The 288,358-nt window shown below is 42.2% G+C and overlaps 2 protein-coding genes across 2 annotated transcripts; one reads left to right on the top strand and one right to left on the bottom strand.

Moving 5' to 3' along the window:
• Positions 1-100,627: 100,627 nt before the first annotated feature.
• Positions 100,628-257,200, top strand: MTUS2 (microtubule associated scaffold protein 2; the record flags this gene model as incomplete). The annotated part of the gene is made up of 14 exons (XM_084201322.1): positions 100,628-102,919; positions 108,867-109,107; positions 118,554-118,760; positions 198,121-198,282; positions 206,879-206,977; positions 211,007-211,215; positions 237,398-237,464; positions 243,740-243,954; positions 247,543-247,648; positions 249,391-249,464; positions 250,932-251,030; positions 251,362-251,481; positions 253,794-253,891; positions 256,824-257,200. 14 exons carry the CDS (start codon positions 100,628-100,630, stop codon positions 257,038-257,040), a joined length of 4,206 nt encoding a protein of 1,401 aa, XP_084057448.1. The 3' UTR covers positions 257,041-257,200.
• Positions 257,201-264,353: 7,153 nt separating this feature from the next.
• SLC7A1 (solute carrier family 7 member 1) lies at positions 264,354-283,743 on the bottom strand (the record flags this gene model as incomplete). Its single annotated transcript, XM_084226885.1, has 11 exons — positions 264,354-264,653; positions 265,255-265,363; positions 267,532-267,680; positions 268,016-268,227; positions 269,567-269,669; positions 271,347-271,486; positions 272,255-272,477; positions 274,072-274,196; positions 276,040-276,214; positions 278,417-278,575; positions 283,374-283,743. 11 exons carry the CDS (start codon positions 283,741-283,743, stop codon positions 264,544-264,546), a joined length of 1,875 nt encoding a protein of 624 aa, XP_084083011.1. The 3' UTR covers positions 264,354-264,543.
• Between the last annotated feature and the right edge of the window lie 4,615 nt (positions 283,744-288,358).

The following is a 288,358-nucleotide window of genomic DNA, read 5'->3' as shown; positions in this document are numbered from 1 at the left end:
ATGCTCCTTACATCCAGTACAGTGTTTGTTGGTTTTATTGTTTCTCATCCCCAATTTCAAGCAGGGTTGTGGGCTTTTCTGTATCCCATGCTACATAAGCCCTTTACTGGGTCTGCATGGTTGCAATGCCATTAAATATACCCAGCTACTTGTCTCCTGTTTATGCAATCTGTTGTGGAGAGCAGCGCAGGCTGTGCTGCCCGAGAGCGGTAGGAGAGAGCTACGCGTGTGCAAATGAGGGTTAACTTCTCATTCCACGGTGTTTAGCCTCACCTTCATTTCTGGAGACTCAGCTCTATTTTAAGGTACAGAAGGGGGCTTCTGTGAGTAATTCTTTCAGTGCTGCACCGTGAGTTTGGAAATTGTTACCTGGGAACGGGGAGAGGTGATGGAATGGTTCACAGACACTGAGGAAAATTCTTGCAAGGCTGTGTCCATGTGGTTTATTTGCAGTAGCTTTTGATATGGTACCATGTTTCTCTGTATATTTGTCTCTTTAAGGACAGAGGTGGATATTTGGTGCTGATCTAGCAAATGGCAAGTGTAGAGTCGGGTCAGATAAGCAGTTTTTAATTTCTTTACAGCAAGGCTTTTTCTACGGTAAATTTTTCTAGGGTGTTATCTTTTATTTTAGTGATAGCAACTGTAACAAGCAGGAAAGAAGCTTTAAAACTCCTGGTCTTAATTTCTGGAGTTTGTGTTCTCATGCAAAATACAGTTATGTTATAGTAAGCAATGCTAGCTATTTAGGAAGGTAGGAGAGGACAGCTAACAGCAGAAGTGGAGCTTCCACAGCTGTAAAGCACATCAGAGCCTGTGCAGGGAGCCTGGTAACCAGTGAGAATTAGTCCTTTCTCCTAAGTTAGGAAAACCAAGATTTTCAGCTTTCAGTGTGTGTTCTTTGTGTTTTAAGTTCAGTCAGGAAGTACCAGAAACCAGTGCAGGACAGAGTTACAGCCAACTCCACTTAAATATGTGCTCTCTGGAAAGTCATACAACAGCAGATAAAGTGAAGCACAGTACAGTAGAGACTCATACACAGTGGTTGGTTTAATATTTGATTGAAGGCTCTGCAGGAGAAAAGATCTAGGCATAATAATGGACATCTGGGTTAAGGTATTTGCTGAAATGCCAGCAGCAAGTAGTGCAAGAGGATCTCTTCTCCTCCTCCCTTGTCTGGGTGCTGAGGCTTGCTAAAAAGACTATTGAGACACAGCTGATTTAGCAAATGCTTTCCCTCGACAAGTACTGCATTTTATCTGTAGTTATTTATAATTATACTGACGTTGTTTAAATGCAACTATTACCAAACTTGCTGCAGTCAGTTTTGTTAAAGAAGTCGTAAGCAGCTGAAATTAAAAAGAAAGTAGCAAAGGAGAGCAAAGCTTCAGTGTGTGGTTGTTTGTGCTGTACCTGAACTTTTTTTACTGCAAACTCAAACCTGTTGAAACAGTTTTTCTTTAGGAAAATAATTCAGATGGATTTTGGTATAACTTACTCTGGCACTATCCTAATATAATTAGCATCCTTGTGAGCCTGGGAATGCTGTCACTTTCTGTTGCTGGGTGTACATTTGATGCTGTACTCTCTGTAAATCTGATTTGGCTGTTTGCTGCCCACTGCTGTTTTATGGTATCATCTTGCTATTCTGGGTTTTCCAGTGGGGAGCTGGAAAGAGGATAAGATCCAACACTTTGTCTGAGGTGACCAGAAAGATCTTCAGAGTACAACTAAATACTGGAACCACCTGACTGGCCTCTGCCAATGATTTCATAAGAAATAGGGTCAGTAGGTGCAAAGCAGGTGGAGAAATGGTTAGCTGCTATAATTTGCTGTAACTTGACAACCAAGTGATTTATACCAATTAAAGCCCTGCCCCATGTTACTCTGTTATGGCAGAGAACCAGGTCATTATTTTGGAGCCAAATGACATATATGTAAAATATTGAGAGCTTTTGAAAAACAGTCCAACTGTTAACCCAGCACTGCCAAGTCTACCATGTCTCCAGGTACCACATCTACATATCCTTTAAATACCTCCACCTATGGTGACTCCACTTTCCTAGGCCACCTGTTCCAGTGCTTGACAACTCTTTCAGGGAAGAATTTTTTTCTAATATCCAGCCTTAACCTGCCTTGTCACAAACTGAGACAATTTCCTCTTGTTCTGTTGCTTATTACCTGTGAGGAGAGGCCCACTCTCTCCTCATTACACCCTTTTTTCCAGGCAGTTGTAGAAAGCAATAAGGTCCCCCAAGACTTTTTTCCCCAGCTCCCTCAGCTCTCCTCATCAGACTTGTGTGCTAGACCTTGCTTTTTAGAAGACTTTATTTTGGTGGTTGCCTTAGTAATTTCTTGAACAATTTGTATTTTCTTTTTAAATTAAGAGGGTACAAAGCTGACAGGCAAACCGTTCCTAAGCTCCTGCGATAGTGAATCTTCACATTTTAGGGCAGGAACTGTTTTCTGCTCAAGGAAAAGTTAATGTCACTTTTGTGATGTACTGTGGCATGGCATATAGTGCACCAGTGGTGCATTGGCTGGAAGGTGAGGAAATCCAGGTTTTGTTCCTCTGTAAATATGGTAACTTTGGTTTAAGACCATGCCTTAGCTTCTTCAGTTTTTGAACTGGGAGGAGTGTGCTGGCTCACTCTTGCAGAATATTTGGGGACTGTGGATGGTGAAATCTGTTTTGTTCCAGCAGAGGTCTCAACATCAAACATCTCTGAAAATGGCTTAATCCTCAGAAGCATCTGGTGTAGCAGCAGTTACCAGGCTTTTGCTGTTAGTGACATAACTCACAGATCAGCGCTTTTATGCGATCCACAAAACCAGCAAAAGCATCAAAATTGTCTTGGGTTCCCATCCTGGCCAGCAGCTGTGACTCTCAATTCAGATGTTGGTGCAATACAGGTTGCTGCTCCTTATATGAGCCTGAGGGCTATAAACTGCTTTGAAACAGCTGCTGCATGGGATGCAAAGCTGGAAGAAAGGTATAACTTGTTCTTCTTTGCACAGCTGGGAGTCTCACTTCTTGGGCACAATCACCAAGCACTTCCAGGAGAATTGCTTCCCTTTGAAATCATAGCTAAAAAGTAAACAAGCCTCTAAAACAGATACTGAGCAAATTAGTTTCTCTATTAAATTTTACTTTTTGAATTTTAACTATTTGATTGCTTATTCTAAATGAGTTGGCTTCCATGTTTATTATCCCTATGGGGTGCTCTGTTATGGCAAACACTAGGGCTGTCAAAGAGCCAGTCTGGCAGCAAGGGTAGCTCAAATAGAGATGCTCTGATAGTGCTTTTGCCCTCTGGCCTATTTTCTCTGCCAGGTTTCACAGGGGGCACATGGAACAACAACCTTTCAAGCCACCTGTGATTTCAGTCGGAGGCAGGTCTCACAATGATTCTCAAATTTATCCTGCCAGAGGGACAATTACCCAGGTAATGTGTTTCTGTGCTCCACAGTATGTTAGTGTTGCTGGACAAGAATTAGATTGTGATGGGAGAAAAATATAAAGCTTTGTATTAAGTATTTCTGACCTTGATGCAGTTTGCTCATGCCAGAATGCTGGGAGGAATCATAATGTGCTGAGCACAGATAAGAAATTTAAAAGTAAATTACACTTGACCGTGTAAGACCTCAGCAGACTCATGCTCTAAGGATGAATTTGATCCTTCTGGTCCATCAGACCATGAGGGTTTTAGGTCCTTCTCTTGCTGCTGTTGTGAAGTTGTTTTGCTCTTGGTGTCATACAATGATGAGTCTTTAAAAAGGAAGGAACAGTAACAAAACCGCTGGTAACAGTTCACATGAGCTTTGGTGGACTCAAACAGCTGCATGAACAGGACTAGAAATGTCAGACCAGGTACAATTGCTTAGGACAGGTTTGCTGTATCACCAACACACAATCTGAATTGGTTGTTTGGGGTTTAATGCTAAAAGGATCACAACAAGTATTCAGTATGAGTGCTGAAACTGGACTGTTTCTGCAATGTGCTAGAAGCTTGAGAGGCTAGGAGAATAGATAGGAAATCAGCTCTACATCAAAAGAGTGCTTTTCTCATTTTCAGATCTCAAACTAAGAAAACAGTGGGAAAAAAAAGGAAAAACTCTTTGGGCATTGTTTGTAAGCTGGGAATTAATAAGTTTCTACAACAAAACCACTGGCTGAAGTGCTAATCTTGATATGACAGCAGCTTGATCAAATGATCAACCGGGACTCCCTGAAACATCTGCATCTATCCATCCTTGTCACGGCTGGAGCATGCCCCAACTATGAGTCAAGTGATTTACAGAGGCAATGGAATTTGTTGCATTGATATGCGTGTTTAAGTAATATGTGTATGCATAGATGTATCATGCAAAGTTGTGTGCATTGCCATCAAAAGTGTTACAGTAATAATCTAAGACAAACTCTTGAGACTTTGGCAAACTCTTGAGACTTTTGGCATTTTCCATTGATGAAAGCCCAAGCGTCAGGGTGGCTCACAGCCACCATCCAAGCCAAGCAGCAAAGTTCAGAGCCAGGTCCACAGCCTTTATTCATATGAGTAATCCCTAAATGTCAGTAGAGCCAGCAAGATACTGATGCTGAAATGATGAAAGCCCCTGGGCTTGGTTCAGAAGGTGAAATGCACCTGGTGGGGAGGTGGACGAAGTTTGCTTTCTTTTACTTTTCTATATCTAGAGTGAAGTGAGAACTGAGTCATTGTCCCTATAAGCCACAGCATTTTAAGGTTAAACTTGAATTTAGAGTGGAAAGCATAACACCGAGTCTGACAGAATCCCACTGTTCATTTTCAGCTGCTCAGCACTTTTAAAAAATCAAATCACAGAAAAGCTGCCCTGTTTGATTGTTCCTATTACATAATAGCAACATCTTTGGGATTTGAGAGAAGCCATGAGCAACATGTCCCTTACATAACAAATCTAAGTTGCTTTAATCCCTGCTGTGCCACTGCTGACCCTGGGCAGCCAGGAATAGCCTGGGAGTGGTGCTGAGCTCCCCAGGCTCCCCTCTGGGGCTGCAGGATAGCCATGGAGCAGAGGTCCTTTGCTCTGAGGGGTTTTCTGCCAGTCATGCTTGCTGGATTTACAGTCTTTCTTCTGAAAGATTGCAAATAGTGGTTGAAGCAGGAGCCCTGCCCTTAAGTCCTGCCTTGCTCCTCATGAGTAGACCTGATCCTTTGCCACTTCCATTTTTCTTTTCCCTGAAACATCAGCATTTACCTCAATTTCCAGCTGAAAACTAGTAATCTTATGGTTTTGGTACCTTTGTTCCTCTGCTAGTTAAAAAAAAAACAAAAAACCACTGAAGTCTAGGTCAGACTTTTGGAGCAGGTCCTTGTGAGGCTTTCTCCTGTCTCTGGGGTGGTGCCATGTCTTGATGCCTTGAGGGGTGTGCTGGGCTTGCCAGGGGGGTGCTGTGGGGGAAGAGCTGCAGCCAGGTATCATTCTGAGGTCAGGGGACACCTGTGACCCCCTAACTTTGGTGGGGTGTGGGGGCCTTGTTCCTGCTCTGTGATTTCATGGGGTGGGTGTGGAGGTGATGGATGGCTCATGGAGCAGAAAGGAGGCTACTGGGAAAAGTTTGGGGCTTGGTGTCTATGCAGAGGGTCTGACTGTTCTGTCATAAATTGTCATTAATTAAATTTTCTTGTTTAAAATGGGTGAAGCAGTGTGGAAGGGCAGCTCAGCCCTGCCCAAGGAGTGTGTGTGTTGCTGGGTGCAGATCCTGCCTCACCATCTCCATGGGAGAGCTCTGCACTGCCCTGATCACCTGGGCTGCCTCTGGTGTAATTGGGAGCATTTGAAGAATGATGATGTGAAAGAAGCAACACTGTGGGATTGTTTGGGGGGAAGGATTGAGGCAGCTGTGCACAAAGAGACCTATCTAATTAAAACTGCAGGGGAATGGAGATGGTGGCTAATGAGGCTGAACACACAACTTAATTTAACTGAGTTATTTGAAAAGAAGCAACCTGCATTGTTGGAGAGTGGAAGAGGGGGGGGAAAAAAGGTAAAATGTAGCTGGAATTTCATATTAAAATACAGATTTCATAACCATTAGTACATGCTTGGCTGAGAGTTATTTTGGATTTGGTATTTTACCGCAGTCATGTGAAATGTATCGCAGGTGGTTACCATCAGTTGCATGTGAACAAAATATTTTGAAAGATTGTTTGATTAAATCTCTTTCCTAAAATGCCATTTATATCTTCCATCTTCTAATATTTTCCAAGATTTTAATCTAACTTTTCTCTATTTGGTCTTTACCACAAGGAAAACAAGACTGTCATGATCTCCCCTTCCTCCCTTGCCTTTCCTTCCCCATTCTTTCTCTCTCTCTTCCCTTTTCTCTATTATACTGTCAGTTCTCACCTAAACTCCACCTGCTCTGCTGGTCCCACAGTAAGATCCCTCATCTTGGTCTTCCATGCACTCATATGTCTTAATTCTTCACTTTAATGTCTCCTGTCTGTTTCCCATCATAATATAAATAATTGCACATCACTGACATAATAAAATAAAAAAATCCCACATATTTTTTTCCGCTCTAAAATTCCAACCCAAAACACTTTTCACCTCCTTTAATGATCTTTTAAATCTGGTTTGTGCTACTTGATAGAGCCTCTTCGTGTTTCATCTCTGAATCTCAGCAGTCTGGCTTTGGCCTATTTTACCATTGGTAAAAGCACATTTCATGACTGCTTGTGAAATCTCAAGACTGGCTTTTTTTCCTTCTCTGCCTTGGCCTGTTGTATTTTGACATAACTCACATTCTCTGATTCCAATGTTTAGTTTTTGTGATTGCAATCCTTTCCTGACTTCTGTGAGAAGCTCCTTCTGTATGCTTTCCGGATGATCTTCCTCACCCTTTCTTGTTTTTCTTCTTTCCCTCCATACTTTTCCTGGATGATCTCATCACAAGCAAATGCAGCTAAATCTCCCTGAGCAACACCACATCACCCATATCACAGCGAAATGTGGCAAGGGGGCAAGGTGTCAAGTAGCACAGAGTGACCTTAAAACAATGATCTCTGTAAATGTATGAAAACCTGACTGGGTGGAATCTGTGCTTCCCCTTCAGTTTCTGTGCCTAAATTTGACTTGAGTGTTGACTTACTCTAAAGATATTCCAGAGGAAGAGGAACAGAAAATGTGGAGTTTGTTTCGCAAAGGTTTTGTAGCCTCTTCCCCTTTTAAGAGTAGGTGCATTGCTTTGCTTCACTCAGTGCTAAGGCAGATCAGCTTATCTGTGAGCTAATGCCAGGAAACTTGGACAGGATCCTAATCAGAAGAGCAGGATGTTTAATCTTGAGCACTGTGTTTACAGAAGATTTGGTGGTGTGTGCCCTTGTTACCTACTCTAGTTCTAATGAGTCTTTTGTTTTGGTTTTTCTTTCCTTTTTTTTAAGGTTTCCACCCTGGGACTGTCTTCTAAGGCAAACTATCACCAATGGAAGAAAAACTTGTTTTTTCAGCATTTTGGGTAAGCTTGTCTTCTATATTATTGTCTGATTTCATCTTTTAAATGTATTTGCCACCAAAGAACTCTTTCAAGAAACCTTTTTTTTTTTTTGGAGTAGTGCTATTTTTTCCAATGAAAATTCCATTTAGTGATTGTGTAAGCACTAGAGATAAAGGTGATTTCAAAGCAGACCATGATGCTTTTTTACTGTGGGAAATTATGGAAAAAGATAGACCTTTGCTTTCCTGATGTTTTTGCTTTGTTTGTTAGTCTAATTTTCAGTGTGTGCTATGCCTCTCTAAAGCAATGTACTATATATATCTAAAGTAAGTCCTGTTACTTTTTGAGGCATTATAACAATATTTGAAGATAGTCTTTCATGCTTGGGAAGGCATAACACTGTCAGTGGGGAGATGACTGTGACATAGATCCTGAAAAACTGTGCTGTAGAGGCACAAGGCTGTGTCCATGGTGAGCAATAACAACGCCTGCTGAAGGCTCTATGAATGCATCTCCCGTGGCCAGGCATGATCCCGTCCCTCAAGTGAAGAAAAGCAGTTTGGCTGGACAAGTTCAGACATCAGCATGGCATAAGTTGATGGAAAGTTGCTCTTTCCACTGGGGAGACCCAAAGTCCAAAGCAGTTTCTCTGGTGGCAGTCACACTCAGTCACAAATACTGAGGTTATGGCTGGGAAATAAGTGATTGAACTGGAGTGTCACTGTCTTCTGGGTGGCACATACATCCTGCAGCAGTCAGGTGGCTAAACACCAAAGAGGAGCAATCTTGTGTTTATGGGCTCACAGGTGGCTTGTGACGCTCCAGCCCTGTGGGTTGTCCCACATGAAAGAAGGGAATGCCCAGTGCAGTGCCTATCATCTCTTTGAGGACAACATTGCAGGACACCGAGTGATGCAAAGATTGTATAGAAATATTTAAGTGCATTTCCATTGTTACAAATGACACTGGTTCCAAAGCTGTTGTAACTGTGCCTACTCATCATTGGGGGTCTAAGTCTTGGAGCAATTTTGGTGCCTGCTGCAGAACTGGAAGTATAAAGTCTTCTGGCCCATTCCAGAGTTGTTTCCAGGAATGGCATTTTCAAAACCCTGTGTTTTGTTTCAAACAGACAGAATCAAATAATCTTTGGCAGAGATAATGTGACTTTCACCTCTTGTACTGATCTCGGCGCACGGCTTAGGAGGATGGGTACATAAGGGCACAACCCTGATTGCATGAAATTAGTGTTAGCCACAGCTGTGCCTGCTGGGAGGCTTTCTGATATGCCATGGAAATACTGTTCTGCTAGTGTCACTGTTAGTAACACTTCCTAGGAACAGGTTGAAGTGATCTGTGTGGGGAGGTGTGGATCAAGAGTTTGAAATTGCCCCTCCCTATTTGTGCATAGGGATAGATTTTTGCCGCTTTCAGCCAAAAAATCAGAAATTCAGGGAAGTGACTTGATAATATTTTAAGTCATCCAGCAATTTAATGCTGGATTACAATTGAAAACCTATAGAAATACTCAAGACACTTTACCCTGTACCAGATGGATTAAGCATGGATTCCCTTATTGCATTAAATTCCTAAGGGATTAATAATGTTTGGGTCATTGTTTCCTAGGCTTATGAATTTAAAGACCAAAGAGGACCACATGAATATCTATTCTTCTTGCCTGCTCTGTGGAGGTCAGAGGGATTCATTGTATTTCAGTGGTAGTCCTTTGATTTTTATTTACCATATCTTTCTGAAAGAGACCAGGTCTTGATTTAAAGGGTGCCAGTAGTACTCAATCTACCACGTCACCATTAATTTTTTTCAGTAAATAATGAGCCTTGCCTTCCAAGACAGTCTGTATCTCTTTTGAGCTCCTGAGTGTTGTACTTCACTTTTTTCCCCCTGCTGGACTGACAAGGATTCTGTTATCAGGATGTTGATTCTCCGTGTAGTGATCCATTTAGCTAGTCACTTTTGAAATTCACTTGCTATGAGCAGTGTTGATTTAGTATGGTGAATCTTTTAATTCAGGATTTTATGTATAGCATGACTTTAAATCACTGCCTAGTGTGAAATCAGGGCTAGAAATACGTCCCGTCAGCACATACCATTATTAAATGATGTCACTGCATACAAATGATCAGATTTACATGACCAGGCCTGTTTTCCATACAGCTGTGTTGATTGGTGTTAATTATGTGACTGTCTTTCAATGCCTTATTGATTGTGTCCCATGCTAATCTTTCCCTGCTGTTGCTTACTACTGATGTCAGTCTAACTGCTTGAGAGGTGCTTTGCTTATCCCACTTAACCCTTGTAAATGCTGCTTTGATAGCAACTCTTTCCAGTCACCAGGGACCTTTAGTGCACCTATGGCTTTTAAAAGAGTCATTGAATTAAAAGTTATTGATTCACCTGCCCTCTGCTCTTGAATGCAGGGTTTGAACTGAGGGGCTATTTAAAGCTCTCTCAAGTTATAGTGGTATCTTTATCAGTGTAACAAGTGAATAGGGCATCTTGCATCTTTCTGAATGCAGAGAAGTAGTTGTCAAATCTGTCTTTTTCTCGATTTTTTTGATAATTTTTGTCTGTAATGTCCAAGTATTGAAGTCATTGCTTGGCATTCTCTTATTCTTGTTCGTTTAGGGAGGAGCTCCTATTGCCATAAACCTCACCATAGTTTTTTACTAGTTTTTTTTGCTTCCATTGTTTGCTTGCATTTCTGCAATGTTAATTTGTATTCATTGCTAACAGTGTCTTTCCCCCATCTGTTATGTACTATGCATTTGTTTTACAGATTTCTCTGCTGCTGCTTTCACTCTCTGTAGCCAGGACTCTTCAACCATAAAAGCTTGCTTTCATGTCTGTAGCACAGTGACTTTCCTTTTTATTTTTGACGTGTATTAAAGCGTCCCTTAGCAGGTCCTTTTATATTTTTGTATATGACTATTTTCCCCTGCTCAGTTTAACATATGATTTGTTTTTAATTTTGAGAAATGGTCTTGCTAAAACATCCAAACAAATAAATTAGATATTGGTTAAGATTGCACATTGTCTTCCATTTGCAGAAGAAATGAGAGCATTGCCCTTTGCCTGTGTTGAATCATAATTTTCTGGTTAAATGGTTTACCTGTATCCAGCAGGAGTCCAATATAACATCAGCTGGAGTTGGTTTCACTGCTTGCTAGTATTAAGCCATGACTAAAATTTCTTTAAAGTGGTCCTTCCAGAACAGATTCTATGCTGGAATGAAATTCAATGTGACAATATTTTTCATACCTTTGAGGATACATGCTTGAGAAATACCTCACTTGATGGATTTCAAGCAGACCTCAATCAGCCTCTCTCTCAGCTTGTCATTTGTCAATGCTCCAGATTCTGTTTTCCTTCTTGGACATGTGGTATCCATGGCTTTATCTTCCCACCCTTTTTCTCATAAATAAGTACAGTGCCTTTTAGTGTTTTGAGGTTTTTTAAAAATTGTGTGTTTGTCTGCTACCTTCTTAACCTTTAAAAGAATTGAGCTTCCTCTTTGAAAAAGACAATTCTAATATTTACTGAAATGAAGCCCAGCCATTGCCATTGCAGGCAAGCTTTCAGGGGAATGAACTGTTTGCCCTTTTAAAAGAGAAGCTATTCAAATACCACAGTATGGTGAAAGAATTGCTTTCTATTTCTAGCTCTGCAGTACACCAATCACAAGTATTTTGGCCATTTGTTTTGACATGGGGAGGCTCTGGTTTGCTGGTCAGACCTCTTCAGCTGGCAGCTCCCAGCCCATGTGGCCTTTTGCAAGCCAGTGGTCGCTGCTTGGCTGCTGTGCAGGCAAGGCAAACTCCCTGAGCTGGAGCTGGTGCTGCTGCTGGCTTAGGGGCTGGCTCTAGAAAGCAGCTGAGGTCAAAAGCTGATAAACCTTCTCTTTTCTCATTCCTTGGGAAGATCTGGAAAGGCCTTCCCAAAGTCATGAGAAGTGGCTGTTACTGTGATAACCAGGTATGGTTTAGTGAAAACAAGAAAAAATTGGTTTTGTGAAAACAGCGTGCACCTAGAAATTAAATTCTCACCAGCAAGTGGCTGCTCAAGGAGTGATCTTGCTCTGTTGCCAGAAATGGCTCTCACAAATAGACTGGGGGAGGGTCTGTAAGGAGCTGTACAGGCAGAGGATGGTTCACATGGGGTGATCAAATGCAAATGCCTGAGAAAAGCACAGTATAATACTGAAATGTGTCATGACAAAGGTATTTTGACAACCAAGTGCCATGAGTGGAGAACGTGTAGAATGACTCATTGTGTGTATTCAGGTGGGTTATGAAAGCCTTACTCAGCACTGGTGAGCAGCACCTCAAAACCTGTGCTCAGGTCTGGGCTCCTCACTGCAAGAAGGGCACTGAGGTGCTGGAATGTGTCCAGAGAAGGGAAGTGGAGCTGGGAAGGGTCTGGAGCACAAGTCCCATGAGGAGCAGCTCAGAAGTCTGGGGTTTCTTAGCCTGGAGAAAAGGAGGCTCAGGGGAAACCTTGTTGTTTTCTACGACTGCCTGAAAGGAGGGCGTAGCCAGGTGCAAGTTCTCCAGGTAACAAGCAGCAGGACAAGGGAAAGGCCCTCAAGCTGCATGGAGGGAGGTTTAGATTGGGTATTAGGACAAGCTGCTTCCCAGAAAGAATTGTCAAGCATTGGAACAGACTGCCCCGGAAAGTGGTTGAGTCACCATCCCTGGAGGTGTTTAAAAGATGTGCAGGTGTGGCACTTGGGGACATGGTTTGGTGGTGGACTTGGGAGTGCTGGGTTAATGTTCAGACTTGATGATCTTAAGGGTGTTTTCCAACCTAAACAAATCTATGATTCTACATCTCAAGTTTCTAGTTTCCCATCTATAACCACACTGTTACTGACTCGTTTCTAAGGAGCAGCATCCCAGATGGAAGCTAGCTTGTAGATGTTTTGGGACAAGAACACTGTTTTCATTCAGCATTGTGTGGCTTAGTAGGAGGATGCCTACTCCAAAAACCCTTCAGTGTGAAGAATTAGTCACATAAAGTAAAGTATATAAACAAAGGTTAAGAAATTATTTGTCTGCAATGATAGAATAGCAAAAACTTCATAAGCTCCTGGTTTAGCTTGCTTAAAGTTACTTGCAAAGAATCTTCTGATATGTTAATTATATTATTCATATTGTTTTTCTGAATTTCAAAACAAAGTGTGACCTGGATTTCAAAGTAAAAGTGCATCAAAGCATGCTGTGCTTATTTTTCATAATTAATCATGTATAAGCCAATTTTATGGCAAAACAGATAAATGAGGTGTCAGAATATTTGTTTGTAAATACTTTGCTTCAAGATGTTAGTGCAATTTGGTTCTTCATTTAAACAAAATCCAGTCTATCAGTGTAGAATGAAAGCACAACATGTCAACAAATACTGCAGTTAAACTCTAAATGGATATACCATAACTGGAACATACATTTGCTTTAGTTGTTGTAGTGTGTGTGCTAAAACAGAAAAAAAAGGCACAGTGAAGCATCTGACTAATAACAAATTCATATAGGGGTTATTTTGCATAGTGAAGTTTAAGAGCTTTGATTTTTAAATAGGATTTACTGAATTCTACTGTGAAGTGTCATGGAAAGGTATTATTTTATAGCTCACTACAGGTGTCTCTCACCCTGTCTAACAAGTCCCGGCATTTAGTATGTTACATACCCAGCATGTTAAGGGTCACCATTGCACTTCATTCGAGCTAGTGCTAGTTTGAATCTCATGGCTCTTCCTCCTAAAGCTGCAAAGTGGTGGAGGACACAGCTCCAATGAGAGAACAATTTAAACTTTCTCAGTGAACCAGTTTTGAGAAGAGTTTTGCTCAAATGCAGAGTTTCACACTGAGGCAGCGTGATTAAAAGCCTATGGGGGAATCAAGCATGGGAATGGTTTTAAAGAAGATCAAGGGACTGAATGCAATTTTTTCTTCAAATGATATAATTAAAGAAATAGCATCCTCATTAGCATAACACACTAAATGATAAAAAGAATTGGACAGATGCCTAATCTTGAAATGCTTCTTAATTTACAAGTATACATTTTAAAAAGAAAGCAATTGAGGTCTGTTCTTTCTAGCTGCCTGCCTGAATCATTAAAACTTCTACTTATATAACTTACTGTCTCAAAGAGGGACAAAATACACAAAAATTAATCATGTATTCCAGGATATGATCAATATAATGTAAGTTGCATACATTTATAGATGCTAAAACATCCACAATGCTTGAGGTCATCTGAAATTGGATACCTACCAGACAAAAGTACACATTTGAGAAGATGCTCTCCACTGGGGCTGTATGCAGCCCCAAAGCAGTGCAAAGGCAGCTAGCACAAAAACCAAACACTTGTTTTATTGTTGATTTTGATATTGTCTGGAAGGTGATTGATCTGAGTTTATGTTAAGTCACAGGGCAATGTATCTGAGATTCCCATCAAGTTTAATTTTTAAGGAAAATTTTTCTGAATTCTTGCAAAAATAACTGCGGTTTTAATGGAATTGTGATTCAAATGTGGCAAGAAGGTGGCATTTATGTTGATGCCTCCATGACTTGCCTGTATTCTGTTCTTGTCCCATATAAGCTGCAATGCTGCAGTTTCCTTCTCTCTTTGAGTTTCATCCTACTTCTGTTCCTTTGCCATCACATCTATAGGCTCCCAAAGGCTTTTGAGATGAAACAAAAATCTTGTGAAGCTCAGAATTATGTTGCCACCTGTGAATGAGGGGAGGTTCCTTAGACTGCGTCCAGAGTGCTGAACAAGAGGCAGGTATGTGGCAGGGAGGGATTTACTTGCCCTGCTCTATGTGGAGATGTGTTCTGCACTACCCAGCACTCAGCTCAGGGTCTCCTCAGGACCCACAGTGTCCTGTGCAGCACAGTTATTTCTCCATATGTGGTTTTTTCCAGTAAAGATTTGTGAAATTTGGGCACGCAGGGTCAGCGCTACTGACTTTTGAATTATTCTACTCACAGCCTCAGTGAGGCTGGCTGCAAATGAATGTTAGTTTTTCTAGCTGGAAGCAAACCTCCTTTTCTCTAGTCCTAAAGCTTCTCAGAGAGGTAGGAACGACCACTGTGAAGCTGCTGTGGCAGCCAGAGAGCAGAGAGGTAAGCTGCTGTAGGCAGTCTCTACCATAACATAATATTCTGCTCCTTTGAAGCTTATTTGTATTTTGGTAAGTGCAAATCCCAGTTTAATGGTAGATAAGGAAAAGTCAGCTGCTGATGAGCAAATTGACAGGTCACTATAGAAAGTCAGAAGATCTATTGGCAATAGTGTTAACGTTGTTGCAGGCTGGGTTTGTGTTTGGCATCAAGACTGCTAGGAAAATATTAATAATGCTCAGAAGATGGTGTGGCAGGTAACGTGCTTGTTTTCATCTTGACCTTTGGAGTAATTTGGAGCCAAAGACCTGCCTGTTTGATTTTTTCTTGTGTCTTAACACATTGAGCTGAGTGTGATCCCTTTATATCCTGCTACTCTTTCATATATGCTGAAGTAGTAACTGTGAGGCCTCAGAGCTCTGATCTATAAAAGGCAGCACTATTGATCTTGCTGATACAAGTTCAAAGCACTGTCTGGAGATACATGATAGTTCTGGAGAATGAATCAGTGGTGTGCTAGGGTGTGCATTTTTGAGGCAGGGCTGTATCTCATTCAGAACTGTGGCTGCCCCCAGTGAGTTGCTAACACTGGGATGTGAGCATCCCTGCATTTAGCTGATCTGGTAGCTCTTCAGCCATTCCAAATTCAGTATTGCAGCCTGTAGGGTTTCCTCAGGGTTTTCTGTCCATGCATCTCTGTTCTCAGCATACAGTGCCTGGGGCTGCTTCATTGAGCGTGAGGTGTAGGATAGAGGGTGACCCTTCTTCATCCACATCAAAGATTTTGGGATTTAAAGGTGGCCTTTACTGACACAGCATGTGGGTTTCTTTATCAATGACAAAGATGGAGACAGGGTGACATGGGGGTGTGTTGCTCTGTGGGCTTGGGATCTACTTAGAGTGTACTTTTTGGGCCTGAGGATTCAATTCCTCCCCAAACAAGATATTATCTAGTCTGTGAGCAGTAAGGACCAAGACTAAAGCAGTCTTCCTTGCTTTGTTTGTTTGGGTTTTTTAATTTGTTTGTTTTTTCTAGTAGATTATAATGATATTTATTCATTACAGTGCTACTAATTTTTCTTCTGGATCTCCTGATATTTCATGATTTTTTTAATGCCTGTTTTGCATACATGTTATTTATACAGATGTGTGTAAGCTTTTTCTAATACCTACAGTTTGAGGAGAAAAAACAATGCAACTGTTCTTGAAGTCTGAATTAACAATTGACAAATGTGTTGCAATTTATTTTTAATGGTGAAGGTTTGGAGGAGTGACTCATAATTTTAATTGCAGGATTTTTCGATGCAGAAATTATCCTGCTCTTATTTATTTTGCTTACTCTTACAGGTAAATACATGTAGACTCAGTTATTTTTCCTGCTGGAAGTACATAGGATTGTAGGCTGGATGGTATATTTTTCTACAATCCCCATAATTCCTGTCAGATGTCATCTGTTTACATTTGAGCTGCAGTTACAGGTTTGCCTGTGTTCCACTGTTGGGATCCATCACTACCATACCTAGGAGGTTTCCCAGAAACATCAGCAGTGATGTTACTTTTCCTCTCATAAGGCAAGGGTTTAATTTTTTTTTCCTACCATGATCTGTTCTTATTATATTAGTTAATACTGAGATAAAATACTTCATATTAGTTTTGACTTTTTGAAAAGAAAAACTTGCCAGGAACTTAGAGTAAGCCTTCTTTTTCCTGTCCAAATATCATGCAGAGTATGAGCAGTTACCACACATAAAGGTGCCTCTAAAGGAGAGACTGAAGCTGCTTCTTGCTCAAGTGAGTTTAACTCTTGAGGAAGAGGAGGTCTTTGCTGACATAATAAACCATTCAAAAAATAAATGTAGGAAGCCTGGAGCCTGTCTTCCATTTTCTGGTTTGCAAGGGCATTCTTCCTCTGTCTGCCCTGATGCTGTTTAAAATTGGTTCCTGTAAATTTTGGGGCTTTATTAGTTTGACTGACATTAAAATGCTGTTTCTATGGAGTCAAAAGCATGCTTTGCATGCTGGTTCCATAAAAAAGCAGAGAAAAAAGTAAATAATTGTTCCACTTTTCAATATGAGAAAAGATCAAGAATACGCCAGAATCCTTTATTTAAAAATAAAGGGAGACATGTACAATCTTTCTCCCAAATTCTCCTGAAAAATATATTTGTTAGATATTTGTCTCTTAGGGATTTTCTGAACAGTGGAGGCCTGGATTTAGGCATATAGCTGTCTTTAGAATGTGTATTTTTCTCAGTTTTCACTTACAAAATATTTATATTTTGTATATTTAGGGTTTTCTGTTACTTCTAGCTTAGACTGGAAAATACAAAATTGTGAACTGCCACAGTTTTTAGAGAGAGCCACATCATTCTATTTTTGCAGCAAATACATGTTCCACTTAGTAAATTTCAAAGACTACATTGCTAAAATTCCCTGGGCAATTGGCTTGGCATCTGCTAATTTAATTCCCATGTAGTACTGTAATAGGATATAAAGTAGAACTCTGGGGACAAGTGATAGTGTTCAGTGAAGATGAAACTCTAAAGGATATGAAAGGGATTGCTTTGTTTATGCTGCAAGTGGTGATAAAAGGTAAAAGAAAGTTTAGAGGAGTAGATGAAGGAGACTGAGCTCTTCCAATACCAAACCTGATCCCAAATGCGAAGAAATTATTATTTGCACCCTGTATCATATAAATGCTTGAGATTAAACCTGCTGTGACAGTGAGAGAAAATAGGTGTTGACTGTCACCACCTTCCACACCCTCAAGGCCAGCAACCAGATTTTTCTTTCCCAAGTCTCTCTTCTGATCTCCCTCAATTAATCCATGCTATAAATTCCTGGCTTGACTCCCCTACTCATATCAGTTACTTTTAACATCAGTAAAGACCTCCTGGATCTGTTGGTTTTTTTTGATTTCCTACCTTCCTTCACCTGGGCAAAAGGCAAGAAGAGCATGCTGAGGGTCAGGAAATACCATGTTGCCAAAAGACTCATCTCCTAACTAGAAGAGAACACAGCACAAATTATAATGGACTGTGTGTAGATTCATACTGACATGCTTTGAAAATAATGCTTTGGTTAAGTTAGGAGAAGATTTTGTTACTGCTCCACTGAGCTGCAATTATGTGAGGTGGTATCATAGCCATGCAAGTCTGGATAGAGGCAAGGGGAAATGCTTATCTATTGATAAAAAACCGAAGAAGGAAGCAGCTCTCAGAAAAATTACTCTGCTGCACTTTTTACCACTATTGATAGGTCTCTTCAAACTTTGCCATGCCTAACACATTTTCTTCCTCAACTTTTTCATCTTTTTTTTCTGGGAAAAATTACACGTTCTTGGATTTATGTTCTTGCTGTTGATACTGCGCTTCACATGGGAAAACATTTTATTTGGAAACATGCTGATGTTTTTGCTCAGCCATTACTTAATAAATTCATCCTCTCATCCCCATCCCTGAGTGGGGGATTTTTTTAGTTCCTGGATGGGACTGACCTGGTTTTACCACCTTTCACAGTTGCAGTTTCCACTGCTTGGTCAGCTCTTCCCAAGACTATCTGCCTGATGTCCTGCCATGGCATTCTCCACCTTACTGCATCTCTGCTTTCTCTCTGTGAATGGCTCATCAGTATTTCAGGCATGTAGCTAAAATAGATATTCTCCTTTTTTTTTTAATCCCTGTACATTTTTCTGTGCAGAGAGCACAGCTGACTACTTCCCACTCTCACAGCAGGGAGTTACCTACGCATTTTATTTGAAATCCTGTCACTTTTCCTGTAACACCCCTTAGATATTCAGTGCCCCAGTTCTCATGGAAGTGCTTTTCCCATCACAGCTGTGTACATCAGCCACTCTCCAGGCTGACCTTCCCTGCTGCACCACCTTCTGTGCTGACCCCCTTTGCTGCCTCTCATCTGTGGCCAAGACAGTAGAAAGTTCTTATCCTCAGCCCTGAATGCCCTTCACATCTTTACCTGATCCTTGGCCACTTGTCAGTGTACTCTAACAGCAGCACTCTTATGTTTGTTACATTTAAACTGATTTTATTTCCACACACTGGGAACTGGTGAAGTTGAATGGGGATGCTGGTTTTGTTGTAATGTAGTTTGCCATAATGAGTTTGGCATGGTCAATAATGGTGGGTCAGCTCTAATCTTGGGGGGGGTTTGGTGGGTTTTTTTTCTTCTAATTATGAAGAAAATCACTAGCAAGAATGCTAAAGATTTCAGTTTTCTGCCCTTTGGCACAAGCCCTTCCTGGAAATGAAGAATCTCTTCTCAAAGGTGGACAATTTATAAAGTAAACTCAATGGATTCACTTCAGCATTTTTGACTTTCATGGTCAAGAATAAGCAAGAAAACTACTTGGGTCTTGATTGTCTCATCTGGTTTTGCACTGAGTCAGCTCCAGCAATTCTACCCCAGAGTAACACCTGAGCTTTACAGTGTTCACACTCAGAAAATCTTCAGAATTGGAAGAAACCCACCAGAACCATCAAGTCCATCTCTTCTGTGAATGGCCATTTGTGGACACCCAGTTTACTGGGATGGTGGCTTTGATTTGACACTCTAAATTTTCTGTTTTAATGTGGGCTGGCTGAAAAAGGGCTTTAAATCACAAAATAATGAGGCAGAATGACATTCATCTGAGAAGTGAGGCTTGTCAAGAGTCTTACTGGCTTCACTTGCCATTTGGATGAATCAGACCACGGATCTGGTTCTGCCAGGATCGGATGGCTTTTGCTCAGCTGTCATGTTTAGAGTAGGATGGTGGGAATCCAGCAACTATTCTTGTTTTCTAAATCCTCTGAAAGGTGTTGTCATGGGTGTCAAGTCTCCATCAGATCATCAGTGAGAGCAGAAATTCTTCTTGGGTCTTGCAGGCACTGCTTCAGAGGCATTGTGTCCTGCCTGTAGGAGATGTCCCTGCCCATGGTGACAGAGGTTTGGCCTAGGTGATCTTTAAAGTCCATTCCAACTCCTTAACATTCTATTATTTTTCCTTTCTTTAATTTTTTTCATCTTCTTTTTCTTACTGCCTTCAAAAGGCTGTGTGCCTTGACTGCAAATACATGCTTACAAGTTCCATTCAAATTTCAGTGGATTGAGCCCATTAGGTCTTCCTTGGTTTATTGTATTATGAACACAGTCTGTGTCCTCAAGACACAGGTTTTTTTTTATAAAAACCCCCAGGCTGTACCTCATAGTATACCAAATTTTATCTCACTTTTTAAATGTTATTAAAGGAGTTTGGGTTTTACCTTAAATTTCTAGCTTGTAGTACTGCAAGCTGCTTTGAAGGAAAGGGTGCTGCTACTGTAAAAACCCAGCTGGCTTATACTATGTTCCTGGAGTAGAGGTTTTTTACCGGCTGGAATTACAAAACCTATCCTTGCCAGTTCACCCAAGGGAAGAATCAATGGCATTAATTCTGAAAAAATGCACCTGCAAACCATTGGTAGGACAGTATCCTGAGGAAAGTTCCACAGCACAGAGTGGAATTGATAGTCCTGGAGTCTCACTTATTAAGTGTGGAGGTCTGTCAGAGCTGGAGCTCCTCTCTGCAGGATGTCTGGTTGTTTGCACATGACTTGAGGGCTTTACTGGGAGGAGCCATTGCTGTGCACCTCCTCAAGTGCCCTGGTCACCCTTCTGAGTTGGCATCATCCCTTTTATTCCAGGAGAGTGGCTATACACACATGACACAGAGAACAGTGCAGAGGTTCCTCTTTGCCTTGACTTGCCCAAAACTGTAAACAGCCACTCTTCACTAGAGAACAGAGTTGGTCTCCATTTGTTGTAAATTTGGGCCTTGCTGATTAGTCTACAAGCCCTCTTGCAGGCACAATTTCCTTTATCCCATCCCACACTCCATAAGGGAACAGCCTCCCTTTCTTGTGAGAGCAAATAAGTGTAGGCAGTTTACAGAAGGGAGGTGGAAGAGTCTATTCCACCTCATGTTCATGGTGGAATAAAAGAATTTGTGCTCAATGAAATATCTTTAGAGAACAGAAGAAATCTTTATTTTGCTGCTGAGAAGTTGGCTTCCTGCTGATCTAGTGAATCTCAGCCATCCCTGCTGCTTGTTAACTTTTATACTCCAAGAGTTCATTTTGAGTGTTCTCTTCTGAGAGGCCAGAGAAAATTGCCTGGGATATGGAGAGCAGGGAGTATGAAAACATCTCTGGTTAATGCAATATGTAATCCTCTTATTTGATATCAGTGATAAGCGGATCCTTGATCTGTGTGTACCATGGTCCTTTTTGTAGTCAGGATATTCTGTCAGCACAATGACTGATGCCTCCCTTCCCGACTACATGAATGCTTCTTATTTACACAGCTTAAACTCTTCATTCTTGATGCTAACTGATCATTTAGCAGGCTGGCTGCTGGCATGGCTGGGCACTGCAGATTGAAGGAGAGCGCTCTCCGTGACACACATCATTACACAGGCTCTGGCCCTTGCTGCTGGGAATTGTGTAGGAATAACAAAAACTGTAAAAATACCTGGCACACTAAGGCTGAAAAACATAGAATTGAGCCACTTGCACTGCTTGACTGTTAGTGTTCAGAGTGTCTAGCAGCATGATCTTAAGCCACAGTAGATGTAGTGAGTAAAACAAAACCTCTCGGCAAAGCTGAAGGTCTTTCGTAGCTAAATGTTCAAGAGACTCCTTGACAGCTTCAGCTGTGTCTTAGAATGGTACTTATCACTTGTTTTCATACCTGATTTAGTGAAACAATCCGTGCAGTATGTCTGCAAGCGTGGCACAAATTTAAGTGGAAATAGAGAAGGCAGGAAACTGAGGCTAGAGAAAACAGACAGGGGGAGGATAATTAGGTGCAAAAATTGAAAGAAGTCTAAGGGGTGGCAGATATAAAACTTGGAGGGATGATGAGGGAGTAAACTTCAGGGACCCAGCAAAAGCTTTCAAAGAAGGTGGTGAAATGGTCTGCACTCTGTTAGAAACAGGTACTGCTCAACACAGGCTTATCTCAGTGGTGTATGTTGTAGACTTAGAAGAGGAGGGCTGGAAGGCACCCTGAGACGTCATCTTTTACATGTGCACCCTCTAAATGTTGCTGACCCATTTTCACATGCACTGATGAGAATCCATGGCACTCACTAATTGCATGGGTACTCTTTTAGACTCTGCTCAGGCATCTGGAAATATTTAATTGACATCAAGCATGACTGGAGGTTGAATCCAGGTACTAGGATAGTCCCCTCAGTAAAAGTAACTTGAAAAGTCACCATGTGTGTACATCAGACACCAGTATTGCAATGGTAAAACCAATCCTTCGGGAGGAAGTCTAACAGTGGCACTGGGAATAATCTAAACTTCAAGAGCAATAGAATTGAAGTGTGTTTTTGTTGAAGGGCACTTTGGTTTTTAGCATCCACAGAATTGCCAGAGGAAGGTAGCTAGAGAAAAGGACATTAGTGATCAGAACCTCTCACGCAGTGTTTTGTAGTTTTAGTTCTTACCAGAGATCTGTGACTGCTGTGATTTATCATCTTTTGCCAGGTCAATAGCTATCCCCATGCTTCTGTTTCCATACTTGCCCCATGTTTGAATTATTGGTCCTTAAAGCTGCAGCTACAACAGACAAGTCTCATGCATGTAAATACAAGTTCTTATGCGGTACTATGAGTACTTTAAGAATTTTTCTTGTATGCAGAACATGTTATCATGTCCAAATAGGAGTATCAGCAAAAACAAGGGTTAGGAGGAAGCTGTTCCTGAGCTATCTGGTACACTTCCACTGTGTTCAATTAATTTTAGAGAATTTTCTTATGAGTGCTGGGAGCTCCAATCACTCTGCATTCTACCATGAAAGCAATGGACCAGTCTTTAAAGTCAAATGTTGATTCAGGAGAAAAGGAGCAAATCCCTTTCACATAAAGAAATGTTGCATTTATCAATTAACTTGTCCATGAAGCACAATTAACATGTTCGTGTGCACCAAAAATTAGTAGAATTTTAAAAACAGGACAATTCTATGGGTTTGAAGACTACAGGATTATGCAAATGGTCACAAAAGTAGAACTACTGAAGCTTGGTTTCTATTGGATTTTTCTCTCATGATTAGTTCACTTTTTATGGAGTTGTACCAAGCCCTTTTGTAGAAAGCCAAAGAAGCCACACAGGGGAGAGTCCTTAGTGATGCTGTGGAAACATCAGTCACAGTAGCACCTCATTAGGCAATAGACAGTCACCATGGGAGAGACACTGTGATGAAGAGATTAATTCCTTGGTGTATCATAAAATACTTATTCTAGTTGCAGCTTTCTCATCATTTAGGAAAAATTTTCCCATGAGGACTTTCTGTTGTCACATGAAGTGAAAGCTACTTTCTGTGCTTTCCTCAGCTTTACTCCCTGATCACCAACTTTCACAAAACTTGTAGGAATTCAGCACTTCCACCACAGCTGCTTGAAACTGGCCAGGAAGTCAAATAGAAGACAGGTAGTGCATATAAACCACTAGTAGTAATTTAGGATGTACTTGGACAGAAAGGAAACCCTTACATGTAAGTGCTCATTTGGTCTGCAATGGCTGGATCTGAGGCTATGGGGTCACAGATGAGGGGAATGTTCCTTCTGTGCTCTCTGCATTACTCCTATGTCACCCTATGAAGTATGGTTCATATGGATACTGAGCATAGGATGAGAAGCCATGTGGGCTTCAGGTTTGATCTGGGAGGGCAACTGCTGTAAAACACCTTCAAATCCCTTTACAGAAAGGCATTAAAGCATAGATCACCCCTGTGATGAGCATTTTAACCCAGTAGAAGGCAGGCAGTAAGCTAACCTTAGTTAGCAGGTTCCTCAGAAAAGCCAGAGATGAATGTGTGTGGAGCAATCAAGGAGCACTTCTGGACCTCACAATGGCTGAAGGCAGCTTTGACAGTTTTGCAGCTCAAGGATTTTCATCTCTATGATTTCAACATGGTAGGTCACACAAACTCTAAAAGCAAACAAAAAAAAAAAATCCACCCCCAAAAAGCTGTTCTACAGTTGCATGTTAAAGTGCAGTATGGACAAATAGAACTTTTCTCCTAGGCAGTTTCTGTTCTGTAATGGGAATTATGTATTGATGTCAGAGGAAAACTGATTCTGATGGTGATCTTAACTTGCTGTTTGTGCCGGCTGTGCTACACAGTAACTGAATGTGAGTGCTTCCAGTTTAGACAAAGGATAAATACACCAGTCTATTGAGCTAAAATGTGCTTATTTCTGAAGCAAATCAGTGATGATGTTTTTTCAGAAGCTATGATTTAAACAAAAACCAAACAAGAAAACCCAAAAACCTCTTTTAAGCTGTAGAATTTTATAATTTTTGTCACAGTTTAGCCCCAAGTCAGCCCCTCATGCATTTCCCACCAGCAAGATTGGGAAGAGAATTTGAAGAGAATTTGTGGGTGGAGATAAAGACAGTTTGATAGGGAAAGCAAGAGCTGTTCATGTAAGCAAAGAAAAGCAAGAAATTAAAATCACCACTTCCCATGGGCAGGCTGATGTTCAGCCATTTCCAGGAGAGAAGGGGCCCATCACACAGAACTGTGACTTGGGAAGACAAACACCATCACTCCAAATATCCCTCCCTTCTTCCCCCTCCATGTAAAGCTGGAGAGCTTTATCTGCTGAGCATGACACCCCGTGGTCTGGGATATCCCGTTGGTCAGCTGGGGTCAGCTGTCCCTGCTGTGTCCCCTCCCAACTCCATGTGCACCCCCAGCCCAGTCCCTGGTGGAGTGGAGTGAGAGGCAGAAAAGGCCTTGACCCTGTGTGAGCCCTGCTCAGCAGCAGTAACCAAAAAACCCCTGGATTACCAACACTTTGTTTTTCCCAGCACAAATCCAAAACACAGTCCAGTAAGCAGCCACTGTGAAGAGATACTCCATACAAGCCACAGCCAGCACACATGCTTGACATGCAAGTTCTTTGTGGAGACAGAAAACATTTAATTTTTTATTTCTAGTGCTGTTGCATCTGCTTGGGTTCATGGTGGTCTTGTAACTGATTTTTGGGGAGATCCTTTTTGGTTGCAAAAGGGTTTGTATGTTTTTTTGGCTGCTGCTGGCTTGACTGATGAGGAGTGCTGGTGTTGGTTACTGGTTTATTTTCCTACTAGTGGTCTTTGTGCAAGACCTCATATAAAGATAATTCAGGTGGAAGAGTGTCCTCCTAAAACTGTACTGGGAAAATAGCTGTATGCGTATTGTTGCCTGTAAGGCGATTCCCAGTTAATTTTCAAAAGTGTTTATTCCTAGTAGAATAAAGGCCTTAAGACTTTTTTTCACTTGGGGTGCTGGTGAGGAAGATCAAACATATCAGGCAGCTGTGAAAATAATCAACAACCAAATCCCAGTGAAAGTATCAAGTAATATTTAGGGACTCTTAGCAAATGAAACAGCTCCTTCAACACCTTTGCAAGTTAAAAATGGGGCACTAAATTTTATCAGTCACATACCTTAAAACTGGATTCCAGTTTGCTTTTATTTCAACAAATGTAGATGTTGAATCTCAGATGAATAATATGCAGCAGGAAGGCATATTGTGTTTGCTTTTTGGTGTGTGTGTTGGTTTAGTTGTTTTTTTTTTTTTTTTTTTAACCCAGAAATAGCTCTAAATAACTTAAATTCAGTTGAAAGAAGCCCATCTGCTACTGTTCCTGTTTTCTTACCCATCATTTAAATGGTAAATATCAAACTGTAAATACTTCAACTGTGTTCTCCTCTTTGACAAAGAACAGGTGGTAACAGTTGTGAAAGTAGAGCAGAAAACACAGGGCAGGTCTGAAATCATCAGCTGCTTGGTACAAAGTACTTATTCCAATCACATGCCAGAACATTTTCTCCTTAGTTTCTTTAGGTTGCAGTTACCTGCTCTTCAGGCTAACTCCTCCATTAATCTGAAAGGAGGCAACCCTAGCTGATAGGAATGTTTTAGAAAGGAACAGTTTACAGCCTGTGAATTTTTGAAATGCCCTTTTTATTTCAGTGGTCCACATATACTTTGTTTAATGAGTTTGAAATCTTTAATTTAAACTACAGTGAGCGCTCTAGTGCTCTAGTACTACAGCTGAAGCACTGTCAGGCAACATTGGTTCTTGTCCAACAAAACAACATAATCAAAAAAATGTGCAGTAATTTTTATAACAATAATGGTTTCCTTCATGGAAAACAGCAAGTAAATGTGCCTGAGGACTCTGCCTGGGCACGAATTATTTAAAGCTTGCTGTTGTTTTTTTTTTTTTTTTACGTCAAATTTAAGCTTCTGTTTGTATCTCTGCTGTCACTTGTAGGTTTTATCTTTCTGAACCTAAGGTTTTTCTTTATCAGCCCTATCTCAAAAGCCATTTATTTAAGGTTCTTGAGTTTTCCTACCATGACAAACATACTATTATTTTCTGATTTTCCAGGGTAATCAAGACAAATGAAGTGGGATGAAAAAAATAATAGGTTTTCTCTGAGCAGCTGCAGTATTATGTTAAGCTACAGGTTTGTCTCTATTAGCAAAGGGCACTGCCAGGCCCCAAGGAGAGCCTGTCTGCTGACACTGGGAAGCTGCTGGAGCAGTTCCTGGCCTGAATTACACCCCTGCAAGGCAGTTTTCTCCCAGTGGGTTCCCAGGCCTATTTTCAGGAGCTGTAGGGTCAGGGCACATCCCCATCAGGCAGCTGCATGCAGTTACCCATTTCAGTCGTATCTTGGAAGGTGACCTTATTCCTGGGAAGCTCCTTGGAATGACTGATTGAACGGGATAGCTGTAGCCTACGAGCTTTCCTCGAGCAGCCTGAGCTGGCAGCGCTGGCAGCTGTCCCATAACAGCAGCATTTGATCCCACATCTGTACGTGCCCCTCCACCAGGCTGATGGAGTGGAGGCATGGAAGGTGAAGAGCTCTGTGGTGGCATGGCTCCTGTCTGCCCTGCCAGCAGCACTGGGCTAGAGGTGCTCTGTCCCCTTGCTCTGAAGGAGGTGAGGAAGTCCCTCAGGACATTCCCTCCTGCACACAGGAGCATGGTTCAGTGGTTGAAGTAATGTAACCCCCGTGGTAAAAAGGGAATTGGAACATGTGTCAGAATGTGATGTTTTCAGGCTCACCAGATTAACAAAAATTATTTAAAATGAGGTTGGTGTTAGTTTGTGATTTCGTTTTCCTCATTTTCTTTCTAAGCACTGAGATTTTCATTTGTTTCTCAGATCATTCTTCTCCTTCCATTTCTCATGACATTGCTTTCTTCCCATGCCTGTTCCCTCCTTCTGTTGTGTTCTCACATTCCTGGCTGCTTGCCCCACTCATGAATTCTGCTGTATTGCATAGTTTCACTTGTCTGTGACCCAGTCCTAGTCTTCTGTAGTTTACCTCTTCCCTGGTGCACACCTTGCCATGACCTCAACCTCCCTTGCTCCCCACCAGTGAAACCACAGCGGTAATGCCTGTGACTCTCACCTTTCTTTACCTCCCCCCTTCTCAGTTTTCTCAGCTTGAGGAGGACTGTCTCCTTCCCAGACTGCCACCTCTAGCTGAGCTCAGTGTCCTTGCCCATCTCAACCCTTTCTAAGCTGTGTAGTTTTTCTGGGTCCCATCATACTGACAGACAGGGATCTGGGTTCCTGGATATTGGTACTGCACAGGGTAAAGTAGGGACTGACTAATCTTTTCCTGCTCAAGCAGCTTTAAAAAGCAGGATTTTTAATCCTTCTTCTTCCCCAGCGCAGGCACATTCAGGTGAGGCTGTTTTCCAATTTTAGAAGAAAATTAGAATTTGTCGCCGTACAGAAAAGGAGCGGGGAAGAAACGGTGATTAAATGGTGGCAGCTCGGTAAAAGTCTCGCATTTAACTGTTTTGTATTTTTGCAGCAGAGTTGCATAAGTGCCAGGTGACATCTCTGTCTCTTTGTGGGCTGGTACAAGCAGTAGGGAGAGCTGTATGAGGCTGCTCATGGGGGAGACACGAGGTGGCTGCCCAGATACTTCTGTTTGGTGCTTTGGCAGTATTTTCTGAGCCACAGTTACTGGATTTTCCTGCTGGCTCAGGGGGATCTGTGAGCTGCAGCTTCCTGGCAGGATTCTGGGAACAGCACCAAACCCCCGACAGGCAGCGAGCAGGTTTTGTGCTCTGAGTCAGAAGCGGGCTGAGAAGATGCAGCCTTCAAAGCGTGCATCCAAGATGGGGAAGGGGATCTGTGTGAGGAGGGTATTTCCAGTGTGAGGCTCAGAGCCTGAGGGACCCTCTCCTGCCAACACTCTCGGTGAGTCTGCGGGTCAGCTGCTAGTTTTTGTGCGATCGCAGGAGAAGGGAGATTGCTGCCTTTCACCACTGCTACCCCGAGCCAGCTCATCCTTCTAGCTATTTCTGTCTATGCTTATCTATAGCATCATCCCCCTTGTGCTTGTGTACCTGCCAAGCATTCAAAACAGGCAGTGCTGTGGCAGCCTCTTTCCTTCTCTCCAGCCTGGAGGATAAACTACTGGATTGCTTTTTTTTTTTTTTTTTTTTTAATTTTTAATTGTTCCTCTGCATCAAGAATTTACGGTGGGAGAGCTAAGCTGGAGAAATGCTTTCAGGAGTGGGTGGCCAGATTGGCAGATCTCTACTTGTTCTTAGCCCCTAGAGAAGTCCTGCAGCCTGACCCTTGCAGGGCTCACTCTGCTCTTTTTGAAAGCTATGGTTTCTCCGAGTGAGATGTGGTCTTGGGTAAAAACAAACAAAGTTTGGATGCGAGAGAGAAGATCTGGATCTGACTTGACCACAAGAGGACCCAGAACAGAAAGCTGAATGCTTGGGTGAGTTCACAGCAGCTGGCTTGTCCAGTGCAGGACACTGTATTCTTCTTTATTATAGACTGAGTTATCCAAGGTAAAAATAGCAGTACCAGAAATCCTGGTATCTCCACACTATCTGTATACTCACTGCAGCTATGTGTGTTGTTTTGTTTAGTTTGGGCTGTGAAGCAGACTGCTCTCTGTGTTTAGTCCATCTCACTGTGGCTTGTGACTTTACTCCCCACTGGGCATTTCAGCACTTGCATCTGGAGTTGTGCAAATGCATGCAGGTGTGCAAAATTTACATCCTGCTTTAGCATCTCTGTTACAGCACTGGTTTAAGTAATTAAATTTCACTCAGATTTGAAAATTGACATTAAAGCATGTCTTCTGCTACCTCAGTGTATGATTTCACAGGCAAAAAAGCATAAATATCTATATTTGTAACATACTGCTTCCTATCCTTAAAATACAAGGTGCAGACATAGTGAAAGTTTCAATGCACCTTCCCAAAGTTGCTTTGTTGGATAGGTGGGAAAAAATTGAATACTCAGAATTTCTTCTTTTAAGTAATCAGATTTTAAACACAGAATTTCAATGTGAGGCTGTCAGAGCTTCCCAGATACTTCTATCTTTGCACTGACTGAAACTTTTGTTTGTCATTGTAACATTTGAAATGAGACCTGGGTTCAGACATCCTATGTCTATATTTCTGTGTTAAATCTGTAATTAAATATTAATTCCTATGGCAATATGTACAGTGGAAGTTGTTTTAATAAGAAAGAAGTGTTGCAGGATGTGGAGTATCTAAATATCTAAATTTATGTGTTTTTGTAATAGTGTTTATAAAATACCTCTGTGATGTAGGCAACCACTGAATTAATTTACAAAATGCAGATTTAAATATAGTTTTTGCACTTCCACAACAGCATAAGTACATTTGCAGGTGATTACAAGTGACAAAGCATTTGGGCTGAGATGTCCTGTGAAGGGCTAAGAGTTGGACTCGATGATCCCTGTGGGTCCTTTCCAACTTCTGTGATTCTGTGGGATTCCGCTGGCTGAGGTTTGGATGATACTTCTGGACAGAGGCATTTGGCCAGCATTTTGGCTTGGTTTCTTACTGGCATGTGACGTTAAACCTGGCAAGTCCAAGGAATAATGTGTTAAACCTGATTGTTAAAAATTATCCACCTTTACTTGTGTGAGTCTGGCAGGTCTCAATATATATTAATATTGGGAGGTTTTCAAATCCATAAGTAACAAAGTTCTACTTTTTTCTCAATCCATAAGTCCAAGTAACCAGTGCTTGCACAGCCCTTGTCACAAGTTGGTGAGAAAATCCTTTACAAATGGGATTGCTGCCACTGAACTGTTGTGTCCATTGAGGAATGACAGCACAGGAGCTGGGAGGAATTTTGCCTCATTTTCACCATCTGAAGTTAAACTGGTCATTTAGACTCACCACCACAGGGTGTGGTGCACAGTTCATCACACTCTGGAGCATCTTTGTTTTCTTTGAGAAATGCAGTTAAATAGCTTCATTCTCCTGCTCAGTCCCAGGTTCTTGTTGCCTGGATTTTATCTTGTTGCCTGGGTTTCTTTGCTTCTAATGCTGCTTTTTGGAGATGACGAATTACTTTCCTCTGAGAAAGAACCAGTTTTAATTTTGAGAAGGACAGCTTAGGGAGGGGGCTGACACAGGAGGAGTTAAGAGTGACACTACACCAGGTCTGGCTCCCCACATCCTAAATATCCCCCAGTGCTGTCTCACCAGCAAGGTTTCCAAAAGCACCCCTGTGCACATGCCTTGCTCCAAGACATGCAACAGCCACTTCATGCAGTTGAATGCTGCAACACAGACCTCACTTTGTAGAGGGCAGCTCTGAATGGAGAAAATAATCAATTGCCACGTGGTGCATTGACATGTGGGCAAAGGGCTTAGTGTATGGATGTGACAAGAGACCTGTCCATGGTGTGGGTGTCTCAGGCAGATAGAAGCTGTCCAGTTGGCCAGAGAAGGGCTCACCTGCAGAGCTGGGTGAGGTGCATTTCAGGCAGCCGACAGATGGAGCAGATCTGACCTGAGGTGACTTGCACAAGGTCACTCAGCAGGTGGGTACTAAAGCTGGATACAAAAACCAGACCCACCTGCTACTCCTTAGGATGCACCACCTCCACCGCAGCCAGACAACCTGGGTTAAACACTGCTGTCTTCATGCTCCACATGAGGTGCATCTGGGTGGGGAGTGCCCAGGAATGAGGCTACATGTGGATGTGAAAGCAGCCATGCCTGCAGGATGACAGGGGGAAAAAAAAAAATGGCAAAAAAGGTTCTTTTCCCAGATTTTGCAAAGGATCATAGCTAATATCCCGCTGTGCAGCAAAGGCAGCAGGTGCCTGGGACTGTGAGTGGTCATGGTGCCCTTAACCAATCCTTTACAAGCCACCAAACCACACAACATTTGTGAACATTGCTGCAGTGTGCTCCTTTGCGTTCCAGTTCCTATGGAAACATGCTGTAAGAATGTCTAAAATAAGTACAGTGCTTTGAAACTATTATTTTGATCTTTCTTTCCCCCCACCCCCTTCCCAAAATCTCCTTTAGCACCTTTCTGGCTGAATTGTTAATACATTAAAAAGATTGTTGTCATTATCTGGAAGAATGTGCTACCCTGCTTACCCATGCATCCTGGCATCTGATGGATCCCAGGTTCTGATTCTGAGACCAGCTCCCTTCCCCCATCCTCCCTGCTCAGTGGGGTGGCAGGTTGTCGGTGCATGCGTTGAACATATAGAGATAAACAAATCAACAAGCTTATTTCCTGCTCCTTTTAGGATCCAGAATATGGTGTTGGCTGGGAGGGAGTGCAGAAGGCCACCCAGTCCAGCTGCCCATCAGTGCAGAGCCCTCTGCACTGTTTGCTGCAGGAGGTGGTTGTGAGCCAGATGGGGACATCCTGCAGGTGCCCTCTTCCCTGCGGGAGGGTCAGTGCTGGAGCAGGCTGTGGGCTGTTTGGAGCAGCTCTGGCAAAGGAAGTTACTTGTTCTCCCCAAAAAGGTGCTCGTGCTGGAAACTGAAAACAGGGCTGGGTATTTAAAGCGCTTTTCCCCTGTGCTCCTGTGGTTTCCTTGTAAAGCTTTTAGCTTCCTAAGAGCAAAGTCTCCCTGACCTTAGTAGTGTCTAAGATTTTTGAACAGCCACGTCCCATTTTCAAAAACTACTTTTGATGAGTGAGCTTTAGGAAAGCTAGGGATAAATCCTACAAAGGGCTAAAAAAACTTATTTAAAGCTCAGTGCTAATTTTTTCTTATTTTCAGGCTTCTGGCTTCTTGCTGTAGTATGCTTCAGAACCCAGTGCTAGATACCAGGAGAAGAGCTGGAGGTGCATGTTGGGCATTCAAGGGGGAAGCAGGCACTTAAATTCAGAAAAGTGATTCAGGAGTTTTTGGGCAGTGCCAAAACCCTTTGACACCCCTATATGCTGGACACATATATATCTGAGAAGTATCTGCATTCCCAAAGCCTCTTCTGGGGATCTACACACCTTTTGTTTCTGATCCTAAGTGCAGAGGCAACAACAAAACTAAGTTTGAAATACAAGGGAGTTGACACTTGAGCATTATTTTTTATGACTCCACATCCTAGACAAAATAAATTGTGAAGAGTTACGATGATTTGGATCTAGCTAACATTATGCTTTAACATTAAACTAAGTCTTAGCAATTTGAGAAGTGTAGGCATCTGTTTGAATCCTATTCCAAATCACCAGGCCAAATTTTGCTCACAGGGTTCCTTCCTGCCAGTGAGCAGCTGCTGTGTAATTATGCATCCTGATTTATGTTGCTCAGTGCTTAGGCTTTGCATGATTTTTTATGTGTTTGTGGTAACTGTAGTGGCAACGCCAGATCTGTTTTATTTCGGTGCAACACTGAAGGCCAGTAGAAAAATTATGAGTCTAATCTTTATAGAATTTTGGGGTTAAACCACTCATTAACTGAGCAGTCAAATTAAAATGAATATGCTGGTAAAAAAAAATAATTGTGAAGCTTGGTATTTGCATTGGGTTTCATATCTGCGAGGATCCTTACTTGAATGACAAGCACTGGGTCCAGCACTGAAGTGAATACCAAGAGAGATGAGAATCGTGAACTATGGAACAGCAAATCATAAAGAATAATTGCTCTGTTTTATTGTGAATAGGCAGGGCTGAGATTCTTTTTGTGAGGGCTCTGTTTGAACTGCTTTTGAACTGGAGCTGGGCCATGTAGATGTAACCTTTCTAACCCAATTGATAAGTTCATGTGTATGCACAGTATGTAGGCCATTCACATTTATTCTGAGTAGCCCAGAAAAGAATGCGGTGAGACTTCAAAATATTTTGCATTTCAACCTTTCATTGTAGCTGATTTCTCTCTCTCACACTTCCTTGTTCGTCTGTGCTGGAAAAAGCCCTCACCAAGGTGCATGCAACAAGGAAAGCTGATAAATGTGCATGGATAGGTGATAAATGAAACACTACATAAACAGCTACACTCGTGAGAGAGCAAGAGGCAGTTAGAGATGCCCTGAAGGTATGAGGGACAGGATCTATGAAATAGGGAATTACCTACACCTTTAGTACATCATTGCAAATTTGTTTAGCAGTCATGAGAATTTTGGGATGATCTTCTATTTGGGAAGGGCAATATTGCAATGATTTAAAAGAATTATTCTGGCATATGTAATAAGATAATATTAAATCCTGACTGTACTTAAGTAATAGATAAACTCTCTAAAGAGAAAAATCATAAGTTATCATGGAGATAATGGACTTGTTAGGAATGTACATGTGGTTCAATAAAGGAAAATCACAGAACATAGAAGCGACTTTTAAAGGTGACATTATTAATTTTGACCTTGTGTTGGTATAGTTTGTAGAAACACAAATTGGTTTGTGTTGGAAGGAACCCTAAAGAACACATAGTTCCAAATCATAGATTCTACCATCACCTCCTACTCTTGCCTACCACATCAAATAAATTTTCTTGGGCCCAAGTAATATCAGACATACCTGAAGTTGCATCAGTGGTAATAATAGATGGTCATACTTTAAATTGAGATGTAATGTCCATTGGGTTCCCACAGGAATTCCCATTAAGTCTGGCTTGTGAATACAAATTTCAATTGAATTTGAAGGTAGTAGACTTGGAGGCATTGCAAGCTCTTCTGAGAACAGAGAGAAGTTTTTCATTGGGGAACTAGAAATACTATATTTTCTATCTGTAAGGCTCAAATATGACCTAAACATAAGCAGATCTGTAGAAATGATCTGAAAATACATAAACAGAAGCGTTAGGAAGGAGAGGTTCAACTTGTCATCTTGTAATGTAGTGTCTCGGGTTACAGGATAAGGATTTAGTAAGGACTGTTCCGGACTGAGCATGACGCTAGCTTACAGCACGGTTCATTCAAGGCCCTTGGGAAGAGAGCAGCCAAAAACCTTGTTTTTCTTCTGGCACAAGTGCCCCTGAAACTCTGCTGGCACTGAAGGCTCAGTGAAGGGCGGTTGCTGGTCTGTCACCACAGTGAGCTGCCACATGTGCTGCAGAGGATCTCCCTGTTTTACATCCAACTCCCCTCCCACTGGTGAGTTTGAGCTCCTGAAGGTGGAAAATGGAGACAGAAATGGAATTAAGCATAAGCAAAATGGGTGGGTAGCCACAGCATGTGGGGACAGAAGGGCACCACCATGGAGTCCTGTTAAACGGGGTGGAAAGAGCAGAAAAGGAAAAGGGAGCTGCCCCTTCTCAGAGCCACCCTCACTGAACAAGTGTCTCTTAGGCCACGTTGGTTAAACTGGGTAAGCAGAGGGACAGCAATCAATGCAGGTTTTGATCTTGGAATAAATTTTTGCCAGTCAATACACTTTGCCTAATCAAACATCTATATGCCTTCAAGGATTAATGCTTCTGTATCTGTCTGCCACAGGACAGCTGAAAATAATTTCCTCTAACTTTGAATCTGTATTTTCTCAGTTAAAACACAAGATACATTTTGTTGTCTCAGAAAATGCTTTTGCACATCCTAATGTATGTCTTTCTGAGAACCCTTTCCCAGCCACAGAAAGCGCAGGTTTTCATGGATGCCCTGGGGAATTACATCGTAGAGCATCATTATGTTTGAAATTTCAGATTTCTTATAGTGAACCCACGCTCTCCTCAACCACATAAGGTGCTTGTTTTTTATAGTAGAAGGATGGAGTGCTTAAAGAGTTTCTGATAACAGAGCACTAAACTGAGTATCAGGGGGTCATCAGTGCTTCTTTCTTTTACCTGTCCACTGACCTGGGACAAAGCTTTTTGCTGGGGTGTTTCTTCCATATGACTTTGGATTTTCCCCACACGTTTTTTTCAACTCATCCTACTTGAACTTTTTGAGGTGTTGTCCATTTCTTACTTTATGTTTGTGTAAAGCCTACAGCACTTGACTGTCTGCCTGTGAACAACTGAAAATGGGGGCTTATTTGGAGATGACAAGACACTAGAAGATACATGTCTCAAGGGGTTAAACATAGTAGGCATTATTATTGCATTCTTCCCCGTAGGCAGAAACCATGGCAGAAGCCGGCACATAAGCATATCTTTATTCAATCAGATCTCGGCTATTTCCTCAAATCCAGCTGATAAAGCTAAGCCCAAATTATCCTTCAATCTCCAAATCACCTTCCTGCTTATGCCCAGACCAAGTACTTCAAAGAATTAAAAAAACCCTAAAAGTTATATCCTATGGTCTGTTTCCTTCCCCAAGGCGTGTCATTATAGGACAAGTTGAGTGAAGGGGAGAGGGTAGCAAGTTTTTGGAGTTTTGATTGCACACATTTAGATCAAACTGTAATAACATTTTCCATGAGATCTGCAAATTGCTTTTTTAAAGTAAATTTAATCCCTTTGAGCATATTGTGCACTTTATAGCTCTTAAATGATGCTTAGACTACAAGTTCTGTCACTGTTCATGAAAAGTAGGTTGTCTTAATTTGTAAGATCATGAGAATCTTTTAAGCCCACTGGCTCTCATTGCAGTCAATGGGATATTTTTTCTTTGTATTCCAGCTGGAAGAAGGTCAGCTCTATTGCCGCTGGGGAATGTACCTTTAACTGTCCTGCATCCTACTTCAGTAATTGATGCATTCTGCACTAAGCTGTGACAGTTTCATTTTCTAAGCTGTTTATTAATTCAGACACTGAATAATTAAAAAGGAGGAAGAAGCACAAGGGAAGCATCTCATGGAAGACCATCACAGAAGCTGTGTATATAGGAAAGGATGCAGACCACAGGGCGGACTGCAAACATAAACAATGAGCTACATAAACCCCAAGGAAGTCCAGAAGCTCTGTTTCCAATAATGCACATACAGTGTCTTTAACTGAGTGATGCAATATGCATCAGATTTTTGCTTGGTACTTCTAAATACAAAACTTGGAGTTACAGGCTGACATAGTAAAGCAGCTGTAACCTGCTTTCCACTGTAAGATTGAATAAATATGGCGCAGTGTGTTTTCCTAAAACGATTTTTAAAACACCATCTACACAGCTAATATGCAGCAGTGTTCTTCCATATTTTCATAGAGAAATTAAAGAATAACAAATGAAAAAGAAAAAAAAAAAGCAGTGCATTTTGAGGGACTGTGAGGAAGCAAACTGAAATTTAAGTGTTAGTTACAAGAAAACATCGTTTGGTGTGTTTGGGAGAGCAGCAAGCACTTTACACTCTCTTTTCCCCTGGTATTTCACTTTTTATACCAATACAAAACTACAGCAATGTGTTTTTAATCTTTCACTTCTGTGTATTGCACCTTATCTTCTCCTCATAGGTTTCCAGAGAAAATGGGATTCGAAAACTTTGATGGGGGAACCAATCAGATAAATCTGTGTGGGTTTCCACCTCATTTGTACTGAAATGACACTATGTGCAGTGCTGTGGCAAAGGCACGAGATACAATTAAGACTGCACAGCCCTCAGGAAGTATTAAGATTTAATAACAATACTGCAACCTGATGTGCCATTCCCAGCCCTGTGTACAGCATAGCATTTGGATGCTGTTGTAACTGTGCTTCAAAATGAATCTCTGCTTGGTTATGCAAATTGTTCTTGTACCAAGGAACCACTATGTGCTGCAAAATTAAAACTGGGAGGAAAAATAACTGCTGTGGGATAACACGCAATAAATCCGCTAAAGCTGCTGACTCTGGTGAGGTAACGTCTTGTCCCTCTGTGGGTGGAACATTTCTCTATTGAATCATTACAGTTTTGCTCAGAAACATCCTACTGCTTGAACTGCTGTGGGAAGAACAGTAAAGTCAAGCAGATATCAGGTTTTCCCAATAGGAGCATCCTGCTGGGAAATGGGCTGCACTGTTGTGATGGTGTAAAAAGCTCAGCTGTGGCAGCTCTCTGTAATAGCTATTCCCTTCTGATTCCTTTGCTGAATGTACAAAACTGCTTCTCACAAACAGATCTGAGAACAAAATCCTGGACTTGTCACCGGTGTAATACTCTGCATGCTAAGCTGGGGTTTCTGACTAATTTGCCTTCATCGTCTCTTGCAATCACTATTTGAAATTGAGTCTGTCATCTCCTGTTATGGTGCCAAAGCCTGACACTTGAGAACAAATGCTTCTGCTTCAATCAGGGATGTTTAATTTTTCATGATGAGTGCAGTTTATTAGTGCCTCCCCAGGTAGGAGGCTCTGCTGCTAATTACCAAGGAAATGTTTTCTGCCTGTACAGGACACATGTGCACCCTGCATCTTGGTTCTGTCAAGCAGCTGAGCTGGGTGGGATCAGTGGTGGTGGCTGCTGGCTGCACCCACAGCCTCTTACTACCACTGCTGCTTGAAGCAAGACCTGCTCACTTTTTCTCTTGTAGCCCACCCAGCTGCAAAAGAAAGTTTGTTTCATGAGGACACTCTTGAAGGAGGTCTGTAGTCCTGCTTGCACTGGTAAGCCTCACTTGCCAGAGAGGAGTGCTGTGTTTGTGTGGTGTGAACAAAGGGCAGGCTGGGTTTGGTTCTTCCATGAGTTCTTCAGTGATGAGGAGTTTGGTCCTAATAATTTTCAGCAATTGGCTTGTTGACCTACAGCAGAAAACATCTCCATCTTCCATAATGGGTTAAAATGTTTGTGGATTTTGGGGGGTTTGTTTGTTTGTTTTTGTTTTGGCTCTTTTTGGGATATGGTTTAAAATTATGACCATTTAAGATTTATTTTCTATGACGGTGTTGGGTTGAAAAGATTTGTAAGGTTTATCTTACTTTTTTGGTGAGCCTATATCAAGACAATTGAACAGTGTAGCAGGTTTTGTATTCCATTTAAGAGCTGTTGTATGGAGTGTTCTTGGATTTGCTTAGAAGGGTTTGTTTTGAATGCATACTTACTCCTTATGTAATTTCCTAAGCTGCTGTTTAGCACCACCATTCATTTTTTAGTAATAAGTCACACAGAATTCTGCTCTTCTCTTTGATCCTGCATTGTTTGCCAGGAGGATTTTCAGTAGCAGTCTACTGTACTCAGAGTAGAGCATGTAAGTGGAGGAATTAGAAATGCCTCATGATGGTTTTTTTGTGTCTGCTTGTGCTGAAGAGCAGTGGCTTATATAAGAAAGATAAGGCAGTAAAACCTCTCCTATGATAAAGCAAAAGAAAAAGTTGCCTGTTATGGGGACTGTACCCTTTACCACCAAAGAAAGAAGAGGCTGCTGCAATGCTCAGACCTGCCCAGGCTGCTCCAGTACTTTCCTCTTAGGGAATTCCTGTTTCAGAGTGAGGGAGTCAGCAAATAGAAGCAGCACTGGCTGAAGAGTTTGCTTTCCATGGTGTGCAGCTGGCTGTTCCCATGTCCTTGTTTCCCCAGCCAGAGCAGGGCTGGGTTTTGGGTTCTGTGCCTGTAGACTCTCCTTAGTGGCTGTGAGGTATGTATGGGGTGTAGGTTTGACTTTCTGGGGGCACTCTTGGCAAGTCTCACCCCACAGGGAATCAAGGAGGAGCAAGGAGATCTTTGGTAGTCCCTTGGACGGGATGATGAGCCCCACAATGATGCTTTGAGGAGGGGCTGCAGGCAGGGCTCTTTTCCTCCATGTGCTTCATGGTATACTGACTGCAGAGCAGATCCCATGAGAAGATCAAGGTACACATGCCTTTCCATGGAGGGCCCAAGGTTTTTAGACCTGCTGTAATGGAATGTGTATATTTGAAAAGGATAAAAAAATTCTAACTGAATGGAAACCTGGTTCTAGGGGAAGTGAGAATTTAGCATTTCCTTTCAGATTTTGGTGTTGGAAGAGCTAAAGAAGCAGTCTACAATTTCTTGACCTTCACAAATTTTGACCTAATCTTCTTTCTCAAAATAAATAAATGAAAAGCCAGCTGAGACCTTACTTGTGGGAGTGAATGGCTATGACACTTTACCTTTTTCCACCAGGGCAGGGGTAGCTTGAGTAGATCTTGCAGTTTTCTGCAAATCTTGCAGATTTGGTTTGGTCCCTCCTACAGATACAGACACCTATGTCACAACTTTTATTGAAGATGGAAGCCAAGTGTCTAGTGCTCCTGGTGAAGAAATCAAAAATATGATTAAGAGACACCCAAAGAGATATTGAATCCAACCCTGACACAAAGTGTGGTATTAAAAATTCATAAAATCTAATTTTTTTAAGCTAGGCTGTGATTATCACAATTTTTTTTAGGATGGTGACGTGCTGAAACAAGAGGTCTTCTGAGCTCTTGGGAGGTTTCCCCTGCAGACATGGAGGATTGAAACTTATATCATTTAAGTGAAAGCTTTCACTCTTACTTAATCTTGTGCCTCCTGGAGCAAAGTTCTTTAAGAAAAACACTGACATAACATTCAGCAATTTGTTGTTGCTCTGTGGGGATTTTTTCCCCCCTAAAATTGGTCTTGCCCATCTCTTTGTGTCTGGGAAAATTAGTGAGCTGCACTTACTACAGCAAATCAGCTGAGTCCCCACCTCCTACTTCTGGTCAGCAGAGTGCAGCGTCCTTATTTTGGGCTATGCCCACCTTTGCCCTGGGATAAGGGCAACAAAAGTAGTTTGATGTCTGTGTTAGACCTTTCCTTATTAGTTCAGTGTGTTTTACTCACAAGGGTGGAAAGATTGTTTTCAAATCAGCACGTCTTGAGGTTTTTGCTGCAGATATTCTGTTCAGCAAGCAACCAGCCTCACTGATCTGTGTGAGGTGTGTAGCACCAGCTAGAGCCAGGAACTGGAACTCTTTGGCTTTAGGAGTACATTGTATTATTGAGATGTAAAGTGCACACTACATACTTCAGCAGAATTAAGCAGCCTGTGTGCTGGGGGAACACTTCCAGCAAGAAACCTGAGCGGAATAAATTCCTGTTTCCTGTAGCTGGGGAATATCCTTATGACACTGATGGATTCTGCCAGCTCACATGTCGGAGCTCTATGTTTAATGTTGAAATTCAGTTTTGGAAGGGATTTACTAAATCAGTGCTGTTATGGATGGGGGAACACGTAAGTAAACAGAGATTAATTGATTCAGGAGAACTGAGCTTGGAAGAAGAGTGTGTGGATGGGATCCTGTAATGGATGTCTAGGTGTCAGGGTAAAATATTGATGATTATTTCTGTGGTTCAGGTCACTGGTATGAATGAAATTATATCTCACAGAAGAAAATTGATTTGCATTAATTTCTCTTTGGGATGCACAATTAATGAGAGCTATTTATCAGAAGGTACAGTACTGTGTCTCTCTGTATTTTACTGTAATATTTTGTGTGCTCAATTTCTACGCTGTTTTACCTAGGATCTTTTAGAAAATTAGAAAATTACTTTCAGAAATACACAAGAATGAGCGAACAATGAAAAAAACCTCACCCCTCATCTGATCTCATCTGGTATGTAATATAAAGTGGCAAACCACCAGGAAATCAGAATTAGTAACACTTCACAGCTAATACTAACTTGTTAAAGATTTCTGATTTTAGAGCATCATACTGTATTACAGAGCTATGAATTGAAATTTCAGTGTTAACTTATTAGTAATCCCAATTTTTCTATCTTTATATCTCTGGTTTTGAAGTAAGAAAAGCAAAAAATCGAGGATCTTTTGATATGAATGCATAGAAAGATAATTAGGTTTATTTTCTTTTAAAAGCATTTAATATTTCATGCCTCCTGCCAGGCCAGCTGGGACTCCTTAAAAGCACATATTTTCAGGAGCTGACCAACATGTTTCTGGTGTGGGTTTTTGTTTATTTTTTTTTCTTCTTTTTTCTTTCTTTTTTTTTTTTTTTCCCTCAGAAAATGGTCATGGGCCAAACTCACAACTCTTAAGTTTGGATGAATTTTTAATTTTAAAGAATATTCAAAACTATTTTGAAACTGGACCAGGATACCCCTGAAGGTTCAAAATAAAAGAATATAGTTTTGTTTATGATTTTGGGGAGGTTAAAAAAAGTTAATTATTATACCAAAAATACAAGTAAAAGGCAAAATCAAGCAATATTTTGTTGCTATTAAAAATGTTTTATTCTCCCAAATACTACAGTAAAATATTATTTCTTGAACATTTTAATATCAAATTAATTTCCTTCTTAATTTGTGTGTCAAAAAAAAAAGGATTCTGTCCCCAGAATTAGAAATAACAAAGACTCAGTCCATTGGGACTCCAATATTGACATTGATTTTAATGTGGAAGACAGACTGGGATCACTGTGAGGGGTGTTCTCATGAAGCTTGTGACAATTATAATAAGTATGAGATAATGCTAGATGAATATGGAAACATACAGATGGCAGCTGGTGGCCCATGAAAGATGCAGGAAGCCACATCCAATTTGTTATATTGGTTCAGACAGGTTTATTGTCCATCAGTGTACTGTATGGAGCATATTGCAAGTGTCTAGTTGTTCTGTCTTCCTTCCCTGCATTCTGTTTGGACTTGTTCTGCTAGCAATAGCTTACCTTTAAAATATCTATCTTACTGGCTACGTGCTTTTGTTATTCACTTTTGGGCCCTGTCACATGTCCTCCACTGAATAATGAACGTTTCTTCTCAGCCTGTCTTTACCCCTCCTTGAAATGAAACAACCATTAGTGTTTCCAGGGGCCCAAGCCCACCTAGGTACCACATGCTCTGTTTTCCATGGGTTTGGAATGGGTTGCCATGGGAGATGCTGCCCTGGGGCCAACGCTGAGGGTCCCAGCAGTGCAGGGACAGGACAGGAGCACAGGTTGAAAGACTTGACATGGGATCCTGTTTAATGAAAATAATTGTGTGGATGATATTGGAAATCAAAACCCATTCCCTTTGCCAGCTGGTTCAGGTTGATACCTGCTGAGCCAGAGCTCCTCAGTGTCACTCCTGCCAGCCTGCTTTTAAACGGGAGGGATATTTTGGAGCCAGTGGTTTTCCCTTTGTACTCTGTTTGCTGGAGACCCTCAGCTCTGCTGCTGCCTTTTTGCTGCCAGCAGCTCATTTTAGACGCAGGATCTGCTATTGATTAGAATTGATTAACATTTCTACAGCGCTTCTTCACGTGGAGCCATTGAAACCACTTGACAGCTGGTAATTTACATCCTGAAGGGTAAAAGGTCTTGTCCTGAGTAATCCAAGGGATGACAGCAACTGTTCTGCTCATGGGTCCAGTGTCCCCATGCTGAGGGTCTCAGGACACCTTGCAAGGTGGAGAGGAGGAATGGAGGCACATCTCTGCCCTTGTAACTCTGGGTCTGTATCTGGTGTATCGGAGCAGCTTCTGGAAAAAAAGTGTGTGAAGAAAACAAAATGTGCATTGGACATCCATCTTCTTCTAGCAACTTAGCTCTCATTTGAATAATGGAAAGGTGTGAGCTCCTGGAATGAAGCATTTGTAATGAAAGTGGTGATCCAGTGACACAGTTTGTGATCCGGTTTTGAAAAGACTGGTGACAACATTTGTTAGATTTCTTCCTAATTTCTTTCTTTATTTATATTGCTGATCTCCTCAAAAAACCCAAAAAAACCCTCTTTGAGTCAGCTCCAGAAGCAAAATAGAAAATGTAAGGTGCATACACAGAAATCCTTCAAGCTTTGCTTGTACTTGCTTTTGTTTCATCAGGCATATTCAAAGTCACTTGAAAGATTTTTAGTTTTCTTGTGCTCAATTTCTTTATCCAAAATATATTGGAAATGTCCTATCATTTCTCCCCTCTTTGGAATCTTTCATAAGACATAGACGTGACTGGCAAGCATTTTCTTTCATTCATTAATTGAAAGCCTGGAAAGTTTTGATCATTAATAAGCACATCTTTTCTTCCAGCTGTTTATATGGCATCCCTACAAAACAGAGGTTAACATTGCTGAAAAACAGTTTTAACCCATTTAATCAAAATCATTTCTTTCCCTCAAGCAGAGGTCACTGTTACTGTTGCTATCATTCTCCTTGTTCCTCACTCATCAAGAAAGTCTTTCAAATAAATACTGCAGACAAGGACTGAATTTAAAGGAAATGCAGCAGCCTGTTCTTTGAGGCACTCTATGCATTCTAAAGAAGGAAAGAGTTCTAGGGGCTAGACTTAATCAAGTACTCCATGTGTCTGGGTTTACCCAGGCATATCCTCTTCTACTTGGTTGCTCAGGGCACCCTGAGAGCTCACAGGTGGTCTTACCTGGCCCCAGTTCCCAGAAGGCTGTTGCCACCATGGGACTCAGGAGTGGCTGCACGTGTGCTTTGGGCACAGGTGCCTGTATATCCATCCTGGATTTCTGAGTGGCTGTGGGGAGCCCTTAATTTCATCCCATAATAGTTCAGATTCTGTATCACCATTTTGATCAAGGGCCTGTTCTCCCTGCTCCAACTCCACTGCCCCCAGGGGCTGTGGGCCCAGGCCAGGTAGCGCATGTTTCCATCTCCATCTGGGCTCTGTCTCTTCCCTTTCCAAGGCAGCTGCTCTATTTCTGAGCAGCAGTGCTCTGTGCTGCTTGTGCAGGCTCCTCAGTCAAGTCCTCCCAGCTCACCTACCAGGGTCTGGGCTGGTAAGTATCCTGCTGCTGATTGCTACTTCTGAGCCACTGCGCTGTGTGCCTGAATAAGACATTTTTGAAAGTACTTTGCACTTAAATGACTTGTCAGTTTTGCTACAGTTCGCTGGTATTATTTGTTGGGCTGGGGTGAGTTCTGGCATATTGCATTTGACTCTTCTTCATACAGGGTATTGCAATACCATTAACACTCGCAAACACTATCTGCTGTTTGGCTGGGCAGTAATGAAAGTGCTGTGATGAGTCTGAACTGGGTGGCAACCAGGGAATCATGAAATTATGCTCACTTTAAAGGACTTGAACATTCATCTGGGAAGCATCTTTGCAGGTGAATGGAATAGCAGCCCATTTGGTTAAATTTGCCTTAGGTCTGGGGATATGTAGAGGTTGTGGTAAGATTCAAATGCAATTACATCAGTCATTCAGAATGTAATAGTTTCCAATGCCACATATTCTGCTCTGTACTGCCTATGCAAGTAAATAGAGGGAAAAAATAGTCTAAGGGAATGCCCACATTTTCTTAGAGAATCAGGCCACTTGTTTTGCACAGGTGTCTGTCTGTGTTCTGTGCGTGCGCATATGTAATCCATTACCTGCAGAGCCAGACAGCCAGCTATTATTCTCGGTAACAGGCAGAAGCTAAAATCTGTTGTGGACTTATGCTGTGCTGGTCCTTTTTTGACTGACTGACTACTGTCTAGCTGGATATATTTTACATCCCCCTTGTATTATAAATATGTCAACTAAAAAGTATATAGGAGGCAGCAACCTTAGATAAGATTGTAAAATACTTTTCATTACACAGTTTCCTGGATTTAGGTGGCCATCATGTAGTGAAACATTTACCTTTCTAGATGAGAAATTCCAAACATGGCCCGTGTCCAAAGATGACAGCCTGATTTTAGAGGTTTTACAGATTCCCTAAACAATATTTTTGAGAGAAGAAAGTGGAAAAAGAAATGTTAGCATTTAAAGTGATTTTTAAGATGCTTCCCTAGGAAGGTGGGAATCATATGAAACTTTGAACCTGATGGCCTGATCATGTTTGCACAGCAGGGGGTTCAGCATGCTACAGATTTTGGGGAAATGATATTAATGATCATTTGAAAACCAGCTGATGTTTGTACGCAGCACAAATCCTGTGAGCCCTGCTGTCAGTCTCCATGGGAGTCGGGTGTGTTTGCAAAGTCAGTCAAGTTTTATAATTAGCTGCCTGATCCAGTGCACTACTCCAAGCTGTCTCAGAAAGCTTTCCAACAATTTCAGGGGATGCAAGGTCATGGCAAGCAGACCTTTTTCTTGTAGCAGCTCGAGCCCTTGTGCTCCCTGTTGGCCGTAGGGGATGAATGTCCTTAAAGTAAATAAACTCAGCTCCATATAGGGAGTTCAGAAGAGCCTTTGAAGATTGGTGCCCTGTCATCTCAGTGGGGATGTCAGAGCCCTGGAAACTTTTCTGTGGAAAAGTCTCCAAGAAGGCATGCTCCATCCTCCTCCCCAAGTCTGCTGACGCTGCAGGTGCTTGCACAGATCCATGTAACCCCACTGCAGGGAATCTCTATTAAAGTTGCATAGTGGAGCACTCAAAGCCAAATACAAGTCAAGAAAAAGGTTAAAGACACAGTTTTACTCCCCCCTCCCCTTCCCACCCTGTATTAATTCTGTTGCTGCAGTGAGGCAACTGAAAAGTACTTTTTTTTATCCCTGGGAAAGCTCAAGTAGGTTGGAGAAGAGTGCCCGGGGAAAGCAGAGATGCCACTCGTGTGCCATCCCCAGGGACTGCCCTCGGGATGCACTGGGAGCGGTGCCAGCGCTCAGCGAGCAGCGTGGTGGGGAGCAGGGAGTTACAGGTCTGCTTTAAGGAGGAGGGAGCAAGTGGAGCTGCTGCACTTGCAGAGAGGACAAGGACTCCCAGCCTGAGTGCAGAGCCCGGGTGGCTGCTGCTCTGGTGGGAACAGGGGCTGAGAAAGAGGTCCCTGTGAGCAGCTGAGGGCTGGCTGGCAGTGTTAGCAGAAACAAATCTGAAAGAGGCATGCAGGACTCAAACCTGACTGATTTCTTGCTGGGAAGGCACGTCACATGCTTCTTGCTTCAGGGGGTTATTCAAAATTAATTGGAGTGTGTGCTGGGGGTGCCCTTACTTGCACTGGCAGAGTTTGTTCTGCAAAAGTCTGAGGGCCGTGGTGTGCAGAAGGATGGCTGCTGGTGGGGATGGAGCATGGCCAGCGTGTGTCCTCCTTGCCAGCTGCAGCCTTCTCACCTGTGCCCAGTCCCCAGAGCTGGTGTGCATGTCATGCACCTGGGCAAGACTTACCTGTGCAGTCTATGGAGACTGCTTTACGTGTGTCTCAGAAGCTGGCAGGGAGGACTCGCTGTTTGGCTCAGTGACTGCTGAGAAAAGTGTCTGGCTCCACTTTTCCTTACAGCCTTGTGAGTGGAAACATTTGGAGAGCTCATTACAGACTTTCTCCCAGCTGGCCCTGGAGAGAGATCAGGTGGTATTTGCTTCCTTCAGGGATGGGTTTTCCTGGCCCTTATTTCCTGGGGCACATTTCCTGTGCGACCTGTGAGAGGGCTGGGCTCTCCTGTAGCTGCTGCCGCAGATACGCTGAATGTCCCCAGCACAGCAAGGCCCGCAGGCTGGAGAGCTGCATGACTGTGCTAATAAGAAATAAACTAATGAGTTATAAGCTAGTAAGGGTCTGAGGAGAGTCCAGAAGTAGCTTATGAACAACTGACCTGAAGATTTCTGCATGTCACCCAGCATGGTTTAAACCTGCCTTCTGTCTTGTCAGACACTTGATGTGCTGGTGCACCCTCCGTCTTCCTCCTGGTCATCTCTCCCCAGGCAGCACCGTGCAGGGTGCCCTGTGTGACCTGAGGACTTGCTCCAGGAGCAGCAGCTGAAGTAATGAAGAGCACATCAGCTGTGTTTCTTCCTTTCACATGGGCTGCATGCTGCCTCTCTGGACCAAATGAGGGGATGTGCTGCTGACACTGCTGGACTCTTTAAGCAGCACCTGCTTTTTGCTCTGATGTCAACAGTTGTGCTGCTGAAAACAATAGGAAGTTAAACTCTGCAGATGTATTTTCAGAGTCTGTTTCACATCATACAGATCACACATCTGTATGGGATACTCAACATTGGCTCCAGCAGAACTTCCCCTCTGCAGCAGATAGACACCAAGCATCCTTTAGGAAGCCTAAGCTAGAGGAAGAAGCATTACTTTTGTTTAATGAGGCCAGTTAGCCTGAAGCAATCCACCTGGCTACAGAAGCAAGTTCTATGGGATGCTACTTTTGCTCTCTTCAGATATTTAGTGGAAAGCTGAAGCATTCCAGTGAGGTTATAGCTAAATGCCTATTTTAGTCACTGGGTGTACAAACTACAGGGAAGAAAAAAAAATAGATGTTTTTTGCCTTTCTTTGAAGAATTTATATCCTTGTTTAAAAAGAACATCAAAAACTGAAGGTGCAGAAAAGAACCATAGAAATAAGAAAACACATTTACAGGCACTGAACACCTCAAAGAAAGCCTGAGAGGTGGCTTGATGTCACATATAAACTCAGCCATAAAGGGAGAGTGACAGTAAAAGACTGGTGAAGAAAGGACTGTCAAGGACTAATAGTTGAAAGCTGATACCGTTGAAATTCCAACTGGAAGTAAGTCACTACTTCTATGGCTCAATTAGGGAGCTAATGAATGAAATTTAATAACTCCTCATATACAGAGGTCAGACCAGATAATTGGTTCATTCCTCTGGGCTTAAGTTCCTCTGGGCTGATGTACCTTCCATGGTTTCACCAAGGAAAAAATATGTAGTAACTAGCAAATGTGTTTCCTCAGTTCTGAATCAATTAGAAAACGTTTTCTGTGGTCTAAATGCAGTTTCAGAGTGTCAGAATTTTAGAGGCATTTTTGCTTCAATTTTTGGTAAAGTTATTCTGAGACCAATTATCTCTGAATTATTACTGTGTACAATTTGGCAAGCATACATTGATTTTAAATAGATTCAAGAAAATCTTTGGAAAATAATATGAATGAAGAATCTTTTAAAAAGCTAACGTTTCTGAACTGAGCGCTAGTTTTATCCTTTGGGAAGTTAAACAAATTATTTTGCTTTCAGACTGGTAGAAATCTGGAGTAATTAAACTAAAGTCAGCAGAGTGACTTTTGTCAGATTGGGTGTAAGCTAGTTTGTATTGCAGGCCACCAACAAGGATCATTGTAAAATGTTCTCCTTGTGGCTTTTCTGATTTCAGCAGTTTATTAAGACTGCTTAAATTATTCATGACGTATAGCTTATAACTTATCTGATAAATTTGAGGTTTTTTCTATCAGTGAAAATTTGCAGACTACCTCCAGATGCTGGAAAGGGAGGATTTTCAGCCGCTGGGTGTTTGTGGAGTTCACTTTGACTATCTGCATGTTGCAGCCTGTGGGCTGGTAGCCAGTGGGTCATGTTCACCACGTGTCCCTGCCCCAGCTGGGCTTAGGCACGGCTGTCTTTCCAGCAGGATGAATAGGCACACCCTGGGAATTAAAGTCCCTTCAGAAAGGGGCAGGGAGTAGAGTTCTTCTTGTTGGGGTACGCAAGACCTGCAGGGCCAGCTCTGTCTCAGCCCCTGCAGCTGGGCAGTTCTTGGATTGGACCAGGATCTCCTGCTTGTCTTCTGCCCCCTCCATCCCCAGCTTTTCCCCTCTGGGGCCCTTCCCTTGCAATGTCCAGCATGTGGAGCCATGGTCACCCTGGAGCCCTGCTGCCTTTCCTCCGCCCTGCCAGCAGCCCGTCCCTGAGCTCCAGCGTGGGGCTTCCTGCTGTGGGAAAGCAGAGTGCCAGAGCCTGCCCATGAATGCTGTTTTTCTTGTGTGCATGCATTCACGTGCATGTATCCATATGCGCGCGTGTCTCCCTGTGCACAGCTACGTATTCATAAGGAGTAATTGGTAACCAAAATCTGGGGAGTGCAGGAAATGCCTCTGCTGCCTGGCTCTCCTTCTCATAAATTTTCCTCCTGTGTGAGAGGGGGGAAAAAATGTGTGGGACGAGCATGCATGCGTTCATTGTTATGTACAGGGGGAGTTTGCATTGCCTGGTGTGTTTGAATTGGTACATTGATAAAAATGGGGTTTTGACTGTTTGGAATGGTTACACTGAAGCACTGAGCTTTGTGTTTCTCTTGCCTTAGTCTCTGTGAAGCAATTCTCAGAATAGCCTCAGACTTGGAATGTCTGAATTTAATTACTGTTAACACTAGTGATATTTAGTTCCATTTGGGGGAGGAAAAAAACCACAGATTTTCAGGAGCGGAGGTAGCTTGTAAAGATAGCAGCATTGAGAAGTTTGTTAGCTGGTCTGTAGTAATTAAGCTTATTTCCATAGCAACATTATCAGTTTAGCTCCAGAATTTTAAGATTTTTATGTGCCTGGTAGTTAGAACTAATATCCTAATTTTAGCAGAGATATTACGTTTTTGTTTGGCAAGAGCCTTGTAACTAGGCAAACTGATTGAAGAGTGAAATAATGTTCTATTTTTCTTGATTTCTCTTTCTTGGATCGCTTCAGACTGCTTAACCAGCTAAAAGCAGATCACTGCACTCTGCTTTCTCAGTACATAAGACTGAATTTACCATTGAGGAGAAATGTATATATATATGTAGGTAAAATGTGGTTACAATTATAAAAGCTTGCCTATTTGTGCAGTCCATAGAAAAACAAAAAGGCAGAGCTGAAGTACAGCAATTAAGAATTCCCATACAGTTCTAGTCTAAATTGCTGCAATATAACATGGCAGTGGCCTCTCTCTCTGATGAGGGATTTGAATGAGTTAGTGCTGAGCCCAGGAAGGGAGAGTATTCAGCCATGGTGCTGTGCTGTTGGGATCTGCAGGGAAAGGAGGCCCCCATCCCATCTTGGTCTCACTTCTCACCAGTGTTCCTTGCTTTCCATGAGGTCTGTGATCCCTTCCAGGGCAGAGTGCCATTTTTCCACTGAATTTGGTGGAATGACTCCAGTTTATACTATTTGGCCCCATATGACCAGACTCTGCCTATTTCATATAACCAGCCTGGCAGAGTTTACTATTTTGTAATTACACACATGTTTGCCTTACAAATTAAAAAATAAGTTTTCTACTCACCAATGTTGTCTATGAAAAGAGTTGTGAAAAACCAGCTTGGGAGTGTGACAACTTGGGTTTGTGTGGGTTTGTGTCCTCCATCCTCTAATCCCTCTCAGCTCCTGCAGCATGCTGTGTTTGCTCTGTTTTCCCAGCCTGGTGGGTAAACATCACCTCAGGCTGTGGCTGATGTGAGTTAGGTGTGTGGGGACAGACAGCAGACTGTTGCCTCCCAGGATGGGCAAAATACTCCTCTCTGTCTTCTGTACCTAGCCAGCCTCTGATGTTCACAAGACCTGTCAGGACTTCTGCCTCTGAGATCTCTTTCTTCCCTGAACCCAGCTATCAAAGTTGCTTAAAACTGGCCAAGAGGTTCAATGGTGGCTAAGGGAGGAAGGATTGACAAATGCCATACAATGTGATTTTGTAATCCTCCATTTCTTTAGAAGTGTGGCTAAAAAGTCTGCAGTGTTTGGACAATAAATCCCTGTATCTAGGCAGAGTTCACAAAGACCAATGGGTAGATATCTACCTACTGGGTCAACATGCTTTGGGAGAATTTTTAGAGATTTTTTTCTTCCCTATAGTCAATTTGTTTTTTCAATTCACTCTTTAAAATAAGGCTAACATTGGAAGCACACCCCTTTTGAGTGGCACAGCAGGTTCAGCATATGCAGAGGTATGTAGTGGAAAATAGCATTAGAAGACTTGTTCCTGTTGCTAATGAGTTCTGAAGGTAAGAGAACAGTTAATGTATTCATAACAGACTTATACTCAAAGATTTGTAAATAATGTATGGCTTTCTGTGACTGGGAAGCCAACTACCATAAACCTTGGACCCAAGTAGAAAATAATTTTGTAGCAGCAAAGGACTTTGGATTTTGCAGATGCAGCAATTCAGCTACAATCCCCCTGGCGGGGGAAAAAAAAATTATTTATTCAACTTACCATGGAATATCTGTGGACTTATAATTCCATTTTTATGGCCTCCTGGCGTTCTATCACAATTTGGCATCTACTTTCCCCTAAGGAAAATGAAACTCCTTGCAGTATGACCAGTATTTTGCCAACTTGTATTTATCTGTGAAAAAATACTATTATAAAACTAAATTAAAGACAGCAGAGAAATACGCTGTTGGCATATGACCTCCCCACTGGTGATGGATTTGTGTGTAAATTGGCAGATAGTAACTATTCTTAGGAAATACTAGTGAAACAGACAGACATACTTTGCATGCGAATCATGGTGGCCGTTGGGAGTCTGGACCACTGATTTCTTTTACCATGAATTTAAATGACTGAACTACTGTTAAAAGTATGAGAAAATCCACGCAAATGCTTTTTTGTAAGATTGCAATAAAAATCAGAATGGCTGCTCAGCAAAAGGCAATGGCAAAGGGGACAGCTAATGGACTGGATTCAAGGGAATTGTCTTTGTTCCCAGTTGAGCTGTTTTTATAAAGGTAAAATGAAGGTGTGAGCGATGCATTGCTGTAACCAAGACCTATTCTAAAGTCTGAGCATTGATGGCAACCTTCCTACATACAGTGAAGCAGCATTGCTTATGCTCCATAAAAACAAAATTATGGGGGCATCTCCAGAGAAGGGCAATGGAGCTGGGGAAGGTTCTGGAGCTCAAGTCTGATGAGGAGCAGCTGAGGGAGCTGGTGGTGTTTAGCGTGGAGGAAAGGAGGCTGAGGTCTTATCACTCTCTACAACAGAGGAGACTGTAGCCAGGTGGGGGTCGGTCTCTTCTCCCAGGTAACAGCGACAGGACAAGAGGAAATGGCCTCAAGTTGTAGCAGAAGAGGTTTAGACTGAAAATTAGAAGCTGCTTCCTGTAAAGGATGGTCGAGCATTGGAACAGAAAACCTGGGGAAGCGGTGGAGTCACCATCCCTGGAGGTATTTAAAGCGGTATTTGGTGACATGGTTTAGTGATGGATTTGGCAAAACTGGGTTAATGGCAGGAGTCTGTGACATGAAGGTCTTTTCCAGCCCAAACAATCCTTTGTTCCCTTTGATTGGCTCAAACAAGGCAATTTTGGCTCTAGGAGGGGAGGTGGACAGATGAAGGTCATGGTGATGAGAGACAAGAAGTGCTGGTGTTCTGTTGGTAAGTTTGTGTGAGGACACAGCAGCTCTCTGGTGAATTCAGCCAACCTGTCCTCACTTGGGAAAGCTTTCCTCCTTGCTGGGAGCCACACTCTTGGAAGAGACAGAGGGGTTGAAGCCCCTTGCTATCAAACAAACTGCGATCTTCTTTAAAATTCACTTCGGGCTTTTGGACCTATGTTACTGCATTGATCTACAGCTCCTGTGAGACTGTAGAATGTTATTCAAAGTTCCTAATTATTCTCAATTTTAGTAGTTGGTAGGGAGGCCTTTTAATATATTTTTTTTTAATTCCTTTGCAGTTTTTATTAACATACTTTGGGTTTAGAAGACAATGGTTGAGTTAATAGTTAGAGATATATTTTCCTGAGGTGTGTTTCCATGTCTCTTGGCTCCAGGAAGGGGGTCAGTACAAAGAGATTTCTTCCAAATGACCTCAAAATTTTGGTAAGGTAAGGACCAGATAATTATGTAGAGGATATGGCAAAATAAATTAACTTTATGAGTTAGTTTGGCCCTTTGTTCAGTGAAAATTTGAGATCTAGAAGTTGGGTTCAACAGTGCTCATAAGCATAATTTGCAACCCTCAGTTTCAAAAAGATTTTATGAACCATCTATGGACATTTCCTGATTGACAGCAAACAAGAAATTGCACTTCTAAAAATTTTGCTTTCCTAGGAGACTGTATCCAAAGAACCTTTTTTTCAAGTGCTGGTGCCCTTAGCAGCCACACATAGCTTGCTGAAATAAAAGAACAGCTGAAAAATTATGTATGTTTATAGTTTTGGCTATTTCAAAATGTGCCTTTTTGCTCATGAAACATAGTAATATTTTGCCTTGATGATTAAGATAAATCACCTTGGCTATCTTCCTGTGATAACTACGTATGAGGACTGACATTTAGGTACAAACTGGTGGGAATCTGGTCTGCTGCATACAAATGAGGAGGCCCCTACGCAAAAGTATGTCTTTGGCCTCTCTCTGTGTGATTCTTACACCTCATGCATGAAACACAGAATTGTGAGAGGGATTTTCAAGGCTGCAGTGGGTTGTGGGATTTATTGTGAGGAGTAGTGAGAACCGGAAAGCCAGAGTGGCCTATCATATTTTGTCTGATAAAGGGATTTGTATGGCCTGCTGCTAAAGGTAAGTGGAGTAGTGTTTCTGCCTTAATGGACAGTGCATAGTGGTGAGTAAGAAAAAGAAGGGTCAGCAGTGTTCCTTTGCTTTAAACTTTATAGGTAGGACATCATAATCTACAATACAAAATTAAATGGGGTCTTTCCCCAGGAAGGATTCCCATTAACTGGTGCAGAATATGGGGATTACTTTTGCTAAGTACATTTGGGAGACATTTTTTCTGTTCTCTCTGCACTGTGATTGAGTGGACAAAGGAATTAAGTTCTGTTAAATGGGGAAGGTGAAAAGTAAAGGGTAGTAAGAGTTTCTGGCCTGAAATGGAGGAATTACGGGGAACTGTGAAAAGAATTTCTTTGAAGATTTAATAGAACATTTGTGGCTGGTATTTCCTTATGGTGCCAGGAACAGGATGGTGAACCCCTGGATCAGAGTTGAAATTGAAGAGGAGGCTGTCAGCTAGGAAGAAAAGCTGCCCAGGAGGCCCCAGACTTGGGAGCACTTGGACTCGCAGCCATGGATGCACATGAAAGCTTTACTTTAGTTCTTTCCCCCACATTCTTGCATAAATCCTTTCATTTTGCAAGGCTGTCCTGCATTGTTGCAAGGGAACATACCGCTGGATACAACCAAGTCTGCTCACAGGTAGCCACACAGAAGGCAGAAGGGTTTGCAAATGTCAGCTTCTGCCTCAGAAGAGATTGGAAGCATTAACACTGTGTGTTGGTGGCACGACTGGAAGAAAGGGAAGCTTGTTGGGATCTGCTCAAAGAGTGATAGCAGGAAACCTGCTAAAGTTAGGGTACCTGCTAAAGACAGGGATGTGGTCTGATAGCATTTAAACATGAGAGCTGTGTTATGGCTTAAATGCCATCCTTCTCTCACCCAAATGAAGTACCTGAATTGAGTGTGTTGTTGCATATGGTTTTTGAGAACGTACCTGATTCCCTTTCTGTTTATTTTAGTTTTAAATCTCTCATATACGAGACTATTTGGCAGCTCTTTCTTTGCAATCCATTGCTGTATTGTTGACTCATTGTCCATGATAAAGGGAAAGGGAGATGAACTGCAACTGGCTCTGTGCTTTTCACCCTACATGATTTCTGAATGCTTGACATGACCGTGACCCACTCCAGACACCACTGCAATATGTACACTGAGTAATTGTGCAATGTTTGGCTGGGTTGAGACTACAAGTGAAAAACACTTAGAGTTTGCAATTCCAGCAAGCCTTTAGCGAAGCAGTACATTGGTAATTCTGTTAGTGTTTGTTTGTGGAAGAAGAGCTTCTCACAACAGGTTTGAAAAGCTAAGGGAAGCATTTTCAGACCACAGTAGTACTCAGTAATGGTCATTTAAATGACCACAAAAGATGACTTGTCAGGTAGCAGCTTGGCTGCTTTAGTTTTAAAAGTATTATTCAAGAAAATACTTGGACTAACCTGGAAAAGATGAACCAGAGAACAGGGAGATTTGTCTTCACCTAACTAGAAAATTGTGTTCAATACTGGGAAGAAATATAACAGGTAAAACTCTGATCATTGGTTATTGCTTCAGGGCAATTACACTGATTTATCCTAATTTATAAAATTAGTAATGGAGATGGAAAGGGACATCTACTGCCCAGGTATACTTAAGATCTACATTGCTGCAGAACAGTTTTGTTAATACTGTCTAATAAAAAGCAGCAGTGATTAGTTATATCAGCTTAGAGGAACTAAAATACTGGTAAGTTAGTACTGATCCTTCTGATTATTGAATAACTAGCATAAAGTAAATAAATAATGCAATCCTGGACTTAAAAGTAGGTAATTTTATTAGAATGATAATTTCTTTAATAGTTTCTTTTCTTAGTATTCAGGTGTGGGGGTTTTTTTTACCACTGATAATAAAAAAGATATGGAAATTAAACCAATTATTAAAGAATGTATAGTATGTAGAAGTAATTGCTTGCTCTTTGATTCAATAGATATATTTACTTTCAAATAATTTATAAAGATGAGTGCATTCAGAGAAGTTCTAAAGTCTTTATATTTTTCGATTGGCATCACATTAGTGCTTCCATTAGTAGTGTACCCACATTCCAGAATTCACATATTTTCCAGTAAAAATACATGAAGTCATGTTAACAATGCAGCAGGCAAGAAACTATTTCAGAGAAGAAATTGTAGAGGTGATATTTTAATTTTTGTCCTGTTTTGTTATTTTGGCTGCTTTTTTGTCTGCTTTCTTAGGTGGGTTTTGTAGCAGCTCATGCCAGTATGAGAAAGGATGTGTGTAGGGAGCCAGAGCAAGAAGTTGCCTTTCATAGTCTGACCATGAGTCACAGAATATGTCAAGTTGGAAGGGACCCACAAGGATCCTTGAGTCCAGCTCCTGGCCCTGCACAGCACCATCCCCAAGAGTCACACCATGGGCCTGAGAGAGTTGCCCAAGCACCTCTTGAGCTCGGTCAGGCTGGTGCTGTGATCTCTTCCCTGGGGAGCCTGTGCAGTGCCCAAGCACCCTCTGGGTGATGAACCTATTTCTAATATCCAACCTAAACCTCCCCTGACACAACTTCAGGCCATTCCCTCCCGTCCTGTCACTGGCACCACAGAGCACCGCTCCCCTTTCTCTTCCCCTCTCGAGGAAGTTGCTGACTGCAATGAGTTCTCCCCTCGGTCTCTTCCAGGCTGAACAGACCAAGTGGCCTCAGCTGCTCCTCACGTGGCTTCCCCTCCAGACCCTCCACTATCTTCACTGCCCTCCTTTGGACATTCTCTTTCTAAAGTCTCATAAGTTTCAGATGTCTTCCGACTTCAGCAATGTGCTGAAAGAGGGAGGGGAAATAAAAATAGATGAATGCTATCAGACTTGCCATTACATTCAGAGGATTTTTATTGAATTATTTTGAAGTCTGTGCATTGGTCAGTCAGTTTGGATGACTGGCACTGTGTTGTAAATAGTGGGGAAAACTGCTGAGGATGTTGTCTTACCTTTCCTTGTAATGGCAGCATCAATCACTCCATGATTAACATGCTCACAGGCACTTTTTTCATCTTCTGCTATAGCATTTCTTCCAGTAAAAAAAATGGATTAACAGATGAGTGCTGAAGGAAGAGTCTTCTCTGAAAGAGACACTATGAAAGACCACGGAAAAACATAATTTGTCATGTGTCACCTGGAATAATGAAGCACAGAGAGATACCCTCCTCATCTCTCAGAATCAATAGTTTTTAAACTATAAATAGAAATATATAACTGACAATGAGGATTGTTTTTCCATTGAATACCTGTAACCAAATTATATAGTAACTTTGATTTACAAATGCATTTTTTTTCTGGATGAGGAGAGATGAGTCTAATCACATTTTCACAGCCAAAATCTCATTCTTCTGGGATATCAATCAAATATGTGCCTCCTCTCACCCCTGTCTCGAGCATGCATATTTATTTAGCAAGATTCAGGAAAAGTATGTAGTAAAGAAATCTAACTGCAAATACTAAGATAAAGAGAGAAAACATCTAACTGCATACTAAAATATAGTTTTTAATTTGTTAAATTTTCTGAATGCTCTTTTGAAGAAAAAGTCAATTTTCATCTCTACTTGTACTCTAAACAAATGAGTAAAGAAAAGTATACCCCATAGGTAGCAGTGTAAGAGGTTACTTTATTGATTGTGCTCTTAGAATATTTTATGAGTATTTTATCTAATATTGCTTTTTCTCTGTACTGTCCTAAAAGGTGTTATCAGAAGTTTTTCATGCCACTAGAATTTCCAAAGCATGTGTATTCCCCCATCAAAACCATTCTGAGGAATTAGAAAGTGTTATGTACCCCCACCCTCTATGGCACGCAGCACTTAATCTGTCAACAGGTCATTCTCTTAAAGATTGCATCCTTTAGTGTTTTGGAGTCCTCTGATCTGAAAATTCCATTTTCTCTGACTTTTAAAGCCCAGAACTTCATCCCCCCACAGAAGCACTGCATCCACGTCTGAAAGCTGCTCACAGAGTGTTCAGTTCTCCCAGCACTGCACTGGCTCAAAGCGTGTGCTGAAGGGCAAGCTGCAACTCAGGCAATGAAATAAATAGAAAATCTATGCTAGAAAACAGAAATTAATAGAAAAGATAGTTCAAATATAATCTAGACAGGTGCTTGTGTGAAACAACATACTGGAATTTTAATAGTTATTCTATAATGCAAAGAACTTTCCTATTGACCTAGAGTGATTTTTTTTTTCCCATTTTGATATCTTTTGAAGGCTTCTGATGAACAGAGCAAGAGTCTTCCCCAAGGAGCATCTTCAGCAGAAACCAAATAGTAAGTAATGCAGGAGGCATGCAAGGTGCACCTTGCAGACAGCAACTCGATTCCACATGGTCTGATGAGTACCTCCAGAAATTGCACTGTCTTGTAACTGTGAAGGAGCATATGATATTCAGTTTATGTGCAGCCCATGCTTGGTTTTTGGACTTGCACTGGTAGGGCAGTAATCCATATTTTTCAGCAAGCTTTCTGTGTCCTCCGCTCTTTGTCAGATGTGCACACTAAAGAAGAGATTATAAAATAAAAGTATTTTTAGACATCTAAGCGTTCTTACCCCACTTCAGCCAACTGGCTTTAGGTAATTAATATTAGTAATTTCACAAGAAACAAACAGGTGTATTGAAATTGAAACTATGGATCTGTTATAAACCAACTTCTGATCCCAGACCTAACTTCCCATGAGGGAAGGCTCATCTTTCTGAAGTTCGTGTGCTGTATCTCAGCAGTGAATAAGGAATTTCTGGAAATGTAAGAGAAACAAACTTGGGTAAAATTGTGAAAGCTCACCTATTTCATAGTCAGAAAATCTCAGTCTTGGGTGTTCTAATTCTAAAAGAGCTGGACTAGACATCCCATGTGTGCTTTGTCTTTGGGGACTTTCTTTGGGCTGTGATTGTTTTGTGGGAAATAATAGGTCACCTGTGGTTATGTGCAGTAGAATCATCACTTTAAATGCAGAGGGGAGACAATTAATTAGATTTTTTTGAAACTTGGCTTTGGAGGTTTGTCCTACTTTGTGGCTGACACTTTAGGCAAATTATTTAGAACACTTGTGTATTAATTAGAAGCTGTAGATGGGATCATATTTCTTATCTTTTTGTCAACATGTGTTATGAGCAATGCAGAAAGGATGGTAACTTAGCAAACTGATTGTGTACCAAAAGTTGGCAAGGTCACTGAGGAAATTCAGAGTGAGTGGGAGGTGTCAGAAATGTTCAGGGTCTTGGGGCAGTGGAATGTCCTTGTGTATAAAATATGCCAAAACTCCTGGTATGTGTGAGAAGGATGTAGTAGGCAGGAAGCCTTTACACCTGCCATCCTTTTTCCTCTTTTGAAGTTCAAATTTTAGATGAGGTTTTGCACATCTAGGAGATAATTGCTTTCCAGTTTTGATAATGACTTTATATACCAATTCTTCCAGTCATTAGACACAAATTGCAGTACTTTGCAAACAGAAGATCTGATTTTTTGTCTGACCTGACTAGTAATGAAACATTTGACTGTAGCTGGCCTAATTCCCTGCTGTGTAAGCATATGTAGCAACTTAGAAGTGAATGGCAATACATGAGATTGTGCTAGTGATAAGTTTGGCCCATTATTAATAAAATACAACAAATAAATAGCTTTTGTGCTCATAAATTATTTGAATATTCAGACCAGGACCTGCTGATAAGCAAATATAAGGAAATCTTTCCTCTGACAAAAGAAATGTCAGATTTTTCCAAGAAAACCAAATGATTCTTATTTTCAAAACAAAAAATGTTGAGTTAGAGGGCCTTCTATTAACTAGGCACAACACTCAAAATGATGCATGATCCTTTATCAAGTGCAGTGCTGTTAAAACACAAGAGTTACTCATCCCTTCTGGGTGTAGACTTTGGGATAGGTGAAGGAATGTGTGATGCATTGTCCTGCCTTAGGCTGAATCCTCTGTGGAGATGGCTCCTGCTCTCTATTCACTACATGCAGAGAGCTAAAATGATTATCTTGGACTAGACAACTAAGACTTGGATTGCTAAAATTAACTAAGTCATATCCACAGCTGCTATCTTTATCTTCAGCTATCTTTATTTTCTGTTTTTTTTTTTAATTTCATGTCTCTCCACTCACCCATTTTCTGTGTCTTCTGCAGTTTTTCTCTAAATCCATCATCCCACATCGTACAAGTTATTTCCTTTAATTTAACCATGATCTCTGATGCTGGAATGGCAAATGATATTCTATGATACTTCTGCTCCACTCTATTTGCTGAAACATTGATTTTCCTAAAGCACTTAAGTACTGAAAAAAATCAATAGGGCTATATAGAAGTAATATAAAGGCATCTTGGTAACTTATGGAGAAAGAGCCAATTGACTGAGTTTCATGTCATTCATTGAGAGAGAAACCTGTGGTTTCTAGCTGAGGGCAAATGATAGCACAGTTCTCTCACACCCTGTGTTCCACACCTGCCCATCAAGGGTAACCACAGCCCCACAACCTACAAGAAGACGGAGCACGATCTGGAGAAAATAATGTGAATATCCCAACAAACAATAGGGGCTCCTGGTTCCCAGAAATGCCGCTGTTTTCTTGGCTGACACATGCCCTGAGGAGCATTACTGGGAGCTCCCTCATCAGGAGGTCCAGCAGCAACACCTCTTCCTTAGACCAATTATCCCTTCTCATTTCTGCCTGGCTTGTTACAGGAGGGATGTATCTGCCCAAGTCTGGCATTAGGGAGCTGTTGTGAACTGGGATGGCCTCTGCACCCTCTCAGGTGTTGGAGGGGATTTTTGGCATTATACATAACCTTATATGTATAACCTTATATGGCATTATGTATAGCCTTCTGCCAGGCTCTGGCTCACTCCAGGTGTGTGTCCCCACCACTGCCTCCAGCTGCTCAGCTCCTCCTGGACAAACTTTCAAACCCTCACAAATGACACTGGGGAAAAGGAAGCCAGAGCTGCCACCATCTGAATGTGAAGAGCAAACCCACAAGCCCCGCAGTGTTTTTGATCAGCAGCTCCACTGCCACTGTCAAAATGCGTTATGAACGAATGGCCAAATATTTCACAAATGTAATGCAATAGGGCTCAAGCTCCAAGGCCAGAAATATCTAAGTGTAAAGATAACTGATGTTTGCAGAGATACCTTAAAAATTTGTCTCCTGGTGCATGTAATGGGATTTTTCCATCTGTTTGCCACATAGCTGAGGAATGCAAAAGCTAGAGTCTGGTAAGATTATAATCAAATTCATTTGTTTTTCAATTACTGCTGGGTATATTTTATTTCTGAGGCTGGGACAAGATCCAGAATTTTTAGCCTGAATGTGGATAATACAGGTTACAATTTTTTCCTCAAAATGTTGGAGTGCTTATTTTTCCTGCATTTGACATTGTATAATCACAGATATTGTAATTATAGGTATTCATTTTTTGTGATGAAATGTGGCTAGTGTAACAACATTCTTTAAATAGCTGTCTCTTTTTCAGTGAGAAAGAAACATTTGGCAGTATCCCATTCTTCCATTTAATTGAGCCATGTGAAACATGTGAGCAGGGAGAAGAATAGGAAGTCTTAAACCCTAGAACATACCAATTAGACATGTGTCTGTCATGTCCTGATCCTGGTATTAGTGCATATGTTTTTGATCCTGCATTAGAGGTGCCATAGTAAAATAGGAGACATTCCTAGAAGGAATGGTGAGCACTGTGATGGAGGTGGTGTAATGCAAGCAAGCACAGCAGGTACATACCAGTCCCCTCAGTGAACGTGAACAAGCCCCCAGTGGAAGTGAAATGAAAACCTTTCCTAAGTGTCTTTCAAAGTGGTGGTAGAGAAGAGACAATTGCTTGATTTGTATTTCCTTGGTGGGAAGAGGTCATTTAAAAGAGTGTAATTTTTTTATCTATGCAAAGATATGGATGCATATGAACCTCACAATGTAAACAAGCTGTCAGATTTCACTCCCTTAGTACTTGCAGTTCATTGCTTTAGGCCGTGAATGCCGGGGAGGATAAGTTATAGAGGTTTGCCTTCTTGTAACATGTTCCATTTGCTAATCTTAAATCTGCTTTTCGTTCTACACCTAAAATCATAAATTTGGTATAGGAAGGCCAGTCAGTGGTGTTATGTCAAGCACTGAAGCATTCTAAGGCAGTCTAGATGAGCTCTGTCAGCTATGCACTTCTGTGTGCTTCCCTCAAGGATAGTGATATTTCCCTTCAGAAAGCATTTAGTTATTAACTTCACTGATGCAATTTCCTGTGATACACTGTAGGGTCCAGATTTTGACTTTCAGATAGCTAATCCAAGTTATATTCTGTAAAAGATGGTCTGCTAATAGTCCAGCATCCAGTAAAGGAGAGCCTCTATGCAGATGTGGTATGAAACACCTAGAATAAACTGGTGGGGAGAGCCAGATTGTGTATCCTTTCATGGTGTGGGATTTTGTTCCTGCAAAGGTCTTTCCACACTGTGAACTACCTTGTGATCACCTTTATCTGCATGTGCTTGCTATCTGTCATTTTTGTCTCACCCTGGGACAAGGCCTCAAGCCCAGTGCTGGAGGGAAAAGCTTTCCCTAAAGCTCAGTAGCTCCCAGCCTAGGGGCAGGTACATTGCTGCTGGAATACACCAGGCAGAAATGAGAAGGGATAGCTGGTCTGGGTAGGAGATGTCGCTGTTGGAATTCCTGGTGGTGCTCCTAGGAGCTCCAGTGGTGTTCCCAGAGCCTGACTCAGCCACGAACACAGCGGCATTTCTGGGAACAAGGAGCCCCTGCTGTTTGTTGGGATATTCCCACTGCATCCCCATTGTCTCTGCACTTGGTTGAGTTCCTGTCAGACAGTTTTCCAGAGCCACAGCAGCCGTCCTGCCCTTTGCACCAACACACTTTCTGTCTTCTAGCAAAGCCTAGTAGCCAATCCATGCCCTTTGGAGCTCTTGCCACTGGACTTTGCCTTGCTTCTTTTCCACTGATGGAGTTGTCTTAGCAACAGCAAGAAGTTTAGGGCAGGACAAGGTGTGATCTCTGTTCTGTACGGTGCAGAGCAGAATTCACAAGGCCATACAAATGTTTTATGACAATAATTTCCCTTCCCTTCCCTCAACAGATTGCTGTGTTCCTCTTTTAGCAGCTGAACTTCATTTTGCTATTTGTGGCCCATCAGTACTGCTCCCAGGAAGGGCTGACAAAACCATCACTGAAATTGTTCACTTACAGGTGTAGATGGTATCCAAAGGACCTGCTGTTTTGTAACTGCACAGCTCTGGAGATTTTCTAGCCTCACACTGATTGTGAGTTGCTATGCTAGCAACAGCAGCATGGGACAGCAGAAGTGCCACTGCTGTACCAAGTGCAATCATCACTGAGGCATCAGAAATGAAAGCCAGCTGAGAAATTAGGGAGTTTTGCTCCTGAACTTGCCAGAATGGAGATTTCCTGCTTGGTGTCATAGTATATGTGGAAATTTGGTTGGGATGGCTCATTCAGTGTAGGATCACCTAGGTGTCCGTTCCTCCTTCTTTCTGGTGCTGCTGATTTTTGGGCATGGTTTGCAGCCAGTTTGGCCAGGAGAAATGTGATAAAAGAAGTTAAAAGTTCTGCTATTGTGCCTCACTAGTGAGATGTAATTAACCGGCAGGGAGTCATGGTTCTGGAGAAAATTTCTGGCTGTTCCTATGGGAGAAGCAATATGACTTCCTGAGGGATTCCATTCTGTTATTCTGTGAAGATGGTGCCTCTGATGTCTAATCAGCAGCAGAAGGACAGAGCATGGTCAGAGCAGATTAAATCTTCACGGCTTCCAGTTGCTGTAATAGCTTTTTTAGCTGCTAATATCTTGATTGAAAAGTGATTTTCTTCTACTTTTTTTTTTTCTATGTAACACTCATACATTGGGCATATTTTGTTCCAAGAAGGACAAAAATATTTATGCAAGACACAAGCCCCCTCTCCCAAGCCATAATCTGCAGAGGACAAGGACACTAATGAAAGTGTCACACAGGTGTCTCTTAGCCTATTTTCCATAGGCTGATGGCTGAAATGCTTACCCTTTTACCACTAAAATTTCCTAAAAAGATTCCTGCTGGACATGTCACCTACTGCAGAGAAATTTGGCTTCAGCAGCCAGAGGGGCCAGGCCTGTGCTCAGTGCAGGACCAAAGCTGGAGGTTTTGGCTGTGCAATGGAGGGCACAGCTTGCTGCTTTCAGCCCCTCTTTGGGCAGGGTGTTCAGTGTGCCTGCCTCTGCTTCCAGGGAAGGCCCTGGGACTTTCCTCAGCTGGGCCCTTGGATGCTGCTGCCTTCAAGCTGCCTGGAACAGCAGAGCTGCTTTTCATAGTTCTTCTCATTGTAAAAACGGAATCATTCTGGATTTCGCGTGCAGGTGGTTTTCCTTCTGGGGGCTCACTCAGCACAGAGAAGGAAAATTGGCTAAACTGTTTTACTTTAGTTTACAGTCATCCTTTCAAGTGGTATTCAGCCTCTCCAAGGTGTGAATTATAGATGTTTATTTGTTTAGAGAAAGCCTTGACTGAAATATAATTAAAATTGTATAAACATTTGTATTATTCTTACAGAGTATAAATTTAGACAAAGTTTTTCCTGAAAGTTTGCCTTTTAACCAAATCATCTGTCAATGTTTGAAGTTATAAAGGTATATTCATATAGGTAAATTAAGTAAATTTGTTACCTACCTTTCATTTGTGATACTCAGTAGATGGTAAAAATAAACTAGAATAAAAAGGAAAATAAGTTTATAGAAAATGGAGAAGGTAGGCTGGCAGGTATATTAGTGGTGAGCAAAGAAAATTGGAAGACAGGCTGAGAAGTAATGACATGCTGTTTGTTTTTTTATGGACACTCATTATTTCTGTGGGGAACATCTGCTCTGCAAGAGTTCTTTGCAGCAGCTCATCAGCAGAGGTGAATAACCCCAGATTACCTCACCCTCAATGCATATTATACCTCATCCACATTTCAATTGATGCTGGCTCCTTCTGTTTTCAAGTTTAAATACAATTCTGAGGTTTCTGGTTGAAGTCCCTCTCCTCCCTCCCAAGATGAGAAATAATTTTGGGGACACATTCATATACATGACAGTTTTTATCTGAGATAAATCCTTCTGTTACTAAGTTACTGTTTTAGCCACTTTGGACAGAGGTAGTTTAGCCAACAACCTTGTGCATATTTACCTGCCATGTAGATATCTGAGTTCAGATGAATCCAGCCCTGAAGTATCTGTTGACTGTGATTTGTGATACCTATCTCAGGAGATCTTGAAAACCTTCCCAGATCTTACTTCCTCTCCTGTATACCTCAGTATCTGGAAAATTTCATCCCATTATCTTTAAATATTTATTTGTGGAGGGGCAAAGGTCTTGGCATGCTGAGCATGTTGAAGGTTTTCTCCAAGTTTACATAAGATATTCCTTTTGTTTGCTGTGTGAATTGTTCTTCATATGAAGGCACTCAGACTCATGTAATATCAGCACACCTAGCTGCGAAAATACCGGAAACCCTGTCTTTGATATTTTCAAGGGGGTTGAAACAATCACTATTAATCACTCAAAGATACGAAAATTACTTACCCAAGTGAAAGACAAGGTGCTTGACTTTCCTTTTAGCTACACTGCTGAAAATTGAGAGTTGCTGGTGTCAATTATGTTTTGTCTGGCTTAATGGAGATAACTATCAGGTCCCTTGGCTTCTACTCAAGTTTGTTATTACCCTGGTGAGTTGTTCTAATCCCTTAAATGGCACCATTTGGTAAGAAATCAATTGTGTTATGAAAATTACTCAGCTTTTCAGTTGTGCTAGTGTAGTTTGGTCTAATTGCCTAATTTTATCTTCTCAATAAAGAAATTATTCAGAATTCTCTATTGTACCGCATCTCCAGTAGACATCCTTATTTGTAATTCTTATTATAAAAAAGAATGACAAATATTTTTGGTTAATCAAGTTTTGAATATGCAACTCAGAATAACTAGTAAGCACACTGTCTTAACAAACACCTTGTAGCTCTCTTCTATACTTTGTGCACAAGTGCTTGGGTAAGTTGTTTTCTTTTTCTGAAGGGAACCTCTTGTCCCTGCAGATAGTGCAGGTTATTTCTGCTGTTGCCTGTGATTCTGCATGTGAAATTTATGCATTACTGAGCAATAGTTCTACAAGTACTGCTGTGCACAGAAAGGGTGGGTATGTTCTTCTCAGAACCAAATACATCTGGAACACAGTTTTGAATACTGTAAATTGTGTAGAGGAATACAACAACACAAATAAGCACACTCACATCTGTACAGCTGTTTGCTGTTAGTTACCTAGGTACAATTTTTTATCATTTGGGAATATCTTGTCTCTTGTAGTTGCTTTGACTCTGGATCTAAAACCAAACCAGTAGATAGAGTTTGTTCATGTGTGTGCTTGGTCATCCTGTGGCCAAGGTGAAGAGATATTTTTGTCTGTTTTCTGAAGTCAAAACATTATGAATCACTGAACATTTGCTTTGTTCTTGGAGTTGTCTCCACTGTGCAGAAATGCCTTAGAGCACTGTGAGAGGGATTGCTTGTGTAGGCCATGAAAGGTAACTATGGCATTTAGAGGCCCCATGAAGTGAAAGAAACCAAGCTAGGTTTCTTAAAAGCCATGTTACCTTGCAAATGACCTGTCCTACTTTTTGCTCTGCTGATGTGTCACGACAGGCCACCATGCTACAGCACTAAAATGCACTAATGTGTCACTGTATGGGATAGAAGTTATGCTTGCAGGACTTGTGGAGTGGTTGAGAACAAGGTAAGCTTTTTGCATGAGCAAAAGCCAGCTGTGATCATGTGTGTAACAATAAAAAGGACATTATTTGCCTCACTGGGGAAACCCTTGTGCGCTGGTCTGGCTGTAGGTATTTTCTGAAGCAATCAGAATTATTGGCATCACAGACTGTTTGCCCTTCTGGCTAAGTTCATGCTTTATGAAACCTGTCAAATTGTAACATCAAAACAGTGACATTTCATGCACTTGGAAAAATATTTTGGGATTCCTTATATCCTCTAAGGAGCAATCTCTTTACAGAACTAGACCTGATAGTGGAGTATTAGAATGAGTACCAACTTGTAATATTCATGCCCAATATACTTCTTATGCATTGATCAAATTATTATCTGCTTGTGTTATGTATTTTTTTTGTTTCCTTACTTTTTTTTTTTCAATGAGGAAAAATATGGACTTACAGTTCTTCAGAATCATAAATTTCTTATAATTGTTGTATTGTGGTAGAGATTAAAAGAGCAGAACAAAGGGAAGGTGTTTTATATAAAGTGACAGTTGATTTCCTCTGCTTGCCATAAAATACCTCTTTATCCCAGCCTTCTCTGAATATCATGCTTTATTTTCCAGAGAAGATATTCTATGCTTGGGGCACATTTCCTTAAATCTTTGCAAACCACTGATGCCCAGAATACGTTCTGCTTAGCATAATCACATTAATTCCAGTTTTCACAGACATATGTGTTCCACCCTCCACATCTCTTAATCGCTAATCCCACCTCCATGAAGAGTTTTTTTGGGAGAAGCATGCCGTAAACGATGAAATTAAATTGTTCCGGAACCAGTTCCTGAATGTCACATGGAAGTTTTTACTCTTGGCAACACTGACATCAAAGTGCCCTTACTTCAGAAAAAAAGTCTAGACATAAAGCAAAAACCTGTGCCTTTTTTTAAGCTTGCAACTTTGGCAGCACGGGGACTAGGCTGTTACTCAGTACTGTTTCATCCTAATCACTGCTGGGGAAGTGGAATATTTGATTGATCAGGCTGGAATGTGTTCCACTGGTAGCTCATCAGCTCAGTCCTGGACATGGATTATCCCTATTGTTAAGCAGGCATGATGATTTGACTGAGACTGGAAAGACTCACATGTTTTTAAAATGCTTTAAATGTTATATGTTTATATTCATGCTTGCCAGTCCTAAGACTTCCATTTACTACTGTTTTTTGAGAGGGAAGCAACAATGGAGGTGTATAATTGAGGAAGAAAAAGGGAGAAACAAACAAGTGAAACACTGGCATAACCAGGCTGGGACTGTTAAAAGTGGGAGATTGGCATTTGTAACAATAAGGAGGCACTGTGGAAGTCTAGACTGGAAAAGGCCTGCAGTATTGAGTATTTCAGTGAGAGCTATCTCCTCTGCTTTAGGATACTGGCCCAGTTAAAGAATTAATAAAATATTAACTTGACAATACTTCTCCTGATGTAATTGTTCATTATCTGGAAAAATAGTCCAAAGAACTTAATGAAAAAAAAAATCATTATTAAAACTGTCTTCCTGAAATGATTGCACATGGAAGAATTATCTAAGGATCATTTCATCTTGATTGTGTGTCATGCTGTGTATCAAATTACATCAGATTTATTCCACAAGCAGACATCCTTCAGGCCCATCTGACTGGCAAGAGCTTATTCTAGCCAAGAGGCAATGCAATTGTGTAAATCATCCCATTTCATGGGTATAATTATTCAATCAATCAGCAGAAGGGGAGTAAAAGTTCTCAATGTGTTGGTCACGGTGCATCTCTCTAACCTGGGTTGTTTTCCATTGTGTGACGGTGACATTTGAAGCTGTATGGGGCAACTTATTTATCTGTGCAGAGTCAGATCCACCCAACAGTGCATCCAACAAGACATTACTCCATAAATAAATGTAATGATACTGCCTGAAGAATGAGACTGGGCTTAGACTGAAAAAAGTTACAGTGTGGCCCTGATAGAGTTGAACCTCTATGGATATGAGGTATAAGAAAAGATAGCCTTTCCCTTTCTGGTCTCTGAAAACTTTTGGCAATGGCTGATGTTTCCAGGAAAGTTAGATGCCTGTTGTCATTCTCTGCTCATATAAACTGTGGCAACAGCTTGCATGTGGAAGTGCCGTGAATTGTTAAAAGTCTTCCATTTCACGTACAAGTTTAATTACTCCAATTTTCTTAATAAAGTTTTTCATTTTCTACTTTAACCATAATGACACAGATAAGTAATAATAATAATACAGTTGTGAAGAAGGATTATAACATGAAATAGGAATGGAAAAAAAAAGCCAAGTTCCTGTGTCAGCAACACAGCAGTAAAATGGCGATATGAAAAAATCTTGGTCTGAGAAGGAGAAGCAATTTCCCTGGTAATAAGGCTTTAGTGTAAATTGTTATTAAGACAGGGATTTCCCCTGAGATTATGATAAAGTTTTTACAGGTCCCCAAACCAGTACTCATAGTCTTCAAGGCATTAAGTCTTATTTGTCTGATGTTGATATCTTCTCTTTCCAGCCTCGGCACACTTTCCAAAGATTGATGACCTCTCAAGAGAATATTGGGGATTCATCTAGGTTAATAGAGCTAATAGAGCCAGCAGTTTTACTATAGACCTTCAACTGGCACCTCTGGTGTGCCTGAGAGTGGGCCACATGGCCAACATCTGCCCCATGTCATTCCTTCACTTGTCTTTGCCTGGTGCATTCTTCTTTCTTTCTGAAATAGTGTCTTTTGCTCCATAATCTGTTGTTTCTGTTCCTGGAGCAGCCCTGAATTTACAAGGAGCCTCTGATGCAGTTGTTGGATTTGACCAAGTTGTAGAAATAATGTAGAAAGCAGAACACTGTCAGCTTGTAATCACTTGGAGTGCTGTGGTGTTTAACCCCAGACAGCCACTCACCCAGTCTCCCACCAGTGGGATCAGGGAGAGAATTGGAAGAATAAAAGCTGGGAATAAGGAATTAATTCACTGCTGCCCATGGGCAGGCAGGTGTTCAGCTATCTCCAGGAGAGCAGGGCCCCATCATGTATAATGGCCTTCAGTTTAAAGCTGTTCCCTCTTGTCCTACCAACACATGTCCTTGTAAAAAGCCCCTCTTTCTTGTAGGCCCCCTTTAGGTACTGAAAGGATGCTGTAGGGTATCCCCAGAGCCTTCTCTTCCCCAGACTGAGCAAGCCCAGCTCTCTCAGCCTGTGTTCATAGGAGAGGTGATCCATCCTCTTTCTTGAGAGACTAATGGAAAAATCTGTTCCAAGAGCCTCTTAAGAGATTTTACCCCAGGTACACTGGACTGAGTGTGTTTGCACAGGGCCAGCTCAGCGCAGGTGTCTCCAAACCATGATTTCTCAAACCTCTGAGCACTGTGCAGAGATGGGAGATTAACTGTGTATTAACTGCTTCCAAGTAGTGTTTCTCACTTGTTTCAAGTATTGTTAAAAGTAGACTGTATGGTCTCATGCCAAAATTTGGAATCCTTATGTTTTGGTGAGTGTCCAGTGCTATTTCAGATTTTGAAACAGTTTTAAAATTCCTTGTTTGTTGCATAGAAAGAATTGGGATTTGATAAAATACTGAGTAACTCTGCCTCATTTCAAACATAAGGAGCAGAACATATGAGGAAATGAACAGGAATTTCATCATCATTTACCCAGTGGAAATCTGAGAGGTTAGATTTTTGTGTAACTGCTTTGCCCAACTTAACTCTGAAATGGTGCTGTGCTCTCCTTGCTTGGGTCACTTGCTGCTATATAAGATTCTCAGGCATGCTGTGAGCTAGAGTCAGAGGGAAGTGAATACACAGTTTTTAATGCAAAGCTGTTTCTAGAGGAGGTCTTTATAGGATTGGTGTGGGACCTCCCCTTGCATAAATAATTGTCCAAAAGACACTAACCTCTTCCTAGTGGTATTTGTCTGAAAGGGACAGATGAGGCATCTCCCTGTCCCTCTGTGTCACTATAAGACATGAAATGACACGACACGGACACGAACACTGCTGTTCTCAAGGTAAAAGAGGAAGTTTATTTTCTGACTCTAACATTTATACATTTCCAAAAGTGACAGTGGATTGGTGGGTGAAAGTGCCATCTCTCTAATGACACTGGACAAACTAACAGTCTATTAAATTTCTCCTCCTCCATAAAAGAATGCAAAACAATAACTTATTTACAGAAAGTGTGTGAGAAAGTTTGTTACAAGAATGGAAACATCAGAAGGCTTAGAAAATCTTAAAAAAATCAGGGTGACATCTCTGCAGATGTTCTCAGGCGGCAGCATGCAACATTAATCACCCTGATGCATCTGCTGAGCTGTCAGGAAGGTTTCATGCATCCTAGAGCGCTGTGAAATCCCTCTCCCAAGGCATCCAGTCCTCCTCACATTCCTGGGACAGCACACGCACCATGCAGTAGGGGATATGAGCTGAAGACAGAAAGATTCAACAAAGGGAGTTACTGGCCAGATTAGTAATTCAGGATCAGGAGCACCCCTATCTTCCTCATGGGTGCCATCATCTTCTTCAAAAGAGAAGACTGTAGTAGAGAGATCAGTAGAAAGGGCTGGCTGGCTTCTACCTTTTCTTCCTCAAGGAGCCCAGAAGCAGAGCGTGGCGGGGCCACTTGTAGGCAATCATCTCTAATTGGAGAGATGGACCAAATGCACCCCAAAACCAGAGAGATCAGTACAATAAGAGATGCTCTTTTTGTTGCTTTGTTCTTCTGCTTCTGGGATGACGGTGTTGATCGGAGTAATTTTTGTATCACCTCTTGGCAGATTTTCCCAGTGCGCTGCATTGGGTAATTTACAGCACAGCACTCCCAGCAATAACCATAACTGACATCTGAAAGTAGTTGACACTCATTTAAAAAATTGGGCAATGTAAAAGTTAGGCAAGGTTTGCAGGAGAGGTAATATTGCATATTATAACAGCTGATGTAGCTGAAAAGGCGTGGGCACATTTCCAAACACCCATGGCCTTCCCAGGATTGCTGCAGAGACAGACACTATAGAGAAACAAAAATCCAGCACCTCCCTTTCAATTGTGGCATTTCTAAAATGCCTCCTAGTGCTGCAAATCAGTACAAGTTTAGAATAATCTGATTTATAGCCATAGCACATGCTGTGAGACTGGAAACTCAATAACATTTTATTACCTTCTAAAGAAGTTGTTTATTTAAATGATTACTTCTTGTGACATATACCAGAAGATAAACAGTGCACAAATGAGTAAAATGTGTGACTGACTGCTTTGTGACTACACTCTTCTGTTCATTTTATGCCATTCATTGCTGAGTTTATTCCACAATAAATACAGACACTACTATCAGACTACATGTTCCAGAAAAAAAAATAAAAATCTTCAGCGAAAGGAATCAGTGTACCTTACAAGAACCACGTTTTGTCAGATTTTATTCTAATACTCAGCTACAATTGAGATTGCTAACTTTCTATTTTCAGAGTGAAAAGCAATGATAATTCATGTGATAATTATCCCAGCGAAACAAAAGCAAAAAGAAAAAACCCAAACCAAATTAGGAAGCTTCATTTTAGGTATGCGTAATTGGATATGATGGGAAGATGCCTTATTCTATGGCATCACATTTCCTTTCCTATTAGCATGATATTTATGGATTTAAAGGGGAAAAAAATCAGTTTCTCATCTGACAAAAGGTGTTTATCTGCTGCTCATAATCTTGAACTTCCCCTCCCCTCACTATTCTTGAGAGTATTATTTAATGTAAATTCCTATCTGTAGCTGTTGTGTTGTAAAAGGTGATCTCCTTTTCCCTCAAAGGTGTGATAGCTCATTTTGAAAACTGATGTATAGCCCTGGTTAGTCCTGGTCCTCTGCCTAAAGGAGCAGTGAAGAACTGAAAGGGTCCTGTGATCCTGACCTCATGATACTGGGAAGAGGGTTTCTGCCTACCAGTGTCGTGGGAAATGCTGTGGGCTCATGTAGCTGAGACTGTGTCTTGCCTGATGGCCTAGGAAGGCCTTCTTTAATCAGGGAAATGGTGTCTGGTGGATCTGAAGATGGGAGCTCTTCCCATCTCCCTCTGCCTCTTTTCCTGACATCCTTTTCTGCTGACTTTTTGCTGTCTGCTGGAGAGAAAATGAGATTATTTTGATAGTAATGTGAAAAATCATTATCCTTTCTTCCATCTCCAAAACCTTTCAATTTCAGCCAGCGCCTCACCTTTACCAACTTAGTGTTCTGCTACTTTCTTGGTCAGACCTTGCAGGTCTTTTTCTGGGGTGGGAGCAAAAACCAGATCCAAATTGGCACAAATGTCAGCACAAGGCTATAGTTTCCTTTTCTCCTGCTACAGTAAGCATTAAATCTGTTCCTAGTGAGGCTGGCTAATAAACCCCATCACATCCTGGCTGGCATTTGTCATGCTTAGCTGCAGGCACATATTGAGGTTCCTGTTGGAAATAGTTGCTTGCATTTCTGTTATGTCAGTGCACAGACATTGGAATTTCCAGAGTCAGATTCACAAGGATTTAGACTTTTACAGGGATTATTTCTGCCCAAAGACTGTGACATAGGTGTAAATACTTAAATGCCTAATTGTAAAAAATTTAGGTGTACTGTCTGTAATACAGGCATGAGAAGTTAGGTGAGATTGATCTGTCTGATGGATTTTACAGTGATCTCCCTTTTTTAGATAAAGTGGGCAAATGTCAACTGCTCCAGCACCCACTCTCTCTTGTAATGGAGCTAAACTGAGAGGCGAAACACTTTGCTGGGGACTGCTCTCTGCTCCAGACCCTCACACCTATTGGTTTGTACCCATACACCACGGCCTGAGCTGGAGCAGCAGATCCTGCCTGAGTTCAGGGCTCCCTGGGAATTTATCATTCTCACAGCCATGGTCATCCAGCTCAGGGCACTGGACCCTCTTAGCTTGTCATCAGAGATGAAGACAGAGACAAAGAAAACATTAAGCATCTCTGCCTTATATGTGTCCCTGTTTGTGAGGGGACCATAATGTTGTCTGACAATTTAGCCTTGGTTGAATATAATCTAAATATTTACTGAGAAGCATGCCCGTTGTATGGTAGAACAATACCCAAGTCCAAAGTGGAGCTTTCTAGAGAAATCAATTCTGATTTTACAATTAGCCTGTTAAAGTTTCTGCATGTTGTAGAAAATGCCGGGCAAGCCAGGCTAATGTACTGACAAATATTTGTCTTGGGCAGAATGGCTATAAAATACAGCAGAGCTGTCATGACTTTTTTTTTTAACAATCCTAAAATGTAATCACTGTTTTCTAATGCACTTCTTAATATTTCAGTGTTTCTCACGTCTGTGTATCTTCAGAAAACAACTTCTTCCATTGAAGTGCTGACATTTTCCTTAAATAAGCAACAGCAAACACTAAACTCCATTTTCACAAAATAAATTATTCAGTAAGTCTTCTTTAATTATCTCCTCTTTGACTGCTTTGTTGCCTGAAATGTTCATTGCTCTTGCATAGAAAACGAACCCCTGGATTTCCCTGATGGTTACTGTAGATGTCAGCTGTAGTGGTGAGGCTCTTCAAAGGATCCCCCCCATGGCCTAATCTCCAGTGCTCCCCAAAGCTCACCCGTGATTACTTTGGTGTGTTTTAGTACTGACTGTGAGGTGGGGGGCAGTGCCCATTGCTGGATTTTGTTATCCACAGAAAAAACATTGAAAAATACAAGCTGAATACTGATTAATGTGCCAAAGACAGCTAAGGTCATGGCTACGTATAAAGTGGGAAACTTGCCGCGTATTGGTGGGATAATCAAACGGGATGGAGGAGCGAGTGAACCGAAGATAACAGACATTAGCCACGCCACTTAAGGGACTGTGCCTGGATGCTGCTAAGAGTAACCTGATACAAACAGCTGCACAGAAGAGTAAAGTAGCTTTAATCCCCCACCATGTGCCCTTCTGTTTACTTCCCTGTTTTTACAGATAAGTAGCATGGTGGTATTTGGTCTCAAAGCTTCTCTCTGACGGGCAGACAGGAGGCAGGGGAAGCAGTTGCGTGGAAAAACTTTGTTCACTGCTCCTGGGGGAGTGCTGCAGTCCAGGCTCACCCCAAGTGGCAGAAGTACCGTGTTGAGCTGCATGGGATTTTGATAGAACATCCTGGTGAATCGATACATTCTTGTTTGCACTCAGGGGCTAGATAGCTGTAATCTCTGCAAAGGCTTACTCCTCCTCTCCTGGAAAGCCATCCAGCCTTTGGATGTTGCCAGGCAGGGTTGGATGTATCAGTCATTCAGCCACTGACTGACTGAACTGTGTCCTTCAGGCTGAACTCTGACATATCAAACAGCTGAGGCTAACTCTGAGACTAGACTGGTGCACAGCTCAAAGCAAGTTTCTTCCTTTAATGTGTAACTGTCAACACTGAACCTGCAAAGCTGAAGTTCCTTTCTCATGTCCAGACTTGAGATGACTCTGTGCTGAAGATAAACACGTCTGCAGAGCTGTCTTGAGCTTTATAGTCACTGTCTTTGCAGGAGTGTGCAGCTGTGGCATGCTGTTGACCTCTTGAAAACCAAGCAGCCAAGACTTTCTCTTTCCCCTCAGGCTTCCCAAAAAACCAGCAGATTTTTTTGTAAATATGTTTGTACTAACAATACTATCTTTTTTTCCTTTTCAATTTTTTTTTTTTAGCAAATTGATTCAGTCTTTAATTCTTAAACGTGACAGGTGAACTCTTTGGGCCAAGTTTTAACTTGCAGCTTGTATTTATTGGGGAGAAGTAGGACATGGAAAACCAGGCTTTGAAATGGAAATTCTGCCTCAGCTACAGCCATAGCAGTGCTGCTCAGAGCCCTATTTTGTTTTCTTTTTCCCCTAGTCAGCCAAATGAGAGTCACCGCTCCTTGTTCAAAGGAGAAGTGTTAACTTTCCAGAATTCCCTGTGCTGCTGCTTATGAGCCTTACAGACGTTGTCAAATGGCGTATCCAGCAATCCATGTCTTTGAGCAGGTCTTGAGTTTCTAAGAAAAGACTATTCTTCTCTGACTTCCAGAGTCTTGGAGCTAGCTCTAGGATACAGGGACCCCAAACAAAATAGAAGGTAGGTTTTCATATTCCAGCGTTTGTGTGTGATTCTAGGCCAGTGTATGCATTTCTGCTGGATAACCCTACCCCAGCTGTATGCTTCTGTTTCCAGACTGCCATCAAATCAGAAGCTGATATACATACAGCCTGTGCAGAGTGAACCACTCTTGGATATTTGTGGGAACAGTTAATATGTCACTGGGAAGTTCCTTAAATGTTTGCTCAATAACAAAGTCAAGTGGTAAAGTGAAGGTTAGTTGATTGTCAAGCTGGAGCTTCTACACAATTGGATGGCCACTGTAATTGTGAGCTACTGTTAACATTTTTCTTTTTTTATGCTGTCTCCTCTGGAATTGATCTTGTTTCTAAATATACAAATTCTGATCTAATTCCATTTGGAGAGGTCCTGTGTTTTGGCAGATGGCAGAACTTTCTGCAGAGTGGCTTGCAAATGTTGGGGTGTGAAGCACGCTTGGCAGTGATGCTCGGAAAATGATCTGGTGGGATTTGTGAAGCATGTTGTGCTGCTATGCAGCACCTGGGAGAACGAAGCCATGAGCCCAGTGTAGTGTGCCCAGACCTTGCACAGGGTAGCATAAAGCATCACTCCTTGGCATTTCCTCCAGTGCTGAAACAGCAGGATTTTAGCTGACAATCTTGCCTGGCCATCTGGTGAAAGAGAGGGAAAGAACTTTACAGGGACTAATTATTTCCCAGATTAATACTGCTGACAAGTACTCCACGAGGCAGTGTGTATGTTTGCAGGGTGTTATGCTGCTAGAAATGCCATTAATTATTTTGCCTGTGATTCGCCGAACGCTGCGATTCTGTGTGCTGGCGTTCTGCCCCAACATCTCCATCTGTGAATACCCTAGTATTTATTTCAGAACTTTCTGGAGACTTTTCCATTTTCAGATTTAAGAGCCTGGATTAAGTGAATGTTAATAGAAGGTGTTAAAACAATCTATTTTTTTTAACACAGTTTTCGTCTCAAAGCTTGTCAAAGTCTGCTTACTAACAATATGCTCTGTGGGTTGCATTCTAGGTGTGACTGCTCTCAGGCACTGTAGTTTACATGGAGTGTAAGGCTCTTATGCATTGATTAACTTCTCCCTCTTTTCTTCTTAAGAGAAGTCACTGTGACATACTTACTTTTATATACCTTGTAACTAAGATATAATATTTATTTTGTTGTAATGAGCATATGAAAAATACGGCATTGGTTATCCACGTTAAAAATATTTATGCTGCACGTGGAGGCATGTCAATAATTTGATCAAAGATGTCAACATAATCAATGTAACCATCAGAAATGTTAAAATAATAATAGAAATATTCCTGGTTTAAAAATACTAGTAATACTAAAGTTTCAAATGTGGTTTTCTGTCATGGCTTAACTAGATTCTGATTGATGATGATTTTCATCCCAACACTGAATTCTGGTGTAATTCCACATCCAATCAAAGAACTGTTCCTTTTAAATTGATTTATCTACAGAGCTCTTGTTAAGAATAATTTCAGATTAAAATGCCCATAGGTTCTCTTTGACCTTTTGTGTTACTGAGTCTTCAAGGTCTTTTAACACTTCAGGTGTATAAAACCAGTCTGATATGACAAACCCCTCTAGGTTTTTGTGTTGTTTAGACAGATGTCCTGCCTTATTTACTGAAAAATGGAACAATCACCCAGTGGAGCAACACATATGGTATAAATTCACTGACCTATATTCATTGATAAAAAGAAAATCTCTGGTGGAACCTCAGAAAGGGAAGAAACATCATGTTATCCCTTCAGAGAGAAAAAAAAAAAAAGAATCAAAGAGTTTAAAGAACACCAGGGAGTTTATATAAGATAAAAGTGGTTTTGGGGTGGATGACTGTGTGGAAAAATAAGTCCTTTTATACTCTGAGAACAGAAACAGAGGAAAGTAGTAGAATTTGTGAAAGTTGGGTGGAATAAAATAGTAAAGGTAAGATTTATGGGGTAGCAAGAAGCACCTTGTAAATGAAGGAGCGTTGCTGTCCTGAGGGAGAAGGGTGTTCTTGCTTGGGAGAAAACTCTGGATTTTGCTCACTGCTCTCAGAAGTGTCACCCAACCCAAACCCCAAAGTTAGTACATAACTTTTCAAGAAAAAAACATCATTTCTCATAATTGAGAAAGGAACAGATATGATGAGACTACTGAACTCAGTATCTTAGATTATTAAATTGCTTCAGGGGTACAGTCACTCTCTTTTCTTATCACAATGCGGCAGTCAACCTAGAAACTTTATGAATGGCCAAATAAAGCCTGTATTGAATGGCCAAATAAAACCTGTATTCCTTCCCCTTTGTTACCTTTCCATTTGGCAAAGGTTTTCTTTATTTGCATGAGTCTGTTAGAGCTCTAGCACAGCGTAACTTAAAAGTTTGCTCTTAATGCAGTGTCTGCTTAACCCTGACTCTGACTGAAGAGGTGATCCTACCCCAGTGAGGACAGCTGTGCTGTAGAGCCAGAATGATGCTGACAGGACTGTTAGTGATGACCCAGAGAATCAGATCTGTTGCTGGTGCAGCAACTCTCTGCTCCCAGTCCATGGCTTCCCAGAGAATCTGTAAAAACCTCTGTGTGGCTTTAAGTCCAGAGTGGGTAACGTACAAGCCGAGTCACCTCTGCAACAGAAGACAAACTCTTGAACTGCAAGAAGACGAGTACTTTTACAAAGCAGACTATTTGACTGCCTGATTTACATTCAGCTACCGGGAGCCTGGGTAGTGGTTTTCCTTGAAGGAGTCAAACCTGTTTTTCAAAGGCTTTTCCAGAGCCCTGCCCATAGGATCCAGCATTCTAACTGTAGGAAATACTGTTGCAAAACAGGGAGCTAAGATTTACCTGAGTTTAACCATATTAAAGAGTCAGGATGATTCAGGCCACAAGTTTAACTTGAATTTCCATCAAGAAGAGCCTTCTTCTCTCAGCAGGTTGCAGGGTATGCTTGTAGGACTTGCTTAAACTCAATGCTTACATCCTGGGCAGCAAAAGTTTGTTGGAAAGAAGCTCTGCTCTACAGAGATGAAGTGATTTGTCCTTCACTAACATTGGCTGGAGTCCAGGGACAGGAGTTCAGGCCACCAAGCCTGAGACTCTGGCCAGTTGCAGAGATTGCACTGCAGGTGCCTAGGTCTGAACCACTGACAGCAGGTGTGGTTCAGGCAGCATTTAGCTCAGCAGAGACAATCCACTCATCTCAGTCTGAGCCAGGTACATGGATGAGTTGAATGAATCATGCCCTGGAAATACTTAATTTTCTCTATTGTTGGTGAAAGGAACTTAAGGTGACTAGTTCAGCTGTAGATGCTTGCAGAAAGGTGAGATGAGTCCAGCCTCTCATCACAGCCCTTACTCTACAAATGCTGGCCTTTAATAACAGACTGCAGTCAATTGCAGCTCCTGATGGATCTGTGCACTGGAATAGGGAATAGACTGGACTGGTTGGGAGATTGCCACTTGAGATTTCAGCCTTAAACATAACTAAGACAATCTGCTGCTATGTGTTGCGAGTGATGGATCACAAGTAAATAAAATCCTAGACCTTGATTCTAGTCACTTTTACCAATATAAAAGCAAAGGACAGGTTGTTGCAGGTTAATGCAGATAGGAGATGAGCTAATAAGAAACAGCTTTAGTACCAATGGTGATTTAAATTTAAGGTCCTCATCCATACAGTTTTCAACAGTATTTTTCATTGCCTCACTTCTTCGTGCTCAGTGCTCTGGTGACCCCTTTTCTCACACTAACATCTGCCTGGTGCTCCTTCTCTGGATTACAGGACTTGGGCTCTTTTTCACATTTGTTCCTTGCTCTGGATTCTCTAAGCATTTTTCCTTTCAATACAGGACAAGCCTGTTGTCACAGAAGCTTGGATTGGTTTAAGCAACATGTAAGGGTAGAAAAATTGAAATGACCCTGCAATGTGTATGAAATGTCTTCCCACTGAATAGCTGAATGACAGAGCATTAGACAGGATAAACCTGAGCATCACAGATGATTTAGATCTGTTGCTCCCTCTCAGCATGATGGTGCCCTGTGTGTCTGAGCTATGTCTGTGCAAGGGAGTAGGCTGGATGTGAGGTCTGAGTGCTCTGTCTTAGCTTTCCAGCTGCTATTTATATTACATTACCTCACAGAGCATCCAGCTGAGAACAGGACCTTGCTGTGGGAAGTACAAGGAGTGTACAGATGGTTTTGTACAGTCTTTGACCAAAACCACTGTCTTTTGGTGAGTCTTGAACAGCCGTTGACTTAAAAAAAGCAAGAGAGTTAAACACACAGGGCAAGTGAGGGGCAAAATAGGAGAGAAAAGTCAGTGGGGAGCTCACCATGAATCACAAAGAAATGGAGTATACATGTCTATGTTTTTTGTAATTTGATTTTACGCTTCAATCTGGTTTTTTCTTGGATGTCCTTAGTGGCCCATGCTAATCAAGCAGGTGAAAGACATCTGCAGCATGTGAATCAATCCCCAGTAATGAATTCAAAGGTGCTAAAGCAATAAAGGATCTGCTCTTATAAATTACTTGGAACATCTTCAGTTTACTCATTTTAAAAAAGACTGGGGTGGAGCCAGGAATGAGCAAGGCCTGTATCACTAAAGATTAAGGAAATCTCTCCCTGTTTCTCCCAACCCTAACATCGTGCTGCAACATTTCAAATAATACCTCCTCACTAATCTATACTTCTAAGTGAAATATCTGTAATGTATTTTATTACATTCTTCTATCTTGGATTGGTTATGCCACAGTTGATCTCTGAGGTCTCCCCAAATTAATGAGATTAGACTTCTTTCCAAATTTTCTCTGCTAAAATACATTGCTTTGATCTTTTTGTGTGCCAAGTAGGACTGAAAAGAAAATGGAATGACTTCTTGCAGGAAATAATTGTTTCTGGTAATGGAGAAGGATCATAACAATGTGCTTGCCTAGCTGCAGATTGACTCTGTGTGGACAGGGAATCCAAATCCGACCCTTGCTAAGATGTTCAAGGGATCTGTGTACTGGCTGTACAAGAACTTCCAAAGGGATGCAGCTCTGCCAAGAGCCCTGCTCCCATCAGAGCTGCATGTGCAGGTTTGTGATTGTTGATAGGCAAGGACTCCCAATAGCAGGATGAAATTTTCTCTTTTTTTCTTAGTAGAGCTTCACTATGGCACCTACCTGGAGGGCACTTTCTGGTCCATGAGTCCTGCACCACCTGCCACAAGTCTCACGTCATCGAATCCCTCCAGAATTTTCCCATCTTATGTTTTAGAAATACCTTGACAGCAAAAGCCTCTGCTGTAAAGGCTGGGAATTGTCTTCTACTTTCTACCTAGCTGTACTGACTGCCATATTGTACTCACTTGTTTTTATGACCCAAATTTAAATATCTTCTCTCATGTATCATTCTCATACTATTTTTTCTTAGATTAATCCCCTTATGCTCCCCTAGAGAGGGAGAGATCAGCCTGTCTCTACTTTTGTTTGACTAGACTAAACAAGCCACGTTTTCTTTGCTCCTTTCCACAAAGACGTTTATATCTCCCTCGGTTACCTTAAATGTCATTATCTGCATATTGCATTGAACACGGCTTGCCAATTGGGTCACTTGCTATCACACCAATGATTTATACAGAAACACCTCAATTTGTGAGTCTATGTTGAAAAAGCTTCCCTACTATTCCATTTGCCTTTGTTTTGGCTGCATCACATCAGAAGCTTGCAGTGCTTTATGATCAGCTGATTCCAGTGATTCCAGCTATTGAGTGTTCGGGTTTGAGCTGTTACTTGTGTTACAAATCCATGAGGGCAAGACAAAAGTCTGGTGAGCTCACTGACTGGCACAGAAAGCAGGTGCTGGAACAAGGACAGACCTGGACACGGCCTGATGCCACCGGTGCCAGACGTGACATCAGAATTTCTCTTGCAAAACTTTCTGGTTTTAAGCAAGATAACATTGATACCATGGAAGTAATGGAAATACATTATTTTCATTATTGTCCTTGTCTCCAAGATAACATCCCTGATTGAGTAGCAGCACAGAATAAGGTGAAGTCACATTCAAAACAGTTACTTTTCTTATCAGAAGGAAGCAGTTTTATTTCTGTAGGGCACAGCCATGGCTAATCACTTTGCTTGCATTTGTATTTCTGAAAAAACATCCCCCTGTACGTGATAAGGATAATGGCCTCGTGCCACAATTCCTCACCCAGCGATCCCTTTTCCAAGGACAGGGAAAGGGCTGATGGCAGGAGAGCTTTGGACCCTTTGCAGGGGAGGTGCCTGTGGAAGGTGTGTGCTGATGGTGATTATCAAGTAAGTACAGCAGGAAGGCAGAAGCCAGCTTGAATACTCACATGCTGCATTCAGATAGCAAAGCTCCCAGCTCCTAAGGTAATCTTCCACTGATCAAACAGGGATTGGGCTAAGCCAGGACTTGGCTGAGTGTAATATTCCTCTTGCCAAGGAGGTCAGGGCTAGGCCAGGCTGGCTGGGAGCTGGTGGAGAAAATGATGGAGGTTGGTTGGTTGTGTGTCAGGGCAGACAGATGCTCCCCAACCCACTGGGGACCTCTCTAAGATGAGCAGTTCTCTCCTTAGTCTTCCAGGTAGGTGCAAGGGTCACAGTCTGGATCTCATTGCAAAGAAAATTAATTAATGCAAGGGAAGTCTGTGGGAGAGCAAGGAGAGGGAGGAATTTCTCAGTATCTAGATCAGATGAGAACAGAATGTGGTTGCTCCAGAGTATCCTTTTTAGCAAAACGCTGGGAAACGGTGTGTAACAGGGAGTTATTTAGCCTGACTTTATTCACTTCTTAAGTCTTGATTGTATACACTGTGGTTTGCTTTCTTTTTTTTCAGCTTCTCCAAAATCCAAAGGGTTTTCTGTGAGTGACAGTTCTGCCTGAGAAAGGCAAGAATTGTTATTTGCAAGTGGGTGCAATTTCCTTCTCTTCTGTGATTGTACTTCCCTGTCATCTTCCTGGTTATCAGCCTATTCCAGTTTCTTTTACTTTTATTTGTCCTTTCATTGCAAATAATGGATTTCTCAACACTTCTTCTCTTTCATTTTTTAAAATAATCTCATTATCCATTAAGATTGATGAACTGTTTCCTGCTTTCCTGCTTTCTCTCAGCTTTCCTTCTGCTGTCTCTGCAAATATTCTTCAGCACTCTGATGTTGTCCTTGCATCCGTTGTGGGACGAGGCATATTAGTACAGGCTTTGCACTTTCTTTGTAGGTCATGGTGTGGCTTTATGCAGGCTGACTTGGACTTTTTTTGTCCTGAAATGTCAAGTAAAAAGGCTAAAAACTATTGACTGGGTTATGGAGAAAATGTAAAAAAAAAAAAAAAGATTAAAAAAGGAAGAAAAAATTAAATTAAAAAAAAAGCTTTTTAAAAATACTTTTTCAGAATTAGGTTTAAAAAACTATACTTACATTGTCATTACTTCCTTATTCTCATCTCTACTTAAAAAAAAAACAAGACAGAAACTTTCCTGCCAAAAATGTATAGAATTTTAGTGGGGTGATGGGTTTATTTTGATTGAAAAAATTGATCCACATTAGTAACCCCAAAGGGGTGAAAATCTGTTCTCTTAAAGGCAGCAGATGTTTTGCTGTGAACATTCAGGCACTGATCTCTTCTCTCTGGTACCCAGAGACAGAACCTGAGGAAATGGCCTGAAGTTGCTTCAGGGGAGGTTTAGGTTGGATATTAGGAAAAGGTTCCCAGAGTGGGGCTGGGCACTGGAACAGGCTCCCCAGGGAAATGGTCAGGGAACCAACACTGAGTTCAAGAATCTTTTGAACAATGCTCTGAAGAACACGGTGCGACTCTTGGGGCGTCCTGTGCAGGGCCAGGAATTGGACTCAGTGAGGCTTGTGAGTCCCTTCCAGTTCCAGGTGTTCCACGATTTCTTGCCAGCAACTTGTGCAAGGTTCAGGAGCATCAGGAGGATGAAAGCCTGTCCTGCACAGTGCTCTAGGCAGCTGGGGAGGAAAAGACATTTTCATGCAGAAGAGAAGTGGGGTGCTCCAGGCACTGCATCTCCTCCTGACACAGCTTGACTCTGGCTTTGGTACCATGTGAGAAATGGGCCAGAAGAGACTCAGTTGCACTCTGGAGGATTCCACTGACTATATATGGCTGTTTTTAATTTGAAGCTGCAAATACCATGTAAAGGAAGTATTTTTGTATGATTGTATTTTTACTGGGGTATTTTGTACATAATCTCTTTTCCAAGGTGAAAAGTCAAAAAAAGCAGAGGAAAAGCATTTCAGGAGTAGTAGGCCATTATTATTCATTGGTTGATTCCTGCCTTTCAGGCATATTTCATTGGGATTTGGAGTCTGGGAATATAGTGAGATTCTCTACAGAATCCCAAAAAGTTACAGTTTCATCAGCTGCATTTTCTTGTATTTCCCCCAGTCACATCTATGCAGGTAAACATCTCAATAGGGAGCCTTGCTGAACAGTCATTGATCCCCTCCTGGTTAAATCTTTGGAGTGGCTGGCAGCATAGCTTTGGTCCATGATGTTAATATTCTCCCAAACATTTCCTCAGAATTTCTCCAGTGTTTGAACACTCAAGGATGCAGTTACAAGTACAATTCTCCTTTGGGGGATAATAATTTTTTGAAGGATAAAGATGGACTGATGGGCCATTTCAAGCCAGCTGTCCCCACTGCCCAGGAATCTTTCTAGCCATATGTACTTTTAGTGCAAGTGTTGGCTGAAGTGCTACCATACCACTTTCTTTCCTTTTAGTTAAATTCTTAATATCCTTTTTGATTTGAAGTATGTAATTTCACCAAGGGAGCTGTGATATAAGAACACAAATGATGGTATTTTATGAAAAAAATGAGGTGTCAAAGGGGCATTTTTGTTGTTTGGAAAAATTCTTGCCACTGTAACTCATACAACAATAGAGCTAAACCAAACGGGCGGAAAACATTTGCACAAACAGCAGTAATTGCAACTGAAAGGTGTAATTGTTGTATCTTTGTCTGACATGATGAATTTGAAATATCATTCATTATAAAAAAAATTAAAGGGGACATTCTGTGTAAACAAAGTAACACGGTTCACATAGGATAATTTTCACTGATAATTATGCAAAACCTGATACAAAGAGACTCTTTTCAGTGATAAGAGCTGTTCTACAGAAGAACACACATATGCTTCCCACAGTGTAGTCTTTCAGCTAAAGCCAGGACAGTTTATATCTAACAAGTGATCTTGTTAATGAGTGTAGATATTTTATTCCCAAAGTTCCTCTTAAGAAATTTCACTTTGTATGAATTCATCTGACACTGAAATTATTGAGGTGCTTGATTTGGGTGCACATTTATCTGCAGATCTTTACTGAATTACTCATAAAATTCTCTTCATTACACAGGGCTTAAAAAAGACAGATTTGAACTTCATGTGAGTCCTGCCTTACCCAGGGCTTTTAGCTGCTGTGTTTATGTGAAGGCTGCTCACACATGGCTTCTTCCACTGTCCTCACTGCAATCTTTAAGTAAGAGCAAAACAAAATTAGGTAATTCCCAAGTGTTCTCTGATCACTGAGATGTTCACCCATTCCCAAGTAGCAATATAAAAGTGAGTGAGTGTAATAGCTTAGAATTTAAAATCTCTTTATGCAATTATGATACAGGACTTCTGCTTGTGCCCTTCACTAATCTGGTGGTATTTTTATTCTAACATGCAATTTACCAAATTTTTAAAAATTCTTTATATTAATTATATTCCTCAGTTTATAGGAGGGAGGAATGCAGACTGACTTTATCTTGTGGGATTTTTCACATTCTGTAAACAATTGGGGATGAAGCACTGGTGGACATGTCTCTGAGTAACAGAGATAAGAGGTACAAACAATCATTTCTTAATTACTTGGATGAGGAACCTTTGCTAAGATGCTCAGCTTCCAAATCCTGAACAGATTTAAGACTGGGAAGAAATTAGCAGAGACAAGAGAACTCATCATTTTTTCGCTGTGTCAGGGGACATCATTGTTGGCCTGGACCATTGTTGGTGCAGGCAGCACATCAGCTCCCCACTGTGCATGGATCTCAGGCCTCCTTATACCTTCATCTTGCATGTCTGTGCCTGGTTTCTCAGGCACTGAAATCCTTTAATTTATTCACATTCTTGGTGTCAACACACAATGCCTTTGAATACCCAAGATTCAACTGCATGATCAAATACTATGGTCTCTGTGATCTAATATTCTCTTCATCCTAAAAATCAATTCACAGAATCAAAATCAATAATACCCTAAACACATGTAAGTTGTCAATTCTGAAATCTGTTTCTTGCATGTCATTGTTTTTGTGAGCCTTGTGTTTTAGCAGAAAATGTCCTTGCTGAATCATATAACTTCAAGGAACATCCTAGAAATGTAAGTATGTGCAGGACGACCAAAGTGCAGAAAATTTTTGATTCCATTTCAGTGCAGTTGTATGTCTTTGCTTTCATGTCTGTGACAGGGGCACAGACTTCAGCTCACATAGCAGAAATTGGATCAGAGACACCATCTGACTCCTTATGCGCTCACACCACTAGATTTTTTGCCTACTCCTGCAACATATGAAACTGGCTGGCATTTTTCAGTTAATAAAGAGGATAGATATTGTAGAGACTTTGTTACATATTATTGATGCTTTGCACTTTCCCCAAGGATAAGATGAAAGAATTTTCTGCATGCTTGTAGTTTGAACAGAACATTAGATGTCAAGACTATAGGAGAGGAAGGAGAGAAGATGAAAGCTGAAACATGATTAGGTATACATGTATTACAGAGGAAATAATTAAGGTCTTGGGTAGGTTTTGCATGGATTTAAGATCTGCAGAAGTATCCCCACAGCTTGTGACATCCTGTGTTTACGTTATGGCAATGCCCACTGCTGCTGTACAGGGAAGAGTCTATTACTGTGTGTTTTTCAAAAAACTCTCCTGTCTTAAAAAAACCCTTCTGTAAATTATTTATTTTCATTCATTAAAAAAAAAATCTACATCTAGGCTGGAATTTACCATCTAGAGTGTCATTCCTGAAAATGTATTTTAGTTATTTAAATTTTATGTGCAAGCAAGGGAAGTAAACCTTTCACATGGCTGTTCCCTACTTCTAAAATTACCTGGTGTATAGTGATTCAGATGCTAAAGCTCCTACAGAGGCAGTCCCTTTTTAAAAGGCAGCCTATAGTTAGTGTAAGATACAGCTTTTGAGTGCAAAAAAAAAGCAAAGAGGGACAAAGGTATGTGAGAATGGCAGCTTAGCTAATGTTTGTGTGCACCCACTTCTGTCAGCAGGCTTTCCAAGATTTTTCAGTAAGATGTCAGCTGCATATATGTTGCTTGCATTGATTGAATTATAGGGAAACATCTCCACAACAGCTGTTCTATGGTGTCTTATCAACTGTATATGTGTTTGTGTAATAGGCCACAAATTCCACCTTCTAATAAGTTGTTGAATATGTATTTGCAGTACAGATTTAATGTCTCTGCAGATCAGATAACGCTACAGAAAGTTTGCCAAATGATACTAGCATGTAGTTTTTGGCAACAGCCTTCCTTCCTTGAAAGAATAAAAAAACCCAAAACACTGAACACAGAGAAGCTATCTATAAATAGGTCTTCTTTATGTTTTTTTGAGCCCAGCAGTGGTACATTAGCTGATTGAGTCTTGTGTGAGATGGTTTAATATAATGCCACAATGGTATTTAGACACTTTGCCAAATAAAAGAAGACAAACCACACAATTATTAAAAAGGCACTCTTGCAGTTTTTGTATTGTATTTACTGCCATCATTGTCAGTTAACCAGATGAAACTTTCTTGAAAGTTAATTCACTTTCAGAAGAGTGGAATACCCAAGAGGCACCCTGCTTCTTTACTGTCACTCCTGGCAAGGGGATATTTCCATTCCTCCATCGTGCTTTTGGATATTTATATTCCCTTATTGCCTTGTGTATGTTACTGTAAGTAAACAATGAGACTGAATGGACAAGCTCCATATATAATCCATTTTGTAGCATGAGGGCAATAGTTTCATGATGTTTATTTTTCAGTGCTCTCTTTTAATCACTTTTAAATTATTATAGCAATAGGCTTGGTCCTGTGCCATTTGAGGCAGTAAAAATGCCCCTAGTGAAGCTTATGGTGCAGGACTGAGTCACAGCAGGAGAAATGTTCATTTCGCTTTAATTTTCCTTTCCTCATTTTCTTTCTATTACCACTAATAGTGTTACTTTAGGAGTATTGTATGTTAGACAGACCAGCTTAACTGCTATTTCTTTTTCAGATCCCACCCTCTAAGCAATTGCATCAAAGCTATTAAAATGGTTATCTGACATAGTACATATTAGTCCAGTGAAGACAAACCAGGTGTGACTTAACAGCCTTTATCATTCCTTTTGTGTGAGTGTTCCAAGAAAATCCCTAGTGCTCTGTCTAAGGATCATGCTACTATCTGTGCTTTGGCCAGAGCCAGACCAGCCATAAGAGATCCCATCCTGAGAAATACTACTCCACAAAATTGGTATATGATTGGATTTATATCCACAAATCATCCTAGACTCATACACTTGTTAACTGTATAGAGGTATACTGCAATATTGAACAAAAACTCTTCACTTCGAGACTGATAATATTAAGCTCCCTTTATAGATCATGGTGAAAGTGTGCCAGTATCCTAAAACATTTGGTGTCAAGACATCCTGACTGCAAAAGTGGGAGCTTCTGACACTAGATCATTCTTACTCCATCTCCATGCCCTCTAAATGAGTGCACGAAGGCATTACAAACTTCCTGATCCATTGCCCCATCTCTTTGTCTATGTCCAGAATCCTACAAGTGTTTCTTGTACAAACTACCAGAGCTCTTCTCTAGCCAGCTGTTTCCAGACACGAATTATTTTTATTTGGAGGCTCTCGGAGAGGCAGCTCACAAGTGTGAACAGTCATCTTTCCTCGTGGTGTCCAGGAATGAGAGTTATTGTACTCACAGCGCAAACACTGTGGCGTGTCCATAATTTCACTGCTCTGAGTCATTCCCTTGACATCTGTAAGATGACTTAAGATAATAAAGTTCAGCATGTATGGAAGCATTTGCTGGACAGGAGTTTATAGTTCCCATAGTCATTATTTATCCATGTTGCATATATTAGGTTTTTTTATTGCTTTTTCCCAAAGTTTCACAGATAAGTTACAGGATAAGATTGGGAGGGAGGTCACATTATCCATTCCTCTTCAAGGCAAGATAATCTAGAATTGCATAATTTCTAAGATTTGTCTAAAATGTTCTTAAAAACATCTAATGATAGTTCCATGTCTCCTTATGAAATTTAAGTGCAATGTTTGATGAACTTTTCTGGCATGCAGAGGTTAATTATGGGATACTGTTCTCCTACTAAGCATTTATCTTGTGTTTTTCTTGATGACCTGCAATTTCTTCCTGAAACATTGACATGCTCAGAGCTGTTCATGAGGTGCAGATATCTGCAGTTTCGAGGAAAAGCAATCTTTAGTTTTCCCATTAGTGCAACATTTCTACTTCTGAGGGTTGTATTGCGATCTGCCTAACAATCTAAACCATTTTTATGTATATTAAAAGTAGTCAGAATGAATTTGAAAATGCAGTAATTAGTCCATATACATTTCTTCTGTAGTTCTTTGAGAGAATGTGGGTAAATTGTTGTGTGTTCTTTTCCAGTGCTGTCTGCTTTTGTAACTGTTTCCAAACATCTACAGTATCTTTCCAGTTAAGGACACATGAGGGAATATTACTGACTACTAGGCTACTGCTGCACTGTGGATTATGAGGTTGAAGGAAACCAACAGTAGACATTTTATTTAGAAATTTTTTTTCCGGGGTGCTGAAGGAACTAAGAAAGAAAAAAAAAAAAAAAAAAGGCAGCTTTGGATCACTGAGACTTCCTTACTTTGGGAGAATGAAAGGCACAGTGCCACAGACTTCCTGAAAGTAGGTGATGCTATATTGGCATCATAGGTAAGTTCTCTGTTTTGAAGGCCAGTCCTTTAGTTTTAATGGTGTATAGTTTTATAAGTGAAGGGGGTAAGGGCAGGTGGGTGTTATGACTGTCCTGGTGCAGCTCAGACCAAAGCCTGGCCGTGTCCAGCTATGCATTCTTGCAGTATTACTTATTAGTCATCATTACATATTTATTCAGCTTAAGATACACATCTTGCAAGTGGTAGAGTTGGTTGTAGTACAATTTTTTCTCCTTCTTACAGATTGAAATGATCTGCCTTATTTCTTCAGTCCTTTTTGATTTTCTGCTTATTTTCCTGATAGAAAAGACCTCTGTTCCAGTAACGTGTGTAATTACCCTTATAGCATGGAATTTGTTACTCTATTAGAATGTAGGGTTTAATTGAAGGAATGTGGTGCTGATTCAGGCAGAATAAAAGGAGTTTTAACATAATTTTGTGTGCTGCTTTTGGCTTGAATATTTTTTTTACAGCAGCTAATATGGTATTATGTTTCAAATTTGTGCTGGAAACAGTGTTCAAAATTCAGGGATGTTTTCTTTATTGCTGAGCACCACTTGCACAGAGTCAAGGCCATTTCTCTCTCTCACATTGTGCCAGGACTAGCCTAAAACATTTACTTGCTCCACCAAAGTGAATTTGAGCAGCTGAGTCTATTCTTGTCTGTATGTCACTGGGAGAACAATTAATTTAACATAATGAAGAAAATAGGCGCTATAATTTTCTGGCAGTAATAATTCACTGACAAAAATGTCACAGGTGTCAAACAGAGGGAATTTCTTGTCCTGTTTCTCTGACACTTTTGAGTGAAAATAGATCTCAAGTGTAGCACTCACATAACCAGGTTCAGCAGAGAAGGTATTTAGAGTATGGAGCCATTTTTAGCTTCATTTTTTCCCCCACAGGAGTTATCAGAATCCTGGGACAGCTATTTACAATGAATAGTTTAGTGTTTGGATATATGGAACTTGTGTTTTGAATGATCTTCCGAGTTTTAGCAAATGCACTCACTAACAAAGTAACACTGATTTACCTGATTAAGTAGGTTCTTAGAGGGGTCACTTTCATTTTGTTTCCTTATTTTATGTCATCTAACCATGGCCACACTATGAAATGCCTTGGCCAGGAGAGATAGAGCCAACCTAAAACTCAGTAGATTTAATATTGTGGCATGAAGAAAGATTGTATTCCCCTGTTGGCTGAGAACTTATGACTGCCTGAGAACTTTTACCTGAGCTTCTGTAACTCACTAGAAAATGTTAGGTACCCTGTCTCTGCCACATCCTTGGTGGCTTCAGCATTATTGCTTCTTCTAACCCAAAACTGAGGCTTTTAACTGCAAAGTAGCTTTACACTACAGGTGATTCTTCTCCATTCCTGGAGTGCTGAGCAAATAATGACTGCTACATTTTATGGGTACTGTTTTTGGGCAAAATTCACTTTATTGCAGATAAAAATAATAATTTCAGGCTGCACTGTGTCTTGTTCAGAGGCATTTCCAGCAGCGTGTCCTTGCCAAAGGAATTTCTCTCCCTTTGAAGTTGCTGCTGTCAGAACCATGGAAAAAAATGATTAAAAATAATGGACTTTGGTCTGACTTCACCTACTCCAAGCCAGGCTCACAACTGGACCAATTTTAGGTCAGGATACTCAGAACCCTTTTGAGCCTCCAAGGATGAAGACTGCATAACCCCTCTGGGTGATCTGTGCCAGTGTCATTATAACCTCTGCCATTATAACATTTTTTCCCTCTTGCATTCCTCACATTCCTCTTATGTTCCTTATTGCAGCCTGATTTTCTTTTTGCTGCTTTTCCTTTGGCTGAACACCTAGGAGTTGAGTCAGGCTCTGCCTTCTCTATTATTCCCCTTTCTAGGCGGTTGAGAAGATTCTATTAGGTCACTCCCATGCTCCAATCTCTTTCAGGCTAACACAACCCCGACCCCTTGGCCCTATATTCATGCTTTTTATGCCCCAGATCTGTAACCCTCTTGGTAGCCCTTCTGTGGATCCCCTTCAGTCTCAGCAGCCTGAGGCCCCACACGTGGACACGGTGCTCCCGATGCCTGGTGCCTGCCAGGCAGAGGGAAGGGTCACTCCCTTGACCTGCTGGCCACTCTCTGGCTGAAGCAGGGCAGTACAGGGTTAACCTTTGCTGCTGCAAGGACACACTGCTGACTCATGTTCAGCTTGTCCTCCACCAGCACTCATCCCCCAACCAGCTCCACCAGCAAAGCTGGAAAGTCTTGAGCAGTTCCTCGGGAGACCACATCCTTCTTCCTTCAGTTTGCAGATGCAGTCAAACTGGAGGAAGAAGGAAGGGAATTTGCAGGTGCTTACTTTACAGCACCCCTTTTTTTTTTTTTTAACCTGATTTCAGTGTTTTGCCTTGAAAGCCCAGCTCTTTGGCACACGCTTCAAAGCCTGAACCTCTTCCCAGCTTCAGAAGGAGGGAGGGAAAACAAGTGTATGGTTGGGGTAAGTGCAGAGTTGGATTACTGCAGGTTGAAACATTGAGCTCAAAACATCCCTTTCTCTTTGGGCTGAGGAGGTGGGGATTGCTTGTTTTCAGCTGATCTGTATCTGATAGGTGCAGGAGATGCCTGGGGCACAACTTTGGGTGGTAATTAACAGCATTAAAAAAATAAACATAAGCAAAATCTATTAAATCCTGTAATCTTATTGTATACAAATTTGATGTTGAAAAATACAATGGGGAAAACAATCCCTAAGTACACGAGACTTTCTGATTGGAACGCATGGTGATAGAGTGCTGTAGCTGAATCAAATTTCTGTTAATTTGTAAAAATGGGGGTGCAGTCTTTTGGCAGACAATTTGTTCTAAGTGCTTTTGAGCAACATATACAAAATTTTTTAAGTGGAGCAAATTTAATTGTTTACAGAGCAGTGCTGGCTGTGGAGTGCTTGTAGTACACTTTCAGGATCAGTAGCAGCAGGTGGATAATGCATTAGTTGTGCTTCACCCTTCTGAATAGTAAGATTTTACATTCTGCCTTCTGTGCTCTTAGGTGAGAACTCCCTTGCCAGTTCTCCTTGCTGAGCCCTTGGCCTCCACAGACACGTGGTGCAGGTGGGCAACGTGGCATCTGAAATTCCAGCTTCAGAGGGGCCTGAGTGGAATAATTGTATATGCTCCTCCTACCTTACTAATAGCTGGAATTACACCTGGAAACCTACTTCATCTACTTTACTGAGCCTGATAGCAAAGTGGAAGTGTGAATAAAACCACACTGAGATTGATGCCCTTCAGTTGGTTGTAATAACTGTTGTAACCAGGCTCCTCTGGTCCAGAGCCCAGTCTGGATTTTAACACAGTTTTCATCCTGACACTGCTTTTTCGTAGAAATTAACAGTGGTTTTTTCTTCCCTTAGGTCTACAGTCACAAGTCATAATTTGTTCTATATTTTGGAAACGTAGATTTCCAAATCTCCAATGTTTGAGCTATATTTTGAAAATACAGTGGCATTTTGGAAATGTAGATCAAATTACGGAAGATGTTTTTTACTGAGCTCAAAGCAAATGAGCAGAATTTCTGATAATGCTTCACATTTGTTTCAGTTTTTATTGATGGATTGCAGTAATGTTTTGAAATTTTGACCGCGGTAGCATTTCTGAAATTTGACAGCATTACCGAGCTGGTTGCGGTTCAAACTGAAATGTGCAAACCTAGCAATCTAAAATTAGGGTTCTAAATTCATATTTAGGTATTCAGTTGAGAACTGACACATTTACCTGCTGTTGAATTCAGTAGAATTCAAGAAATTATGTGGAAAGACACTTTACCCTTGGCTACACTTGAAGTTAAACTGAGCTCAGTATCAGCTGTAACTGCTTTATCAGCAGTGGGTAAATTTGCTGGAGTAGACAAAGCTTCTGAGTTTCTGGGTTTTTTGCTCAATAGGAAGCAAATTTATGAACTTTTTTTCATGTTTGAGTGTTACAACTAAATCTATTTATTTCTGTCTCCCAGATGTTTTTAGGAAGCCAGGGAAGATTTAGCAGTCTTAGCAAAAAGAAACAATGATCATTTTGGAAACATTTCACAATCCCCTTTCTGTGTCAAGACTTTGTGCTGCTCAGAAATAAATTAAGCAGTGTTTTGGGGCCCCACGCATGCACCGTCCAGCTGTTGCAGATTTTATGATGAACTGCAGTTCGTGTTTTTGGGTAGAGAGGGACACAGAAAGTTTCTGGCTGGGCTCTGTGAGCTGAAGGCACCAGAAAGGATGGGCAGAATCCCTTTGCTGCTCCCTCTGTTCTGAAAGAGAGCAGTAGGAGCTGATGGTGCCTCTCTCACCTTCGCTGCCATCTCCTGTTTCCGTCAGTGGCACTGTGCCCAGGAGTGCTCAGGGGTGCAGTGGGGCGTGTGTGGTGCCCCTGCCGGGATCTGGGCAAAAGAAAGAGTGCAGAGGGCTGTCCCCATGCCTCCTGTTTGGGGCTGACCCCTGGGTAATGTCTCAGCTTGCAACAGATGGACTGTGCTCTGGCAGCACGAACTTGATTTGATACATAATTTTTCTTCTGTTCCTTTGCACTTGTTTGGGAGGAATCAGTTTTTGCCTTGACTGTAGTTTTTGTCCAAGAAAACTTCTTTACTATTTTCCTTCTTGCCATTTTCATTTGCTTTATGGTGCCTTGGGGTGATAAGTGATAATTTTCTCTCCTTTGGGCTTTTGATTCGAGCTTTTCTTGTGCTGCCTGTGTTTTGCTCATGGCTGTGGCAATAAAGATCTACATGGCTCGGGCTGAAGTCTTGCCTTGCTTGATTTACCAGCTCGTACTTCTTAAAAAGCCAGGGTGCCCTTATCTTAAACTGTCTTCACAGTGGCTTTCCCTGAGGTTCTGCTGTTTGTTTTTCTTTCAAGTCCTTAAATTGAACAGCATTGTGTTCCAGAAAGTATGATCTGTTCCTATACCTTTAGCCAGGTGCGCTCATCTGGAATTAAAATAAAATCAGATATTTTTTCAAAGGTTAGTTGCTGTGATAACCAATCAGCCACCTGGTTGCTATTGTTAAGACAGAGACTTTTGCCTTTTGGGGGATTACTAATTAATAGGATTGCTTATATCAGAGTATGTTGTCTTATCTAACAGTGGATATTTGAAAGCAAGTAGAAATGTAAAAAAAAAGAAGTCTTGAAAACAACTATTCAGGCTTATGCCTGGTGGAGACTTGATTGGGGCTAATAGTGAAAATAGTCTGTCAGTTTTGATAATGAGAATCTTTAATCCTAAATCTTGTAGTCCTTTGAATCTTTAATCCCAAATCTTCTACTCCTTTGAAATAGCAGTCAGCAGGATACTTTCCATATAATGTAGTTTGGGAATTCAGCCCTCACAGGTGATAAATTATTAGAGTATTATATTACAAAATGCAGTTTTGACAAAAAACCTACCAAACTCATACATTTTCAAGTTCCTTAAGAAAATAAAATGATATACACTATTTGGGAAGGTTTTTGATGAGTTTTCATTGAAGACATACTGATCCCCACAGTGTAACTGGAGATAAATTACGAAGCTGTACAAAAATTTCTGCTCTTGCATTGCCATTGCCACTGCCGTGGCAGGAAAAATTGTGGGTGTGTTCCCCAGGGAGACCATGAAAACTCAGGTTTCTTTAGCCAAGAGCAGGTGGCTGTGGCTGTTTCCACCCTGAGTAGTGCCTGTGAGATAAACCAGTGCCGTGCTGAAGAGGGATGCTCAGCCAAAGGAGAAACAGTGCTTTCCCTTTGCTCCATCCTGTGTTTGCTGTGTCGGTGTCCCCAGCTGCCAGACACAGGCAATTGAGGATGCTTGTAAGTGCTTCTAACAGGGAACATCTCCTTCGGGTTTGTTTTTTTCAGTGTATTCAGAAAGGAAAGTTGCACTTGCGAGCCAATTGCACATCGTGACACTGCCAGCTGCTGCGGTGATTTCCAGGGCTGGAGTCTGATGCTGCCAGCTTTTTTTTCAGTCCTTTGTTTCACGTGCTGCCACCTCCCCTCCTTTGGGAAGGCCAGGGGACAACCTTGCTTTAGCACCTTTACCTTTGGCTGTGCTTTCAGGAGCGTTGCATGTGGTGGTGATTTCCAGCAAACTGGAAGTGGCACTGCTTCCAAGGGATCTCTCAGGTGTGTTGTGTAAGGAAATTGTTTTACTGAAGGCTTGACCCAAAAATCTCTCTGGAAATACAGGGAAGAGAGCCAAAAAGAAATGGCTCATCCTAAGTCTAGTGAAAGCGAGAACCAGGAGTTCTCCAGTGGGCTTGTTATCACCCTGTTACTTAGGAAAATAAAAATACTGATTTGGGTAGAGCAAGTAACCTTTCCGTGTTACCTGATTTGCCATTTGAAAATCTTGGCAAGATGAAGTAAATTTGGTTGTGAAATATTATTTGGAACTGAAAATGTTTGATTTAGAAAATTTTGAAGCTAAATACGGCAAATGTTTGAAGTCTGTTTTGCTCATAATAATTTTTATAAAATTTGATAGACTAGCATAAATTGATTAGATAGACCATTGATTGATTGATTTTGTTTGATAAATCAGCATAAATTTATTAATGATTTGGATAAAATGAAATCTGTTTTATTATTGAATAAAAATTAAAGCACAACAGAAAAAATTGCCTTGGCCTATTAAACCATAACTTGTTCTATCTTCAGTTTTTATAATTATACTTATAAAGGTATAAAGTAGGCAATAATGTAAATAATGAAATCATTAAAAATTATTGACTATAGGGACAGTAAACACACTGAAACACTGAAATTCTGGAAATGCTACAGAGCTGCACTCTACAAAAGCTTTTAATGTCTTCATATAATTTCAGTTTTACTTTTGAATCAGAACTGCCTTCCTGCCACTTTTCAGTGTGTAAAAATTTAACGCTTGCTCTGTTGTCTCTTCTCTGCCTATGTCTAATTGCTTGTCAGGCAGAAAGTTGTCTCTCTGAAGTACAGTCCTCTTCATGACAGACAGCAACATTTCCACAGGATCTGCCAAAGATGAGATTATGCTGTAATTTCCTCAAACAGCTGTGTCTGCTTTGTTATGAATAGAAGCTGTCGGGAACTGTATCCAAATCTTTAGCTCTCACCCTTCTAAATCACATTAACGAAATTATCACATGCCTGGGTGAGCGCTTTTCTACCACTTTTAATTAATTCCAATTGTATGTTACCCACTCCAAAAGGTTTCTTGGCTTTTTTTTTTTAATATCCTGGTATCAGCTTTCAGCTTCTGTCACCATCAGGAATAGTTCTTCATGAAGATTTGGGCTTCCCAAGGAGATATTCCCACCTCCTTTCCATCCAGCGCTGTATTTGTTTCATCTGTGGGCTCAGCTCTTGGCAGCCTGCAGTGCTGGCATTGGATGTGGTGGTATCTTGTCTCCCAGAGAAGGCCTCAGTGAAGCTCTGCCTGCTTTGCGAATCCTCCCCAGTGGCATATCTTGGGACAACTGTGCATTTCAGGAGGCATCTGTTCCGTTTTCTGTAGTAGCTGTAAAAACCGCATGTTTCCCACCTCATACAAATATATCCCTCGTGGGCTTTCATCCGTCTCCCTGCATCACTGCACTGGTCAGAGAGCAGCAGTGTCTTTCTTGTGGGCCAAGATTTCTTCCTGAGGCTCTTTTTCTGCAGGAGTTTATCTGCGGGTGTTGTGATGCATCCAAGACTCTCATCCTTTGGATGCCTGCTCCTTGTACAGAGGGTCGCAGAGCTGGAGTTTGTGCTCAGCCCTTGTCCAGGATGCTCCAGGAGTTTAAAAACTTGGAGCTCTTGATCATGATGGCCTCTGAGGGAAATGGCTGGAGATTTTTCACTTTGTTGTGATCAAGCAGTCGTAGCTGCCTTCTGTGAGGACACACACCCCATCAGGCTCCTGACTCCCCTCTGAGTCATGGCCAAGTGGCTGGTGCACAGGTTCCCCCATGTATCACAGAATCATAGAGGGGTTTGGGTTGAACGGGGCCTTAAGGATTTTTTAGTTCCAACACTGGACTGCCTGGGCAGGAACACTTTCTAGTGATCAGGTTGTTTGAAGCCCTGTCCAACCTGGCCTTGCACACTTCCAAGGATGAAGCAACCACAGCTTCTCTGGGCAACCTATTCCAGTGCCTCACCACTCTCACAGTGAAGAATTTTTCCTAATATCTGTTCTAAATCTCTCTTCATTTAAAACTATTTATCCTAGTCCTGTGAATATCTGCTCATGTAAAAAGTAATTTTCCCTCCTTTTTGTAAGCTCCCTTTAAGTACTAAAAGGCTGCAATGAGGTCTATCTGGAACCCTCTCTGCTCCAGGTGAACAACCTGCATGTGTAATCCCATTTCTTGGGCAGCACGACCCACTACCCCATAGGGTTGAGAGCTTTTGCCTTGCAGGAGTGGGCAGCTGACAGGGGATGCTGGCCCATGGCTGACCTTTCACAAGCCTCTGGCTCTGCCCCAGCAATTCACAAACTCATTGTTTTCTGTTGTTTGTGGTTGTTTTGTTTTGTTTTGTTTAATGGTAGTAGCAAGAGGCATCAGTTCGTGGCAGATGTTTAATGGAGTGTTCAGGTGCTTCTCATACACATGGTACTAAAAGAGCAATCAGTCTAAGTCAGGCACAGTATTACCAGAACTCCCAGATGTTTTTGGTGTATCTTGCTGTAAATATTCTGGGTTTAGACTCTCAGTACTGGAATGGGTGAGCAGCTGTAACAGCCTGCATTAGGAAATGTTTATAGAGGAAGCAAAATTCTCAACATGTTTCAGGTTTTATTTCTTTATTTCCATTTTTATTTGTACATGTGCTTTGATAATTCCTTTGTATATCTCATAGTTATTGCTGTTCTATTTTTGTGGCAAATTGAAAACAGAACAAGCAAGCAATATTGTGGAATTTTTCACAATTTTTATTTTTTCAATTCCTGTTGAGGATAACAATATTTCTACACTGCTTGTTTAACCAAAAAAAGCACTGCTGTTGTTATCAGAAGCGAGCTGCTGCATTCTTTTCCAGCCAGTTTTATTTTTCAAACTTGGGCTCTACTGATGCAGTCCCTGCTGGATGTCCTGGGGCAAAAATCATCCAGCTCAGCTTCTCCTTCCTCCTGATGTCTCCAGAGGTTAGCGTGAGACCTGCTGGCCAAATGTAGCTTGGAGTGTAGCGGAGGAACTGCAATATCAGATGGGAAGAAACTCTTGTAGGCTTCTTTCCTAGATCATCATTAAATGGGCTCAGGTTTAAAATAGAGTCTCATAAGAGATAGACATCTTAGAAGGAACTTGATACGCTGGAGTTAAACAGAAGTATTTAATTGTGTTTCTGGCTCCTTGAACTTTTCTTCTTCCTGTGGGATTCATAGCTAAACATAGTCTGGTGGATATAATTTTGTTCCACTGTCTAGCATGTTCACATCACTTTGTAAAGGGTTTTTGTTTTGGTTTTTTTTCCACAAATACAGTTATAGATCCTGCCAAGATGCTGTGACATGGAGAGCTATGACTTCATTTTCTACTCTCAGTGGTTCAGAGGGGATATTTTTACATTATACAGTATCAAGAAAATTTTATCCATATAAATCCTTACACATGCCAAGTTCAGTCTTGAAGATTGCAGACATGTTTCTTGTCCAGAGTCCCTAGTGATATGCTGCTAAGTGATGTAGTGTTGTCTTTGTTGGGCTTGAGACTCCTCTTACTCCCTTCTCCTGTTCTGAGGAGGGCATCTGAAGTTAGGAGATTCATGTTCCTCTCATCTCAGAGCATTCCTGCACAGTAGGGAGTGACTTCAGATGTGTGTATGTCAGCCAACATCAGTCAAGAGAGGTGAGTAATAAAAAATAGAGGAAGAGCCAGCAGAACCCAGACACAGCTGAGTCTTTTCATCTCACTGACTCCAAAGAGCATAGTGAAGTTGAGTCTGGACAGTGCCATTTAAAATAAACTATCTTGCAGATAACCCAAGCCAAAGCTTCTTAAATAGCAGCTGTTTACAGAGGAATGATCCAATCTAAGGTCCCAAATGTAACACAAAACCATGTATCTTACTTCCAAATGGGCCTATCACAATATGTAAATGTTCAACACATTGACTGAACGAAGCTCCAAAGTTTGTATTCCCTAGGAAAATACATTATCTTTTTATATTAATTTAGTAGGAGTCCTGTATGTTCTATAGCAGAATGGAACCTTGTATTATTTACAAGCAGTGTAGTTAATTTAATGGTAGTCATAAAATACATTACAAAGTTGAGCAGGCAATATTCTGCAAAAAAAGAAAATATCTTTGGGTAGTTGTATGGGTGCTAATTGTAAGAGTATAGTGGATTATTCAAGTCTTTGACATCCCTAATCTGAGGCTGGATGTCACAAGAAGAGATGAAATTGGAATGTTGGGGGCATAGAGTCCATCCTTGTCAGCTTTAAGGGGTTAGTCTCAGCTGGCAGCACCCTGAGGTTGAGCAGAGCCCTGTGTTTGAGGGGGGCCAGGTCTTTCCTGACCTTCACGTTCATAAATTTGTACTACAACATGAAGCCAAAGTGCTTGGTCTGGTCTCTGAAGCACGCCAGCACAACTTCTCTGCACACTGTGAAGATGCTTTCAGGGAACACAGGGACCCAGACTGGCACCCAGATACTGTAGACACAGCACTGGACTTATTCTGCTCTTCTAATTAGTGCCCCTGTGAGCCCCTGGCTAGAAACCCAGCGCAGCTGGGAGTATCACAAGCGCTTTGAATTCCAGCTTCTGGGAAATGTGGAGCATGTTCCGGTTCCCAGTGTTCATGTTTCTTTGTGATGAAGGGTATGAACACACAGGGTACAAGAAATATCTCAGAGAGTGAATTTAGGCATGGAATAGACAGAAATCTCACCTTCATCTTGTTGGAGGTGATAGAAGGCAAAATGTGAGCTCCCGAAGCCAAACGTGTGAGGGAGCCAAAAAGAGAAGCACTGTATTGGGATTGGTGTACAATCCTCTATATTTAAAAATACACACATGCATCTGTCTCAGAAAAAATACAATTTTTCTTTGCAGGCCTCCAGCCATAGCTTTTGCTTTTTTGGAATCTATAGATCTGGCTAAGAAACGTCAAAGGGGGTGGGGTGTTGGCACAAGAATAGCAGTGATTTCTACAAGGCAAGGAGAGAAACCCATAAACAACTTCTGTGGACCTGGAATTCTATTATTGATGACTAATCTATAGAGTGATGCTTTAAATGCTTCAGTAGCCACTCTTGGTGTAGTAATTGTTGAAGCAATATGCAAATGTTTAGGCCCTCAAGACTGGATCCCACCCTCACCTGGCTATTTTTGTCTATTTCCAGTTGTAAACCTATGTCTCTTAAAAACAGTAACAACCACTCCTCTAACCAGGACAGTTTTTGTTGTGTAACTTCTCAAGTCAGAGGTCTGTGCTACACTAAGAACTTTTGCTGGGAGCAAACCTGTAATTGAAACAGCATTTGAAGTGTTTGAAAACACTCTGTCCTGGGGTTATACCTAGGAGTGCTGTTGATTTTAAGTTTGATTTAGTTAGCATGATTCCTGACATCAGTGTAATGTTGTCTGTTTGGGTTTTTGTTTTATTTGTGTTTGGGTTTTTTTCCCCTTAGGTTGGCTGGATTAACTGGCTCTCATTCAGAGGGAACTTGGCAGATCTATTTTGCTTTTGTTGAACCTCCCTACAGCACATCATAAAGATTTCCTAGGTCCAGGAGCTGCAGAAAAGACAACTGAGCAGCAGAAAAATGTGACTCTGAGAAGAGACTTCAAGCCTTCTGATGATGAATTTTCTACTGATCAGTTCTAATTTAAATATATAACTGAAGCATGCGTAAAAGTTAACCTGATAGGGAAAAACGCCTTCTCATTAATTAGAACTGCCAAAAAAAAAAAAAAAAAAAAAAAAAAGCAGTCACTTGAAGCTTCAAAATGAGCGGTCCACTAATTCCAAACAAGTCATGTTATTCCCAGCTTCACGACAACCGCAGTGAAATAAGAAACAACAATGAAAGCATAGTGAATGTTGGGGATACAAATGCCAACCAAATTGTAACAAAAGTTAGAGCCACTGACGGGGATGTTAAGAAACATGATTTGACAGATGAGAGTGGGAATATATACTCTGGAGAAACAGAGAAAGTGACTCATCTGCCTACAGAGCAGAACAAACTTTTGACCTTCAAAGACTCTCGAACCTGTCACACCAGTGCACAGGAAAGTAAGCTGCCCTCCACCACAAGCAGGGAAATGGGGAAAGATTGTAGGACCAGCGAAGCTAAGGATATATCAAGGCATATCAGGATTAGCCGAGGACAAAGTCTGTCCAATTTAAAAAGTAGCACAAATGATGCCAACCTGGAGATTGTCTCCAAAGGTAATATTGACTTCACCCAGAACTTTCCTAAGGGAAAAATGTCCAGGACTGTGGAAGTGGAGAAAATAAAAAGGCTCTCTTTGGGCAGACCAAGTAAATTTTCTCCTCAGCCAGAAACATTTGCAAAAGACGGCGTTGGTCGCGTGTCATGCAAACGTCTGCTTTCTGCATCGCTGGACTCCATTGACAGGTCTCACCACTTGGTAGGAAGTACAGAGAAATCCCAAAAAACATCCACGGATCATTTTCTTGGGATGGTGTTTTGTCCACTTGACAATACCTCAGAGGAAAAGACTGTATTTTATTCCACACCATCTACCTCAGGGAACAAGAAAACAAGTAAACCAGAAAATGTACCAAATGTTAGCATTGAAAGCACATTGCATACTTCTCATTCTCAACATTCAGCTGTTAAGCTCAATGAGGTTGCTAGTAAATCAGAAGCACAATTAGGTCAGGGTGATAAAAGTAAAAAACTGGAGCTTAGGACTGCACCATCTCTACAATATAAAAATACTTGTCCACAAAAGATAGAAAGAATTATGCTGGTAGAGTTCCTGGGGTGTCCAAGAGCTGAAAATACAGCAGTGCAGGAACAGAAAAGCTCTGGGTCTGACATGTCAAAATTTCAAGTATCCCGTTTTCATGACACCTGTAATAGAGTAGAGGACCCATTGTCAAGCCAGGTAGTAACTCATCCTGATGATAAATTGCAAAATGATAACATCGCCATCAGTAGGGAAGGAAGAGGAAGCAATGACAGTGACAGCAGGGCAACCAGCCAGGCTGGTGAGGAATATTTTACTGATGAGGAAATGGAAACAATATTTCCACTCACCTGTGGTAGTAAATCCGGCATCAAAGTGACACCGAGAAAAAACAAAAATTTGCATGAAGTTGACACAGGTTGCACTGAAACAGTTGGTGAACAGGTATCTCCTATACAAGATATTAATGCACCTGACAGCAAACCCTTGGAAGTTAATGAGAATAAACTGATGCTAGTGAAAGAAAGCACAGAGGATGCTGCTGTGCCTGCTTCTGATCCATCAGATCATCACAGAGCGCACAGTGCAAGAACAGTGTCAAACCAACAACCTGACAGTCACAGCAGTGATGTGGAAACCTCAAATGTTTCCAGTTCAAGTAAAGAAACAGCCAATGTAGAGAAAGATCCCCCAGGGGAAGCACCAGAGAGCTGTAACATTCCAACAAAGGCTGATGTAATTTTATGTGTCCCAACTCCCGTGCGCCCAACGACAACGCCAGATGTTAATGGTCAGCCCACACTATCCAACAGTAATTTGAAAGACCTTTATGCACTTCATGATGACAAATTGTCACCCTCCTCAGTCCTACCTCCCATTGACAGCACACAGTTGTTAAACTTATCCCCTAAAGTGCCTATCAAGGCTGCTTGCAGCAGCGCCATCCCAAAACCCATCCTGGTCCACCCCAAGGGCTCCCTCCCAGATAAGGCTGGTGTGGACAGTGACTGCAGTGAAAAGCTGGAAGAAGGCGTTGAGATGAAACCTGCCATCCCCCGGCCCAAACCTGTGAGGCCCAAAATCATCACGTACATTCGGAGAAGCCCTCGTTCGATGGAGCAGCTCGACCCCCTGTTCGCGCCGGCGGGGCTGCCCTTCGACGGCGCCGCCTGCAGCGTGCCCGTCCCTGCGGAGCAGAAGGCGTCCGGCGGAGGGGAGGCGAAGCCCGCCAGCGTCCTCTATGACAAATTTAAACCTGACCTCCAGAAGCCAAGGCTCTTCGGTTCTGGACTAGTAATGTCAGGAATTAGGCCCCCAGGTCATCACTTCGGTCCGATGAGCGAGAAGTTTCTGCAGGAGGTAAGTTTCTGCAGCTTAGACAGCTGCTTTTGTCTGCCAAGTGGTGATTATTTGCTTATTTGCTGCTGCCAGAAGTTAGTTCTCAAACCTCAAATAAGAAATAAATCCCAAAACACTGTGTGTTCATAAGGAATAAACTTACCCAACTGTTTCTGGCACTGACCCTGTTGTGATATCTTAGCTGTTACTGGAAGTTGTTACTGTGTTCTTCCAGTATTTTCCAACATATTGATCACCTGCTTGTATTATAAATAGGGATGTTTAGAAAGAAAAAGACATGCTGAATTGAATAATTTTTTTTTTTTTTTTTTTGCTTCCCAAAGAATAGTTTTGGGAAATGATTGTAATTTGCCCATAGAGACTCTTCCTTCCTAATGGGAAAGTTGGCAAGTTTTTGTAGACAGAGCATTAGAGGTCTACACTAATTCCATTCTGTTTAGCTGTATGGAAACCCAGAGACTATCAGAGCTCTTTTTGGATTATACAGATAATACAAAAGAAGATTTACTTTTGACTAATTTTAATGCTGTTTCTTACACTGAACCTGCACCTCAAAAAAGATTTCTTGTTTTCCCTGGAAAGCCATCCTGAGCCAAAATGTGATGGAAATCCCTCTAGATGCCTCTGGCTCCAGACATCTCACTGTGTTTCTGCCTTGCTAAACTGGGCAGGAGCCTTGGGTTCCCAAAATCCTTGCTGGGAGGTGAGCACAGTGGAGGAAGGATGAGCTTGCTTGGTAGGTGGAGGAAGGACAGGGAAGAGCAAGCTGTGTCTGTCATGTGCTCTTGCATCCACTGCTTGGGATCAGTGGATGCAGGTAGTTCAACAACCAAGCTTGAGGTAGTTCAACAACCAAGCTTTTCATAGAAACAGTGAAGATAACACAAATTCTTTTGTTTATAAAAAGGATAGGGTTTTTTGTTCTCTGTCTTGTGGTGTTATTAAGGCTATTTTACTTCCTACCTGATTCTATACCTACACATGGTACAGATCCAAGGAACTGTATTGAAATAAAAAATTTAGTGAGTGTTGGCAGTCAAAACCTGGCAAATACCCAAATTAAGATACTGTGTGTGAGTGCAAATTGACCCTTACGGCATATTAACTAGAAACCTACTGAAGTGAGCAAAGATTATAGTTATTTCTTATCACAAACACAGAAAGAACAGTACTTGCTCTCCCTTTTCCTTTAACTTCAGCTTTCAGCTCTGTCCCTTGTATTTTATGTCCAGGGAATGAATTATTAAGGTCTTTGGGAGATTGTCTATTTCAGCCATCATTAGTACATTTTCACAACTGCCTTGTAAGTTGAGGGGAAATTGCTAGGTTACTGCTGTTGAATGCATGGCAATGGAATGAAAGCCAAAATGACCCAGACTGGGCACTGGCTGTTTGACTGTTTATAGAGTGGCATGACCCTCTGGAGACCACAGATGTCTGTGAGAGTTGGGGTTCAGATAATCAGGCAGGATCAGCAGACCCATCAGTGAACAAAGGGCAGATTTCTGAGCACTGCTGAGGACTTTTCAGCATGAGAAGGATACGGGTTGGGGCAAGCCTGCAGTGGATTTTCTCTAGACTAGGGTTAGAAGTAGGACACATGAGCTGGAGAGGATCTTCCCTTATTCCTCCAAGAAATATGACTTTTGGTGGGGATTTCAATGAGGGAACCTGTGAATCCAAGCAAACTGCTTCTTCAGAGAAGCTGGACTGACTGGAGAAGCGGCTGAGAAGAAAAAGTCAAACTGTGGTTTTCATGATGAGTTTGCATTAGGCCAGGATTCAGGAGCTGACAGCAGAAGATGGAATCTGCTTTCTTGGACTGCCACCTGGCAATAACCTGGCTGTCCTGCCAGCTGGAGGAATACAAAGGGGCCTGATTTGGTTCAGTATGAATCAAGAGAAAGGAAAATGATCAATCCATGAAGGTGAACAGATGCTTAAAAGAGCAGCTGTGCACAGTATGGGTTAGTAGCAGATGAGTGATGTGTAATCCAAAAGAAACCAATTAGGATGCATTGAAATAGATCCAAATCGCTGAGCTGAAGGGAGAATGTGAAAGACTCAGAGGTTTTGGAGACAAGGAGACTCTGGCACGATGGCCACTGTCTTGGTTAGAGAAAAAAATCCCAGACTGACCTATTTCACACATCCAGTATTGTCTTTGGAGAGCTTTGATTAGCTCCTTATATAGCTATGATAGTGTTAATATCTGTAATCTCAAAGCATCATTCAGCTAAGTGGTAGGAACAATTAAATACCCCTCTGGGTGCTAGGCATGGATGAAATAGGAAGGAGCTGTCTTGGGCAGGGGACTCCAAGAAAAGGCCTGGAGAACTCTATGAGAAATACTCAAGGGCTGTCTCTGTGCAGAGGGAAGACTGCAGGGCTCCTTGAGCCGCCTGTGCCAAAGCCCACTCGGGGCAGCTCAGACAAAAATCCCAACTCCAGCATGAAGGCAATCCAGCTCTGCTGAGGGTTTGGGTCCACAGTGGAATTGAGTAAAGGCTGAATGGGCAGCCTTGCCTGTGGAATTAGCAGCTCCCCAGTGCTTTCCTTTAGAACATTGGCAGAGTGTGTAGATAGATCTTTCATGCCTGTCTTCATCAAAAAAGGAAAAGAGAAAAGAAAAGAAAACCACTCAAGGTGAAATGCAAAATGCTTAAAACCAGTCCTTTTCCAGGGCAGGTCACTGCTGTCCACATCCTTGATCACAACCTGGGCTCCCCATCTCGTTGTGGACCTCACCCTCTTCTAGTCATCACCAGCAGGTCTTTGTGGGCTCTGTGTTCTCCCAGTTGCCTCTGTGGGAAGTTACAGGGCAAGTCAAGTCACAGGGACCCTCAGACTGTAGCTGTCCTAGTGAACTGAAAAGTGAAATGACACGGCCTCCAAGGCTCAGGAAAGATTGTCTGTACTGCTGGACTGGGAGCAGGCTTCCCAGCCCAGGATCAGCGTGCTCACCCAGAGGCTGCTGCCAAGGGCCAGCATGGATAGCCTGGTCTGCAGATAGAGAGTTTACCTGTACAGGTACAGTCTGTGCACTGTCAGACAGTGGTTGCTGGCCACTTTATTCAACATTTAATGGCTGCTGCCAAGAGCCCTGATCTGGTGAGGGTCTGTAAGGAGGTCTGCTGATCACCAGCTCTCCTGCCTGCCTCCCCAAGACTGCTGGCCCCACTCAACTTCCTTTTTGGGTCTGTTCCCCTGCACAGACATCATTCTGGTCCGATGGATGGACTAAAGTCTGTTGAAACAAAAAGCCTGTGAGGTAAAAAGGACTTGGGGGAGTTGTTTTATATGTAGTCAACCCAAAAGTTTCTCCCCTTGATCCTGTTATTTGAACTGCCTGAAGTGATGTTGCCAACTCTTTTCCCAAAGAGTTGCCTGAAGCAGGTGCTTGACAAGCAAATTCTTCCTCGAGGCGTTAATGTTTGATGGTGTTATAAACAAAGTACCATGAAGGAAAGTGTAAAGTGTTGGGCATCCCTACCTGCTGGCCATGCTGCCAGCTCTGCTCAGGAACACCCAGCCTGTGGAAATTCCTGTGTGCTCAAAGTATTTGTTGCAGACTTTTCTGGCTCATTTTAACAAATCCATTCATGGGTGTGTGGGTAATGAGCAGACAGCCCCACAGAAGAACCCTCTGAGCCGACCTTCTTGGTGGACAGGCTGCAACAGATCATTTCCCTAGAAGTCCCTCATACAAAAACAGGCTGCTAACAGGGATCATATTAATCCACATCTTTCTGAAGGGCTTTAAAATGGCAATAATTTTATACAATTCTATTGAATTTTGTACTTCATAAATTCACAGTTAAATAGAAAGGAAAAAATAGTATATATTTATAACAAGTTCATGTCCTCCGAAACTGGGATCTTTAAAAAATAGCATCCAATTCTTGAGAGATATTTGGGCAAATTCAGTTGGACTTGATTATCTTAAGGGTCTTTTCCAATCTAAATTATTCTATTCTAAGTTCTTCTCCTTCCTTGAGAAGAGCTTTTATGCTTGTGATTGATTGGTTTTGTGTCCATGTTTGTTGCCCTTCTTTGTTACTCTTAGCGTACTGTCAATAAAGAAAAAGAAATGGGGTGAGAGAAGATTTGAATAAACTGACCCAGTTTATAAAAAATGCTTACTTAAAGGTTTTCTCTTTTCCTTATACTAAAATACTTGGCATTGGTGCTTAACTTTTATTTAAGTATGAAATGATATTATGCATAGTGTAATCTGATAGATATAAATTTATCAGGGAGAGAGAAGATAACTGAGGCTTATCCAGAAAAACAATCTCATATCTAGAAGCTGTAAGTAAGAAGCCAGACATCTGCAGTCCAAGTCTGCAGAATCATTCATATTATACAGCAAAAAACTGCATCCTAATTTTAAATAGGTCATAGAGTATAATGAAAAAAGAAAGAGAAAGATATAATGGCAGGAAATAGGACTGCAAATGGAGGGAAAATGTAGGGCAAAACTATAAAGCACAATGTTGCATCTGCCCTCCTAGTTCCTGTGCAAAGGCCTCAAATATTCTTCTATATTTCATAGTTTAAGGCCAATCTTGTCTCTTAGCATATTAAAGATTTGCTAAATTAGGATTAAAGCTCTTGAAGGAGCTAGGATCAAAGCTTTTATAGCCAATGTTGAAGTGCATATTCTAATGCTTATAATTGCTAAATAGAAATTGATTTGGCATATTATATGCATCATAACTTACAGCAGAGTTAATTAATTGGCAGTTACATTTCTTCCTAGGTAGCCTGTGGCACTTTTTGATTAATTTTTAAACAAATTTAGTTCAGATTTCCTATTTCTTATGCTTTTTTTCTTTTCCCATGGCCTAAATGGGCTGAAAAAATATTCATAGGTCCTTTCTACATTATGATGATATTGCAATTTATAAGAAAACGGTGAAGAAGTTGGACTCTACTCAGAAGAGCAAACAGTTCTTTGCAAATGTGAGAGATCAAAACTCTGCACTCTTGTCCTGAGTCACGAAGCAGCACAGAAAAGTGGGAGTCAGAGCCCAGCCTGAATGCACAAAGACACGAGGGCTGAATCATGGAACCAGATCATTCCTCGAGTGCCAGTTCAGTGCTCTGAGCCAGCTATGAGCTGCAAACACTTTCAGCTTGGGACTTACTCTGCTGTTCTTACAGTAAATGGCCATTAGAATACTGAGAGATTTGACACTGATTTTAACAACGCAGCATCTATTTGTGATAAATAGCAAAGGTTTCACATTTGCAAATCTGATAGGTTTTTTTTCTCCAACCCTCATGGGCATATGGATTTTATAGCTCTGAATTGGATTATTCCACAGGCCTCTGAAAGCATGAGTTAGAGAAATGTGCTCACATCCACAACCAGGTCTCTTTCCAGGAGTTAGAGGGGCAGAGATTACAATGAACATTTTGTAATGAGAACATACTGGGGGTTCTTTTTTTTTTTTTTTTTTTTTGTCACAGAAATTATTTGGCAGTACAATTTCTCTGATAAAATGTACCTAAACAACTCCAGCTTTATTTTTAGCTATCTAAGTTAAAACCAACTTCTTCCAGAATTGGGCAAGAATATTTTAAATAACTTCTAATAAAAATTCCTTTTACACAGTCTCTTAGTATATCTACCTCTGTAAATAATATAACCTTTCATGACTTAAAAGTATGCTCATTTTCACTAATTGAAGGCCTTCCATTTGTCCATTTTCTTTTAGGGAAGTCCTCAATTCTTTATTTGGGTGTAGTTGCATATTGAGAGTGTAATATACATGTTTTTGAAGAGCAATTAATATAGTAAGACCATAAATTTCTGAAAGTTTGCAGTGCTATGAGGACCAGATTCACAAGGAAGGAAATTTAGCCTTTACAAGCAATTTGGAGCTCCATATTGTCTGGGTTTATTGATTTGTTGTGCAATATCTGTGTTATTTTTCTGCAGGTGGGGGAAAGGCCTGCGAAAGATGAATTTTGCCCTCCACCGTACACCCACTATGAGGTGTCACCGAGCTTTTATCGATCTGCCATGATCCTGAAGCCACAGCTAGGGCTGGGTGCAGTGTCCAGGCTGCCATCTGCCAAGAGCAGGATTCTCATTGCGAGTCAAAGATCCTCAGGGAGTTGTCTCCATCAGCAAGGAGAAATAACAAGTGCTCCCAGCCTCTACCATCCTGATGCTTCAGGTAAAGTGTGAACGTTCTTTCCTTTCCCTTTACTGTTGTCACCAATAAGATGCCTGTTTTTTTGAGACAGAAAAATCACAAAATGAGTAACATTTTGACCTGATCCTACAAAGCCCCAACAGCACCCTTTGAGGTGTGTCTTTTTATCCTGCAGCAAGGCTGACTAGGGAGTATGGGACTTGTGCAAAGGTTGTTTAGCAGGTCACTGCCAAAGAAAGAGAGCAGGTTTCAATAATCATTCTCATTTTTCATCTTTTTATCTTCCTCCACCTTGTAGATGCCTGAAAAATCTTTGGTTTTGTTCTGGGGAAGATAATGGGACATTTTCTTCCCCCATGAAGACCCCACCGTTCAGTCTGGATTTGACACTCCCCACCACGTTGTGCTCTGAAAACCTGGGCAGTGTTCACGTGTGCCAGCAGAGATCTTGGCTCTCTGAAGGCCTGGTGTACACCTCTTTGGAGGCAACACTTCTAATTCCTTTTTCTTCCTAGCTACTGCCCAGCTCAGCATGATCCTGGGCAGAATTACAGGGGAGGGAAAAGCGCAAGAAGAGGTGGAAGGAGAAATGTTCAATGTCACAAGAAAGAGAGAGTAATTACTTCTACAGGACACTCCTTAATAGCCTGGAAAAGTGTGGAAGTTTAAAAATGCACAGGGGCAAGTTCAGAGACAACTGGAAATCAGTCATTGTCAGGGTGAAGTGCAGCAGCTGTTTAACAGCCTAGAATTCTGCAAGATTTTTAAAAGTAGTCAAAAGGGCTAAAGCTAATTAATGACTTAAGGTTCATATGATCTCTTGCCCCAGGATGGGATTCTTTCTGATGTATCCTTATTTAACCTGTTCATGAAAAGCTATTTATAAAAACTTTCTATATGAGATCTTGGAGCCTCTGAGAGCAGGACTGCTCCAAAGCATTGCCTATTTTCAAGTTAAAAGTGTTCCCTAATGTTTTGCGTAACCCGCTTTGTTGCAGTTTGGTTCCTCTTTCATCTGGAGTAGTTGTGGGGTCTTTTCCTCTTTGCAGGCATTTGAAAACTTAGCATCTCTCCCCAGCATCCATCTATACTAAGAAGCAGGAGAAATTTAGAAAAATTTAGAATGGAGATGCAACAGAGCATCTTGACTTTACCCTGAGAGGACAGCGTCAGTCAGTAAGACAGGCTGACAGGATTTGGGGCTTATCAGAAAATCAAGATTCTCTGTAATACAGTGCCTCTTGCCAGTATCCTTTACTATCTGACCCTGCATGTGGAGTTTATCTGATGCCATTAGCAGAAGGTGACCATACTCAGCTGTATGTGACTTCTGAGACACCCCAAGATTGCAGGCTGGACTGTAAATACCATTTCAGCCCTGTGACTTGAGTCAGCAATGAACATGGGAAAACAGGTGCAGAGAGTAATTGGATCATAATTTCCATTTAAATGAAACTGCAAGAGTCTGTGAGTTCAGGATATGAGTAGGGTAAGCCCTTGTTTTATAGGAACCAGTTTGGGAGATAGATAAGAGAGGAAATGCAAACAGAACCCATTACCAAATAAACGTTTTTGGGGTTTTTTTCTGATCCTCAGAAATTAACACTGCCTTCATTTATATTCATCCATCACCCATCCATTATCCACATTATCCTCCATCATTGATGCTAGCAGACATGGCTTTTCCTTAGCCACTTTTAATCCATGCAGGAGCTTGTCTTGCATGCATTCATTTACCATCTTCTATGTTATGTGACATTTTAAAATCTAAACAGGATCAGCTTATCAGTCCCATTTTTTGTCTGTAGTACTGCCTTTAAAAAAAGCCAGTACATGAGGAATGTACATAAGTAAATTGCATGAGCTGGTACTGTGATTCTATTCCACTAAAGTTGTATTTCTTAATGTTTTCATATTTCTCAAAAGGGTTTTTTTGTCATTTTTTAAATTTAAAAAATTATTTATTTTTTTATCTGATTTTTTTTTTTTTACTGATTATTTTTTGGTCCTTGTCTGCTTTGGAGGTCAAGTTTAATTTATAGCTCTCCATAATTTCCTTCCTACAACTGTTATTTTGCTTGTTTCTAGTCTATTGATACCTTGCTGTTTCAGAAAGGGTATAAAAGACAACTCCTGGTAGTCCAATAATCTGTCTGTCATCTCTTTCAGGACCCCAAAGTGTGTTTCATCTGATCTTTGGGCTCTGACTGTTTTATGGATTTCAAATTACACAAGACTTGTTCTGGAGAGGTTGCTAATGTCTCCAGTTTTTCACTGTCCACCCCAGGACACATTGTTTTCACTTCTGGCATCTCACCTTCCATTTTCCTTGCAAGATGAAGAATGTGTTTAATTTTTCTGCAATACCTTATTCTGTTGCGAAGTACTTTTCACTGCTCTCCTTTGTTTCGGTGTCTCTTCCTACTTATCTTTTGTGTACTTCTGAAATCTTATGTTGGTTTCTTTACATTCTTTTTTTTTTTGGTATTTTATTTCCCAATTATCTATTCAAGATTTTGTTATAATCACCTTTTCCTTGACTAGAGCCTTTTTCCTTGTATGTCTCAAATGACTTAATCCTTCTCACAGCAATGTATAACTTCATAGGTCTGCTTACCAGGCTTTTTTGTTTTTAATACTTCCTTTTAAAAAGAATAATTAATTGCTCATGAAAGAGGCTGAGGTGACAGAAGATAATACAAGACTAGTATAGGAGTGCAGAGGCATCAGAGAATTGATTCCTGTGCCTGTATCCACAGCAGAGCGCACATGCAGACCAGAGAGGGGTTGCTGGTTGCCGTAGAAGGGATAGATGGGGACAGCAGACAGCACCCCCTGGCAGGCCAGAACTGTTGGGGTGCTAATTAGAGGAGCTCATAGACCTTTTAGCCATCTTTGTTAAGATACCCAACACCATTTTCAACCACTTTCCCTTAATTTGGCTGTTAGTTGTAGTATTGTTTGCAGTATACTTGATCTGCATCATTGGTCCTGCTGCCCTGTTTGAAGCACAGGATTAAACACAGCTTTGATGGAGTCATATTTGCAAACATGAGTAAATTACATGCATGAACATATGAGCAGCATCTGGGATGCAGAGCCAGTAAGACTTGCCTATGAGTGTTGTGGGGTGTGAGAGCTTGGGTAACTTCAGCAAAAGCAGCTAGGGACTAAGGGGCATTTTTCTGTCAGGGATACCAGGCCTGCCTTCAAGATTGCTAATCAGCATCTCTTGCAGCTTGATCCTGAGCTTTTAATCCAGTTTCCAATCCTGGTGATATCAGCCCTGCCCTGAGGTAATGGAAACAGAAGGATCAGCCAGTTGCTCTCCCGTGACAGAGTGTGCTACCGCGGAGCTCTTACGCTGAAATCGCTGTGGCGCGGTATCGAGGACAGCAGCGGTGCCTCTTAACGAGGATTTTATTCCCCTTTGCCACGCCATTCATAAGGCAGCAGTCTGGTTAAGCAGCACTGATAAGCTGGGTGGTTTGGCCCATGTATAATACTAATCCTCATAAAACTGACTCTGCAGTAATTGATAATTAAATCCCTGAACTGCTGCGATGGACTGCAAGTATTATGAGTGCATTAAGGGTTATGTTAGCTTTTACGTTATGCCAAGTAGAAAGTAAAATAATGATGAGTGCTCCCTCAAGTGTGATCTCTTAAGTGTGATGCCTTAAGTGAGGTTGGATCAGTGATCCTTCTTCATCAGTAGGATGTAGGACACGTGTGGCATTGGCTGCAAGTGCCTTGTTGAGCAGTGCTGTTCCTTCGGTGGTGCTTTGCCTCAGGTGGGTCAGGCAAGCAGCCTGACTGTAAGAAAAAGCGATCTGCAAAGTAGGTAAAATAAGAAGTCACTGAATTATGATATACTTATAGGTTCCATGGAGTCTCTGAAAGCTTGATATTTGTTTATTTTACGTAAATAGACTCTGTTCTTTCTATGGGAAACTTGTAAGTCAAAATAAGCATTGAAGCAAACTGTATGTATAACATGTGAAATATTAATATGTTTTCCTTGGTTATAAAGACTTCTTGAAGCAAGGGTGTTAGGATTTGCATTCATTAGCTGGTTATTTTGACGGACTTAATGTCTGATTTTGAAAAGTATAACAGAGATCTCATCATTAAAGCTTCACTTTAATTATGCTCATTATTTTAACTTAATTCTACATTTTTCTGCAGCGTTTTGGGGTATTTTTTTCTCAAAGAGTGCGTTAATGAAATGTTACTTCCTTATCACCTCTCTCTGTATTAAACTTGTCAGTCCTGGGGGTCTAGCTGCTCCTCTCATTTCTTCAATGAAAGCTCCTCTCATTGCTTCAATGAAAGCAAGTCAACTTTCATTGAAGACAAAATTTACCCGTAAATCAGGACTGCAATATTTGTCATTCCTCGGACAGACAGAGATATATGCAAATATCTGTGTCTTTGCATATGTATAATGTATTTCATCTCAAATGCCACAATATGTCTACAGCTTTCACCCAGCAGGAAAGCTTTATTTTCATGTTTATTCTCAGGAATAAACAACCTAATAATAACCTAATAATTGAACATGTAAATTAGATTTGATGATAGAAAAGAGGCTTTGAGGTAACTTCCTGAAGTATTGCCTTACTGCTAGTCCAGTTCTGTCTGTACTTGCAGTTTGAGGTTCTTGGATTTGAACTGGCAAGCTTCTTAACTGGCCAGAGGGATAAGGGAATAGTTCACAGAGGCAAATGTTCTCTGTCCTCCACTAACCTGCAGAGTTTTCAGTTCACACTCTCTATTTCCTTTGAGAGAGCAATCTGACTGTACTTCATTAAAAAAAAAAAAAGTATCAAAAAGTTACTTCCTCATGAATTTTTTTAAGGACATTGTCGTCTTACTTGAGACGTTGCCATCTGCCACCTCCCTGCTCCAATTACTGTGTTTTCGAGGAACTCAACCCCATCACATTGGAAGGGTTGTCTATATGACAGTTGTACCAAGCTGTCGTTCGTAAGGACGGTATGTGGAGCAGTCTGGGTGTAGGAGCAGGAAAATATTCCTACCTTGCCTCCTTCCTGCTCACAGCCAAGCCTTGTCTCTGGCTGGACATGCACCCACAGCCCTTCTGAGCAGGGGGGCAGATGAGATGCAGCTCCAGTGCAGGGAAGTGTTCTGGCTGCTCTGGGCAGCCAGTGGAAAATGCACTGAGTGAGATTCATGCGTGGATGATTTCTGTGCTGCACGTTTTTGAGGGATGCCGTGCTTTTCACAGTAGCTGCCGAGAGAACACGGACATTTGCAGCTTGAATGAGTTGTGAGATGACAAGTTCTTGGGGTGTTGAAATTGTGCTAACCAGCCTTGGTTTGCCTGGGAACTGGGAAGGCACAGAGCAGTTTTTGGTGCTTTTAAATCTGAATCATGAGGAGGTGAGCATTTACTACCATATGATGGTGCACTGGCCCATCAGAAATTGATCAACGTTCAGCAGTAGCAACTGTTTGGCCTTTGGAACAGACCTGTCCCAGGCTTGAGGGTATTTGGGTGAGAGACCCTCAGGGCAGCTGGGCTCAACCTGCTCACTGCTGCTTAGGTGTACACCATTAAAGCCTCTGTTCTGAAGCCCCTTTCCTCAGTTCTTGTTGGAGAGAAGCTGTTATGTCTGTACAGGGAAACCATAAATGCAGCAGTACCAGAAAAGATTTCTCACTTGTGTGATTTGTTTTTAATCTGCAAAGATACAAATGGTTAACTCTGAGCTGGGTTAACTCAGTTTGTGTTATCTCTAACTGATGTAGTGATATTGGAGGTAAGTTCTTTACCATAGATTTCCCAATATGCAGTGAGAATAGTGATGTTCAGATCATCAGTAAGTGAGAGAAAATGGCATGTAATGATTAAAGTTTTAATAGAAATGCTGGTTAAAAAAAAATAAATTTAAAAAAGGGAAAGCAAAGAAAACGAAAAACCCTACAACCAGATAACAAAGACTTTCCAAGGATCCCTGAGTTATGGAGTTTTAAAGTCTTGAACTGCTACTCTTTTTCATAAAAACATATCTGTATAACTCATTTCTTTAATTTTTCATTCATTTCAGCTAAAACATATTTCAAATTTCACAGTGAAATTACATGAAAGTTGCTTTTTACCCGTGCACGAAGATGCAATTCTTGTGCAGTGGGGATGCATAAGAAGTGAAGTTCAGACTTTTAACAAAGTCTCCCCAGGCACATCTAGTTTGTGTCAATCAGTCACGAACTCAAAATGTTTTTATGTTTCTGGATGGAAACAGCTTGAAGTGTCATAGAAAATCACTTGTGTGCATACAGACAACAATACTTAATTCTATAATTAGCTTCAGGCAGTGAGACAACTAGAAAGATTTTTAAGCTTATTTTGGCAGATTTTCATTAAAATAAAAGCTGCTCATTAAAATAACTTTTGTTTTGAACTCCCAGACCTTGTTTGCAGGAGCACTTCTATACTTTTAAGGAACAGAAATAAAGTGAAAAACATGCATGAGAAAACTTGATGAAGTTTAGAAGAGAAAATATATACAATAGGCTGGTGTCTCATGTATTTTAATGAGAAGGAATACACAAAATTACTTAGCTTTAAGGATTTGAATGCATCCCTAATGAGGATAATGTCCTGCCCCCAGGTCCTCATGTTGCAGAAGAACTGGATTACAAAGAAGAGAAGTGAAAAATAATTTAAGGATGATGATGAGTTCAAGATGCAAAATATTGTTAGTTCAGGGGGAATTGGAATTGAAGTCATAAACTAGAAACACACAAAAAAGTATGAGAAAAAAACACTGAATCCTTTGCCCAAGTCTGGAAGAATGACTTTGAAGAAAAAGTAAAGATGGTTGGGCAGTTTGTAACCAAAACCCTTTTGGTTTTAAGGAAATTCTTCTTCATTCATGGTGCTTGGTCACAAACTGCAGAGAACAGTCAGTCTGGGGCTTCTTGTGAGCATCCCTGTAGATGAGCTGGGGACCTAGGAGTCTCAGGTGAGCCACACTGCCCTAGGCCAAGCACATTTGAAATGCTTTTTAAATAAAGCCATTTCTGACTTCATTCCACTGCCCCAATGGAATTTCCCCTGTTTTGTTGCAGGAAGTCTGTGATATTTATAGTTTGTTGCTGTAAAATGGAAATATCTCTCCCTCCACCTCAATTTTCAGAGATGCTTAGGGAAAAGAAATCCCAGCTTAAGTAGTCCAGGTGCATTTTTTGGGAAACCTGTAAAACCCACGAGAGACAGCCCCACACCTTCTCCCTGCTGCCACTGAGCTGGGCAGGTTCCTTGCACCTGCAGCTGCTTACCACGAGTACTTGCCTCTCCTTCAGATCTGGAGGCTGCCTGGGCTTGGTCCTGTCACTGGTGCAGCACATGGAGTGTTTTGCAGTGGGTAGGGAAGAAGTCTTGGCTTTGGAAGCAGTCTGGGTGATTTGCAGCCAGCCATAAATCAGCTGCAGTAGACCACTGTCAAAGGAGCACTGCACAAACCTGGCAGTGAACTGATGGTGGCCCTCACTGCCTGTCTCTGCTCTGCCCTTCACCTGCACCTGCAAACCATGGCTCCCTTTGAGCCCCTCTTCACAATATCCAAAGGAAGCCACATTCAAGATCACAGTCCAAAATTGCCTCTGCTGGTGCCAGGGATGGGGAGTGGATGGGGATTTTAGTAGTCTTTTATTACTCACTATAGATATTTGTTATTCTCCTTTGGGTTACTCTGCACAGCATGTACTTCTCTGGGCTGGCAGAGGTGCTGCAGACATCCATCTCCTTGTGTCTTAATAAAGGGCTCAACCTGGGGAAAGTGGGTACAAAAATGCATTTTTAAGAGCCTAGAGTATATAAATTGCTTTATTCATTGAGCAAGGAGCATTTTTTTACATCTTTGCAGGAATGTGTTTTGTAGGAGAACAAAACTCTTTTTAGCTTGGTGTTACACCTATTTGTGTTTCAAAAGGAAAGGCTTAGTTACATGAAACAAAGCTTAGCATTAGTATTGTGATGAGGTACACAAATATCTTTCAAAATCCCTGTAACATTTTTCTGCTCAAAGGAGTTAGTCTTGCTTTCTCTAAAGTCTTCTCAAAGTGAAATGCTTCATTAAAATTAATAAGGCTGTGACCTACATAGTTTACAAAAGAATTAAATACTGTAATAATATGACCATATTCTTACTGTGCAGTTAATTTGTGTTTTTCTTTATATTATGAATGTTTACTTCTTCCTTTGAAGTTTGTGTCGGGCTAGTGTACAAGTAGTGTTCACTGAATAAGAACAGAAAAAGGATGACTTTGTGGCCTTTTCTGTGGCCTTTTCAAAATATGTTGATAGCTTTTAATGCTGCCTTTTCTCCTATCCCATTGGTCCTGATTAAGCACTCTAGCATCAGATTTTGGAGATTGTTGTTAATATTTTTTTTTTAAGCCTGTATTTATGCTGCACAGAATTCCACAAGGAACAGGAATGTGATATTCTCAAATCTAGGAAGAAAAAGCTCTGTCCAAATTGATGTGCACTTGGGGTCTAGAGTCACTTGGTACCCAGACCTTCCAACCAAAAGTAAAATCTAATCTTTGCTCCTTGACCTTGAAGGCAAGACTGCCATGATCATGGACCTTTGGCCTGTGAAGGAAAAAAAGAGCATTTGTGAACCTGTGTTCCGTATTTGCCTAGAAAAGTTTGCCTGAGCAAGAGCAGCGGCGTACAGGTTAGGACAGCAGCTGAAGACAGATGGGTGGTTAGTAACCACAGGCAGGCATCACAGCTGAACTGCTCCTGTGTTATAAACACTCCAGGTGTTGTAAACCAGCTTCTGGCACTTGTCTGAGACCTGGTGGATGTCACTCACCTGGGATGATGTCTTAGCAGGGAGAAGTCCACCAGTGGAAATGGCCAATGGTATGTTATAAAAGTAGGGCTTTACAGGTCATGTCCTTGTTCCCAGGCTTGGCTCAAGAAAAGGGAATTTTTTTTTAGTGGAATTTGAAAGAAGAACTTCAAAGAAGTGTTTTCTTTGAAATACAAAGAAGTTCTGTGTCCTTGAAGAGGATTGTTGCTGCTTTACAATACTTTCCAAAATTGGAGGTTATGAGTACCGTGTTTGTCTCTGTGAGTTTTTTTAATTGGCTCACAATAAATGTAAAATTAGAAAGTGATACAGCATTGAAGAAGATAACATGAAAAGAAATTCGTAGCAGTGTTGAACTATGTTACTTTGCTGGAAGTTTGCGTTATGCCCCCTGGGTACTTGGCACATTTCACCGTTTAAAAATGATTGTGACCTGAAATTTTTCCACCAAATGTCTTTTCAGTGCAGCAAAAATTAAAACATCACTGCAGTCTGATCAGCCATTTAAACTTGTATTCAGCCTTAGTACTGCCTTTATGTAATTGGGAGATACAGGTAATGGTCTCCCATTAGTTAACTTACTTAACAAAATTTCTTTCTTTTTTCTTTTTTCAGTTGATCTTAAGAAAGGATCATGTCCAAGTGCTGCAAAATCAAATCTCCCCAAGCCCTGCCCATCTGGACTTCGTCCCCCAGGTTATTCACGGTTGCCAGCAGCTAAGCTGGCTGCATTTGGGTTTGTCAGGAGCTCAAGTGTGTCCTCTGTCTCCAGCAACCAGTCCAACGACAGCGCTCAGAGCGACCAGAGCAGGACAACCAACCGTAAGTCCCAAAAGTGCCCTTCTTTCCAGAGGGATATTAAACAGATGTGTTCCAGGATTGTCCTGACTGTAGTCTCCATATAGTTCAGGACGAATGAAATCTGTGCAGTACTCGCTAATCTCTTCTGTGCCACTGACTTTGGTCTGGTATCTTGATTGCCCAGTGAAGTTTAAAAATATGAATAATAATTATGAAATATTAATAAACAAGAATTAAATTCTAACAGCTGTTTAAAATATTAATAGTAACGGATGAATAGGGCCTGAATGTTGAGGAGGTGGTTTTCCTTGCTACAGAGACAATTCCGTTAAGAGTGAATCTGAGGCATTCTTTCTTGTACTTTGTTTTTACCCGGAACACGCCTTCTTACAAGCTTGAACAGTAAACAGAGTGAACTGTGTTTGGCAAGTAAATGGCTGCCAATGCAGAACAGGACAAATATTATCTAAAATAGGAGATATATATCTTTCTCATCTACTTTTCTTCTGCTTCTTAATATTCAGTATAATAAATTCAGCCAGTGATATGAAAAATTGAGCCAGTGGTATGAAAGAGATCAGGACTGATATTGTAGTACATCTACCAGACTTTGAATGATCCCCTGGCAGAAATGTCATTCCAAATCCTATTTTCTGCAAAGGCTGTTAATTTTATTAAGTACAAAATAATACCCACTGGATTCTGCAGTCGTTGGGAAATGTGCACATGCCCTGGGCTCAGAGCAAAAAGGGGGATTGAGGGATTTTCATGCCCGTATTTCTTTGAAGACCAGATTGAGCCTGAACTGTGTCAATATCAAAGCAAATGGTATCAGCCCAAGAGGGGTGCAGACAGGGCTACCAGGTGACAAGAAGCAGCTGAGGAGGCAAGACGCTGCAGGCTCCTAAATCTTTCACTGTTTGTATTAATTTTAAATTAATTAAAATAAATACAATTAATATAGTTCAAAACCCTAAGGATTTTCTCTTTCCCCTTTACATGGGATGATTGAAATGCAAAAGACTAATGTCAGCAGGGACTTTTAACTTTTCCAATGCCCCCAAACATGCTTGTATCTTGTTTTTGGTTATTTCCTAAAAACTTTACTTTGAGGTCAGTCACCCCCCTTTGCTCTGGGCCTTTACCCTACATTTATACCTTTGGAAGACTTCTCTTTTTATCCGGTGTTGTCATCTTTTAGTCTTTATTTAAATAAAACCTGTGTTAAGGAGAGAATTACCTGATATCTGATTAGATCTAAACTATGTCTCTGCAAGTAATATTGTTGTTTAGCAGTTTTAGGTGTGAATCTGAAAAAAATGACATCTTAGGTACAGCACTCTCCTTGAACGCACCAGCTGTATACAGGTTCATACAAGTCTAAAACCAAAATACTCCAGGCTGCTGAATTTGAATAAATTGATTTCTATTAAAAAAACTGTGGAAGAAGCATTAGCAATCTCAGGCATAGAAAGTTGCATCTGATTCTTCAGTTCTCTTAAAAGAAGTTGATTTCATTTATCTATTCTGGTGTATTTTTATATTATCATTGTACATTAAGCCCATAAAAACTGAAACCACATTGCAGTCGCTGGAAGGACATGGAAGCATTTGGTTTCAGCTGACTCAGCTGAGGATGGTAGTGCTCTTTAGTGTTGGGATCAGGATGATGTGACCGTCTTGTGCATGTTACAAGATCAGTTTTGATGGCTATGAAAATTACCCAGGGGAAGTGTTCTGCTTGTACGAATTCATGTAGAGATGAGCTCAGCCCATCACTTGATGAAAATCAGCATCTATAGCTTTGCTCTCGCTGCCAAGTTAGATAACTCATGGAAGCTGTTGTGGAGTTTCCCTCCACCTCCATGTGAGAGCAAGAGGATGAGCCCCTCCCGAGGGTCGTCTGTCTCACATGGCTCAGACATGCTCAGGTGTCTGGCCCAGAAGTCTTTTACTTGTCTGTAGTTCCAAAAAGATAGTGCTTCCTCCTGGACAAAGGTGAGGGAAGGAGAAGGCGTGTTGCCAAGCAGGTGAGGGCACATCTGGTGTTTAGGGTAAGTTGGTAAGTCATGACTTGGTAAGGCATCACACAAGGTGACACCTAACATCACCTGCTTGCTTTGGATTAAAGACAACGTAACTCCTGTTCATGGGGCAGATAGGAAGAAAAAAATGTTTTCTCACTGTTAATTTAACTTTCATAGAACTGTTATCTGTACGAAACTGTGCCATCTTTTTCTATTTATAGTCTGTGTGCCAGCAGAGTTAAATTAGTTGCCCAGCACCCAGGGAGCACAAATTAGCTGATTTCTATTGTACCACAGCTTATTTAACACAGAGCAGCAGTGCACTTCAACATGCACAGAAAGGATGTAGGGGGGAAGTACTGGCTCAGGAATCTTAGCATGACATATTATTTCTTCCCTTCACTGTCTGCTGGAAGAACAGTTTTATTTAAATTAAATAAATAGCTGATTCTGTAGCTACTACCTGAGATCATGTCTTTGACTAAATCAGGTCTCCTAGAGGGCAAGCAAAAGCTTTACTGTTAATTTCCTAGCTCAGTAGGGTAGAAAAATGCAAAATTATCTAGATTTAGAAGTCTTCAAACACACATAACACAATTTTCTATTTAAGCAGCATCTCTGCGTGTCAGGGAGACAAAAGTAGTTGATAACATCTTACCCTACAAGTGTGCATTTGTTATAAATAGAGGAGCTGCTACTGTTGCAGATCAAGGAGCCTATTTCAAAATCATAACATTTTGTAGGTTACTAAAAAGCCAATGACTATGGCTAGGTGAGAGGAAAACGCTGCTTTATTTTAGGGACAGAGTGTTTTAGGGTAAACTGATTCTTTAAGGGACCCTGGTGAGATCCTGTTCTTGCTTTTCTCTCCTCTGCCAGATGTCTTGCTAGTTCTGCCTAAACACATTCCTTTTCAGAAGTCCCAGCTAGTGTTTCTGTCTAGGGAGTACAACCCACTTGTTTAGAAAAAGGAGACATGATGTTTGTGTTGAGGGGAAGTTTGTTAATGGAGCTGCAATGTGGCAGCTTTGTTCTTCACCAGATTTCCCCCTTCCTGTCACCTCTCTAAGAGCAGTAAGCCTGGATGTGCATGGAGTCTGTGCTGTGCTTTTTGGTTAACTTTCTGGTGATACCTCACATATTCAGATTGACACAATTAAATGGATTTGAAGCTGTGGGACTGTGCTCTTTTCCCATGGTGAGACAGGATGCACTGCTCAGTCCTTTTCTGCTTGTCCTTGGGTCTTTCCTGGAGTTCCACCCCAGGGTTGTGGGTATCAGCCAGACTGCTCTTTGCCAAAACCATGCCAACAAGGGAGGACAGTCTTGCCTCCAGCTGCTGAACAGGATCAGTCATAATGGGGCTCTGCTCCTATGAGGTCCTGCCCAATTTTCTGTTGAGACTGAAGGGGCAGCCTCTGGGAAAGCCCAGGCTGAGGCTTCGCTCCTGGTCCTGCTACCAGTACTACACAGATCTGTTTGTGGCACAGATAGGTTTGTCCACTAATATCTTTGTTCAAGATTACCTGAAAAATTCAAATTTAGCCCCAGCTCTGGTGTACTGCTTTTGAGGTTTTCGAAAAATGCCTGATATTGTAAACCATTATTTTTTATTTAGAAAAAAGGAGTGTTATACATCTAAATGCCTGTACCTGCATTTTGAGTGACCAGCTAAATGTCCTGCTCACACGATTAGCTTCATGTACTTCATCACCATAGACTCCAGCTTGCTGTAGGTACCACGTGGGAAGGAGTTTGCCAAGCACTGTGGAAGAATCTGATGTGTGGAGGATTGGAAGGAGGGTGGATTGTTTAGAGTGAGTCAAGGCGTGCTAACTGCTAGGAGATCAGGAGATGGAAGAATGTCGGTATAACATCGGGAAATACTTCATAGTCATAAGGTCTACTAGTCTGTTAAATAATCTTCCAACTCAAGCATTGAAATCCCTGTTGCTTAAGATTCTTTAAATAGAACAATGGCACGGTGTTTGAGGCAATTCTTCTCCGTCAACGTGCTAGACTGAAAGACATAATGCTATTCGATATCTACCCACAGCTCTGAGTGCTGAAGCAATTTATTTTGGGAGTGAGCAAGAAAATGGTAATGAATATTTCAAAACTTGTTCTAGTATCTCACGACAGCTATTGTTTTGTTAAAAATGATAGAAAAGTGAAACTGCGTGTTTTATTGATGTAGGCTTCTATGATCCTTTCTTCAATATATATATTTCTCACTGATTTTTGACCTTGAATTGCCTGGCCTTGCTAAATGTTGAATTTCCGTTCTAATAAGCAACAATGTCAAAGTGTCAGATTCAGGTGGGTGGAGAAATGAAGAAATTAAAGTGAGCACAGAAGCCTTGAACAGATGCCTAATTGCCTCCAAAATGGGTAGAACATTCAAAATTGTCACATGGTAGACAGGTAAACCAGTTGTTCTTAAATACATAAGTATTATGTTAATATGAAGAATTCCCTGCATGAAAATACTTTCCAATCATATTTCTATGGCTGATTTTCTGTTCAGTTTTCTACATGACAAATTCAAGGTTTTTTTCCCTTCTGATCTTGTTCTGATATTAATGCCTTGATGGAAGAATCACTTTATGCCATCATTTCACTGTGAATAGGACAAAAATAGAACAGGATTGAGATTCTCAGCTTTGTGGGATGAAGCATCTGGAAAAGTGCAGTATGTCAGCCAGGAAAAGCAAGGGCTATAAGACATTTTAGCTGCCTTTACTTAGCAGCATTTACTTTTCATACTCAAGTTGCTAATGACAGGGGGGAAAAGATTCAAATAATTACTTGGTGGTGTGGGCACAGGGGTTTCTCTCTGTTTGAAGAGATTGAAACAGTGCTGAAGTATAAGTTGGATATTAATTTCAGTGGGTTTTAGATATGGTGCTTGTGATAGCATTTTAAATGTGGTATTATTTTAATAGCTTAGATAATGTATTTGCTATCTCCATTGTTGCCTCTTCCCCTGCCCATAAGAACACATAGCACAGGGGAGCACTTCCACATTGGAAGGATCTTACCACCTCTTGTAATGAATAAGAAGAGGCAGGAAAATCAAGCTGGTTTGGAAATGCAGAACTACTTTTATATGAAGATGCCAACCTGAAATATTTAAAGGGGTTTCAGTTTTGCTGAGCTTAAGTTTGTCAAAACTGAAGAAATCCATGAAACTCTGAATTCTGCAAAGCTCGCTTTTTATGAGCAAAGAAATGTTGAAAGAACTTTGCCAAGCTCTCATGCCAGCGCAACTCGAGTGCTTAATCATCATGTTTGTTATTGTTATAAAGTGCCATATAAAATCTGTGCTTTTAGTGTATGAAGTCCGGTCTGGGAGATTCTGTGTCTGTGTTCTAAAACTGTCCTGGCTCATACCTGGCAGCTCCAGTTCCAGTTTTTGGCACTTATTTCTGTCTGGCTTTTAAAAAGTGGTTTAAATGATCAACCTCACTTTCCTGCCTGTGAAATGGGGTGGGAGAGTACAAACGTTTGTGCATGTATTGGGTAACGGGATGGCAAGGAAGAAACAGATAGGCACAAATCCTCTTTCCTGGCCCATTTCCACACAGGATTATTCGACTGATTAGGTGCACCTAATTTAGTCACAGTGACTCTTAGTGTTTAATCTGCAGAGGGCAAAAAGTAGTTCAGACCACTCGCACACCAGGCTGCCAGACACCAGTTTCACTGGAGAAGGCAGTGCATTGCCCCAGGATTAGATTATTCCTATTACAGACACCCAAGGTGTCTCTGTTCTTTAACTCTATGGGAAAATGTTGATTCAATGATCAGTGGGGTGGATGCAGCTGCTGTGACAACCTGCTCGGTGCCCCTATGCTGGGAGGTTTCAGCAGCCCCTTATTTCTTTTAAAAGTGTCCTGTGGTTGGTTTTGTGCTTCCTTGGTCAATTGGAGATCATGACTACTTTATTTATTCGGGGTATGATTAACTTAAATAATTTTTAGAGGGATACAAAGAAAGCAGCGAAGCCATTTTTAAAACAACCTTTTTATTTTTTTTTTTGATCTTTATATCACATTTTTAAAAATATCTAGTATTCAGTGATCCTGAAGGGTATCCCCTCTGGTAGGGATGTGAGAGAGACATAAGGAAGAAGAGAGCTGATAGTGCAGTGTGAATTTTACAGTCTGGGGGAAAACCTTGGTCAGTCCAGAGCCAGTAGCAGGCACAAGCACAGCATTCATCTTTCCGGGGACACTCAGCACTTGGAACAGTGGCACTTAAAGTGTCGTTTTGAAAATATGAAGACAAGGAGCAGCTGGAACATGTCTGTCACATCCAAATTAAAACCCCTCTTAAGACCAGAAAACTCACTATAAATTGTCTCTTTTTCGTACTCTAATCTTCCTATTCTATCTGTTGAGGGGGGAAATACTCGTTTAGAAGTGAACCCTGTGGGTATTCATTGAAATGGATTAATCTTTTAATTTCGCCCAAAGAAAAATTAAGGAATAAAGCTTTGAAGAAATGAGAGCTCATCCATTTCTCTTTTTCTTTTTCCTTTTTTTTCTCCCTAATTTTTTTTCTCCCCTTGCCTTCTAAAGGAATCACAGTAAAAATCTTCATAGTCTCCCACTAATGAAGTATGACCTTGCAGGACTTCAGAGAAACTTTCTGCTTCACCCTAACTCTCTCATACATTTCATTTCAATATCAATATTTAGAAAGGGTTAATTTTGGATGTCTAGCTATGGGGCTTATCACTGGTGTATTCCACTGACTTCATCTCCAGTTTTTGTGCTTTCTGAAATTCAAGCCTGTGGTTATCTAGATTCATTCAACTCTATAAAGATACATCTTCAAAAAGCACCACATATTTATTGCTTCTGGTGCAATTCTGCATTTTGCATTGTCTGAGGGGTTGAAGCCAGTGAACACAGTGAGGCATTCTGGCTTTGAAATCTTTAAGCAAATCAAACAGTTGCCTGACTGAACTGATTACTGTCAGTGACAAAAATCCTTACAGATTCCATGATAATAGGCTTTCTTCCAAAGATAACTTCCCCCCCCCCCAAAAAAACAAAAAAGTATTAATTTGAAGATACAAGAAGTTTGATATGGTAGTTATGAGCCAACTTTGAGTCACAGTGAAACAAAGAGAAATACCTGTGTAACAGTTTGGAGTTATGTACATTTTGAAAGTATTTTTTAAATTATGTTTTCCCTTGTGTGATTTCTGCTTAGGGTCAGTGAGGCTGTTAGCTTGTTTTTCTAAACAAGAAGCAAATAAGCTTGAGGTTCAGTGTTTCTTTGATCTCTTTCAACAAGGACCAAATTTAAAAAGTGAAACTGAGATGATCTCCTTGCAATCATATTATTAACAGCTGTAGTCAAAAGTAAAGTGTTGTGAATTCGTCACACACACAATTCAATCCAATTGCCTTGCCAGCAATAAACAGGACCAAAGTTACAAGTACTGTAAATATGACTGGCAAATCGCATTTAGACCAAAAGGTTTCAGAAAACAAAACTGTCCTCTTTATAGAACATGAAAAATCAATTAACAAAATGGTATGCTCTTGCAAAATGAAGTGTGGATAATGAACACAAACAAATGGGGATTTGGAAAAAGCCTGTAAACTGTCCCTTTTGGGAGGGAGAGTGACTGATCAGTTGAGGAGAACCATGGTGGATTAGTGCAGGTATGTATTAACAGCAGAGCAAAGGAAGACAAACTTCAAAGATGTTTCTAATCTTTGATCCCATTAGGAATCCTGCAAAAGACTTGTGAATTCTAATTTAGTAGCGTGAGAAGTGTTACAGCCAAAAGAGTGCAGCACTATTTTTAGAGGATAAACTTTTTCCATGTAGAGGTTCGGCTGGAGTATCACTCATGACATTTTTTTCCATCCCACTAAACTAAACAGGTTAAAATTGAGGTCATTTATGTAAGTCTTCCAGGTGTTTTTAAGAATATCTGAAATAAAGGAAGGATTAGCATCTTTTGCAGCTTTCATTATTGCCGTGAATCTGTTAGTTGTTATCCAAGAACTTGAAAATTGCAGTTTAAACAGCTTCCTTCTGGCTTGCTGCTAGGTAATCTCTAGAGGCCTGAAAAAGATTATATGAGGCTGTAAACAGCTCAGAATGTAGTGGTTCTTTGTCTTGTGACAAGTGTGAGATCATAGGCTTTCAACTTGGGACTTCCAGAGTTAATTTAAACGCTAGAAGAAAGCTGACTAAAGTCTGAAACAAGTAAAACCGCTACTGGCAGAAAAATGACAGACTGAGACCCTCCAACCTAGAACACTGAGCTGAATAAAACAGGAACAATTGCACAATCTTTTCCTCCATGGTGGGAGTTTCTGGAAACTGTGGGCTGTTGGCACACAGGACATCAGTGACACCCCCATCAGCAGTAGCAGATGTTCTTGGAGATGAGCCCAAGAAATGGCAGTATGCTTCCCATGGGGCAGCCTTAAGGGTCTACCTGTGGAATTGGTGTGGTTGGAGGAGAAAGGTGCTGCCATTTCTGTGGTTTACACACATGCCTGTGACTCTCTGCTCCCTGTGGCAAGGAGTCAATTAAGCTGGGCTGCATGCTGTAAATCTTTAATATGTGCTCTTCCCAACTTCACGATCTGCTCATGTGTCTTGACACAGTGTAAATTGCCATCACTACCTCCATAGAAGGCTGAGCAGTCAGACACACTTATGCAGAAATATGAATGTTTAGGGTGGGAGAATCAAGTGCTCTGGTTCAGAGGTGGGAACTGGACCTCATTGGAAGAGTTGTCAGTGTTCCCAAATAAACCTTGACATCGGATCGTGCCTCAGTGGGGTTTGTCTCAGAATGGGGCACGCCACTCCCTGTGTGCTGATTCACCAGGCTGTCATGAAGGTGCTCTGCTATTTTAGTGCACACCCCCTGCATTGGGCCACTAGGCACTGAGCAGTGTGCCTTTCTAGATAAAAAGGTAAAAATGCTAACCAGAACGCAATGGAGAGGGATGCGTGCACTGGCCAGCTGCTGGTGCCAACACCCTTCTAGCAGCACTGGTGCTGCACAGTGGTCCTTGGTGAGACAAAACCAGGCCAGATCAGTTAGTTTTTGCATGCCACGAACCTTTCTCCAGCTGAATGTGACACCTTTTTCTATTCTTTTCTATCTGTTTTCTTATTTAAAGTAAGTCTCCCAAAGAAGACGAATTCCATTATAGTCCTTAATTAAACTACCACAAAGAAAGAAAATAGCTTCTAATTTGCAGAGAAGAGTCAGGAGATGCCCTTCTACCCCACCCCTCAAAGCAGAGAATGAAGGCAAATGAAGGTAAAAGAGTTGTCTCCTACCACTGCCACGCATCTCAGAAATACTGTGCATTTTTGGCGTCCTGCTTAAGATTATTAGGTGAAATATTGATGTTCGGTCAGTGATTGCCTTCCTGTCTATCCCACATTGCAGTTACACTGTGCTCCTGCCAGCCGTTTCTGGGAAGGTATGCACAACCCCCAGAGCAACTGAGCAAAACTGAGTGAGGAATGCTGAGTTTTGAATAAAATGACATGTCTCAATCAAAACATCCTATGGCCAAACCTTGGAAACCCTTATATTGTCTTCCCCTGCTGCTAAACTGTATGGAATAGTGTGGGCTGGAGTTCAGTCTGTGCCCTCAAGTGTATGGTATGATTTTTTGGGTTTAAACAACAGAATTAAAAATGCATCACTTTTAACCAGATTTTTTGTCTCCTAAAAATAAGAATATATAATTTATTTGATGTTTTTTATAAACTCTTCTGCTCAGTTCTTACTGCACATGAGGCAATCTAAGAGTTAATATTACTTTTGTAATCTGAGGAAAGGGGATTTCCCAATGAATGTTATTACAATACTTTAATTTAAACTGAAGGCCTATTTTTAGATGCTTGGATGTGTCCTGGGATAAAACATTATTTCTCTGACATGTTCTAATGTTGACTAAATGTATTATGTACTGCATCTAGGTATCTAAGGAATTTTAATTGTCTCAGAGGTACACAATAGTGTTTTAGAATTAGGATATTTATCACTTGTCACAGCTTGTAAATTTAGATACAGAACAGGCCTGTACACTGTCAAACTGTGTGGGAAAGAGGAATAGGAGGTAGCGTCATGGTCTCTGTATGCCTTCCAAAGAACAGTTTGGAAGCATGTTCTAAAAATGTCTAAGATGTAGTTCAAAAAGGTGTCGTTTAAAAAAGCTTAAACCTGAAGGAAAGATACAAGAAAATTTAAAAGAAAAGAGCTGATGCTAAGGAACTGTCTCTTGTGTGCACAAGTCAGTCCCACTTGTTTGGCAGAGCGATAGCTGCTCTAAGAAATGTGCTGAATTATGCATGGCTTACCAACAGTCCTGCTCTGGAGCTCAGTGGTGATGGCTTGGGGGAATGTGTGCACTCCTGAACTGTCATCTCTCTACCCATTGTGTGAATCAAAAGTACCTGCAGATAAAAAATTCAGATTAATTGAGAAAAGCCTCCAAGCAGCTCACTAAGTGATAGAAGCTTGCTATCAGTGACAGCTGGAAGATAAAACTGTAGCCTCTCATGGTAAACAATTTGCAGCTACAATTTGTTTGGTACTCCCCACTTTGAAGCATGCCAGCTATCGTGTTTAAAAAACAGCCCAACTAGTAAAACTAGTTTAAAACATGAAAGATTTGTATATTTTAAATCAGACTGACTTTTTCATGGAGCCCACAGTTTTGTAACTGTAATTTTTGACTTAGTTTTTCTTCTAATTTGGTGGATGGTGAACATTTCCCTAAGTGGGGTGTCAGCAGCTGTCATAAGGTGGTTTCTGCCCTTTGCCAGGGTGGTGGGAAGCATCTTGGCAGGGTTGAAGCAAAGCAAGGTCCATTTATAACTTCTCCCCTGCCCATATAGCCAGACATTTGGAGTGATTATCCTGCTAAAATACCATATAATGCCCGTTTATAGTTCTTTAAATGTGGCCATTCTGTTAGTGTTTAATTCCAGCTATCTCTGTTTGGCTGTTTTCTCTCATGGCTTTAGACAGGGAACTCCCTCTCTTGTGGGTGCTGCCCATCACTTGCATGGCACCCAGTGATGATTTGGAAGACTGGTGCTAAATAAGAATTGTGGTAACACAAATCTTATTTAGCACAAAGCTTCACCCTGCTTTTTTTTTTTGCAGTTTGTAATTAACTAATTAAATGTTTCTGTAATTAGCTTTGATAATGCTTCCAGGAAGACACTGCATGCTTGTTTGAAAGTTTACCTTACTGTATAGGTATTTTAGAGGGAAGTTTATTGGGGAAGAAAGCTCTGCTGGAGTTTTTAGATGTTTTTCACTGGGTGGATTGTAAAGAAGTCAGGGTTTTCCCCAGACTTGGACTTCTGAAGTTTTTGCAACTCCATTGCCAAGGCAAGGTCCTCCCACTGCTTGACATGCTGTCCCTCCCTGTCCCTTGGAGCCAGGCTGGGCGTGCTGGCATCTCGCAGGGGCAGCTCGGGCTGGCCGAACCAATGGTGGTGGCTAAGCTCACACAATTGCTCAGTCAAAAGCTCAGCCACATCAGCCCTGTGAGCGTGCACAAGCTCTGCCTGTGGCCAACAAGATGCTGCTGCCTCTGCCTGTGAGTGTGGGGGCGCGGAGCCGGCTGCTGGTACCCTTGGACATTTCATCCTCTCAGCTGCAGGGCTCGGAATACGGGGATCCCGCTGCACCCGGAGTGCAGCTGAGAACCAAACACTCTCAGCTTTCTCCATCCCTGTCCTTGGCTTGGCATTGGACCTGATAATACGAATACAATTTTGCCTTGAGAGTGGGACATGAGATGTAGGAGCCTCCTGCAGTAAAATAAGCTGGGTCGGTACAGCGCTCGGTGTGTTTTATGTCCCCCAATATGGAGTGCTTATTCCTGCATAGCAAGTGCTATGTTATTTACAGCATTGTGGTTACACTTAGAATAAATTTATTTAAATGTAACTTCTCTTCAGCATTAGCTTGCAGACCTGGAGATAAATAGGCCACCGTTGACTTTGAACTTTTGTAGCATTCTATTCTGCTTAGCACTTTTTAAACTATGCAGTTCTGGCCACATTTTAGCAAAGATACATGTACAAACCACCTTATATGAATTTCTGTTCATCTGTTAAGGGCTGGGGGGCTTTAGGTTTTACACTTCCCTTCTCTTTTGCAGTATTGTCCTGGAGATGAAGCAGTTTTTCTGGTAGTGATTCAAAGGAAATGGATACATGGTATAAAATTTTTCAGAGCAATCTGCAAGTGCTGAGAGATGGGAAAGGGCAGCTTAGCTGGGGGTGGCCCTGGCACCCACCCAGGAGTCCTAAACTGCCCATGAGCCACGGGGGTTTTCAGCACAGGGCTTCAAGACAAACTCTGCAAGAACTCAGGGTGATGCGTGGGAATTAAGCAGTACAAGTACAGGGAGTAATTAAGGGCTTAAGGATCACTTGCACTCATGCTAACTTGAATAATTGTTTTCATTGGCTTCATAAGGCCTAGTCAGTGCCGTATACCTTGGAAGGAGAGGTCTCCAGCAGTCTGCTGCAGCACCAGCTGGGAATTCATATCATCCAGGGAACTTGGGAACAAGGTGTTTCCACTGTGACTGCAAGTGGGAACTCCAACAATAACAGATAAAAAGCAGCCTACTTTTTCAAATATCTCACTTTTGTTTAAAGAAGCCCTCACAACAGATTATTAGACACTTGAAGGCTAATCTATTTACAGCTGCATCAAGCACTCCAGTTAGCTGAAGTATGGAGAGCCTCTCCATATTTTAATGTTAGTACCAGCTCCACTGAGTCTGTAAAAATTGCCTGCACTTTCCTGCTGGCTGAAGGGATGCAGTGTGGCGACAGATTTTAGCATTTCTGTGTTGCATGATATAGCTAAACACAGAAACCTTTATTTTCGGTGGACAAACCAATTTAGTTTGGACAAACCACCTCTTAAATACAAATTGATATTTTTAAAGACATTTCTGTTGAAAGCTGTTGGTAAATGATAGTTTGCTTTCTTCCAGAAAACTGTTGGGAGGCAGGCAACTGTTGTGATCACTGCCTTGTGAAAAGGAGGAGCTCTCATATGAGCCATATTGAAAGGTTTACGTGGGATATTTGAAGTCCAGGTGCTTTCTGCTCTCTGAACCTGCTGAGTCCCAGGATACTTGGTCTGAGACCCAGAGACAGGCTTTCTAGGACCACCACAGGGAAAATGACCAGCAGCTGTGGGAACAATGCACTGGATGAGAAGTTCACCAAAACCATGTCAGGGGGAGCATGATAACGCCTCAAGACCGTGTCAGAAGTGTTCTGAAAAAAAAGTCCCACTTGGCCACTTGTTCTCAGCTCCAGTGGAACAAAGCTCTGTTTCCTTGAAAGTTTTAGGAGCATTTATGCTTTTATATGAAGTAATGATGTCCCCTCCATGGGCGTGCTTCAGCAGTGAAGTAGATACAGTCCTTCATCTCTGTAAAGCTGGCTTTGGCATTTATCATATCAAAGCATTCAAATTTATGAAGCAGTTTCTTGGAGCTCAGTTAGTCCCATGGGTGACTTTTTTACGGAACCAGCAGCCAAGCTGCCTCCTTGTTAAAACTGCACAGGGAAAAGAGAGAACTGCGTCATGTGAACTGCAGGGAAATTAGAGCAGGCTAATCAAAAAATAGCAAAGATGGAAGTTAGACATTAAAGGTGCTTTCATGTAGACCACAAGACATGAGCCTAGAAACGTGGTCCTAATGTGTACTATACTCTAGTGCACAAGTAAAAGCATAGCCAGAATGCAGCCAGAAAAGACCTTATTTGATAAGAACTTTTTTCATTAAAAATGGTAATGAATATATGTAAGGCATTTCACAAAGCTTTCTCAGGGAGATCAGAGACATAGGTCCACTGAAAACAGGGCAGCCTGGTGAGAAATCCTTGCTCCGGATGGATGATCAGTAACACTGAGCATGATTTGGGGCAGATTTTCTCTACTGTTGTTTATTACATGTGAAAAGGATGGACCTTGACTAGGAAGCTTGTTTCCTTTATATGTTTTGAAAATAATTCATGATGTCTAACCTATATTTCTCTTGCGAGAGTTTATGCCTGATTGTCTTGTTCTATCTGAAGAGGATGCAGAGAATTGCTTCTGCCCAATACACATGCAGAGAATTGTTTCTGCCTAATACATATTTGAAGACTCCTGTCATGTCTCATCTCATTTCCCTCTGCAGAAATGAATCAATCCATGTGCTTCAGCTCTTTCCTATGCCATGCTTTCAAAGACCTCAGATAATTTTCTATTCCTTACCTTTGGACTTCTTCTACTTTGCCTGAGTGTGATTCCCTGACCTAGACTAGTTACAGAAAGCTAATATAAATCCCACTTTTTAAAACTTTTCATAATGAAAGTCAATCACCTGTCGAGGTCAAGGTGATTTCAGAGTTGATATAAACTTGCCTAAGGATACCAATCAGACAGCTGGCAGAGCCAGGGAGATGATCCAAGGCTCCAGCTCCCTAGCCAGTCCTTGAGAAGGCTGGCAAACACACTCCCTGCAAGCCTTTCCTTGGAGAAGTGTACCATGAGGAATCACTAAAAGACCTGGACTGCCCCCCAGACTTGTCCTTTTTCTTGCAAGATGTGAGCTGTAGCAGTGCCTCTCGTATTTATGTGCTGACTGCTCTTGGTATGGCATTCCCACCCAGCTGAACTCCTACAGCTCCAGCCTCTTGCAGGTTGAAGGCATGACAAATTAAAATGTGCTTTATCCTCTTCCCTCTCACCTTCAAAACCTTCCGTAAATGGAGCTGTGCATCCCAGTTTAAGTTCTATTCGGGTAAATTTGTGTCTTTTAGTGGTAGATTAGAGAAGAAAAGCAGAACATTTTTAAAAAGAAGAGCTGGTATGTGCTGCTTTCTCCAACCAGAGCTCACTTCACCAACTCAATAAAGTAAGACTATAAGTGTCTCTAAAATGAGGTTGTAGGAGAGGTTGCCCAGCATGAGCTGCAATTGCAGGAAATTATTTCTTCTTAATTATTGTGCAGTAATGAGTACATTAAGATGTTGCACCTTCTCCTTAGCAATGTGATGTTTGCTGAACCACAGCACATCTCAGCCACACTGAGTAAACACATATTTATCTATCTGATTTAAAAATGTTAAAATATTCTAATAGTTATTCAGCTGATCAATACATCTTATCTTTGCAATGACTCGGGCATGTTTACCTTTTTTATTGTTTGTTTGGGGGTTTTTTGTGGTTTGGTGTTTGGGTTTCTTGTTTGTTTGTCTTGTTTTTTAGTAAGATACATTTATTCATTTTCTTCTCTGCTCTATTGGAATAGTTTATCTGTAATTTAAGATGCAGTAACTTTGTTACTAGTGGAAATCAATGAATTAATTTGATACCAGCAATTGCTTAACCTACCCAATGCCAGAGGGACCCCAGTGCAAGAAAAGGTGTACTAATACTTTATGAACATGCAGCCCTTGCACCAGCACACTGATGATTAAAAAACACAGGAGACTTCTCTTCAAAGGATTCTGAATAAAGCCTTTGGTCCTCTTTCCACATGTGGATTTCTTTTATTTTTTTTCATTGTCCTAAATACATTTGTTAGCCTACCTCATTTTGAACTGTAGCTGAAGCTACATTAAAGAAAGATTATGCATGCCTTTAACACATCACTGAAAACAATCGAGAGTGATATATATATATATATTTTACCTGATAAATATCTCAGCATTTTAAATCCTTCTGAATCCTTGGACAGTGCTACTTAATCTCTTAAACATGCACTTATAATTACTTAAGAATTCACACGCTGGAGATCTAGTGACCCAGTTGTGCTCTGCACTGCCATATGTGGGAGTTGATTTGGGTTTTATTAATCCAAATAATTTTTGAACCCTGTGAACATACTCAGGACTTTGCAAGTGCTAATGAGCATTGCTGGCAAGCTGAGCAAATGGTGCTGTCCAGCCAGAAGCTCTGTGATGGGTGCACAGCCCTGTGCTGCACACAGTGGTGGTGAGCTCTGCCCTTAAAAGATCTTTTTTAAATGTAGCTTAGTTACTAGGAAATGTGTGTGCTGAAACTTGCAGTGGTATCAGATACTGTGGCAAGAAAACTGACTGGAGATGGCCTGAAAGATTTTAACTCAAATAATAGTTTTTTTCAAATGTAAGTCTTCTCTATAGTACAGAAGAAAAGTAAATGCTTTTCCTTCCTTTGAGGTACTGTGGTGGTCTTTATGTGACTTAAACTGCATTTGAGGGCAGTTGCTGTCTCTGAATGCTTTATTAGTATCACTAGCTACAATCCCTTTCTATGACCCTTTACCTATGAACTATTTCTGTTCCAGGGAGGGAGGAAAAAATTGCTGTGTATGAAATAATATAATGTCTAGTATAGATCTCTGCTGAAGCAGTAGAGGTGTGTTTATCAGTATGAATGCACCTGTATAAGTCATCATAAAACCCACTGTATGAAGCTGTTAAAAACTATTTGCAACTGGTAATAATATGTATATATTTATTAGCAGCTTTTGATATTTTAATGGCTAGCCTCATAACTAGCTGTGCTTTGAGAGATACTGTCAAGTTAAATGTTCCTTCTCTATGTTTCAAATGGTACATTTGGTAGTTAAAATGAAAGAATGCAAGAAGAAAAGAAGTTGAACTTACTCTTTGGTTTTGCTTACAGTAGTCCAGCCATGTGGATTGATTAGTTGCCATCTAAGCAATTTAATTTCAAACATCCTGTCAGGCCTTGAGACGTGCCTTGCACAGCAGCAGCACTCTTTGGGTTTCTGTCCATCCTTAAATCCCTTGCTGTTTGCTTAAAAAGCTCTTTTGTTTTCTACACCCCATTTACCTGCTCCATGCACACTTTAAGAACCAACATGTCACTCATGCTGTCCCTGGGTCCTCTTAGCACTGATGTTTCCATGCCAAACAAGAATCCCAAGCTGCTGCTGGGGGAGATGAAAGGAGCAGCCTTGTCATAGTGTGATAATGTTTGCATAGACAGCTGAAGGAGCCCTGGATTTTTGAGGTGATTGATAGGCATTTTGGGCTCACCATATCAACCCATCTGCATCAGCACATGGAAGGTGGGCCTTTCTAGGAGCTGTAACAGGTGACAGCTGCTAATTATCACATACTGAAGACTTTGCATGGTGAACAAGAACTATTTCTAGAGAAGCAAAATGGTTTTTTTCCAGGTCCCCAATGCAACTGACGGTGCTGGACTGGGTCGTGGCACTGCAGGTGAAGCCCACCCTGATCTGGGCTTGCCTGTGGAGAGCTGCTGCTGGCCATCCCTGTAATAAGGGTACACCTGCCCTGAATATTGCCCTCAGAGGTTTCCTCCTCTGGACACATCACATCCTCCTCTCATCCCACTGCAACAGTGTCATTTGAGATTCCTCCTTGACTACAGGTCAGACCAGTGGTCCTCACTCTCAGGTGGCTCTTGCACCACCTGGAGCTGAAAGCCTCCTCAGAGAGCGCTGACTCACCTTGCACAGTATAAGAATCATGATTGTCATTCCAACTTAAATGTACTCCTTGTGTCAAGGGCAAATAAACCTTTCTTCTCCCATAAGAAGCTTTGGCAGTGAATGCGCCCTTTTAATCTAGTTTGCAAATAACTGCACTATAGGATAGAGAATTCTTATGGAGAAAAAGGGGAGTTTAACTGTGAGCATATTTACATACAGATAAACTATTGGTTTTTCCTAGGGTCTAATTCAGACACCAGAGTTAATACACTGTATTAACTGGACCAGCTCAGTATGCTCATGAGCTTTTCCTCACCCAGAGAAAATCAGCTCCTTCCAACACTGTTTGAAGTCAGTCACACTGTGTTCAGAATAAATGAAAGCGCAGCCCCTTCCCTTGCAAGAACCTTAGGGATCTTGCCACAGCACAAGGGGCATTAAAGAACTCCATGTCACATCTTGCCCTCTAAAGCAGCTGAACTATGAACAGGGCTTCTGTGCCACAAAGCCCTGCCCTTTAAAAGTACCATAAACAAAAGCCAGGACTGTGAACCTGGGAGATCTGCCTGTGAGTGCCAGAGACAGGATGCTGATATGCACTGGACAAAACACTGCCATGTCAGAGGCATTAAAATGACATGTTTACCTTATCAAATGAACTTGAAAGGTTCAGCTCTCCACCCACCTGCTCAGGTCTGGCTAAGTATTGTCTGAGAAAGCCTGGCTGGGAAAGGACTTGTTTGGATAGGGTGGCCTTGACTAGGGACAGTTTATTATCCTCTGAGAATAAACATATTTTCATTGTGAAAGATTTTGCAGGATTCTGGGGGGTTTTTTGTCCAAAGAAAAAATTCCCATCACAAATGAGATAGATGAGCTGTGTTGAACACATATTGAAGAATAGTGTCTGGGTAAAACACACAAGGAGGATGCTCTGAGGGGGATTCAGTTGTAGGTTTCTTGTGCTGACTTGGAAAAAGCCCAGGAGATCTCCTCCACCTTGTTTGACCATATGATGTCTCCAATGCCATGCAGATGTCACAGGAGCATAAGGATGTCTAAAAATGGCATCAGGACACCTGTGATTTTGTGGATGAATCTTATCTCGAGAGAAATTCAGATATGCAGATCCTGGCACTTGCAGTGCTCCCTGTGTGTGAGTTACTCGTGGCTCTAGCTGCAGGAGATGTGGCTGTGGTCAGAGAAGCCTGCCAGAGCTATGTGCCTCCTCCTGAAGTCACTGCTGGTTTTAGGCCTCCCTTACCTCCCAGGCCACTTTTTTGTTTTATCTTGTACAAAGAAAGCAAGAGAGTAGTACAGGTAACTAAACTGTTACTGTCTATTGAGTCAGCTCTGATCCATTCACACCTTAAATTCCAATGCCATGGCTTATCTTTAAAGATGAGCTATGGATATTGGTTACTCTTGATCTGCCTGCCTTCCACTCTGTTAGCTTTCTGTTTGTCATTGTGGATGATGCACAGTTGTCTCCAAAATTTATTATTCATCTTTAGCTGTGCATGCTTTAAGGCTGAATGTATTATTTCTTGTGCTACGTGGCACAGCAGAGATAGAGCTTTTCTTGTTATGAAAACAGTCATTGCAATCAAGTGAAGATTAATGGAAAGATTATTTCTGTGAGTATCAAGAGTTCCTGTAACACTGTATTTTCCGTGTTAATATATTCAGAAACTGGATTACAATACTGCCACCCCCAACTCTGGTATTTTTTGTCCTCTCTTTTACCCCCATGTACAGATAATGTACTGGGCTGTCATCTCCCCCAAGACAGTTGCCTGTAGTAGCAGCATCCTGAAGTTCCATACCTGCACATGATGCATCCCACTTAACCAACCCTTCATGTATCATTTGTCCTTTAAAGCATATGTTTTATTCAAGCAGAACATATGGTCTGCCTTGATCTGCCTCACATACTATTTGAAGCAGCCAAGATTCATTCCTAGATGTTTTCTGCCTCATTAGAGTCATTATTGTCTTGACCTTTTGTCAGAATGGAGTCCAAAAATTCATATTTTTTTCATTCTGAATATGCTGCATCCTTGACAATTATTTTTAATCAGAGGTGTCCCAGCCTCTCTTAAATTTCCAGCCATATGTTGCCAAGTGAGGGTGAATCTTGTCAGTTCTCAGGAGAGTTTTCATGCATTTGTGTCCCCAGATTGCCACTGAAGTTCCTGGGTCTCCTGACATGATGTGAATAAAATTCTGAGAATGTTTTCAGTGGCAAGCCTGAAGAACAACTGAGGATCTTCTTACAGTCCTCCCTGCTGCAGTGAAGGGTTCTTACACGTCTTGTTTTGCTGCCTCCTCTTCTGTAGGACAGGCAGCAGAACGTGCCCGGCCTTCACAGGTCCTGGGGATGGATCTGGTGGGGAAACATGAGCAGGGATGTGATTTCTTGTAGACTCCAGCAATGTGCTGTAGTGGGCTAGAGGGACATGCTTGAGCCAGAGGGACAGCTGCTTGCTGTGGAGATGTTTCTGCCTATCCCACAGTCTTTCCTCTGTGCACAGCTGCAAGCACAAGGTGAGAGCCCTGCCAAGGCGGCGCTGGATGGCTTTGGAAGACTTTCAAGTCACATCCTCAAAGTCTTTGTCTCTCAGTAACATCAGTCCCTGCTCCTTTTTCCTGTCTGACTCTGTAAAAGATGCCTAAATTTGGTCCTTCACTTCTGTTGTGTTGCTTTTATTAAGAGCACCCCAAGTGCAATGCCATTTTCCACGCTGCAGCTGTGGAAATGTTTTTTAAAGCCCAAAGTGACTCATCCCATTTAGTATGTGCCACCTACATCTGGCCATTCCAGGGCAACCTGGTACCTTCTTGATGAGAGCCCACCCCTGCTGCTGCTGCAGGGACGGTGCTGCAGTGGCTCAGGGGCACCAGGAGGCCAAACTATTTGTTTCAGCTACACAGATTGCGCAGTGGGAAATCTGCACTGAGAACCAAGTGCTTCTCATCCGTTCTGTCTACCTGCCATAGTGACAGTGTGCACGAGCAGTGGCTCACCTGCTTGGGTATACCCTGGAATTGCTGCCACCTTAGTCTGTCCCTGCTGTTCCTCTTACTAATTTATAGTTTGTTCAGAAAACACAGACGTTTGACTGAGGTGCCTTTGGGTCTTTTAGCTGGCTTCTAGCCAAGTTTGCCTGTCAGGGAGCCCTCCTTTTCCTCTGGTGCAATATGTTTGTGCTGGTTGCTAAGCAGATTACCTCCCAGCTGCATATTTAACAGGAGTGAGAATGGTAACACAGAGTTCGGAGGTGCTGGAGAGCAGCATGGAGTTTTTCGCGTTAGGAAACAGTAAATAAAGGACTAAAATAATGATAGCTGCTGCTTCCCAGGATGGATTCTTTATGCATGAAGTCCTTGAGGTTCTGATACTTGCTGTATTTCATGTGGTGTCTTCGTCTCTGTTAATGGCCAAAAATGATTGCACAGGCAGCAAGAAAGTACATCTGAGGAAATGTAAGTAATGAAAATTCATTATGAAATAGATGTTTCTTAAAAGTGTACTATTTCCCTCCAACATCTTTCAGGCATAATCCTATCGGCACCTGTGCTGTTGTATTTCCCCTCTTTGTGTAACCCTTTCTGTATGAATGCCTTCATGTACAGCTTCCTTTGCTGAGGAGTTAGCATGCTCTCTAAGCAAAAAGATTACTGATCCTCTCATTTCCCATTCATGCTGTTTCTGTATAAAAATGTGATTGTACTGATTGCAGCTTCCTAATCCTCAGGGCTCCTCTAAGATGCATATCATGGGGCAAGAGGAGATCAGGCAAACAATATCCTCAGGCTAATCTTGCTGTTGAAATTGGCTGGAGGAAGAATGTTACCTTAAGACCCCATCATTTTGAGTACTTTGGGGTTGGGTTTTTTTTGCCTTTTAATATGCCTAAGCTTTGGTCAATGCAAACAGTTAGCAATTGATAATATATCTTTTCTAGTATTCCTTATATTGTATTTCTTATTTTGACTTATTTATTTGATGCTACAAGATGTCAAGGGCAGGAACTTCTTTCAGCACACTGGGAGGTCCAGCCTAGTACCCACATAGGCATGTAAATCCCTAGAGAAGTTTGGAGTAAACACACATTTTCGAGTTTCACTTCTAAAAATGAGGAACTTCGCACTGAACACACTGGATTCCAGCAGGGCCCCTTGTATATAGGGACTGATAACAGCTTGGTTGTCCTGGGAGGATAATCTGCTGGGAAAGGTAATAACAGACAGCCTGAATTCACACTGCCACCTCTCATCATGCCCTCTGAACCTCACTCCAGCAAAAGGGCACTTGCGGGGCAGGCAGAGCCACAGCAGTTTCCTCCTTGCTCTCTTTAGGATGATGATATATTGGGATTTTGGGATGTTCCCGGGGGGCAGCTTTCTTCCATTTCTCCATAGAGTACGTGATGGCCTTACCAGGTGCCCTGCTCTTCCCACAAAGCTCAGAGGTGCTGTCACTCGCTGCAGCTGCTGTCCTCTGCAGAGCACAGCTCTTGCTGCTTTGCCTGTGGCACAGTTAACCATGCACATCCAAAGGCCACTTCCAATTTCCTCAAGTGGGCATTGCTCTGTCATACATGGACTGAGGTGCATCCAGGTGAATAAGGAGCGTGTGCTCTCTACAGCTGAAACCAATTTATACCAGGGACTAAATTGTCAGGTTTGGAGAGGTAAAGCAGGAGGAGCTCCAGTAAGTTTTCCAGGACCTATTACCTCCGCCTGCAGGACTGTCTGTGGGACTACCTACTCCATGGCAATCATGCATTCCCAGATTTGCTGCTGCCTGTGTCTGGCCTGAGCAATGGTGACATTGTTAGCTAGTGCTGTTCAGGTAAATCAGTCAGTCTTGGCACTACAAGCAGCAATGGGGAGACATTGCTGACCAATTTCCCCCAGTAAAGGGGCTCCTGCTTGCCGATGAGTCTGGCCAGTGTTTTGGTGGGTAACATATTCTGGACCAGTCTTGAGGAACCTGCGTTGCTCAGATCTGGGAGGGGTCAGCTCTGACCAAGCAGTGTCGTCTTGTCCATGTGTATTATTTCCAAAACCAGTGGCACTGCTGTTGGCCAGATTCAACCAAACTCATCAGAGACATCATAATTATGTTTCATCATAAACAAACTTACAAATAAGAGGTAAGATCTTACAGATGCTCTTACTGAGGTAAAGCCTGCAGAACAGGCTCATTATCTATAATAGCAGGAAATCCTCAAAGGGGAATGGCAGTGCAAGTGTTCCAGTCTGCAGAAACCTTTATTAAAAGCACTCTTTCTCTTACTCACCAGAGGGTCCAGCCAGAAGACATGAAGCACCAGACTGCATTAGCTCCAATGCTGATAATAATTTTCCCCTTTCACTTGCATTTGGAATTACTAAATTGCCACCAGCTAATGCTCTATTCAAAATCTTGTTCCTTTCACATGTTTTAGAAAGCTGGAAAAAAAAAGGGGAATCTCTTAAACTTTTTACAGTCTCAGAAGTTTTACCCTTCCCTGCTCTCCTTCTGAAAAGTGAGCTATTGTTTCACATGTATCCAAACCACTGAACAAACTGACAGCAGACACTGGGAGGAGAGAAAAAGTAAACAAAACTCACACAGAAAACCCTTTTTCTCAATGACCTTTTCTTATCACACTGAGAAGAAGGCAGACAATATTATCATCATTGCTAGCATATTTTCCCCAAATATGCTGGCTAATCAGTAAATATAAAGTTGAAGTGAACAGTTTTACTTACTAAGCATTGCCTCGTGCCTACCTTCATTAAAATTTATCTACCCTTGTGTTACCCAATCATCCACTTTGATTAGATCCTCCTGGAATTCCTCTCCATTCTCAGTCATTTTGTGTAACTTAAATAATTCTGTTTCCTCAGCAGATTCACTACCTTGCATACTGCTTCCTTCTCAAGAATATAAAAAAAGTTGTTGAGTTGCAGAGATTTTGAGAGCACCTACAACTTCATCAACTATTTACTCTTCCTTATCACTTCTTTTCTCTTTTTCAAAACTCTTGTGTTTCCACATACAATTGCAAACTTCCATTAGTGTTCTCCCATGGGAGATTTACCCAAAAGACTTCAGTAAAAATAAGCAAATGTATGGCCTTGTAATTTTGTGCCCTCATAGAGCTTTGCCAGCTTTATTGCAGATAATGTATTTTGACAGAAATTTTGCTTTTATTTCTCTGTGTATCTTTAACCATCTGAGTTATTTGTGCCTTCAGTGATCTTTTTTATGTTTAGATGACAATGATGACGTCACTGTATTTTACAGTCTAGAGTGAGAAAAGGTGTATTGCAAAACAACAAACAGATTCCTATTTATACCCTGCAATAGAAGCACTAAAAAAGACAGAACCACAGTGTTGATGGCCCTCACAATTCTCTCTGTAAATGAATGGGGCATATCCATGCATTGCTGCATAGCCAATTCGTAGAAGTCCCAGATACTCTCATTCGCAATGATCCCTTAGTGTCTTTGCTCTTTTTAAGGAGTATTTGTATTGTTTGTAGTTTGTTGCCTACCATGCATTTAGCTGTTTTCTTTGTGTTGTGATTAATGAGTATTAGAAGAGTGTAAGTTTAGTTTATGTGCTATAAAATGAAACTGGGCCAAAACTGTAGCCCAACAACGGCTACATAGGATTTTCCTTCCTCATATGTTGTTATTTTAGATGGTGTACAAGTACTTTGAGATTAGAAAGTCAAATTATTTCCCTCCTTCTATAGTGAAAGAGAATAGATAACTTTTTAAGTGGAGGAGGTACAGAAACATGGATGGGCTAATTGCCAGTTGCACAAAAGGCAGATTAATACAGATGGGTTTGTCCTGTGCTGGCTTTCCAAGCTGTTGGTGTGACCTGTTGTGCTGTTGGTTGCATTTGTATTGTCTCATGGAAGTTATCACAGGCAGGTCTTGGACGTGCAAAATGGAAGAGAAAATAATCTTAGCCTCCTAAAGGTGGAGATGTCAGAGCAGTGGTGCACCAGCTGTTCCACAGCAGAAAGAAATCTTCAGGTCCAAACTGGAGAGAGTTCAGAAGGCAACATTAGGATAAGTTTCTCTATTTCCTTAGTTCTGTGCATCTTAGCTGTCAGAAATAAATGGCTAGTGCACTGAGTCACACTGCTACGAGTGTCCATGTTGTCTGGGAGTGAAATGTTCAACTAGAAGAAAGCATCCTCTCCCTGGCAATCTTGTAAAGTTTCACAACTTCATAAAGATTTATTCTTAGAAAGCACAGCCTACCAGCCTCTCAGTCAAAAGCCATAGGAGAACCAATACTTTAGATGGTTCTAACTAATTTGTTAGGGTTTTTTGTTTTGTTTTTGTTTTTGTGGTGTTTTGTTGTTGTTGTTGTTGTTACCTGTGCAAGTGAGCACCATAATATAATATACTTATTTTTTCATCTGTATGTTCATCTCTGAGGAAGTTCCCTAAATTTGTTTACTGGGCTGTTTTTGAGATTTAGCCACAAATGATTCCATGCTGGCTCAGAAATATGCCACTTCAGCACCATTCATGCTCACAGTGGTTCGAGTACCTGCCATTTAAATGCAATGGCAAATAACTTCCTGGCAGTCATGCAAAAAAATAGTCACCATCTGAAAGATTGCTACCTGCTCTGCTTGTAGACTAAGCATTTTGCACCCGTGAAGGTAAGACAGCCCCAGTGTGTACCTGTAATATCCTGTCTGTAATTGCTAATAAAGGGAGGGTTTGTGTTTATTGATCAGGGCTTGTTTGTAACATTTGAATGTGATTGGCCTCACACTTCTGAAGGAAAAAAAGTGATGAAATTGTTTTGAGTTGGTCTTGCTCTGCTAGCCTTTTCTGTGCAGTGTTTTGTGGGGTAGATTGAAGCAAGGTTTGACATTGCCCTGGCGTCTTATAAAATTAAAAATAATTTTTCCCTTCTTACTGGAGCAAGTTCAAATTGACTAATTGATTATGATAATGATTATGAACTGATTATGGCATCATTTGACATGGTTTATCAGTGCTGTCAGTATTTGTTTAAAATAAATCTGAAGCATTTCTACCTTTTCCCACACCAGGAACTGAATGTGTCTTAGAAATCACAGTAAGTGATTTAAACACTTACCAAGCCATGCTTGTGATGCCAGTAAGATCAAGTTCTTGAGAGATGAATGGGACACCTGTGGGGACATCCATGATGGTATTCACAGTACTTGAAAGAGATGGGTTTTGAAAGTACTGCTTTATGTTAGGATTTCTGATCCCAAGACTGAGGCACATCTTGTTTTTGAATTGCTCAGCTGTTATCTAAGAGGAACTCTAGTGTTGCTTCCTACTCAGCAGCTCCCAGCAGAGCATCTCACAGCTTGCAAGCAACTATTATTAAAAAAAACTTCCCAGTAACTCCTCCAGCATACTGAAAAATAGAAACAATAGAAGTGTAACATTGTCCCATGGGTTCTACAGTGTGTGCTGAGGAACAACAGTGTCTCAGTCTGTTTGTATAAGTCAGGTCTGAAAGATGATGAATTCTTCAGGTCTCTTGGGCTTCTGCCCTCCTGGTGCTTCATCGTTGTCTTTGCCACATCTACCATTAGTACCTAATCCTTGGTCCTTCTGGGGCATCTGGTGATTTATTTGGTTTCATTTTTGGATTGTCCTTCTTTCTGGCATGTTCATTCTTGTCAGTCCTCAGCATTACTGTACTGATCTTTTAGTCATTATGATTCTGTAATCTGTAGGCTTTTGCTTGGAAGCTACACTCAGAAAACCTTTTTTTAAAACTGAGTGGTATTTGTTTATCATTAGGAGGAGAGAAATTGTGGAGGAGAGAATTAGGTCCATCAGCCTTACCAGACAAATCCAGCACAACACATTTTCCTACCTGTTGTGCCCCAAAAATGAGCCCTTGTCTTTTGAAAATCAGGCAGATGAGGACCTTCTGCAGCAAGAAGATGGGACCAGGCACATTTGATGAGTGCTGTGGAAGGGAAAGTTGGAGCAATGTGCTTTCCATCCTCCAGGCATAGAGCTCTCCCTGAGGTTTCATCTTTCAGCACATCACACTCACCAGACAAGCAGAGGCCCCTGTGGTACATATATGTGTACAAAAGAGAGGAACAAACACATATCCCTGAGGTCTTTGTGCTTGGAAGCTAGAAATCTTAGAGAAGTTGTTTTACATGTCAACAAGATCATCTTTAATAATATGAAGGCAAGGATTACTTCAATTTCCTTAATGTCTTGTGAGACAAGCATCTAATTACCTTCCTGTCTTTAATTTCTTTTTTTTTTTAATCTATTGATGAATAGAAGTAAGGAAATTAAGAAGTAAGGAAATTCTGCAAGGTATTTTCCACTAATTTTTCTTTTGCTGGATAGCTCATTGCCCATCCATGCCTTCTTACTGCATGCATTCACTTGGAGGAGTTGCTCTATTGTTACAGTTTTAACTATTCCTGGTGTTGTAGAACACTATCTCCTCTTTCTGTATCTTGTATGCTCTCAAGTATAAATCAGCATTATTGTTATGAGAATCGCCTGGTACTCTTTATGTTCATCTACAAACACTTATACGAAAATATAAACAGATTCTCTTCAAAAGTGATTGTAGATAAATTCTCAATTAAGCAAGGTATAGCAAAAAGAATCCTTTCCTTCCTGACATGAGCTGCTGAAGGAAAACTAGAAGAGGTTAAATTTCCTTGTAGTTGTCATGGTGGGAGAGCGTTGGAAATGATGTAATCTTAATGTGAACTATTTATGTAGGTAAATTGTACTACATCCACTGTTGGAACCAAATGGAGTAACTTTTGTATTGTGGGAAGGAAAAAGATGCTGTAGTTTGTACACATAATGGTCTAGCTAGGGGATTTAGACCTGAATACATCTGTCTTCATAAAGATGGAGCAGGTCAAGGTTGCAAAAGCTCTAATGTCTGGGCTATGGCTTTTAAAGACCAGAAGATGAAAAGTTCTCCAACCTGCCAAGCAATCAAAGATTGTACTTTTCAAGATGCCCAATAGCTTAAGATGAACAAAAAAGAAACAGAGAAACAAAATTAGGTCCAAGCTGGATCCTTTTCACCCACCTCCTCCTACATATAGTTTGCACCCATTAAAGAACTCTGCATGCCGTATCTCAGGGGATTAATAATTAATGCATTGTTTTTGAAAGGCTGCTGTGTCACTGCAATTATTTTGATTTATATTCTTTTCCTGAAGGGATTAATTTCTAAAAAAAATGTTATAGTTCTTTTGGACTTCCTGTAGCGCTTGTAGGAAACCACAGGAGTGCTATAACCATTAGCTTAATTTCAGAGCTGAAAAAGTTGAGCAGCTCATAGATATGCAGGAACAATGCCAGTAGTTTGCTTAAAAGTACTCAATCTAGAAATAGGTCAAAATATTAAGCAGAACTTCATAAAATTCTAAAATACAGTGCTTATCTATGTTTCCAACCATCCCTCATTATTTTGCAGTGTATGTAATTAGGAAAGTTCAGTCTGTGGGGATGAGGTCAGTCTGCACTTAAGGCAGAAACACAAATCAGTGAGTTGGGGTCAGGATCAGGTTTGGGCACCATGACCAGGGGTAGGCCCAGCTCAGTGATCTTCAGGCAAGCCCACAGGGATGAGGCAGGTGTGGTAAAGCCCCAGGTTACCTGTTGGGTGGAGTTCTGCTCTGTACCAGTGGGTCCATGGTCAGGGATGGGCATGCCTGTGATGCTGTCATGAGGTAGCTCAGGTGGGGACCCAGGGCAAGAACCTCATCATGAAGACAGCTCAAAGAGGAGGAGGACAGCCTTTGTACAGGATTCCTCCAGCCCTTTTTTCACAGAATCCTCACCAGATGTAAATCCAGAGGAGCAAGCAGAAGATTATTAGAGCTGGAGGGATGAATTTGCAGTATATCAGTGGATTAAACTAAATGTTTGGAGTTGGATGATGTGAAAACAGTAAAAAGGACAGGAGGACACTAATCATTGTCCATAAGTATGAAAAAAAAGAACAAAGTGTAGTGTCAGGACAGTAGAAAAATATATGTAACTTTCCTGAGGAATGTAAGTAACATTACAGAAAGAAAAATAAAGGTGGCAGTCAGAGGAGATAAAAAATCACATAAGTACAGCCACATACCTGTATATAGAGCAGGTAGTCAAAGTCTGTGGCTCAGAACATTTTTTAAGTGGCCTCACTGAAGCTTTCTACCTCCTCTTCTAAGGATGAATCCATGACTGAATGTAACCTCTCACCATTTGCTCCCTTGTAAGAGCTCTGGACAATGATTTCCAATTTTTTGTCAGACAACTCAAAACATTTTTTAGCATTGAAGCACTGCAAGAAGAATCTTTATGAAATATTGCTGGGGTTTGAAAAATGTTTCCACTGTATGGCCTCCTATTAATTTCCAGACTCAGTAATTAATGGATGCTAACTGAAACCAGGAATCGTTCTTCTGTCTGCTGTTTGAGAACATCTGTGAACAGATATTTTTATCTCTTCTTCCAGTTACAACAAATTTAGTAATTTAATTTCTTGTATTGTCTTATATATACAGCCATAAATTCCAAAGATAAGACAGTGACAATAGGAAGCCTTACTTAGTAAAATGAGCCTACAGGCATATAGATGAATGCTCTTCATAAATTTCCTGTTGGTATAAAGAGAGCCTGCAACTGAGTCTTGAAACTTTTGTAGAAACTTGTGTAAAAGAGTTGCTGACTGAAGCTAATTAACACCTATTATATTATTATATTATTATTATTATTACTATTACTAGTATTACTATTATTACTAGTATTACTATAGCTTCCAAATCTCAAAGGCCCATATTGTTGCATGATTAAGCATTAAATTTTGTGTAGCTCTGTCATAGTAAATGGTGTAGTCTGGTGGCAATGTGTTGGTAGGACAAATACTATGTTTGCAGTTCAACCCATCAGCGTTTTTCCTTTAGAATTGCTAAGATCAGTATTAGCTGATTTTAAACTTGATGGAGTCATAGAATATCCTGAGTTGGAAGGGAACAAGGGTCATCAATGTCCAGCTCCTGGCCCTGCACAGCTCCATCCCCAAGGGTCACACCATGGGCCTGAGAGCATTATCCAAGCACTTTTTGAACTCTTGTCAGGCTGGTGCTGTGACCCCTTCCCTGGGGAGCCTGTGCAGTGCCCAAGCACCCTCTGGGTGATGAACCTATTTCTAATATTCAAAGCAAAACCTCCTCTGATAGAGCTTGGTACCATTCCCTTGGCTCCTGTCGGTGGTCACCACAGGGAAGAGATCAGTGCCTGCCCCTCCTCTTCTCCTCACAAGGAAGTTTTGGACTGCAATGAGGTCTCCCCTCAGTCTCCTCCAGGCTGAGCAGACCAAGTGACCTTGGCCTTTGCATTTGACCAGCAATCAAATAGTTATTGCTGCCTTCCTCCTGCTGGCTCTTTATTGCTTGATGACACTTCCTGTGATAAGGCAGAAACGCCTGGCGGATCATTTTGTTAAGGAGGTAAAAATAAAGTTTCTGTGCTCCCATTTCTCATCTATAGAGTGAAATCAGTGGTATGTATTTACTCTGTTGAGAATGCTTTTCAATTAGAAAAGATGAGTGCTCTGGCAAAAAGGTCTTGAACTGCCACTGGGCAGAAAAAAGAGGAAGCATTCCTCACTTTTCTCACAGTATTGTCCAGGGAGGATGTCCTCACTGCTTACACTAGCTTCTGACTGCGAATAATTGCTTTGCTCCTTCTGGGATAAAAACCCCTCACATCTGTCTGATCTTTCTGCTGTGGTGGAGACAAAACACTATCCAAAACACTGAGTTTTCCCATCTTGAGCTCCAGTTTCTGTGTAAAACCTGAGCATTGGAGCTATGTAGTTCAAAGTGAAATCAAAGAAACAAAACTGCACTGATTGTATTGACTGGTGATGTCTTGATAGTGAAAAACGAAGCGTCTGCAATGACCATTTTACATCTGCCTGACACACCTGATGACACTGTTGGTCCAGGATATTTACATTTACAAAAAGATGTAATTTCCAGGGGAAACCTGCAGAGATTGTTTTGAAAGGTCTCTTTTCTTTGAGAGACAATATGGGAATTGATATTAGGAAACTACATACTCATACTTGCAGAGATTTTCTATTAATTACTTTAGGCATCTGTCACTTTTCCCCTACTGTGTACTTTGCTTCTTCACCTTTTATTTTCTGTTCAAATGAGTGAGTTAAGTAGTACGTATTCCTCTATAAAACATAGTTAGGAAAATTTCCGTTTGCCTCCCTGCTGAGACTTCACAGTTGTGAACTTTTAAGGTAAAGCAAAATAGAAAAAAATGAACCCTGAAAGCTTTGAGGGTTTATTTTTCAGCCTTTATCATTCTCCAGGTCCTTCATGATTTAACTCAGAATGTCACTGACAGATACACTGTTCTTTGTCTTAGCAATTCTTTAAAACTGGTCTGTAACTGAGAAGGACGAGCAGTCTGGGTGATATATCAGAGTGTGTGTAATGCATTTCTTTCCCTTTTCTTGGGAGAATTTACAATTCAAAGTGACAGTCCATGTTTTTTTCAGTGGAGGAAGAGAATGCTGATAATATACCACAGTGAATGAGGAGATGATGTGGCATTTGAACATACTAAAATAACATTTACTTAATCTTAAAAGCAAATATTTTCATGGACTCGGCCCATGTAGACCATAGCTTACCACTAACTTTGAAATACTCATGAACTGTTCACAGGTGATACTTGTGGCCAAGGCCCCGGTGTTTGGTCACTGGGCAATTGGCATCTCTGTCTGTAGATCTAATGAGTGGCAGGGGTCTGGGAATTCGACACAATTTTGAGTTAAATGGAGGCAGGATTCTGATTCCTGTCTCAGAAGGCCAGCTGTATGAACTGGCAATGTGTTACTGGGGACCAGCTCCCTCTATAGCAGAGCTGCCTTGGAGACAAGTCATTGGAATAGCCAAAAAGCATAGTTAATAAATTGAACTAATCGTTAAGGACAATCAAGAACCCAGTGCTTGAGTTTGGTCCTTGGTACTCTTTTTTTTTTACTCTTTAAAGACAACTCCTAAAACTATCTAAAAAGACCTTTAGGAAAGCACCACTGCTGCCTGCATCGGTATTATTTCTGGAGTTCTTCCTCATCTTTCTTCTTTGAAAAAGAAGAGATTTTATCCTCCCAGAAATTCTGGGATGTCCCTCACACAGTCAGGAAAGGGATTCGGTTCAGATTTATGCAGACTGGCCTCTCTATGTAACAGCTCAGGGCAGTATCTGCCAATCTTTGTGAGAGCTCCATCTCCACATATTGCTCCCTCAAGTCCTGGTGTAAGACAACAGCACTCAAAAGATCAGAGCAAAAGTAAATCCTGATACAGAAGATACCAGGATGCGCTGTCATCAGAAAATGTCTCCTGTGACCAGTTAAAATAGATTGGCACAGACTGGAGTCCGGGGACAGCACAGAAACATGTTCAGCTGATCTTGTGTTGGTGTCTCCTTGAGATGAACAATCCACTGTGCTCCTCCACCTGTGTTTTCTAGGTTGCTGATGAGGTGCTGGTAGCATACCCAGGTCACAGAGACACACCTGCTTTGCTGTATCTATGTACAGGTGCCTCACCTGGAGCTGAATTCCATCCTTCTCTCCCTTGCAGAGTAAATCTTTGAAGATCAGATCATGTCTATTTTGGCTTTCACTTCCAATTTTAGGTCAAGGACACTGGGATTTTCTTTTCAGAAGGTCATGTATCTTGCTTGTGGTTCCAGAGTGCTGCCATTGGGCGTGTGGCTGTCATGTAGATTGATAAGCTCAAGCTGGCTGGATATTCATCACACCAGCCCCACTGTTAGATCGTATCTGTCTCGGCCATGCATATCAGCCACATCCCCCAGCTGCAGCGCAGACATTAATCCATCCACAAGAGCCTGGAGGTAGAATATGGGGGCTTAACTGGGGTATTATTGAAATGAGCTCTCCTCCATCAAGGCACTTTCATGCTCAATGTTACAGCTTTTGTTCTCAGGCGCTGGTCTGCCGGCGCAGGTCTGCTCTGGGGAGCTGTCACTGCCACTGTCGCTGCACTTGCTGTCAGTGTGGCATTTCTTAACTTTGAGGGAAACCTGGGCACACACATCTCTCTTTCCTTTGTTTGGTTCCCAGCAGTCACTCCCTTGACTCCTTTTGTTAAGAGTCCAGATGTTTTCCTGCATCCTTTTAATTACTCGAGGGGCATGCACCATTTCCTTGGCATAATGTGCTTTGGTTTTCCTGTACCGCACGTTGGGGTGCATGCTCCTCTTCCCTTCTCACCTCTGAGATTACTGGGAGCCAGTTTGCTGACAACAAAGGGGAAAGTGCCTGCCTGTACTTTGAATATTTCTATCCTTGGGAAATCTTTCACATGCTGTAAGCAGTAGTGTTCAAGAAAATCAGCGAGCTATCAAAAATAGAGCAGCAAGTAGTGCGCTCCATTTATTTTTGTCTCCCAGCTCTCCACGTTGGATTAGGAAAAGTTAAACATTTTAAACTGAGGAGGCAAAAGATGAATTCTGGGCTCAGTGTTAAATCCTTGCTATACTAGAAAAAGATAAACTGGTATACTATTTGGTGGTACATAAATACTCAGTGTTGTTTAAAAACACATAATTTGACATTGTTTTGAATGCCCTTGCCATTAAATTAACTCAGCCTTGGGGAAATACTTTAATAGCTGCTCCAAGCAGAGAATCCAAAATACTCTAAAATTTCCAGTACATGATCCAAGTCACTCTCAAACCTGTTCCTATTCTCTTTCCCCCTCTATCACATCAGTAAAATGTTACACATGTTAGAGAGCATCTTCTGCTTTCTTTTGAAGTAAATAACCTATTGAACATTCTGTGAAGCTAAGCTGGTATTTTAGAAGATATTATTTTACAAAAATGTATCATGGGGGCTTCATGGTATCTTCTTGTGGTCCTCAAGAATGTCCATTAAAGTTGATTCTTGTTGATGTTTATCCTCATCCATGTTTTTCTCATCCCACACTCTGGTTATTAACTATCACAGTGCAAACTGTTCGCCCCTTTGTGCTGTTCTAACACACATTGCAGTTGCTGTACAGTTGTCAGGGTTGGAGTCTGCCTACTTCTTTCAAATGGAAAGAAGTAAAATTTAAATTAAATACATGAATGGACAGCTCTACAGAAGGCTCAATTCATTTAATTGCTTGTATGGAATAACTGCAGTTGTTATCCCTCACTGCTTAAATGAAAATGTTCATTTCTGTTCAAAATTGTTGTCAGCTCCAACACAGTGGAATACTGACAATAACTATGAGGACAGCAATAACTTGTAGCCAGTGTGTAATCTGTGCTTGATGTGTGTGTAATTGATAAAAATTGCTTTCAGTTGGTAACAATGAAAGAATACACCATGCTCCATATATCTGTCAGGATAGCTTTGTACTGGCTTTTGATGATCTTTGGAAGCATTGCAATAAGACAGAAGGTCAGTGCACTTCATTCTTTTTAAATGAGTTTCCATATGGTCTTTAGTGTGTAATATAAAAGGTGAAGGCACTCTGGGCTTTCTGAGGAAGCATCATTTAGGTTAAGCTAATGCTAGCATGTAGGATTGTTGTGAAACTCTGGTCTGGTTTCTTGTATAAAGAAGGCTATCAGCTAGTACTTAAGTGATTCTTGTTTGAATAAATCTTCTCTGTCAGAAAAAAAAATTATCATGAATTAAAGATGAAAGAGCCAGGATGAGTGAATGTGTGTGAAGACAGAGTATTCTGTTTTACTGGCAAGAAAAAAAAAGAGAAGGATCGAGGGATCAGGGTCTTTAACAAGGGTGGGCAGAGAAACATCCCTGAGGGAGTCATTTAGGTACAACAAGTGAAGGGTAGGAGTTATATTTCCATCTTCTTCTCAAGGCCCTCTCTCCCAAGCAAGGAACAGCTCCGACCTCCATTCCTGCACTGGTCTTTGTGCAGGATGAGCAGGATGAGGAGCAGCCATCTGCAAGGGGCACTGTGCTGATTGCTTCCTTTGTCATCTGGGAAAAGTTATTCCCCTTGCTTCCACACTGACTAAGGTGGGCTAATATTTTTCCATGTGTTTCTGGGATATGCATGAGAGTCAGGTACTTGTTCCTGGCACTTCTTTTAAAGGGGTCATTTGGCTCTTTGGTAAGACAGCAGAGTCTACAGGCATAGGAGATGCCACCTCCCTAAATTGCTGATACAATATACCTAAAAATAGTGTTGCTTCACCTGGAGAAAACAGGATTAATATACAAATTGCATTATTGGTGAGGAACTGGCCAGAGAAAAGACAAGCTCAAGTGCCACTGAAAAGGGAATTATTAGGCTAAGGTGAAGATATTAATAGAGTCCTTCCAAAACTGATCTGGGGACTAATCTTATTTAGTATTTTAATTTCTGACCTTGGTGGGTGTTTGTTAATGAAATTTGCTGACTGTTTCAGGTGTGAAAGCTGCATCAATAAAGAAGAGATTTGTTTATCATACAAAGAGTCAGATGACCTTGAAGTCTCTAGTAACAGAAGTGAGATGAAATTCAATTGTACAAAAATACAAGTTCCTGCACTTAGAAACTAATAACAGGAATTTTTACTCCAACCTAAGAAGATGAAATTCCAAAGAAGGTCTTGACAAAGTCTTATGAGGTGGAGTTCATATTCCTCTGCTGAAATAATCCTTTTTATTAATCTCTAGGATTGTTTCTGATATTTTCAGAGCCATGTGCCATTGATTATATTACTGGTCACAGGGTAGGAAATACAACCAGGTCTTCCCATTGAGGTTTTTCATCTTAATCCAAAGCGATTAACTCCAGCTGGGACAAAGGCAGAAAAGCCTGCCAGTGGCAGGAAACTCTTCATAGCCATGAGGGAGGGAAAATTCCCACGTCTCCTGATAATTTGGCAGAGTGAAAGCCCAGAGGAAGTGTAGCCTCTAAATACATGCAGGTGGCCATTTAGTGACCAGTGATGGTTTCTTCATGATGGTGGATCTATTTAATTTTACTTTCTGAGGACTGCTAGCAAATACTGTAAGGGAGCACTGCAGTTACAGCTGAACATGTAAGCTGGTGTCTGGAGAGAAGAGTCCACAAATTTTATCTGGGTTTGCTTTTCTTTCCCCTGATTTCTGGCATGAAGGTGTCCTTCACCCCAAAGATGCAGAAAAAGGGCTACTAAAGTGATCAGAAGGATGAACAGTCCGATATATAAAATAAAACAGAAAAGATTTGACTTGTTTAGCATTACATAGACATGTATATAAATATTGTGATGGCGGGATAAAAGTGAAGATAAAGAAAACATTAAATGAATGGACCATGTTGACTTGAAAACAACTGGGTACATGAGGCCGTGTAGAAACTTAGACCTGAAATTATAATAAATTTAGAAACCAGAAGGTTCTTAATGTAGGAGGAAAGAGACTCAGGAAGAACTTCTATGTAGAAATAGCTAAAAAAGCCCCACACTTTTTAAGCCTGTGACCAGCACTGTGTGATATGGTTCCTAACCATATCAGGACAGAGAATTTCAGTACACAGATTCTCCAGTCAGTCTCTGTATTTTGCTATTTTTTTGCTACCACGGTATGAGACACATGGTCAGGCCAGAACATTTTTAAGCATTATAGGAACATCTCAGGGGCATTGTACGAACAGAGATTCTTCTGCTTTGATTTTTACATATACATAATAGTCAAGATGATTTCATCAGGGCTTTCATTCATCTTAACTTACTCAAGTATAATGGAAGCTGCCTACATTTAGAAAGTCTCCTTTTCAGAATCACAGATGTGTCATCATAATTGTAACTGCTTTCCTTGTCTAATTTTTTGCACTGAGTAGAAATAATAGCACATTCATAACAATTTTTTAAAGAAATTGCTGTATATATGTATTAAGGTGACAGAAAACTATTGCTGCTTTTTTCAGAAAATTTGAAAATAATTGTAAATTCATATTTTTATACCTTCTTCCTTTTAGCTTTTTAACTTTTTTTTTTTGTTGTTATTTTGTTAGTATTGTTTTCTGAAAGAGAAGGTAAGAGGAAAGGAGAAGGTAAAGGGAAAAAGAAGATAGATAGAAGGAGGGGAAAAAGCCCTGAAAAGATTGGTGCAGTAGCTAGAATAGCGCAAATTGTATTCTGCGAAATACTGGGAAGGCAGAAAAAAGCCATTCCTTCTAATGAAATATTGTTGTCTGTTTGACATGAGCAGGTCTCTTCAGCCCAAGGAAGAAAAGTCTGGCTGGATACAGTAGGTCTTCAAGTCATGAAAAGGTGTTGCAAGAAGTAATAGTCTGTACTCAGTACCCAAAGTTGATAAAACCAGTAGCTAACGGGTGAAAATTGCAGAAGCACTGGAGTGGGACATTATAAAATCCCTTTTTAAATAGCGGGTGCTGTAGGCAGAGAAGGTCACGTGGGAGGTTGTGGAAGTGCTGTCATCCAGAGGAGATCCTGAGAAGTGATGTGTGTAACACCTGCACCACCGGGGTGCACAGGGGCACTGAGCATTTCTTGCTGGCTCCTGCTGACTCCCAGGGTGGCTGGAGGAAGGGACCAGCACTGTTCACTGCTGAAATGTCTCTCCTCAACAAATACTACTAAATTGGAAAAATGTGAACACACACAGACCCCAACTGAAAAAAAACCCAAAACAAACAAACAAACAAAATCATACTTCAACATCCTTCCTTTTTCTGATTTAGTCTGTTGCATATACTTTGGTCACTTATTTGTAATGGCAAGTTTTTTTCTATTTATCATTTATTTATTTTATTATGTCCACAAGTTGGTATGCAATTTGTTTTGAGCACCTCAGAATCATCTCTTGGCCAAGTTCTCTAGTTGTACAGCTCAGAAGTCTAAAGGGAGATCTGAAGTTATGAACTTGTGCTGCTTTATGGGCAGAGATGTTTAATAATGCCTTGATGTCTTGGGCAACAAAACAAGAACTCTTACTGAAAGAAGCACAAACAATTGACAAGTTGTTTTTTCCTTTAATGCAAAGAAATGTATTGATTTCTGCAGAGTTTAATGTTTCCAGAGACAGGTTTTAGAGGTAATTTATAATAAAAATTGCCTTCTGGTTGTATTGGCCTATAAAAGACCTGGTAGATGTTATAATGTTATTGTCAGCAGCACATTAGGCATAAACTGAGGGTTTTAGGATCTCTGAAAAAGAAAGGAATGCTTCTCTCTTCAAGTGAAGAGCAAGTCATCACTGCAGAATACAAGGAGAGAAAAACCCTTTTAAAACAATCCCTTTGAAGCAATGTACAAAGGAGATCATGTGATTCAGAGATCCACTTCACTGATAGTTATTGTTCTTTAGTGTGTGTCTCTTAAAAGCTGAGTATTGTACAATTCAAAAAAGTGCAAAATTAAGTATAAAGGGGCTGATAAGGAGAGATTTATGGAGGGAAATTGGCAGAGATCAACACATTCACATACTTTGAGGCAAAGACTCTAGATTTGATAGTTGCTGGTGATTTTTCATGGCTTTCTCCTCAACTGAAAATCTGTGTAAAGAGCAGGCTAAATAATTTACACGTGGTTAATATTGAAGTAGGGAGTTATTCCTTCAAGGCCAGCATTTCCTGGCTGCTCTTTCATGCTCGAATGGGTTCCTCTGCACACACTGAGAAGCCTTCACCAGGCACGCAACCAGCGGTCTCACTTAGCGCTGGTGTCTTTTAAAGCAACAGAGACAGAACTCTTTCCCACAGCCTCAGCACACATTTCCCCACTCTTCTCCTTCTTTCTCCTTCATAAATGCAGTAACTGGTCACACCACTCATATTCATCACTGTTTCTTTATGAGTCACACTCCATAGAACAGGCAGAAAGCAGCGCTGGATTTCCTAATGCTTCCCAAGTGGTTTTACTTCAAATCGTAATTACCAATTTCTATTAGATGTTTTAATATTTCATTAATACTTCAATTTTTGTTGGTTCAGTGTGAAAGGGTCTTCTGGCCAGTCTTATCAGAGAGCTCTGTCAGTTTTAGTGATAGGACAATGATTAATGGCTTTAAACTGAAAGAAGGCATGTTTGGATGGGACATGGTGAAGAAACTCTTCCCTGGGCAGGGGGTGAGGCACTGGTACAGTGTGCTCAGAGAAGCTGTGGGTCCCTTGTCACTGGCAGTGTTCAGGGCCAGGTTGGATGGATCTTTCAGCAGCCTGGTCTAGTGGAAGGTGTCCCTGCCCATGGCAGGGGGGCTGGGACTAGATGATCTTTTGGTCCATTCCAACACAAAGCATTTTGCTATTCTGTGAAAATAGTTCTTTCACTTGCTGTATTTGTAATTATTATTAGCAAATAGCATTCAATACCTGCATGAAAAACTGTTGAGAGGGTGTGACATACCATTTGAATCATAATACAGATCTGATGAAGAGCTGTAAAGAACATATATTGCCTTCTATTATGTGCACATTAATTTGAAGTACACGGCCACCAGCTAAGACACACGTGTGCCTGCATGGACCCATGAGCACATGAAAGGTTGTCTTAAACAGCCCAAAGGAAGAAAAACCAAAACACATCCATATGACTGCTCTTTGAGCTGCCCCAAGCTGCTGTTTATGACTTTTTAGTGCCCTGTTCTAGTAAAGCAGATAGTTTTATATGACAAATAATTCTGTAGAATGGTTTGGAAATGGTTCTTGCTGTACATCTTTTAAGTAGTCATAATCCTGATTTACAGGGAACATGTTTTGGCCTGTACCAGTTTAATGCAGCAATACTAGTGTCTAATTTCTCCTGGGTGTAATTTTCATTGGCTATAGGAGAGAAGTGAATGCACAAAGGAATGAGTGAATCCATTCAACAAAAATGCATTGCACATGAATACTTTTACTGGCTAGAGATTTTTCTGCTATGTCTAATTGGCCATGACATATTGTATTACAAATTTCCTTGATTTCAGCAGTTTTCATAGTTCTGTGAATCTCTTATTTGTTTGAAGATTTTTCTCTTTTTTTTCTCTACTTATTTTTTTTCCAAGTAATGTTCCCAATTGGCTCTTAGTTATAATTTGTCTTCTAGTAGCCTTCAACTCACAGTGCTTATTTACGTGCCCATCCATGTCTATAATCTCCTAAATACTGGGTGCACATACATGCACACAGAACCCACATGCCTGCAATATATAGAAAAGCAGAAATTATTCTGCAAAAGCTTGTGTCCTGAGGGACTGATAAACTGTGCTAGTTGTTGGCAATGCTGCCTGTAGTTCTGTATTGGTAATTGTTTAAAATTCTATTAGTTGCATCAGATATATACCTCTGTCTGTCCCTCAGTTATTAAAGAGTTGTTTGGCTGAGAGCCTTAGCAGAGAGAGCCTCTTCTTGCTACCTTGCTGCTAATGGCTTTCCTAGATGAGTACTTACATGTTGGACATGTTAATTCTGGCTGTGCTTGTAGAGTGTAGGGCAAGCACTCACTGGCTTCATTCATAAAACAAATAAATTATCTGAGATCTACCCAGGGTATTTCCTTGTTTATGCTTGCCATTGATTTTCAGCTTAATTATATCTGTTGAGCTGACTCTAGTTACTTCCCAAAGAAATTACATATTAAACTTGTCCCTTCTAGCTATTCCTAGTCTTTCTTGTGCAGATTCCCAGTCCCTAATGAGATATTGCCTTCTTCTTGTGCAAACACTCCTATAAATTCACAACTTGCCGTATCCGTGTGTGTATTTTCTTAATTCTCTGCGAATTGCTGGATTAAGTGTTCCCAACTTTTCTTTCTGCACAGTACTTTGGATAACCTATTTCTAATCAGAGGAAAATTGGGAGACAAATTTCTGAGATTTCTCCATAAGCTTTGGATGCTTCCATTTTCTTTCTTCTCCAGCTTCGGGTAGGTCCTTCAGGCTCTACTTTAAGAGCTCAAATATTAAACCCTGAGCTCCCCAGCAGGAGTGCCTGCCAGTACGAACCAATAGGCTGTTCCAGAAACCTTTATAGGTCGTTCCTGGTCATTTGGTCAGTGGCCTACAGATGGTTCTATGAAAAAGAAAAGATCTGAGTGTAACAAGACCCAGTATTTTTAGATAATCATCATATAAATGGCTCTGAGATTAGCTCAGCTGATTACAGCATGATGCTAATAAAGACAAGGTTGTAGGTTAAATCCCCATATGTGCCTTTCACTTAGTAGCTGAGTTCAATGATCCTTGTGGGTCCCTTCCAACTCAGAATATTCTGTGAAAATAGAAATTAAAAAGTAAAAAAATCATTTAAAAAAATGTTATATTTGTAACACTTTGTGTCTGTTATCCCTTGGTGGACAGCCTGCATGGCAACCACCACAGGAGGCAGGAGGTGAATTGGTACTGAGCCCTCACTGCTCAGTGGGCACCCCCAGGATTGTTCCTGGAATGCTGTTGAAACTGGAATCTGAAAGGAGTAGTGGAAAACCAGGATACGGCTGTGTAATTAAAGATTGTAATCATAATCCGTTTGCACGGGATAGACTTAATATTTCCTTGGTTAAGTTTTCTGCAGTGTTCTTCATTTTGCAAATCTAAACAGTTTTTGCTCTCATGTTCCAACTACTTGGTGCAAATATGTTCATTTTTCTAAGGTCTTTTCTGTTGTTAAAAAAATGTTTAAGTTAAATGTTTTAATTTAGAATGAAACTTTCTTTAATATACCTTGGTCCAAAAGTGGGATTTCGAACAATACTTCCATGACATTTGCAAACAATTGGAATAGGAAGGAAAAGAAATATTTGTCTTCAATAAAATATTTATGGTGAAAAACAGAAAAGTGGGGTTTTTCTCAGAAATAATTCAGTGGAGGTACAAGTTGAGATTTTGGGAACCTTGCTGTAAATGGGCCTTTGCAAGGTAGAGAGAAGGCAAGCTCACACATAAAATTAAATAATGAGGAAAAAATTTGCTCACTACTTGAAGTTCATTGTTGTGAAAGAATAATCATAGTCTTCCTAAGGAAATTTATATTTTACAATTAAAATATACTTAATATGGTGATTTAGCAGCACATAAGGGTGTAATAAGTGGAAAATAGGAGGTAATTATCTGTCTTCTCATTGTTAGGGAGCCTTTCTTTCTGTACGTGAGAAGCGTGAGAAATTCTGGGGTGACTGCAGAGGACGGGTCATGGGTAGTATCTCATTCTGCTGCAGGCACCAGAGATTAGCTGACCTCCAAGGTCATATCTGATATTCTCAATAGACTGGAGAAAGATACCCTGGCTGTGCAAAATACTGTTAGTTATTGATATCTTCAGTTTTGGGGAACTTGGCATTCAAATAAAACAAATTGGTCGATGAGAATCGAGACTGAAACAATATTGTGCAAAGCATCATTTTCCAATCACTAAAACACATCTTTTTATGCATGAAACCCTTCCCTGGGATGGTGGTCAAGGAAGCAATTCTGTGATAGCCTCTTTTTTATCAGACAGCTTGCTTTCTAGCATGGTCAATTTTCCATAGCAATCCATCACACTGAAGCACTGCTCCTCTGAGCCCCACAACACCATGGATAACTATGGCAGCAAGGAACCCAATATGTAATTACTGCAATGACATCCTCCACCAAATTATATGAGCTGGTGACAAAGCAAGGTCACAGAAAATTTGTTATGTTCTTGCTGCCACATTAAAAGGAGCTCCAACGCCAGACGCGTTTTGCGTTCTGAATCCCTAGCTCTGCATCTCCCTCTCAATGTTTTTTTTAGTCTTCCAAATTAAAGTAATATTTTAACTATAGAGCTTTGAAATCAAGATTTTATTTGTTGCCTTTGAAAATATTAATGTACTTAAATGAGAAAAACACTGAGAGGTACAAAATCTGTCTGTTCCTGTACACGCAAAAAGTACATGAAAGCCTTTCACACAATTAACTAGATTTATTTTTGTTGCTGTGTGGTTTTTTTTCTGGATAACAAAGAAAAGAGCAATCTAATAAGGGAGTCAAACAAATGAAATGTTCTTTATGAAGAGAAGCTGATAATGAGTACTTGAAGACTTCTGTTTTCCTTTTCTATATTGATGTGAAACAGCAGGTGATTTCCTTTAACTGTGAAGAGTACAGTAAATTAATATTGCCAAAAGGCATTGAGGAAGACACATTCCACCACTAATAAAATATTGATAAACATGTGAGTTTTTTGTCACATTAAATATTCTTCATATTTGGTACCCTAGAAGAAAAGCTGAGGGCACAGCTTTTAATCCAGCCACCATCTACTAATGAAAATCTCATTTCAAGGGATGAAAACAGTTTGGATAGAGGCAATTTTTAAAAGATGCATATCCTTCTTCGGATTTTATGCAGACTATAGGCCTGCTTGTTTAGGTGCGTGACTGTATATGAGCACACCAATTATAGAGAAAAGAATGCTTGCAGCTCAAAAAAATCCACAAAAAACCCCAACCAATCGGGAAAAAAAAGGTTTAATCTTCAAAGGCAAAAGAGTCCTTCACCATTTTGTGGTAGTTTGCTTGTGTAAACTGTGGCCTCAATCCTTATGCACTGTCTGCTTTCCAACTCTATTATGGATTTGTAATAGATGTAGCCAGCTCCAAGCACAAAGGCAGGAGAATTTTTCTTTATCACTGATCTTTTCATTATTTGCTGGAAGGACATTTCTCACTGACCCCTTTACAGAGACACCCTTTCCAAAAATCACATCAGAAGGCCTTGTGTGAAATGCAAATTGCACGTTCCTCAAACCTGTAAAACATTTGGTTTGGGTGATGTATCATTCTCCCAAAGTGAGGGATTTGGTTTTGCAGTCCAGGTCACTCTCCAGTGTGGCAGTCAGTTGCCTTAACCATGAAATCATTGTCCTCTCTCATCCTTCACTCTCCTGCCCCATTGACTGACTCACCCTCCCAGTAGCATTGACCAACACTCTCATCCAGTGGAGTGTTAGCAGACATGGGTTTTCCAGCATCTGCAGCAAAACCTTGGAGTTCTGCGCAAGAACAATGTGCTGCAAAGAGTTGTTTCTCACTGCTCAGCCTGGATTTATTCCCTGAGCATAATCCAGCCTGTGGGCTGAGGGAGGCAGTGCTGCTGAAGTAAAGAAAAACACTGAACCCTTTCAGCTAAAAATAAATGTAATGTAATAAAGTGATTGGGGGGAGGAATTCCAAGTTATTAAAGAGTATTTAGGTGATAGATTTAGATTTTTGAAAATGGGGTTTTCAATAGAAAATGTCTGCTCATCCTCAGCAGCAGCACCATTTTGGCGTATATATCACTTTTCCAGTCGAGGTGCAGTTGGGGTGGAGATGTCCCTCTATCCCTCTGAGAGGCTGCCCCCCAGTATGGATGTAGCCATGCCCAGACACACACAATTAGGCTGTGGCAGCATCCCATAGCCTCTTGCCCATCAATCATGGGGGGTACACTAAGGGTCACATCCTCTGGAGAGCTGCAAATGACTGCAGTGATAAAAAGAAAAATGCTGTTGAGAAAATGTGCTTTCTCCCCAGACTGAGCTGGGCTTTGAGCAGGATGGCTTCCCTCTCTCTTTCCAGGGATCAAAGAGGACCTGCCTACTTTGTAATCCGCTGTATCTGCCGCCTTGAGAAGGCAGACACACATTGCTTTGTGATTCACAAAACACACAGCATCCAACCTTGATTGCTTTTTGCTGTTGATGTTTCTATGGTGTTGAGCTCAGAACAATGTCCAACAGGGAACCTGGTTTGATTCCTGGGTGCAGTTTGCATCTGGGACAAGTTGGCTTTCAAAGCCTGGCTCTTGCAGTGCAAGCACAGGGTAGTGAGTACCCTACCAAGAGTCTCATGTGTTGAACTGTGCTGTTTTTCTGTGCATGGAAGATAAAAAAGGGTTTTCAGAGCATAATGAAACGTCTGAAAGCTGAAAAAACCGCATCTTTCTAAGGAACACCTTTTCCTAGTCGTGCCTGAACTGTGAGTATTGACAAGTTTGAAATCCCTGCTTGGGAAATATAATTTCTCTTGTCATACATTCCCTATCTGTACATCTTAGAGGTTTGGGTTTGTCACACATGAGTTATTTTCATCTCAAAAGTTTTTAAGTGATTTGTTCAAGATTATATAATAAATAATTGATTTGTCCCTGATACTGTATTTTTAATCTAGCTGTGCATGGAGCACAGCGAATATATATTTTGAAAAAGCAGCAATCATTTTAGCCTACTGCTGAAAGCAGAATGAATGTCAGGTTTTTGTGAACTGTATTTTCACTATCTTCAAGACAACACTGTTACATTCCAGTAATGACCAGTCTCCTGTAAGGCATTTCAGAAGAAAAAGTCAAGGACAACAGAAAGCAGTATTTCATCCCAAAGACTGGGAATGGTACAGCCAGTCACTCTCACTGACTACAGACCTTTTATATTTCTCTCCTGCTCCGTGAGGCTTGGCTTTCCCTTATTATCTGGGGATATTCCATAGATCCTTTACTGGTAACCAGAGGGGGAATGAGACTTTATTGATGATACCCTTTTAAAGAAACTGTGAGGAGAAAGAAGAAAAACCCTGCTATTTCTTAAATTAACTTTTCCCTGCTTTTTTAAAATAAAAAATATTTTTCTGTTTCAGACAGAGAAAGCAAAGTGGACCCAATGGTATAATATATGGAGATCCTATAGGACTTCACATAATACTAAAACTATAAACCTATCTTTGCTTTAATGAAACTACTAAGCAGTTAATCTTTTAACCAGAAAAATTGTTTCTGTGAGCTGAAAGAATAGAAGGGAGTAGGCAAGGACCCCATGATCAGTTAAATCCCTCATCTTTATTTATTTACTATGCCATAGCATTTATGTGAAGTTTAGAAATTTTACATGTCTACATGTCAGAGGACTTGTGAGCTCTGGCAGCGTGTCGGGAGCTCAAGCACAGGACACAGCTCTCGCGTCCCTTTGGTCTTGGCTTTCAGGCTCTGCTTTGCTGCATCCTTCTTCCAGAAGTACTTCCCTTTCTTGGTGGTATGGAATGCAAAGGTAGCTCAGGTTTCCATGGAAAGCTTAATTTTGACTTCAGTGGATAGTTTGCTTGTAAAGATTTCCATCTTTAAAATGACATTAATTTTTCAAAGCGTAGGTATTTACATAAAGATATTTCTTTTGCAATGTTTGAACAGTTCAGTAGACGTTGTAGGAATCTAATTCTGAGTGAGAGTTTCATGCATTTGGAGACAACAATTAAAGACAAACTACAGAAGGTGACTTCTATACATATTTACTTTTGATTGTTTGAAGGGCTACGTGTTGGTTACTCAGTGTATTTTCATAATTAGGAGGACACTCATGGATTTTCCTTCAGGTTGATGCCATCCCTTAAGGATGTGCTTATTGTCTTTGGAAATTATGACTCTTAGCCTGTTGGGATGCCAACAGTGAAAATCTGGAGAATTTTTCCTGTCATAATTTTTTTTATATTTGTTACAGTTTTCAGGAACTGTTTCAAAAATCAAGCAGGTCTATAGCTTTTCAACAACAAGGCTCAAGTGAAATGCTTTTCATGGTTTCAAGAGATGCAAAACTGTGACTTTTGGTAATTTCTCAATGTAATGCTTTATATGGTATCAGCATGACCCGTGTCCAAGTCATTAAGAGTCACAGAAACCAAATTACTGTGACGTTTCAGAAATGCAAAGATTAGACCTGAAGAGACACAAAATTCTGATTTAAATTCAAAGGACAACTAGTAAAAATCATAGTTCTTTCAGATCCCATGGCTATTTTTTATGAAAACTGAATTTTGTCTCTTCAGTTTGAGACATCCATTAAAATTAAGAGTGGCTTCTTAAATATCAGCAGTTTGTAATTTATAAGAGGTTCCATGCATCTCTCAATACCACTCATCTAGGTGGTGAAAAGCAGTACCTGCCTTCCTTAGAAAGCAGGAATCAGGAAAAACAGGAATCAGAAAAATTGTGGAGTGAGAATATCATGGCTTAGGGAAATGGGGAACACAACTAAGAGGTGTGAGACAGACAGCTGAGTCACTAAGGGGTTTTTAAGGCTAAAACTGCATAGCTGGCATCATGTCCTGTTTGTGTGCCTTCCCCAGCTTTATGTGCATTCTCCCAACTTGCATCTGGAAACCTTGGAGCAGGCTGTGTGCATCCTCAGGGAATGCATGAGTGCATGATCTGTGTTTGCTGTATTTCTAATACTCCCTGACTGTTTCTCATGTTAACCTAGTTTGAAGCAAAAACTGAATGTCAGCACAAAATGGTGACTTCCAAGTCAAAAATCCATCAGGACAACATATAATCTCCAAATTCTGTTCTGGGCTGTAGACTATGCCATGAAATCTAGAGGGGTTATATGAGGTTTATTGAAAAGTAAGGGCTCAAAATCCCTAATTATGTCCACAGACTGTTGTTGATATTAAGTGAAGTGGCATTGAGCTTTATTAACTTTTGCATAACAACAGCCCTCTGCCATGGTGGGATCTTCCAGTCTTACCTTCTTCTCTGTCATCACATGTTTATGAAATTGCCATGGACATTCTTCTCCTGAGTCATATCATGAGCCACCAGATGAAAGATTATTGCAGGAAAGACGATTAGGAAAGAAGGATCTTGAATAGTTTATATGAACCATGGGCATCGCTGATGGGATTTATTTGTATTGAAAATAAATTGCCTTTGCTTTCTGGAATCTTAGTAAAACAGACTCAAAATGATTGGGCTGTTTGGGTTTAGGTAAGCAGGTAACATTTTTGAAAAGCATAGTGCTTTAATGGGTCCTATATTGAATTTCCCTGTAATGATCAAAAGCCTGAACAAATTAAATACTATTTTCCAAAGGACTGAAATGTATTTAAATTTCAGAGAACTTTATTGAACATTCTTTTTCCTCCACTCTACAAACTCAGGATTTGGCTAAAAAATAACTTACTTGTTGAATCAACAATGATCTGATCTAAGAAATTACTCTTTCTCTTGCTCTTGGCCTTGGATTCACTAGTTCATGTCCACTTAGATGCAAGAAGTGATTCATTTAGAACTGATAATTAAGGGAATGTTTTATAATCTTAGAGTAGACCTGTCTGGTGGGACAGACTGCACTGCTCTGATACAACTGCTACCTATGATATTAAGCATTGCCAATATTTGCATCTTGAATTGTCTTGTACTTTGTAGTTTTCCAGATCTCCATGTGATTAATTTGATGTCCATGACTGAGGCAGGTGAGGGTAGGTGACCTCACTGTTGGTGTCCACGGTGGCTACAGTCTTGGTTTGGTTTTGGGGATTTCTAGCAAAACTCAAAAAAAAATGAAAAGATAACTGCAGGAATGGTGGCAATGTGGCACAGAGTCCTTTTCAGTCCTATGCATAAAACATGGAAAGATTTCTGGATAATATTGTGGCATGCCCTACCTATGTCCACATAGCACAGTTAGTCATGGGTGGTGAGTTTATAAAAGGTTTTCAGAGCCTGGCAGACACTAAGAATGAATTTGCTCTTTAAATATTGAAGGGTCAGAGCTAGGGATTTGCTGTGGTTAAATTGTGGGGTTTTTTTTGAATTGCATTAAATTCAGGAAACTAAATTAGGCTTTCTCAGTAATAAACCAATATCAGAATTAATTGCGTCTTTTTTTATAATTGCTTTGCTTATATGTGAAGAATGTTTAATTCAAATTATATATTCTTGAGAGAATCCCCTGAGGTAGGTAATGGCAGGGACTTCCACTGAGACAGTCAGTGTGCACAATACCACAGGAAATCAGCTGTTCAATCACTGTGGTTTTTCAAGGGAGATTTAATAATGTTTTTTAAAAAAAATAACTAGCATATTTAGACATACAGGAAAAGCAGTGGAAATTAAGTCTTCTCACATAAGGTGGCAACGACATTCAATACAAGAAATTGTGTTAAAGTAGGGAAAAATAATTGTCAAAAGCTAAGACAGAAAATAACATTATCTTTCAAAAAATTAACAACAGTTAATTATTAACTCATAGGCTGTAATGCCCCAGCCAACATTGTTTTGTAAAACCATTTTCATTCTTCATAATCTATTTTCACTTGGTGTGAAAAATGATGCATCATGAAAAAAGATGGAGTCAGAATCCACCTTCTCATCTCAAGCATCTAACTGATTCAACCCAGAAATAAAAATTACTTTATTTATTTATTTATTTACTGCCCTAACTACATTGCTGGGTTTTTTCCCAATCTTATTACCTGGTGTCAGCTACTGTCAGACCTTCCCCATGTCCTCAGCACTGCTTGGGGCTCCATGGACAGCTTCCTCTCCCTCCCCTTCTCTGCTCTCAAAACGTGGGAATGACATGTTCTCACACTGTGTCCTAAGTGCTATCAAATGCTATTTAGTCACAGGTCTGGCAGGCTGAGGCAAGAAATGTGGTTTAAAGACAAAAGGAAAAATCCAGGAAATATCTCCTGGCTGTGCAAGCCCAATTGTACCATGGAAGAGCACAAGTTTTTTGGGAGATGCTTGGCTGGTACCTGCTCCACACAGCTTCTCCTGAGCAGGGTGCACCAAGTCCCCGGCAGTGATGACAGATGTTCAAAAGCAAAAATGGTCCCTGGTGCCAGGACCCATGGAAGGATGTGGGTGACCAAGCTGATGGTAATAAAGGCCTGTCCCAGCAATCTGGGAGGGTGTGCTGGGCTCCCTGCACAGGACAGGTTACCCTGCTGGGGTTTGGGGATTTGAGAAGCCCCCGGACACATTTTTTTTCTGAAACATCCAAAGAGCGCCCAGTGTCTGAGCTGTCACTGAAATGCTCATGCACAGCACCTCCAAACACAGGTCCCATGTCAGGGGCATGAAAGCCCCCCCAAGACCAAACTGAAAGGGGAACTACGTGCTGGAGGTCACATTTTGAACGGGGGAAGCAAGAACAGGCTTGAAAAGTCTCAGACCTTGCAGCCCAGTCACTTGTAAGACCTCCCTAGTGTTTGCACAGAAACAAAGTGCTCTTACTTTTAACTCCACCTGGGAATTAGGTGTTTTGCTACAGATAAGTAGACTGTTGTAAAACAAATCCATCTTTGAAACCAGCATGCACAGAGGTTTTATTGGATCTCAATTTTAAATAGCCATAGCATGTATTCCCCAGGCTTTATCAGATGCCAGCAGATCCAAAAATCATTGTCATTTGCATGATTCTATGTTTTCTAAATGCAGATGCTATAAAGCACTGGTGTTTCTTAAAACTAAGTGAATTTTTTTTTTTGGAAGTACATGATTTGGTGTGTCATAAGCTGAAATATTTGTGTGTTTGTATTGTTATAGCCAGGGGTGGTAAAAGAATATAAAAAGGCAAAATATTCACAGGGAAAATTAATATTATTTATTAGAATATATGTCAGAATTGGGGGAAAAATAAGCAAGGTTTCAGACACATGACATCTTCCTCAGGGTTAATATAGATGTCATAAGCTTTGAACTATGTTTAAACTACTTTGAGCTTAAGTTGATTACATTAATAGTTAGATGATGTAAAGGAAAAAAGTCCTTGGTACTCAAAGACTAGAGATGTATCTTAGATAAATGAGAGATGAAAAAGGCATTAGTTCTTCTAGGACAAAGAAGGAAAAGTAATAACCAGCTGTGAAACAGCAAAGGTCTAGCTGGGACTGAGCAAAATTGTTATGTGCCATAAAGTCACCTTCCTCTCCAAGTCCATAATTTTAAGTCTCCACTTGAGTTATGAATTTCAGTTCCCAGACTCAGCTTTTGAAGATATTTTTAAGACTTTTGTGGGGCCAGGGTCTGAAAAGTCAGAGATTGAGTGGCTTTTCTGTGAAAACAGATTTCCCACTGACAACTGGGTATTTCTGTCCTCTGTCAGTTTTCTAGAGCATCCTCCTTCTAGAGTAGAGTGGCTCATTTTTGGGAAGGTATCCAGTGCCTTGGGTAGAAGGAAGCAAATCCAGGGCTGTAGGATGCCCAGACTGTTATGCTTCTGGTGTGAGAAGCAGTTACTGAAAGGGTCTGCATCATGCTGATGGTGCTGATAGATTTGAGGTTTAGGGGGTCTCTTACATGATGCTGCCTTTTGACCTTCAAGACATTTGTTTCTGATGTTAAGATTGACAAGTTAAGGAGGTTGCCTGATCACCAAGAAAGGCAGTAATAATAGGAAAAGTTAATCTATGATTGTCCCAATTGTTTGTTGATTTCCCCCCTCCCTCCTTTCCAGGATGTTTTGTGATGAATAGAAGCACACAACCATCAGGGTTTACATTTTGTAATCTGTTACGTATGTACACTGCCCAAGCTCCTAAACACAAGTCCTTGTTGAGGGTAGGAGCAGTTCTCTTCAGAAAATTCAGATGGGTGAGGTGCATGTTGCCAGTGTCCTCAGGGCACCTCAGGGTTGATATAACCGTGACTGGTTTGGTGTATTTGCAAAGCCTGTTTGGTGTGTGGAGGTTGGACTGCTGCTCTGTGGTGGCTGAAAATGTTTAAACATTTGATGTTGTGGTAAAACTGACCCAGATGCAAAACCATAAACAGCTGGATTAGAAAGGAGCAGAAAGTGAATATGGAACAGCTGCCTCACCTACAGTACTTGTAAATGACAATGTAAGTCTGAGAAAGAGCTGGGAAAGGCTCTCATTTCTCAAGTCCCAGCCCATTTGGTTTCCTTTTTTAAAAGCTATGGTTTTTTTACCTGTCCTTTATAGTTCAGCCCTTTTTTTTTTTTTCTTAATCTTGGGGACAACTTCATTGTCTGTGAGAACTGTTTCATCTGTGTGTCCCTTTGTTAAGTGAAAACCAGAAGTAAAGTGGATAAAGTTGAGATCAACATAGATGTCACTTCAGGTTACAACTTTCAGCTCTGCCTGTGAGGTTTCACAGAGAATAAAAAGAAAGTTAGAAGTGTTTGAAGATGGAATTGAGGGACCTATTTTGGCAGGATCACATTTAAGGATAAGTGCTGAAGAAAGAGAGTGTCCTGAATTTCATCATTTTCTCATCTGCTGTGATATGGGGGCAGACCTTCCACTGGTGCTGTCCTGTCAAAGACAACAGTGGCTCTTCAGTGATTTTTCCCACAGGTGTCTGCCTATCCCCTTAATTGCAGCTCAGCTTCTGGTCTCACAGAAAGAAACATTTCCACTGTATTTTTTTTGGAAGACATTTGCTTGCTTTCACCAGCTGTGGTACCACAGGTCCTGCTTCTGTGTGGATGTTTCCCAAAAACAGTGGTCTACTAATCAAAATTTCTTCTAACAATGATTCATTTAAACCTGGAGGTTATAACTGAAAAATAAAACATCACATTTCTTAAAGTATCAATTGATGGTCTCTCAATATGCCCTGTGGTGGGCCATTTGATATGAACATACCAAAGCTGGGAAAGATTTATTATTGAGGAAAACCTCTGACTGAAATGAGCCAACCTCTGCCTGTAAAGCATGCCCTGAAATTTAAATACATGTCAGCAGCAATACTAAATATAGCTACTGGCATTACTGTCAGAGTAAGCAGAGCTAGTATGTACACAACCAATATCCTTTCTGCTATGGTGGGCAAACAGCCTTTGTCTAATTATTAATATTTTCAGTTGAGGGAATTTTGATATGATGAATTGCCTATTACTTGATAAGACAACTCCAGATGTAATTTAAATTCAGTGTCAGTTCCACTCTAGTAATAGGCCATATTTTCACCATTCTTTAAATTCACCTACTCAGTCCTACAGATATACTATAAATTATGGCAAGAACAATAAAAATCCAGAAGCTAATCACACTCTGGGCTATTGCTGCTGGCTAAAGCTGTGTTACTGGTCACAGTTTGCATGGTGTATATATAAATATATAAATATATATATATATATATATATATATATATATATATATTACAGCAGTCATTGTGCCAAAAATTCTTTATTTAAAAAAAAATATAGTATTTTGAAAGCCATTTGTTTTACTCTATAAAATGTTCCCTTTTGCATTATATTCAGATTATTGTACCTCATTGAACCCCTGTTTTTGTGCAGATTCAATGTTCACTATCTATTATTTTAACAAATACATTCAAAAATCTACAAGACCCATGTGGTTCATATGGGTCCAGTCCATGAACTTCCGTTTAGTTTTTCTTTCCACCTCTGTGATGGTTTTGATAACTTTTTCTGAAGCATGTAAAGTTAAATAAATTTTCTGACATCTTCCACAATTTACCAAAGGAGTTAAAATCATTCTCCTAGGAGAGTGACCGTGGAGAAAATCATGGTGTGGATATGTGTTAATGTTTTCTAAGACTGTAAAGATTGGTTGTATTTTGTTGGCAGTCATGCAGGGGGAAGGGAATGGATTGGTTAAACAAGGGCAATGTTGTGGTCAAGTGAGAGAGTTGTTTATTCTCAGTATAGCCTAAGACAGAAAAAGATGAGACTAGGCACTAGTACAAGTTCCCTTCATGCTTGTGTGCTTGATTAGTCTGAGAGAGCCTGAAGAGGTGCTGCAGCATGGCATGAGAGTCCTCAGGGATTTCTGTGTTATAACTGCAGTGGATAGCCCAAGAAGAGGAACAACTTCAGATAAAAGCTGCAATGTCAGGGAAAATAATGCTCTGTGTTTTGGAACATTTAAATTCTGTGTTTTTCTAATGCAGCTGTAGATTGTGCTATACCTGTGGCTGCAAATATTTCCTGAAGAAAGCAAGGACTGAGTGCAGCAGAGGCTGCTGCCAGGTTTCACTGCAAGCTACAAACAGGAATAACCTGGTCCTGGGTGCCAGCAGCACCCATCAGCCTTGGAGTAGCACTGCCTTTGAAGGAAAGCCCTAGGAGGATGTGAGGGTTGAGCATTTAACCTCACAGCTGGGAGGTTTTATTTGCCATCTGGCTGCACAATCTGCACAATTTCAGTTTGTCCTAAGGCAACAAAACTCTGGAGAAAGAGCCACCCTGAGGTATTGCAGCAGCAAGAGAGTTTTGTTGTCCCAAGGGCCAGGACTGCTGCAGGGAGAGACAGACAGTGGAAGTAGACCAGGCTTGGCACAAAGTCAGAGAGGACCCTTTTGGAACCTGGCTGGGAGAAGCAGGAGGGACAAGAAGCTCCTTTTGCCTTGCTCAGCATTGCTTGTGCCCTCTCCCTAGCTGATGGTGCTGCTCTGGTGGCTCTCTATTGTCCCCAGCATGCTGCTTCCACAGACAAGCTTGCACAGTGTGTGCCTTGAGCACAGATGCTGTTGGAAAGGAGCCTGCTGGAGAGTCAAGTTTTAGCTTTGAGGTGCGGGTATCTGCCAGCTTAGAGTCAACTCTGTCATCAAAGCAATGACTTTTCAACCTGTTCTAGACTAATTGAACAGAAAACACACTTTCTAAGCCTTAGACTACTTTCCCCAGCAGAAGATGGCTCGTTGTCATATGATTTTAGGATTAGAGTGCAGTCAAGTTTTTGATGTTGTGCCTTTAAGAGGAATTCACCTCGCTCTGGGACTGCACACCTTCCTTGTGCTGACTTGATGACGGATTGTGACTTGAGCCTCATTTAATTCCAAAGACTTGGCTCACAAATAAATATTCTGTGTATTCTTTACTGCCTCTTTATAAGATTCTTTTTCACAGACAGACCATCTTCCTAATAACACCCGTGCTTTAATTACAGACATGTATAACAGGCACACTGAGGAGCGTAGTGCTGGTGTGAATCAAGTGCCATGTCTGAAGGTTTAATCACTTCATGGAGAAGCATTATTCCACTGCAAAGGTCAATCCAGCCAATTAATGTATTGACAAGGGCAGGGCAGCAATCTTGCTTTGACAGAATCCACAGCAAATTAGGGATTTGTTCATGGCCCCCTCCTGGCACTGCTCTCCACTCTTACCCATCCACTGACTCCACTGCCAAAGGAGTCACAGCCGAGCCCTCAGAGGGGCCAAGAGAAGCACACCAGGGGTGCCATGGGCAGCAGCAGTGGGACAGCTGGGGGAAGAGACAGGAAAATGCTGCAAGTCGAGCCTGAGCAGCCAGCAGCGTGCTACCCTGCAAAAGAGGTGTAGATTTTTCCATGGCCACCCTCCCTGTTCCCTCCAAGCAGCTGCAGAGCGCAGACACCCCTGTGAAGCTGCAGAGGTTTGCAGCCCAGGGCAGCCTGTGTGTCAGTGCAGCAGTGCCGGTGCTCTCGGGTCACCAGGGCACCAGGCATTGCAGGGGGACCCTTGGCTGCCCTCCTCACCCCAGCAAGACATGCCAGGTGCTGGAAAAAGTGCCTGCATTTAAGCCTGCAACCTTGCACTTCAGGGGTCAGGGGACAGAATGGAATTCTAGGGGTGTTTGTCTAAGCAGCTGCTGCACCATTTTTTGCAGGAATGTGTTGCATTCACCGGTTCATGGGCACACACAGCCCCGCAGCCTACTGGGCTGTGAGAGAGCTGTGGGGCTGAGTTAGTACCAGGTTACACTGCCAGGTGGTGACTGAGATGACATTTTGCCCTAAGACCCTTTTGGAAGTTGCTCTTACCTTGTATTTGCTATGAGCTTTCAGCCTCCTTGAAAAATAAATGGATGCTAGCTTGATGTTCCCCTCCTGCTGTTTGAATGATGCCGAGGTGCTGTGGCAGGCAATGAACGGGTGCTGGGTTCAGGAGGGCTGGCAGAAACTCCCAAGAAGATTTGCTTCCTTTGTTTCTCTGTTGTCACAACATTAGCTTTTGTCAGAAACCTGCTTGTTCTGAGGTTTTAGGTTGCTAAATATTGATGATGTCTGCACAGACATTTATAGTGTTTCGAAGCATCTGAGCTCCTGACTCCTGGCTCTGCAAGGATTGTCACTGCTTTGAACCTTGCACACTATGTAAGAAATCAAACAAGAGTGGAAGAGTCATGGCAACAAGTCACTAGACACGAAGGAGGTCGGATCAAAGAGAATGTCTCATCCACTTGCCTGCCTATGACCTCACATAAACACCTCGCTCTCAGATCCTGGCTGCACAGACATGTAAATTATTCAAACCAACAAACAAGATAGATACTGTGCATGCCAGAGAGGAAGACAGCTAACAACAAAAGTCTGAGAATTGTTTGGGGCAATGGAAGAAAGGGAAGGCAGTAAAATATTTGGTAAAGGTAAAACAGATATCAAGCTAAGCTAATATATGCAAATAAAAACCACATGTAACTATGTACATAAGGACCCAGAGTGAATCCCTGTTTCTGCAGAAGTTGGTGTTGAACTTTCTAGCACAGGATTTAATCTCCCAGCTTTTCACAGGTGTAATTGTTGCTACATTTGGAAAGGAGGATGAGGGAGTTAAATGCTTATGAGCTGACAGATTTTGGCAAGTGTGAGGCATATCCACCTGAGTGTGAAGAGGAAACAAAGTAGTACCAGATAGGCCAATGGGATTGTGGGGAAATGTAGGAGGGGACGACACTACAGGTATAGAAAGGCATTCATAGGATCAAAGGGAGTTCCAGTAATTGATTTATTAACTAATGCAGCCCCAATTAACCCCACTCTGCATTAGGCCCTCCAGACACACGGGTTTAGCCCGTTGCCTGCAGCAGTCCAGCAGCCAGCAAGGATTGCCCCACGGCCCCTGCCAGCCCCCACTGCCTTCAGCACACAGCTGGCTGTGTGCTTGCTTTCCAGGCAGATAGCCAAATCTTCTCTCTCTGGAGTGTTAAAGGTGTCAGTGCAGCTTAATTGGCCATGGATGCCTGCAGTGACACAACGCTCCTGCCACGGGGGACTGATCAGTCCCCCAGGTCCAAGTGATAATTAGAAGTGAGGATTCCCCTAGAGATCCAATAGGAAAAGCCCCTGGGAACCAGAGGCAGACATTTGATGGCACCATGGTGTTTCCTGCTCTCCAGCTCTGGCAAGCAGTCCTCCAGCTGAATGAAGAAATGTGGGTGCCTGCCTCAAGTATTGGGGCTCAGTGTTAAGGTGCCTGGCTGGCATATCTCTAACATGGCTGGGATCAAGTTAGATGGGTCAGAGGTCCATGCAGATCTCAAACATTTGCTCAGCAAATTCGGTTTAGGAAAAATGGTACCTTAAAGGCCACAGAACTGAACTGCAAAGCAGCATCTCCTGTTCATTTTTCTTTTGTTTGCCATTCTGTCGTCTTTAGATTTTAAATCTGGATGACATGGGCTCCTATTGCTTGCCTTGCTGGACTTTTTGAGTTTTGAGTCGAGTTGTCAGTCTCAGCCTTCATCAGAGACATTTTAAGGTCTTATTTTTAACTGCAAATTTGGTCTCTGCTTTCTTCAATTCTGGTTCACAAAGGCATATGATGGCATTTTTTTCAGAACAATTGATTTCTGATTGCATGAAAAGTGAAAATCAATCATTTACCCCAACCAACCCTTTAAATTAAATTGGGTTTCCTAATATAGTAGTCCTTCTCAGATCATGGTTTGCATATTGTCTGCTTTAAACAGTGCTTCTTGAATGGTCCTTATTTTAAAATAATCTACATTCCACTTGCAGTTTTTTAACGTGAAGCCTTTTTTTGCTGAAAATAGAGAGGTTAATGATTTTTTGGTTAATTTTAAAATGTGCAGCCTGAGATTCATGCTAGCAAGAACACCATCATTAATATTATCAATTTGCAAAGAATGCTTCCCTTTTGGAAACTTTCTTTTGTTTATGAAATGACCCAGTTTATTAAATGAAACCTTGTTTTTTTCTTTTCAAAAAAATGTATGCCTTTCACTGTAAGTTGTGTAAGATTTGCTTAGGTTCCTATGCTTCAGAAAATGTTATACAATTCCTGAGATCAGCATAGAGTGACCTGAAATATTCTGTGTCACATATATACTGTGTCACATCCTCACTGCCACGTTAGCTACTTGCACAGCAACACATTCTGTGCAATGTAAGCATCAGCCTATGCCCTCAAACAAACACAAGGGGTCATACCAGATGTCCTGGACCTTCCAGCAATTTATATGTTTAATATCATATTCTTAGTCAGTGCTTAATCATGAGTACATATATCTTAGATGACCTTGAATTACTTCCATTAAAAAATAATACATAGTTTATTAGAGTGTGTCCACTTCAATGGCATATAAAGCAAACAAGTTAATTGTTGGCTCAGGGTTTTGTGTGTGGCTAACAGTATCTTTGTTCATGGTTAATTCCATAGCTCTTTTTATGTATTTAATGGTTTGGGGTTTTTTCTCGTTTGCACATGTTCTCCATGCAGCTGGAGAGGGAAGGCAGTTACCATTTCTGCAGGTAGAGAGGGCACCTGAAATGGCAGAGAGGACAGGAGGAACACCTGAGGCCACATGCATTCCCTTTGGCCTGGCTTCCTATGGAAATGTGCCTCAGGCAGTCATGTGTGGTGGAGGTTCTTGCAGTTCCTTTGAACTCTGAATTTGACAGGGGGTTAAGAACTTTTAAATCCCTGCAAACATCCTGAAAGTGAATATCTGTGTAGAGGGAGAGCTACCCTGTAAGTGTTTGGACAGAGAGAAAGGGAGAAGTATGAGCTCTCATACTGTTAGGCACCAGAGGATCTGTGTGGGACAGGGTTGTTAATAAATGTCCCAGCTGTGTGAAAATGTACTTTACTCCATCACTGCAGAAAGAGAGATGCAGAAAAAGCATAGTTATCCTCTCCTTTGCTCACGAGAGATCATCTGTTGTAACTATATCACAGTTTGTTAGCTTTAGTTTCACCTTACATATAGAAGCTTTCTTCTGGTAAACTACAAGCTTCATTTTTTATTAATACTGATTTTATGCATTTCTCAGTTTCTCAGGGAGCAGAAAATACATATTCATTGAGACTGCTATAAGAGGGAAAATTGCTTATTTTATCTTTCAAAGATTAGATCCCCTCAGTCAATCCGATGATTGCAAATGCATGCTTTTTTGTTTATTTTTTAATCCCATAACATCCAATTAATTGAGTTTAATATCTTTCATCTAATCATACAATGTATCTTCCTCATGGGTGGAAAGTAATTTGTGCTTTACCAAAACATGAAGATAAGTGGCCAGTCATTTCATTCTGCCCTTTTTTGTCCTAAAGCACATCTGGTGCTGTTGGTCAATATCTGTATTCCTCCCAGTTGAGATACCAGTCAAACTGGTCAGTCACAAGAGGCCTGTTCTGTACAGTGTGCCTTACTTTCATAGTTTTTGATTCATAGCTTCTTTCATAGCTTCATTTTGCTTATTAAATATTTATAGTCAAGAGAACAGGCTTTTTAAAAGAAATTGCTTGCTGTGATTTCACGTAATGTCTTCATGCTTTAAGAGAATTAATCCATCTTAGATTTAGGGAAGATTGTCTCCTTAGGGTAAAGCTCAACTCTTGCGAATTACGTTTGATAACATCAGGGACTTAGAAGTCTTGATAAAACTCCTGCTTCAGAAGCTTTCTGACATGGAACAAGCAGACCTTGTTTTGTCAGACAGAATAAGTGATTAAAGGTGTTTTATTTTTACAGAGAGTAAATTCCTATAAATTTCTCACATCAAGTTATGATATGCTGATATCCTCTGAAGATGTGACATTTTCTCTGAATCTATAGTACACATGTATGAATAAAAGTTAAGAAATCTACAATGCTAAGCTTGTCAAAAATCATTCAGAATAGGTGGGTTCTCTATGTACTGTGACACAACAATTGTCCTAATTTTTCTTACCTTGAAATGCATCTATCACAGTTGCATTATTATAGCTGCATACAAACCCAGATGGAGCATCAGCCTGACCCCTGCAACAGATCCTATATTCTCTTAGAAATGTAGTCATTTGAAGGTCCAGTCTCAGGTTACAATCCAGCAGAGCAGTAAGGCAACAATTGTCCAATTAGCAATTAACAATTCAGGCATTTATATCTAAGCATGTGCTAAAGACCTAAGCATGTCCTGAGCTGGAGGAGGGCCTTCTGATGGTAGATGGTGCTTAGTGTTAGTCAGCTCAGCTTCAAATAGTAGCATCAGCAGCACATATTCATTCTATTTTATTGGCACTTGGCTGCCTTCTAGTTTCTTTGTCGCTTAGCAAAGCAAAAAAAAAAAAAATTATAATACTTCATGCATTGCTGCGTCAAGTGGTGTTTTACAGCTGAAGAGAGAGTTATGTTTTGTCATCTCTGCATTAATAGCATCATTATCATTGTTTTTATTATTATTGCCCATTGTATTATTTTGCAAATGAGATACTAAAGGCCCAAGCAGATTAAGTTTGAGATTGATCCATCCTAATTAGATATCTCAAAGTTAGACTGCCTCAGTCTGCAGTACTCACCATAGGCTTCTTTTCTAATCAGCAAACAGGAGCAGGCAGCTCTTGAAAATAACTCAGGTCTTCCTAGAAGAGAGGTTTTGCAGATGTCTCCTCTGTTGACCATGAAGAGATTGGGGAATCACTCATTCAAATTCAGGTAGTCAGTTTTGTAGGAAAACATTTTTGCTGAGCTCATTGTGGTCACAAAAGTGTCAGTGGGAAATGTGAAAACTGGATTCAAGTTTGGCATTCTTCTGGTCTATGCTTTGATCCCCCACTGGTTCCTGGGTTTCAGGATATTTCATTTCAGGACCCTGACTTGGTAACTTTTTGCTAATTCAGATGGGACATGAATGTCCAATGCCACAAAAGACCACAAACTGTTATCAGGTGTTGGTGAGTGGTACTTTTCTCTCAGCAGCTCTAGACACACCTGGACATAAATAATGTTGGGGAATCTTCGGCTATTTGGTGCACATCTGCTCCAGATGACTACAGTTGGATTTATCAGCATCAAACATTTGTGAATTTTGTAATCCTTACTAAAATCTTGATTCTGCGAACTATTAGGAGATGAAGCTTGGGGCTCTGGTGCTTTGTTTTGTCCTAGTTTCTCTTTGTTAAACTTCATTTTCCTGGTATGTAGAACCAGGAAACAATCTTCTACTGCCTCCCTCATCCCCAAGGAAGGAGATGGTGGAGTTGCCAAAATGGGTTTTCCCATAGGTTTCTCCTACTGGACTGGGAGACCACCACTGTCCCCCAAAGCCCCTCTGTATCATGACTTGCAGTGTTCAAAAGTTGATCCTCATAGTTTGAGTCATATTTACAGCTAGTCACTTATGCCTTAGTATGGAGTCCTACTATGACATTACCAGTGTCTTGGATGTGTCTCCTGACTCTTGGCTCCTCCCTGGGCAGTTTTTTTATTTCAGCACTTTTTCATTAGTCCAGGAAAAGCTGAAGATGGGGAAATCAGTGGAGGTCACCTCCTTTGTCTCCTTTTCTTCTTCTCTCTCCTGTTTTCAGGATCACAGGGAAATGCTCCCTTTAGCTGTAATATGATGTTAAAAGCAAGCAGGTCTGTGCATTTTCATGGAATCACAAAATCATCAAGGCTGGAAGAGACCTTGAAGATCTCATAGTCCAACCATCAACCCAGCATAATCACCCCTAAAACATATTCCCAAGTGCCATGTCAAATGCTTCTCAAAGACTCCCAGAGATGGTGACTCCATCAGCCTTCTCAATAACTAATTCCAATGCCCAGCTACTCTTTCAGTGTAAAATTTTTTCCAATACCTAATCTGAACCTCCCCTGGCACGATTTAAGGTCATTTTCTTTCACTTGAGAGATGTCAGAAGTGACTGACCCCACCTCACTACATCCTCCTTTCAGGTAGTTATGAATTTTGCTTGGATCCTCCTGAGATGTGGGACAAACGAAGGGAAATGTCACCTGGCAACTAACCTGTGCAGGGGCAAGGGCAGCACTGAGGCGGTTACGGATGTGTGAGGCCAGAAAAGTCCAGCATCCTCATCACAACCTCCCTCCAAGCACTGCTGCCCTTCCCACAAACTACATTGCAGGTCACGTTTGTATTTATGGCGTTGCTACCCACGTTGTTGTTCTAGTCTGAGGCTTTGATGACTGTGCAGCAGTGGAAAGAAATGTGTAGCTTTTTGACAGTATTGATTTCCAAAAACAAAAGCCAGTCCCTGACCCATGGCAACATGTTTTTCCTTCACTGTACTGTGCTGCACTGGTCTCCGTTCTTACCGGGACCATTTCGTGCTGGAATACAGAGAAGCTCTGAGTAAATGAGCAAAGTTGCAACTGTGTCATGGTTGAACCCTAATCAGAAACTAAGCCCCCTGCAGCTGCTCACTCACTCCCACCAGCAGGATGGGGGAGAGAAACAGAAGGATAGAAGTGAGAAAATTCATGAGTTGACATAAAGACAATTTAATAGGGAAAGAAAAAAACACACATTCAAGCAAAGCAAAAAAACACAAGGAATTAATTCACTGCTTTCCCATGGGCCAGCAGGTGTTCAGCCATCCCCAGGAGAGCAGGGCCCCATCACATGTAATGGTGACTTGGGAAGTTAATCTCTCCAATCTCTCCCTCTTCCTCCTTCGGAGACTTTCTATACTGAGCATGATGTCATGTGGTCTTGCATATCCCCTTGGTCCATCGGGTCACCTGTCCTGGCTGTGTCCCCTCCCAACTCCTGTGCACCCCCAGCCCATGCAGGGGCAGAGCAATGCAAGCAGAAAAAGCCTCAATGCTGTGCAAGAGCTGCCCATCAACAACTGAAGCATCCCTGTGTTATCAACACCATTTCCAGCACAAATCCGAACCACTGCCGAGGAAAATTAACTTTACCCCAGCCAAAACCAGCACAGTCAGGCTGATTATTTCCTGGATCGCTGGATCAGAAAGATTGAACAGATTAATTTGTTTGGGCTTATTTCCAGAGAAATTATTTTCTTTTAACCCTATTGTTCATATCTGGCAGCTGATATCAGTTCAACGGATGACTCCTGTTCTTTGCAAAATTATGAATTCACAGTGTGCCTTGTGACTAAAGAACCATTTTCAACATATTGGTAGAACACTCCCACTCTGTCAAACACTGAATTCAATTTCACTGGAAACAGTTCATCCTCTAGCATTTTTGCGATGTTTCTTATTTTCTTATTCCATTATCTAGGGTAAGCAGACAGAAGAATTTTCATCTAAATATATATTTTCCCAATGATATGAATAATTAATTTGACGAAATTACAAACGCACAGGCAGAAGAAAGTAGTAAAGCCAGGCTTTGAGTACCCAGCGGGAAAACAAGCAGCCCTTTGTTTGTTCCTGCACCTCAGGTAAACTGAGATGTCAATCCTCGCCTTGTGCTTGGCGCGGCGCGTGGGAAGCGGCGATCCCGGAGGATGCGCGGCGGGGTTGGCTCGGGCTGAGCTGTCGGACCGGCGCTGCCCTCCCGTGGCCGCGGCCGCCAAGCGCTCCCGGGGCTCCCCGGCGCTGCCTGGGCAGCTTTGCAAACTCTCACTGTGCCTGGGACAGGGAAAGTCGATGGGAAAAGGTATTCAAAAGGAATACGAGGCTGAGCCATTCAACTGCCTTTACAATTTTTTATTTTTTTCCCCGAGGCAAAGGCTTACAATAAAGCTCCCGGAGTTAATTTTTGATGAGCATCGATGTGTGTGAGTGAAAAAAGAACTCGGGATCTCAGGAAATACATTTCTCTGCAACTGGGTTCTGTGTATCCAGATGATTTGTGTGGTTTTGCTTAGGCTGGTTGGTTCCCAGGCCATTTCCAATGCAAAGATCTGTTTTTCTTCTCCATGACTGAAGTGTGTATGTAACAGGCCTCAGTGAGGAAAGCAAATTACTCATCCCATACACTCAAGCACCTCTCCACAACACACATTATGCCTTCCCACCAAGAGAGCTGAAGAAGGGAAAGGACAGAAGAAAGTCAGGGGAGACCACCCACCCTCTCTCTATCCAAAGCCTTTCCTGGTCATTAAGGCCTGGGCTTTATATTGGACTTGTTCCAACTGTCTGGGAGCCAGGCATCTTTCTCAGAGAAGAAAGAGTGCATGAGGATCAACATATAAGTAGAAGCTGACTGTGTAAATCAAATACTTCTGCATGATGTGTGAACCGACTGTACATTTTGGCAGAGATATTAGGAAATGCCTAGATGCCATTTAGCTGCTCCTCGGGGATATTCCTCAATGATTTGTTTTCCAAAGGGAGCTTTTCTCTTTCTGATGAACCAGCGCCAGCACGTGCTCCACACTGATGCATTTGTGCTGACTTCAGGGTCAGGAAAACACATTCCCAGCTGAAGGGTGGGAAGTAGGAAGGTGGGGAGGTAGCAGGGCCGGGGAAGGGTGAGCTCTGGGGCTGGGCAGCAGTGGGCAGGGGGGCAGGCAGAGCAGCACCGTGCTCCTCATGCAGCTGAGCTGCCCGGAGGGGCTTGTGCAGGTGCCAGCCTGCCCCCGTTTTCAGCATATCCTGTTGAGCACAATTGCCTGTGTTTGCCTCACCATCAGAGGCATGCCGATCGTACACTGAAACAGCGTGTTCAGAAATGCAAAAATGTGGGTACAGAGCAGAACAGGGAGGGACTGAAGTGTGGGACTGCTGTGGTGAGTGCTGAAATATGCCATGGGCACAAGGAAAGACTGGACAAGCCTGTAGAACTGAAAGCCCTCTGTGGCTCTGCGCACAGAAAGAACTTCTGAGGCTGGAAAAGAGGAGGAGAGAAGGTTCACTCTCTTTTGCTTTGTTTCTGTGTTCTTTCTTTTTTCTCAGTCTCTGCTGCTGATCACCAGTAAAGACAGAAAACTGGGTTAACTGGGTGTGTTGTCTGCCAATAGGGCTCATGTTTTGTTCTCGAGTGACCTCCCCAAAGCCAGGGCTTGATGTTCTAAAGAGATTCAATTATCTGTTGTTGCTCTGCACCCATTCTGCGGGGGGAAAAAGAAGCACAACCAGTTTCAGCCTCATTTTGCTGAGGGCTGTACAAACTCAAGAGCTCTCACAGTTCGGCTTTGTTTCTTGCTGAGGTGTTTGCTACCTTTGAGTGCTCCCATTTAAAACTATGACATAGATACACCTACACAGTTTTCAAAGAATTGTTGTTGTCACAGTTGTTGCTAGATATCAGATATCTCTGTAATTGTGACTCTTTTCTGTCTCTGTTTCATGCTGTGCCTCTAAATTGTTCAGAGGCAACCTGAATTATTTCCAAGCCCTGCTGGGGAGGCCCCATTCTAGGTACATAAAAGAGCTTATATAGACTGTTGTATTTGCAAAACCACTTGAAGTGTAAGCAGTCTATATGTTTACATAAAGGGAAGCAGTAAATAAAGACAACTTTCATCTTGAAGGTTAGCAGTTGTCAGATGTTGAGTTTATTAAATATAGTCTGGTAGTACTTATTAATGTAATTAATAGGTGGCACACTGTCTTATCTGCTCTGGGTGGTGGGAAGGACAGTGACTGTGGACCAGGGAGTCCCTGCCTGTGTCACTGCTTGGCTGAGCCATGGCCATGTGGCACCCTGCAGGAACCAGCTCGTGGCTGTAACCCTTTTGGGGGTTATCTGCCCTGTGCAGTCAGAAACCCCAAGTGCTGTGGGTGCCCATCCTGGCTGCAGGCAGCTGGGATGTTGGCTTGCTCCTCTGCAAACCCAGTGGTGATTTCCCAATACCAAGGGACCCAGCTCCAGTTCCATTCACTTGGAACTTTGGAAAGGCGCAGGAAGGAGAACCTGCCAGCAGGGCTTCCTCACCTCTTACTGGACTTTCTTCTGCTCTGGGGGAGCAAATGGAAAACAACCCTGTAGGAGTTCCTTGTATGCAAATGTGTGTTTGTTTTTGTGCAGTGTGGGATGCTGGGTGGTCGCAGTGAGCCCCTGGGGAGCCCAGGGCTGGAGGCTCAAGTAATCCGACTTAGAGACTTGTATTTACCTTCTGAAAAACAGCCAGGCTTTCAGAAGTGATTGTTCCACCACATCAAGGGTCTTACAACAACTTTGACAGATACAATGGAGGTTGACTTTGGGTCATAATCACATTGAAGGCAATCATAAGGCTTTAAATTAATAAGACTTGTATTAAGCATAGCCTGAAAGCACTCCCACTTCACTAATCCACTCAGAGTCATAGCTTTTGAAGGAATCATGTAGCATTTAAGTTAATAATGTATTTCTTAAAAACACTTCTTTTAGTAGCAAATGTATGACAGCTGAACTTATTGTCCAGCCTTCTAATTTAGGGCTGTATTCCTGCTTAAATTGGAGTGTCTGTAGAGCATTAGAGAGGCTTCCCACAGCTTACCAGTTGAAAGCCCAGATCCATCTTCCTTTCCAGTATCAATGCAGTCATTTTGACAGCTACAAGGAAGGGCTTTTCCTCCTTCCCTTGGGTCCCAAAAGCCATCCTTGTTGTTCCAGGTAATGTTTAACTTTTAAATGTGGTCACAGTGACTCAAATGTTTGGTGTTTCTCTCTCAATTTTTCATGATTTTCCAAGCAAACAAAATCTATGTAAATCAGTGGGATTGGTCCTGTAATTCTCCATCTCTCCTGCATTTTGAACTCCTCTGAGGGAAGGAGCTACTCCAGATTCTACAGATTTCATAGAATTAGCAGCTTGCTGAAGACCAAAGATACATATTAGTGCTTTCCATTAAGAAAATTCCTATCCTGTGGTCTCAGTGGTGCAGAGCCTTTCTGGCCTTCTGGAATAAAACCTGCTGCAGTGCCAGAGCCTGAATAGCAGTTAGAGGTCTTGGCAGGGCAATGAGGCTTCTCTGTGTCATTCATGAGGCCTTTCCAGAAGGGAAACACTGAAACTGCAGACACAAGGAGGATCCACAGGCAGGGGCTCATGTGGTAGTGGATGGGGAGCTGGGAGTGCTGTTCTGGGAATAACTGGTGCTTGGGTGGGCTGCCATCATCAGCGCAGTGGGGATGTATAAAGCACAAAAATTCAAAGGAGACCAGATTACATTAGTCCTCCTATTCACAGAGCAGATTGCTGAGAAAACAAGTAGATGGGCAGAAGTTGGCGATGATACTGGCATTGTTAGATAGGGATGGGCTTCCAGACTGCCCAAAGCTGAAAGAGCTTTTCCATTTGCTGCAACTCCCTGCGTTCTGCTAACAAGAAGGTGAAATACTGTTGAGGAACCACCAGCACCACCCCCAATTTATCTAACTTAGAGGGTTTTTGGCAAAATATGTTGCATTTCCAAACCTACAGGAACCCTTTTTTAAACATCTTTTTTTCCCTAAATTTTAGAGAATACAAAGAGGATAGGAACGCTGTCTGGGGTGTAGCAGTTAAAATTTCATTATGGATTTGAACAAAATCAGGATCCTTCCAGAGAAACCAGCATTATCTGGTGTGTTGATTAATCTGAAAAAGTCCTTATTGTTTTTCAGGCTTTCCATTGTATTTTCATTGTATAAACAAGAAAACAAAAGCAAAACAAACTCCAAAGTTCATAAAACTGTGTCATGTAAAACCAGAAGAAAAATTTGTTACCACTCATAAAAGATGAAGCTGTTTGCTTTTTTTCCCAGCTACTGAGAAGCCACTGACTGTTTTTGAGGCTGGGATTCTGGTGGAGTGGATCTTAATTTCTAATAATGGCTATGCTTCAGTTAGGAGACATATGGTTTGTAATATAAAACATTATCTCCATGTGTGTCTTGTGGGGCTAGTGGTGTTTCTTGCTCTCAGACAATAATTTTTGTCCATCAGGACCCCCAAGTCTTTCTCCTCAGGGCTGTTCTTCATAAGTTCTTGCCGTATTTTCCAATTTTGATGTAGTAAAGAATAATATCCTTTCTACAAAGAGTCTCAGCTGTATCTTCCACTCCCTCCTTCATCTACGGGACTTTGGAAATTTAGAAGGAGACACATGGGTTTGGTGCATTGTCTTGTTTCCCAGATCCTAAGGAGTTTACAAATAATATACATGGAGTTTTAACCAAAACTGGCCTTTCTGCAGAGCAGTAAAACTCTTCTGTCTCCTCTAAGAGCCTCTCTTTGTCTTCAGCATCAGTGCTCTAAAGCTCTACTACCACCCCCGTGTTTAAATGCCAGGGACTAGCACTCAGGTGTCCTGAGATGTGTGTTCATGTTTAACTGAGAGAAGGAGGAGCTTTTTAAGCATTCCTTAGAGCAAATGCACCTTTAACCTCCATGTCATCGCAGTAGTGTGGTGTGATATCATGGCTCATGCCATTTCAGAAAAACCCAGGATATTTCTTTGAAAGGAAGATCTTGGAGATACTCTCAGGCTACATAGAAGTGTTGAAGAAGAAGGTAAAAATAATAGAAGCATAGTGTAATTATTTTATTATTCATATTAATGTCATTCTTTTACCCTAATACCAACTGAAATTTTTACATAACCACTTGCCTTCAGGATTTGGGAATATAAGAGAACCACCAAGGGCCCTGTGAGGGTCCTGTCAGATTCTGCTGTCATGGAGGAGAAGGAAACTCTGCAGAACCAGCAAAACAACTCAAAGGAAGATCTACTTAGATTCTCCTGAGGCCTCTGCCATTTGTTAGCAGGTCTAAGAGCTATCCAACTCCTCCTGCAGAGTACAGGGCTTTGGAGACCTTTCCCTAAAGCTGAAGTACTATGGAAATCACTTGAATTACAATCTTCCAGTAGACAACACTTTGGTTTAATATTTCTGCACTTGTACTGTACATGCAAAGTTAATTAAACGTGCCTGATATATAAAAGGATATTATTTGTGTTGGTATAAAATGCTGCAGATCTTACTCCTCACTGTAGGTTGTGCCTCTTTGAAATAATTTGCATTCATTCACATCCCTACCCACTCCTCACATACACAAACCTGTTCTCAATCCTGCTGATAATTCTAGGTGTCTTGAAAAAATACTTGGATGGTACAAAACAAGAAATTGTGCTTTACTCAATAACACTTACATTAAATGTGTGATTAAAAAGCTTTTATTTAAGTAGTCCCTCACAAGTCTTAAATACAGAACAATTCATATGGAGCTGAAGTTAATAGGGTGTTTCTCATTAATCCTGCAGTTCCATTTCCACATGGGCAAGTGAATTTATCTTCAAAGGTCCTGTTTAAGAAAAAGATCAATGGCAAGGGTACAGGTAATTATTTCTCTTTGTAACATCAGGACCTTCCTTTTCCAAACCAGTGGATTTAGAGGCATGATCTTGTCCAATAAAGGAGTGTTGTCAGGTGTCCCAGCCAGGTCAGGAGCAATCCACACAGTATTATATCATGCCAAAATGGATGTTGCAGTCATGGATCCAGCCTGGCAGCAACTTGCCCATTGATGCAGAAGACCAGGAGCAGATTCATTACTTTTTTATAACTTGTTTAATTTCAGTGATACCATGATGACACGGGAAAACATGGCACTGCCCACAAAAGCCACTCAGAGAAGGCTCCCTGGTGGTAGAGCTTGTGGCAAGACCACTGGGGTGCTGCAGTCAGACAGGGAATTTCATGCCTGGCTGCCCAGGCTGTGTTTGCCCTCTGAAGAGCAGATTTTCTGAGAAATAAGACTGGTATCTCTCACATTCACAAACTCAGTAAGAAATACCTATCAACAGCATAAACGGTATTATAATACCATAATTTACATTTAAACTGTCTGACCAAATAGTGGTGTATAGTCCTTACGTTAATCCTGGCTCTGGAATTTGGGGGTCTTGGTTGATTATTCCCTTCTCAGATAATCACAGACTAGGCCATGTTGGAAGGAAATCTGTAGATCATCTGGCCCAACGTTCTGTGGAAAAGGGAGCCTAGATGAGATTACCTAGCACCCTGTCCAGTCACATCCTGACAAACTTTGGTGATGGGCACTCTTCCCACATCGCTGGGGAGGTTGTGCTAGGGACTGATTGATCTTAGTGTAAAAGAATTGCTCCTTAGGTTGAGATGAAACCTCCCCCAGTGCAGCATGTACCCTCTTGTTGCCTCCATGTGGCTTCTTGTGAAGGGAGAGCCTCTCTCCTCTCTGTAGGAGCCCTTCAAGTACTGGAATACTGTGATTGGGACCCCCTGAGCCTTCCCTTCCAGAGCAGATAAGAGCTCACTCCTCCAGTCTGTCCTCACAGGGCAGGTTCTAGAGCCCTTGATCATTTTCATGGACCTCCTGTGAAACTTCTCCCTTTATTCCATTTTGGTTTTGATCTAGGGGACCAGAGCTGGAGGCTCTGGAGTATTCCATGGCTCACTTTCTCTTTTACAGGAAATGCAGCTACATGTCCTCTTCTTCCCTTTGTATCATTCTGAGTTTGTAGCCATCCACTATGGTTTCCTGGTCCTGAGAATTTTCCCACCAAGTTTCTGTAATCCTATCCGGTCATAAATCTCAGAGTGGTCACAGAATTCCAGTTCCTCCTGTTTGTTGCTCAGACTATGTGTGTACTTGCCTTTGGAAAGACTTGGGGAGCATTCCACAGTACTCTGGTGGGTGCTCTGGCTGTGCCTGTGGAAATCAATTGTGCATGCTCCAGTGAAATGTCTGACATTTTATCTCTTATCAGTAGCATTTATTGTAATGGAGAGAAGCCACTCAGTTTGATTCTGCTACAGCCAGTCAGATACAATAAAGTATGAAGGGGGAAAAACTGTAAAAGGATCAAATTAACACAAGTTTTAATACTTTAACAACTATAAGAGTTAAATGACTTACTCTGTAGAGCCACTATATGCTATTTTTAAAGAACCTACCTAATCTATATTACCTTTGCAGTTTTCAAAGGAATTTTAATGTTATATATTTTAAAGAGCTTTCATTTTGTGAAAGAAATGCAATTAAATATCTGATCTCTGCAAAATATTATGGGTTAACTGGTTTAGATTACTTCAGTTCATAGAAATAGAATCATAGATAAAACACTTTGTAAAACTTATTTAGTTGGATCACTAGGTCACAGCATTTAGTATGGCTAGTTGTAAGATTAGCGTATTGTAAAATAATTGAATTTTGCCCAAAATCACCTTAGTTGGATTGAACAGGTTAAGATATTTTTTGAGGAAGACATTTCATCAGCAGAATTCTGCAAGTCAAATTTCTTCTTGGAGTCTTAAAATATACAATGTAGCCAGTGCATATGTTAAAAATAAATCTTTCCACTGAAAAGTGTTTCCCGACTGTTGAAATTCTGGACTACACAAATAATTTTTTTCCAGATTTATATTTTGCTATAGATTTGTTGGGTTTTTTTTTTCTCTATGACATCTAAAATAGCCACAGAACACAGATCTAGACAGGAGTCAGCCCAGACCAGCACTGTATGTGTTGTGCACTACTTACACAGGAATTTGTGAAAATTAACTGGGGAAAGCAGGTTCACTTGTTTTTTCTTGAACAGCATGTTTTCTAAGAGGATGAACATGATGTGAGCACAGCAAATGGCTTCTCTGAACAGCTTAGAAAACTCCCTGCCTGTTTCCAGAGCACAGATTTGGTGCCAATCATCTCCTTTCTCCTCCAACCAAAGAACTGTTCAGCATTCATGGGAGGTTCTGCTCAGCTGCTTGCATCCTTCAAACTCTGAAATGGAGACATCTGTGGGTTTGAAACTCCTTCAGGGCTGAGATGGTGATTAAGAGTAAGCACAGTGAGTTAAATTTGAATGTGAAATGAAATAGGAGTTAAGTTCCTAAGCAGCTTTGAGGATCTGTGCCTGAGCTCATAAAATGCAATTAATTAGTGACTAACTGGGGACTCTCTAAGGCTCTCCCATCCTTGAGGTTTCAGTATGACATCTCCCCTCCTTAGCCTGTGTCACATGCTCTGAAGTCATCACTGTGCCAGTAAGGGGTCAGGCTCTTTGATCTAGCAGAATTGGCAGGGAAGGAGCAGGGCTGAATGCCACCATTCAGTCCTTGAGCACTGACAATTGTTAGAGCATGGCTTAACCTCTCCTAGTCTGCTGAGCTGTGGCAACCAGCATGGATTGCTAAAGCTGGTGGGAATTCATTATTGCTGTTGGAATGTCATTAACACTTTTCTAAGGATTCTATATACCTGGAAGTGTCAAAATACTCCAAGCCAGTGTTCAAGCAAATTAAAAGCAGCGATTCTGGGGAAGAGGCATTTATTGATGACAAAATGCTACGAGGGCCAGCAGATGTCACTCCTTATAATAAGGCATGTGGCTCTAATTTGGCACTTCTTGCCATCAGGAGGAACCTCTTGCAGAGCAGATGTCATTTCTAATTCTGTCTTTCATGGGTGCCTGTGCCCCAGAGGGTTTGGTATGCCAGTTCAGAAGCAGGCTCAGTGCCATGAAAGCAGATGGTCATGAGCACAAGTCATGCTACAAAACTGGTGCTTCTAGAAGTGTGGGTGCTGAGACTGAGGGACTACCCAGGAACATCAACATCTTCCTGTGCCAGAAAGTTCCCCCTAAGTAGGCTGATACATGCCATTTGTGCTTTAGTGATAGTAAAAAATGGATGTTATCTCTATCTTCTTTCTGGTTATTTTAACTTTTGGCCATCCTCTGGTGATCCCGGGGGTCATTCTGGCAGCTGAGGGCATTGGACCAGATATGTGTCTGTGGCAAAAATGCCATCAGTGCTTGGTGTTACTTTGAGACCTCTGTAGTGCCTGGGAATTTTGTGGTGTAGAGGACTATACTGCTGAGCAGTGAGGGGGAGAAGTGGCCCCAGGACCTGTCTTCATCCATCTCCTCTGTGAGACAGCGCATGACTGTGTCAGACAAGACCTGAAGTAAATCTGTGCCCCCGTTTTACTTCTTTTCTGCTTTTTGCTTGGCACAGAGATTAGTCTTTTGCCTAAAACATTCAGCCTAAGTCAAAATTTTGTTGCACCAAAGACAGCCACAATTGCCCACACAGGGATCAAATAGACTTTTTAAGAAAAAGTGAGCCTTAAATAAGAATCTATTTCTGTAAATTTACTGAAAAAAGGATCCCAGAAAACCTGTTACTTGTATATAGTTACTTATTTACTCTCCCAAAATGAACCTTAGAGGAATTTAAATGTTTAACTGATATGTAATATGTTCTTAACTTGTGTCAGCAAGAAGAGCTTCCAAAGCATTATGAGTGTGTGCTTGCCTTCAAGTGTATGTCAGGTTTTAAGAACCAGCCCTTGCTACAGTTAATTGACAGGCTTCAGTAATTACAGAGTAAGATCAGATTACTCTGATCTGATCTATTAGAAATTTTAATCCATATGTCTAGGAGAAGCTTACAGCAGGTATGTTTTTCTCTTCTCAGTTAGAGAAGCAAACATTTCCCCAGTTCAGCTCCTGTGAGTACCACAGGAGACGCTCCAGTGGAGTATTCCTGACATGGGATGTGTCTTGTCACTGTGATCAGAGTCAAACACTGAATGAGGAAGGTTTGCCAGGAAGATTTGGTCATGAATGACCTTTGATGGCTCAGCTCCAAGTAATGCCAGGCGGTTCCTCTTTCAGAAGGTAGATACACAGTGATGTCTGAGGCCCATTTTAAAATGTCTGCGCAGCCCAGGTACCTTTGGCACTACTCCAAAAAACTTATATCTTCTGACAAATACTACAATTGATCAGCAAAATACTGTGCTGTCTTCACTCCATGTCCTATGGGGCTTTTTAGCCAGCCAATGCAAAAGCTCTCAGTTAGCCAACCAGCTGTAGAATCCGCCGGTGGCGGGCAAAGCTACCATGAACATGCAGACTTTATTACATAATAAAATGCTCATCTTTCCTGACAGAGATGTAACATCTCACCACGACCCAAATAAAATGGGTTATGTGATTCCAAAGTCTGGCCTAGTCAGCGAGTTGTCTGCAATTCCCAGTAACACATACAGAGGTTTTACTTTGTGGTAAAATTTTCACCTTGCCCAATGAGGCTTGTACCAGTTCAGGAGGGAGCAGCACATGGCTCCACTCAAGTAAGAAATTCACATAGCCAGATCCTAAAATATATATTTTATTTGGTGATGTGAAATGAATTAGTTAGCATTGATAGAAGGAGGTGTATCAGCAGAAGGCTGTATTTCTGCTATCTATTATATATGAAGGGCACTGAAGATGTGTTTGTGCCCCAAAAATTAATCTAGATTTCAAAAACTCAGTGTCATCAAAACGTGGAAATCATGTAAAGGAAGGAGCTTCAATTCCATTTGGGAGAGGCAAAACATCCCTTCTTTCCTTAAACCCACTTTGATGCAAGTGACACTAAGCTGAATGACCTCCTTTGCCAGTGACATGGAGCGTACATGGCCCAGCTCAGTGGATGCTTCTTGGCTGCAGCTCCAGCTGTGCTGGTGAGAAAAGGAAAGCCTGGAAGCCAGGCTAAGCCCAGTCTCCTTATCCCTCACCCTATTCTTCACACTGTGGCCCTGGTTTTGTCTGCTCTAACCCTCTCAGGAAAAGCTGCTGCAATCATCCTGGGTGGTGTCAGGATGAGCCAGCCTACAATGCTAAGCCAGCTTTTGTTTAGCAGTGCAAATACAGTCTGATGGACCAAGCTCCAAATAAAGGCCATGTGTGCCAGGGCATCCTGCTGGAAGTAGGGTTGCCAGGGCTGCACCAGCAGCTCAGGTGCCACCTGAGTTAGGAAAGCACAGGCTGAAGAGGTGATGCTTCCCTCTGCCCTGCCAGAAACACCACCTCTCTTTGGCTTGCCTGGATCAGCTGCAAGTGCAGGAGACAGCCCTTGCAGAAGCAGCCAGGGCAGCTGGAGGTGGAGGAAGAGCCTGCTGGTGCAGCTGCACAGAGCTGCTTTTGCAGCTCTTGTGGTGGTGGCCAACCTTGCGGGGTTCCCACCCTTCAGGTGCCCATCAGCTTTCTGCACAGCCAGCTCCGGGGGCCCCAAACCATCTGAGAGCAGGTGACCCAGGAGAAAGGGGCTTGGTGTTAGGGCTGGAGGGCACGGGGAGAGGGATGGACATGCAGCAATCTCTTACAGGTGTGGTAATGTACAAAAGCCACAGCTGGTCACAGTTGTCATCAATCATCAGTGATTAATTGGCCCAAAGGGCACAAAACTCCCTCCCTATCGGTGAGAGGGCTGCCTCAGAGGTAGTCACTGGCAGTGCAGATACCAAAAGCTATCTAAAGCTGTGCTGACAGGAACTGCAAATTTGGCTCCTTATTTTCATGGAAATTATTAACCTGAATTCAAAATTCAAGTTTCATTTTTGAATGTAAAGGCTTCTGAAAAAATGAGCTTTTAAAAAGTCATATGATCAGACGCAAAATAAATATTTGACAGAGAATTATTGCTCAAACAGCTTTGTCTGAGCCAAAAAAAAAACAGTAGGAAGAAAGACTTTGAGCTAAGTAAGTTAGGCTTAAGCATTGTGTGGACATCAATTCTTAAGCATCTTCTTTTCTGGATGGAAAATAAACCTGTCATGAGCTGGTGTCTGATCTCTTGTATATTTGGCCTGAGGAAATACCAGGCACTGTCTCTCTGCAGAGGCAAAAAACCCCAATTAGCCAGCTAGTAATCTTATGTACTATCAAAACATCTTAAAAACATGGTTAGCCCTCAGGGCTAATGATCACACCATATCTCTTGGTCCATAGCTTTGTTTCAGCTTGAGCTACAGAGCTGAATGTTCAATTATGTCTCTTGAAACTCACACTGTGAAACCTCATATTGAAATATGCCATGCTGGACTTCAAAACAGCAACCCTTAAAGTAGTGAAATAAAAATCTTGTTTGACAAGTTGCCTATCTGGTAATAATTCTATAAAATTTACTTACATCTTCATGTGTAATAGTCAGGAACAAAGAATGGGCATTAACCGAAGGATGGACAGATGTCCAAAGTTAGTGTGTCTTGCAGGTTTTGGTTTTAAGCATCACCTGATTATTTTCAGCAGTTAAGGTACTTTTCTTATCAGATCATTCCCCATGGCAGTGACTTTAAATTTCACATTATGCTTGTACTTTTGCTTGAAAACTGGGGCACAAAAGTGCAGCCTAGTAAAACCCAGAGGAATAATACATCCCACTATTTTGCAGATGAAAAAAGTCATTCCAGCCTCATTCATCATCAGGTTTTTCTGCTCACTCTCTGTCTCTGCTGTTTCCTTGCTGTGTGAATTTGAAAAGTGGCTCAAATCCTTTTTTAAAGCTTCTTCATTTCTGCGACTAGGAAGTGATTTAGAATTGCTAAGTGGGATCACTGATGCAACAACTAGTCATAACTTCATTCTCATTAACTTGGCATCAAGTAGCGTCCAGTAGCATCTTTATGCTGGAAAGGCCTTCATATATATAACCCTGGGTAAATGTTTGTCCTTCAGTGAACATGCACGATGGCAGCGTGTTCCCGATGTCTTGAGTGTGATTACAGCTGTGGCAGGAGCTATCAGCTCCCAGCCTCCTGCCAGCAGAGGGAATGTTTGACCTGCTGTGAAGAGCTGGAAACTCACTCCATGTCTCTGAGTGTCATAGGCTGCAGATAGCAGCCCACAGGACAGGGAGCTGCACTCATGCTGCACTCATGCACTCCTCTGCAGTTTGTTTGTCAGCAGCACACAGACCCGCAGGCATTGTCAAACAAGCTGCTTTTCTAGAGAGAATGCAAATTCTCCAGCAAATGGAGACCTTATTGCCCTTGACTTCAGACAGGGAAATCTGTAGCTGTGGGGCTCCAGAGCACAGCCCTTCCTATCATTGTCTCCTCTCAGATCAAGACCTGCTACACAACATGGCCTAATTAATTTCTCATCAAATGCAGAATTCTCCCCATTTATGTTCCTGCTAGTGTTACAGTTATATGTATTATCATATGATATTTCTATCCTTTTTTTATAAAATTTGTAAATAATTTCAGAAAAGGAGCACTTACAAGAGGCACAGACTTGTAGTGACACATGCAAAAGAGTCTTCCTTTTCTGAGGATGAGGAGCCCCTGAAATGAACTGCAGCCAGATGGTAAAAAGAGTGGTGACAGATACTGAGAAACAGTGGTTCAAAGACATCTAGGAGCCAGTGGGATTTTGGTCATGGTTCTCTTCAAACATGCAGCCTACAATATGTTCCCAGCCCTAATTTCTTCATGTCTACTGGTAAACAAGTGTAGGGAAGAGTGCTGCAGCTGGGACTTTCCAAGGTAACTGCAAGTCTTCAAAGGAATGTTCTTCTTTTCAATATATTTTTTTTCTCAGAAGCAGAAGAGTAGGATTCCTTGGGGCTCATAGTGAGGAGATGATAAAAGTGAGGCTGAAGGCCTTCAGCCCCAGCAGATTGTTAATGGCCTGTTAAACACTCTACAGCAGAGTCAGCAGTGCCGCTCCTCACAGAACAGAATCTGCAAAAATGCAGGGCCTTTTATGCAGCAGCCCCCAGACAACTCACCAGGTGCTTCAAAGGCAAGCAGAGTCTCCCCTGGTTTGGACAGAATGCCAAAGTAGAGGAGTAGGAGGGAAGAGGTGCAATACAGCAAAGGATGTGGTCACCTGGAAACTGTTCACCCACTGCACATCTGGTGGTTTTGTACAGGCTTTTACTGGAAAATAAGAGGTGGTACCATGGAAGGGCAGATGCTACCGATTCACCTGCTGCAGATAATAGTGGGAGGCATTATTTCATGAGGGACTGACAGATGGACCATCTGAATGATCTTTCTGATTTTCCTATAAGTTGATTCCTTGAAGTAAATGAAAACCTTTATTTTCCTCCCATGAGAAGTATGCATTCTCCTACGTCCTGAATTTAATTTCTTCTTTGAATCCTATTTGAGTTCTGGAATCTATGTGAAGCGAGGTGAAACTCACCTACCTCTGCTCCTGGGGAACTAGAGGCTCCTTAGTGATATCCATGGAAGCGGCAAACATTTGCTTTTTGGGGCATATTATACACACATGTTTGTATCCCACTGTCTCTTTTCAAGCTCCATCTATGAGTGAAGAGCAGAGTGAGAGACAATGTCTCTTAAGAGAAGCATTGACCTTATCTCAGCAAATCCTGGGTGTCCAGGTATTGCTGTTGTGCCTTAGCTGGATGGAGCAGCTCCTTCCAGGGCCCTGCTCCTCTGAGGGCTCTCCATGGATGCAGCTTCCTTTGGACCATGTCCACCTGTGCCAGTGTGGAGTGGAAATATCTGCTCCATCACGGTCCTCCCCACAAGCTGGAGGGGAAATTCCCTCTGGAATTGGCCATGGTCTTCTCCAGGCTCTGTAGGGAACACCTGCTCCCTCTGAGCCTCACACTTCTTCCTCCACTCCTCACTGTAGGGTAGTGAATGAATGTTGAAATTGAGAATAAAGGGTTTCCACTAAAGAACACTTGAACTCTATTTCTCCGCAAATAATAAGAGTAATTTACTCTTCAAGGTTAGTGCTTCTGCAAGGGAACCTTATTTTAAAATAGCTGAAGAAAGAAAAAAGATTTCTACAGGTGGTGTTACCTGAGCTGACAGGGTAAGCATATCTATGAGACCACTTCAGGAATAGCTTCAGGAGTGTGGTGCAGACAGCCTGAGGTGGACACACACAGGCTGCAGCATCCCCCTGGCCACCTGGCAGAAGAGATGCCCTCGTGCACAGCTGCAGAGGAGATGGGGCAGATTTTCTGCTGTTGTGACTTTGTGGAAGTCAGCAGTGTTTTGTCACAGTCAACTCAGCGGATAAACTCAAATGTTTGTTACACAGGTAAAAAAATGCATGCAGTCTGGATAGTCAACAGCCACCTGATGTGCTGAGGGGTTGTTTGTTATGTGCAGAGATGTGTAAAGGTGGCAAATGCTTCAGGTCTTTTTGTTCCTGTGCAGAGTACACTACACGGTTTTGAGTTTTTAGTGTGGCTTGGGAAAGGTCACATATGTTTGTGGAAGTCCATTTATGCTGCAGATACACTTTAAATTAAGAGGTATAGGCAAGGAGCCTCAAAACCACAGGAAAACTTTGAGCTGTTTTTTCAGAGCCAAAAGGGATATTCTTCCTTTATCAGAAAGAGGATTTTCTTTTCCAACCTGCTTTTTATTCCTCTAGTAGATTTTCTGTAATAAAGGCAAAAGTGAAATCTCTTCTTTACTTGCACACTTTCACGAAGCCTACGTCTTAAAAATATTGGAGACTTGGATGTGCCAATTATTAAGATAATGCTATCATTTTCCTGCAGGCAGTAACTAACCAATATTATACTGTATCTTTGTAAAACAATTGAAATAAAAATTATAGTCCTTTTCTGACATCCTTTGTATTTCTTGCACTATCTCCACTAGTTTTTTCAAACAAAATGTTCATTCTTCTGCAAATGTTTAAGTCCAGATCTGCTGTAATCTTTTGCTCCTCTTAGGCCTTGTAGACAGATAGGCAAAAACAACACTCCAACTTTGCCTTTCTCAACTGTTAAGAAAATATTGTTTTCCTTATGTCTACAAGGAATCTAGGATGTCATTATTCTGTAGATGGCAAATGCAGGAGGACACCAAACCCATTTAAAGTTTTGAAAGAGGTCAATTTAAGGTGGAAAACTTGGCAACCTAATATTTGTTATGAGAATATTACTGAAGTGGATGTGAGAGTTAAGGCAGAATTTTTTCTTTGTTCTTTATCTTATTATTCAAATGTCTGAGTGTGATCTGAGGGACTCTGAGGGAAATCTCCACCTGAGCAGGGAAATTTGAAACTTTGCACCACTGAGCCCTACTATTCCTCACTATTTCGAACATCAGCAGATTCCAAGGGTGATAGGGTGAATGTGTGGTGTGGCTCCTCCAGCAGCTACAAAACCATAAACTCACCCACCCATATATTTAGGAATTCCTTGGTTTCTTTATGAGTGTTGTAGCCATGTGCCTTCATAGAGGCAGACAAAGAGAAGGTCTTAATTTCCTGTTGGAACCAGACTGTAACAGCTGCCGAGACTTAGCATTTAAGTAAGTTGTTGGGAACTCCTTTTTTCCACCTGAGGGTTTATACTGGAGCAAGTCCATGTCACTTAGCCCAAGCTGCAGGCAGAACTTGTCGCTGTGGATTATAATTGCTGATAGAAGTTCGGTCTGTATGCCACAGCTCACATACATTTTTTATGGACTTATAATTAGTGCAATTCCGGTCTCCTGCAGGTTCCAACTTTGGAAATGAAGAGCAGACCACCCCTAGGGCACCTGCACCTTCCAAGGATGCTCCCAAGGGGAGCAGCAAAAGCACGACGCAGGTATCGAGCGGCACAGCGACGCCCCGCAGGAGCTTACTGCCGGCACCAAAAACCGCCACAGCACCCGCTGGTAAGTGCTCCAAGCTTCAAACACCACCTGCCTTAGGCCAAGAAGTGCAGAAACCTTGCTGTGATGCTGTTTTACTGCTTGCTTTTAATTAATTTTCATGCCATCCTTGGGCCCATTTCTTGTGTGCTGATTTGGACTCCATTTATTGTAGACCCTTTTGAGCGCAGTCAACAACGCAGCTATAATCTCATTTTGTGAGTTATGTGTAAAATTGAAGGCATTTACTGTCCCTAACTACCCATGCCAGAGATTTAGTGCATATATTGTTGGTTCTCAACAAGCAGCTTTTTGAAAACACTGCATTGCTTTAGAGACCAAAGCATTCCATCGAGCAGATCATTCATTGCTAGGTATGTTTGCAGTGATGGGGATATTGGCCTCTAGGTTTAAGTTTTTTTTGTTTTTCTACTTAGAGAGGCAGAAGGAGACAAGCAAACAAAGCAAAAAACTCCTAGTCTTGTTTCCAGATTGTTTCCTTGCCTAAACTCTCCTTCTGCTCAATTCAGTTATGTCTCAAATAACCAGTTCCACCAAGTTCAGATTAGATCTGACAGTTTAGATTCCAAAATAAATAATTTTATCCAGGCTGGTTCTTACTCAACAGTGTTTCATCTCTATGTAAGTTCCATTGGGTTTGATAGCACATTGCAAATGGAGCTGGGAAGGAAAAGTCAGTGCAAAATATGACACAAAGACTTTATGAATTGCTAGTTCTTGTCCCCTGGTTTCAAGACAGATTAATCTGTTGTAGTGGTGTGACGTGGCTGGACAACAGGTCCCCACCAAACCAGCCAGACAGAGGGAGATAAATACAATAAAAGGCTCGTGGGTCAAGGTAAGGATGAAGGGATAACAGCTATTTCCATGTCATAACCTTGCCTGATTTATTCTGGAAGGAAACTGTCGCTATGGAACACAAAAGAACGCAGGCACACAGTGCTGCTCTCAAGGTGAAGGGCAAAAAAGGGGAAGTTAATTTTCTGACTCCAACATTTATAGTTTTCCAAAAGTGACAGTGGATTGGAGGGTGACAGTGCCACCTCTCCAATGACGCTGGACAAACCAACAGTCCATCAAAGTTCTCCTCCTCCATAAAGGAATGCAAAACAATGTGCTATTTACAGAAAGTGTGTGAGGAAGTTCTCTAAAAGAATGTCAACACCAGAAAGCTTAGAAAATCTTCAAAAATCAGGGTGACAGGAAATGAAACATGGAAGTAGGGTTACCTGCCTGTGTTATGCAAGCAGTCAGACACAGATCCTGAACAGGGGTTGCTGACAAGTTTAGGAAGTTGTTATTATACACAACAGATGAAAGCAAAAGAAACTATGATAGTCCAATGTTCTGGTTTAATTTTTTATGAGCCAGCTTAGCAGCAATTCATTATTTTTAATTTTTTTTTTTAAATTAAAACAGTGTCATGGTCCCTCAAAATGCTAAGTATTTGATAGGAGCAAAGGTTGAAATAAATCAAAGAAATGATGAAGGCAAGGTTTTTTTTGCAGTTCTAATCTTGCCTCTCTTGCAATAGCATATGAACACTGGGTGTAGATCCCAAAGTGACAGAGATACCTACAGAATGTAAATTTTTCTGTTTAGGTATTCTTTGGACAGTGACTTCTATTGGCTTGATGTTGCATATATATTTAGCATCTGACCAACCTCCTGTGCAAGACATTGCAGTTACTAAACTAAAGTGCTTAGAGCACTCCACAGTTATAGCTGGGGAGCACAGGCACTGCGTGTATTGCACACAGCATATTTTATAAAAGGAAGGAGAAAAGTATTTCACAAAGAGGTTGGCAGTAATTTAAATATTAATAATATTTCTGAAAGAGTGCAATATCAGGTAATGTAAAAAATTACCTTTGTATTTCAGAGACATACATAATTTTATCTATGTATGAATAGTAAATTAATTCACAAATGCAAATATCTACCTATATTAATGAATAGAAAATAGCCATCAAAAATCACATGAAAGCTTTCATGTATTAGATATTTCTTGAGAAGACCACATGAACTGTAAATTTTCACTCAAAACAAATAAAGACACAACTGCTCAAGAGCGATTACATTCCTGATATTTCACTGAAAGTGCTTGTGAAATAAATTGGACTGTAGGGAATAAAAAAAAAATTCATTAATGAAAATGGACCCCTTTAGCTTCTGCTGTGCAGCAGATGATGCTGTGCTTCAGATGATCAAAAAAGAATTCAGGCATGGGACAATAGCAGTGGAAGATCGTTGTCATGCAAATTGTTTTGCAGGCATGAACTGATGGCCTTTCAACTCCTCTGTGAAATGAGTTCCCTTAATTAGGTTGCAGTGTATTGCTCAGCCCTTTTTATACTTACATGTCTGTCAATTTATAGAAGAGGGGAAAGAAAGCGCATACTTGACTAGAAAAAGAGAGGTCTTTTAATTTCACTTAAATATATTAGCTACTTTGGGAAGTGCAGTGATAACCTAACTAAAACTTACCAATTCTATATTGCTTCATATTTTGTTTAATGATAGGTGAGAGCAGCTCTCCATCAGGAAATCTGCAACTATAATCTTACTCTGAAATTCATATAAGCTTCTTCTTCCCACAGATGTTGATTAAAATATATAGTACTTGAAGCATACATAGATGAATTTTCTGGTTTAAATTTCCCTTAAAATGGAGGAATATCTGCAGAAGGCAATGTTCAGAGACTCAGTTCTGTCCACCAGGCTGGATCTGCCACCCAACTGTCTATGAAATCAGAGAGCTGTGGGATTTTATTTTTTCTATGCCCTGATACAGAGTTTGAGGGGCGTGTGTTATGGGATTCCTATATCTACATGGTTATTATTTAATGACTGTTGTCATGCATGAGAAATATCCTAATTTGAGTGCAATGACAGTGACAGTAAAAAATTAATTTGAGCAGCTTGTGCCTACTTGCCCCCCTAAATTAAAGACAATCAAAAGCATTGTTCAAAAAATTCACCCAGTCAATTCCTGTGCTTCTACAAGTACCAGTAAATCATATATAACAGGACAGGCTGTTAAATGCAATCAGTCAAGACGAAAAATATGAGGCCAGTGTTATCTCAGCTCTCACCAGCAATCTTACAGTGTAAAATGTGCTTTTTTTGATCAGATTCTGCAAAATCCAGACATCAGCAGGAGGGAGAGGGATGAGCTGAGGTTACCTGAGGGGGGAAGGGTGAGCACCAGCACTGTTGCAGGGATGAAGGGAGAAGAGTCTGCTGCTGCCTTGTTCCACCTTGCAAACGCTTTCCCTGCCAAGCTGAAGAGCAGTGTGCAGTGGGTCACATTCATATTGTTCCTCTACTGAACACTGGGAGGTGCAGCACTACCTTGCAGGTGAAAGTGGGAGCTCATCTGCAAGTTTTCAAGTTTTCCTGCCTTTCTTCTGGGAACCACTCTGAAACGTGCCATAGCACAACTGTGTGGGGAAGTGTCTTGGTTTGAAATTTCAACCTTAAGCAGGAGGAGACAATAAAATGCCATAGGATCCATGCAAAATGGCAGAAAGAGGAGCAGTTATTTTAACTCTTCAACTAACTAACTGGATGTTCTGAATTACCCTGAGAATTTCTATTCAGTCCAAAGAATGATTTGTTTTATCAGCTGTATCTTTTCCTTTATTTTTTTAAACACCTGCTAAAGAGATTGCAATTTTAATACAAGAACAAGGCAACCGTTTTCAGACAAGACAATTAAATAGTTGTTATCCTTTTTTTCTTATCAGATTGACTTCAAATTTGAAACAAATACAGAGGCAAAAACACAAGCATTAGCAGTTTCTACTTCAAGAAAAACACAGTCTTTCTTCCTCATCTACTTCTTTATTCGGTCATTCAGTGCCTCATAGATCACAGGGAGTAGAGAGTCTCTAGAGAGAATTAGACTGCTCTCATTCGACAGAAATCCATCATATTTCCAGCTTTGCTCATTTTCTCTCAAACAATGCATGCAGGGATGTGTCACTACTCACCAAGGACATGACTAGTCGTGGGTATCAGGGGGAAAGGCAGAAGAAAGCTCAAAGGAGCTCCCTGTGTCTGTGAGTGACTGAAGATATTTAGATATTTCCTTGGGTTTGTTTTTGGTTTTTTTTAACTTGCAAACTGCATTAGTTAACTTATAAAATACTCCTGAGAACAGTTGGGATCCATCTGAATGCAGTTAGTCCCATTGAATTGTTAATGGTGTCTACAGCATGTTAGGATTTGTTTTGGAATAAATACTCAATGTACAATTTGTTAACTTGCTTTCAGTCTGAAGTATGAAAGCAAATGGAAGCCTATCCCAGTATACTGGCTTTTGAAGACTCAAAAATGTACAGGCAAATGCAAGTGCTGATTCTGCAGTGCTTGAGGAGATGTCTTGGATAAGGTGTCTTTGCTCTGGTTCCTAGGCTAGCATTCAGCACTGCTGGAGGAATGGGGAAGTGGCTTTGTTTGTCTGCTACTTTTCTAAGTGATTTCTGGGATGTTTTGCCTTGTGTTTCTAATTATTTTGCATTTGCTCCTTCTGTTTCATTTGGAGCAGGCTGTGTATGTTAATTAGGAAATGTAAATACCTTTACAGAACTGTGTGTTTAGAGGCCTTTTTCAAAACAAAAAGTTGTAAGCACACTAGCAGAGAAGACAAGCAAATATTTATGCTCATTGTTCTCCTATGACCTGAAATATCCATTTCTTTACACAAATATAGCTTTTAAAAGAGGGGAAATGTTGAGAGATTTCTAACCTTAAATGGAATGTAGATTCACATAAAAATTAGTACTTTGTGGCTTTGATTACTGGCTACCAGAAACAAAACTTTTCATTGCATGAGCTCTGTCAGTGGTAGGAGGGGGCAGAGCCTTGGATAGCGCTCTAGAAAGCCTGGAAGTTAGTGGTAGTTTCTGAGATACCAGGAACTTTTTGCTAGGAAGCTCAGTGCTAAAAGCCCTGATTATGCAGGAATAAGGCTAATGCACAGGCATTTAACACAGAGCTAATTGGAATTCCATATTTCCAGTCTGTGGCCAATAACATTAGGAATTTGAATAAATTTTGTTCCAGATCAGATTTAACATACATTATAAAAGACAAATTTAGAAGAAAATGAAAAAGTGTGCAAGTTCAAGAAATATTCATTCACATTTATGGTGCTTAATTTCCTTTTGTAATTTAGTGCATTTTTTAATATTTTATGATCGCACACATAACACCTTTTGACATTTCAAAATATATATGACAGAATACGATTTGAGGTTTTACATGTGTTCAGGCCTGTAATAACAGCTGAATAATGTTTGTCTTGTTTCCTGAGTTACCCTGGAGCATCAGACCTTTTTTTGTGCATTTTAGTCTTTCAATTGCTTTTTGTACACTTCAGGCTGGAAAGGATCAAACTTTATAACCTCCTGCTGCACCATACCCTGTGCTACTGCACATTATGCTAATTACTACACCAGTGCTCTCCCTCAGATATTTTAAACTTGAAATTCTATATTTCTGTGAAATGACAAAATCCGGGCCCAAACACTTGTAATCTAAAGATTTATTTTCCCTGCAGGAAATCAACATGTTTTCTGAATGTTTCCCTTTGAACCACCTAACAGCTGTTGTTTCAAAAGACAAGAAGAAGCCCCAGTTTTAGAAAGGCATTCAGCTCAAGCTCTTATATGAGGTCTGATGCCAGGGATGGCTCTTCCCCTAAAATTTCCCTGTGGGTGATGAGCTTAGCAAAACGATAACAGTTTGTTCCCGCAGACCGTCCTTCCTTTTGCCTGCTGTGTGCTTTCTAAATCCCTCTCCTCTAAGGAGGGCCACCGAGAGGCCACCAGGGATCTCCTACTTATGAAGGAGAAGTTGAATAATTGCTAGCTCCACGTGTCCCTGTCCCTGTCCCCTTCCCAGGCAGGCTGTGCTGGCACTGGCTCTTCCCTTGCGGCACAACCCCTCCTCCCTTGCCCGCTGGCTGTGCCGCTGCCCCATCCGACCTCCTAGTCTTTTAAAATGAACAAGGGCACTGATCTTCCTTGGTATTCGTCCTGCTTATTTCTCCTTGCCCAGATATCTGTTTGCACCTTCTTGCTGCTGGTCTTCCACTTTCTGGAGCAACATCCCCCATGCAGCTGCACCTGCTGGGCAGCGCCCGTACACAGCTCCCACGGCTCTGCACAGACCCTGCCCTGCCCCGTGCAAAATCCTGGGCTTCTTTGCTCCATTTTCTTTCAACCAAGCTCTAACTGGGCAATTGATTCTTGTTTTGTGCTGAAGGTCAAGGGATTGAGTGAATTCCCTAGGTATTCCTCATTGAAAATGTCTCAAAACCAAAAGCAGTTAATTATTTACATGCCTAAGGAAAGCATAAGGAAAGCACACACTTTACTGTCGTCTGTGTTTGGCATCTGGCAAAGCAAAATTTATGGAGGAGTTCTGCATATGGCGCATTTGTACATTATATTTTTATTTTGAAAGCCCCAGAAAAGCCGAAGCCTTATTACCTTGAAAAAGTGATGCTTGAATCTATAACTATATAAACTGGTTTTGTCTCATAGCTGCTAGCTCAGGTAGGTCCTTAGTAATGAAAAGGCACCATAAACTTATTTTATGCCCTACTCTGTAGTAAAGTACAGTGTAATAGGGGGCTGGCACAGGCAATTTCTATCTTCAGTCACCTCACTGTGAAAAGCATTAATCAGAAATGAGAATCTTAGCCTCAACATCTTGTATTTATGAACAGCAGAGAAAACGGAGATGGACAAAAGTAAAGGTATGAGCAAGTGTTCAGTCTTTACAAGCCCCTGACAGCTGATGGGGTAATTTGCCTATGAGCAGTGGAAGAGAGTCAAAGAGGGTTTTAGAACTTGTCCCATGCTTCCCTCCCACAAACAGCTGGACATGCAGGTGCATGTGCTCTTTCCAGAAGCACTCTGCAAGCAAACCCTGAGAGACAGCGCTAGGAATTATGCAGCTCAGCTTCTGGTGCATGGCAAATGCTGCATCTGCAGCTCTCTGCATGCAAGTCCTGATGCAGGCAGAAGTGGAAAGGTGAAAGATGCATCAGAAATAAACCTCTATATACTGCAGCTGTGACTAGGTGTGGCTTTGGAGGGAGCAGAAAACTAGTAAGGCAGTAAGTGTCCCTCAAGATTACGATCCCCATATAAAACGATCATTTTTCTCCACTGTATTTTTTATTAAGTAAAAAATTACATTTTATATTAAGTAAAATGGAAGGTAGTGTTAGCTTTCAGATGGCCACTGTCATTAGGCACCACCAAGAAAATCTGATGTCATTTTCCTGCTTCAGATACTTCAGATTCTGTGGGACCTTTTCCTATAAGATCTCTGTGAACATATTCATAAGAGAGGGGAAAGTCAATAAGGCAAACTATTTTTTCCCTCTATAGTTAAGTCATTTACCTTAAATCTCTCTGGTTTTCCTGTGTATCCAGGTGCTGTGACACAGCCCTTCAGACTAAAATGCATCCCCCAATGAACCCTAATGGTGAAAAGAAAAGAAAGCAAACAGGAAACTACATTATTGTCCCAGGGATTTGCTTTTTATTGCTCTTTCTCCTTACTTCTTTGATGAAAAATTTCTGCTTGAGATCCTGTGACTATCACACCATGTTTAAAGGAGCAGGGCAGGACCTCATGTTACTGCACTCAGCATGGTCCCCACAGCTATTTTGATGGGAGCTGTGGGTGGGCAGGAGGAGCTGAGCTTGGGTGGCCACTCTGGCTTTCAGAGGAAGTTGTGTCTCCCTGGTGCAAGAGGCAGTCTCTGACTGCAGAGCTCCGACAGCTGGCAGACCATCCCGAGGCCCTGAGCAGAGAGCTCCAGTGGTGGGACAAATAACAGCAGACACTGAGTTGCCTCTCTCAGAAACATTCCGTGCCCTGGTTCATCCCACACTGGCACAGTGTCCTGCAGGTTTGTGCCCTGAATGTGCTTGCCCACCTCTGTCCCTGCCTGACTTACTGCACAGACAGACACCCACTCTCCTGTCCGGGCAGCCACATCCAGCACAGCTCTGACACCTCCCGCCTGCTTCTGCTTCTGGCCTCTCTCTTCACTGCATGAGACCATCTTGGAAAGCTGGTGTCCAGAAAAGGCAGCTTCCTGACCTGTGGAAAAGGTGACAGGGCAGGAAATTGCAGGTAATTTCAGTCAGCTTTGCACAGTCCTATTCCACTCTTCCTGCAGCCCAGAGCGAGGTTGCACAGCAAGGTGAAGAGACAGAACACAGCACTCAGGACACATAGGATGTGCCACCTGTGTGGCTATTTGTGCCTTAATGGCATTTGTCATGGTGCAGATGACTGGAAAGCCAAGGTAGTGTGTAAGGCCTTCTGTCCTTCTTCATTGCTGTGCATGCAGCTCAGCTGCACGTACACAGTCGTGGCTGCAGACACGTCAGGTTGGCGTGCAACCCAGAAGTGCTGTGTAGCATCATTCTGTGCAGAGCCCAGGACATTGACTGGTGAAATACATTTTGCCATTTTGATGTGTGTCTTAGTGACACAGTTCTGCCCAGCTATGAACAGAATTATAAACCAGGTGTCTTTTTACCTTTCATTTTTTTTTCTAAAACAGGTGTGAAGAAAGAAGTGCAAAAAGATCAGGATGCTAGCAGACCAGCTGTCTCATCCCCTAAGAAATCAGCAGTAACAGCCACCAAACTCCATTCACCAGGTATTTATGAACCTGAAAGCACTGTTTCAGGAAAGATTTAAACTTGTTGACTTTGCTCCTCTTGTTAACACACTCAAATCTGAGACCTGCTATTGTTAAGTGAGGATTGACTGTGTCCAAGGTTCATTAAGCTGGCTACAGCAGGCTTTATCATAGCAATGCATGAGCTGAACAGACTTTTGTTCTCTTTGTTATAACCATGCAATCATCTCTCACTCAAAGCAAAGAGTTGTTGCTATTACATGTTTAAGGGCACAGGAATATTTTTTTTATCATTACAATTTTCTTACATAATAAGAGGACAGATACATATAGCAAAATAAAAGACACCTCAGAGAATTGCCTGGAGTGATAATGTTTTGCTCAGAATCTACTCTTACTTTCATGCAGAGGCGCTAAATTTCCTGGGCTATTTCTATGCATAACTGGAAAAGGGACTATCTGTAGAAATTGCCTCCAAAGTGCTATTGGGACATTATCAATTTATACCTCAGTATCGGTTGAGGTTAAAACCAAACACATGCTTTTAACATTTCTGAAGAATAACTTTTTTTTATTTACTAAAACAAAGAGAACTTGTTTCTATTTATGTCTACTGAGTGTACATTAACAAATGGATAAGGTGCCTAAAGGCTTTTGTGAGGCTGGCCTTTGGTTGATCTAAATGCTTCTGAAATGAGTATGCGTGGTCCCACTGATTTGATTGTGCTTGCAGTTCATCTTCTGTTATCTCATTTTTAAGGCTCTGCTTGAATACTTAAAATGTCACCTCTACAGCTATGTGATACTGAAATTATAACTGTGGGGGATAGAACCCCATGTTGCTTCATTTGGTGGCAGAATATAAATAATGTAGAAGAGCTCTCCAGCTCCTATAACTTGCACCAAGAATTTCTCCATTATTATTAAATTCAATCTCTATTCATCTTCTTGTCAACCAACAAAATCAATAAAATGGAAGGTTAAATTTAATCTTCCCAGGCACCAACAGGACACCAAATTCTTCTCCTGACAAAGATCCTAGAGTAAAAAGATGAACTTAACACTGTCCTCAGAGTCATGTAATTTACAGGCTATTTTGCACCTGGTGAGATCACAGAGAGACCCAAAGAATTTGTTGCAGAGAGTGCCAGACCAGAAGCTCACCGGTGTTTATAGCGGTGGGAGTCCAGTTTAAGCATCAGCACTGATTGTGGCTGTAGCAGCATGTTACAGCTCAGCTGATTTGCTTCCACTGGGATTGCAAAGCAAAATGGAACACTGGAATATTTGTACAGTGTATTTGTATTGTCTTAAGGAGGTCTGCATCTCCACGGGTGACTTCATCATTTTCAAGGCCTAAAATTTTGGCATATCCAATTCATGAGGCCTCAAAGGTTTCTTCATTCTCCTGAGAGGCTGAGTAACTGACCTCCATCCATCAGACTGATTAAAAATTTGTTCAGCTTGCTTGTCTGCAATTAAGCCAATGTGAATTTGTTTATCACTCTAAGGATCAAGTAGGAAAATAAACCTCATCTTCATTTCTTTTTTTTAGAGTAGCCTTTGGCATCCTTTGAAATAACAAAGCAATAATGGCAATTTTTTCCCCTACTTAACAATTTCAAAAAATACTCAAAGCAGCCTTTGACAAGTACACACAGTGTAGCTGATGCTAAGGGACAGTCACAGACTTTCCTCCATCAGAATCACAAGCTCCTGCATAGTTCACACTTTTTGATGGGAGAGAAGGTGTCTCACAGGTAATTTCACCACAGCTACTTCTGGCTATGAAACAGGTTCCAAACTTTCTGAGTGCTGTTTCTAGATTGTATTTGCCTCTGTTACTGGCCTTCTCACATTCAGTTCCTGTTAATCAGTGCTGGTTTTTGATTGTTGTACACAAATTTTTCAAGCTTTGAAACTGAAGAATTGCAAGGGAGTTTTGAGATGCAGAGTCTTGCAGGGATCTCAGTTTTATCCTTTGATGCAATACTGCTCCTGAGATCTGTGTATAGGAACAGGTGTCGCAGATGCAAGTGCTTTCCTTCCATACCATTTTAGAATGGAGTCCCCTGCTTCTGGCATCTGTCACAAGGCTTGATAACAATTGTCTCTAAGTAATTTACTCACTTTCCTTACCAAAATGTTGGAAATTGGACGGTTAAAAGGCGAATAAATTGCATTCCCCATCTAAATCCTCATGGACAGTGTTAATTATGAGTATATACTTGTTATGTCTCCCTAGTTCAAACACTCATGTAGATAAAAAAGACTTGGGAGTTTTGAAGCGGATCAAAGGGGTGCAGTGATTTCAGCACACACTGGGTCTGCCCCTCTGGTCCCACCATCAGCAAAAAGGACATTGAGGATAAGGGCCAGCATCATTAATATATACCCTGTTTTGTGCAGAGCAACAGAAGAGAGACATCAATGGCAGAATAAGCTTAGTAAGCTGCCTTTCAGACCCAAATGAACCGAGAAATTCAGATTTATCCCTGAGGAGAATAGCACCATTTAATTTACAAGGATAGCTTATAATACTGACAAGGACAACACAGAGATGTGCACTTCAAATCTTCCAGTGAACAGGAAGGCTAGAAAGATGTAAGACTAAGCAACCTGACAGGTTTCTGTTTTAATTAAAGACTGAACTGATTTCAAGGGCTTTCCCCTACACTTCTCCCTAAGCCTTCTGTTGTAACATCACCATCTTGCTTAAACAACCCAAGATTTTTATACTAAAAAGACAGATATTTATGGTTCTTGCTTTTATGAGTTCCTTATTTTGTGGAATTACCTACTGCACAGCTAAGAGGTACAAATGGAAGAGTCTGTATATTCTGATTATTGCACATAAAGGTTGACATGCTTTAAGTGACATGAAAATGGATAGAGGGCAATAGCTATGCTGCTTGAACTCTTTTAATGACAAAAACTTCTTATGCTGTATTATTTGGGTCTTCCAATGGCATGGCATTAGTCTGGACGCTGCAGAACATGGTGTTCTTTGTCACAAATGCAGGTCATGGACACAAATTGTTTCAAAGGGGTTTTTTGCCCTCATGGCTCTTTGCAGTTGCACCGTGAGATGCTTGGAGAAGTGAGGCAGCATCTCTGCTGGAGCTGGCACCCTGTAAGCTTAGCCTGGAGCCAGGATGTAGCTGAGCAAGACAGAAGATATGCTCCCAACAGCTCCACACAAGCTGAGAATCTGAGAAAGTAGGAATAGGCTCCGGGGATATTGCTCTGGGGAAGCCGTACTGTTCCCCTGCCTGATCTCGTAAAACTGCCCTCAGGATCTATTTGCACACCCAGACCACAGCCTTAAAGATCAAAAGATTGAAAGCACATCTGACAAAATTACCTCTGGAATTTGTAATGCTCAGCTTTACAAATTGTCTCAGATTCATACCATCAGAGGCATCTCTGTGGAAAGGTTCTTTGGCTTTTTAGGTAAGGGATTCGTAGTATTCATGGCAGAAGACTTTCTCCTATTACACTGATTGCTGGAGACGGGCTGTAGACATGGCTTCTGTATTGTTTTCAGGAACTGGATAGTAATTTTGTATATAAAACTACAAACTGTCCCCTTTTATCATATTCTTGCACACACAACCTTTTCTACTAACACAGAAATATTCCAGACCCACATCCAGCATCTCTAATAACACATGGGACAAAGGTGTCTGACTCCTATTTTCTCCCTCTTTCTTACTGACTTTAGCTTCTAGGGTAAAAGTTGAAGGATAATGGGAGGATCTGTTGAGGACTGGAGGTTCCTGGCTAGTATTCAGGAATGAGCTAAAGACCATCAAGGGGTAGCTTTGGCCCCTAAAGAAACATGAAACATATTTCCCCTTTCTTTTTTTTTTTTTCTTTTTTCTTTTTTTTTTTTTTTTTTTAAGTCTGGAAATTCTGTGCGAGTGCTACAGACCTTTTTTTCTTTTGTAGGGATGAGTCCCAGAGGCCACAGAAACACACAAAGGTCATGTCTGTGTGTGTAAACTAAGTGATCTGAATGGTCTTTTCTTCCCCCCTCCTTTGTAGGACACCCCAAGCAAAGGCCAACCACCCCAAAGAATGGATTCACCCCCAAACCAGGAGAGGGGCGAGACACTGAAAAGCAGTTTGTTCAGAAACTGAAGGAAAAGTGTGATGAGCAGTCCCGCCAATTAATCAATATCCAAGATGAGCTTAAAAGGGCCAGCTGTGGCTTTGATGTCTTTGCTATAACAACACAGTACTTTTTCAGGCAGGTAAGTGCAATGGGTGCTTCTTACCACTGTAAAGATTCTTTGCCTTTATACCTGTCACTTGCCCAAATTTATTCCATAGTCACTGAAAACGTGTTCTTGGGACGAAAGCATGTAATTTCTTTACAATTATTATTATGAGAAGGGAATTCAGATTTTATAGAATTATGGAAAGGGAAACTGCAATGACAAAGGAAATCTGGCACCTCTGTTAAGTCATCAAGCTTGGGGATTGGGTGGCCAAAGAAATTGTGTGTAAAGTGTAGATGTCATCCAATCTGATAAGTTGAATAATTTGATGCCATATATTTGAAAAAAGGGTGTAGGAGCTTGGAAAAGGAAGAATTCTGAATGAAGCATTTGTTACAAGCAGAGGTTTTCAGGAGTAAAGGAGATGTAGAAACTTAGAAGGCCCAGTCTCTGATTGCTAGAGCTGGAATGGAAAGTGTAAGTGAGATATTAACACTTGTGGGCAACCAAAGCTGTTAGATGAAGGAAGCAATTTGATTTCCCACAATAATTACCTACTCTTCCTGTTCACCATGAATCGGGCAGGGTGTCCCTGTCACAGGGTTGCCAGTTCCTGAAGATGTTAGGATAACATTATCTCAGCATGCAGAAGATTACACGCAGCAGGTATAGAGAACATAAAGAAAATGTTGCTGCTAATTAGAGAACCTTATTCATTCACTCAAGTCTAAATGAATACATTTTAAGACGACCAAAATAACCATGGAAGACTTGAAGGCATTGCTTGTTTCAAAAGCTGTTTAGTGATCTGGGAAATATAGCTGGGTGCTGAGGTCATTCACACCATGCCAATGTATTTTATGACATCCCAGGTTAATCTGGAGTCCTGGCTACTTTGTAAAACAGGCAGACAATCACCAGCCATAGGACCCAAGGCTTGGATAATACCCTTAATGGCCTGTTTGTCTACTTTTGGAAGAGACAAGAATAAATGTTCTGTGTTAAGTAGGAGAAAGAAAAGCAAGGAAATAAAACCTAAATTAAGTCAGTCTTAAAAATTCTGAGATACTCTATTTAGTTTTGGGGGTTTTTATATTAGTGGGAAAGGTTACCTTTGAATAAATAACCATGGTTCATACTGTTCCATAAGTAGGGGCTGATCTTGCTGGGGAAGATTCACTGAACTGAAAAAACAAGGAGTTTTTAAAATGTCCTAAATATTTTAAATACCTTCCCAGGAGATCTTCCCCCTCTATTTTTCCTTAGATTTGACATTTCTGTATTTCAGGACTTGTTAGGTATTTCTGAACACTTTTGGGTGGGTTTAGGTTTTTGCTGTGATTTTGGGGGGGGAGGGGGGTTTGTTGGTTTTTTTTTAGTTTGGTGGTGTTTTGTTGGGTTTTTTATTGTTGTTGTTGTCATTGTTATTGTTGTTTTGTTTGTGGGTTTTTTTGAGCTGGCTGTGGAGCATCCTTGTTTAAATCAGAAGGAAATAAAAAAGGGCAGAGCACTGTCAGCTCAGCTTTGTCTGTGCATTGTTCACTGGGGAGAGATTTTTCATCACATGCCTCATTCACAATTTTTTGAAGGAGCTTTCATATCTCCTTCATCTCCTCTGGATATATTTTAAATAAGAACAGCTGCTGGAACTGAGCTTTGAGATGACTGTTCTGCTGTTGGTGCCTGTTGGATCTGTCCTGAAAATGCCTCCTAAATTGAACAACTCAGGTGTCTTTATTTAATAGCATCCTCTCCAAGTCTGGCCGAGCATAGCTGCACCTCACATTCCCAGCTCCTCTGTATTTCACAGGCCAGCTGGGGGTTGCAGTAATGCTCCTCTGAGTGCCTGGGGATGAAAAATAACACACCTGTAGAATTTAAGCACCTTCAGGTTTGGGCAGGATTAGATGTAGATTTGTTCCAGATCCATGCAGATGCAGTACCTCTTTATGAGTGTGGTTGCTTTAGGCTCCATTTTTAGTGCATGCAGACATGTGAGCACTTCATGAGGACTCTTTAACGCACCAAAGACCTGAATTTCTGTGTGAGTCACTCGCCTGTCTCATCTGAGACTTCCAGGGAGCACCAAGGCTGCTGCACTCTTAAACTCAGTGCTAAAGCTGAGCCTACAAACAGTGGGACAATCTGGGACTACTCAAGCAGTTGTGTAACTGGGCAGTCATTTGTCTTGCAGCATAGACACAGGCTAACAAGTTTCTGAGTGTCATTCAGAAATACAATCTGTAGACATTTTCTGAAGTGGCATTATTGTCTGAAAGCTTGAGCAAAATTGAGTTGGCTGCCTTTGAGTTAGGGCAGCATGGGAAAAAAATAAACCAACTTTTCACATTATAAAAATAATAACAGCTGGGTGTATCTATTTCTGAGAACCCTGCAGGCAGAATGATTGAGGTCTGAGTGGAACTGCAGCTTGGCAAAGGAAAAACATTCTTTCGATAAAAAGGTGTAGCCTTATTCCCGAGAAGTTTGGGGTTGGTTTGTCCAGCTAATAGTTCCACTCTTGTTTAGTGGAGGGACCAGTCCTCTTTTGATACTGGGGAGCCACTTTTGGGCTGAGAGTAGTTTGTGTCCAATGTCTCTCTCCCTCCATCACAGCAAAATAATGTTCAAGACATAGATTTTTCTCAGATTTGGACCTAAATTCTGTTGTAAAATGTGCTCCTAGGCAGTGAGGGCAGGACTGAGTCTTAAAAACAGCCAAGGACCAGTGTAGGTGGTAAGCAGATGCAAGTGGGCCCATGTCTGTGGCTCTCTTGTCTTGCTTACACTGTTTATCTTCTCTTTCCAAAGCTGACAAAAGCACCAAGGCAAGTAGTCCAACAGACATGTTTAGCTGTGTAGAAAGAGAGTGTTGTATGTAATAAAGAGGGTTGGACCATGCCAGGAGTTTCTTTGAGTGCTGTAAGATTAAATAAATTATATTTTCTTATAATTTTTTGGATTTGTTTTCTGACTGTTTCAGACCACTGCTGGATGGTATCCTGGAATCATCTCTCTTCCTCAGCTGAAAATGCTTTTAACTGGCAAGATTCTTTTAATTGGCATCTAGCAGTGCACAACATGTAGTAGTATTTAATGCAGACCCATTAAATGCCACTTAAACCAATTTTCTATCCTTGGGAAAAGCCTAGGCAAGCAGGTGATAACTGAGGCAATAGACCTAAAAAAAATATTAAAGCAGTGGTTCTGACATAAGCATGAAAAATAATGATTGCAGTGCCTGTGCAGAGCATGGCTTTTAATTATTATTTAATTAGCAGATGTATTAGCTTAAGACCCTCGTATATGCACATGACTCTTGTTGACTTTTGGAACTGCCTCAAATTGAAGAGGAGCAGATTAAATTTGTCCCTAGTGTTGTCAGATGTTCCTCTTGCCGATGCAGCCCTTGTACTATGCTGGTGTTGCAGAGCGAGCAGCTGGCTGGCAGGACCTGGAGTGATCCCAGGAAGGCTTTCTAGAGCAAATATTTCCAGAGCCCTGGTCTGGATCGCTCCTGACCTGCTCTGGCTTGTTAACCCAGTGATAGTGGCAGCCCTGGCCCAGGGTCAGCCCTGTTCAGAGAGGTGCCAGCAGGGATCTCTCTTGGAAGTGGTAACAGTGCCATCTAAAGGGGAGTAACACAAAGTGACAAATCCAGGAGAGAAAATATTTCTGGACAGAAAAAGGGGGGAAACAAAATCCATTTTCATATCTCTGGTACACCATAGAAGTGTTTGTGTTGGGGGCTGTTGTGGCCAAACTGCACCGAGGTCCTGCAAACTGGGCTAATGGCTCTCTGCCATCCAGCCAGCCCCACCAGGCAGAAAATGCAGTCCTAGGTCTGCCTCTGAAATTTCAGAGGAGGGCTCTAGAGCTCCAGTGCATGAGGAGAAGGGATCCTTTCTGGGCTGCAGACCTTAAGGGTGGGAGCAGGTGAGGGAAAGGGTTATGGGGGGGTGGCCTGGCCCGTACTCTGCTGGGTCCTGGAGGAGTTTCCAGACCTGCAGCGTGGCCTCTTGATATGGTTTTCATCAGGGGAGAAACTCCCCAGGACAGGGGTGGGAAATGGATTTGATTTTGTCTGTGGGAAGAAATGGATCTACAAATCCAGGTCCCAGCACAAGTGCAGCTGTATGAGCTGGGAATGGAGGAACTGCAGAGATATCCTGAACAAGAGTAGGGACGACACTGCAGTATTTGGTGACATCCCAGAACTCTGTGTCTACCAGGACTGGGAAAGGCGTGTCACCAGTAACCAGAGAGCGTGTGTCTGCACACCTAATCATGGGTATACAATATTGCATGTATAATATACATATATCATGCATTCCAGAATGTGTTATTACATTCTTACTACTCCAGAAAAGTAAACACACACAGGAATAGCCTGCAAAATCTAGGATGGGCAAGGAAAACCTTGTCCTTCATTTGAGTAACGAATAGGTGTGTGGTGGTGTGTCTTTTTGAGTGGAATGTCCCTGTCCTGTGAGAGGACATATGCCTCCCAGTGTCGTGTGACATCCTTGGCCAGATGCTAATGACCGCTTGTGCCAGAGGCAAGATTGGTCATGCTGTTTATAAGTCGCTTGGCACTTCCCACCACTGCCTCCAAAACATTAATTTGGGCTGGCATTTGAAGGGATTATCTCAGGCTAAGCTGAAAATGGTTTATTTTCACAAATGTCTCCGAGAATAAGTTCAAGAGAAACCTATCTATTGTTCGTGCCTGGTGCTGGCAGAGTGGTAAGAAGCCAGCACTATCAGAAAGACTGACCCTCTGGCTTTCAGGGGTCATGCTTTCCCAGCATGTGCAAAATATGTTGGAATTTGGTCCAGGAATAGTCCTTAGAAAAGTGCCATTCCTCCCTCCTCTCTGTTACGGTTATGCTACACGTCCTGTACTGAGCAAGTTCATTCTTTTCATTGCTCCTGATGAAGACAGAGCAGTCAGAGCAGCTTAATAGTTTCATTCTCTATCCTGAAAAAAAATACACTTTGGTCTCGTCAAACACTAACAGTTTAGGGTTATATATCAAAAACATTGTATTGCAAGGAAAACAAAATGCTTAGTTTACTTGGGAGGAAAAATATAGAAAGAAGCTCTGTCATCATTTAGAGGTTTCTGAAGTGATTTTTGAGGAGAAATGCACAAATTTTGGTATGTGGGGCTATTAGTTATGGCAAAACAGAGCAGTAGGAATCCAGAGGTGTACTCCTTTATGTGCAGACATTACAATGAAAGCTCTGTAGATGGAGTGGGACCCACAGGCCACTTACACTTGGTCAGTCTACCCCAGGAATGGATTGGGGTTTGTGAAATTAAGGAAATCACCTTCTGCAGGCACCCTGCTTATTTGCTGTGTATGCTACAAGTCAGGCAGTGAATAGGTAAGGTGCTATAGGAAAAGAACCTTAAAGCAGCTGAGTATCTCTCCCCTCCTCATCCTTTGTGTACCTGGATCTTACACTGCTTCCTGACAGCATGGCCAGCTCTGCTTCAGGCCCTGCAAAACAGAAGGAAAAAGGTGTAGGGAACCTCATGGCTTCTCCCTGTGTCCTCAGGGACCTTCTTAGAGACAGTGACAAAATTCCAAATTTTAGTTTTGGAAGGTGGAAGAATGTGCTTCCCTGGGAAGCATTGGTTTAGTTGCATGGCCTTGTTTTGAAAAAAAAAATAAATAAACAAATTAGACTGTGTTTGTATCCTTGGCTGGAGACACACAAATGGAGACACTTGGCTAGTTACACATAAATATTTTAAATTTTGACATAAAAAAGAAATAGCCCCAGGCATTCTAATGTTCCCCTTGAAGAGTTTTAAATGGCCATTAAAAATTAAAGGACTCTTTATTTACATGTTGTCCTTGAAGAGAAATATTTTTAGGATACATGCCAAGCATCAGGTAAAACTGGATTTATTTTCTCCTTTTGTTTGTATTATTGATCTCTGTGTAATCAACTAACTTTGACAGCCTTGATTTTATACTGCATTCAGAGGAAAAACACATAAGAGTCAGAAATGGTTCTTGTGATGCTGGCAGCCTCCAAGGTGGGTAAATGTCTGGGCTTGAGGGATTTGGCAGCACATTGGAAGTGGTGTGAAAAGCAGTGATGAGTAGTAGGGTCCAGTGCTATTGTGGCCTCTCATCATGCAGAGGACAGGGAAAACCCAAACCACAGTGCTTTGGTGCTGTTCTTTAGGTTCAGCAAAGGAGTCGATGGAAATGTGTGCCTCTTTTGAATTCCATGCATTTAAATTCCTCCCTTGCAGCAAAGAGGCAATATCCTCAGATCAATCATTGTTTGCTTTTTTGGTGGTTTGTTTTTTGGTGGTTTCTTCCTTTAATTGATCACTCCCCAGAGGCATTTTACCAAGATTTCTAGTAAGAATGTAGCAGAACAAAGGCTTTACAATTCGGTGTAGGTCAATAGGTGCAAGGTTCTTATATGAAAGTGTTAATCACACCAGAAACTGAAGAATTTTTCTGTTTCCACGTGGGAACAGAAATATTTACCAAATGAAAATTTATAGATACTTTTCAGGAAGTGAATAAGGGAACCATAACTCTCATTAGCAGTGGGGTGGACAAGATCTGGCCTGTCCAGGTGAGAGGGATCCCATCCTCTCTTGGGGAGTCAAAAAGCAGAGCCTCCCTTCAAAAGCAAACTTTTCAAACTTTTCAGTGCATCTCTTGTTTTACATATATATTGGTGTGCATAAAATATTTATAACAAGACAAATGTCACTCTTTAAATTTGCTGTTAAGGGGGAGGTCATGCCTCAGCTCACAGATAATCTTCAGAAGTCATTTCAAAATGAAATTTTTGAACAGAAGTCTAAAGAAGGTTGGAATCAGCCTAGAGAGAGGTGAAATACTGAGTTCCCTTCCCAGAAGAAGCAGTAACCACTGAGTAACTTGACACACATTTACTTGCTGGTGGTTACTTCTCAGTAATGTGTCCCTCTGGCAGATCCAAGTCCTTCTTTCCTATGTGGCCAACCTCAGGCACCTCCTAATCCCTCATTCTGATGCCCATCACAGCATCCCAGGAGCTCTCCTGCCCTCAGATACACACCCATGGCCTTCCCTATCTTTTCCCTGCTGGGATTTTCCCACCTCTGGCAGCAATGCTTTTGTTTGGTGGTTTTACATCCCCCTCAGGTCACAGTGGGACATGTCCAATGATGACCTATACAGGCATTATAATAATATTGGCAACAATGATCAGTGCAATAGAACTTCAGCTTTTTCAAGTGATCTTAATACTTCTGCAGTCTAAAAAAATGAACAATTTATTATCCATAATAAAGGTCTAGCAATGCTAAATGTACATCAAACCAGCTATGTGCCAGCTTTTTAAACTGCAGGAATATTAGGCTTTTAGCCATCACAAAACATAAAGGCTGGCCTCACTTAAAAAATCAATTTTTTATCTTCTTATTTACCAGTGGAATACAATCTGTTTAAGTTAACATTAGCTTGTGTTTAATCAAATTACACAGAACAAAGAACAAAAAGATGATGGGATTGAACTGGGTTTGTTGAAAACAGAAAGCGCTTGGCTGGTTCAATCTATTCCTCTTTGTTAATATTTGAGTTCTATACAGCATTCCTAATAGAAATGAAGACATTAAAGTTTTTGTTATTCCACAGTCATCCCTACGAGTGCCAGGCATTTTGAGGATGACACAAAGATGATGTCCCAGTCCTGGAGCATTTAGGATCTAAAAAGGCAAAAGCCTGATGAAAACTGGAGTGTCAAAGTGACTCAGTCTGGAGATTACCATATATGTAGTTTCTTAGGGGATTTATTTGGGAAGATAGGCCCGTGTTTGTGTGTGGCTACACACACCTGCATGCACCCAAGCACACTGTGCAGTGTGTTCTGCTTTCAGGCACCCTCTGGGAAGAGGATCTGTGTTTCCAGTGGCTGTACGGAGAATAGAGCACCAGAGGGCCTGGGATCACCAGCAGGGTTGCAGTGCTAGGCACCCCTGGATGAGGACTGGGCAGTGAGATGTCCTGCCAGTGTGTCACCCCAGTGCAATAGTGAGGGCAGCCAAGCAGTCCCAGCAAACCCACATACAGCAGGGGGTGCAGAGGCAGCAATGGTTGTGTGCCTGCAGGTCTGTGAGCTGTAGAAGAGAGCCCAGCGAGCAGTTCCCTTCTGCAGACAGAGATGCTCCCACTGTTCATATTTATTTACACCAAACAGGTGTGATGAATATTTTACATCCCACACAGGTTCGTTCCATCCGCCCTTGTTGGTGTTTCCCGTGGTGCAGTGAGCTCCAGGCAGCTGCAGAAACGAGCAGCAGGACGTGTCCTCAGCAGCACTGCTGGGCTATGGCTGCTTCTCAGGCAAACAGACCACACAGCTATTCTTATTACCACACTCTCATTTCATCTGTGGGGGAAAATTAACTGTATTTCTTCCTTGGTTTGTTTCATTGGGGTTTTTTTAATTGCTTAGCACGCTACAGTCAATGAATAGACGCAGAGCGATGCTTCTCCTCCAGGGACGTGTTGAGTGTGTGCACACGGATTGTACAAGAAGCCCTGGCCCCTTTGGTGTGCTGGCTGGGAAGTCCTGGGGTTCCCCACCATTCACCCCAGAGGTGCCTGGACTTGGACCTTATTTGAGGCTGGAGGTGCCTTTACACACCTGAGCTTTGGTGCCCCAGGCACTTGGCTGCGTGCTGCAGGAGCGCCCTTTTGGTGCCGTGACTCTTCAGTTCTGTGCAGAGTCTTGGCTTCCCTCAGAGCTGAGAAAGCTGTTTTCCCCCTCCTTCTGGAATATTGCATCACCTGGCACATGGGACATTCTTCCTGTGCCTGACATGGGCACCTTGCTCAGGCTGAACCTTAGCCTGGGGGATTGCTCGGACCACAAGACAGCTGAGTAGTGATCCCTTCAGCAGCTGAAGTTGGCTGCCTTTCTGGAAATGGTTTTTGAAGCTTCTTGGAAAAAACTTGTGTAATGCTGAGCTGCCTGCTTTAAGCTGCCTCACACTTAGCAGCAGGAGGTAAGCACCAAGGCAGGCAAAGCTCCCCAGCCCTCTGGAGAGGCAATGACAACCCACAGATAACATGCCTGTTAGGGAAAGATATGCTTGATAGGTGTAAGTGTCTGCAGAGCTATTCTGCCCTGGAAAATAGAAGGAAAATGTTTAGGAGGGACTGGATGTTGTCCAGATATCTCTGCATTTCCAGTGGGATCTATGTTGCAAAAGAAAAAGGTTTTGGGATTTTTTTCTGCTCTGACGTAAAAATCAGAAATCACCCCCTGATTTGGTACAAGTTTCCAGATATTTGGTCTGATTTTTTTGCTTTCACCTCTTGCTAACTGGTATTCTTAAAAACAAACACATTGCAAAGGAGCATAACACACTCAAAGCAATGGCTAAGTGCATGGAAAAGATTAATTTAGAAATAAACAGGGAAGTGTTGGGTATATACCATATATTTATATAGGTGCCATTCATATTTAATGTTTGAACTTCTTTCCCATAATCCCATAGTCTTCTTTCCCATAGTTAGAATATCTTCTGTTTCATGTTAAACTCAATTTCACCAATCTTTAGTTAAAATGAAGTACTAAAAGTTACTGAGTGTTAGATGAACTTAAAAAAAAGTTCTGTCTTCTTTTCCCTGCCCCAAAGGCATTTTTAAACGTCATTTGTAGAAAGACTTCAGATTATTTACTGTGTTCCCTCACCACTGCACACTCCTGAGCTAGAACACTCTGCTATATCTCTGATATATCTCCCTGTCTCTCCAAAATTACTGTGCAGTCCCAGGGGGTGACAGTGTAAATATCACCAGTCCTCTCATGCAGATCCATCAGCAGATGCATTCTGAGCTGACGCACAAGAGGGACTTTGCAGCAGTGTAGTGGAACTTTCCCTGTTGATCAAAATTCCTGGCAGATTTGAGGTTGTTCCAGTGCAAAGCAAGGCTTGAAAATACAGATATCCATGACAAATATTCCACTTTACGTGTGTCAAGGCTGTGTGCCACATTTGCAAAAACCTGCTGACATGCTGACAGAAACGCAGAACTTCCTTTATAAGTTCTGATTTGATCCTCAATTTTTCAAGTACAGTTTCATATCTCCTTTGCAGTCCATGTGGATTGTGGTTACAGAGTTCAGCAGCTGGAGAGCCACATATTTGATGAGTGGAGTGCCAGCTGCCTGCACTTTTGAGCATGTAAAACCAACAGGCTCACATTCCCACCACTCTGGTTTGAGTGATGGATGCAGCAAAGCCAGGCTGAAACCAGCTCTGCCTGGAACTGTGGTTTGGCCATCAGCTGGAAGGGAGCAACCCCCAGGAGTAATTAGAGTTTCTGGTGTCAGCACAAATCAATGTGAGCTCCTACTGTGAACATGTGTTAAGAAAAGCTGTCAAGATCTTTGGGTGAGTAAGCAGAGATGCAGTAGAAGTGAGGCCGTGACCACACCTGCATGTTCAGCACTGGGGAGGCTGATACTGAATATATGATATTTAGCACTGCTGCTCACACATCTTCCACAGACAATGAAAAAATGGGGAGGAAAAAGAGACAAGTAATAAGCAGCTCTGAGGTCTGGAAAAATTGGAAAAATCCCTTTTTGTGAGAGACAGAGAGAATTGTTGATTTGTTTGCAAAGAAGGGCATAGTGATTTGAGAGCAGAGCAGAATTCTTATAAGGAGGTACTGCTGTGTACCTGAAAGCACTTTCCCCCAGTCAGGGGAAAGTTTAGCAGAAGCCCCTGCTAAACTTTTGCAGAAGTTTTGCAGCTTCAATACATGAAGGAAGGGCAGACTTTTAGGACTAGAGATGATCAGTTATTCTAAGAAGCCACTGTGAGAAGAGAAAGCAAATCCATGGCTTCATGTCAGCAGTTTGCCAATGTATGCATTTATAGAGGGGATGCTTTCATCAAATGTAGGTATAGAACAACAGCTGAGTAAAATACCATGTCCTATGATTCAACCAAATTGTACTATTTGGTTGAATCATCCCTTTGTCCTTTGTCCTTAAAGTCTACTAAGTTCTGTAGGTAGCAAGAATATCTTGACATTTAATATTTGGTGGTGCAATACATGTTAGAGGGGAGATGCCTATTTTAAAGTTGGAAGCCTTTTTCAGATAGACGTTAAGATGAATTTTCCATGCAGAACAGCCTTTCATCACACTCTCTAATGCAGGGGTACTTGCTCCTTCTTCTGAATTTTCTGGCAATAATCATGGCTCGATGCAGAATCTAGATTAGACAGACCATGACTCAAGGATATATACATATATATATATATATAAAAAGTGGTAATTATTGTGTTCCTAGGACATTTTTGCTATCCTTTCAAGTGGAAAGTTTATCTCCTTGATACTCCTTCCGTGTCCTCACAGCCATCCAAGAGTAGGTATCTGCACTTTTGGATCATGTACCCAACACACAACCTGTCCCTTGCTTAACCCCCCTTTCACGTCAGAGCTGTCTGGTTCCAGAAATGAACTCTAAAAGGTTTCAGCTGCAATCCTCCTGAAATTCTCTGGCCTTGCTCTCACCCCTGAGAACTAATTCACGTGCAGGTTCCTACAATCACTTCTCACGCGTCATAACTTCAGAGGGTGGTGGTGTGGTTATCATAATGATTTGAGAACTGTTGATTATTTACCATTTATTAAAGCGAGCTCTAACGACAGAGGAGTTAGTATAAATGATGCATTTCTAAAATCACTTCTAAAAATCATCTGAGCTATGTTTTCTTTGTGTAAAAACCTCCCAAGCCCACAACTGATAGTTTGAATTCTCATTAATGGTGGCAAGTACAGTTCCTCTCAGCAGAGCGCTGAGAATCTTTCCAATAGGAGAAACTTGGTGCATGTAAATCTGCTGGAACATTTTGCCACTGACATTGCTGTCATAGAATGTCAGCACTTGTGCCTTGCTCTGCTTGGCCTCAAAGTACAGCAGCTTGAAGTGGTCACTGGCTTTGGCCCAGAGTAACTCGGGAGTGGAAGAGAGAAGATTGTTGGGAGAAGGGAACATTTCTCTGCAAAGCTGATTCAAGAAAATGGCCATCTGCTTGCAGCTACTCAAAGGTCTGGAATCTAGAGATAGCCTTGCAGGGGATGTATTCCTGGGGAGATAGCAGGTGAGGAGTTCAGTGAAAACATGCATTTTTCCTTGTGATCTTGGTGCATAAATTATATTTCATATGAGGAAACATGAATTCCCTGACAGCGAGAGCTAGTTCATTTGGAATGCTTACTTTGTACTGTTCCAGACATCAAGAACTAGAAAACATGGTAATAAAGCATTGTTCTCTCATGAATTTTAATCCATGGCCTTGCAAGCTACTGACACTAAAATAAATGTAAGGCTACACTTGCAGAAATAACAAAACTCTGAAGGAATTCTGTTTAGATCCTCACATTCTTTTTTTATGAGAGCTGAATTTAAAAAGGAGTCATCTGGCTGGGCTCTCTCACTTGAGAAACAGAGGGCATGTAGCCCGTGTTAATTTGTTAAATTCTAGAGTAAACATTCTATTCATCCAAATATGCAACAGCATAATTGTACAGTTGAAAAACTATATTAAAAAACATTTGCTTCCATATAAGTTGCCTGAGGATCATTAAAACCTCATGGTATTGAGTAATGCACAAAATGTGAAACCTCACTGTAAATCCAAGGGAAATTGCCATTCTGGGGCCATCTGGCATAACTTTCAGCTCTAGCTGAGTCATCTCACTGAAACTCATTCCTGACTGCTCACGGCTTCAGAAATCCCCAAATCACTGTTACATTTTTTTTAAGTTAGGCAAGGACAAAAATAAACAACCCCAACCTGGAAAATAATGAATCACGTGTGTGTGTCTGAAAGCAATGTGGAGAACTGTGCTGCTGATGGGACAGCTGTGTCACAGAAAATTTGTAATGCACCTCCAACAAGGAAAGTGAAGTGTAATAGTGAATGTATTTCCTTTCCTTATTTCCACTGTAGTTTCCAGTCTGATAAGATTAGGGTTCAGGATTCCCGTGGCTAACAGCAGAGTGTGGATTCCATTCCTTGTCCTGGGGAAGTTGTCCCTGTGCTAGCAAAGTTGACTCTCCCCAGATTCACCACTTTATCCCAGCTTTAGTTTTAACCCCTGTCTGATTCAGTGCCCAGACACTTGAGGGACTATAAGGAAGGAAGCTGGGACAGAACAAGTGACCAGGAGAGGGGAAGATTAAAACACTTCCTTTGATAGCAGCACTCATCTTCATTGCTTTCAAGCACTCACAGAAATATACTGTGACTGAAAATTTCGATAAGTGAAATTGGAAAGAGAATTTAGGACTAGTTGAGGCTGTTTTCAAATTTTACTCCTTGCAGAATTGAAGAATTAACAATACTGACAATAAATCAATTTCAGTCTTTGAGGCCAATGTTTGGCTTATTGAAAAACAGATTCATTTTCCCTACTTGTCTGCAACTCTGTCAGTATACTCAGCTTCCCTCTTGTAGATATCAAAATTCTGACAAAGTCCACTGCATGTTCTGTCACACAAACTGTAACAGTGTTTGAAGAGAGCACATGCAGAGAAATAGGGTGTGATAATGGCATCAAATGTGCTGGGTGCCCCTTCTCCTTGCCTTGCTCTCCCGTCTTTGGCGTGCCACTCGATCATTTTCTGAGCCTCCTGTTCAAAATGCATTGCTGGAATAGCATTGCCCTGTTCTGCCTCTGCACTGCCTCAGACAAAAATCCTGCCCCCAGCGAATGCCGCCAGCCAGACTCCTCCTCATGCCGTCCTTTGAGGTGCTCGGTGTCGGTGTCACCGTCGCCTCCCGCTGCTGACTGCCGAGAATGCCAGGAGGCGGCAGCTGCCGATAGCCTGGCTTATCCATCCCTCTCCAGAGCTGAGACATTTCAGACTTTGCAGTGCCTCAGTTATGCACCAGCTCCTCTGCATCTCACTGTCACATCTCTCTTCATTCCTGCAGTCTCCTGTTCCTTGTCTCCCTTCACCACTGCATGTCCCTTTGTCCTCTGAAATGCCACCTGCAGTACAATCTTTCCTTTCTCCTTAGTCTCATCTCTTTTTTTGAATCTGCACTTTTGTTTCTTCACCAGGTGAAGAAGTTTTTGGACTTTTGGTATGCCTCACCTCAGCCTTCTCTCCCAATTCTCTCTCTGTATCCCCATGGTGCTGTCTTCAGCCTCCTTGGTCCTCACCACTAACCACTGTCTCCTTCAGCTTTCTCCTTGCTTCTTTTATTTCCATAAGCACTGGATACTTTCCTATCAGCTCATTCCTAGAGCTGGCAGTCCTCTTGCAAAAAAATGTGCATCCTTTCACGTTTCCTGTACTGTTTGCTGCTCATGCCCTCAGAGTGTTATCTATTCAAATGAAATGAAATATTTGTTTGACATACTTCACATGCTCTGCCCCTCAGCAAGCCTTTCCAGTGTTTCATACAGGATGAATAATATGCAGTTCCCTTAAGGATTCTCCTGCTCTGGGATGCACATAGCTCTGCATTACTACCTTTATCTCCCAGAGTTTTCCCAAGACTTCAGTTCTGGTTTTCCTTCTCCATGGGTCTCCATCTTCGCACTTTGCCACATCTTTGCACTGTGAAAATCCAGGGAAAGCACTGTATCTCTCCCAGGAAGGTTAGCCAGCCTCCATAAAATAGGGAAACATCGGATACTAATGATTAGGAATTAAAATCTTCTTATATATGTTAGAAAATACGTATAGAATCCTGATGATTTATTGTTTATTCTCTACAGAGCTGAGTGTATGCACTGATACATAAAGACCATTATGGAGCTAAAGAGAATAATGTGCCCTGTTAGGGGACCATAGTCAAATATAAAATATGGCTAATTTATCCCTTCCTCTGCCAGTTTCGTTCAGATAGATGTAAAATATTGGAATTGCTTGGGCAGTAAATAGGAATTGTATTATGTGCATCGTGGAGGAAAGCATTGATTCTGTCACTCTAGGGAAAAATTGCTGCCCATGGTGCCTCTTTACCATTAGGATAGGTTGTTTATAGACTAAGCCACTCCTCTGGACATTTGAGAGCATGTAGGTATCCTCCTTGGCCTTTAATTGCCTAGGAGCATTACCCTGTCAGGTGCTAACTACATTGTGTTTCCACTGAAGTCAATAAATACTGTCAAACACACCCTGTAAAGTCACTTGTCTTGTGCAATTACTTTTATGTTTTAAAATCTAATTTTATCAGACTTCTTTCCTCTTAGGTTTGTTCCTAATCTTATACACAAGGATCCCCTTTCCTTGTGGAACTTACCTGTATTTTCTCTTTCTAGTAATGAAACAAAACCACAGCTTTTATGAAGAATGGTTTTTTAACGAACAGCGCAGGTTTTCCCAGCCCATGTTGATCTCTCTTATCCACAGACTTGTTCATTCTGCCCTGAAGGGAAATGTGAGCCAGATCTGTTGGGACAGAGCTCCATGCAAAGCAGTTTGGCAGAGGCACATTCACCTTCTGGGTGTGGGCCATCAGCAAAATCCATAGCGATGTATTGGTGACAATGCACAGGCAAGCAGTATTGCATGGCAAGGAAAGGCTAGCAAAGTTCATTCTGGGTCATCAAATCCAGACCCTCCCTGTTGCCAAACCCAATAACTTCTTCCCTAAAATGATTGATTTGCAGCTTGAAAGTCTTTCTATTTTCCTCTGATTCTCCCAGAGGACAGTTTCAGAATCTCTTGTGATTTAGGTATGCCCAAGTTCACACCCTTTTATCCTTACATAAATACATTTTTCATCCTTGAACTACTTCTGCCTCTCCTAGAGTTCTCCCTATATTTGTAGAAAGCTGTAATTTTCCAACTTTGCTGTTGTTTTCTTAGAAAAAACAGATGTGTATTTACATGGCACCCCTCCAGTGGTGTGGGTTATATATTTCCTGCCTCAGAACTGCTATCCCCCAACACAGAGAACCAGAACTGTGTGAGGTTTCAGGTGAGATCTCTCTGTGGTTTTTCTTGAAGCATTTAAACTTCCCTCCTAATGTTTACTAGAACCTAAGGTTGTATTTGCTTTATTCAGATCTGTACAGTAGACATCATTCTTATTCATCCCATGACTGGATAAGCAACACAGGTTTTTGCTCTTATTTCCAGCTGATGAGTTTCCATCTTCTACTTGAATTTCCTGGTATTTGCCCCTGTGATTGGGACCTTGGACTGCTCAGTATTCTTTATTTCTTATCTTGACTTCCCCTATAGCCCTAAATAGCATTCAGCTTGACAAGTGTGGTGTTTTAACTCTCTTACCTTGGTGTTTTAACATCTCCCCTTGAGGGACAGTGCATCCCAGCATTACATTAGCATTCACTAATATTTGACCAGAGTCAAAAGTGAATGACATAACTTGCCCTGGGACTGATTCTTTGAACAGCTCTATTCATTATCTCCACTCTGCCCAATAGTTCCATTTACTGCAGCTCCTTGTCCTCTTCCCCCAAAGGCCTCCTCCCCACCTAACACTTCTTCAGCAGCTCCCAATCTTTCCCAGACTGATGATCAGTGCTGTGGCTGGCACCACATGGTCACTTGGTCCCCAACAGGTGGGAGTTACATATTACCCTTTTCTAAAGATATCAATTATTTCAGTGTACAGAGGCAGCAGTCTGCACTGCTGTGGATCTATCTGCCTTTGGTGCTCTGTTGTGCTTAACAAGGTGTTTTTAAAATACTGTTCCTCTCAGTATTTGATCCAAGTGCCACATGCCACTGAAATCAGGCAGATGGCTCTAGCAGTTTAAAATTAAGAATCAATAATTTAAAAGCCTTGTTTTGAACCTGCTGTTTAAAGTGCCAGTTCTCATAGAATTTGGGTGTGGGGGCTGGCTCTCCCCGCATGTGGCTGCTTTGCTGAGTGTTTTGCTCCTGTCTCAGTTGTGTTCATTTCCCTTTCTATATCCTTAGTTCCCAAGGCATTGCTGCCTTCAGGTGTGTGCTCAGAGCCCTGCACATAGTGACCTACTGTCAGCATGCTGCCACCACAGAGACCCCTCCTAAATTCTCTCTTCATCCTCCTCGTTTGTGTGTTTGACTGAGGAGCTGCCCTTTAAAATAGTTTCTATTTTCCCTTTGCTGTCTTAACTTTGGTCTTTTCTCACCTTAATGATGCACACCTTGACCTGAAAGATGAAGCTTAGTCTTACTTTTTCCAAAAGGATCTAAGATGACCAAACAGCCCAGCAGCTTTCCCAAGCACATCCTTATCCCTTATCAATCCTAAATCAGCCTGTGGGACCTCAATACACCCTTGCCAGAAGGACAACAGATGGTTTCTGCTTCATTTAAAGTTTCACTTAAATATTTTCTCTTCCAGTTTAGTGCTTAAGACGTACTAAAGTCATGCACAGACCTTACTAGCTAACCTTTACCTTGGACTTATAATCACATGCAAGCAGCAAATCCCCCATTCTTAGCAAAGCAGTTGAGGAAGATTTTAAAAGCATGACAAAAGGAATAATGACCAGGTTTTGTTTTCCCTGCCCAACAGTCAGACATTGATCTAAATACTGTATTTCTAATAGCCAACTCAGAGAAATAGCCATGGTAATTTGTCTGCAAGTGATTATGTAGGTTTTTTCTATGGCAGTTAAGAAGTTCCCAGTCGGGTTTTGGGCTGTAAAAGATCCAAATTACAGATTTCAGGTTGTGTGGATGTGAGGATGAAATTATTTCACCATACAAGGAAATCTTTTTGTACCTCTACTTTGTCGCTGTTCAGTAACCAACCAAATTAATGTTCAGATGCTGTAAAGAAAGTTAGGTCTTGAAAGCAAATGTTAAAAGGCGCTTGGAATAATGTATTTGGAGTGCAATTTTAAATTTGGTTTGGTGGTTTGGTTTTTTGTTTATTTGTTTGATATGTGGGGTTTCTATCTTGTTGGCTTTGTTTGTTTGTTTGTTTTTAATTACCTGACTGTGATATTTTAAAACTTTAGTGGAAGTCCTGGCATGACTGAGGAAGAGCGAGAGAGAGAATAAGAAGTTGACAGAAACCTAAGTTACCTGAGAATTTAAATGTAATTCAACACAGTTTTGTTGGACATCCTTGTTGGCTCCAACTATTTTTAAAATTACTTTCTGCATCGCCAGTCACAGTTGAGCAAACATTTAAACAAAAACACCTGTCCAGAGAAGCACAGACTTGAGAATCTTTCCCACCAGAAGGCAGAGCTGCTCAGCAGTATGGTCAATGTCACTTTTCTGTATGCTTGGTAGTGATTTGGCTTTCAGGAAAATAGTGGTTTTCAGGTTTAAACAGTGGACGCAGCACAAATACCATCTTAGGTGTGAGTCATTGAACACTTGTGCCTTTTCCCAGCATTGTCTTTAAAGTAAATTGTTAGAGGAAAATATGTCATACCAAAGGCAACAGCCCAGGACAAATGAGACTGCTTCAGCTCCATGTCCTGGGTCCGGCCAAGAAAATGTGTTCCCAGTGGACAAACTGATACAGACCGGATATATACAGCACACCCGTGTGTATAGGCAGCTTAAGGTTAGGTTATGTGATGTAAATACATCTATACATGGGCAAAAATTTACACCAGTCCTTGAGAATTACAGAAGTCTCTGAGTACGTTGCAGTGACACTGTTTTTGCCATTACGAGGAGTCACCGAGGTCCGGTGGGTGCTGATCGTCCTCACGATTTAAATAAACGACTTCAGGGAAAGTCCTTTCAGGGCGATTAGAGCGTCTCGGGAGGCTGGGAGACATCCGGGAGCGTGGGGACACCCGGGAGCGGGGGACACCCCCAGGGCCCGCGGACCAGCTGGCGGCCGGTGCCGCAGCCCGGAGCGAGCCGCGGGCAGGCAGCGCCCGGTCCCGCGGAGCCGCGCAGCGCCGCGCTCGCCGGGGACGCGCCGGCACGGCCGCGCAGGACCGCGCAGAGCCGCGCAGGACCGCGGGGCAGCCCTGCCCGGCCGCAGAGCCCGCACGGCTGCCGGGAGGGGCCCGGTGCGGCAGAGCCGGGAGTGGATTTGGGAGCGCTGCGGGACAGGAGCCGCGCCGGCAGCCAGCCGGGACGCGCTCGGCTTAGAGGAGCCATCCGAGCGGGTGCGCAGCACGGGACCGCGCTCCTCAGTGCCCGCGGATGCGGCACGAAGAGGAGAGCCCAGCGGCACCCCGGCTGGGAGCCCAGGCTCAGTCTCGGGTTTCAGCGCCTTTGGGACTGTCGCAGCGAAGTTTCCAGCCCCGTCCCGGCAGCCGCCCGCCCCGGCGCTTCCCTGCGATGGCGCTGCTGGACGTGCCCTGCTGTGGGCAAGCCTTCGCCAGCCGGAGCAACCTTTTTCGGGAGAGGCCGGATCCAGCGGGCCAGCAGCGGTGCGGCGGCAGGGCGGGCAGCGGGCAGCGCTTGCCGGGGGCCGAACCCGCCGGGTCCGCAGCCGCCCGCCCCGCGGCACCGTCCCTTCCCCGCTCCCGGCGCCCCGGCCCCGGCATCCCGCGGCGCCCCGGGAGGCATCAGGGTGACAAGTCCCCTTGGCCGGTCTCGGCGCGCCGGGACGTGACATCCCTTTCTGACAGTGTCGCCGCCCGGGGCTCATCCTCCGGCTCCGGTCCAGGCTGGCGGCAGTCCGGCGGGTGTCGGTCCGGTGGGCGGCTGTCCTGCCAGGATGGGCAAATGCTGCTCCACGTGTTTTCCCCCCTCTCTGTGCGAGGACGAGACGGTACTTTTGGCTCTTTTTTTAAGTCCTTTAGGGAAAGGGAAGGACGGTAGCGGTGATAGAGCCTGTGCTTCTGCTTCTCGCTGGGGTCGGTGGCGGATGCGCTTCCCGGGTGGCGGAGAGGGGAGCGACGCTCGGCATGTTTGCAGTGTGCTGATCTCCCCTTCACCAGGGACAGGTCTAAGTGTCGATTTCTCATGCACTGCAGTGCCTTACATAAGTTTATCCTGCAGTCTAAATGGAAGGGCTGGATGCTCGTGAAACAAGGAGGGACTGCTGGCATCTTCTGTACCAGCAGTCGGTTTGATGTTTTGCTCTGCTTTTCTTACATTTTTAATAGTCATGTGGAGTACAAGTTATAAAGGAAACTTGCAGAGAATTTTAAAGTTCGAAGAGAGATTATTCAGCCTCTAGCTGCTAAAGTTTTGCATCTCCAAAAGAGGAATGACCCTCCAGTCTAGGAGAAGTGAAACAAGACAAAACTACCTGTTTTCTTATGTTTGTGTGAATCTAAATCAAACACATTCCTAGGCACCAAAATGGGTCATGTAAGAAATGTCAGAGCAGAAGTACATAGAGAGATACTGGCAACAGGAAAATACCATGTGCAAGAGAAGTTGTGGGACACTATGAATACATAGTTTTTCCCATTATTCTTCTGGAAATTTGCCTGGGTTTTATGTACAGAAGAGTGAGAAAATGAATATATGCATTTAATTTGCTTAATAGAAAATATCTTGGCAGAAACACGTTTGTGCAATGTATTCTGTTAGAGTTTGGCTTTATGGTATGTTCATATAACTCTGTTAAATGAAAAACTGATAGTGTCTTCCATTTACCTAATGATAGTTGAAATATAGCTTGAGATGTGCTACTAACCAGGTTAAGAAAAAATGTGTGGGTTAATATAGAATTTGGCAAAGTGCAGTCACTATGGAATATCTAAGTGCTCGTAAACTTTAACCAAACTTTAACCTAAAGGGTGTTATGAAGAAGGATCACCTGACAACCAGCATGATTGAAGAGCAGTGTTAAAATACCTCTTTTTAAAGGAAGATTGTAGGTAATTTTGAGTATCAGCTGCAATGGGATTCAGTTATTGCTTCTACAAGTGTCATCTGAAATATTTATTGGCACAAGAGAATTCCCAATGTGTATGATTCTTTTTCCAATTATAATATAATACCTTGCCGCAGGGAGGTCTGAATACAGCACAACAGTGACTAAGCACCATTTGCAGGTCAGGGATTTTTTTTTTGAAAACTCTGCATAGAAGACAGCTGTTCTGGAGGAGCAGTTTTAATAACAAGTGCCACAGAGCATCTGTGTGCAGAGAGTTTTTAGGAGATACTGTAGAGAACTGAGAAGTGTTTGTACAGTGGAGATACTGTCCATGCATTTGGATCTTAGAGTATAAGCAAACATGGAAGTTGGCAGGGTGGAGACTCATGTCAATTTGGGAAGGTAACTCCAGGCTCCCATGTTTGCTTCCTAGCTGCAGCTGACATCCTCTGTGGGTCTGAGCAATTTTCTGGTGTTCCTTGCCTGATCTGACCCATTTCCATTTCTATAATGGATCTACTATTACTTACCTATTGTTAAAAATACCTGGAGGTTTACTTAATTAGTATTTCTAATTCATTCGTACCTCTCAGTTAGGTTGTAACTCTCAGAGGAGAGAGACTCTAAGACAAACCTTGAATCTGCCTCCCCATCCCTCATTTATTCCTGGTCCAAGGTAAAATCTCAACTTGTCTCCCTGATGATGTTCCTTGAGGATGTCTACCCATCATCTGAAGCTCCATGCAACTAAAGCAGAGACTTTCAGAGAACCACAGAATTACAGAATAGTCTGGATTGTAAAGGACCTTTAAAGCTCATCTAGTCCAAGACCACTGCAATGAGCAGGGACATCTTCAATGAGATCAGGTTGCTCAGTGCTCCATTCAGCCTCTGCCCACAAGCTTTCATCACTACTTCCTCTCTTAATCTGTTTGGGCAACGCCAGCATCTTGCCCATCCTCAGGTCCATATGACGACTTCTCCTACCAAGTTATTTCTCTACATCCTTGCATGCAGTTATGTCTAAATTCAGCTGATTTTTTACTGAGATACACTGCTAGGTTTGGCCACTGTTATTGGACTGTATAAATTCCTTTTTCTTCCTACACCTCTGCCTACTTGCTGACTACCTGTCTTGTTTTCTGCAGCTGTTGCACCAGTGTAAGTCACACCTCAATCCATCCTCAGTTCTCATGTGCCATTTTCTGTGTCTATTTCACTTGTTGAAATGCTGTCCAACATCAGGCCTTTCACAGGAGGAATATTGGGAGGTCTGTATGCTACAGAACTCATGATAGGAAAAAGAGTTGCCACTGTGTCTTCTGCTCAACAGAGCAGTAGGACAAACATCTCATTCTGCCTGTTTATTCTACTTTTCTTTCTGTCTGAAGAGATGGGACATAGTCCAGGCACAAGACTTAATCATTATGTTGCAGAGTTCAGGAATGAGGAAGAAGTTTTTTTTCATCTCCATCATAAGTGTAGTCTTATTTTATGAAAATTACTTCACCATCAGAGTAATTTCTTGGGATGCAGCCAACAGAAGACCTTTGTCATCATTTTTCTAAAAAATAATGCAGTTCATCATTCATTAAAAGTACGTGAAAAGTAAATGTGACATTTTAATTTGTGCAAAACACAGTTTTGTTTTCACATTTTTGGGCATACAAAAAAGGAATTCCAGACCACATCAAGGCAATATTTTTTTTCTTCCTTGGCATTTAATGTCTGCACTGAAAATGGTAGATATTTGTACAATCTCCTTACAGGGTCTCTGATCTTTTCACCTACTGAAAACAGGTGTGTACAGTCGATGAACCTTATTAAACCTGAGTTAGATTTGGCCCTTGGATGCTCACCTGGAATGGCTCAACTCCAAGTGGTGACCTAGTGGAGAATGCCTGCAAAGCCCCTTTGATATGCTGAGCCTTAGTGGATACAAAGTTCTTGGGAGGGCACCTCAACTCTTTGCTCTACTGCTGGTTACCCTGTCTTCTCTTTCAAATACTTTGTTGAGGTAATTCATGAAAACTGATTAACCCAGCGGACATCCTCTTGACGGTTTCTTTTCCATGCGTTTTAGGGAAGTTTTCCTTGTGTGCTTGTGAATTTTGGAATCACATTGCTGTTTTGATAGTGGATGTATAGGAATCTCAGCACTGAACGTGGTAGCTTTACATTCCGAAGTCAGATCCAGATCTGCCCTACTGTAATGTTTGGCTTCCTTAGTGCTGCCATTCCCAGATCCCTGGCTACACTGGCAGTGGAGTGCTGGTTATCTGCAGAGCCACACTGCTGATAACAAGCAGGGGCTCTTTTGTTTTGCATTGCTGTCGTGTTTGCAGTGTCTATCGTGTCACACTGACAGAGCAGGTTGCAGTTACAGAAGATGTCGGGGGTTTGTGAGTTCACTGCACATCCAGGAGACTGTGAGGCTGACTTGGTGATCAGCCAAAACTGCACCTTGCTTCTCCTCCACGAGAGGAAGATAAGGGCTCGTGCTGCTGCTCTCCAGAAGAACCTTCTGAGAAAGAAGGACTACGGGAGGCCTTGGCACTGAGGGCAACCCTTGCGCATCTGATCTCCCAGGAAACATAGAAGTGAAGTCCCAAAGAGCAGAGAGGAAGCTCTGACCAAGATAAAACACAGTGCAAGAAGTACTGGCAGAGCAGTAAAAGGACAGCCAAGGCACCCGAGCTGTGCTGATCTGGCTGCTCTGCTCTGGAAACCACAACCCCAGTGTGGTGGGACGCAGACATGACCCCACTGCCCTGGTGGGCTGGTGTCCATGCTGGAGCTGGAGTCATGGGATAGGATGTTTAAGCTGGCACCATGGCAGTTCTCCACATTTTTGGAGAGGATCCCACCACCAGGTGTCCTCAAGGGAAGGAAAAACCTTATCTAAGATAAAACATCCTGTAAAATGTGGAGCCTGTAATATTTCTTATGGGGAATCAAAATTTTAAATGCTTTTTCTCCAGAAAAAGTGGGGGTTTTACTTACTTTTAACAATGCCACTGAGTTCTGCTTATCACTAGGTGCTGGCAATGATTTGTGCAGAGCTCCCTTGCTTTGGATGGCTTTTGTTTCAAAGAATGAGAGCTGGTAATTTGAGTGGGTGCTTCCCATCACCAAGTCCTGCATCCAGTATATCCCAGAGCACACGCCTGCAAGGGCACTGGGCCTGGCAGTCTGTCAAGAGCACTTCTGAAAATTACTCCAGTGAGCTAAACAGACCATATGGGCAGATGCAATGATATTCTCCAAAAGGGGAAACCTTACTCCTGTAAGGCTGCAGGTTTGAGAATCTCTGTGAAGGAATCTGGTTTTTTAATATATCAGGCTGTATTTATCTGGACTTTTTTTTTCCCCATAATTTTTGACTAACTAGGAAAAAGAAATCCATAAGAATCCACATAATTTTATACTGAGCCTAATGCAGTTGGTGAGCACTGGACACTCTGCAGTCCTGGCACACAGCCCCCTGTGCATTACTCAGCAGGGAGCTGAGTAATGCACAGCCAGCAAGAGTCACTGGAGGAGCCAGGCCTTGCATTCCTGGCTTCTTCCCATAACTGAATAAGAAAGATGTCCCCATCATCTGGGTATCCTCAAGCCTTCAAGGCTCTCAAATCAGTTCAGTTTATCACTCCATTTACAGCAAACTTTCTGGAAAGGGTGTAGTTTGGATCTGGTGGAAATCATCCCAAAAGGGCAGTATGTAAAGGATTCATTCAAGTTCCAGATGCCATTATTCTGGTATTACCAGAAATGAAGTTGCATTACTTCTCTTAACAGAGTTAATGTTTCTGTGTATTTTTCCTGCACCTAACTTTTAAGTTCTGATTTTTTTTTCCACTTTCATTTCTGTAATATAGAACTGCCTTGCTATCTTATCGGCTATGTATCCTGCAGCCAAACTAATCCTGTCTGTGCCCTAGATTTTTATTAGCCTTGCTTGCTTAATACAGAAAGATTTGGTTTCTAGGACTCCTTTTAATTCAATTTACTACTGCATTGCTTTTTGTATTGAATATGATTTTTCTGTAGTGTCCTTTAAGGATTCTTGACCTTTTCTAACCCGGGACATATTTATAGTAACCTGATCTAGTTTTATTAATCATTAGTGATCCTCCCAGCAGGGTACATTCCTTTGTGTTCTTTCTAATATGATTCATGATACATCCCAATTTAAAGTGCCCATATGATTGAACTGCTATGCTGGGATTTATTGGACTAAATCAGACCAGTGGATGGAGATAAGAACTTTGTTTGTCAGTTTGCACAGCACTAGTCAGATATCTGCTGTCAAAGTCCTTGCATTTTGGTAATAATACCTTAACATTCCTCATGTAAATATGTTTTAATTTTCCTTTAGCCAATTCAACTGTTTTACTTCCTAAATATTCAGATTTCTTTTGAGACTAGTCAAGGAAAGGACCCCTAATAAATAAACTCACAGAAATAGATGTGGTGTGGTATTTTCTGGGTCCCCAGGACGAAGCGGGAATTGAGAATCTGACTCCATGTTCTTAGAAGGCTAATTTATTATTTTATGTACTTATATAATATTAAAGAATACTATACTAGAACTATACTAAAGAATAGAGAAAGGATTCAGACAGAAGGTTACAAAGAATGAATCATGAAAACTCGTGACTGCTTCCAGAGTCATGGTGGTTGGTCATTAAGTCAAAACAATTCACGTGAAACCAATCAAACAACCACCTGTTGGATAAACAACCTCCAACCACATCCCAAAGCAGCAAAACAGGGAGAAGCAATCACATAAATATTGTTTTCATTTTTCTCTGAGGCTTCTCATCTTCCCAGGAGAAGAAATCCTGGTGAAGGGATTTTTCAGAAAATATGACAGTGACAATGTGGAGATGGGCATGAACATCAGGTTATTAGTGGTGTTTGTATGGGAATGCTCACCATGCATAAAATGGTGTGAGTACAGCAATCTGCTCTGTAAGTTTGACTCTGTGAACCTATTAATATGATTGGATGTGGCTAAATGCAGGCTTAAATAGATGAAAAAAAAAAATTACAGTTTTAATAAATCCATCTTGTACATGCAGTCCAGCCATAAATGATATGTAGACTGACCACAAAATTATAAAAAAATAGAGATGTCTTTGTAGACACATAGGAGTGAACAGAGTATTCTGCACTGCCGTGTGCACACAAGTGTGTGTACATGTATTCATAGACATACAAGGTACTTGTAGCTCATAAGTTGTAGCTCCTAAGCTTGATTTAAAAACTGAATGAGTTCATTATAATCCCACTCCCCTCCCCTGAAAATCCCCTAAAAAAAAAAAAAGTAGTATGAGGAATCAATCTAATCTGCTTTACTAAATGAACATGTGAAAGTGCTTATCTGAGATAAACCTGGGTACTATACATATTTTTCTCTCTTTTTCCTTAAACAGAATGAAAATGCCCTTGTGAAAATAAAGGAGTTAGGAGTCGAGCTTGCAAAGATCAGGGAGGAAGTTGGTAAGTAGTACAAGAAAAGTAACAACAAAGTGATTTTCTCACTTTACACGAAAGCAGTTATTATGATTCCCTGTGACCTGATCCTGGGGAGCCTCCATACATGTGATGAAGTTTTCTGGAGCCCAGTGGCAAAGGGTTATGTGATTTTGCAGGGAATCTTGATTTTGCCTCTTTGCTGGGCAGATGAGTTCAGCAGCAAACACACTGGAGCCAGGCTTTTTTTTCAACACTACACACACTTGTGCATCATCTTTGCTGTACAAATTGTTCTCCATGAATCCATACCTTCTCTCCTCAAACACCAGCACTGCTGAGAAGAAAGTACAATGTGATGAGAAATTGGAGCTTGGGACCATTGCAGTGCACAGGGGCTGGGAATGCATCACCAACTTATGAACATTGCTGTGTTTTGCAGTACAGCTACAAACCAAAGGACACCAAGCTCAGAATTTGCTTGTTAATATCTCTAAGGTCTCTTCCCGGTTAAAAGACAGAAAGAGCAGTGCATCCCATTTGGTCTGTGTGTCCCCTGTATATCTGCATGCCCCTCTTTTCCTTTTGTGTTTCTGATCTAGACAGGAGAGAGCGTGTAAAGATACTGCCACTCCTGAGAGAAGGTAGGCTTTTGCTCTGGCTTCAGCAGAGCAGGGCTTAAATCTTCTGGGCTTAAATCTTTCCAGAATGGGTGTGATGTTTGGTTCATCTACCTCAGGGCAATTGGAGAGCAGGACCACTGCATCAGGGGACACCCTGAGCACCAGCAGGTGTTGGAACCGCTGATGACTGGAGCTATGAATAGGGGGGACCTCTCAGCTTTCCCTGAGAAACCAGTTCCTGGGTCACAGATTGTGTTGTGTGGCCAGCCAAGGGAGGCTCAGGCCAAACCCTTGTGGTATGGGCAGGACTACAGATCCTCCCCGTGCTTTGCCTTCACCTTGCCCATGACAGCCCACTTCAGAAAAGCAGAGCACAGCTCTTTTCAGATGCCCAGCATCTCGTGCTCCCTGCTTTGCCCCTCTGAAATGCTTTGGCTGATTGTCATTTCATAGAGAGCTTTATTGTCCCCATGGCCAGTGTACACTGCAGCAATAGCAAAACAGGTTTCCAGTTATTCCCTGATGCCTGCCTTCCTCCATCCTCTGCATCTCTACAGCTCTTACAGAAGAATCGTTGCCCCTGGTGCTTTCTTCAGGCAGGGCACATCTGGAGTTCTCAGTTCAATAGCCACTTCTCATGTGAGAGCCATACCTCAGTCTAGCAGGTTGGGTTTGCTCATGTTCCTGAGTGCTTTTCTTCAGTGGTGGTGCCATGGGAAGGCAAGAGAGGTTCAGTGCTGGAGATAAAGAGGTCTGCTTCCGTTTACACCATGTTTGTACAGCTCAAGTGAGTACAAATCCCTGGTGGCTTTGCTGGAGAAGAGAACTTTGCCAAGGGTATAACTGGTGTCAGTTTGGGGGTCTCAGAGCAGCATGCCCAGTAACAGAGACCCCTGCTCTGCCTGCCCTTGCCACTGCCCTTGCACATGCAGCAACAGACACCTCCTCTGCACAAAGCTGAGACCTGGTGGCACGTGTAGGGACAGTTTTGGTAAGAACCACAGGCACCCCAGGAAAGCAGCCTGAGCTGCACTGCCTCAGAAGGGAGATAAGTTGTATATGTGTATGGGCTTTCTTCCTCAGAAGGTGAAAAGATGGTGTGAGACAGTCCTTTCATCAGTGGTCCTGTGGGCATGTGGAATGGAGAGGGGTCATTACAAGGCACCTCTTCCTCCCTTCACTCTGGAAGACATGGAGATGCTGAGCAGAGGCTGCTTGTGAGAGACACAGGTGGCTGGTCACCTGCTTGGTGGAGGAAATCCTCTCTGTGCAACCCTGAGATGCAACATGGCCACTCCCACCAGGGATGAACAAAAAGATGAACATGTACTGCACTTCAGCAGAATGTGAAATAATTCATCAGCAATAAAAATCTTAGCATATATCCCTAGATATGCCTAGTATATATCCCATATCCTATTACATATGAAAGGTAAATGACTATGCTTTTTAGTATATGTCAATAAGTCTGTTTTCCTTTGGTATAAAATTACAAAACTTGATTTTGTGAAACAACCAGTGTTTAAAAATTGTGGATGAGGTGGCATGGTAAATGCCATGTACATGAGAGCATTTCTCATCAGTGCAGTTCTTTGCAGTGTCTAAAGCAGCCCAATCTGAGGTTATCACTGCAGACATGAGGGTGCTACTGGACATATGCAGCCCACCTGTGCTGTAGGAGGATTATTTTGGCCTCACTTTCAGATGGATCAGTGTGTTGTACAGTATTGCACATGATTCATGCAAATGAAGAATGAAACAGTCCTTTATTTGACAACAGCAGTCTTGGGTGATTCTATGAAGAAATTCGGGGAAAATCAGAGCGTGTTATTTTGACTACAACCAAGCTGTAGCTGTGACTTGCTTCCATCACTTTCATAAGTAGTTTTTCATTAATTTAAAAATAACCAGTCCAGTTAAATAGCATGGGTGTTGGTCAGAAATTCTCATGTGTAAATTCACCATGTCAGACTCACTGATGCAAATGCCTGAATGAATCAGTAAAACAAGGCTAGACCAGCCAGGTTTGATACAGGCAGTGAGTCCAACACCAAGTTGTTTAGGCAATAGCTGTAATTCAGAGTTATCATTTGGGTGCTGAATGTGCTTGCTTTTCACAGTGTGCAGTCTTCAACTGAAACTGCAGGATTCTGCTATGCAAAGAAATGAAACTGCACCAGAGAACCCACTCTTCAGAAAAATAAGAATATATGTGTAAGGAAAATTCTTGTGGTAAATAAAACCATTGCTGAAGCAATAGTAGCAATGGACCATGTGTAAAAATAGCTTAGGGAGACCTGCATCCTTCTGGAGCCAAGCAAAATACTGAGGTCAGACAACACTGTCCACTTTTACCCCCAGCACCCCTGTGAAAGCATCACACTGCATCTGAAACCAGCATGGGTGAAACAGGAAAGTGATTCTCCCTCCCCAGTCCTGGGGAGGAACCTTGGCCTCTATAAACACTGAGGGACTTGTTATTTAAAGCAATAAGGTTTGCTCATGTGTTTTGCTAGAAATAGCAAGGCTAGGAAAACATGACGAGCAATCGCTCTACGCTCAAGAGACCGATCTTTATAAATTATAAATGTGAGCACTTCTCAGCTGCAACACTGAGTCTCTTTCAATAAAGAGGTTTTGAATACCAGCTGTTTCCCTTCAAACTAGTGGAAATTAAATGTCAAAATTACCTGCTCCTTCACTGTCAGACCAAGGACTTGAAGTGTGTTGAGAGGAGGTATGGAGATGCATAAAAAAACCTAGATGAAGGAAAGGCAATGAGATGTCAGGTTTAAAATTTGTATTATCTGTGGTTTTGAGCATTTCTAAGCCAAATCCTTTGTGCCATCTCCTCCTGGATATGCTTCCCAGTCAGAGGACACTTAACCTGAGTGTTGTGGCTGTGATTTGTCTGTGATTTTGGGGCCAAGGGTCAGGAAGAAGAGCCCATTTGTCATGTCAGAAGGAAACCATCCCTCTGTAAGGCCACATGACACCAGCCCCAGTTCCAACAGAGGCTGCACTCCTGAATGCAAAGTGCCAGGGCTGGGGAGGCTGCCCTGTGGCCCTGATTCTCTGTGCTGGGGGAAGGAAGGTCAGTCCAAAGGTGACATCTACCTTTCCCTCACCCTCCCAGCCCAGCCTGAAGTGGGTTTTGCTCATCTGTTGTGCACTCAGTGCTCAGGGAGTAGGGAAGCTGCAGTAGCTGGTCTCATTTAACCCAGCACGCTGCCATCCCAGGAAATGCCACCTTGTGTCAGAGTCATTTCCAGCCTGTGAGCAGCAATGCAGATCCTTCAGAGAAGGAAAAGGAAAACCAGGGTGTAACTCTTCAAAGAGACCAGTACTGTGCTCTGCTTGTCTTGTTCCATGTCAGTAATACATTCATATAACTTTCCAGAGTCATTTTTTCTTTTTTCTACAAGAGTAGCTCACTTTAACAGTATCCCTGTCTTGATGCCTGGAAGTTAAATTCAGAGTTTTCCAGCAGCATTAGCAGGTCATCTGTTAAGGGGTCCCTGCTGGAGATGACCCAGCTGTTTCACCAGGAGCACACAGCAGGGCAGGCTCTCCCACACTGGTTCCTGCACAGCTGCAGACCCTCGGGCTCCATGGGTGGTGCCTTCTGCTATGGCTGTCCCAGGAGAGCTGGGCCCAAAGGTCCATCTGGGCCCTACTAAGAAGAGATGCAGCTTTTCCCCTGACACCTCAGTCCTCAGCCTCTTTTGTCTTAGTCTGAGACTTATGGTAGGAATCACTCCTTCTCATTAGAGGTGTTTAATATTCTGTATAGGGCAAATTGCCTCATTTGCTGCCTCCAGTAGCGTTGTTGGGTGTATGGGGAACATGCCATGCAAGCTCACTTTCCCTGCTTCCCTCTTCTCTCCATTTTGCACCTACATCAGGGTCTGATTTGTGAATAGTCTTGTATTTCAGGTTACAGGATGTGTTTCAGATGGACTTGCTTTTGGTTAGAGCACGTTTCATTTCTCAGCCTTCCCTGTGTGCTGGGTAATCTCATTAGAGAGGCTGGAGAGAGATGGGGTTCATTACATCTCCTATTTAAAGCTTGAGTAAGTTTGAATTCTACTGAAGGCAGAGCTGCAAGCACAACCCCTCCTGCTCTGGGATCACTTTACATGCCAAAGATAATAAAAAAGCAAAAAGCAAGTGAGAGGGTTTAGCAGACTGCCAGGAGACAAGACATTCCAGCTAATGTACCATTCCATTCTGGATATAGGGCAAGTGGGAAAGCTTTCTGTGTGCTGCCAATGAGGTGCTGAACCCACTGGTTCACTCTCTTTCTGTAAGGAGCAGACAGCTTGACAGGGACAGAGTCCCTCACAGTGCTCCAGAAAATACAGAACAGGAGCCCAGCAGTATTGTATTTGCAGGGCACCCCGACAAAGGCAGGAATGATGCACCTGATTCCGTGTTCTCAGAAGGCTAATTTATTACTTTAATATACTGTATTATTTTAAAGAATACTATACTATACTAAAGAATACAGAAAGGATACTTACTGAATGCTAAAAAGATAATAATGAAAACTGGTGACTCTTTCCAGAGTCCCGACACAGCTTGGCCCCCATTGGCCAAAGAGTCAAAACAACCCACACCAGAATCCAATGAAACAATCACCTGTGGGCAAACAATCTCCAAACACATTCCAGACGAGCACAACACAGGAGAAGCAAATGAGATAAGAATTGTTTCCCTTTTCTCTGAGGCCTCTCTCGCTGCCTTTCAGCTTCCCAGGAGAAAAACCCGGGGCGGGAGAATTTTTTTCAGAGAATGTGAATGCCATGCAGCGGCGTTTCTCTGTCTGGACATACTGAGCAAATCTGGATGTTGGTGTCCAGTAAGTGTGGAAGCAGAGCTCTAAACAGGGTGAAAAATAGGTGTGTGGGGAAGGGATGGTTAGCTTGGGTGTCCAAACTACTTTGGCATAGGCATACCTAACATGTCCCGTGTGGGGACAGCACTGGTAACTTGGACAAGTTGTTGCTATCCTGGGGAAAATGAGCACGGTCTGACGCCGTAGTAGAAAGAGGCAGGAAGATACAGATATTGAACAAATATGTTGTCATAGGATAAATATGGGTTTGAAGCATTCAGCACAGAGACAGCTGCTCCCAATCCTCTGACTTACAGTGCCACACGGGTCAGTGCATGGCACGTGCATCTTGAAAGGCAAGGGAAGGATAAATATGCAGTCAGATCATCTTTCTAAATCAACTATGGGTCTAAATCAGAAAGAAGATCTAGCAGTGCCATTAAAAACCCATTTCTCCTTTAGTATTCTAAATGTTATGATCATGATGATTTTAATCACTTCTTACCTGTTGGATCTTTACAAGTGAGCAAGCTTGCTCTGTAAATGTACTCTGGCTGATCTTGTCCATCTTGCATCAAGTCTTCAATATCTGGATTTTTTGCAACTGTTCTTTAGCAAAGCAAATGGCTGAGGACACAGTGTTTGTGACATTGCTTTCCTGGGACCTGGGGGGCAATAAAGGTGAGGAACCGAAAGGGGAAATGGACTGATTTTCCTTGACTTGATAGAACCGTTGGAAAAAAATTCTGAGACATAGTCACTGGGTTAGTGACCTACCAACAGGCCCAGTGCCACTGCTTGGTCCTGGGCAGTGTGAGGACTGTGTGGCCTTGTCCCCACAGACCTCAACACGGCGCGATGGAAGGAGCTGCAGAGCGAGAAGGAGCAGCTGGAGCGGCGCTTCCAGGAGGAGGGGCAGCAGCTCCGCAGGCAGCAGCAGGAGGAGATGCAGGCCTTGGAGCAGCGGCTGCAGCAGGAGTACCAAGCCAAGAAGGAGAGCCTGCAGGAGCAGCACAGGCTGCAGCTGGAACAAGCCAAATTGCAGCATCAGGATCAGGTCAGTGTCCACCTGTTGCCTTTGAAGAGTAGTCCATCCTAGTACTGATTGTGTTCAGGTAATGAAACACATTGAACGCTCCAAAAAGACACTGCTAACGAGTTATGAGTGGAAAAATGTCACCCTGAATATCTTTACTGCTCTTTCTCCCTGTTAGTTCCACTGTTCTTTGTACACACTAGTCTATTACAGTGCCATGTCTTGTCTTCACATGCTTGCTGATGTTTTACAATAAGAATATTAAGATTAGCTCTGCTGCCCACACATACCTGCTCCTCAACCCACCTATTTTAGTTAATTTATGACTAAATCCAAGGGTTATAAGAATCTGTTCCACACAGGTAAGGCTGGCAGAGTCAGCCCATTGTTATTTGCTAGTTAAAGGGCAACACAGTGAAGTGATAGCAACCATGCAACACATGCTGCCTGAACATCAAGCACATGATGCACTCCAGGTCCCCTGATTGCTGCCCCACCACTCAGCCTCATCCCTTGGACTGTACATCCCAAGTGTTTCTCCTTGCTTTGCTTTCTGTGTGTAGACAGGAGTATTCTCACAAGCACCTGCTTTTGTCTGGTTTTGTCAGAATAAACACTGTAACTCAATGCAACTGGGCTGTTTTGTCCTGGACAAACTACCTATTTCTGTTCATGAACTGATTTCTAAAGATGTATTAGAAGATACTATCAAATAGGTCTTTATGTTCTAAATCAGATTTCTAAAAATATTTCTCTGTAAATGGTTAGAACCTGTGCTGAGCCATGTCTTTTGGTTCTCATTTCAGTTTATGCAAGTTGGTCTCCTTGCAATGCCCTTCAAAATTTCTGCTTTTCTTTCTGATATGAAGGAGGGGCTGTGTTCCCAAAAGCCTTGACAATTTTTTCCTTTCACTGTGCCAGTCTGCCTGGAAGAAGATGTTGGCTCTAGCTGCAAAGGCTTACCTCTCCTGGATCACCTGACATCAGCATTTGTGAAGGAATTTGTTCATTTTTTGCTGAAAAAGCTTATAGCTTAGCTCTGCTGCTCTTTGAAGTGTTTCTGTGAGCTCTCAGGACCACGAGAACAGATGTTGATTCTTCTCCTCTCAAGCTGATCAGTGCAAGAAAGCTGTTCAAAGTCATTGTAGGACTTTACTAGAAGTATGCTTATTTTTCTCATGTTTTCATCTTTTGCGACTCTGTTCATCATCACAGAGGAGCAGTGGAAACACATCCTTCCCTCTGTGGGGCAAATAGTTCTTGTTTTGCTCCTGAGCTCTGTGTTCCCTGATTGCTGAAAATAACACAAACATTCTTCTCCAGTGCTTTGAAAGTGCTTCTGTGACTGTAGTATCTCAGAGCTGTAGCCCACATTTTCAATTCCGAGTTCAGTTAGCATGATGAGTTTCAGCAGGTTTTCCCTTTGAATTCCTACTCTGCTGTGCACCCATCCTGTGTTGAGCACTCTTGGGTCAGTGCAGGCTGACAGGCCTTGCTGGAAAGCTGCTCACCAACCTTTCCTGGCCAAGGAAATGGAGCTCTTGCACTGCACATGAGAAAAGCCTTGTGCTTGAGCTGCCCATGAGGGGGATTTGAATCTGCATTCTTGAAGACATTAATAATAGCAAAATCCTTCTGACCATGGATCTGCATGTATTTGTGTATCCATAAATCTAATTTGGAAGATACTCATCCCACACTCATGGTTTCCAGTCCCAGCTTAACCTCCCATGCTGTGTTGCTTCAGTCACCACTTAGTTCACTATGAGACAGCTGTTATTTGTTGGGGGACACAGCTCCTGTGTCAGGTTTTGGAGGTTCAGGTGTCTCTGAGGAGGTAGCAGAGCATGAGAGCCAAACTCCTCACAAAATGCTCTTGTGTGCCAGTGCATTCCCACATCTCCTTGCAGCTAAAGGCAGAATTGCAAGTAAAGGCTGTGATCTCTCTTGCCAGTGTTTCTCACTTGAGGTGCTCAGCTCAAGCTGTTTTGCCCAGCAGCTTACTGAACTTCTCCCTCTAGAGCTCCTCTTGATTTTACTTTATTCAGCCTTAAAAATCCCACCTGAGGCACTGTCCATAGCCAGAAATAAATATGACTTGTGTTAAGGGAGGTGATCAAGCCTACAGAGTAAGTTATTAGCATCCAAGAGAGCTGCTTCCCAGGGCCAAGTTGACTATCTGCCATGGAAAACTGCAGACAGGACATCACTCTGGAAGATTAAAGAGAGCCATTTGGGATGGGGATATGAAACACACAGAAGGTAGAAAAATCCCTACAGATAATTTGGAACATATTTAATTGGCTTTATAGATCAATAACTTGTCAAGGATGGTGGCAGCAAGAGGAGACCCCTTAACCATCTGAGGGTGGGGGAATTGAGGATAATCATTCCTAGGAGGAGCTGTTCAGCTGAGAAGCAATTAGAGTACAAATAAAGGCTTCAGCAAGGGTGAGGTAAAGAACATGGCAGAACTTGAGGCTGCAGTTTACAGACATCATAAACTAGGACACTGTGCTCTGGGAAAAGCCAGGTGACAGTCCTTACCCCATTAGTAGCCCTTTGAGTCATCTGCCCCCCACCTTTCTCAGCTCTGTCATGCAATACATCAGCAGGCTGGGTCCCCATTATTTTGAAAGAGTTTTCACCACCGAGTTATCTCCCACATTATTATGAAAATTAGTTTGGATAATTTTAAATTCTATGTTAAATGCCCAACTTTCATTCTAAGAGTATGTTTTCCCCAATATGGTTGGAAATTTGGCTTCTGGTGGGTTACCTAATACATATATTTGACAACTAAAAGCAGTGAAATAACATTTTTTCCAGTCAAGGCAAACTCAGATGAAGTAAACTTCTACCATTATTTACATAACTGTGAGCAAGTCAAGTCACTTAGAGTCAAGTCACTTAGCCATGAACAGAACAGCTGTTTCACTGTAAATATAAAACAGTTTGATCCTCTGCCTTGCCAGATATCACAGATAATATTGTGTTAAATGTAGGGAATAAAATCATTGTGGTTACAAACCCTGGAAAATCAAATTGATGCATTGCATTCAGAAAGTGCTCTGGACCATTGACTCAGTCTTCATTGGGATTTCTATTGTAGCTCCTTTGATGATTGATATCAAAAGACCATCATTAGGTATCTCATTTTGCCTTTAGCCAAGTCTAGTAACAAACAGGGTACTGCAGGAGTCCCAAACCCAAAGGGTGCTCTGGAACACAGCCCTCTTCCAGCTGCACTCCTCACTCCCATGACGGCCATGGGCTGTGTGCTCATTGTTATAATTTAGATAAATAGAATATCAAGACTTCTGAACATTTAATAAACAGCATCTCCACCTAAGGGCTTTTTGACCTTTTGCTTTCTCATGTACCTCTTCATCACCATTAAGTGAAAAGAACAAAAATACCATCAGCAGTGACCGCACACTACCACTCAAGGCATCAACATGGCAAAACTGACTTAGGTACTGGAAATGTCACATTCAGAGGATCCCTTTGCTGTCTCCAGCTTACTGTAGCTCTCCAGCAGTGGCTTGTCAGCGTGCCACAGCCTGTCTAACCATGTGTCCATGTCTGTGCTCACTGTTGCTGGAACAGGTGGAGGATCTCACGGCTGTACATGAAGCTGCAATGTCACAGTTGGAGAATAACCACATAGTGGCCATTACAGTACTGCGGGATGAGAATGACTGCAAGATTCAAGGTAAGCCAAAGACAGCCCAGCAGCTACACAGCTGTTCCAGAGCAGGAATTAATGCTGTAGTGACCAGAGCAGATTACACAGAAAATTTGTATTGGTCTAGTGCTTTCAGGTGGGGTGGACCACCAGATTCATTCTCCAGAGGGAGAGATGTCTGCAGTCTGCAGCATCTAACTTTGACCTGGGATTATCTGAGGGGCATCTCTGGGTCAAAGATAAGGCTTTCTCTATGTGTTGCTGAAAATAGAATCCAAATTTCACATCATCTCTCACACATGCTTTTTCAAGAGCTTAATCTTCAGATGCTCAGGAGGATAGAGCTCTTGGGATATCTCTGAATTTAGGTGCTCAAATACCCACAGGTGCTTCTAAAAACAAAACTCATTATTTCCAATAGCAAACTTCTGACCATGCTGAGTAGACCAAAGCCTCTCACTGCTGCAAATCTGCACCTCAGCACTGTTACCTTTATTTTGTGGTACAATTTGGCCACAGGATTGATGCTGCAGACAGAGCTCTTCCCTCCCCACCAGTTCAGTATCAAACATTTGCCCTTGTGCATGCTTTTGCTGACATTTAACAGTAATCTATACAATCTCCCTATTTTTTCCTACATTTTAAATATCTCTAGTAGGTTTTCCCATGTTTCCCAGACCGAGCCATATTGCTTAGCTCTGCATTGTGTCAGTTGGAGACAGGGTCCAGAGCATAACGTGAACTGAGAACAGTCTATTCCCTTCTCTCATGGGCAGAAAAGGTGTCTAGCATAGCACTGGTAAATTAACAAATGCAATTTTGGAAATTAATAAGCAAAAAGCTGATTCTTGCTTGAGGATATTCTTATCTCTCCGATTTTTCAGTCCTTTCTGATGATAAAATTCAGTTGCGGTTCATCAAGGGTCCGGCGGCCGAAGTTTGTGCTCCGTGCTCCTGGTGCGGGTGTGAAATGCCCTCCTGTGCCTGGAAAAGGCACTGCAGCCGCTGGAGCGGGGTGTCACACATGGCTGCTGCGACTGTGGCTGCTGAGCAGGGGTTAGGGGGCAGAACCCTTGGCCTTGGCAGGGAAAACGCAAAAACACAGTGTCCATATACTAAAAAAACATCTGCTACTACTGCACTGAATTATGATTGGATGCCATTGCTTTAGAGATTAAACTTTATTTCACTTTGTTTATTACACTTTTGGTTATTAGTACACCCAGGGTGAGATATTCTAGCAGAAAAACCTTTAATCAAGTATTTTGTCTTCTCTGTCTCACTACTGGAATAAACCTCTTAGCTTATCTACCCCAGCTTGGGGAGAAGCACTGCCATTTGTATTTTTGCATCTCAGGTGGTGGCTCTCCTCTTTATCCCCCCCAAAAGAAATTGCAACCCAAGCTTTTAAATGTATCCAGTTTTAAATCCTTTGATCTAGAGATTCTCACTCTGAACTGGCAAATGGCCTATTGTCAAACTGGCCCTTTTCAGATCAGAGTGCCTGGGAGCTGAGAATTCTGAGCAGATCTGAAAAGTCAGCATCTGGCTACATAGAAACAGAGGTATCTGCAAACAGTGAAAGATCAGGAAACTCTGATTTTCAGAACAATTTACCTAAGGTCACAGAACATATCGCTACCTATTCCTATTCCATATCCATGTCCTACAACTGCATCCCAAATTGCACTTGGCTCATGACATGTGTGCTCTCAGACCCTGGTTTGCTGGACTTCGCTCAGTAATTCATGTCTGTGTAACCTCTCCAGAACTGAATACTGCTCACAAACTGGAAAAGGCACAACTAGAGGAGACTTTTGAAAAGCTGCGTCTGTCACTCCAGGTGAGCAGTTTCTTTGTTTCCCACCCTGTGCTGGTGCAGGGGAGCAGCCCTGGACACGCTGCCCACTGCCAGCACACCAGGCTCTTGCCTCCTGCCAGCTCTGGTACCTCCTGTGCTCCACCTGTCCAAACTGGGATAGAGCAGCAAACCCTCGGGATTTTTCCTCCCCCTGGGCTGATTCACAAGAGAGAGAAAACTTAGAGGGACTTAAAGGCATCTGGGTAAAGAAAGAAATGTCTTTTTGACCCTGCTGTCTGCTGGCAAATTTGAGCTCTTCCCTGCTTGATGGGGAGGACTCTGGCCCCTGCAGTGGCTGCGGGCATCACCCTGTGTGCATGGTACCCGCCAGCTGGCACCCCCAGGGCTCAGAAATGGTGGCACCTCCGTGCCTGGCCCTGTACCTGTGTCTGTGCTTTCACCTCCTCCCTGCTGCCCGAATGTGGGAAAGCCGGTCCCACGCCGGAGACACACCTCCAGCCCCACCGGAGGGCAGGGCAGTCCCTGATGTGGGCTGCCCCAGCGCTGCCCTGCCGTGCAGTCAGCCTGTGGATGGGCAGGGTCAGCCCTGCACATCGCAGCTCCCACAGCCCACTGTTTAACACCAAGGTCAAAGTCATCCAATCCTTCTAAAAACCCGTGCTGTTCTCACTCCCTGGATGAAGAAATCACAAGGAGTGGAGGGCAGAACTGCACCCTTGTGACACAAGCTAAGGCTGGAAATGTGTGAACAAGTCAAGATGCCAGAGCAATTACTGCAAGCCCTGTTTGATTTCACGGGCAGAGATGAATTGCAATTTTTAAACGCCCTGACTAGCACATACTGTTGCACTGCTGCGACAGCTCGAGGCATGTCAGCAGTTTTGCAATAAGGGCTGATGTAATGTTCCAGACAAGAAATCACAACTGTGAAAGATAAAAATACCATCTTCACGGCAACTGTGGATTTTACAGGTGTTGTATAGGCAGAAATGCCTTTGATGGTAACAGAAATATGATTGCTTAAAATAACATGTTGTTCCCACGTATAGCTCTGAGATGAAATGATGATCATTTAAATTCCACACCACTAACTCATCATTGCTTGTTACCATGTTAGAAGCTTAGAAAGGGGAAGGAAACAGGTATCTCCTGCCTCATTTGGACTCTAAGGACCACACAAATGCATGTGATATAAATGCCAGCTCTTCCAAGGAAGGACATGTCTGTTCTCATCCAGCACAAGGTGATGGGGTGATTTAGCATCGGCCACAGGTGTTACAGGGATTTTGTGATTCCCTGAGACTTCTCAAATACCCTTTCTATGTTCAAGTGGCCTGGCATAAAAAAATATCACCTTACAGGGGTGTCTAAGCCTTATTTAGCTTCCCTGATAAACCACTGCCCGGTTTGGCAGTGCAGATTGACTCATATGAATGTGAGTGGGCTGCTAACATAGCTGATGTGTTAATTGGTGTGTTTCCCCCCCAGGACCAGATAGACACCCTCACCTTCCAGAATCAATCTCTTAAGGCCAAAGCAGACCGTTTTGAAGAGGCTCTGAAGAAAAACACTGAGGAACAGCTGAAGGTAGATGACCACTCTAACTATACAGGCATCAAGATACGTGTTTCTAAGTATTTCACATCGCCTGATTCAATGAAGAGCAATTGGATCCTCACTCCAGGGGCAGGGGGCAGGTCCCAGCTGAGACCCCAATTATTGAGCTCTGAGGAAGAGTCACGAATCATAGTCAAAAGGAAGATAATATCAGGGGTCAAATGGGCTGCAGGGGATCAGGTCCAGGTAGTTTTCACACCACTGATTCTACTAAACCACAGGGTTACATAGAGGAATCTCTGTCTTATGGCAGAAGATGTATGTATGGCTGACATATCCAAATCCCTGATCTATTTCCTAGATTGTGCGAGCTCCGTATCTACACTTAGAAAAAGATTTGAAGAGCTTAAAACATGTTCTGGAAATGAAGAACCTCCAGATTCACCAGCAGGAGAAGATGATTATGGAGCTAGAAAAACAGGTCAGTTGTCATTTTTCCTACAGAAGTAATAAAGGAGAAGTTTGGCTACAGCAGATGAGCTTAAGAAAGGGGAGGCTGGGGCAAGACACAGTCAAAGAGGTTCACATCCATCAATCTGGATTGCTTCTTCATACAGTACCTGCTCAGCATGTTAGGTTAGACAGTGAGGTGAGTGGTGGAGGAAGAATGGGGGAAAAGGAAATTTGTGGCAGGGTACACCAGCCTGTACCATATGCCCCTGCAGGAATCAGGGTTGGAGAGGGCACGTGGGGGAAGATTGAGCCATGGTGTGTCTTGCTGCTGCCCCTGCAGGCATTTAGGGAGCTATGTGTGGATCAGCAATACTCAGCAAGCAGTCCCTAGCAATGCTTAGTCTAGAAGAAGTCTCTCCAGCCCTCCAGTAATGCTTTTCTGCAGGCTATGCTGTTTTCTCCTCCTTTGCTTGTGGGATTCCCTAATGAAGAACTCTCCAGTTCACCATCAATTACATTTTTTGTGGGAAAGGGGATTCATTTCGTACGGCATAACCTGCAGTGACAGTAAAATAGAGTGTGGTGACAGGATGAGGCAATACCTCAGCTGGGAGCTGTGGCAGCTGGTTCAGCACAGCATTCAGCAAGATTTGTTTCCATTTACAGGGAAATTTGAGAACTCTGGTGATTATTTTGCTGAACAGATGCTTTAGTAAGTGGATGCAGAGAAAAGTGCCTCTTTGCAACTGAGGCTTATTATCTCTGCTCCTGCCAACGTGCTACTCTTGGAGCTAAGCCAGGATTTGGAAACACTGCGGGGGGGGGGGGGGGGGGGGGGGGGGGGGGGGGGGGGGGGAAATCCCAAACAACAGCCTATATAATTCCTGGTCCTTTAGCTGCTTTTGCTCATTAACTGCATAAGAGTGCACAGTCCTGTTCCTGCCTTTTATCACAGTAAAACACTGGGTCTGCTGTGGCCCAAAGGCACAACTGCTTTCCATTTCAAGATACACCTTTGGAAGTGCCAGAGCACCTACAGGACATCTCCAAATGCTCTGGAGCCTCACAAGGGAGCAAGAGGGCATTTCAAACACAGGGTCAGCCTTGGCTCCTTGGCAGCTGAAAGGGAGGCTGGAAATGCAGGTGGCATAGCTACTGCTTGAGAAAACTATTGAAGAAGCAGAGAGGGAGCCCATGATGGTGACTCCTCTCTCAGAGCATTTCAAAACAGGGACAGAATCCATGTGCTGTTCTAACAAAATAAACTGGGACAGACCAGAATATCTGAGAATCAGGAGTATCCTTTACAATTACCTGCAGAGACCAGAAAACACAACCTAAAACTGATGTCTCCACCATTAAGTGTGAGTTATTGCTATCCCCAGTGCACAATATTTTGGATCTTTATGAAAGGTTGGGAAATTCAATAACCAAGCTCACACAGAGATAAGGTTACCCTGTGCTATCTTGTTTTCTTTCAAAAGTGTTGAATTCAGCAAGATTTGTCAGCTGGAAAACCAAGGACTAAGGTGATAAAGTATGTCAAATTTCAAAGCTTGGGGAAAACAGGGTACCTGAGGCTGTGGAACATGCCTGTAAATATCTTACTAATACACTGCTACTGATGTCCTCAAACTCTGCCCTTGAACTGTGCTGAATAAAAGCTACCCGTGCTTGGGAAAGGATTAATTTCAATTAATTACAACTTAAACATCTGGTTTAAGCCTGTCATTTAAGCTGACATTGCCAGCAGCAGTGAGAAGAGTCTTCAGAGGCCAGCCTGCCTCATGAGAATGCAGCAGCACTCTAGGGCTGCTGGTGGGTGACTCTTTCCTCTCCATAACTGAGGAATCATAATCCTGGAGGCTGGATGTCAGACTGCAATGTCTGGAAGGTGAACATCATCTCATCTTGCCCTCCTCCTTCATCACTAGGCTGACCTCTCATACTACAGTGCTGGGCAACTTTCTGTGCTGGTGCTCCTCAAGTGTCACCAGCGCTTTCTCCAGCCTCTGGTAACGCTGGCTCCTTGGGGCACAAAAGCTGTGGGGCACCACTGAGGAAAACATCATTTGCACTGAACAAAACTAAAACCCTCCTCCTCAGTTTTAAGTAAGGGCTGGTTCAGCTCTGCCCCTGCTCAGTGCTCTGCTGATGGCCCCAGGTACTCCACAGTATGATGTGGTGTGAGTCAGGTCTCTAAGTCTCAGCTGCAGTCCAGAAAACCACCTCCACCCATCCTCAAATTTTAGAAGTTGCTCCACAGATTAATATGGAACAAATTATCTTGGATCAGGTGCTGAGTGTTCTTCGGACTTAACAAACCTTCTTTTGCTGCAGGTTGAAAAAAATTTAAAACTGGAAGAAAAAATCACCATGCTGCAACAGCAGAATGAAGAACTGAGAGCCAGGATTGAGCAAAATACTGTCATAACAAGGTTTGTGCTGGTATTTGCAATCTGTCTGAGCTTGAAAGGAGGCCCCAGGTCCTCATTGTCCAAGGCTGACACTTATTTCAGAAGGGGAAAAACTTATTTCCTCCTGAAAATGTACTTGTGTTCTGGTCTGCTTGTTTTCTTAAAAAAATATTTTTATATAGGGGTCTGCTTCCTTTAACATAAGGAAGGCCATGTATCTGTGTGTGTATTTCCATGATTTTGACATGCTGCCGAGAACAAGGTTGCCAGTGGTTCTGATCTCAGTATCAGTGCCCTGACACCTGTTAGTCAGTGGGTAATGAGGATGCCAAATGGAAAAATCCTGGGAAAGACATCCTGGGAAAGGATGTCATTGTAACCCAGGCAGGATGAACCTTTGGCAGGTTTTTTCATCAGTACTGCCTTTTTACAGCCTTGTCACAATGGGAAGAGGGTGACAAGGCTCCTTGTTAGGTGACATATAAAGAGCAGGGTAGGACAGTCCCTGTCCCAGAGAGTTTATATCATGCTGTAAGGCTGGAGACCACAGCAGGGAAAAGGGGTGCCAGAGAGAGAAACTAGAGCTGGTGTTGTCCCAGCACTGCAGCTACCTAGCTGTCATGGCATCCAGAAATTATGCCACTGGCCAAAAATTTAATTTTTAGCCGATTTTTTTAAACTGCCAGTGTCTCCTCTCTGATTTTAGCTTTTGTCTTTCTCATGCCTCATTTCTGAATGACTCAGCCTTTTGAAATTGTCTCCAGCACGCAGATATTCTGACATTCAGATTGGGGTGAGAATTATGTTTTCTCCCACCTGATTGTAAATACCTGTAGTACACGTCTCACTGCCTGAGCTGGGTGTCTACAGCATTTCTGTGCTGGGGGAGGAAAACTGGGTATTTTTATTTCTGGTTCCCCAGACCAGTTTGAGATGCCTGCTTTTGGGCTGGATGAATTGTGGCCTGGAAGTGGCAGTGTCTCTCCACGCCTGACAGCAGCCAAGGTGCCTGCTTCAGCGCTTGGTGTCTCTGCATTGCAGCTCCCTGTCTCTGGCTGGGTGAACAGCACCCTCCCTCCACTCCCTGCTGGCATCCAGCTGCAGCACTTTCCTTGTTGCTTTCAAAAACACCTTCCAGGAGAAATTCCGAATTCGAAGTCAGCCTGGGAACTCAACTTCAAGGAGAATAATTTTCAACAAGTAACTCTTTGGGGACAGCTGTGGGGCAGCTAGAGGGACAGCCAGGGCTTTAAAGTTGAAGTTATTAAAGCATGCATTTTCCCAGCTGCAGTGAGCACCCTGACTGCTGGTTACTGTTGTACTGGCACTGCCTGGGAAGCACAGTGTGAATGAGCTCAGGGAGCTGCCCCGGATTAGCGCTATTTCTGCAGTCTGGGTGCCCAAGTGGCCGTGGCAGCCCAGCAGCAGTGAGAGGAAGGAGGGGAAACAGCGAAGCCAGCCTCTGCAGCACAATCAGGAGGGAGTCCTAGAGGGGTGTGAGGGGTGCACCACAGAGATTTTTCCAATTAAGGACAAGGGCAGGTACAAAGGGAAGGACAAGAACCTTTCAGGTAGATGATGACACAGTTTTGGATGCGAGAGCTCCACAGAGCCCCTGCTGGGACTTCCCCAAGAACCTGAATAAATGATCTGATCTCCCAGCACTTCAGATCCTCCCTCCAAATCAACCAGCATTCCTTTGGTCCTTTGGACTGGGGATGTCTGAAGAATGATAGTTTCCAGCACCCAAGAGATGAAGGTGACTCTGCTAGCCACTGCTCACTTCACAGTTCAGAGCTTTCGGGGACTGGGAGAAGAAAGAGACATATTCTTGATTACCTGAACTACGTTTCTGTAGGAATTGAGGCTAAAAAAGCAAAAATTCTTAAAAAATGTATTTTAGACAAAATCAGAAGTGCCAACCCCACCCTCTCAGAGACTTCTGGTGAGTGCACCAGCAGTCCATGGCATGTGCTACAGCCTTCAGGCTACACCCAGAAAAGCAGTTGTACAGAATTTTTTTGTATGCATCCAAAATCCACATCCAAAATCCACCCTGAACACTGAAAACACCTAGGGGAAGGTTGGGTTCCTCCCTGTTCATTCCTATAAAACCCTAAATTGCCAGTAAATCAGGTGAGGTGCCTGCCCAGAACTGCTGGAGGTTGATCACATGAGGAGCTGGCTCTTGCCCAAGCACAGTGGGGCTGCAGAAGCCTGGTGCTCCTGCATGCATCCTTTGGGACATGGGTGTTGTCAGCACATGCCCAAAACACATCTCGATCAGGTCCCCCAGTCTACTTGCCCTGCCCCATCTGTTTCAAAACCAGTCAGGTTTTGAAACCAGGCTGATGAGTGCAGACTCACTAAGGCTGTCCTGCCCATAGATTTCCACGCCCCAGCTCCAGAAAAGCCATGAAGTTACTGGGCATTCTAGGGAGAACACCCCCCTGGTCCTTACTGGTGAAGTTTCTCTGGTGTTGCAGTCAGGAATAGAGGCTGTTTTGGGACCAAGGAGGAAGGAGCTGGAGAAGGACCCATAACCTCATGACCTTTTACAGAATAGAGGGAAAGCTTTGAAGCTGAGCTGTGTCCTGCATCAAGACATCAGCTGAAATTCAGAGCATGGAAAGGCCAGACTGCTTTTCTTTTGCATACCATAGCAGTAAGTTGAAACAATCATAGATGCAACTGGTGCCGACCCTCTTTGTACTTTGACATTCCACAAGGCCGGGAGAAAGGCTGGGGCTCATCCCACCACAAGTGCATCTGGAAGCAGAATCAGACACTAGGGGTAAGCTATGACTTGCGGAGATGACTTTCTCACCCAGCAGTGAAGAGATCTGGGGCCAGCTGTGCCACAGCTTTGGCAGCTCAGCCCTAGGGGTGGCCGCATGAATGCCACCATCTTTGCCCTGGAGTGCCTTATATGTTGCCTTGCTTCTCTCTCCAGGCAACTGTCAGAGGAGAATGCAAATCTTCAAGAATATGTTGAGAAAGAAGTGGAGGAGAAGAAGAAGCTCAGCAGGACTAACGAGGAGCTGCTCTGGAAGCTGCAGGAGGGAGACGCTGTGAGCCCCGTCAAACTCCCGCCCGCACCGTCCACTCCTTTTTATCGCTGCTCATCAGGGAACTCCTCTCCAGCAAAAGTCAGAACCTTGCGGCGATGAACAGGCAGCTGTGTGCCGAAGGTTCCCTGCCTCTTATGCATTTCCAGTCTGCAAATTGTTACCATCCAAGGAAATACTACCATCAACAGGCGCCCAGGGTTCATGGCTGCAAGCATGCTCAGTAGCAGCACAGCTTTACACTAGGCAGGGTGCTCTTACAGTCCCCACACAGAAATTCTTGGTTCTGACATATTGATTAGGGTAGCAAAAAAGATAGCCAAGAACTAGAACAGCAGAAAGTTAGGACAGCAAAAGGTTTAGTTCGATGTGTGAACATTTTAACTATGGTTAGAGCCAAAAGTTGGGAAATGCTCTATTAATGGTTCATCAGAATGAACTTTTGCTGCAGTATTTCAGGTTAGTTGCAAACTGTGTGAATATTTCTGTATATGTGTCTGTGTTTATATACATGTATGTATTGTACCTTTATACCTATATATAGACGCACACACATATATATGTAGTTGCAGATGTTCTGAATTACATTTTTTATATTATTGGATACTACTAAGTGCTGATATATTTTCATTACAGTCAGCAGTTTTCTAACTCGTGCCTAAGACTTGTATCTACACAAAATGCATTTCTGTTTAGCCTCCCAGGAGTATTTATACCCAACCTAGAAAAAGTTACACAGAAGTAGAAGCGCCTTCCAAGTGACCACTAAGTGGTACTCTATGTAACATGAACACCAGCGAATTTGAAATTCTAAGACAGTACTGCCTTCGAAACCATCACCTTTGCATTGAACACCAGAAAAGATATGCATACCATCCACTGCTTTTTAACTCTTAGCATTGATATTGTACGTGGAGATAGGCTAGAGATGAGAAAACTGAGAGTTTTAGCAAATTTGGTAGAGGTTACTGGTTAACATCGTTCAATTTTAGTGTCTTTATTTCAATCCAAGTCAGATCTTATCTTGTTTTACCTTGTCGTGGTTAGGATGTAATCGAAATCTCTGGCTGTAGGTTTCTGTCCATTTTGTTTTATTTCAAGCCCCAGAAGTAAGAAGGAGAAAATAAGTTGCTTATCCTTGACCTTCGCCGGATGAGAGGTTTCCAATAGTAAGATGAGATACTGGGCATCTGCTGGGGCTCTAGCTCCTTCCACCTCAAATGCCAAATAGAGCATAACCAGCTTCATAGGTGCAGATGAAGTCAGAATTTCGTTGCTTCCACATATCTGCATTATTTCACATTGCTACAGCTTACCCAGAGTTACAGAGCACTTTGAAGATTCATGGAAATGAGGGGCTAAACTACCTTTAACTTTCCCATCTAGAAGCAAAAACGTTCACCCGGGCTTGGGGTGACCTCCCACCTGAGGGGATGGTGAGGCCGAGGAGTAGTTGGGGTCAGACTGTCTGCAGGGCCCTCGTGGGCATGGCTAACAAGATAAAAATATCCCTGAGCATAATTTAAAAAACAAAGAGATCTGTGGGATGCTTTTCTACCCAGCTTAGGGCAAAGAGCCTGCATGCAGGCCTGCTCTGTGCACTGGGGCCAAAGTTAGCAGGGTGACAGTCCTGGAGGAAATCCCTGAGGTGCAGGACTGCTGCAGGGAGAGCGGCTTTCTCACCCCGGTGCGTGGTGGCACCAGGAGGTCCTGCACCCACAGGGGTGGCACTGCACAGCCCTGCCATCCTGCTCCAGTGGGAGCTGTGCTTCAGCTTTCCTGGGAAATACTCAGGATTCACAGACTGCAGCTTAGATATAGCTTCAACCACCATCAAAGCACCTGTGGCCTGTTCCACAGTGTTAAAAAGAAAGATGATTTTTTTTTTCTCCTTTTTAGAGAAATTTATTTTTGTAGCAGCTTTTGCATGGTACTGTGATATACTGAGTAAATTGAGCATCTTGTTAGAATAGATCATGCCACAGCAGCTACTACTGTTGAAATGCATTGCTAGATTTTAGTGTGTCCAGCAAGTGCAACCTGAAAGATAGATACCTAGCACGCACATGCACACAAAGCCCCTTCTTGCCAAGTACCACTTTCATCATTTTGATATTTGCTAACTGCGCAGCTATTTGCAACACCTACAGCATTGTCATCTTTCATTCCACCAACAGAATTCTGAGACAGTGAGATCACAGACTCAGAGGGTGATTTGTGTTAGAAGGGAACTCCAAGACTCTCTAGTCCAGCCCCCACTGCCATGGGCAGGGAGACTTTCCACTAGACCAGGTTGCTCAGAGCTTCATCCAGCCTGGCCTAGAACACTTCCAGGAATGGGGTATCCACAACTTCTCTAGGCAACCTATTCCTACCATTCTCATTGTAAAAATTCTATTCCTTTTGTCCAATCTAAACCTAACCTCTTCCAGTTTAAAACTGTTGTCCCTTGTCCTATCACTACAGGCCCTGGTAAAAAGTCTCTCTCCATTTTTCTTATAGGCCCCCTTGAGGTTCTGGAAGGCTGCTAAAAGATCTCCCCTAAGTCTTCTCTTCTCCAGGCTGAACAACTGCAAGTGTCTCCATAGAAAAGGTGCTCCAGCCCTCTAAGATCTTTGTGGCACTCCTCTTAGACCTACTCCAAGATGTCCATGTCCTTCTTATCCCCAGAGCTGGATGCAGCACTCCAGGCTGGGTCTCACAAGAGTGGAGTAGAAGGACAGAATCCGCCCCCTGCCCTGCTGCTTTGGATGCAGCCCAGGATACAAGAGACTTTCTGGGCTTTGAGCACCAACTGTTGGTTGATGTCCAGCCCCTCATCCACCTGTATTTCCAAGTCCTTCTCAGCAGGGCTGTTTTCAATCTCTTTATCCCCCAGCCTGTATTCATACCAAGGGTTCCCCCGGCCTAGGTGCAGGACCTTGCATTTGGTCTTATTGAACCTCATGATGTTCACGTGGGCCCACCTCTCAAGCCTGTCCAAATCCCCCTGGATGGCATTCTCTCCTTCCAGTGTACCAACTGAACCACTCACCTTGGTGTCAATCCACAGACTTGCTGTGGATGCACCTGATCCCACTGTCTGAGTCATTTAAGCTATTACACAGTAATATCTTACCTATTGGTCCCAATACAGACCCCAGAGGGGCACCACTTCCCACTGTCTGGACATTGAGCTGCTCCAGATGCAACCATCCAGCCAATTCCATATCCAGCTTCCATCCGTCAAAGCTGTTTAGGATGCTGTGTGAGACTATGTCAAAGGCCCTGCACAGTCCAGGTAAATCACATCAGTTGCTCATCCCTCACTCACGAACACATTCAGACCATTGCAGAGGGCCAGCAGATTAGTCAGAGTGGCTTGTTGGTAGTTTCTAGGATTCTCCTTTTTACACTTTGTAAAAATAGTTGAGATGATACAACTGGAGTTGTTATCTTGATGCTATTCAAAACTTTAAATGCACTAAAGCATATTATTGGCCCAGGACAGGCCAGCTGAACCTGTTGTAATTTATTTATCTTTCCCCTTTATATCCGGTGCTTTCCTTATCACTTTGTTGGTTTAAAATCATATTTAAGAGATGCTTCCAGCAGTGAATTGGGAGTGGGGCTTTTATGGTGGGAAAACTGGGACTGAACCCAGCTCCATCCTCCTTTGTTATCATTGCCAATCACTTTCCCATCTAATTTTTGCCTCCCAATCCTGCCTCTCACTGGATTCTTCCTTGGCACATCCTCTGGAGCCTGCCCAATCACTAGCAAAACTGCAGGAAGTTCTGCCTAACCAGAGGGACCCAGCAACCTGTCCCTGTCGGGGGTGTGAAGAGTGGTTCCTTCTGGTGCAAGCCCAGAAACAGATTTTTTTCCCCAAAAAAGGTTATTCCTTTTTTATACTTTCCCTCTGTCCCATCTTTCTTTGCCTCTGCATGCTAAACTAGGTGCAAAAGAAAAGCTCAGGTCACTTGGACAGTGGGAGGAAGGGAGCAGCCCGTGAATGGGGCAGCCATTCCCAGGGAATGAAGGTCCCCAGGTCCAGGGCCAAGCTGGGGAGGGGAAGCGTTTGCTGTTGCAGGGCTGGAAACTTCCCAAATGCCATGGCCACTGTGGGGACTTTCCCATTTGGAAAGAGGATGGTCTTTGGCAGCAGAGGGAACGTAGCCGGCGTTAAGCAGAAAGAGTTTCATCATCTCTGTCTTTAAGGAAGCCATTTAATTTTGTTAATCTTTACTCAATGCAGAAGGGTGTAGCAGCAATAACCAGCTTACAGCTGCTCCCAAGGGGTTCCAGAGATGGGCACTGGGAGCAGGTATCAGCCATGGGATGGCAGGAGAGCCAGCAGCGAGCAGGGCATAGAAAACTCCTTTTTATTGTGGGAAGGTACCATTGGTCCCTACAGGGACTGCACCTCCAGTGACTGCTGGCACAGACGGGTTGACTCACTTGATGCACAGCAGCAAAGGCTTGGGGTGGTGGCAGGTGGGGGGAGGAAAGGAAAAACTATCAAGTGCAAAATCAGGTATTTTGTCTCTGCACTGATGGTGGTTGTGTCCCATGGACACTCTGAGGAGCCTCTGTACAGTTTCCCATGCAGCAGGAGTTCTGTGGTCCCGTTTATTATGTGGCTAATGATTACAGGAAGATAATTTGTATTATTTCAATTATGATGTACAGATAAGTGTAATATATTCCTGATAATAAATCCGTGCGCCAGTGCACCTGTGGGCTGACGGATACAAACCAGCACGTCCTGCCGTGTTTTCTGTGCACACAGGAACTGGGATGAATGGGAAACAAAGCAAAAGTCATTAGCTTCCTGGCAGCAGGGCTGGTCAGCTGCCTTACCTGACAGTGCCTCACATGCTAGGAGTTTCCATGGACTCATTTTCTAGGGTGCTTCCAATATGACTGGGGCTGCCAGAACAGTGATTGTGGTCTGCAATGTTTCCATTAAAGTGTCATGCTGCAGAACATGATAAGAGGAACATTTCTGCCCGTGGTTCAGGCTCATCAGCAAACATCTGAACTCCCCAGTGTTCCAGTTCACTCAGTTTCAACACCCCATCCCCTGCCCCCTTCACCCTGCCCTCCTGCTGAGAGCCACAGAGCTGCTCAGGCTTTGCCACAAGGATTAAAAAGGGACCAGGTCATACCCCACCTCGGGAACGTGCCTGACAACATCCTCCTGAAAGATTTTTCACCAGGCCCTTGGCTTGCTCAGCGCAGATGAAGCTTTGGTAAGGACACAAGCTTCATGTTTTCACTGAACAGAAGCTGGTAGCCAGGTAGGAAAAACATCCTTATATTTTTAGTACAATACAAAACTATGATCCTGTCTGAGTTTTCATCTTGTTGCCCACCCATCACACTTTCAGTGCCTTTTGGGAGGCTGTGGAGTGTGTTGAGCTTGCCTGCGTTGAAACAAAATAGACTTCGACTTAGTGGCTTTTAATTTCTATATTAATCTCTCCCTGCTTGAGTAAGACTTTGTATATGCACAAGGAGCAAAGCCTTGGCAGATGGTCAAGACCCAGTGACTGGAGCAGATCCCCAACTTCATTCTGTGGGGAAAGCTGCACTTATAACAAACCCTGAAGTGCACCTAAGAGGCAATAAACACATTGCCTTCACTTCCTCAAATTGCAATCCTGTCAAGAAAAGCCTCCCAATGTACTAGAATTAAAAGATGAAAACACTTCAATGGGCAGAGAGGCTATAAAGTCTCTTGAAAACATAAGAAATGGTCCACAATCCAGCCATGAAATCCAGGAGATAGTCTGGTTCCCTCTTCTGCTGCATCAGATGCCTGGTGAGATCCTGGGCAAGTCATGCAGGGGTCTGTTCAGTTCTCCAACTCAATGAGAGATGCAAGAGCCTGTCACTTCATCAGCAAGGGCCATGCTGACAAACCAATTAAAGATTGTCCAGTGTTCAGAGGCAGTAGTATGAAGGACACCTAGGAAAGCATCCGCTCACATTGGGAAAGGGGATTTCTGCAGTATCTGTCTGGGACGCTCCAACCCAGAAGTGTTTGAGAGCAGGCTGGACAGGGTTCTGAGCAACCTGATCTAGTTAAAGATGTCCCTGCTGATGTCAGGTAAGCTGGACCAGATGATCTTCAAAGGTCCCTTTCCAACCCAAACTGTTCCACAATTCTACAATTTGTTTTTCAGTACAAGCTGAAGCGTTAATTTAAATCAGTGGCATTACTTGGGCATGGCTCACCTTCACGGTGCTTTAATATGCCTTTTTAGGGTAGTGGATTAATTTGGCTAGGGAAAGCTATTAGAGAGAATTAAAAAAAGTCATCTTACAGCCAAAACCAAGGCATTGCCAATCAAATACAGACCCTGGTCTCAACTCTAAATTTCCCACCTTTCACTACAGACAGGCTCTGGAGACGATCTCCAGCCCCAGAGGGAAAGCTCCCCTCAGCAAGTCAAACCCTAGAACTTAAGGGTATTTTCTGGGCTGCACACTTTGTCAGGACTGAAGAGTCCCTGCACGCCCACACAGCCTCCCCTGGGCAGGTGGCTGACACCAGGCATTGCTCATGTCAGAACTTCATGCCTCTGAGGAGTCTCCTGCGCTTCCCCTCCCAGGGCAGGAATGTGCTCCACCCACCAATGCCAAACCAAAGCTGCTAATGCCAGGCAGCCAGCACAGAAGGCTGATGCGGGGGGAGGAACATAGGGCTGCACTTGCTGTCAGAGCTGGCTCAGTTCTGCTGGCAATCCCCACAACTACAGCCACACCACTGGTGATTTCTGCAGCAAAGAGGCAGCACTGCTCTTTGGAGACACCCGTTGTTTTCAAGCCTTTGCAGTACTTGCAGCACATGGTTTCCTGACTAAAACTGGCAATTCCTGTGGAGCGTACAGTCAGGAGAAACACCTGCTGGTGTTATCTGTGTGCTGCTGAGCGATCGCTCACCTGACAATCAGCAACCATAAACCTTCCCAACATTTCACAGCAGTGACATGCTTAAAAGCATGTGACCACGTAGCTAAAAAACCCAGTTAAATAAAAACAAAAAAGGTAAGACCTGATATTTTAAAGAATGCAAATCCTGCAGGTGCTTTGTTAACCTGGGGAAATCTAGTGATTGGTGAGAACCTTTTTTTTGTGTATGCACACACACAGGGTACAGCTCACATAGGGTGAAGGATAGATCCTGGTCTATGCCTGACAGTAGCACTGCAAAACCTGCTCCATGTAAAATTGAGTAGAATATCTGTCGGGAGGTAATTCCCAGGGCTACTGAAAGAAGGACATTTGTGAGGCCTGGTTTCATAGCAGCAGTTGCACACAGAAGCAGTTCTCTTTCTACACACTGGGGAAAAAACCAAAACCGGAGAGGGAGAGACGGAAGCGCCCAGATGAGCTGCCAGTGCTACTGGGAATATGCCAGAGTTGCGTCTTTTCATCTTGTGGTCCCTTTCAACTGTGCTGCTAAACAAACTGCAAAGCTGCAGTAACCAAGTTGGGGAGGCCTGCGTTCTGCTTCCTTATTTCTGCATAACTGATTACAGGTGTAATCTGGTTCAGGATCCCCACCACAAAGGTCCTTTCACTGCAGCCATTCTTTCAGTCCCCCGTAAGCCAGAGTCATTTACAGCTGTCTGAGCCAGTGTCTGTGCTTCTCTCCGCTTCTGCTGAGGCCGCGTAGCTGGCTTCCACACTGTGCCATATTCCATAGGTAAAGTAGATGATAAAGCCTGTGGAAGCCAAGGGAGAGGGCACTGTTAGCTCTGGAAAGAAACAAACCTCTACTCACAGCCACTGACAGAAGTTACACCAGTCTAAGTCCAGCCATCCTCATGGTTAGCTTCTAGCAGACAGCCACTATCTTCTTTAGGGAAAAAAAGCCATTAAGACAGGCACCAGTCTTTTAAAAGTCAATCTATCCCAACCCCAAATGGGATCCTGATTTGAGCATTTCAGAAAATTCAGCCTTATATATATGGCTGCTGGAAGCATCTTGTGATGCAGCTCAGCTAGTTCAGCTTCAGAAGCACAAGCTCCACCACCTGGACAGCAGTGCAAGGCCAACAAGGAACAACAAGGAATGGTCTATGGTTTCTGTTGGCAACAAGACCCATAAGATGGTTCACGGGTTGTTGTTTTGTCCACACAAAGGCTTCAAGACCAGTGGAATTGAAACAAAGCTTGTTACACACTGACTAAAGGGCTTCAGTCAAGTCACCAGGTTTGTCAAAGGATGCCCAGAGTGTAGAATCCCTCCCTGGAATTCGATAATAAATTTATGGTGAACAGAATCTAATAACTTTGAACATAGCATTTTTCACTTAAACTCACCTAGGAGCATCCAGATTGCAAACCGAATCCACGTGCCTGCGTCTAGCTGCATCATGAGGTAAACATTCACAAAAATACTCCCAACAGGAAGAAAGGGCAAAAAAGGTACCTGAGAAAGAACAAGGGATATGTTACATCTACGAGCATGGTTAATGAGCAGGAAGGAACATCACATCCCTTGTAAATGGGAAGTGATGGCTGTTACCAGCTCTTCAGCTACCAGATGTGAGGAAAGGCAAGGTTAAACCCAAAAGGACATCAGTCCAACACAGGAGGGGCATGTGAACGATGCTGTTCACCTGTTTTAAAAGCTTGTTTTGTGGTCTAGAAGGAGGCAATTTTAGTGGCAATACTAAATATTTGTGGGGCAAAGGAGAGAATAGTAAAAACCAAGGACTGTATTATGACAAGCACCTATTGAAGACCAAGAGATGAAGGTAAGGGGAATGAAGGTAAGGGGAATGAATGTAAGGGACCTGAGGAACTTCATGCATCACATACCAAGGCAATGATGCAACCGAGAGAAAATTATCCCAAAGAAGGAAAACCAGCAAATACTGCAAGAGATGACTACAGTGGTACCAAGAATACCTTAGTGGTCTGAGAATCAAGGAAGAATGAGACAGCAAAGCCAAAATCAAAAAATAAGAATACAGAAAATAGCACAGCAAATATAAAATCAAACAAGGGAAATCATAATACTAGAAAAGTTTCTGAATATGGTGGAATTAAGTGGAAAGCGAACTTCACTCCTAAGGGAAAAAGGAGATCTACAAAAACAAACAGGCATAAATGTGGGCCTTTCTTAATTTAAGCTTTGCCAAAAAAAATGTATGTAAAGTAGCTGCTCACATCATTAGAGAGAGGGGATAGGCACACAAATTGGAAAAGAGAAGAATACTTTTCTAAAGTTGGCTTTGTAAGTCAGTAGAGACAAATAAAGACAAATAAAATTTTCCTAGGTGGGTGAGTTATGTACCCAGAGACTGCAGAAGTGATCTCTGAACTACTAAATCACCAACTCTTGGTAGACTGGTGGAGTCTCTGAAGATTTGGAGAAGGGAGAAAAATTACCTGTTAAAAAATACAATAAAACAACTGGGAAACAAGCAGGTCAGTCTTGGATTTCCAGTGATTTTGGAAAAAAAAAATCACCATCAGGTTGTAAATGCCCACAGAACAGCAAGCAGGTAAGAAACAAGATCGCCAAGCCTTGCAACAGCCTACCCAGGGAAGTGGTGCAATCATCATACCTGGAGGTGCTAAAAGACATGTAGATGTGGCACTGAGGGACATGGTTTAGAGGTGGATTTGGCAGTCCTGGGCTAATGGTTGGACTTGATGATCTTAAAGGTCTTTTCCAACCAAAATGATTTTATGATTACAGATTTAGCTGTGACAGGTATAATTTTCTTTTTTTCTTGGACAGGGTAGTGGCTGAGGGGAAAAAAATGAGGTGAAATATCCTGAGTGAAAGGTGAGCAGACCTCCTCAGAAGCATGTTCAGAAAATACGGTCTAGATGAGAGTTCATAACTTTTTTGCTCCTGGAATTTCTGTTTCCACCTTTGGGACCATTACCCTAAAATGAGCTGCAAACACAACCTTGGAAAGGTTGTATTAAGTTACTAAAATCTGTGAATTTACTGAAAAATTTTAAGATCAATCAAAATGAAAGCAGTTTAGAGGATGGAATTATGATTCAAAATTAATAAATTGCAGAGCTACCTGAAATCAGTATGATAAAGCATGACTTTGTGGGATTACACTGGGAGAAAAAAATCCATCCCACTGTTTGTTTAATATAGAAAGGATGGGGTGCTTGGAGAGGGCAGGAAAACAACAGAGTTCCTCATACTTAAGGCTGTTTAAGAGACAATGGTCATCTCTTAGCCTCCGTGAGGACTAAGGAGGACATGAAAGTGCACTTAGAGCCTTAGATCTTTACAAACAAGTTTACTTCTTGTGTTCTTTTTCTCCTTTTGTATCCATTATCTGATGTGGCCCTTCACAACCATCCCCTTTCCTCCAGTGACTGTCTGTTCCCTATGCTATAACCACCTGCTTTCAAAAGCAGGGTCCTGCCTTTCCCTTCCAGCCACACCTCTGCAGCAGCTTCTGCCTTTCCAGCTTCTCCTGGATAGCAAAGCTGACCTCATGCATATATTCTATGCACATCCATTTGGCCAGTGTCCCCCTTCTGATACAACACACACACTTCCTCCTCCAACCACCTCCCAGACAGCTCTTTTCTAGCTACATGTCCCAGGACATTCACCTTAAAGGAGAGTTTGGTTTTGCTTTCAGGCTGTTTCCGTATAATGAAGATGATAGTGACAACAAGGATGGCGGCAATAATCTGTATAGTGCTTATCAGAATGTTTGGCTCAAGGGAAGTCAGGATACAGATACCCACAATAAGGAAACCTGTGAACAGATACCAAAGGTTACTGGTTTTTTTTTTTTTAGATACAGGGAAAACCCAAGAACAAATCATAAGCAGGCAAAGCAGAATCTGAAAGCTCACAAACAAAACAGCAACTCACAAAAACCCTAACCATAACAGATATGCCTTTCCCACTATACACCCCCACACACTCCATCTGTGGATTTCTTTTTAAGTCAGAAATTTAATCTTCAGTTAATTCTGGCCATTACAAAAGCTCATCAAAATCACATCAAAGAGATGAGTTTTCCCACCATGGTGAGTACAAAGCCCTACCAACTGACTCAATGCCCCAGACACACTGCCCAGCACTCACCTAAGATGAAGGTTGAGATGTTCACCACCAACCCTGAGAATTTGGAAGGATCTGAGTCTGTGGAACACAGTACAGCTTTGAGGGAAAACTTCTCCTCTTCCTCTGGCAGAAACCCAGTCTGTGACTCACTGGTGCTCACAGACTCATTGTTATCTGTCTCCTCTGTCGACCTTGCCATCTGGTATGCCAAATTAGGCTGCTCTGGCTGGTACCTAGGAAAAGGAAATGACACAAAGAGCCTGTTAGTTTGGCTTTTAAATGAGTGACCACACAGATAGTCATGCCAGACCTTTACAGCACCAGAATAGGCCCACGTCACGTCTATACCCTTCTGCTTCAAGGGGAAATTTGAGGAATGATGTCATCTTGATGTAAGCAAGTACAGCCAGCTCTTATCCTCTACAGCGTGTCTGTAACGTAAGTGTTCTAAAGCAGACAATGCTCCCTTTCATGAGCCCTGTCATCCGTGTCACCAAGACATGACTGGGTGACAGGAGAAGGAAACAGCAGAGGGACAGACCAACGGTCATAACCAGAATTGTGTCATCTGTGGCAGTTCAGCTCTTGCATTCTGGCACAGAGGTGGCTGAGCTAACAGCTCTGCAGCTATCACACCCTGCTGCAGCATTCCTGGTGCCCCACACCCCTCCACCCCAGGCTCTCCTGCCAGCTCGTCTGCTGCCACATAAGGAAGGAAGAGCTGAAGCAAGAATGGCTGTTGCTGCGGACAGCACATTCAACAGGGCTGTGACACACAACCATGTGGAACCATAAATAAAAAAAACTCTTCCAGCCTCAGCTCTCCGTTACAGAAGATTTTTGTCAAGTTACTCAGCCACAAGTCTGACTAAAGGACTGGGCCACTTTGAAAGTCACCTTAAAACTGTTCCTGTGGGGATGTGTTCACAAAGAGGCCTTTGTTAAACACTGAGACTTGTGAAATGCAGTGAAATCCTTGGGTCCAGCCACAGCAAGCAACTAGTGGCAGGATCTTACAGCTTTGGAAACAATTCAGCTGCTACACCATTAAGCAGTCAAGAGGCAGACAAATCTGCTGCCAAAGTCACTACAAAACAGGCTGTCACCTCTGTCAACCCATGATGGGGGAATGTCATGCAATAGGTACAGCAGCTTGCAAAAACAAATTAAAAAGCCATTTCTAGCTCTGAGGAAAAGAGTAGGCTGGAAAATCAGGAAACTTAAGATGGATAAGGTAAATCAGCAAGAATTTTCAAGGGGCAGGGAGCAGAGCACAAACACAAAGCAATGGTACCACAGAACAGCACTGGCCCTTCACCAGCTGCAAGACTGTTCTTAGTTCAGTGCAATCGCTGTGAAAGCCTCCATCTGATTCTGAGTAATTCATTCAACACACAAAGGTATTTTTCAGTAACATGATCTTCAGACATTTTTTTCATTAATCGAGTGCTGTTGTCTGTAAGGTTCACATGCCTGTAGCTGGAGATGTGCCCACAGAAACTCTGAGGGCATCTGGCTGCTGTGTTGAATCCTCTCTATGTGCCAGAAGAGACAAAGCTTCAACATTCTTACCTCAGTACCAACACACAGGCTGCTACCAAGGAGTAAGCCAGGAGGGTCCCGATGGACATGAGGTCCACAAGATCTTTCAAATCAAAGAGAAAGGCCATAACAGCTGTAGGAGGAGAGGAAGGTAAGAGAGAATAAAAATCAGCAACATGGCAGAACATGCACATATCAGCAGTGTTAAAATGACGCAGCACACATGTGACTCTTGCTCAGGACTTGGTAGGGGAGCTGCTTAAGATGTCCCAAGAGAAGGAGAGGTAGGCCTTGGTGCATGAATACCTTAAGACTCCACAGGCTGTCCCAGCCTCAGTAGCTGAAACAATAGGAAATGCTTACTGCAGTAAATTCCAGCCTGTTTGTCTCACACAGCTATGTTCATCCAACTACCAACAAAAAGCAGCGGTTTAAACCACAACCTCATTGCTAGTCCCCCAGCTGCAGCTGCAGCACTCCTAAAGTCACAATTATCTCCTGGAAGTAGCTAGAGGAAACAGAGGATGGGCAGCACCATCTTGCCCTGGTGTCTCAGCTTAGCTGGGTTGCAATCAGGCTTGTGCATGCAGTGGGAGCAAGCATCAAAGAGGGCATCTTGAAGTGTCAAGCAGCAGGTGTCATCACGGGGATTTCCAGAAAAAGGCTGCCATTCCTTAGGGATTACCCTGCTTACACACCCTCACCAGGCAACCCTGGTTGTACAGGAATTTGTATAGGGCTTTCAGAAGGCAAATAAGTGGATAAAAGACACACAGTCAGACATCAGGGGGCACCAACAGCCATATGAGAGGGTAGGGACCTTAGAGCCAAGCCTTGCCTTGCTCAGCCTTAATGTACAACCTGGAGCTCAATAACCAGCCCAACCTTCAAACTCAGCTGGCAAATGCTTTGTGTGGGTTTTGGTCATAGGCACTATGGACCACCTGGATGAGACCACAAAGTTGTTTTTTTTTTTTTACTTGATATTGCTCTTATTCCTACACCACCATGGTCTGGACCCAGGAAGAAAGGGAAGGTGTGGGAGAAGGAGGCTGTGAGGAGGATCTGCAAGTCCCAGCAGCAGGAGCTGAGCTGTTTCACAGGAGCTCAGAGCCCAGGGCAGCAGTCTGGCACAACTCCCCACCAAAGGTGGCACATTCTTGTACCCACGGCTCATCCTACATTTGCAGCAGAAGGTAAAGAGGAAGCAGCAAGGCTGCTCTCCTCTTTGCCAGGCATCGTGAGGAAGGGGGTGGCTGCAAGAACAGGGTAAGCTGCTCTTCCATGCTCTCCAGGAGGTTTAATTCCCATATTTCTGGCAGGCCAGGAGAAGGAAGGGGAGAACAGGATGGCTGCCAGCTGTGACTAACTGATTAACAAATGCCAGTGCCACAGGGGCCATCTGCTTGTCTCCGGCTGCTCTGGCATCTTCTGCAGAGCTGCTACCCACAGGCAGTGCAGTGTCTTCAGCCAAGCCAGGCCAACAGCCACAAGGATGCTGGGGCACCACTGGCTGCTACCTTGCAGGACGTTAATTACTTTCAAGGTTGGCTGAGCAGATAAAGGTAGTTCCTGGCAGGAGACAGGATTGTGAGCAATGAGCTCTGAGAAAGGGGACAAGCACACAGCGAGCTACTCATGCTCACCCAGACTCTCCAGGGCATGCCCTGGAAATCCAGGACACCCTCTGGGATGCTGTATTCTGCAATATATCCAATTAGTAAGTGGGCTAGAGTCAGGCAGACTTATCTGCCCTGAAAATGAGCTTATGTCTCCTTTCCACACATTTGTGCAAGTCTTTGGATCCTACCTGCAGTAGCTCCTGAGGTCACTGTTGCAATTAAGGGAGTTTTTCTCTTCTCATTGACTTTAGCCAAAAATTTAAAGAGAAGTCCATCTTCTGCCATAGCATAAATTATTCGAGGCATCGGAAACATGGAGCCAAGGAGACTATGGACACAGGAAGGAGAAATAATCTACTTACATCACCTCCTGCTGAGCACAGGCACACAAGTGAAAGCAAGTTTATGGCAGTGTAACTATAGAACAGGTGGCTTTCATTCACTTCAGCTTCTCCTTCAAGAGCTCCCTCTGAATACCCATAGCTACAACTGAGGTGCAGCTCTATGATTTTGGATAGCTAAACTTAGCCATGGGGCATAAAGCCAGCCTGACTTTCAGGTAGTGAAAGAGCACTAACTTCTATGAGCCTCTGTGAGTTGCTCACCTAATTGAGTATGTCTAAGTTGACCTGAAATAGGTCTTCCAAGTTCAAGAGGTGACAAGTTCTGCCTCCAGCCTGCCCTGCCTCCCATCCAGATGGCTGTCCTGCAGGTAACCTGCAGACAGATGGCCCTGGATATGGTAAGCCCCACGTGCTCCTGAAGATGCACCCTGCACCACCTGACACAAGTCTGCTCTCCACCCAGTAGGCCAGGATGTCTTGCACCCAAACCGTGCTTGCATTGCATAGCTGCCTCCATGACTTAGTCACTCAATCCAGATTTATATTCCTGAGATGCACCTGCTGGGTCTTCTGCTAAGATGGAAGTTTCTGAAGTGATACTGGTCACCTGCTTCTCTGGTACCTACCACAGGGTCCTTTTGAGGTCAGTAGCCCTGAATTTCACCCCTGGTCTCTGCTCTATTTCTTAAAGGAGATGGAGGTACATGAGAGATGTACCTTGAGAGATGCAAAAATGAAAAGCAGCGTCTTACCTTGTAGAAAGTGCACACAAGGAACCGACAGCCACTGCATAATTGGCTCCATCCCAACCCACGTGTTTAAAGGCATTGGGTAAAGGGCTATTGGTATCCAGCTGGTAGTAAGGCATCATGAGCGTCAGGGCAGCCGACACACCAAAATAAGCCACAAAGCAGATGAGAAGAGATGCCACAATGCCAATAGGAATGGCCTTCTGAGGGTTTTTTACCTCCTCACCTGGAAGAAAGAAATTTACATACCAACTAAATGACAAGCAAGACCTTTATCCCAACCTAGGGCAAGTGTGCTGGCTGGGGCTTTCAAAGGTTTCATGGGTGCAGAGGTGCTCTTTGACCATAATGCTGTTGATGGCCTGCTCCATCCACTTGGGATATAACAGCCTGTTTGCTCCCATTTCTGCTGCTCCTGTCACTTCTTCTGACACACATTCATGGAAGCCTTAGAAACTCAGCCACAGAAACAATCGGGGTTAAAAATAGTCCTTTCTCCAAAACAGATCATGCTTCTATCCTACTGATGGTGCAGACCCAAGAAGCATTCAATGATCACAGATGACTGAACAAGAAATCATTGTGCAGTTGTAGGGAAAATCTGTGGATGTCCATTTTAGTAACATGTCCACCAGAACTAATACACCAGGATCATGGCACCATTTCTGGAGAAGACCAGAGTGCCTGAAAGTCATATGGCTCATTTCTGGAGAAGACCAGAGTGCCTGAAAGTCATATGGCTCTTTGAAAACACCTCGTAACAGAGGGACCTCCTCTAGTTTTATGGAAATTTTTCAACAACCAAGTAGGAAAAAATGTGTGTAAAAAACCAAAATTCCTCAAAATTGAGGCCCTGATCAATTACAGAACAGATTTGCGCTTTCCTAGTCCTACAAAACTGCTCTGAAAGCAAGAGCTCCTGAGGTACATCATTTCAGCAGGATGAACTGATAAACACAGATCCAAACACCTACAAATCAAAAGCAGATTAATGTTTCTCCCACAAGGAGAGGCTCCAGCGCTGGCTGGAGTAATGGAGCCAACAGTTCTCCAACTCCTTGCTTGGAAGAAGACACAGTAATGCTTTATCTGTCTGTGATGATTCCCTTCTCCCTCTGCTCCAACCGTTCTTGCCAAATGTGAAATTAAGGATAATCCTTTCTTCAGGGAATTAAGATTCATCTTAACCACAAAAAATATGACCATGATGATGGCTTCTCTCTCAAAATGAGACCTCTTAACCTTTACAGGTAAAATCTCCTGATTCTGAAGCACTGCTCTAGGGTGCAGTTTACTCCCCAGAGACTTCCTCTTTCTCTGGATCTTTAAAATACTCCAAGCCATCAGAGCTTCTTCAGCTGAAGGCACTGAAGAACACTGTTCCAGAATAACCTGTTGATTAAAGTATATCTAGAGCTAGAGGCTCAAACTCATACCAGACATGTGAACCTGGGCCTTCCCTGTTTGCCTAGCTGGTAAACCTGGACCTGTTTTCTGTGGAGTCTGACCTGGTTGTGTCATCACTGACCATCCACAAGCATAGGCCCGGCAGGCAAAGAAGGGAGGAAGCTCGTGGTTATACAGTCTATCCGTGTGCCACAGCAGCTAGAAGTCAGCACTAAGGCACTCAGGGACTTGAACAAATTTAGCACTTTCACTATTAGGAGCAGCTGAGCCAAAAGCCTATTTTGAGCCGAGGTTCAGAGGGATGACAAATGTGGTGTCCTGAATTCCCTATTATCTGTGCTCTGCAACATTACTGAAAGTCAATCTACCGGCAGCCAGGTTCATAACCAGAATGAAGACATGTTCCCTCTTACCTGTAGTAGCAATGCAGTCAAATCCCACAAAAGCATAAAAACACGTGGCTGCCCCTGAGAGGACTCCTTTCCATCCATAGGGCATAAACCCTCCAACACCGTAGAGCTTTTCTTCCTGTGTTTGACTGAAAGGCATGGCACTGGGTTAGAAGTGATCCTGCCTAGCTGGGAGTCACAAAGCTATTCACACAGCTCATAACAAAATCCAAAGCCAAAGTTTGAAGAAGCAGGCTCTCCCTTTCATATGCAAGCATACCAGGCAAAATGCTAAGCCCTACCCACTGCTGAGCTTTGGACTGGCCTGCAACAGCCTGGGGAAGGCATGGAATAAAAATGGTTTGCTCCCACCACCTGTTCTGTGGGGTGAATAAAAATGTCCTGGCTAAGACAAGGAGAAAATAGTATGACTATTAAAAATAATCTCCTAACATTACTGCATGTGTGTAGATACATATATTCATTTGAACAGAAGTTTTTGGAAAAGCTGAAGACTGAGAAACACGTGAACCATTCACTTTTTACTTTAGATGGACTCAGATAAAGGGTAGGTGAGTAAACATAAGAAAGGAATGCAGGGTGCCATGACTGTTTAAAATCCACCCCATCTTCAATTCTCATCTTTCAAATTCCATGTGCCCAGCTCATACCCAAACCATGCCTATAACCATGAGAGAGAAGTGGAGCCTGGATCCCTGATGGACCCCTGATGAGCCTTTACCAAAGTTCGTTTAAGTCAACAGACAAACACAGGCTGATCCCAGTGCACTCTGGATTGCAACCCCATATCCATGTGCCTTGTGCTGGGTGACATAACAAGCATACCCTTCAGTTCAAGTGACTTAGGTCACTTTTTCAGTGAAAAGTCTTTGTAAAGATGAATTAAGGTAGTTAAACTAAACTAAATCCCAAATCTGCAAGTCTTCTCAGTTATAAGTATCTGAACTCTCTCATAAAAGCTCTGCTGAGACTTAGATGAAATCTGGCCAACAGAAATAGCACAACCCAAATGTGGATCACTCTGGAAATAATGATAAAACAAACCCCAGACAGTTTTTACAAAAATAGTAAGTCATACAGGTCAAAGAGCTGCACTGATACTTTGAAACTCTTGCAGTAATTGCTCCTTGCATGGGAATAGCAGGAGGGAAGAAGAAGGGACCTGTCCTATAGAAGCACTTTGTTTGCAGCAGGTTGAATTTTGAAAAGAGGCTAAAGAAGCAGTTTTTACACAAGATAAATTTGACCCACACAACATTTATGAATCTCACCAGATTTTGCCCAACTGTGCTTCCTTGCAGGCCCTCATAAAGGGTTTAGGTAGCAAGCCAGGACTGAGCTGATATATGTGGAGATATTTAAAGGGCCTTCTGTGTGATACAGTCTCAAGCAAAAATTAATAGCTTTGTCTTACTGGTAAGCCTTGTAAGCTCCTTAATTTTGATCTTGTGTAGGATGACAGAATTTTGGTGAAGCAGCAAAATTCATTAAAAATGGATTTATGATATGCTTGCAGCAATGCATTGAAATAATCTGCAACTTGCCTTCATTTTATTGAGGCATTTGGGACAAGGTTTTTATAAGGTATAACAATGCCCCAAGAATACTGCCCAAGTATTCAAAGTACACAGCTATACTTGGACGTGGCTTCATACAGGTGTAGATGTGTGTAGAATGCTGTCTAAAGAGTTTTTTTCTCTCAACTTGGGGTACTGTATTGATTATAAGGCTAGAAATTGTCAGTCCTGCAGCAGGGCCCACGATGACAAAGCCTACTCCAAGCACTTTCAGCCCACCAGCACAGCTTGCTTTCAGCAAACACGCACCAAAGACAGCTTTGCCTCCAAGGTATGTGGCAAAGGAGGGAGCCATCCCATTCTCTGGTTTTCTAACTCAGTCCACAACCCCCCTTTTAAACTTGCTTTTGAAAATGCACCAGCTTCTGAGATGAAAAGAAAACATCCAACCTACTTGTCTTTGAAAATGCTATGGCTGGTGTTGTAAATGTCCTGCTCAGTCAGGTTCCAGTTTTTAACAGATCCTTTCACAAAGCCGGAGATCACGACAAATCCAAGGACAAGGACGTTGATGCAGGTGAACACTTTGTTCACCAGGGCAGATTCTTTCACACCAAAAGCTAAAAGCCCTGGGGAAAAAATGGCATAGGTCAGGGATTTCACCATCAGCAGCAGGTGCTGAGGACTCGCAGCCATAGCTCAACTGCGTTCATGCTGTGCTCTGCCCAAATTATCACACCTTGCTTCTTCACAAAGCCAAGCAGCTCAGGATTCACTCACCCAGAAGTAGGATGAGTACTTCAGCTCAGACATTATTTCTGCAGAATGTGACACACCTTCCCACCCAGCGTGCCCATGTGGACCCATGTTTCTCTAGTAAAGTGCTTTGCTAATACACTTAAACTACTCCCACATCTCAAACTCCACACAGAGACCCAGAGAAAGCACAACAGGTGGTTTTCAATGAAGGAATATTGTCTTAGAAGTCTTGGCCAAATGTAGAAGTTATGAACAACACTCAACTTTCCTTAGAAACTGAGGGAAATATGAGCAGGGATCAAATCCAGGAGGATTCTACTTCTAATAGCTACTTCTAGAGCTGAAGACAAAGAAGAAGGTGGCATCTTAGGAATCCTGCTCCTACTTAATCAGCAAGAGCTTTGCCAGCAAGTTCAGTGAGAGAAGGATTTCACCTTGGTCTTAAGATCATCTCTCTGAAGAAGAGCATGGCTACAGGCCTTGGGAAACAAAATCTCACTGAGGCATAGCTTGGCTTCTCAGGTTGACAAGCTCTTTTAACTTCCTCTTCAGGTGTCTGATTTTTAAAAACTGAAACTTTTGACTCAAATCTAAGGCTGAAGGAGAAGTAAAAAAACTTCCCAAGGGAGAAGCACAACACAGTGTTCTTTTACTGCTACTCCAAGGGACTTCAGTGAGAGAGGAGCATCTTGTGTACTCAGCTTTCCTTCTTTTAAAGGAGAAATAAGCTGAGACAGCCATTTCAGAAGAGTGTTTGATAGGACTGCATACCAGCCCTCAAAAACTTGTAAGGTACTTTTTAGAAATCTGAAGCTTAAGACAGGGCAAGGAGAAATAAACTTCTGGTGATGGTATTTGAGACTAAAGCTGCTCTTTCAGCAGCTTTTTTTTAGAAAAGAATGGTTTGCCTTTTTTATTAAAATCCATGGAATTTGCCTCATGCAGGAGCATAAAGCCACCTTATTATAAAGTAACCTTTGTAATTTTACACATCAGCAGCGCTAAAGTAAGGAGTTCTAAATTTTGTAAATTGTATTTGAAGTGAAAGATCAGATTCTGATTTGAAATGAGAGCAATTCATATTACATACAAATGAATAAAGGGGGAAAATCTCTCCCACTCAGATGTAATCCTGAAAACACAGGGCTGCTGTTGGCTTCAGCAGCCCCGATGCAGTCCTAGATCTGAATGCAAATCCAAATGCCAAAGCATCCCTTGCTTATGAGACCTGTCCCCATGAGCACAGCTCACACTGAGAAGGCCATTCCAATGAGAGTATGAAATGTCAGGGTAACCTTGCTAGTGGGACACGGCAGCTTCTGCCTGCTGGAAACCACAGAGAAGCACAGAAGAGTAATTTTCAAAATTTGCCTAAACTTGGTAATGCTTTGCAAGACCCAGTTGGAGTAGAGGTAAACATTGAGAAGAATTTTGACCTTGCAAGCTGCCAAAACTTTTCCAATTTATGAACAAAGGCTTGGCACAGTTTTAGAAAAAAAAAAAAGAGGTATGGACTGTCTGTGACACATTTATTTCTCTGGAGTCCTGTATTCACTTCTGCAAATTGAAGCCCCTACATATTTAAAAAAAAAACCAAAACTAAAACAGTAGTACATGAAACTGTAACCAAGTCCTCTTTCTTTTTTGCCCTCACTTTTCTGGCTCAAGGCATAAAAAATTGACAGATTATGAAAGGGGGAATAAGGCTGATAGACTAACTACATGAAATTCTTATGTAATAGGATTTGTGGAGGGAAGGATTAAACTCCTATACCTGACTGAGGATAACAAGTCATCTTTTCTTTTCCTCCTTATAAAAAATTTTGATTGAAAGCTTTAAAAGTGGCTCAAAAAATATCAAGAATGCTCCCCTCTAATTCAAAATCCTGTAAGCAGGCTACACCCTGAGCTAACTTCTCAGCAGCTATATAGGTCAATCCAACACTTGTAGCAAAGAAAGTCTTTAATATGTTGTTCAAAATAAATCAGGACTTCAATGCTCATTCCAAAAGCAAACAATGAGATTACAGAAGAAGGAGGTGCAAGACCCATGAACCCCTCCAGTGCCTCACCTGTTAGGATGATGATTATCACCACAGCAAAGATGTCTGGGTATTTTGCTAGCACTCCGGGAGCATCCATTGTCATGTATTTTTTACAAAATGTTTCAATGTGCTGCCCTATGATTTCATCAAACGTCGCGCTCCAGGCTCTGGCCACACTCGAGGTTCCTGCCAGAGAAAGGACAAAGATCACCCTTTGTGGCTGGCACACATTCCAAACCAGGGGGAGCCTTGTAAGGTTTTTCAGTACAGAGGGCCTCAAAGCAACCTTACACGCGCTCCCAGGTGCTGGGAGCGGCCTTTCATATCCATACCCAGCCCACAGCCTGTGTTCATGCTTGGCATCTGCTCTGATAGTAACACACACAGGTGGTGGGCCTCAGACTCATGCTGAGCTGAAAAGATGAGAAAAATCTTTTTAGTCTGGCTTCTTTGCAAACCTCAACTTTGCCTTAGATACTGCCCTGACTGACCTTTTCCTTACACCACCAAGGGCTTGTCCTTCCCCCAAACCTGGTCATTTGTGTTACCAGAGAGGTCCAAAGGTAATGCTGGCAGAAGTCCCTGGCAGCCCCGGTTAGGTGGCTGCAGCCCAGGCAGAGAGCCCTTACAGAATCCAGCTGCCCTCCAGCAGTGCAGTGCTGGAGCACCAGAGCCTGGACCACACCAGTGGCCAGCTCTGAGCTCTGGCAACACCCAGGTCTGCTCTGACCCCCAGTGCTAGAGCATCCAAGCAGGAAACAGACTCAGATACAAATTACATGTTATCTGAGCCTAAGTCAGCCTGTTGCAGAGTGCTGGGGATGACCACAGGAAGTGAAACAGCTCCTGCCTGCAGCAAGTGCTCAGGCTTTGCCCTCTGGGGCCGCTTTTTGTTTCTGTTTGAGTGCATCCAACTAAGTGCAGCTTGCTGCGGTGAGGACTGAACCTGGGGTCTCAGGATGAGCAAGCTGGGGACAGTGTCAGGACCATAAAAGTAATTTTAGAGAACTGAAATAGTAACAACAAAGAGCTACCACCAGACAGTGACAGCATCTTGTGAAATACGTTGGCTTGGGTAAAAGCCAACTTAGCCCTCTCCCGTGTTAATGTGGCTACTGTTACACTCCCAATGTCTCGTACAGTACATACACTGTATAAAACAGCACCTAATTGCATATTATAATTATTACTGTACATAATTACCTAGTTAAAAAAAGAGCTTGGCTTGGTTTTGGCTTGCGGAGCAGCTCCTCAGAGGATGCCATCAGGGGCCCCGTTCCACCCAGAACAGTCTGTCCTGCCACACTCACCTGTGAGTGGGTGTTCAGGTCCCAACTCCGGCACCTGCAATCCTGTCAAACAATGTCTGTGCTCACCCACAGCCAAATCCTCTGCAGCAGCGGTGGGCAGCACCTGCAGCACAGCTGGGAACACTCATCTGCCCAATCCAGCTTTGCAACTGCATAAAAATTAAGCTGCAGAACAGACCTGTTGGGAAACTCTTCTGTTCACCAAGACAGAAAAGTGCACAATGTGAACACCTTCTAAGAGTTTGGACATCGCTACCATCAATTTAATCTTGAGAAATTGCAAAAGTTATCATACACCACATTACAATTTTTCAGGTTAGCTTTGGCACAATTTGAGGAAAAAGACTATTTTAGTGCTATTTTTTGTCCTAGTTCTAATATTTTACGTTCTAGGACGGGAACACCCAGCTCCTGCATGTGTTATATTGGATGCCAGCTGCTTCGATGCCAGTTCCACATAACTATTCGATGCCAGTTCCACATAACTATCAGCCATTTGTCTGGAACTCTCTGTAACGAACAGGCTTGAGGGAGCAGGGGGAATCTTGACATTCTTTCAACAACACAGACACCTGGATAATACCTTGCTGTTATTAGAGAGCACAGTGCAAAGACATTCAGCTTGTACCCAGGAGGATTTAACCTATGGTGAGTAAAACTATGGTTACCCTAGTTCTGGGTCAGCATAGCCTCACCAGAGCAGATCTGGCTCCTGCCTACAGCACACAGCTCCCAGAAGAACTGCACAGCTCAGGTGCTGCGCTCGCTGCAGGAACAGGCATGGGCAAGGAGGTCACCAAGTGCCAGGAAACCCCAGCAGCATCTACTGAACAGAGATGCTGTTACCCATCATACTACCAGCTCCCACCAGTTTCTAGTTCCTGAAACCCATCCCACAATCTGGCACAGTTCCCCAAACCCACATCATCCCAGAAGAAAGTTCACATCAGATCCTGGTCCTGGACACCTTTCTCCTTCTCTCTAGACCATAACTGATAAGTTGCACGCCCATTTATTTCTCATCACCCACCTCCAAGACTCCACACAAGCCTTTCCCCAACTAAAATCACTTCAACTAATTAAAAATTACTGGCCACTCATTCTTGGGACTCCAGGATTTCTTTTACCACCCTCACAATACTTCCTGAGCCGATGTCTAAGAACCTCAGCATGAAAACAACAAGCTGGCCGAGCCTTTTAGAGATGCACATTTTTGATGCACTGCTTGGCATTTTCTCAGCAAGATTCAGAAAAAAAAAAAAAGCTTTCTGCCCCTCTCAGCATGTGCCTGTCAGAGACTGGAAGGACTGATGTCCTGAGACATTTAGGGATGCCTGTGTGTGTATGTGAGTGAGCAGGCAAAGCTTTGCCCTGGTGAGGCAGTGCTCTGTCCCCACACCCCCCAGCCTCTATTCCAGCACTGCATTGGCACACCAGGGGCAGGGCTCCACTCTGCCTAACCCAGCTCCTGAGTGGCCAAATCATCAGAAGTCCCACCTGGGGGGAGGGCCCACAAAAGCCCAGGGATTTTTATGGCTGAGCATGAGTGCAGCACATCTTGGAGCTTGTATCTGCCTCTTGGAGCTTGTATCTGAACACTGCTGGAACCCAGGCATTGGTAGCTATGTGTGCTTTTCTGTATCTTCCCTGTCTTTCACTCCTTCTAATTCCCTCTTCTTGGAAGATTTTGAGTAACTAACAGGTAAAATTTGCTAAGCTGGATGGACTAAATTAATGCTGTGAGAAGTGTTTTTATTTTGATCAGATGTTGTACAGAGTCTTTAGCCAAAGTCTCCTAATTTTTCAAAGTTTGCCAGTAAACTTTTGTGTTGTTTTGACCTCTTGAGACTATCTGGTTGGTATTTCTCCTGTGTGTCAGTCACAGGAACCATTATAAACACTTTCAAAAGTCTCATTGGGCGAGTTGATTGGGGCCTTACAGCGACAGCCAACATATCTTTCTCCTCCATGCCCCACAAGCTGCTGGGAGTTGTCCTTACTCTCAAGAGGGGCAATTAACTCTGAGAGAAAAGCTGGTTAAGATAAAGAGACCTCTTACATCTCATATCCTCCCCCAGTGTTTTTCCACCTTAGCCACCCTTTCTCACAAATTATGAGAAAGAGAGTTTGCAAATACACATTCTTGACACAGGACTGAAATAAAAGTAAGGAAGTTGTATTTGAACACATTCATGGATAGTATCTACTTATTTTTAACTGAATTTCCTGCCTTGTGACAATACACTGAGCAGTCAACTCTGAAATAAGAATTGAGACAGTTGTTCAAAATCCATTATGAGAGGAAAAAAAAAAAAAAATCTCGGAAATACCACTCTGAGCCCAGATCCTCGGAGTAGAACATTCAGTAGGCAAAACTTTTCATTGTGCATTTGCAGAATCAGGTTTTGGGACAGCAACCACGGCTATGTCACTCATTTTGGTCATTTTGGTCGTCCAGTATCATGGTAGGAATGGCCCCAAAACCAACTAGATGAAAGGCATGAAGGAGACGATTTATCATTACCTTTCTGGAACAGAAGAAAAATTACCAAAAAGTCTGTTCAATTTTTCTACGTGTAGCCTAAGCAGAGTCCATCATAGAAGTGTGGAAGAAATTAAACACTTACTTTTTTAAAAATTATTTTTATCTACTCCTTGCAGTGAATGTAATTCACAAAATAGCTACAGGACTCAGATTTCTTAAGGAGAGGAGTTTAATTGACTCTGGCTTTTCATCTTCTCTTTTTTTTTTTTTTTTTTTTTTTAAGAAGGAGGGGAAGAGGAGAAAAATATTTCAGGTAACACAGAGGAAAGCCAGCATGATCTCAGACAGGCAGCTGCTACGCCACTATGTTGTTCTTGATATGATCTTACCCTCCAAGCACCATGGAAACTAAATTCCGAGGTAATGCTTACAAATCCCATAAAATGCATTTAAAAAAAAAACAACTCCCTTCAGTAATTTAGCGAACAGTTGGTTTTCAGTTTTACTAGCAAGCTTTCAGTCTCAACTGGCAAGTCTGCTGCAGCCTTAGAGGAGTGATAATAAGCAGCCTGCCCAGAATGTGCTTGAAGAGACACAAATCCTTAATTAGCAAAGTGTGGCTTAGTTTTAATGTGTCAGCTCAGTTGCACAGCGCATGCTCTGAGCTTGAGCCAGGGCCTCTCCTAGTGGGAGTCAAGGGCTTAGGAGGGATTTGGTTTGTATTTTCCAGAGACTCTGAACCTGCAGATCATCTCAAGATTAATTCTGCAGCAATTCACAAGACAAAACTCTTATCTCCAGATACTTTAAATAGATCCCAAAGGGACCAGAATTAATCCTTGATCAACTGTGAGTACAGACACTCTGTATAAAAGCATCTTTCTGGGAGCAGCTCCTTTCTCAGCAGAGAGGACACCCTTTAGCACCCCAGCAAGTGTGCAGAAGCCAGGGGATGCCAGAGGGATGAGGTGAAGATTCAGAGGAATTCCCAGCAGCAATAAGCCCTCAGCCAGCAGCACAGGAGCCATCAAATACACATCCCACTGATAAGTCCTGAAATCCTGGGTAAGCATAAGAGTGAAGCATCTATTTTGTAACAGTAACATAGGCGTGACCAGAAACAAGGGTGACTCTACAGACCAGGCTGCCACCTAAAGCTAGGCTCTTGCAGCACGCCCACCACACTTACCAATAACATAGGAGAGGATTAGATTCCAGCCTGTGATGAAGGCCCACAGCTCACCCACAGTCACGTAGCTGTAGAGATAAGCTGATCCCGTCTTAGGAACTCGAGCACCGAATTCTCCGTAGCAGAGTCCGGCCAGCACGGAAGCCAAGGCGGCAATCAAGAAGGAGATAACGATGGCAGGTCCTGCGTTTTCCCGTGCCACAGCTCCAGCCAGTACATAGACACCCGCCCCCAAAGTGCTGCCTACACCCAGAGCCACCAAGTCAAACGTGTTAAGGCATCGCGAGAGGCGACTGTCTTCTCGAGAGCAGTCCACATTTTTCCGACGAAGAAGCTGGTTTCCAAAATTGGTGATTTTTTGACACTCCATCTTCCTGTCTGGGCCTGCAAGAAAGATGCTGCCATCATTATCCAGACCAGAATACCCTCCTACATCAGCATCACTACACAGGTACAGTGCTACAGCCCTGTTACATTTCAGCAAATGAAACTTCCCATTTTCCACCTTTTTACAGGGTGAAATGTCTCCTTTGGCATTTTATCTAGACCTACCATGGGGAATTAAATAAACAACACCAAAGTTCTGCTTCCAACTCTCAGCCATGCTGCAAACCTTGTGCAATCCCAGGAGAGAGGCAATACTCCACTCCAGCTCCCACCCTGCTCCACAGTCACTCAGTTCACACACAAGCAGGCAAACTAAAAATGCAAATTTTGTCTTTCAGACAGGTTTTCCTGTTCTGGGCAAGACAGTACTTTAAAAATTAATGTCCCAGTTTCCCCATCTACCACACTCTGGTTCACATTGCAGAGAGCTTGTGGAGTGCACAAACCCTGTACTACTAGGATGAATTTAAACCTGAGGACATTGCAGGGATGTACATAACACCTCTCAACCTGATAGCCTGAGGGAACAGCTACTCCAGGACAACCTCATCTGTAAGATGTGCTGAGCAGACATCAGATTTTCTCTGCTTTGCTGTACAAATCTTCAGGCTGTGTGCTCACAGCCTACAAGGATGAACCTCATCTTCCATCTCAGACTGCATCCTCTAGCCCCAACAGCCCCACCCTGATACCCACACTGCACCATTTAGCTGGCTTCAACAACAGGGCTTTAAAAATGTTTTTTCATTAATTATGGAAAAGGAAAAAGGTTCTTTTATTGCAATGCAATGCTGGATTGAGACATACATTTTCCAGCAGTACACACTGCACACAGACAATACTGTGCTGAGAATAACGTGCAGGCAAAATACTCCTAAATGCAATTTACAGTACAGTTCAGTGAGATTGGTACTTCATCAGCTCCAGCTAAAACCTAGTGTAAAAGGTGGGAAAATACATGCTAAGAAACTTAATTAACTGCTTCAATTTTGTTACCACAGCATCAACTACAAAACCAAAAATCCTCTTCATTTTTCCAAGACACCCGTCATAAGTCCTGGCTTAAATCCCTTTCTCTTGGCTTTACACTAACTCCCCTACTATGAGAAAGTAATTACAACTGCAGGAACAGGGCTGAGGATTTACAAGGCCCACTGTGTCAGGAATTGTACCCTACCAACAGCTCCCAAACATGCTCCCAACAGACATGGATTTAGAAAAATAAAGAAAGGCAGGTTTTAGGCCAATCTCACAAAAATCTTGTTTCATTAACCATGGGAGTTCCCAACACATACAGAGAGGGAAAACTATCTTCTCCCTTCAGCAGGAAGACAGACCTAAGTCTTTATGTAAATGCATTCATGTCAGATTGTTCCCTCAATCTCCTTTTCACCTGAACATTGCCCAAATCCATGTCAGCCAGGATTGCTTTTGGCCAGACAACTGCCCAGCTCCCTAAAGCTGGGACAGGGCAGTCACAAACTTTGAACTGGGTTAAACGGACAAGAAGATTGTGGTAGTGCAGTGTCTCCTATGAATTCTGCTGCTTTCTAGGATGCTACCTAACAACGATGGTAGACCTTTTACTTCTTACACAGCCATCTGCCTTAACAAAATCTGGTATCCTGCAAAACAAACATAATTTAGTGGTTTTAATTCTGCACTGAATATGAAGGGGGTAACTGGTCCCCAGTTCCCTGCCTTGTCACAGACACACACATCATGAGAAATCACTTCCTTGGAAAAAACAGGGCTGAGGAGGGGCAATGTCACCAGGAGAGGAACAGACCCCTGGTGCAGAGATGGAGGATCAGGGTGAGAACTTGGCAAGGTCCTAGGGGGCAGGGGGACAATTTATTCACTTAAAAAAATAACCTAGTGAATTATTTCAAGTTTATATATCATTTGAGAATGTCCCAGAAGAAACATATTTCAAAGCAATTTCATCTGGAAGCTCCCTTGGGCCTATCTACAGGTGTGCACAGCTGTACTATGGCATCAAGAATAAAGCAGAACTGCTTTTTATGAAAAATTTGCTTAGAAGAGGGCCTATTTAATTATGACAGACCTGGAAATTAAGACCAACATCCTGCAATTGGCTTAATGCCAGCAGACAGTGCTCTTCCAGGTGAACTCTAGATTAAGATATCAACTGCCTCTTTCACAAAAAACATGTCAAAGTCTGAGCATCTCTCTTGTGAACAGAATACTTCCTATAGCCTGCAGGTAACAAACAGGGAGCCTGCAATGCAGCCATGTTCTGTGGCACTCGCACACAGCACTGTCATTCATCTCACACACCACTGATCACCACCCAAGCATCTCTTACATGTTTTCTTTGCTTTTGAAACAGCAGGTACCAAATCAACCTTTTACTTTCAATTATATTCACTGTCACTTAACAAAGAGACCTTCAGTGAAGACAAGTGGGATTTTTTTCAGGAGAAGGATCTTTTGGTTTAGCAGGATACAGTACAGAGTCATTACACCTCTGCCCAAAACCTTCTGTGCATCATTTGTTATCTTTGCAAGTGTATCAAAGGGTGATTTTGGCAGAGATTATGATTTTTCCCTTCCTTAGAAGTTGGATCCAGCTGTGATTTCGCGTTCTGAAACAGTCATCCTTGACTTTGAAGTGACCCTTTGTTCTGGGCCAGTTCCACTCCCAGCCTCACTTGAAAAGATGAGCCTTTTTTTTTGAATGCAAAGTCAGTATTCCTGTGGCATAATGCAGTCCTAATAACATAAAACAATATAAATTATTCCAGAAATTTTTCCAGATGTTACCTAGCCACCTTCAAGCTGAGGAAACTGGAATCTGAATGAATATAGATGAGTTTTGTTCTTTACATGCCTAGCTCTCACCCCTGCCTTAGCTCTGGTTTCTCTGATGAGAAACACTGAGCTGCAAGTCCCAGCCACTCAGACCCTGGGTAGGAAATGATTTCACCCCAAGACTTTGGGTATCTCCATGTTCTGGCGGGAGCCAAAATCTTTGGGAGTAGTGGGAAGCAAGGACACACCCAGGTAGCCTAGCAGGGTGGATCCCGGGCCAGGGGCCACATCCTTGGGTGAATCCTGTCCCGCCAAAGTCAACGGCAAGGCTCCCACCAACTTCAATAGTCCAACTGCTACTGGTGTTTTATTTACAGTGCATTTTATGTTTATTACTTTTGTTCCCTGTCCAACTTTTTGTGTCTTGACTCCATTGTATTTTCAAATAAAATAAGATATTCTTCCTCCTTTTATCTAATAGTTAACATACCTATTATATCAGGTTGATAGATTTCCTTCCCCATTCCTCAAACCCATAAGAAAATAAGCAATCTGCCATGTGGTTGACAGCAAAAAGTAAACCATAATAAACATCTGTCCAGCTAAACATAAAACACCATGTGTAAAAATAAGCTGACAGGGCACCATTTTACATAAGCAATACTATCACTTCCTCAACAATTACGAGTTGTTTCAACTTCTAAAACACTACCCCCTTACCTACTTCAAGGCACTGCTGCTCCTGAGAATTTTCTTTCTCCAAATTGCAGACGAGCATAAAATCTAAAGCTGATTAAACGGAACAAGGAGTTTTCTACTAAGGAAAGAAGAAAACCTAAGCCTAACCTTGCTGCATGTCCAACAAAGTCCCTAGACATCTCCTTGGAGGACTACTGAGCTGAAATCCTCATTCAACATTGTCCCACATATGCTTATATCCATTTTCAAACACATGAAAATGTCTACTGCCATCATTACCCTTCTCTCACAGCAAAGTCACATCCTGTGGACAATGTGACATTTGTTGAAGACCAAAAGAATGCTGAGGAGAAATATCCCTCATTCAGCTGTATAATCACTGCTACAAGTCTGCAGAACAAAGAGCCTGCGCTGGTGCTGGTATATTTGACCATGTAGCATGGTTTTCACCCTGTATTTTTAGCGCAAACGTGGTCTCCAAACAAGCATGCAGTGATGATGCCAACCAGTTGATCAACACATAGGCAACAAACCCCTTCAGGAGCCCTTTCCAAAAGGCTAGTTTTGCTGCTTCCATTCCCAAGGCAGCATCATTCACACAGAAGTCCTACAGAGGAAGAGGTGGAAAACCTCAATTCCTACTACTGCTGTTAGCATTACAAGTATTTTTGGGGTGACAGATTTGACTGCAGACTCCTAAAAGCAAAAGATCATAAAGTAAGGGACCAAACTAGATCTTCTGAATGTTTTCTGAAGCCTCATTCAGAAAACCAAATCACCAAGGCACATCAGTCCTGGGTGTGATCCATTCCAGTTCAAAGCGAGAATTGTATCAGATACATCCTTCCAAAATGTCTTGCCTTGGAAAACTCCAATGTTTTATGTTACTTTGCAACAAGCAACAGAGCAGTGTCAAGATGACTACAAAAGATGCTGAGCCTTCCCCACAAGTATTTGAGCACCTATCTCTGGACTTTTAGAAACTAAAGCAAAGGATGTGGCATCAGGCTGTGTCCCTGAAGCGGCTGCAAGTGTCCCCATCAGCTGTGCTGGAGAGGGCAGGAAGTTTAGGGAAGACACACTTGGGACAAATGCTGAGGACTGACTCAGAGACTTCAACTGTA

Source organism: Fringilla coelebs (assembly GCF_963513975.1).
Source record: "Fringilla coelebs genome assembly, chromosome: 2".
NCBI classification, from domain to species: Eukaryota; Metazoa; Chordata; class Aves; order Passeriformes; family Fringillidae; genus Fringilla; species Fringilla coelebs.
This window is presented reverse-complemented; position numbering and strand designations above follow the sequence as displayed.